Source organism: Hypanus sabinus, chromosome 1 (genome assembly GCF_030144855.1).
Source record: "Hypanus sabinus isolate sHypSab1 chromosome 1, sHypSab1.hap1, whole genome shotgun sequence".
Lineage (NCBI taxonomy): Eukaryota > Metazoa > Chordata > Chondrichthyes > Myliobatiformes > Dasyatidae > Hypanus > Hypanus sabinus.
The window spans coordinates 141,031,428-141,319,785 of record NC_082706.1 but is presented as its reverse complement, the minus strand read 5'-3'; the positions used below and the strand labels follow the sequence as shown (position 1 = coordinate 141,319,785).

General features: G+C 43.5%; 1 protein-coding gene across 1 annotated transcript; it reads right to left on the bottom strand.

The window, feature by feature from the left end:
- Positions 1-73,424: 73,424 nt before the first annotated feature.
- On the bottom strand, positions 73,425-269,546 carry LOC132398186 (cadherin-2-like). Its single transcript, XM_059977274.1, has 16 exons — positions 269,173-269,546; positions 264,753-264,861; positions 163,647-163,876; positions 159,398-159,568; positions 138,839-138,994; positions 137,538-137,682; positions 134,959-135,131; positions 122,927-123,064; positions 116,936-117,121; positions 106,127-106,380; positions 105,002-105,144; positions 98,673-98,906; positions 95,004-95,237; positions 93,167-93,306; positions 90,932-91,096; positions 73,425-74,837 (listed from the first exon to the last, which is right to left on the bottom strand). The coding sequence occupies exons 1-16, from the start codon at positions 269,215-269,217 to the stop codon at positions 74,628-74,630; spliced, it is 2,733 nt and encodes a 910-aa protein (XP_059833257.1). The 5' UTR covers positions 269,218-269,546; the 3' UTR covers positions 73,425-74,627.
- Positions 269,547-288,358: the final 18,812 nt, after the last annotated feature.

The following is a 288,358-nucleotide window of genomic DNA, read 5'->3' as shown; positions in this document are numbered from 1 at the left end:
TCCATCACCACTTTCCAGATGGCTGGTATACTATTTCAAACTTAAAACGCATTTCCACAGGTACATGTACAGGAAAGGTTTAGAGGGGAACATGGGTCAAACACAGACAAATGGGTTCAAAGGTTCATTTATTAACAAAGCATGTATCCATTTACAACTCCGAAATTTGTCTTCTCTAGATAGCCATAAAACAAAGAAAGAATATGAAAGTTGTTCAGAGAGAAACATCAAACCCACCCCCTCCCCACACAAAAAAGAATGACATCCTCATCATCAACCCCCAAAATCTCCCTCCCCCCACACAAAACGGCATGGAAACATGGACATCCAAAAAGCAACCCCTCTCCTGCACAAAAAACTAACAGAACAGAACATTAATCACCAAACACCGTCCCCTCTCACAACAAAACAGAAAAGGAATGAGTGATAAAAAACACAAAATATGGAAACCATTAGTCTGAAACCCCACAGTCCACAAACGCAATTGTCCAATCTATAAACACTGAACCATGATACCATCTACAATATCACCAACATTCATTGGAAAAGAGGGACCCCACGAGGCAGAGAAACCTACCCACCTACCACAGTGAACCACTCGGTGATAGGCAGCTCTCAGATTCCTTCTCCAGCAGTGATCAACGCTGAACTCTCACTCACCCTCCGCCTTTGCCCCAATGTCTTAATCTTACTCAACACTTTAATCTACGATCAATGGATGCTTTAATTGGTGAAATGGAGTCGAACATCGGCTCGGGCCCCATCTCAAAGTTTCTTTGCATCAAGGCTGTCCGAGTATGCGCTCGCTTCCCAGGATCTTCTCGAGACTGCAAAGTGCTGGACCACTCAGACGATTTCCAAACTGTAAATCACAATCTCTAACAGTCCCAGAAACACTTTTAAGGTGAAAAACAGACATAAAATAAGTAAAAAAGACATTTTTGTGGGCTATCTGGAAGATGTCGACCGATAGAGCATTGTACGCTGGTGCCATCTTGACTGGGAATAGCAGGAATAGACATCTTGGTTAGTATAGACCTTGGTTCCAGGAAATGACCTGTTTGGATACTCTCCAACACTACGTTTTCCACTGTATCTCAAACTGAACCCACTGAGTTTATTATTGTCAAATGTATAGAGATACAGGTTAGGCAAAGAAGTGGCAGGTGGAATATAGTGTAAGGAAGTGTATGGTCATGCATTTAGTCAAAGAATAAAAGCATAGATGATTTTCTAAACAGGGAGAAAATTCTAAGTTCAGAGGTACAAAGGGACTTGTTCAGGATTTCCTAAAAGTTTTCTTGCAGGTTGAGTCAGTGGTGAGGAAGGCAAATATAATGTTAACATTCATTTTGACTGGACTAGAATGTAAGAGCAAGGATGTGATGCTGATGTTTTATCAGGCGTTAGGCAGATCATGCTTGGAGTATTGTGAGCAGTTTTGGGCCCCTTATCTAAGAAAAGATGGCATTGGAGAGGATCCAGAAGAGGTTCAGGAGAAATAGTCTGGGAATGAAAATGTGTTAACGTGTGATGAGTGTTTGATGGCTCTGGGTCTGTACTCACTGGAGTTTAGTAAAATGAGGGGGTGGGGGGGGGGGGTACTATTGAAACCTATTGAATATTGAAAGTCCTAGCTAGAGTGGATGTAGAGAAGATGTTTCTTATCGTGGGGGAGTCTAGTATCTGAGGGCATAACTTCAGAATAGAGGGAAATCCATTTGGAACAGAGATGAGGAAGAGTTTATTTAGCCAGAGTGTCGTGAATCTGTGGAATTCATTGCCACTGACGGCTGTGGAGGCCAAGTCATTGGGTATATTTAAAATGAAAATTGATAGTTTCTTGGTTAGTCAGGGTGTCAAAGGTTATGGGCAGAAGGCAAGAGGGGATAATAAATCAGCCATGATGGAATGGTGGAGCAAGATCGATGGACTGAATGGCCTAATTCTGCTCCTATGTCTAATGGCCTTATGACTGTTTTCCCTGGAGATAGGAGGTTGAGAGTTGACCTTACAGAGACTTATAAAATCATTAGGGGATTTGATAAGATGGATGGTCACAGTCTTTTTGCCAAGGCAGGGGGAGTCTAGAACTAGAGGGCATAGGTGAGAGGGAGAGACTTAAATGAGACCTGAGTGGTAGGTTTCTGTATGGTATGACTCTAGAGAAATCCTTGGTACTACCTTGAAGAGCAGAAGACTTTTCCTTTAGTCCTTGATATATATTCCTCAATAAATTGATTAAAACAGAAGTTCTGATCATTGTTACACCTGAAATTTAATGTATATCACTTAGTTGTTGACTGAGACGGCTTCAAATGTTGCTCATAAGCTGCAAGTGTTTCAGGCTGTGCTGAGATTATGAAAAGTGCAGTAGAGATACTTTTGATCTGGAGGCCCAAAATAAAAACAGAGCAAGCATCTAAATCCTGCAATAAGCAGCTGCAGAGTTTAAATTTAGTTGCCAACAAAGACCAAATGGGAAACTTGAATGACAGTTCACCTTCCACCCTAAACTCTTCCTCCCTCTACCACCACTGCACAATGGCTGCAGCCTTCACCAGCCACAAAATGCATTGCAGTTGTTCACCTAGGCTACATCACCTTCCACCAATAACGAAGGAAAAGTGTCAGAGGCTGAGCACATCATCACGACCTGGTGATTCCCTACAATGAATCCAGGGAATTTAAAATGCCCAGAGAAGTCTGGATTTTGAGAAGTGATGGGGGGAGGGGGGTCCATTAGTATTCAATACCATTCAATACTATCTTGTTTTGGAAATATTAGAATTTGCATTGATTTATCATTGTCATGTGTACCAAGATACAGTGAAAAGCCTGTTTTGCATTCTTGCAATCATTACTTGGTGCATTGAGCTAGAATAAGGTAAAACAATAGCAATCCAGAATTAAACGTAAAAGCTATCGAAAAAGTGCAGTGCAGGAAATCAATAAAGTGCAAGATCATAACAAAGTAGATTATGAGGCTAAGAGTCTGACTTCTTTTACACGAGTTTTGATCAAGAGTCTGATAACAATGGGACAGAATCTGTCTTTCAGGCTTTTGTATCTTCTAACCAATGGGAGAGGAAGAAGATAGAATATCCTGGCTGGGTAGGGTCTATGATTATGCTGTCTGCTTTACTGAGGTAGTGTGAAGACTTGACCGAGTCCATAGATGGGAGGCCAGTTCCTATGATATGCAGAGCTGTGACCACAAATTTCTGCAGCTTCTTGCAGTTGCATACAGAGCATTTTCCATACCAAGCTGTTTTACGTCCAGATAAAATGCTTTCTATGGTACTTGATTATAAACTGGATGTTTGTGATCTGGGAATTAGGAATGTGAATTCATTTATTATTGTCACAACCACAACTACAGTCACATGCTTTGGTTTTCCATGCCATGCAAACGGGGACAGCACAGTAGCGTAGAGGTTAGCGTAATGCTATTACAATGCCAGTGATCCAGGTTCAACTTCACCGCTGTCTTTAAGGAGATTGTACATTGTACCTGTGACTGTGTGGGTTTCTTCCCGGTGCTCCAGTTTCCTCCCACATCCCAAAGTCTCATGGTTCAGCGGATCACGTGGGTGTAATTAGATGGCCTCAGCTTGCAGGGCCAGAAGAGCCTGGTACCATGCTCTTTCTCTAAACTAAACTTGTACTTACACACCAGCTTTTCTTCTGGCTCCTCCCACTGGCTGGATCTTCATCTGTGTATACTGAAGATTCCCAAATTGTGCTTTAACTTCAAAGGTAGCACGGTCTCACAGCAGTTACCGTAACATTATTCTATACTAGAGACCCAAGATCAATTCTGCTGTCATCTGTAAGAAGTTTGAACATAGAACACAGAACAATTCAGCACAGTACAGACCCTTTGGCCCACAATGTTTTGCTGACACTTAAACCCTGCTTCCCATATAACCCCCCATCTTAAATTCCTCCATATACCTGTCTAGTAGTCTCTTAAACTTCACGAGTGTATCTGCCTCCACCACTGACTCAGGCAGTGCATTCCATGCACCAACCACTCTCTGAGTAAAAAACCTTCCTCTAATATCCCCCTTGAACTTCTCACCACTTACCTTAAAGCCATGTCCTCTTGTATTGAGCAGTGGTGCCCTGGGGAAGAGGCGCTGGCTGTCCACTCTATCTACTCCTCTTAATATCTTGTATACCTCTATCATGTCTCCTCTCATCCTCCTTCTCTCCAGAGAGTAAAGTCCTAGCTCCCTTAATCTCTGATCATTATGCATACTCTCTAAACTGGGCAGCATCCTGGTAAATCTCCTCTGTACCCTTTCCAATGCTTCCACATCCTTCCTATAGTGAGGTGACCAGGACTGAACACAGTACTCCAAGTGTGGCCTAACCAGAGTTTTATAGAGCTGCATCATTACCTTGCGACTCTTAAACTCCATCCCTCGACTTATGAAAGCTAACACCCCATAAGCTTTCTTAACTACCTGTGAGGCAACTTTCAGGGATCTGTGGACATGTACCCCCAGATCCCTCTGCTCCTCCACACTACCAAGTATCCTACCATTTACTTTGTACTCTGCCTTGGAGTTTGTCCTTCCAAAGTGTACCACCTCACATTTCTCTGGGTTGAATTCCATCTGCCACTTCTCAGCCCACTTCTGCATCCTATCAATGTCTCTCTGCAATCTTCGACAATCCTCTACACTATCCACAACACCACCAACCTTTGTGTCGTCTGCAAATTTGCCAACCCATCCTTCTACCCCCACATCCAGGTCATTAATAAAAATTACGGAAAGAAGAGGTCCCAGAACAGATCCTTGTGGGACACCACTAGTCACAACCCTCCAATCTGAATGTACTCCCTCCACCACGACCCTCTGCCTTCTGCAGGCAAGCCAATTCTGAATCCACCTGGCCAAACTTCCCTAGATCCTATGCCTAATTGTACATTCTCCCTGTGACCGTCTGGGTTTTCTTCCTAATTCCAAAGGTGTATGGGTTAGTAGCTTAATCGGTCACATGGATTGTAATTGGACTCTTTAGGCTGGAAGGGCCTGTTAATGTGCTACATGTCTAAAAACAAGAGGCCATTCCAATATAAGTACATCAAGGTGGTAAAGGAAAGCACAGAACACAATAGAGTATTATAGTTACAGAGAAAGAGCAGTAACGGTAAACAAATAAAATGCACAACAAGCAACACACACAAAATGCTGGAGGAACTCAGCAGGCCAGGCAGCATCTATGGAAAAGAGTACAGTCGACGTTTCGGGCCAGGATCCTTCAGCAGGACAGAAGATTGCTTTTTGCTTGGATTTCCAGAATCTGCAGATTTTCTCTTGTTTGAAAATGCACAACAAGGTAGATTAGGAGAATGAGTGTTCATCTTTAGCGTATGAGAGGACAGTTCATGAGCCTGATATCAGCAGGATAGAAGCTCTCCTTGAGCCTGGTGGTCTGTGTTCCCAGGTTTTTGTATCTCCTGTCCGATAGGAGGGGTGGAAGAGAGAATGAGCAAGCTGGAAGAAGTCTTAGATTGTGTTGACTGCTTTCCTTAGGAAAGAGAGGGTCAGTGGAGGGAAAGCTGGTTTGTGTAATGGACTGGGCTGCACCACAATTCTCTGTAATTTCTAAAAACAGGAGTTTCTGCAGAGGCTGAAAATTTTCAGCAACACTCACAAAATGTGAGAGGAATTCAGCAAATCTGGCGGCATCTATGAAGGGGAATAAACATTTGACATTTTGGGCTGAGGCCATTCATCGGGACTGGAAAGGGAATGGAGCTGAAGCTAGAATAGAAAGTGGGGTGACGGGAAGAAATACAAATGATAGGTGAGGCAACAACTGCACACAGTCTCCACACTTTGTTGAGCACCTTTGCTCTGTTGCCACAAAAGGAAGGATCTCTAGTAGCTACATATTTCAATTTGACTTCCTATTCCCATTCTGACATGTCTGTCCATGGCCTCCTCTACTGCCAAGATGAGGCCAAATTCAGGTTGGAGGAGCAACACCTCATATTCTGTCTGGGCACCCTCCAAACTAATGACATGAACATCGATTTCTGCAACTTTGGATCATTTCTATCCTCACTACTTCTCGCTTTTACCATTCCCCTTCTCATCTGTCCATCACTTCCCTCTAGTTCCCCTCTTCCTTCCTTTTCTTCCATGTTCCACAATTCTGTCCTATTCGATTCCTTCTTCTTCAGACCTTTACTTCTTCCACCTGTTGCCTCTGAGCTTCTTAATTTATCCTCCCCTCTCCCAGCTGCCCACCTCTCCTCTCACCTGGTGTCACAATGTCTGCATGACATCATGGGCCGAAGGGCCATACTGTTCCACTCTATGTTCTCTATTCTATGCACCACTGGGCTCAAGAACAGCTTCTATCCTGCTGTTAGAGGACTACTGAATGAACTTCTTGAACAATAAGATAGACCCTTGTCCTCATAATCTACCTTGTTTTGACCTAACATCTTATTGTCTGTCTGCACTGCACTTTCCCTGTTACTGCAACACCTTATTCTGCATTCTTTTTTATTTGCTTATCCTTTCTAGCACCGCTATGTGCTGATATATGAAATGACCTGTATGGATGGCATGCAAAACAAAGATTTTCTCTGTACTTCAGTACATGTGAAAATAATAAACCCATTACCAATCTGGAAAAAAGAAACCCTGAAGTGACAATAACAGACTAACTGAGAGGGGTAGGGTTGAGAGTCTGAGAATGTGGCAGCATCGGGAGATGTTATTCACATCCACCACCATTTTTGCTGAGATTCTCTGTGTTTTATTTAAAGAGACTCAAATGAGCCAAAACCATCCTGGATATTTCTTCTCTGTCTTACCTGGTCACAAGCCAGGAACTCCCATAAGTTGATGTGGATGCTGCATTTTCCAACATTTCAAAGACAGTTGGACGGGTAAATGAATAGGAAAGGTTTAGCAGGATATAGGCTGAATGCAGGCAAATGGGACTGGCGAAAATGGGCTTCTTGATCACATGGACCAGTTGGGCTGAAGGGCCTTTGCTGTGCTGTATGACTTCATGACTGTAAAGAAACAAGTTCATGAGCAAGGATGAGTTGGGCCAAAGTGTCGGTTTCTGTGCTGTGTAATTCTATGATTTGAAATAGACAAGTTGCTGTATGGACCATTTGGGCAGAGAGGCCCGTTTTCTCTTTCCTTGCTGTATAACTAAACAACTCTATGACTCTAGGGTAAACAAGATGGTTTGCATGGATCAGTTGTCTGTACTGTAACTTGATGACTCCCTGATTCTGATTTTGGTGAATGCTTCTTACTGACCACAGACTATTATTGTTGTTGTTATTGAAAACAACGTAAACTTAAAACAATTTTGAAAAAGGGAGGGGGTAGAGTTTTTGCTTCAGTGTGTCTAAATTGACCGACTCTCATTTGGCCAATACATAAATAACTCACGTTAATATCCTGTTGGGTGTGTTTGGGAAAGTTCTGTCTAAGCAGCAGCACAGGTCAGATTGCCAGTAACATGGTCTTGAAGTTTCCATTAATGTTTGATGTTCCTTTCAGACTATTAGATGTGAAGAGAGATTAAAATGTTCCCAGGTTCTTTAGTCCTCTGTACAATTTCAGTTCCTTTGAACAGCTGATGATTAGAAGGTCAGGGATCACCTGAATAACACTCATCAAAGATTCAATGGTCCATGACTGGAGCCTTGATAGTGACAGGAAATGAGAAGGGGCTCTGGCAGGCATTGACAAGCCTCTCTTTAGATAATCATCTACTTACAATGTAGACAATCACAGGATCTATCTTCACCTTACAGAAAGGAGAACGTAACCGGATAGGTCTGGAAGATGGCGCCAGAGCTTTTTGCGGACCTGGGCGTTGAGTTCATCCGCAAGACAGTTTTAAATCATCTGTTCTCATGTCTTTTTTTTCCCTTCTCAAGGTGCGGCGGCCCTGTCAGAATCCATGATCGACAGCTGTGCTCAAACTACGATCTTCATGGAGAATGGGTTCCTGCTCTTTGGAACTCGCCAAGCGGCCTTTGTTTGGGGATCTCCAGGATGTGCAGCTTTGGGGCTCAGCCCTGTACGGCCCCGGGGACCACTTGGTTCCTTGCCAATTGCACTAACAGAAGTGCAGTTTTTGATGGTCTGTAGATTATGGTCTCTGAGGGGCATGCTTTTTGCTGGAACAGGTGGGGGCAGGGGAGGGTGAGGGTTGATGTTTTTGCTGCTGCTTGTGTGTGGGAAGGGGAGAGTGAATTTCAGGGTTCTAACATTGTTTCTGTCATTCATTCTTTGGGACTTTTTCTCTGTTTTGTGGATGTCTGTGAAGGATAAGGATTTTAGATTGTATACTGTAAGCATTATCTGATATTAAATTGAACCATTGAAGGGTTTCTTATTACCTTCCATTACATACCCAGGAATTTATTGGTAAAGGTGGCTGGATGTCAGAGGCACATTAAGTTCCCAGAGTAAGAAAGTCGTGAAGATGATAGAGCAGAGACCGGTGGCTTGTGGAGTGTGGTAGGATCCGCTGGGCGACACACAAAAGATGGGGTGATTGGAGTTTAGAAATAAAGTATTGTTACAATTGTGGAGAGTATCAGTGAGGGCATACCTGGAGCACCGTGCATAATCTAATTTAAGAAGGGATTTATTGGCATTGGAGGCAGTCCAAAAGAGATTCATTAGGCTAATTCCTGGGGTGAGAAGGTTGTCCTATCACATGGCTAAAAAAAGTTAGATCTATATTCTTAGTTTAGAAAAATGGATCATCTTGTTGAGCCGTACAAGATCTCTAGGGGACATGACAAGGGAGATGTTAAGGTGTATCACTAACGTCATAGAGCTCATAAATAGGCCTTTCAACTTAACTGGTCCATCCCATCCGTCTCTTAAATATCTCTAATATATCTGCCTCTGCCATTACCACATTCCATGCACCCACCACACTCTGGTTTTAAAAACCTGCCTCTGACACCCCCCCCCATACCTTCCTCCGAACAGCTTAAAGTTATGCCCACTTGTACTAACTATTTCTGTCCCAGGAAAAAGGCACTGGTTTTCCACTCAATCTATGCCTCTTATCATCCTGTACACCTCTGTCAAGTTAGCTCATTGTCCTTTGCTCCAAAGAGAAAAGCCCTAGCTTGCTCAACCTATCCTCATAAAACTTGCTCACTAATTCAGGCATCATCCCTGTCAATCTCCTCCGCACCCTCTCTAAAGCTTCCACATTTTTCCTAAAGAGGTGACCAGAAATGAGTACAATATTCCATGAGTACAATATTTCACTCCTGATGAAGGGTTTCGGCCCGAAACGTCGTCACTACCTCCTCCCATAGATGCTGTCTGGCCTGCTGAGTTCTGCCAGCATTTTGTGTTTTTATTTATTTCCAGTATCTGCAGATTCACTCGTATTGACAATAATCCATGTGTCATCTAATTAGGGTTTTATAGGACTGCAACATGTCCTCACAGTTCCTGAACTCAATCTTCTGACTGATAAAGACCAAAACATCATACACCTTCTTAACCACACCATCAATTTGTGCTGACATTTTGAAAGATCTATGGATGTGCATCCCAAGATCCTTCTTTTCTTTTACAGAATCCTGACATTAATGTTGCATTCTGCCTTCAGGCTTAACATTTCAAAGGAAATCACTTAACAATGTTCCAGTTTGAATTCCATTAACCTCTTTAAGATAATGTCCCATTGTAACCAATGACAACCTACAGTATCCATAACACCAACAACCTTCATGTCACCTACACACTCATTAACTCACCTTTTCAATTCCCCATTCAAGTCAAGGTTACTAGAACAGATCTTCACAGAACAGCACTGATCACTAACCTCCAGGCAGAATACAGTAAATCTACTGCCAACCTTTGCCTTCTTTGGCAAGCCAATTCGGAGTCCACATAGCCACGTTTCCCTGGATCCGATGCCTTCTTGTATTTGTGATTTTAGCTACCTGTTACGGTTTGTTCAGCACTTTGGTCAACATGGGTTGTTTCTAAATGTGCTTTATAAATAAATTTGACGACTTGACTCCTACCTTTATGAATGAGCCTCTCATGGGGAATTTAGTCAAATACCTCACTAAAATTTATAAAATCAACCTCCACTGCTCTGCCTTCATCAACATGTTTTGTCACTTCCTCAGGGAATTCTATCAGGCTCATGAGGCACGACCTACTCCCTACAAAGCCATGTTGACAATCCTGAGTCAGAAGTTGCTTCTCCAAATGATCATAAGTCCTGTCTCTAAGAATCCTTTTTAATAGCTTGCCCACCTCTGATGTAAGACTCACTAGTCTATGACTCCCAGAGTAATGCCCATTTCCTTTCTTGGGCCAAGGGGTAACAATTGCAAATGTACAGTGCTCTGGCACTGCTCCTGTGACCAGTGAAGATGAAAGGATCATCACCAAAGGAGCAGCAATCCCTTCCATCACTTCCCATAGTAACCTGAGGTATAACCCACCTGGGGATTTATATATCTTAATGCTTTCAAAATTAGCAGGATATCCTCTATCTTAAATGTCATCATGTTCCAGCACATCAACCTGTTCTATCCTGACCTCACATTCATCAGATCCCTCTCATTGGTAAACACTGATATTCTTTAGGGATCTCCCCTACCTCCTATGTATAATTTTCTCTTTAATCCTTGATTGGTCCTACCATCACTCCAATTATCCTCCTGTTGTTCATGTAATTTAGAATGCCTCAGGGTCTTTCTTAATTCTACTCGCCAAGGCCTTCTCATACCCTTTCTAGCTCTTCTCAGCCTAATCTTAAACTACTTCCAGTAACTTCATGCCTCTCAAGAGCCCTGTTAAATCCTTGCTTTCTAAATCTTAAGAAAGCTTCTTTCTTCATCTTGACTGGATGTTCCACATTTCTTGTCAACCATGGTTCCTTAACCCTACCATCCTTTCCCTGCCTCTGTGGGACAAACCTATTCAGAACCCCATGCAAGTTGTTACGTTGGGCCGGGGCGAAGAAGGAAGAGAGAGAGAGAGAGAGAGGTTTTGTTTTCCCAGTGCCGATGCCGTCGAATCTTCCACATCGCCCTCCTGCTCCCGAAACCTATTAAAGTCATTGACTGTGACCACTAAACAAGAATGCCGGTTTTCCACAGTAAGCTATCAACCCAGGCCAGGGTGAAACACACCGATAGCTCCCCAACGGGCACCCTTTTGTCCACAGTGTGAGCAAAAACCCCACCTTTGTTGCGGGCACGCAAAGCTCAACCAGTGTCCTTGTCTTCCTTGTCTCTAGTGTGTCTGATTACAAAGCTAGTTGACCTTGAATATATTCCACAACTGCTGAACACCAGCTGTCCATCATATAGGTCCGCCTTGCTGTTTCCATGGCAACTCACAGGCTTTTATTGCGCTCTCCCTCTCTCTTCCTGAAATAGCACACATGCTGTTCACTCTCTCTCTCTTTTTAAAGGAACAGTGCAATTTGGCTAATCTTTCAGATTTCGTCACAAAGTGCTCCCTAAGCAACCTCCAGAATTCTCTGAGTACATCTGCTCTCAATTTACAGTCCCAAGTTCCTGCTTAATAACATCACATTGCACCCTCTCCAGTCAAATACTTTCAAACACCATCTGCTCCAATCCCTGCACAAGGCTATTGTAAAGATCAAGGAGCTGTGGTTATCTTCTCTAAAATGCTCACCCACCAAGAGATCTGTCTCCTGAACAGTTTCTTTGCCCAGTACCGAATACAGTAGGATTTCTCCTCTAGTTGGCCTGTCTGCATACTGTGCCAGGCATCTTTCAAACAAATTCTTCCCTGTTTTCACCTTTTGCATGAAGGAGATGCCAATCAATGAGGGAAGTTGAAGTCACCTGTCAAAACAACCCCATTATTCTGGCATCTTTCCAAAGTCTGCCTTCTAATATGTACTTCCATGTCTCTGTTGTTGTGGGAAGGGGGGTTGCAAGAGTCTATGGTATAGTCCCAACAGAGTAATTGCTCCCTTCCTGTAATCTACTTCCACCCATACTGATTCAGTAGACAATCTCTTCACAATATCTTCTCTTACTGCAGTTGTGATATTATCCCAGATTAACAACACCATTCCCCCACCTCTCTAAGCTCCCTCTGTCCCTTTTGAAACATGTAAACCCTGGAACATCCAGCAGCATTCCTGTCCTTGTGACAGCCAAGTCTCTGTAAAGGCCACAATGTCATAAACTATGTATTGACCCATGCCCTAAATTCATCACCCTTGTTCCTGATACTTCTCGCATTAAAGAAGACACATTTCAATCAACGCAGCTGACTGCATCTGTGCTCTATCCTTCCTCACCATGTCTCTGCACACTGCCTGTACCCTGACACCAAATGCCCCATCCTCTGACCCGTTACTCTGCTTCTCATCCCCCTGCCAAATCACTGAAATTTAAACCTTCCTCAAGAGCTCTAGCAAGCTAGCCCGCAAGGATGTTAGTCTCTCTCTCAAGTTCAGGTGTAACACATCCTTATGTACTGGTTGTTCCTTACACAGAAAAGATCCCAATGATCCAGAAATCTGAAACCCTGCCCTCTGTGCCAATTCTTAGCCACACATCAATCTGCCAAATTATCCTATTATTCTCACCGGTGAATGGCACAGGCAGCAATCCGGAGATTATCACCCCTGAGATCGTGCTTTTCAGCTTCCTACCTAGCTCCTTATATTCTCTCCAGGTCCTCATCTTTTTCCTAGCTACACCATTCGTACAAATAAGTACCAACACTTCTGACTATCCACCCTTAAGAATGCTGTATCTGTGGTGAACTACATTTACCTGTCTGGACACGCCCCCCCCCCCCCCCCCCGCTGACTGCTCCCGTGGCTCCTCCCACGACCCCGGTATAAGGCGATTGGAGGCACTGCTCCTCCCTCAGTCTCCAGGATGTTGTGTGGTGGTCACTTGCCGCTTGTTCTTTCTTCCAGTCAATAAAAGCCTATATCTCGTCTCACGTCTCCAAGAGTTATTGATGGTGCATCAGTACCAATCTGAAGCATCTCTCACCCTGGCACCTGAGTGGCAACATACCATCTGGAAGATTGTCACTTCCACAGAATCTCCTGTCTGGTTCTCTAATTCTGGAATCCCCTGTCACTGCTGCTCTGCTCTTCTCCCCTTCTGAGCCACAGACCAGACTCACTGTTGTTGCTTTCCTCTAGTTACATCAAGCAACAGTATCCAAAACGGTATGCTTGTTATTGAGGGGAACCACCACAGGGTACCCTTTATAGCTGCTTATCACCTTTCCCCCTCCTGATCGTCACCCTGCAACTTGGGTGTAACAGCCTCCCTGTATTTCATGTCAATCAATGCCTCAGACTGCCCAATGATCTGAGTTCTTCCAGCTCCACCTCCAGACTTCTGACTCTTTGGCAGGCTTGATTTTGCACTATAAAAAGGTAAACACTTTGAAATTTGAAGAATTTGGCTTGGGTATAAATCTGAAAATTGGGATTAATGAATAAAGATGCCCAGACTTCCTGGCAAAATGAAAATGCATGTGCAATGTCACAACATCAAGAAATATATATCCTTGGGATGTATCATTTATCATTGCAGTGTTTGATTAACCAGGTAAACCAATTCTTTTTTCAGTGTTTGCTTCTCTCACAGAGAGGCAGATGACCCAGATGACTAGTAACTGCAATTAAAACAATTGAGTTTTGCATAATCTGTCATTGAGCAGGGTGGGACTGTGTGTGTGTGTGTGTGTGTGTGTGTGTGTGTGTGTGTGTGTGTGTGTGTGTGTGTGTGTGTGTGTGTGTGTGTGTGTGTGTGTGTGTGTGTGTGTGTGTGTGTGTGTGTGTGTGTGTGTGTGTGTGTGTTCAGAAAGAGATTCACTGCTCACTGTACCTATGAGAAGGTCTGAGAAGAACAGGCTCATTGAATGAATCCCTAGTGTTGTGGTAATACAATAACAGAATATAGTGTTCTGGTTACAGAGAAAGCGCAGTGCAGGTAGATAATAAGGTGCAAGGCCATAACAAGATAGATTGTGAGGTAAAGAATCCATTATATTGTACTGGGGAACTATTCAGTAAAGGTAAAAGATGTCCTTGAGCCACACCATTTTACCACCCTAAATAACTTGGAAGTAAATTGCCATCCTTCATCGTCACTACGTCTACATCATGGAACTCCCTTCTTGACAGCATCATGGAGCACATTAACTGGAAGGACTGCATCAACTCAACTCCACCATCCCAAAAGGCAATTAAGAGCATGCAACTAATGCCAACTTATATCACAAAAATGAATAAATATAACAAAAATCTATTACAACCTTGGATATATACAATGACTTCATCCGTACATTTCTGTTGAGTATTTCTAATGACTCTTAAGTCTCTGAGAGAAGAAGTTCCTCCTCATCTGTACATTAAATGGCCGATCTTTTTCCTGAAAATATGTCCCTAGTTCTAGATACACATACTAAGGAAAACATCCTCTCAACATCCACCTAGTTCCTCAAGTAGAGTACAACAAGGGAGATTGGAAGATCAAGGATTCTTCTTTAGCAAATGAGAGGTCCATAACCACCATAAGAAATAGGAAGAGAATTAGGCCATTCAGCCCATTGAACAAACCCTTCCTTGAATATGGGGTGCAAAATTGCTCCAAATGGTTTCTAACTAACACCTGTTCCAAGAGGAATAGAGGCTATCTTTGAACCTGGTGGTAGCAGCTCTCAAACATTTGTATCTTCCGCCTGTTGGGAAGAACGAAGGGGGATCTTATTGGAACCTACTGAATTTTGAAAGGCCAGGTTCCTTAAGGTTTTCATAGCCAGTGGAGGTAGTGGGGATAAACTCCCACTACCTATTAAATGCCCCCAATGGTTTGAGCCCCAACCAAGTCCAGCTCCTGGTGTTCATGAGTGGCTTAGCTACTAAGCCTGGTGGAACCATCTCTACTGACATAAGAAAGGGCAAAGGTAGGCTACTTACTTACTGCCCAATTCGCTGCTGGAATGTTGGGCAGCAATGACAACTTACTTCATCATGTCGGTAGCTTCCTCTCGGTTTCTCTACTGTCAGTCATGCAAGTCAAGGGTAAAGACTCAGGATTATCATCTCACCCAGATGTAGAAGGTTTCTCCTTTGCTGTTTCTGTAACAATTTTGTTTTACCAGTCAGGTTTGTTAGCCATGAGCTGAACCTCCAAACATGGAAGACCAGTGGACCACTCTTAGTCTGACCTCTACCTTTGACCCATTTGGCATGGGTGACCCTACCAAGAGCAAAGCATAAAGCCCTGACTTCAGCCAACATAGATCTCCGGGTCATTGAGGCAGGCAAGCCTCCAAACCTTGGAGGAAAGGCGGGTTACTTGCACCTTAAAACCAATTGCTTTGGGCAGATGGGACCTGTCAGCCATGGTTGGCATCTAACCTAGGAGAAGGAAAGCTCTCATCTCAAACACCTGCTATGCCCATTCTTGGGGAAGGATTCGGAGTAAACCCCAATGAAAACCTGGAGCTGGGGTCCCTAAGGCAGTCCTGCGTTGAGTTGAATGCTGCCTGGCAACTCCTGCAACACCACTGCTGCCAAGGGTATCGGTCTCATCAGGGAGAGCCCGCGGTATGGGGAACAGCTTACTCTCCGTATCGTACCACACTGGCTTACATACTCACTTGCCTATCATGCAGACGGCTATCCATGTTTGACCTCAACCAATAGAGGGCCTCATTGAACGCCTAGATAGAGTGGTAGTTGAGAGGCTGTTTCCTATAGTCAGATAGTCTAGGATCAGGGGGCAGAGCCTCAGAGTACAAGGATGTCTCAGTTGATCAGAGAAGAGGAGGAATTTCTTAAGCCAGAATGTGGTAAATCTGTGAAAAACATTGCCACAGATGGTTTTGGAGGCCATGTCATGGGGTATATTTAAAGGGGAGGTTGATAAGTTCTTAATTGATAAGGGCATCAAAGGTTACAGGGAAGAAGAAGGGGGAGAAGGCAGCGGAATGGGTTGGGAAGGAAAGTAAATTAGCCGTGAGCACACTCGACAGACTGAGTCTCCTAATTCTGTTCCTATTCTTATGCTCTTGTGGTCTTTCAGAAGGGGGAGTAGAGAGGACGTCTGGGGTGGGAGCAGTCTTTGATTATTCTGGCTGCTTTCCTGAGGCAACAGGAAGTGTAGATGGAGTCAGTGGTGGGAAGGCTGGTTTGCATGATGACCTGGGATGTGTTCACAATTCTCTGCAATGTCTTGAAGTTGGTCTTAACCTACAGTACCCTGATTTGAGGCTGTGGAGGAAGCTTTCTACTGAGCTGCAGGAGTCAAACTTGCACACAGTCGGGAGTTTTTGCTTTTCTCGTTGCTAAACAGCCAGGCTGAGGTCACTTTCAGGGGTTGTGAATCTGCCTGCTCGTGGCTGCTGCTCAGAGTGAATGTGTTCAGTCACATACAGATCCTGTGAGTGACTGGAAGGACACAATGGTTTCCTTTGATGCTAGAATTAATTCCGTTTGAAATACTCCAGTATCAAAAGATGAGGAAGCAGCCTTGGCAAAGTGATTTAAATATAAAACCAATAGCAAAGGTGGGGGGAGAGTATTTCAACAATTTTTCATTTCCCTGCATTAAGCTACTTACTGTAAATAAAGCTCACTTCAAAAGAATAAACACACCCAAGCTGCTAAGTCCTGTCAAAAGGTACAGTTTGTAGAATTATAGAAATGTATTACACAGAGATGGTTGTGTCCAGGCCAGCCTTTAAGCTAATCCCAGTTCCCTGGTTAGTCAAGATCTTGCAGGTCATGAAGCTTAGACCTGAGGGGCAACTTGTTCAAGCAGGGGTCCTATATTGAATGAGCTGTCAGTGCAAACGGTTGGGGCAGGTACACTTTGAACACAGAACTGCACAACAAATGAACAGTTTCTTTGGCCCACAGTATTGTATTGAACTAATTAAACTAGTAATCAAAAGCCTACTAAAGTAATCCCTTTTGCCTGCATATCCTTCCATTCTCTGCATATTCATCTGCCTCAAACCCTCTTAAACACCTCTGTCATATTTGCCTCCATTACCACCCCGGCAGTTTGTCCAAACTCTACTCATAGCAAATGCTGTCTAATTCAGGCAGTATCCTGTTGAAGCTCTCTGCACCCTTTCCAAAACCTCCACATCCTTTATATAATAGGGACGATGAGATCTGAATCCAGATGCAGCATAACCAGAGCTTTATAAAGCTGCAACATAAATTCCAGAGTCTTGAACAATGCTTTGACTAATAAAGGCAAGCTTGCCATATGCCTTCTTTACTACTCTAAGAAGTTGTGTAGCTACTTTCAAGGAGCTATGACTTAGACCCCGAGATTCCATTGTTTATCGATGCTGTTAAGCGCCCTGACATTGGCTATGTATTTTCTCTATATTGTACATCTGATCTCCCAAATTGCAACACCTCATACTAGGCTAAGTTAAACTCCATTTGCCATTTCTCTCCCCATATCTGCAACTAATCTATATTGCTATATCTTTTGGTAACCTTCTACCCTATCCACAACACCAGCAATCTTTGTATCATTTGTGAATATACTAACTCACCCATTCCTATTTTCATCCAGGTTGCTTATATGTTGTATATCAGAAACATCAGAGATGTTGCATGGATCCCTATGCAACATTTACAGTAGTGGTTGCCAACCCATTGATCGCGACAGCGTGATGGAGTCCAGGTGTGGGGCCGGCAACTTGGCTTCACCCAGGGAGAACGTCTGGAAAGTCTCGGCATGTACCAGTCTTTTCCCTTGCAAGTCGACCAGCAGGCTGTGAGCTCGCAAGAAATCAGCTCCCAGAAGTGGTTGGGCCACCGCGGCCGGTGTGAAGTCCCACGTGAACCGGCTGGCGCCGAACTGCAGCTGCACTGTGCGGGTGCCGTAGGTCCGTATCGTGCTGCCGTTTGTGGCCCTCAGGGTGGGTCCTGGCTTCCTGTTGCAGGTGTCATACCTCATTGGGGGCAAGACGCTGATCTCCGCTCCGGTGATCCCGACTGTTTGTCCCAGACGTACAAGAGGCTGTCCTGGTGGCCAGCCGCCATAGACATTAGCGGCAGCTGGCCCTGGCTCTTGCAGGGCGGGCGACAACGGCGGGCTTTTGTGCCCCACCGCTGGTGGTAGAAACACCACTGTTCACTGGCCTCCTCACTCCTGCCTCTGTGTTGTGTGCGCTCCCCTGCCGGGCCTGGTCTGGTCTGCTGTTGGGCACATGGCCTGGTAATCTGACGTACGGACGCCACACTCTCCCTCTTGGCTTTCCACAGCAAGGCTGCCCGGGCCGCCACCTTCTGGGGGTCGCTGAAATCTGCGTCGGCCAGCTGCAGATGTATGTCCTCGGGCAGTCATTCTAGGAACACTTGCTCGAACATGAGGCAGGGCTTGTGTCCGTCAGCCAGGAACAGCATCTTGTTCATCAATGCTGACAGCAGTCTGTCTCCCAAACCATCCAGGTGAAGCAGGTGGGCACCCTGCTCACGCTGTGAGAGGCCAAAGGTCCCAATGAGCAGCGCTTTGAATGCTTCATATTTGCCTTCTTCCGGGGGCGACTGTATGAAATCTGCAACCTGGGCAGCCGTCTCCTGGTCAAGGGCGCTCACCACATGGTAGTAACACGTGGAATCAGAGGATATCTGCCGAATCTGGAACTGGGTTTCTGCTTGGCTAAACCACACGCGTGGTCGCAGCATCCAGAAAGTCGGCAGTTTTAGCGAAACTGCGTGAACAGATGAAGAGTCAGTCATCTTTGGTCCAAATCCCGTTTGGACCATCGGGGTCACCAATGTAGCGATGTGCTACACACAGCGCTGAAATAACGACACGTAGTCGGTAAGTCGTTTTGAGACTAGTTCATTCAAACTTCGTGGCGCTGGCATTTAAATCCCTAGCATCCGCCCTCTCCGAGTGGAAATGACATCAGAGGTGCATTACCAAAGTCTCCCCCCGCGCGCTGGCTATTTGTGAGCCGGTTCGCCTGCACAGAATGTGGGTCACCACAAGAGAATGTTTTAGACTCTGTGTGTGCAGGATATGAGTGTGTGTGTGTGATTGCAAGTATGTCTTTATGAGTGTGCATGATCGTGTTTTGCATTTGTGTGAACATTGTGTTCGTGTTTACATGTGTGTGCATGAGTATTTGCACGACAGAGTGTGTGTGTGCATGTAACTCTGTGTGTGTGTGTGTGTTCCTCTGCATCCAGGGAACAAGATGGGAAAGTGACCATATTTGTGCCTTTATGATGTTCTCCTGGGTTAGGCCCTGGACTATCCCTGAGCCTTGGCAGCTCGTATTACATTAGTGAATAGAACTATTCAGCAGACCAGTTTGAAATGGCTGACTATCTCAGTGTCTTCTAATCTTACAGTCAGTCGATTGACAACTTTCTTTAAGTTCAAAGTACCTGTAATATAATCAGACTGCCATTATCCACCTAGTATATAGGCTGGTTACATCTCCTCTGGAACCATTCCAGATCTGGTAGAAAGATCACTACTAATGCCTCCACAATCTCTTCTGCTACCTCTTTTGGAACCGTGAGGAGTAGTTCATTTGGGCCAGGTGACCTTTCATCATCTGCTTAATAATGCAACTACATTCACTTCTGCCCTCTGAGGCCACCAATGTGGAGGAGCCTACATCAGATGCAATAACAAAGGCAGGGTGGATTTGCATCTGAATGGCAGCATCATCTGGGAAGGCTGTTCTGGATTTTGAGGGAGGGAGGAGATGTAGGAACAGCATAATGTTCACTAATAGGGGAAGTTCCTGGGGAGTGGCGGGATGTGCAAATCTCTCTGAGAATGCAAATATTGTTAGAAAGGAGGATTTTAGAATATAGAACTGCACAGGAAAAGGCCCTTTGGTCTTCAATGCTGTGCCAAGCTAATTAAATTAGTTATCAATTGGCTAACTAAACTAATCTTTTCTGCCTACACAATGTCCATATCCTTCCATTTTCCTGTCATTCAAATCCCTATCTAAACATCTCCTTTAAGTCCCTAATGTTTCTGCCTCTACCACCAACCCAGCCAATGTTTTCCAGGCACCACCACACTCTGTGTGAAAAAATTTTATCCTCACCTTTTCTTTGAAATGACCCCTTCTCGCCTTAATTGCATGACTGCTGCTATTAATCATTTCAACACTGGGAAAAAGATACTGTCTGTCTATGTATCTATGCCCGTCATAATGTTATAAACCTCTATCAGATCTCGTCACTACCCTCCACTACTCCAGAGAAAACAGCCCAAGTTTGTCCAACCTCTCATTCTAGCACATGTCCTCTGATCTAGGCAACATCCTGGTAAGTGTCTTCTTCAGCCTCTCCAAAGCAACAACATCCTTCCTACTATGGGACAACCAGAACTGTATGCAATGCTCCATATGTGACCTAACTAGAATTTTCTAAAGCTGCAGCATAACTTACTTGTTTTTGAACTCAATGCCTCAACTAATAAAGGCAAGCAGGCCATATGCCTTCTCATCCACCCTATCAAACTGTGGAATTATCAATTTCGCCTCCAAGATCAGTCTGCTCATATACTGTCTCTTTATCTTTAACCTACCAAGGTGCAACACTTCACATTTGGTTGTATTAAACTCCACCTGCCATTCCTCTACCTATATCTGCATCACATTGTACTCTTTGCCGGACTTCTACACTCTCCACAATCCCACCAATCTTCGCATCATCTGCAAACTTACTAAAGTTTCAAAGGTGGTTCAAGGTTTAAAGGTTTACTTTATTGTCAAAATATGCATGTACAATAGAACTCTGATATTTGTCTTCTCCAGATAGCCAGGAAATACAGACATTAGCCCATCCACATGAAAAAGAAAAAAGGAAACAAAACTTGCAAACCAGGAACCCACCCCCCCTACTCCCTCCCTCGCACAAAAAGCTAACAGATTGCCCACCTGGAAAACAACAGCTATAACATCAAAACCCCAAAACCCCCCACCCACTCCTTTGCAAAAAAAACCAGTGACAATAACATTAAAGCCCCAACTTCCACCGTTGCAAAAAAGAACAACGATAATAGGATCAGACCCCCAACCCCTCCACACAAAAACAGATTGCCTACACAGAGAAACACCAAGAACATCAAATCCCAAATCTCCAACACCCCACTCCCTCGCACACAAAGTAATATATTGCCCACCTGCAAATCAGCAATAAGAAAGAAAACACAGAAAACTGAAGGAGAACAATATGAACTACACTCCAATAATCACATAAGCCCCAGAATTTCAAATACATCCTCCCATCAGCATCAAGGAGAGTGGCCTCAGTCCTTCCTTGAAGAGCGACTGCCTCGCATTGTCTGAATGCTGCTGACACTGCTACTGTCCGCTCCCCTAGTCTCCATGGAGAGCAAATGCTAACCTATTCACATATTCAACCAGGTAATTTATATACATCACAAAGAGCAGACATCCCAGTACTGATCCCTGTGGAACATGACTACGGTAATCACAGACCTCTAACTAGAATAAGTCCCTTTGACCACTACCATCTGTCTTCTATGAGCAAGCCAGTTCTGAATCCAAATGGCCAATTCACCATGGATCCCATACATCTTAATCTGCTGAAAGAGCCTCCAATGAGGGACCTTGTCAAATGCCTTACTAAACTCAATGTAGACAACATCCACAGCTCTATCTTCATCAATCACATCATCAAGTCAAGTCAAGTCACTTTTTATTGTCATTTTGACCATAACTGCTGGTACAGTACACAGTGAAAATAAGACAATGTTTTTCAGGACCATGGTGTTACACGACACAGTACAAAAACTAGACTGATCTATGTAAAAAACAACTCAGAAAAACAACACACTAGACTACAGACCTACCCAGGACTGCATAAAGTGCACAAAACAGTGCAGGCATTACAATAAATAAGAAACAGGACAATAGGGCAGTAAGGTGTCAGTCCAGGCTCTGGGTATTGAGGAGTCTGATAGCTTGGGGGAAGGAACTTGTAAAAAAGCCCAGTTGTTACTAAAACTCAATGAAGGTTCAATCACCTCATCAAAAAACTCAATCAAGTTAGTAATATAAAAGCAAAGATGTAATGTGAGCAGCTTCAAAGGTTGAAAGTTTCATTTATTTTTGAAGTATATGACTCTGAAATTCTTCTTCTCCAGATAGCCACGAAACCAAGAAAGAAAAGTAGGGCAGCACAATCATCAACCCCCAAATCCCTTCTCCCTGCACAAAAAAATGAACAAAAACAGAATGGGCACATCGACCCCCCCAAATCCCCCTTTCCAAACACAAGAAGAATGAGAAAGATTGGGCGAAAAATAAGAATACAAAAAAACCATAAGACTAAAAACAAAATCCACAGTCCAAGTCCACATCCAAAATGCAGAAGACTTGGAAACATTCTCCCTCTCCGTAGCAGAGCAATCTCACCAGTGATAAAAAGGCAGTCTCTCCTCTCTGGGAGCAGAGCGATCGATCCCTCTGTGATAAAAAGGCAGGTAGCCAGCATTTCAATCTCCCTCATCACTTAAATCGACAAACAATGGAAGCTTTAATCAGTGAAATGGAGTCGTACATCGATACGCAGCCTTCTCGCAACGAGGTTTGTGCACACTGCCTCTGCTGCTCGGAATCCCCTCAGGGGGTGAAATACCCAAACATTCTCCAAACTGCAAATCACAGGCTTCAGCTGTTCCGGAATCATATTCAAAATAAAAAAAAACAAACATAAATTACATAAAAGAAGTGAACTGTGTGGTTTCATGATCAATCCAGACGATGTCAACTGAAGGAGCATTGTATGCTCCTTGAGGAGGGATGTGCTGGCATTGGAGAGGCCCAGAAGTGATATACAGGAAGAACACTGGAAATGAAAAGGTTAATGTATGAGGAGTTTTGGATGGCTCTGGGTCTGTATTTGCTGGAGTTTGGAAGAAGGAGGCTGGATTTTATTGAAACAATCTGAATATTAAATGGCTTACTTAGAGTGAATGTGCAAAGGATGATTCCAGTGATGGGAGGGTCTAGGACCAGAGGGCACAGCCGCAGAATAGACTATAAGACCATAAAACATAGGAGCAGAATTAGGCCATCTGGCCCATCGAGTCTGGTCTGCCTTCCATAATGACTGATTTATTAAGCTTCTCAATCCTATTCTCCTACCTTCTCCCTGTGACCTCTGACACCCTGACAAATCAAAAATCTATCAACCTCCACTTTAAATATTTCCAGTGGCTTGTACTCCACAGCTGATAGAAACACAGAAAGCATAAAGCACAATACAGGCCCTTCGGTCCACAAAGCTGTTAGAACTACCTAGGCTTTACCCATACTCTCTATTTTTCTAAGCTCCATGTAGCCATCCAGGAGTCTCTTAAAAGACCCTATCATTTTCACCTCCACCACTGCCCATTCCACGCACTCACAACTCTCTGCGTGAAAAACTTACCCCTGACATCTCCTCTGTACCTACTTCCAAGCACCTTAAAACTATGCCCTCTCGTGCTAGCCATTTCAGCCCTGGGGAAAAGCCTCTGACTATCCACATGATCAATGCCGCTCATTATATTGTACACCTCTATCAGGTCACCTCTCATCCTCCATCACTCCAAGGAGAAAAGGCCAAGTTCACTCAACCTATTCTCATAAGGCATGCTCCCCAATCCAGGCAACATCCTTGTAAATCTCCTCTGCACCTTTTCTATGGTTTCCACATCCTTCCTGTAGTGAGGTGACCAGAACTGAGCACAGTACTCCAAGTGGGGTCTGTCCAGGGCCCTATATAGCTGCAACATTACCTCTCAGCTCATAAACTCAGTCCCATGATTGCCTTCTTAACCACAGGATCAACCTGTGTAGCAGCTCTGAGTGTCCTATGGACTTGGACCCCAAGATCCTGCTGATCCTCCACACTGCCAAGAGTCTTACTGTTAAAGCTATATTCTGCCATTGCTTGTGGCAATGAATTCTGCAGATTCACTACCCTCTGGCTGAAGAAATTCCTCCTCATCTCTGTTCTGTACAGGTGTCCCTCTACCCTGAGGTTGCATAGAAGGATGTCTCTTTACAGGAGAAATTCAAAAAAAGTTCTTTATCCGGAGGGTGTAAATTTGCTTTGGTCCAAGTTATTGGGTATACAGTATTTAAAGTGGAGGTTAGTAGATTCTTAATTAGTACTCGTTAAAAGATTATGGGGAGCAGGCGGGAGAATAGGGTTGAGAGGGAAAGTAACTAAGCCAAGGAGGCTGGCAGAGCAGACTCAGTGGGCTGAATGGCCTAATTCTACTCCTATGACTTACAGTTTCATGGATCAGGGATCCATGGTCAGCACTGTGGGCAGAAGACCCTGTTCCTGCGCTGTGCGGCTCTATGTTTAAAGTAGATACATGGAAGGTCATGGAATCTTCAATAAAATGCTACAGGCTAATGTTTAAAATATCTCTCACTGTCCTTTGGCAGAGGAGAAAGCCAGGCAAATATTTTAAGCTGTCATTGGTTGTCACCAACAATGATACAACCTTCTCTACATTAAAATCTGTCAAATTTTGTGTCCTAGAAGTAAAAGTCATTTCACAGAGCCAATAAAATTATTTTTCTTCTTGATAAGGGAGTTGAGATAGGGAGGTAATTATTTTGGTTCCTGCTGTCAGGAGACTTATTTATCAGAGTTCTTATTAATTATTTTGTCAGTTCACACGATGGAAGGAATCAGCTCACTCTGCATTTAGTTTTATTCATGTTTTGGTATGTAAATGTTATGGACAAGACCAGTAGTTTCTACAACACACAGAAAATGCTGGAGGAACTCAACAGGTTAGGCAGCAGCTATGGAGGGAAATAAACAGTTGACATTCTGGCCCAAGACCTGTCATTAGAACCGAGTTAGGATTGATGAAAGATGCAATCCAATACACCAACTGATTATTTCCCTCCATGCATGCTGCCTGACTTGTTGAGTCCCTCCAGCATTTTGTGTGCATTGCTCAGGTTTTCCAGCATCTGCAGGACCTCTTGCATCTATGATATTAGGACACTGTTGGTTTAAGGGAGCTAGGGCTTTGCTCTTTGGAGAGAAGGAGGATGAGAGGAGACATGATAGAGGTATACTAGATATTAAGAGGAATAGACAGAGTGGACAGCCAGCGCCTCTTCCCCAGGGCATCACTGCTCAATACAAGAGGACATGGCTTTAAGGTAAGGGGAGGGAAGTTCAAGGGGGATATTAGAGGAAGGTTTTTCACTCAGAGAGTGGTTGGTATGTGGAATGCACTGCCTGAATCAGTGGTGGAGGCAGATACACTAGTGAAGTTTAAGAGACTACTAGACAGGTATATGGAGGAATTTAAGGTGGGGGGTTATATGGGAGGCAGGGTTTGTGGGCCAGCACAACATTGTGGGCCGAAGGGCCTGTAATGTGCTGTACCATTCTATATGTTCTATATGTTTAAGGGTTCAAATGGATCTGTCAAAATGCAAACCCAACTTAGGATCCAGCATCTGCGGAATCTCTTGTGCCTTAGCATTTGCTGCCCAACCCAAGTTGTCCATGAGAAGATGATGGTCAACAGTTACAATAGCTGCAAGGTTTGGCAGGGCGCATCAGAGGCAATCGCGGTGTTGAGTCGCAGTCGGGAGAACGATAGAATAGTGGTTAAGTTACTGGACTAGCATCCAAAGCCTTGATTAATAATCTAGAAATTTGAGTTCAAATCCTACTAGAGCATTTAAGGAAATTGAATAATTTCGACTCTTGTATTGCTGTAAAACCCATCTAATTCATTAGCATACTTACCCGGCCCAGCTAATATTAAGCAAAATATTCAACCTTTAACAACTTCCTCAGTTCACGGGCAATTAGTGATAATAGATGTTGGCATTCCTTGTCATGTCCACACCTTCTCAATAAATGCTACAAAAAAACAATGCACAATCTGCTCAAGATGGCACCAAGCTGTGATATCCGTCAAGGTCGTTGCTCAGTCCGAGTTACTTTTCCTTACTTGAGGAAGGATATACTGGCTTTGGAGGTGGAGTAGAGGAGGTTCACCTGTTTGATTCCAGAGACGAGGGGGTTAGAATATGAGGAGAGATTAAGTCACCTGGAACTGTACTCACTGGAATTCAACATACAAAATTATGAAAGGGATAGATACGATAGAGACAGGGAAGTTGTTTCCACTGGTAGGTGAGACTAGAAATAGGGAACATAGCCTCATTATTGAGGGGGGTAGATTCAGGATGGAGATGAGGCAGAACTACTTTTCCCAGGGAGTAGTGAATCTGTGGAATTCTCTGCCCAATGAAGCCCTGGAGGCTATCACAGTAAATATATTTCAGACAAGGTTGGATAGATTTTTGCACAGTGGGGGAATTAGGGGTTATGGGGAAAAGGCAGGTAGGAGGAGCTGAGACCATGGTTAGATCAGCCATGATCTTATTGAATGGCGGAACAGGCTCGACGGACCAGATGGCCTACTCCTGCTCCTATTTCTCATGTTCTTGTGTTCCATGGAGGGGAGGCTGGTTTCTGTGATGTGCTGAGCTTTGAGGCAAGTTGGATTGAGTGTGCCGAAGATTACAAATCCTTGGTCTTTAATTTGGCATCCAAAGAGATACCTATCCTTATATAAATTTTGTGGACTTTCATGTTGCAACAATGTGGCCTCAACAAAAATAGAAAAGAGGAAAGAAAGAAGGCAGGAAGGAAGGAGACTGAAGAACTCAAGTTTCATAGTTTCTGCTGGAGGAGAGTATCTTGAAACAAAGTCTCAACATCGCAGAATAAATCTGCACTTACACACAAGCAACCAACAGCACCAATGTGCATTTATATTGCCCTTATAAGGAAAGGAAAATAGCTAAGGTGGTTCACTGATAATTTTCTTGATGTCTGCCCTGCTTTTCAAGTCTGACAGTCAGATTGCAACTGGCTGATCCCTTATCCCAGTGTTTCCAAGACTGCTTCAAGTTGTAATTGGCAAATGGAACTAGCTCAGATAGGTACCTTGGTTGGTCTAGATGAGTTAGACCTGTTTCTCTTCTATATAACTATGACTTGTGGAGAGTGCCTCATTTTGTCTCTGCCAATAAGAAGAACTGAATAATAATATCTTTCAACATTGCAAACCATTCAGCCCATCAACGGGGAGATTTGGTGTAGTGGTAATTATCATTGGATCAATAATCCAGACACCCAATTATACACTGGGGACATGCATTCGAATCCCACCATGGCAGATGGTAAATTTGAATTCAATAAAAATATCTGATGACAATGAAATATTGTTGATTGTCGTAAAAATCTATCTGGTTCACTAATGTCCTTCAGGGGAGGAATCCTGCCATCCTCACCTGGTCTGGCCTATATGTGACTTCAGACCCAGAGCAATGGAGTTGACTCTTAAGTGCCCTCTTAAGTGGCCTAGCAAGCCATTCAGTTGTATCCAACTGCTAAAGAGAAAATAGGAAGGAATGAACCCAGAGGTGAGGTGAGAGTGATAACCGTCGACATCAAGGGAACATTTGACCGAGTATGGCATTAAGGTGCCCTAGCTAAAATGGAGTCAATGGGAATTAGGGGGAAAACCCTCCACTGGTTGAACACAAAGGAAGATGGTTGTGGTGGTTGGAGGTCAATCATCTCATCCTCAGAACATCACCACAGGCATTCCTCAGGGGTGTGTCCTCGGACTAACCATCTTCAGCTGCTTCATCAATGACCTTCCTTCCATCATAAGGTCAGAAGTAGGGATGTTCACAGATGACTACAGAAAGCTGGATGGCACTGTGAAATATGAGGAGGATGTTAGGAAAATGCAGGGTGACTTGGACAGGTTGGGTGAGTGGGCAGATGCATGGCAGATGCAGTTTAATGTGGATAAATATGAGGTTATCCACTCAAGAACAGGAAGGCAGATTACTATCTGAATGGTGTCAAGTTAGGAAAAGGGGAAGTACAATGAGATCTAGGTGTCCTTGTTCATCAGTCACTGAAAGTAAGCATGCAGGTACAGCAGGCAGTGAAGAAAGCTAATGGCATGTTGGCCTTCATAACAAGGGGAGTTGAGTATAGAAGCAAAAAAGTCCTTCTGTAGTTGTACAGGGCCCTGGTGAGACCACACCTGGAGTAATGTGTTCAGTTTTGGTCTCCAAATTTGAAGAAAGACATTCTTGCTATTGAGGGAGTGCAGCGTAGGTTCACAAGGTTGATTCCCGGGATGGCGGGACTGTCATATGTTGAAAGATTGGAGTGACTGGGCTTGTATACACTGGAATTTAGAAGGATGAGAGGAGATCTGATTAAAACGTATAAGATTATTAAGGGATTGGACAAGCTGGAAGCAGGAAGCATGTTCCCGATGTTGGGGGAGTCCAGGACCAGAGGCCACAGTTTAAGAATAAAGGGTAGGCCATTTAGAACAGAATTCAGGAAAAACTTTTTCACCCAGAGAGTGGTGGATCAATGGAATGCTCTGCCTCAGAAGGCTGTGGAGGCCAATTCTCTGGATGCTTTCAAGAAAGAGTTAGATAGAGCTCTTAAAGAGAGCGGAGTCAAGGGATATGGGGAGAAGGCAGGAACTGGATACTGATTGTGGATGATCAGCCATGATCACATTGAATGGTGGTGCTGACTCGAAGGGCCGAATGGCCTACTCCTGCACTTATTGTCAATTGTCCTTTGTTTATATTCTGCACCATTCGTGACTCGTCAGATAGTGAAGCAGTTCATATCCAAATGCAGCAGGACCTGGACAATATCCTGGCTTGGGCTGACAAGTGGCAAGTAACAATTTAGCCACGCAAGTGCCAGGCAATGACCATCTCCAACAAGAGAGGCTCTAACCATCGTCCCTTGACATTCAGTGGCATCACCATCACTGAATCCCCTACTATCAACATCCTGGGTGTTACCATTGATAGGAAACTGAACTGGTCTAGCCATATAAACACTGTGGCTACCAAAGCAGGTTAAAGGCTAGGAATCCTGCAGCGTGTAACTCACCTTCTGACTCCCCAAAGACTGTCCACCATTTACAAGGCTCAGGTCAGAAATGTAATGGAATACTAGCCACTTACCTATGTGGTCAAAGCACCCGGAACGGTCACAGAGAGAATGTGAGAACTTCACACAGACAACACTGCAGGTCAGGCATCAAGGAAATTATCAGTGAGGTGTAGTTTACAGGAATGTGATTGACAGTGTCGTGTGTAGAAAAGTACAGCACAGAAACAGGCCCTTCAGCCCACCTGGTCAATGTCAAACCAACTAGTCTCATCGACCCGATCCTGGACCATTGTTCTTCATCCCCCTACTATCCACGTACCTACCTGAACTTCTTTCAAATGTTGAAATGAAGCTTGCATGCAAAACTTGTGCTGGCTGTTCATTCCACACTCTCACAGCCTTCCGAATGAAGAAGTTTCCCTTCGTGTTCTCCTTAAACTTTTCACCTTTCACCAATAACCCATGACCTCTAGTTGTAGTCCCACTCAACGTCAGTGGAAAAGACAGACAGGCAGACATACTTTATTGATCCCGAGGGAAATTGGGTTTTGTTACCGTCGCATCAACCAAGGTGTTGGCTCAGGGTGTCTGACACTCCAAGGGAGGAGTTGTAAAGTTTGATGGCCACAGGCAGGAATGACTTCCTATGATGCTCAGTGTTGCATCTCGGTGGAATGAGTCTTTGCATTTACCCTATACCCCTCATAATTTTGAATACTCTATCAAATCTCCCCTCAGTGTTCTACATTCCAAGGAATAAAGTACTAACTTATTCAATCTTTCCTTATAACTCGGGTTATCCAGTCCCAGCAACACCCTTGTAAATGTTCCCTGTACTCTGTCAGCCTGACTTACATCTTCCTTCTAGGTAGCTGACCAAAACTGCTCACAATGCTCCAAATTAGACCTCATCAATGTTTTACTTCAACATAACGTCCCAACTCCTGTACTCAATACTTTAATTTATGAAGGCCAATGTGCCAAAAGCTTTCTTTACGACCCTTCTACACGTGACACCACTTTCAATGAATTATGGACCTGTATTCCCAGATTCCTTTGTATAGGGATGTAGCAGTAAAATACGAGAGTCAGTCACCAAAGCCTGTGGTTATCCAATGAAGAGCAAAGAGGCAGTACAGTACCTCCTCCTGAAGGTTCATTCTGCTCCTTAATGAACGATTCCTAAGATTAATTCCACTGACCTTGTTCTCCAGGAAGTGAGTGGTGAGGGCCCACATGCATATGCCTACTTCATTTGCTGAGATCAAGTGCAGAACCTTGTCATCTCCCTGAGAACAAAGCCAGAAATCTTTCAAAAGACCCATATGATTGCATTCACTTAAACCAGCAACTGGCATTAGTGAGCAATGCACATTCAACAGCTGGGAACACACACACACACACACAAAATCGGTCAAATACATGCATGCACATCTACACAAACACAAACAGACGGTACTTAAACACACACACTCGTCCACCCACACACATGCATGCACACACACACACTCATCCACCCACACACACACATGCACACACACACACTCACCCACACTCACATGTGCACACACACTCATCCACCCACACACACACATGCACACACACGTGCACACACACTCGTCCTCCCACACACACACATGCACACACACACTCATCCACCCACACACATGCACACACACACACTCACCCACACACACACGTGCACCCACACTCGTCCTCCCACACACACACATGCACACACACACTCATCCACCCACACACACACTCACCCGCACTCACACACTCACCCACCCACACACACACATGCACACACACACTCGTCCGCCCACACACACACATGCACACACACTCATCCACCCACACACATGCATGCACACATACTCACCAACACACACACATGCACACACACTCGTCCACCCACACACACACATGCACACACACACTCACCCGCACACACACGTGCACACACACTCATCCACCCACACACACACATGCACACACACACTCACCCGCACACACACGTGCACACACTCGTCCACCCACACACACACATGCACACACACACTCACCCGCACACACACGTGCACACACACTCGTCCACCCACACACACACACACACATGCACACACACACTCATCCACCCACACACATGCATGCACACATACTCACCAACACACACACATGCACACACACTCGTCCACCCACACACACACTCACCCACACACACATGCACACACACTCATCCACCCACACACACACTCACCCACACACACATGCACACACACTCGTCCACCCACACACACACTCACCCACACACACATGCACACACACTCGTCCACCCACACACGCACATGCACACACACTCATCCACCTACACACACACATGCACACATACTCACCAACACACACACTCATCCACCCACACACACACACATGTGCACACACACACACATACTCACCAATACACACACATGCACACACAGAAAACTGGTTTGAAGTTCAGTTCAATAAATTTCATATGGCTCTGTTCACATACACTTAATTTTATGTGATTTACTTTCTAAAAGATTTCTTGATCTTGTTCATTGCTTATACATTAAAGCATCTCGTCTCTGAGGCAACAGGGATGAAACAGAAAGTTTATACTGACTATGGGATTGAAAACTAAAACAAAACAGAACACTATAACCACTACCACTAAAATGAACTTTGCTTTTGTTTTTGAACCCTTTCTCGTATCAGTTCTGTATAATTGAACTGAACTGAAGCTGAGGCTGTGGGCCAGCTCTGAGCTTTGGGTCTGTGGGCTCTGCGATGTTGACTCAGCTACGTGCTGAGCTCAGGCTAAGGCTGGAGCTGCTCTGGGCTTCGAGTCTGAGGACTCACTTTCATTCTAAATGCAGTTTGATTACATTTATTGCTTGCATGATTTGCTTTTTCTCTCTCTGTGCACATTGGGTATGCCTTTTTTTTAAAAAAAGGGTTCTTTGGGGTTTCTTGTTTAGTAGCTGACTGTAGAAAATGAATCTCAAGGTTGTATAACCTATACATACTTCAATAATACATGTACTTTGAATTTATATTTATGTTTCTCTTGTGAATACTGCATATCTGATGCTCCGAGCCTGTGGTGCAGCTGTTTCTCATTACACCTGAGCATAAACTTGGCATTGACTTTTCAGTCAGTGCTAATCTGTCTGGTGACTTGGAAGTTGAACAGAAATTGCTGGAAGTACTGAGATGGTTTAGCCTAGTTTTCTCATAACCTTGGTGCTCATGAAGGGCAGAGGGATTAAAGGAAGGAGGGAGAGTTACTGTAATTATTGAAGAGATTACGGTGCTGGTGAGACAGGCTGTCCCAGGGGAGTTAGAGGTAGGAAATAGGGTTTACTTTACTGGGTAGGTTCAAAAGTTACTGATGAGGGGGAAGAAATATTGAGGGACAGGTATTTAGGGATATTACAGAGACATGAAAAACTGTGGAATAGAAGTGAAACTCCAAAAATCCAGAATCCTTGAAATGGTGGTGGTCAAGGCAGGAAGAATTTTCCAGATGTTAATACCCAACTGTACTTTCATTTCACTTTGTTTAATATGTTAAAGAGTGAAGAATGTGATTGACACACACAGCGCTCACTTGCTCAGGACATTGAGTACAGGAATGGGGATGTCATGGTACAACTGCGCAAGATGTTGTTGAGAACACACTAGGGAATTGTGTGCAGTTCTGGTTACCCAGCTATAGGAAGGATGTCATTCGCCTGGAGAGGGTGCAAAGAAGATTTATAGGTATGTTACTGGACTGGAGAGATTAAGTGACAAGGACAGGACTCTCCCCTCTCCATCTCCACTCTCCCCTCCTCCATCTGCCTTTCAAGTCAAGTCAACTTTTATTGTCACTTCGACCATAACTGCTGGTACATAGTGAAAATGAGACAACGTTTTTCAGGACCATGGTTTACGTGACACAGTACAAAAAACTAGATTGAACTACGTAATAAAAAAACACAGAGAAAGCTATACTAGACTACAGACCTACAATGGACCGCATAAAGTGCACAAAAACAGCGCAGGCATTACAATAAATAATAAACAGGACACCCCTCCTTAGCTGGATCCTCCTATCACCTGCCACCTCCACCCTCACCTCTTTATACTGGATATCTCCTCTCTACTCTTTCAGTCCAGATGACCCGAAACACCAGCTGTCCATTTCCCTCCACGGATGCTGCCTGACCTGTTGAGTTCCTACTGCACTCTGTTACTCCAGATCCCAGCGTCTGCAAATACTTCTGTGTCCAGTTCCCTTTTGTGTCCTAGAAAGGATATACCCCGACCTCAATATCACTAACGTTATTAAATCTCATCAGTCGTCTCAGTTTGATTTGTGGGATCGTGCTGTGCACCAAATGCCTGCAGCATTTCTTACAGTAACGATCATCTTTCCAAATAAGAGCGATCCATAGGACCATGAAGGAGGACAGTGAATGGAATTGGTCAATGTGGAGTTGGTCAATGGGCGGAAAGTCCAGTAATATAGCACAGGAACAATCTCTTTAGCCCAACCGGTCTATGCCAATATCAGCATCCTCACTGCAAGCTCTAGCTATCCGTGTTCAGCCCATAACTCTCTAAGCCACTCTTTCCATGTATCTGGCCAAATATATTTTTAAAGGTTGGAATGGATCCCAAAGTGACCACTTCCTCTAGCATCTCATTCCAGGTTCTCAGCATCATCTGTATAAGAAGTTACTTTTCCAGTCTCTTTTAAATCTCCTCTCTTATCTTGCATCTGTGTCCTCTATTTTTAGACACCCCAGTCCTGAGGAAAAGACTACAACTTCCTGCCTTATCCATGATTTTATTAACTTATATCAAGTCAACTCTCAATCTCCTACTCTCCAGGCTGAAGATCCAACATAGCCAATCTCTAAGGCCCTCTGCATCCTTGTAAGTCTCTTCTGACCCCTCTCTAGTTCGACAACGTTGTTTCTCTGACAGGGTGAACAAAACTTACACAGTGCTCCAAGTGTGGCCTCTCCTACAAAATGTATAATTACAACATAACGTCCTTACTCCTAAACTCGATCTGCTGACTGATGAAGTCCAGGATGCAAAGGATCTTCTTCACCACCCTGTCTACCTGTGTGGCCACCCTGTTCATTTGTACTGAAAGTTCTAAGTTCAAAGTACAGATATGTTACCATATACAATCCTGAGATACATTTTCTTGAGGGCATACTCAATAAATTCATAATAGAAGCAGTGAAAGACTGCACCAACTTGGGTGTTCAACCAGTACAAAAAAGACAACAAACCCTGCAAATACAAAAAGAAAGAAATAATAATAAATAAATAATCAATAAATATCATGAACTTGAGATGATGAGTCTTGGAAAGTGAATCCATAGGTTGTGGGAACATTTCAATGATGGGGCAAGTAAACGTGAGTGAATTATTCCCTTTGGTTCAAGAGATGATGGTTGAGGGGTAATAATGTCCTGAACCTGGTGGTGTGAGTCCTGAGGCCTCTTCCTGATGGCAGCAGTGCAAAGAGAGCATGTCCTGGGTGCTGAGAGGTCCCTAATGTTGGATACTGCTTTCCTGTGACATTGCTTCATGTAGATGTGCTGTGATGCAGCCTGTGATACTCTCCACAACAAGAAGTTTGCCAAAGTTTCATATGTCATGTCTAATGTTCACAAACTCCTGTTGCTGTGCTTTCTTCATAATTGCATTTATGTGCTGGGCCCTCTGTTCCACAACACTTGTTGCTGCCCCGCTATTCACTGTTTAGATTCTGCTGTGGTGTGACTGTCCAAATGCATGGCTCACCCTTACTTGAGTTGAAATCCATTTATAATTCCACAACCACTTCACTAACTGCTCTCAGTTTGACCTTGGCCTCACTAACCACAATGGGATACCTTGAGGGTAACTAAGACACAATAGAAGTTGCAGTTGTGTTATGTGAAGATAGCATATCTAATTCAGGTATAGGATGGCCTGCAATGCAATGAGTATTCACTGTTCAGACCCAGCATAGTAATTGCTTATAGAACTGCAGAAGGTTCAAGATGCTTATCATTAAAATAGTTTAAATTCCTAACAAGTACTCTTTGTTTATCCTCTTGACTTAATCAGGAGAAACAATACTATAATGTTTTCCTAAGACTGAAATCTAATCAGGAGAGACAATTTCACAGATACACCTTAGAAAGCATCCTATCCCCGATGAATCACAGCTTTGCATGTGATTGCTAAAAAATGGCAGAGTTGTGGATAGAGCCCAGTATAACATGGAAACCAATCTTCCCTGATTCCATTTTGCTGATTATAGATTCTGTTGTTTGCTGATTAAAGCAATGAGGGTAATTGAAACATCAAGGTAGTGCAAAGTTTGGAGATCGTTTGAGTGTTCCAGCACTCTGCAGACTCCGAGAGGATTCCGGGAGGCAGCATGCACGAACTTCATAATGGGCAGGCTGCAAGCCAATGTTTGGTTGCATTTTGCCGATTAAAGCTTCCATTGTTTGCTGATTCAAGCGATGAGGGAAATTGAGGCTTTGAAGCAAATGCAGAGGGTGAGCACTGGCTGCTTGCCTTTTGAATGGTTGCTCTGTACCACAGAGGGGAGAATTGACAATAGAGAATAGACAGTAGGTGCAGGAGTCTAGCCAGCACCGCCATTCACTGTGCCAGGAGAGTGTTGCCCAGGCTTTTTCTGGTTTTGGATGTGGACTTGGACTATAGACTTTTCTCAGTCTTTTTTTACCCTACCAGTTTTTATATTCTGTATTTTTTCGCCTGTGCTTCTCGTTTTTTTATGTGGGGGGGGGGGGGATTTGGAGGTCAATGTGCCTGTCCTATTTATGTTTGTTTTTTTTGCGGGGAGGTGGGATTTGGGGTTTGATGTTTGTGCTGTTTTTATTTTCTTTCTTGGTTTCATGGCCACCTGGAGAACTGAAAAATTTCAGAGTTGCATATTTTGATAATAAATTAACCTTTGAACTTTAGCAGCAACTTTAAGGGATCTATGGACGTGGACCCTAAGATCCCTCTTTTCTTCAATCTACACTGTCAAGAATCCTGCCATTAACCCTGAATTTGCCTTCAGATTCAACCTTCCAAAGTGAACCACTTCACACTTTTCCGGGTTGAACTCGACTTGCCCAGCTCTGATTCCTGTCAAGAGTTCCAATGTACTGCATTCTATTTTCTTTTGAATTACTTTGATGTACTTATGCATAGAATAATCTGTCTAGATGGCATGTGAACTAAAGCTTTTCATTGTAGCTGCGTACGTGACAGTAATAAAACAATAATAAAGGTCGATAGTAAACAAATACTGAAGGTCATCAAAACCAGAAAACTAAGTCAGCAAGTGTGTGATTAAGCTGCAGAGAACACAACAATACAAGAAAATAGGACCAGGAACAGATCTCTCAAACCTGTCACGCTGTTCTCTATGACCATAACTGCTCTGACCCAAGCACCTTTTGTGTCTGTTCCCCACAGCTCTCAATCTCCAGTTCTTGAAATACCTCCAGTGATCTAGTCTCCACAAATAGTCCAAGTGATTCACCACTCTCTGGATGATGGTATTCAGAAGGAGAATTAATACTGAGGAAGGACTGGATAGGCTACATTTTTCCATGGAGTGGAGGGAGCTGAAGGGGGGTCTGGATAGAGGTGTATGAGAAGGATATAAGAGGTATCAGATAATAAGAAAGTTTTCTCCATGGCAGAAGTGTATTCGATGGCATTGTTTAAGGTGAAGAGGAAACAATTTCAGGTGATTTAAAGAAGGGCTCTTTCATCCAGTGGGTGATTGGAATCTGGAATGCACTGTCTGGGTGCAGAGTCTGTCACAACAGTAGACCATAAGACATAGAAGCAGAAGGTCCTCCTCACATCTGCCCTAAATGGACGTCCCCCTATTTTGAGGCTGTGCCCTCTGGTCCTAGACTCCCCTATCAAAAGAAACATCCTTTTTACATCCAGTCTGTCTAGGCCTTTCAACATCCAATAGGTTTCATTAAGATTCCCCCCCTTCTAAATTCTACCAAATACAAGCCCAGATCCTTCAATATGATAACCCATTCATTCCTGAATCATTCTTGTGAACCTCCCCTAATCCCTCTTCAATGTCAGCACATCCTTTCTTAAATAAGGGGCAAAACAGACAGCATCAGGACTGGTATGGGAACTGTACCACCCTTAATCGCAGGATTCTGTAGAGAGTGGTATGGACAGCCCAGCGCATCTGTAGTTGTCAACTTCCCATGATTCAGGATATTTACAAAGATAGGTGTGAGAAAAGGGCCCAAAGGATCATTGGGGATCCAAGTCACCCCAACCACAATCCTTTCCCGCTGTTACCATCTGCGAAACAGTACCGCAGCACAAAAGCCAGGACCAATAGGCTCCAGGACAGCTTCTTCCACCAGGCCATCAGACTGATAAACTGATGCTGATTTGAGTGCTTTCTGTGTTACATTGACTGTTCTGTTTATTATAAATTACTATGATTGCACATTGCACATTTAGACAGATATGTAATGTAAAGATTTTTACACCTCATGTATGTGAAGCACTTAAGAAATAAAAACAATTCAATTCAATTCAAAACTGCTGACAATACTCTAAGTGAGGTCTGACCAGTGCTTTATACAGCCTCAGTATTACATCCAGGGATTATATTCTTGTCCCCTTGAAATTAAACCTAACATTGCATTTACCTTCTTCACCACCAATTCAACTTGCAAATTAACCTTTAGAGAATCCTGCACAAGGACTCCCAAATCCCTTTGTACCTTACGAGCATTTAATTTTCTCCCCATTTAGAAAATAGTCTATGCTCTTATTCCTTCTAACAAAGTGCATGATCATACACTTCACAGTATTGTATTCCACCTGCCACCTCTTTTCCCATTCTCCTAATCTATGTCCTATAGCCTCTCAGCTTCCTCAAAGCTACCTGCCCCTCCACCTATCTTTGTCCACAGACTTGGCCACCAAGCCGTCAAAGTTATTATCCAAATTGTTGACATGCAATGTAAAAAGCGGTCCCAACACAGAACATTGTGGAACACTGCTAGTTACCAGCAGCCAATCCAAAAAGAATCCCGTTATTCCTACTCTTTGCCTCCTACCAATAAGCTAATGTTCTACACATGCTAGTGTCTTTCCTGTCATACCTTGAGTTCTTATCTTGTTAAACAGCCTCATGTGCATCACTTTGTCAAAGGCCTTCTGAAAATCCCAGCATACAACATTCACCAATTCTCCTTTCTCTATCCTGTTTGTTATTTCTTCGAAGAATTCAACCAGATTTGTTAGGAAAGAATTTCCCTTAAGAAAATCATCTTCCCAACCACTGAGGTCAGGCTGACTGCCTATAATTTCCTTTCTTCTGTCTCCCTTCCTGAAGACACTTGCAATTTTCCAGTCCTCCAGAACCATGCCAGAATATACTGATTCTTGAAAGATCTTTACTCATGTCTCCACAATCTCTTCAGCTACCTCCTTTAGGCACCTGGGGTGAAGTCCATCAGGCCCAGGTGACTTATCTACCTTCAAACCTTCAGTTTCTCAAGCACCATCTCCCCAATAATAGCAACTACACTCACTTCTGCCCCTTGACACTCTCGAACTTCCAGCATACTGCCAGTGTCTTCCACTGTGAAGACTGATGCAAAATACTTATTCAGTTTGTCCACCATTTCCTTGTCCCTGTTCCTATTTCTCCAGCGTCATTTTTCAGAAGTCCAATCTCTACTCTTCACTCTCTTTTACTCTTCATATATATGAAAGCATTTCTTGTATCTTTTATATTATTGGCCAGTTCCGCTTTATATTTCATCTTTTTTCCCAATGTTTTTTTTTGTTGCCTTCTGTTGTTTTTTTTATATATCCCAATCCTCTAACTTCCCATTAATTTTTGTTCTATTGTATGCCCTCTCTTTTGCTTACATGTTGGCTTTGGTTTCCCTTGTCAGCTATAGTTGCATCATACTGTTTTAGAATACTTCCTCTTCTTCGGGATGTATCTATCCTGTGCTTTCTGAATTGCTCCTAGAAACTCCAGCCACTGCTGTCCTCCTCCGATCAACTTTGGCAGCTCTTCTCTCATGCCTCTCTAATTCCCTTTACTACACTGTAATACTGATACATCAGACTTTAGTTTCTCTCTCTCAAGTTGCAGTATGAATCCTAACATATTATGATCACTGTCTCCTAATGGTTCCATTACCTTGAGCTCACTAATCTTGTCTGGTTCAATAAACAACACACAATTCAGCATTGCTGATCCCCTAGTGGGCTCAACTACAAACTGCTCCAAAAAGCCATCTTGGAGGCATTCCACAAACTCTCTCTCTTCGGAACCAGTATCAACCTGATTTCCCCAAACTATCTATATATTACTATTCCTAAGAATTTTCTACAGGGGCGCAATTGAGAGCATCCTGACTGGCTGCATCACTGCCGGGTGTGGGAACTGTACTTCCCTCAATCACAGGACTTTGCAGAGAGTGATGTGGACAGCCCGGTGCATCTGTAGATGTGAACTTTCCACTATTCAGGGCATTTACAAAGACAGGTGTGTAAAAAGGGCCCGAAGGATCACTGGGGACCCGTCACCTCAATCACAAAGTGTTCCAGCTGCTCCCATCTGGGAAACGGTACCACAGCATAAAAGCCAGGACCAACAGGCTCCAGGACAACTTCTTTTACCAGACCATCCGACTGATTAATTCATGCTGATACAATTGTATTTCTATGTTATATTGACTGTCCTGTTGTACATACCATTTATTATAAATTGCTATAAATTGTACATTGCACATTTTGATGGAAACATATTGTAAAGACTTTTACTCTTCATGTATGTGAAGGATGTAAGTAATACAGTCAATTCAATTCAATTCAGTATTGAAATCCCCACGACTAACATAACATTGGTTTTGTGACGTACTTTTTCTATTGCCCACTGTAATTTGTAGACCACGTCCTGGCTACTGTCAGTAACTCCCACCAGGATCTTCCTACTCCTGGAGTGTCTTAATTCTATGCACAAGGGTTCTACATCTTCTGATCTTATGTCACCTCTTTGTAAAGGTTTGATTTAATTTTTTACCATCAGAGCCACTCTGCCTACCTGCCTGTTCTTTCGATGGATTGCTTATTCTTCGATATTTATCTCCCAGCTAGAATCGTGTTTCAACCATGATGCTGTGACACCCGCAACGTCATACCTGCCAATCCACAAGATCATTTACCTTATTTCATATATGGCGTGCCTTCAAATAACACCTCCAGTCCTGTATTTGTCAGTTTTTTCAATCTTGTCCCCCCTTTACACTGCAACCCATCCCACTGGCTGCAATTTTGCCCTGTCATCTGCTTGTCCTTCACAATACACTACCTCTGCTTGTAAACCAACATCCCTATCACTCTGTTTCCCATGCCCCTGCCAAATGCTAGGATGTCATAGATCTAGGATGAGATCTATGGGCTATGGACCAAGTACAGGTAAATGTATTAGTATGGATAGATATCTGATGGTTAGCATAGACATTATGGGCTGATGAAGGGTTTCCTTCTGCACTGAGTGAATCTGTCAACCTCACTTTGCAGAAATATGATTGGATAGTTCCCAATGAATGGGCAAGATGGTAAAGATTTGAGCAAGATGGGTTGGGTGGGGGGAATTGATAAATTTGTTTATTATTACCACATGTAACAATGTACAGTGAAAAAATTGTTTTGCATATCCATCATACAGATCAATTTGTTACAACAGTGCATTGAGGTAGTACAGGGGAAAACAACAGCAGAATGCAGAATAAAGGGTTACAGTTACAGAGAAAGTGCAGTGCAGATGGACAATAAGGTGCAAGGTCTAAACAAGGTAGATAGTGAGGTCAAGACTGAGGTAAGACATCAGTGAGGGAGGAGTGAGGGCCAATCTGAATGGGTACTGGGCAAGGTATATAAATGTGATTGGTTCTCCTCTGTGTGGCCATATCCTCCCCAGTAGCCATCGTCACATCATCGTTACCACCTCCACACCACCACCTTTCCCTGTCCTTGGACATCTAGCAGACTCAAAACTGCGTCTACTCTAGGCTGTGATTGGCAAGACCTGTGGTTGAAACCTTGAAATCGGTGAGTTGAGGGATTAAGGTCTTGAGGTTGTCGAGTTCAAAGTTCGAAGCCTGGTGGCAGGGAGCTCTGCGAGTCTGAAGGCCGAGGCCCGGGCTTGGCAAAGTTTCCAACCCCGGGAGGCCTGACTGTGTGTGTACATTGGAGGGTGGGAAAGGGGCTTACTTTACTGTTGGTTTATTATGTCGTTGATTTTGTTCTGTTATGCTTTGGTTGTGTGTTGTTCTGCTGAACATTTGTGGTCATGCTATGTTGGCACCAGAATGTGTGGTGACACTTTCGACTGTGCTGGTAGTTAACAAAAATGATGCATTTCACTGTATATTTCAATGTACCTGTGATAAATAAATCTAATCTAACCTAGACTGGTGCTGTCTGCTTGACAACTCCATCTCAGCTAGCAAGAATTGGACCTAATAGGGCTGTATGATTGTTTTAATTAAAATAACTTATTTTATTAAACAGCATGCACATATCTTGCTTTGGAATAGAAAGGAGGAACTCTGGGTTAAAGGAACACTTCTTGTATGTTGGCACTGAGCTTGTAGAATGATTGAATGAATTATTCATATGAGCTTAACCTAAGACACTGACATTTAATGCAATGACAGGCACTCCAGAACATTAAATTAGAATTAATGAATTGTCTGGATCAAACATTATGTGGCTCTTTCAAAATCCAGGGAGCTGCTATTCTTGCTATAATTATACCCAACCTTAATGAGACCACACCTGAAGTGATGTGTACAGCTTTATCTCCCTATCCAAGAAAACATCTCTTTGTCAGAGGGAGCATAGCATTGATTAACCAGACTAATTCTTCTGATGACATGTGAGAAATTATGTTGACTAACTTTGTATTCTCTCGAGGTTAGACAAAATGAAAGGTAATCTTTTTGCTCAGGGCAGTATCCTAGATCCAACTCTCTTCTGCTGCTTTGTCTTTCACTTGCTTTCTGTTGTATTTGGATAGGTACCTGGATAGGAGGGCTTTGGCAGAATATGGTCTAGGTACAGGCAGATGGAGCTAGGCTGGGTTAGTCGACCACTTTGCATTGCAATGGACTTTCCTTTTTGTTGCTTGAATTGTATCCTTTCTTGTATAATTTACCTTTAATTCATGTTTTTCTTGTGAATGTCCTGTCTTTAATCCTACGAGCCTCTGATACTGACTGATGCAAGTCAGATTTTCATTGTACCTGTGCTCACTTGACACTAGCCCTGGGATGGAGTGTTTTACTGGTGAGGAGAGACCGGATGGCCCGGGTTTGCTTTTGTTAAACCAGAGGTAGCTGATCTTTCTTGGTCCTGATGCAGAATCTCAGATCTGAAATGTTCATTCTGTTTTCCTCAGTCAACAGATGCTGCCTGACTTGCTGAGCGTTTCTAGTATTTGTATGATAATCTGAATCCTTGACCTCACAACTTACCTTGTTGTGGCCCTTGAATCATATTCTCTGCCTGTATTGCACTTTCTCTGTAACTGTAATGCTTTATTCTGCACCTGTTGTTGCTGTCCCTCTGTCCGGATAACATACAAAACAAAGCTATTCAGTGTATCAGAATGCCAGAATTAGATTTATTATCATTGACATAGTAGGTTTAAAGCTAGGCTGAATATTGTGGGCCAAAGGGCTTGTATGGTGTCAAACTGTTCTGTTTTATGTACATATGTTGAGAACTTTGTTGTTTTGGAACAGCAGTACAGTGCAAGAAATTAAAAAATGTTACAATTAAAAGTAAAGTAAAATAAATAAATATTTCAAAAGAGGAACAGTGAGGTAGAGTTCATGGACCATTCGGGTATCTGATGGCAGATGGGAAGAAGCTGTTTCTAAAACGTTTAGTGTGCATCTTCAGACTCCTGTACTTGTTCTCTGATAGGCCTGTCCTGGGTGGTGAGGATCCTTGATGGTGAATGGCACTTTCTTGAGTAGGAATTAGAGTTGGAGACAGAGTTACAGAGGTGACTCCTTCATGTTCATCTGCGAAAACAGCTTAATTTCCACCTTTGATGTCTCCCTTTCTCTTTTCAGGGTGGACGGAGTTCCATTGAAGACCCTGACCTGGAGTTACACTCAGACTTTGGTTCCCTGCAGTGGTGGGGCCCGCTCCCACTGGCTCACAAACAGCCACTTTTCGATATCTCGATATCTCGATATCGAAACGAGCACACCTGCGGGGCTCCAAGGTTTCATGGCCCTATGGATGAGCTGATTCTCTGCCAGTGCCACTGACTGAAGTGCTGCAGGAGAAAACGGAACATCAAGAACAGCCGATCAGCCGTCGGAGACTGTGTACTTGGTGAATCAATCAATCTCAATCTCTCTCTCTCTCTCTCACTCTCAATTGTTGCCAATTCTCTGGCTGTGGAGAACTCAGAAAAAAAAGTGATGTGACAGACTTTTAACTCTGTAAATCAGTGAGTTGTTTTATATCTCTCCTCTCGCTGTGAAAGGGGACACCTCATTTTCCCTTTACTGGGGAGATAGAGAGAGCCTGTGGTATGACAAACTGTCGGGTGAACGAATAGTTTTTGTTGTACTGCAGGTCATTGTCTTTGCTATTGCGTGCTTGGTGGGTGGAGGGCATTGATGGTTTTTTGTGGAGGTGGGGGCTGCTGCCTATGCGTGGGAGGGGGGTAGGGGCTGCTCTGGGGTCCCGATGTTTTTAACTGTCACTCATTCTTTGGGGTACTTCTGTTTTCGTGTATGTCTGTATGAACAAGAATTGCTGTATGTATAGTGCATGTATTTCTCTGATAGTAAATGGAACTATTGAGGCAACAACTTTTGAAGATGTCCTTGAGGGTGGAGTGTTGTGTGCCTGCGGTGGAGCTGTCAGAGTCTACAACCCTTTGCAGCCACTTTCAATCCTGTGCATCAGAGAAGCCACACAATGTGATGACAGCAGTCAGAATGCTCTCCGCCATACATCTGTAGAAATTTACTAGGGTCTTTGGTGACATTCTTAATGAATTTTGTCTTCATGATTGCATCAAAATATTGGGCATAGGAATATATTGATGCCCAGGGATTTAAAGCTGTTCACCCTTTTCCAATGCTGATCCCTCAATGAGGACTGGCGTGTGTTCTACTGTCCTCGCCTTCCTGAAGTATGCAATCAATTCCTTGCTTTTGCTGACATTGATGCAAGGCTGTTGTTTGGACATGAGTCACCAGTTGACCTACCTTACTCCTGTCTTCCTCCTTGACGCCATCTGCATTGGTGGGAGAATGGGAACCAGAGTGATAGGTCTAAAGGGCATTTGGTATACAACTAGACGTAGTGTGCAGTGACACTTTGAGGTAGAACTGGCAGGTGGACCGGCTCTTTTGGTAAAAAAATCAAATCAAATCCTTAGAAAGAGGTGACATAGAACCAGAAATGCCGAACCGTTGTGGGTATAGTTAAGAAACCGCAAGATTATAAAGACCTGTGTGGTAGTTATGTACAGGCCATTGAACAGCAGCAGGAATGTGGGCTACAAATTACAATAGGTGATAGAAAAGGCATGTCTTAAGGGCAATGTTGCTATAGTCATGGGGGATTTCAATATGCAGGTTGATTGAGAGAAACTATTGGATCCCAAACAGAGGGAAGATGTAAAATGCCTACAAGGTATATTTTCATGCATCTTGTACTTGAGTACACTAGGGGAATAGCAATTCTAGACTGGGTGTAATGTAATAACCCAGATTTAATTAAGGTAAAGAAAGCCTCAGGAGAAAGTGATCATAATATGATAAGATTCACCCTGCAGTTTGAGAAGCAGAAGCTAAAATCAGATGTATCAGTATTACGGTGGAGCTGACCAAAGTTGATTGGAAAGGGGACACTAGCAGGAATGATGGCAAAATAGCAATGGTTGTAGTTTCTGTGAACAATTTGGAAGGTGCAGGAAAGATACATCCCAAAGATGAAGTATTCTAAAGAGAGGATATAGCTGACAAGGGAAGTCAAAGACAACATAAAAGCAAAAGAGAGGACATATAACGTAGCAAAAGTTATTAGGAAGGTAGTGTATTGGGAAGCTTTTAAAAACCAACAGAAGGCACCTAAAAGGCCATAAAGAGATCATCATGATGTTGTGCCATGTTGCATGATGTGGATAATCAGGGTCAATTGACTATGATTATTCTTGGCAAATTTTTCTACAGGTGGTCTTCCATTGCCTTCTTCTGGGCAGTGTCTTTATAAAGCAGGTGATCCCAGCCATTATTAACGCATGGTGTCAGTGGTCACATAACCAGGACTTGCGATATACACTAGCTGCTCATAGGACCATCTGCCACCTGCTCCTGAGGCTTCATGCGACCCTGATCAGTGCTGTGAAGCAGGTGCCATACCTTGCCCAAGGGTGACCTGCAGGTTAGCAGAGAGTAGCTTACAGAAATGTATCTCCATTCCACCCAACAAAGACAAAAGATGTAATATGAAGGTAAGCTAGCCAATAATATAATAGAGGATACAGATCTTTTTTCCAGATTTATAATGAGTAAAGGAGAAATGGGGCCACACCAGCTCTGGACTGAGTCCTGAGTTCAAATTCAACTTAGCCCCAACTGGGCAGGAGCAGTATCTGTGTGGAACAAAGACCTGACAATCTACTTCTGCATCTTACCATGAAAACCCTACGGAAAACTACACTATCCATAGGGTCGCCAGAGTTGACAAAGACCTGACAGCACTCAACAACAACAAAACAGAGATGAGAGTGGATATCAGACCACTGGAAAATGATACTGGAGCAGCCAAAATGGGGACAAAGAAACGGCAAACAAGCTTAATAAGTATTTTGCATCAGTTTTTACTGTGCCAGAAAAGTGAGAGTATCAGGGGGCTATTACTAAGGAGAAGATGCTTTGGAAGCAGTTGGGCAGATGTTGGAATTTATAATTAAGGATGTGGTTTCAGAGTACTTGGAAGCACATGACAAAGTGGGCCAAAGTCAGCATGATTTCCTCAAATAACTCTATTGGAATTCTTTGAGCAACTAACGGGCAGGATAGACAATGGAGAGTCAGTTGATATTGTTTATTTGTATTTATAGAAGGCCTTTGACAAGGTGCCACATGTGAGGCTACTTACCAAGTCAGGAGCCCATGGTATTGCAGGAAAGATACTGGCATGGATACAAATTTGGCTGACAGGAGGTAAAGAGTGGGAATAAAGCAAGTCTTTTCCGGTTGGCTGCCAGCAAACTGGTGGTGTGCCACAGGGCTTAGTGTTGGGACTGCTTCTTTTCACATTATATGTTAATGATTTGGATGAAAGAACTTATGACTTTGGGCCAGCTTTGTGGACTATATGAAGATAGGCTGGGGCGGGGTACTGTTGAAGAAGCAGGGTGTTTACAGGAGAGCTTAGACAGATTGGGAGAATGGGCAAAGAAGTGGCAGATGAATAGTGTTGGTAAATGTATGAACTGTGGTAGAAGGAATAAAGGCATGAACTATTTTCATAATGGGGAGAAAATGTAAAAACTCAGACATGGAAAGGGACTTGGGCGTCCTTGTGTAGGATCCCTAAAGGTTAACTTGTAGGTTGAGTCAGTGGTAAGGAAGATAAATACAATGTTAGCATTCATTTTGAGAGGACTAGAATACAAAAACATGGATGTAATACTGTGGCTTTATAAGGCAATGGTCAGACTGCCTTTGAAGTATTGAGAGCAGATTTGGGCCCCTTATCTAAAAGGAAAGGGTCCAGAGGAGGTTCATGAGAATGACCCCATGAACGCAAGGGTTAACATGTTAGAAGCTGGGCCTGTACTCACTGGAGTTTAGAAGAATGAGGAGGGGATCTCATTGAAACCTATCCAATATTGAATGGACTTGATAGGGAGTGGATATTGTGAGGATGTTTCCTATAGTGGGGGATTCTAGGACTAGAGGGCACAGACTTTGATAATAAAATTACTTTGAACTTCGAACAGCTCGAATACCATCTGTAAATTCATCGATGACCCCACTGTTGGTAGAATCTCAGATAAGGCCATAACACATACTGTATGAGCTGAATTAGGCTGTACAGCCCATCGGGGTCTGCTCTGCCATTCCATCATGCCTGGTTTGTTATCCCACTCAACCCCATTCTCCTGCCTTCTCCCCTTAACCTTCGACATCCTGATTAATCAAGAACCTACCAATACTCCCCTTAATTATTCCCATTGACTTGGTCTGCACTGCCACCTGTGGCGTAGATTCAAAACCCTCTGGCTAAATAATATTCTAAATGGATTTTATTATCAAAGTACATTTATGTCACAATATGCAACCCTGAGATTTATTTTTTGTGTGCATACTCAATAAATCCAATAACTGTAATAGAATCAATGAAAGACCACACCAACAGGGCAGACACCAGTGTGCAAAAGACAACAGACAGTGTAAATACAAGAAGAAACAATAATGATAAATAAATAAGCAATAAATATCAAAAACATGAGACAAAGAGCTCTTGAAGATGAGTCCATAGGGAGCAGTTAAATGATAGGGCAAGTGAAGTTGATTGAAGTTATCCACACTGGTTCATAAACCTGGTAGTGTGAGTCCTGAGGGTCCTGTGCCTTCTTTCAGATGGCAGCAGTGAGAAAAGGGCATGATGTTGGTGGTATGGGATCCCCGATGATGGATACTGCTTTCCTGCACCAACATTTCAGGTAGATGTGCTCAATGGAGGGGTGGGCTTTACTCATGACGGACTGGGCTATATCCTCTACTTGTAGTAGTATTTTACATTCAGGGCCATTGATGTTTCTGTACCAGGTGGTGATGCAGCCAGTTAATATACTCTTCACAACACATCTATTAGAACTTGTCAAAGTTTTAGATGTTGCAAGTGCTTTTCATGTATGTGTTGGGCTCAAGCCCTCCGAAATGATAACATCAAGGAGTTTAAAGTTGTTGACCCTCTCTACCTCTGATTCCTCCCCCCTCCCCAATGTGGACTGGCTCATGGGCCTCCAATTCCCTCCTCTGCCTAGCCACACTCCTGTTTATTTTACTTTAATTAGAGATACAATGTGAAGTAGGGTGTCCCAGCTCTGAGTCACGCCACTCAGCAACTTCTGACAATGCCCCCCAATTTAACCCTGCCCTAATAATGGGACAATTTCCAATGACCAATACGTCTTTGCATTGTGGGAGGAAACCAGAGCACCCAAGAAAACCTGCGTGTTCATCATGGAGGACCCCTTAAAGACAATGTAGGAATTGAGCTCTGAACTCTGACACTATAAGCATCATGCAAACCACTGGGGTACCATGGCACCCATGAGTGTAGGAGGCTAGAGAAATGAGCGAAGAGTATATCTTTGAGGTGCATCCGTGTCAATTGTCAGTGAGGAGGAGATTTATTATGCGCCTCACTCACCCCCAATCTTAAACTGCATTTTGCAGGAGCACCACTGAGAGCATCCTAACAAGCTGCACCTCCATCTGGTACGGGAGCAGAAGGGTATCAGATTGGAAGTCTCGACAAGGGACTGTGAGAATCAAAGAGGTTTCCCGACTGTCCATCAAGGACATTTATCAGGAGTGCTGCATATGCAGCGCCCCTTGAATGATCTAGGATCCCACCCATCCATCCAGCATCCTCTTTGACTTTCTACCATCAGACCGGAGACTACAATGTATAAAAACAAGAACGGTTAGAATGGGAAACTGTTTCTTCCCTCAGGCCAGTAGGCTTCTGAACTCCCTGCTGCATCAAATTCAGATTGTCACTGGTTAACCTGATCTGTATCTTACAATATTTAATCTATACACTTTAGTTTGTCTTTCTATGTGAAATCCATCCTTACTTTCACAAGTTATTTTGGGTTATGTAGACTACAGTGCTTTACCCCATGGTTTGGAGAAACATTGACATGGGGGAGCAGATCAAGTGATTATCTGGTTAACAGTCATCTGTGCCAATCACATCATTGCGGTGCCGAGCTCGGAAAATGAGATAGTTAATGGGATGCCACTGTTTAGATCAGGGGTGCCGTTGGGATGCGGCGGAATGTTTTTCTGGCAGACTTGATGATAAGCTCATGCTCAGCAAATGTGGTGACAAGTGGTGACAACCCCGGCATTGAAGGCCCTTCCCCCACAAGAGAATTATTTTATCCTCCTTGGGCATGCTCGGCAGTGTAGTGTTGTGTCTCAGCAATCAGAATCAGGTTTATTGTCTCTGACATGTGCCATGGAGCTTGTTAACTTAGCAGCAGCCGGTCAATGCAATACATGATAATATAGAAAGAAAATAATAAATAAATTACAGTATGTGTATATATATGAATGTTGAATAGATTAAAATCAGTGCAAAAACAGAAGTAGTATAGGAATTGTATGGCAGAGGGGAAAAACCTTTTCCTGATTCACTGATTGTGTGCCTGCTGTACTTCCTTCCTGATGGTAACAATGAGAAGAGGGAATGCCCTGGGTGATGGGGGTCCTTTCTGAGGCACTGCTCCTTGAAGTTGTCTTGGATACTATGGAGGCTAGTACTCACGATGGAGCTGACTGATTTGAACAACTCCCTGTAGCTTCTTTTGATCCCACTAGCCCCACCATATCAGACAGCGATGCAGCCTGTTAGAAGGCTCTCCATTGTACAGCTATAGAAGTTTGAGGGTTTCAAGTGACAAATCAAATCTCTTAAAACTCCTAATGAAATATACCCGCTGTCTTGCCTTCTTTATGGCTGCATTGAAATGTTGGGACCAGGTTAGATCCTCAGAGATCTTGACACCGAGAAACTTGAAATTGCTCACTCTCTTTGCCTCTGATCCCTCTCTGATGATTGCTTCGTGTACCGTCATTTTAACCTTCCTGAAGTCCACAATCAGTTCTTTCATCTTTCTGACACTGAGTGCAAGGTTGTTGCTGTGAAACCACTCAACTGGCTAGTATAACTCGTTCCTGTACACCCTCTCATCTCTATCTGAGATTCTACCAACAATAGTTGTATCATCAGCAAATTTATAGATTGTATCTGAGCTATACCTAGCTAAACGGGTATAGAGAGAGTAGAGCAGTGGGCGAAGCACACACCCGTGAGGTGCACCACTATTGATCATCAGCAAGGAGGAGATATTATCATCAATCTAACAATTGTGGTCTTCCAATTAAGAAGTTGAGGATCCAATTGGAGAGGGAGGTACAGAGGCCCAAGATCTGCAGCTTATCAATCAGGACTGTGGGAATGAAGGTACTAAACGCTGAACTATAGTCAAGGAACATCATTCTGACATGGGTGTTTGTATTGTCCAGGTGATCTAAGGCCTTGTGAAGAGCCATTGACATTGTGTCTGTCATAGGGCTATTGTGGCGATAGGCAAATTGCAGTGGGTCCAGGTCCTTGCTGAGGCAAGAGTTGATTCTGGCTATGTCCAACCTCTCAAAGTAGTTCATCACCATAGATGCCAGTGCAAAAGTCATTAAGGCAGCTCATGCTACTCTTCTTAGGTATTGGTACAATGGGTGCCCTTTTGAAACAGGCGAGAAATTCCAACTGTAGCAGTGAGAGGTTGAAAATGTTCTTAAATACTCCTGCCAGTTGAGCCATTGAGCTCATCTGGTAGTGAAGCATCGCTGTCATGCACACTATTGGGTTTCGGTTTGTAGCAAGTAATGTCCTGCAAATCCTGCCAAAGTTGATCTGCATCCAATATCACCTCCAACCTCATTCAGAATTGTTTCTTCACTCTTAACGTAGCGCTCCGCATGTCACACCTGGTTTTCTTGTCCAGACCCGGGTACCAGACTTAAATGCCACTGATCTAGCCCTCAGCGGGCGACAAACCTCCTGGCTCATCCACGACTTTCGGTTTGGGAATGTACAGCAAGCTTTCATAGGCACACACTCATCCACACAGGTGTTAACGAAGTTGGTAACAACTATGGCATATTCATCAAGATGAATCCCTGAATACAGTCCAGTCCACTGATTCGAAGCAGTCCTGTAGGCACTCCTGTGCTCCCCTGGTCCATAGCTTCTTGATCCTCACTGCTGGCACTGTAGTCTTCAGTCTCTGTGTGTACTCAGGGGGGTAGAAGTACAGCCAGGTGATCAGACTTCCCGAAGTGTGGGATAGCACAGTAAGCACACTTGATGGTGGTGTAGCAATGGTCCAGTTGTTGTTTCCTCTGGTTCTACAAGTGATTTGTTCATAATAATTATTTAGTGACATTTTCAAGCTGGCCTGGTTAAAATGCCCCAAAGTAATGGTGAAGATGTCAGGGTGTGCTGTTTCTTGCATGTTGAACCATTGCTCAGATCATCCAGAGCCTGTTTGACATTGGCCTGAGGTGGAATGTAAATCATCCCAGAAATCTCCTGCAGCAGTTAAAATGGGCATTTAATTGCAAGATATTCCAGGTTTGGTGATTAGAATTGGGACAACGTTGATACATTTTTGCACCGAGGAGTTGATCATGAGGCATACTCCTCCACCTCTGCTTTCGAGAGAGTCAGCAGTCTTACCCTGATGGTGTATAGTGAACTCATCAATCTGAGCCACTAGGCCCAGTTACGGAAGGGGTTAACCAGGATTCCGTGAACTATGTCCGGTATGGAAGGAGTTAACCAGGATTGCATGAAACAAATATCCCTCTGATACAGCACCCTAGCTCTGAGATCTTTGATTTTATTTACTAGAGACTAAGTTTGCTAGCAAGATAGTCAGTATTGGGAATTGAAAACCTCGTTTTCTTAAACTCAGTTGTATCCCTGACCGGCAGCCATGTTTCCTACAGTCGACACTGTTTCTGTCAGTTTTAAGTAATAATTGATTTAACAGTCACATTAAGACATCTTTATTAACTGTACAGACATTAGAAGCAGTTGTGATTCTTGGCTGTATCAGGCTGATTCGTAACCAGCGCAGAAGGCCTCTTTATCATCCCCATTTAAGTCAGTGATTGATGGGGAGAGTTCGTTTAAGTTTGAGTTCGTCACAGTTTAAGGATAAAGGGGAAGCCTTTAGGACCGAGATGAGGAAAAACTTCTTCACACAGAGTGTGGTGAATCTGTGGAATTCTCTGCCACAGGAAACAGTTGAGGCCAGTTCATTGGCTATATTTAAGAGGAAGTTAGATATGGCCCTTCTGGCTAAAGGGACCGGGGGTATGGAGAGAAAGCAGGTACAGGGTTCTGAGTTGGATGATCAGCCATGATTGTACTGAATGGCGGTGCAGGCTCGAAGGGCCGAATGGCCTACTCCTGCACCTATTTTCTATGTTTCCATGTTTATCATGACTATACAGATATACAACCAAATGAAATGTCTCTCCCTACCATGGTGCACCAACAAACCATATATCACCCACATCATAGAAACCAAAATATTACTATAAATAAGTTAATAAGATATAATTCAAAATGCATGCAGTACACAGCACAGGTAAACAGGAAACAGCTGTCTTAGCAACAAGACCTTGGTGCTGACAGGGTATTCACTGGACTCACAGCCTGAGGGAAAACCTGCCACCCTGTCTGCCAGTCCAAGTCCCAATGCTCCTGTCCCTCCTTCCCGACTGCAATAGGTCAGAGAGATTGTGGGATGGGTGGCTGTGACCCTTTGTCTGCAATGCTCCCAGTAAAAGTCAACAAATAAGGGGGAGGGAGACCACAGTGATCCTGTTAGAAAGGGAACAGGGAGCCTTACACACCTCAGTCCCCTCAGCAAGTGTAGAAGCTGCAGTGAGGAGGTGTTGTGGATCCAGGTTATGCTCTTCACTCTCTCCACGGCAAAGCCATTGATGTGCATTCATGTCTTTTGTCTTGTCCACATAGAAACTCGGGTTCTCTCACCATCTGACAAGCCTCCTCTCCTCTCTGTATGTCGACTCAACACAGTTGCTGATGGGGCCAACCACAGTAGTATCAATAGATTTGCCGATGCGGTTTGAGCTGGACTGGGCAGAGTAGCCGTGAGTCAGCAGCAGGCACACAGCTCTGGAGAGCACTGGTTCTCAGTGTGATGGAGCTTGAGACTTGGACTGATGGGGTCTAACATCCATTTCCAAAGAGGGGTGTTGAGTCCCAACAAGGACAGTTTGCCCAGCAGCCTCCGAGGGTTGGAAGTTGATAAGCAACATCCTGGTCCGTGTGCCATCATTCCAGGTGGAACTGGATAGAGAGGAGGGCCAAGGTTTCCTCCTCATTAGTGGGTGGGGTGAGCAGTAGAACTGGAAAGGGTCCAACGTAGCTGGAAGGTGGATTTTTTTTAAAAACAATCCATTACCAGTCACACAAAGCACTTAATCATAGTTAAAGTCAGTGTCACGGGGAAGTAATCATTTAGTCCTGTTACCTTCACTCACTTGAGCACTGGAATGGTGGCAGCGGCGTTCATGCCTGCAAGGACAGTGGACTGCTTCAGAGGGATATTAAAGATGGCCACTGAGACCAGTGTTAACTATGCGGTTCATCAGCACCTGACCAGGTATGTTTCCGCCTCCGCAGCATTGTATGGGTGTACCCTGGCTGGGATGCTCCACAACTTGGCCAGAACGGGTACCTGTTCCCCGGGGGCAAGGGAGCTTTCTTCAGTCACATCATTCAATGTTGCAAATCGTACACACAAGATATTCAGCCCATCAGGAAGGGAGGTGGTGCTGTCGATGATGTGCAGGGTGGATTTGTACTTAATTTAAAAACTTCTTTACTGCGACATCACTGCTGAACTGGAGGTTACTGAGCAAATTGTCTAAAATAAGGGGCTGGGGGAGGGGAAAGAGTACTAGATGGCAGGTGATAGGTGAGATCAGGTCACTGGGAGCGTGATTGGTTGGAGTAGGGGGTTAAAGTGAGAAGCTGGGACGGGATGGATGGAAGAGGTAAAGGGCTGAAGGAGAAGGAAGCTGATAGAAGTGGATGGCGGACAATGGGAGAAGGGAAAGGGGAACCAGAGGAAAGCGAGAGAAGCAATGGAGTAAGAGATTAACCAGAATGGGAATGCAAAAAAAAGGGAGGGGGGAGAAATTACCGGAAGTTAGGGAAATTGATGTCTGTACCATCAGGTTGGAAGCTACCCAGAGGAGTTGCTCCCCCAACACCAAGTAGGGTACTTGGTAATGTGCAGGAGCAGAGGGATCTGGGGGTACATGTCCACAGATCCCTGGAAGTTGCCTCACAGGTAGATAGGGTAGTTAAAAAAAGCTTATGGGGTGTTAGCTTTCATAAGTCGAGGGATAGAGTTTAAGAGACACGATGTAATAATGCAGCTCTATAAAACTCTAGTTAGGCCACACTTGGAGTACTGTGTCCAGTTACGGTCGCCTCACTATAGGAAGGATGTTGAAGCATTGGAAAGGGTACAGAGGAGATTTACCAGGATGCTGCCCGGTTTAGATAGTATGCATAATGATCAGAGATTAAGGGAGCTAGTACTTTACTCTTTAGAGAGAAGGAGGATGAGATGAGACATGATAGAGGTGTACAATATAGTAAGAGGAATAGACAGAGTGGACAGCCAGCACCTCTTCCCCAGGGCACCACTGCTCAGTTCAAGAGGACATGGCTTTAAGGTAAGGGGAGGGAAGTTCAAGGGGGATATTAGAGGAAAGTTTTTCACGCAGAGAGTGGTTGGTGCGTGGAATGCACTGCCTGAGTCAGTGGTGGAGGCAGATACACTAGTGAAGACTACTAGACAGGTGTATGGAGGAATTTAAGGTGGAGGGGAGGAGTTATATAGGAGGCGGGGTTTAAGGGTCGGCACAACATTGTGGGCTGAAGGGCCTGTAATGTGCTGTACTATTCTATGTTCTATCCTGGGTTCGGCCTCATTATGGCGAAATGGACAGTCACCTAAGAATGGGAACGGAAATGGAATTGAAATAGTGTGCTGCTAGAAAATCCTGTTTTTGCAGAGGACCAAGCTATCTAACTGAATTTTAGATACTTACAGTGAACTGGTCAAGGTGAGACAAGCCAATTTAAGTTTATTGTCATGTGCACCAGTACAGAGAGGTACTGGTACAATGAAAAACTTGCTTGCAGCACTATCGCAGGAACATAGGTACATAAATTAGACATAAGGTATACAAGACAGTGAAGAAAAAGATTGCAAAAGAGTGGTGCAAAAAACACAATCAGAGACAAGTCCGCACTGGTACAAGAGGTGGTCTGTAGAGTTCATTGCCGAGGTAGGGGTAGGGTTGTGTAGGTCGGTTTAACCTGATCGTTATGGGAAAGTAGCTGTTCCTAAACCTGGTGCTGAGAGTATTTAGGCTTCGGTTCTTCCTGCCTGACGGCAGCAGGAAGAGAGTGCGGCCCAGATGGTGGGGATCCTTGATGGTAGGTGCCATCTTCTTGTAGGGTTATGGGAACGTAGCACATAAAAGAGGCCGCACCTGTGTGGGGATGAGGGTAACGAACGGGTGTAAGAACGATCGACTCCAAACCCAGGTCTGTGGAAAATATTCTGGAATTATTGGCGTTTACCGCCCTCTGGTGGACTTTTAGCATTTTGCATTAGCCTATACTCTGAATTAATGCCTGTGTGCCAGTCCAAATGTTTATTCAAAATTCAAGATTGTTTGTAGTCATTTTTCAGCACACGAGTGTAAAGGAAATCAAAATGATTGTTTTTTTTTGCTGTATCAGATCTGGAGTAACAATGAGTATAAAGAACAAATTTTTTAAAAAAGTTAAATACGTCTTTTCTAAAAGGCTGCCTGTCAAGTTTGAGGCTGTGCCCTCTAGTTCTGGATACCACCACTGTAGGAAACGTCCTCTCCACATCTACCTTATCTAGTCTTTCCAATGAGAACACCCGCATCCTTCCAAATTCCAGTGAGCACAGGCCCAAAGCTGTCAAACGTTTCCCATATGTTAACCTTCATTTCCGGAATCATCCTTCGCTGGACTCTCTCCAATGCCAACACATCCTTTCCGAGATGTGGGGCCCAAAACTCCAAGTGTGGTTGTCTAGTGTCTTATAAAGGCTCAGCATTATCTCCTTGCTTTTGTATTCTATTCCCCTTGAAAAGAGTACCCCGGTGGCTGTACCCCTTGACAATAAGTACTCATGTTTGAGTACTGTTGGGGGGGGGACAGCCTACCTGGTGGAAGTGACAGTGGCCGGGCCACCGGCACAGAGGATGGCCCTGTAGCTCAGAAGGGTAGGGATAGAAGAAAGAGGACCTTAGTAATAGGGGACTCGATAGTCAGGGGCTCAGACAGGCGTTTCTGTGGAGGTGATCGGGAGTCCCGGATGGTAATTTGCCTCCCTGGTGCCAGGGTTCGGGACGTTTCTGATCGCGTCCAAGATGTCCTGAAGTGGGAGGGTGAAGAGCCAGAGGTCGTGGTACATGTAGGTACCAATGACATAGGAAGGAAAGGGGAAGAGGTCCTGAAACGAGAGTATAGGGAGTTAGGAAGGCTGTTAAGAAGAAGGACTGCAAAGGTAGTAATCTCGGGATTACTGCCTGTGCCACGCGACAGTGAGAGTAGGAATGGAATTAGGTGGAGGATGAATGCGTGGCTGTGGGATTGGAGCAGGGGGCAGGGATTCAAGTTTCTGGATCATTGGGACCTCTTCTAGGGCAGGCGTGACCTGTTCAAGAAGGACGGGTTACACTTGAATCCTGGGGGGACCAATATCCTAGCAGGGAGGTTTGCTAGGGCTACAGGGCAGACTTTAAACTAGTAAGATGGGGGGGCGGGAATCAATTTGAGGAAACCATGGGAGAGGAGGTTAGTTCACCAGTAGAGCAACTAAATAGACAGTGTGTGAGGGAGGAAAGGCAGGTGATGGAGAAGGGATGCGCTCAGCCCGAAGATGTAGGAGAGAAGAAAGAAAAGGATAATAAATTTGAATGCATTGTTAGGGATGAAAAGAGAGGAGGAGGTGGAGAGTATCTTAAATGTATCTATTTTAATGCTAGGAGCATTGTAAGAAAGGTGGATGAGCTTAAAGCATGGATTGATACCTGGAATTATGATGTTGTAGCTATTAGTGAAACATGGTTGCAGGAAGGGTATGATTGGCAACTAAATATTCCTGGATTTAGTTGCTTCAGGTGTGATAGAGTAGGAGGGGCCAGAGGAGGAGGTGTTGCATTGCTTGTCCAAGAAAATCTTATGGCGGTGCTTTGGAAGAATAGATTAGAGAGCTCCTCTAGGGAGGCTATTTGGGTGGAATTGAGGAATGGGAAAGGTGTAGTAACACTGATAGGAGTGTATTATAGACCACCTAATGGGGAGCGTGAGTTGGAAGAGCAAATGTGTAAGGGGATAGCAGATATTTGTACTAAACACAAGGTGGTGATTGTGGGAGATTTTAATTTTCCACACGTAGACTGGGAAGCTCATTCTGTAAAAGGGCTGGATGGTTTAGAGTTTGTGAAATGTGTGCAGGGTAGTTTTTTGCAACAATACATAGAAGTACCGACTAGAGATGGGGCAGTGTTGGATCTCCTGTTAGGGAATGCGATAGGTCAGCTGACAGATGTATGTGTGTTGGGGAGCACTTCGGGTCCAGTGATCACAATAGCATTAGCTTCAATATAATTAGGGAGAAGGACAGGACAGGACAGGACAGGACCTAGAGTTGAGATTTTTGATTGGAGAAAGGCTAACTTTGAGGAGATGCGAAGGGATTTAGAGAGAGTGGATGGGTCAAGTTGTTTTTTGGGAAGGATGTAATAGAGAAATGGAGGTCATTTAAGGATGAAATTATGAGGGTACAGAATCTTTATGTTCCTGTTAGGTTGAAAGGAAAGGTTAAAGGTTTGAAAGCACCATGGTTTTCAAGGGATATTGGAAATTTGGTTCAAAAAAAGAGGGATGTCTACAATAGATATAGGCAGCATGGAGTAAAGGAATTGCTCGAGGAATATAAAGAATGTAAAAGGAATCTTAAGAAAGAGATTAGAAAAGCTAAAAGAAGATACGAGATTGGTTTGGCAAATAAGGTGAAAGTAAATCCGAAAGGTTTCTACAGTTATATTAAAAGCAAGAGGATAGTGAGGGATAAAATTGGCCCTTTAGAGAATCAGAGTGGTCAGCTATGTGTGGAGCCGAGGGAGATGGGAGAGATTTTGAACGATTTCTTCTCTTTGTTATTCACTAAGGAGAAGGATATTGAATTGTGTAAGGTGTGAGAAACAAGTAAGGAAGTTATGGAACCTATGACAATTAAAGAGGTGGAAGTACTGGTGCTTCTAAGAAATTTAAAAATGGATAAATCTCCGGATCCTGACAGGATTTTCCCCAGGACCTTGAGGGAAGTTTGTGTAGAAATAGCAGGAGTTCTGACGGAGATCTTTAAGATGTCATTAGAAACGGGGATTGTGCCAGAGGATTGGCGTATTGCTCATGTGGTTCCATTGTTTAAAAAGGGTTCTAGAAGTAAGCCTAGCAATTATAGACTTGTCAGTTTGACATCAGTGGTGGGTAAATTAATGGAAAGTATTCTTAGAGATAGTATTAATAATTATCTGGATAGACAGGATCTGATTAGGAGTAGCCAGCATGGATTTGTGCGTGGAAGGTCATGTTTGACAAACCTTATTGAATTTTTTGAAGAAGTTACGAGGAATGTTGACAAGGGTAAGGCAGTGGATGTAGTCTATATGGACTTCAGCAAAGCCTTTGACAAAGTTCCACATGGAAGGTTAATTAAGAAGGTTTAGTCGTTAGGTATTAATGCTGGAGTAATAAAATGGATTCAACAGTGGCTAGATGGGAGATGCCAGAGAGTAGTGGTGGATAATTGTTTATTGGGATGGAGGCCAGTGACTAGGGATCTGTTTTGGGCCCAATGTTGTTTGTAATATACATAAATGATCTGGATGATGGGGTGGTAAATTGGATTAGTAAGTATGCCGATGATACTAAGGTAGGAGGTGTTGTGAATAATGAGGTGGGTTTTCAATGCTTGCAGGGAGATTTATGCCGGTTAGAAGAATGGGCTGAACGTTGGCAGATGGAGTTTAATGCTGAGAAGTGTGAGGTTCTACATTTTGGCAGGAATAATCCAAATAGAACATACAGGGTAAATGGTAGGGCATTGAGGAATACAGAGGAACAGAGAGATCTAGGAATAACAATACATAGTTCCCTGAAGGTGGAGTCTCATGTAGATAGGGTGGTGAAGAAGGCTTTTGGAACGCTGGCCTTTATAAATCAAAGCATTGAGTACAGAAGTTGGGATGTAATGTTAAAATTGTACAAGGCATTGGTAAGGCCAAATTTGGAATATTGTGTACAGTTCTGGTCACCGAATTATAGGAAAGATATCAATAAATTAGAGAGAGTGCAGAGACGATTTACTAGGATGTTACCTGGGTTTCAGCACTTAAGTTACAGAGAAAGGTTGAACAAGTTAGGTCTCTATTCATTGGAGCGTAGAAGGTTGAGGGGGGATTTGATCGAGGTATTTAAAATTTTGAGAGGGATAGATAGAGTTGACGTGAATAGGCTGTTTCCATTGAGAGTAGGGGAGATTCAAATGAGAGGACATGATTTGAGAGTTAGGGGGCAGAAGTTTAAGGGAAACACGAGGGGGCATTTCTTTACTCAGAGAGTGATAGCTGTGTGGAATGAGCTCCCTGTAGAAGTAGTAGAGGCCAGTTCAGTTGTGTCATTTAAGGTAAAATTGGATAGGTATATGGACAGGAAAGGAGTGGAGGGTTATGGGCTGAGTGCAGGTAAGTGGGACTAGGAGAGATTAAGAGTTCGGCACGGACTAGGAGGGCCGAGATGGCCTGTTTCCGTGCTGTGATTGTTATATGGTTATATGAATGCTAACAGTGCATTTGCCATTTTTACCACAGACTCAACCTGTAAATTAACCTTCTGGGAGTCTAGCACGAGGACTCCCAAGACCCTCTGCACCTCTGATGTTTGAGGTGTCTCCTCATTTAGATAATAGTCCGCATTATTGTTCCTTTTACTAAAATGCATTATACATTTCGCAACACTGCATTCCACGTACCATGTTTTTGCCCATTCCTCCAATTTGCCTGAGTCCAGCTACAATTGCATTGCTTCCTCACACTACCTGACCCTCCACCTATCTTTGTATCATCTGCAAACTTTGCCACAAAGCCATCAATTACATCATCTAAATCATTGACAAACAATGTGAAAAGCAGTCATCCAAAACTGACCCCTGAGGAACACCACTAGTCACTGACAGCCAACCAGAAAAAGCCCCCTTTATTCCCATCTGCTGCCTCCTGCCTGTCAGCCATTCCTCTATCCATGCCAGTACCTTTCCTGTAACGTCATAGGATTTTATATTATTAAGCAGCCTCATGTGTGGCACCTTATCAAACGCCTTTTGAAAATCCAAGTAAATGACATCCACTGCCTCTCCTTTGTCCACCCTGCTTGTTACTTCCTCAAAGAACTCAACAGATTTGTCTGGCAAGATTTCCCTTTACAGAAACCATGCTGACTTTGACTTATTTTATCATTAGTCTCCAAGTACCTTGAAACCTCCTCCTTAATAATGGACTCCAACACTTTCCCAACCACTAAAGTTAGGCTAACTGGCCTATAATTTCCTTTCTTTTGCCTTCTTCCTTTCTTAAAGAGTGGAGTGACATTTGCAATTTTCCAGTTCTTCAGTACCATGCCAGAATTCAGTGATCCTTGAAAGATCACGACCGATGCATCCCATTAGCTTATATACCTAGACTGATTGTATGTGCACAAAATGACAGCAGGTGCAGGCGTACCTGAACACTGACAGGAAGTGACAAAGTGACTCAAAGCAAAGGAACTCTTCCAGGCAGCAGCAGGGCTTCTGAAAATACAATCGGGACAGTGACTGTGTCAATGTAGTTATGAGGCATGGGGTTTAACTGTACAGTGGCAATGCAATGGGGGGGGGGGGGGCGCGGCTTATGAAAAGTGCTGACAGTGTGTGTGCCCATGTACATCTGTGTACATGTGACAATGATGTGTAAAGGAAGCAATTTTGCCTCTTAAACATCATTGTGCATATCACTGTGTCTGTGTGTCAGTGTGTATCTTTCTGTATGTGAGTGTGCATGTCTGTGTGCAAGGGTGCCTGTGTGTGTGCATAGGGGTGTGTGTAATTGTGTCCGTGTGTGCTTTGTTTATTCGAGGAGCTTGTCTGTATTAGATTCTCATGATCAGTTATACAGAACGCATAAGAAAATATATCACAAGTAGTCCAGTCAGCCCCAACCTGATCCTTCACAGCTGATGCCAACTTCCCATCTGAGCTATTTCCCCATAGCTCTCAATTCCCTGATCTTCTATAAATGTATCTCCCTCCTCTTAAAATATTCCAAGTGATCCAACCTCCACAGCTCTCCAGGAAGGGGAGTTCCAGAGATTCACCACTTTGGGACGAAGCTCCTCCACACTTTAGTTTTAAATGACCTGTCACTAACCTTGTTGCTATATCCCATCTTTCATGACTCCTATGGAAACATCTCGGCACCTCTCCTGTTGTGTTCCCTCAGGATTTCAGATGTTTCAATTAGATACTCTTTCATTCTTCTAGATTCCAAGGATTGCATATCTAATTTCTCTAGTTGCTTGTGGCAGGACAAAACCCTAATCCCAGAATTTGGCAGCCCCAAATCCTGGGCATTAACTTTTCCGGTAACCTGCCCTGTGCCATATACATCGATACAATCATTAGGAAATCTACCGGTGTCTTTACTTTCTTAGATGGTAAAGGAGGTTTGGCTTGTCCCCGATCACTAACAAAATCTCTACAGATGTACTTCTAGAGATGCAGCGCAGAACAGGCCCCTTCCAACCCAACGAGCCGCACCACTCAGCTCTCAAATTGTGGGCCTGGACTGTGCTTCACTGTTCTATGTTCAATATTCCATGCTAATTTGGCCTTCAGCACTCCCCAGAACAAAGTATTCCAGAGATTCAGCACCCTCTGAAGAAGGATTTCTACACACCCCACTTATATATGACCAGCCCCTTATTTTGTGACTGTGACTGCCCAAAAACACAAGATCCTACAGTGACATGACATTGACCAGATGGTTGACATTAGCAACCCTGTGACGACTCAGTGATAAAGACTGTAAAAGGCGACAGTCCTTGAAAGTTCTTGTTGACAGATCTTATGCATCCAAAGATGGACTGGTGAGGCCACATTTGGAATGTTGTGTTCAGTTTTGGTCACCTTACTAAGGGAACAATGGTCTGACCTCTGAGTTTCTCCAGCATTTTGTGTGTGTTGCCCAAGATTTCCAGCATCTGCAGAATCCCACACCTAGATCCATTCATTACTTCTGTTAGAATCAGTCTCATCTTTCAAATCTCAATTCTAGGTCTCTGCAAATTATTAACAATATTTTTGTTTGTTTTACAGGTATGGTGATTTTCTGACCTTGGACCTTATTGTCTGTCTGCATTTCACTTTTTCTGTAACTAACACTTTATTCTACACTCTGTAATGTGTACAGAATGCTGGAGAAACTCAGGTCAGGCAGCACCTTTGGAAAGGAATAGACAGTTGATGCTTCAGACAGACAGCCTTCAACAGGACTGGAAAGGAAGGGGGAAGAAGCCAGAATAAGGAGGTGGGTGTGGGTGTGGAGGAGGAAGAGTACAAGCTAGAAGGTGATAAGTGAAGCTGGGGGAGGGCAGATAGGTGGGATGCAGAGATGAAGTGAGAAGATTGGGGGGTGGGGGGAGGTGGTGACAGGTGGAAAAGCTGAAGGGCTGAAGGAGGAGGATCTGATAGGAGATGTGAGTGGACCATGGGAGAAAGGGAAGGAGGAGGGAGAGGAGATCGTATGGTGAGGTGAAGAGAAGAGATAAGAGGGGAACCAGAGTAAGAATGGAAGAAGAGGAAAGGGGAGGAGGAAAATTACTAGAAGTTAGAGAAATCGATGTCCTTGCCATTAGATTGGAGATCACCCAGCTGAACTCAGATGTTGCTCCACCAACCTGAGAGTGCCCTCATCTTGGCAGTAGAGGAGGCTGTGAACAGACATGTCAGAATGGAAATGGGCAGTGGAGTTTAGTCCTGCCTGTTGCAGATGAAACGAAGGTGCTAGACAAAACGGCCTTCCTTTCCCATCCTCATGAAGGATCTCAGCCTAAAGCATCACCTGTTTATTATTTCCATAGATGCTGCCTGACCTGCTGCGTTCCTCAGCATTTTGTGTATATTGCTGTTTTTCCAAATTTCTTGTGTTTATGATTCTGCACTGTTATTGATTTACCTGCGTGCAAGTGCAATATACTGATGTGATGAAGTGATCTGAATGGATGGGATACAGAACAAAGTTTTTCATGTACCTCAGTACGTGACAATATTTACTAGTTTACCAAGAGTGCATCGATTAGATGAACTAGAGGAACCTTTTTAAAAAAAAATCGGAGCACAGGAGAACGAGGGCATAAATGGTATTAATGCACATTGTTGTTTTTGCAGAGTTGAGGAATCAAGAACTAGAGGACATAGGTTTAAGAGGAGAGTAGAGAGGTTTAATAGGGACCTGAGGGACAACCTTTTTGCCCATAGGGTGATTTATATGTGGAACGAGCTGCCAGAGGAAGTGGTTGAGTCAGGTACATTGTCGTTTAGGAGACACCTGTCCAAGAGTGTATGGGCCTGAATGACTATGACTGGGCTAAAAAGAAGGTACTTGCAGACATGGGAGAGGGCAGGGCATGCAATGTCCTCAATGTCTCATGCACTGAACTAGTAGGGGCTCCAAGAGCAGAATGGCCTCTTTCTGTTACTTCTTGTGTTTGTGAACTGATAAACTGGTTTCCACTTCACCGTGAAATATAGTGGTGGTTGATTCCTCCCTCAGGGACAAAATTCAACTGATGATAAAATTTTACCAATGAGATTTTTCACTGAACTGCCCAGGTGACCTCACAGATACACTGTGGAGTATTGTTAATGCAAAGAATATTGTGTTATAAACCAACCTTATAGGAGTATGGACCTGTTAACACAACTGGAACATGTAACAATACAGTGCAGGAACAGCTCCTTCAGTCTGTGCCAAATTAAACCGATCCCTTCAGCCTGCATATGATCCATAACCCTTTTGTTTCTACCTGAAGCCACTACCATATCTGCCTCCACCACTAAATTCAGATTTATCAAATGCATTGTTTTTGTTAACAACCAACATGGCTACGGATGTGCTAGGGGCAGCTGGGCAAGTGTCACCACTCATTCTAGCACCAACATAGAATGCTCGGCAGAATGACACAGAACACAACGAAAGAGAACAAGCGACAAAGCAAATCAAGCCCCACCATCCCTCACACCCACACACATACACAGCGCCCTAAACCTGGGACATTCTCCAGCAGACTCTCCGAGATTCACGGGCTTGGGCTCCAGCAGCCCATTCCAGGCATTCAGCACTCACTGTGCAACTTGCCCCACATAAGTTCTCCCTCTCACCTTAAATACATGTCCCCTCATGCTTGACATTTCTCTCCTGTGTAAAAGACTGTCTACTCCATCGGTGCCTTCAGTTTCTATCAGGTCTTCTCTCAGCCTCCGACATCCCAGAGAAAACAGCCCAGTTGTATCCAAGTTCCAAACTGCAGATGAAGTGTGCATTCACTGCCAACTGTCAGTGTAAAAAAATGACTAAAAAGTGCATTCACTCATTGATTTGCAGAATGAGGTGGAGTGTGTGAGAAAGTGAGAGTAGGACAGAGTGAGACAGACAGAGACAGTGAGAAATTTGAGTGAGTAGGGTAATGTAGAGGCTGGGAAAGAAAGAGGAGTGATCGAGAAAGAGGGAAGAGAGAAGTAGAGGTAGGAAGTGAGAGGGATGGTGACAATGGAGAAAAAGAATGCAGAACCTGGGAAACGGAGAGAAAGAGGAAATATGGCTGGGGAAGAGAGAGATTGAAAGAGAAAGTGTGAGATTCATTGAAAGGACAAGGCAGCAAAGAAGGGGAGGGGGAAGACGGGGGAGAGAAATGAGAATGAAGGTCCTAGAGTAGGAGAAAATCTAGGAGAGTATGAGGTAGAAGAGATGAAGAGAGGGAAGGACCAAAGTGATAAGGAGAATGGCTGAGAAAGGTTGGGATGGATGCAGAAAGGGAGAGAGACAGAGAGAGAAGTGAGGAGGACCTTGGAGTAAGACAATATGTGGATGAGAAAAGAATGCAAGTGAGGTTTCACGGGAGGGGAGTAGTTCGTGCAGAGTGAGGGGTCTGGTAAGAGATCCACCAGGATGAGAGAGAGATGGAGAAATGCACATGCTTCTCCTGCTGTTGTCCTTGATTTCCAACAATCAACAGTTCTGTATTAGGCAGAGTCACAATCCCCACAAACCCAGCTCTTCAACACAGCTGTCCGAGGTCATGGACGACAAGGACAGAATAACTGCCTAATACAGTGGCTGGATTTTCTCTGAAGCTGGCTCAACGCCAAGGTATTAAGACAGTGTTAGAAATTCCCAGATGGCCAGGCAACACTTTGCAAGTTACTGGTTGCACTTGGGTTAAAAAAATCATTCTCCAGCATTGTCAGCCTCCACCTTCATGATAAAACATAGCCCTCTGAGACATTCATGATTTCACAGTGAATTTCTGCTAATCTTTCTTTTAAGTATCTCAATATTAACAGCGCAGCAAGACTCTAAATCTGCCTCCTCCTCAGAGAGTTCCCCCCAGTGATACCCATCTTATTCGAAATCCCATGCGTCACTAGTCTCAAGGAAAAGTTATACAATATGCTGCACGTTGTAAATAGGACTGCAACAAATTCAATTTACTTTAAAGTAAGTGATCATCAGGGATTGTGATGAGTGGAAGTGTGTGAAAGGGAGAGTAGAGGAAGAAGTGTGTTGTAGGGAGAGAAACAGAGTGATAGAGATAGAGAGAGGAACAGCAATGTGATAGATGGGGACAGGAAGTGGTAGAGCGGGAGGGACAGACAGGGAGAAAGAGTGATGGAGAGAAAATTAAGTGAAAGAAAGAGAAGAATAGGGAGAGGGGTGGAGAAAACAAACGGTGGAAATAGAATTAGAGATAGATAGAAAGAAGAGGTAGTGTGTGGGGAAAGAGGAAAAATGGGAAGAGAGAGACAAGAAGAGAATCATGGGAGGTGGGGGAAGATGGATAAAGACAGAGACAGAATGTGGATAACAATGGAAAAAGAGTGAGGGGAGGGAGAAAGTGTAAGAAGGTGTGAGAGGGTACATGGGAGAGAATGTTCAAACAGAAGACGATGTTCTGTCTTCAGGCTTGAAGTGGACAACTGTACCAGGGCAGAAGGTCATAGGTCAAAGTGGGAGTGGTTATTCTTTTTCATTGCGTGCCTTGTGGTTCATCAGGATTCATCCTTACCACTTCTTTAGCACTTTTATCTGTTTTTCCCAACGAGGCTGAGTTGCTAACTCAACGCTCAACCCAGCATGGATGAAGAACATTCAAAGAGCCGACTGGATTTAAACCTGGGAACACTCACCTTGAAGTCTGGTGCAGATACCACTATGACACCGGTCAGCAAAGTGAGAGGGGGACAGAGAGACAGATGACAAGGAGTTCCTGTGGACTAAATGTAATTGTTTCTGCAATGTGAGCACCTATCCCGTGTTTGGTTTCTCCAGTGTCAGAGAGCACATTTACTGGCACAAGTGAATCACTGCTTCACCTGAAAAGATTGCTTGCTTCTGGGGTGGTAGAGGATACTTCACAATCATCCAGAGTCACAAACCCCGATTGTCATTGCTTCCTGCCTTTCCTTCCCAACACCTTCAGGGTTAGAGACATGCATTGTTCTCCCGTCCACCCTAAAATTAAAGGTAACTTTCTCTCTTGCCCGTCTATGATGAAGAGACACCCACCAGCAAATTTCTACAGATGTACCGTGGAGGGCATTCTGACAGGTTGCATCGCAGTCTGGTGCGGAGGCTCCGATGGTCCACTGCACAGGATCCGGAGAAGCTGCAGACCTAGCCAGCTCCATCATGGGAACTTGCTCCCCCTCTATCAAGGTCATCTTCAAAAGGCAGTGCTCCATGATGAGGTATTCTTAATTAATTCACACAGAATGGTTACCTTTAAGGCTAGAGGCCACAGTTTTAGTGGATAGATACAATAAGGTCTTTTAAGAGACTCTTGGATAGGTACATGGAACTTAGAAAAATAAGAGAGCTATGGGGAACCCAAAGTAATTTCTAAAGAAGGAACATGCTCAGCACAGCATTGTGGGCTGAAGGGCCTGTTTTCTATGTTTATGGTGAGAGAGATCAAGTTTAAAGGGGGCGTGTGGGGCATTTTTTTCCTTTACACTGTGGGTACCTGGAACAGGCTTCTGGGGTCAGCTGTGGAAACAAATATGATAGTGGCATTCATGAAGCAGTTAGACAGACACACTTGTATGGATATGCATCATTTGCAGGCAGATAGGTTCAGTTCAATTTAGCATCACAGCGCAGACTTCTTTACTGAAGAATTGTATGAGGAATGCGAGTTGGAGTCCTTCGGCAGATTGACAGTGCTTTGGAAACATTTCACTGCCGTCCAGTAAAAGTGGAAGGTTGCAGAGAAACGATATTCCTTTACTACCATCTGACCTTTTGCAGAGTGTTTGAGCAGACCCTTTCCTGGAAATACATTCTGATAGTTACAACTCGTAAAACCGTGTTGAGTGGACGGTGGCATTGATTGATACCTGCTTCCAACATGGTTATGGAAGGTTCAGTAACTCATCATTGATGGTTGTCTAGCATCCGATATAGTAAATTCAATCTGACAGCTTAGCAATTACAGCAGGGAGATGCCATCCATATAACTCCTTCCATTAACACTACAAGAAGCTCATGGTGTGAAGCGTATTTGCTGGGGGGGAAATTCCATCAGCTTGTCCCAGCCATTGTACTTCACTACAGATGTTGAACAGCTGTTTGGGGTGAGGGCAAATGGGCATGGGAATCCATCACAAAGAACAGAAAAACAAATGGATTTCTACACACAATGTAAAGTTTAGTAGTGCTATGGACAGTGTCGAGGACTGTCAGCTGAAGGTAAGGGCAGATGGCAGTTCAATCCCAGCAACTGTGAGGTATTGCATCTTGCAAGGTGACGTGGAGGGGGAAGTATTCATTTGATGGCAGGACCATTAAGAGTACAGGCATACAACAGGATTTTGGGAATCCAACTCCATAGCCCTCTGAAAATAGCCATGCAAATAAACAGGGTGATAGAGCATGTTCGGCTTCATTGGTCAAGGGTTGAGTATGAGCAAGGAAGTCTTTTTGCAGTTGTTTAAAACTTTGGTTAGGCCGCATTGGAGTATTTTGTGCTGTTCTGGGTTGCCCAGGAAGTATGTGGAGGCTTTGGAGAGAGTGCATGAGAGGTTTGATGCTGCCTGGATTAGAGGGTAGAAACTACAAACATGGGTCATTTCTGCCTGAGTGCTGGAGGCTGATGGGAGACTAGAAAATAATTGAGAGGCAGGAACAGGGTAGGGTCAGAATTAGAGTCTCCCCCCCACCCTGCCAGTGGAAAAGTAAAATCAAAGGATGTTAATTTAAGATGAGAAGGTGAATGCTTAAAGGAATGTGTAGGCCATTTTTTGTTTAATATAGTTGGTGCCTGGAACAGGAATCTACTACCAGGTTTGTGGTGTTTGAAAGGCCATTAAGATAGGCACATGAATACACAGCGATATGGATCATGTAGAGGCAAAAGGGGTTAGTTCCAACACGATTCTTGACACAGAGTTTGTGGGCCTAAAGGGGCTGCTCCTGTGCTGTACTATCTATGCTAAGGAGTGATTGCAGGGTGTTCCTGAATTTGAGGCTATTAGTGATGGGCAAAGAATGGAGTGAAGGAGAAGGAGGGTTGGTTTGACAGCAGAAATAGACAGTGTACATATTTAAAAACTTTTTCACATGGTAGCTATTTCAAAGGCAAAGGTTTAAAGAGAGTGAAGGAGTTTTAAACAGGATTTAAGGGCTGATTGACATTGGGAACTCCCTGCCAGAGGAGGTGGTGTAAACACGACAGTGTAGTAGTTAGTGTAAGGCTGTTACAGTGCCAGAAACCAGGTTTCTGCATTCAATTCCACTGTAAGTCTGCATATCCTCTCCACTACTATGTGGCTTTCCACCTACATTTCAAAGATGTATGGGTTCGTAGGTTAATTATCACATGGGTGCTATTGGGCAGTGGAGGCTCCTTGTGCTGGAAAGACCCGTAACCATGCTGTATCTCCAACTAAAAAATAATAGCTCAAGATGCATTTGGACAGATACAGACAGTAAATAGGTAAGGCAGAGGATGATAGGGTTCCAAATTGAGCAAATGGGATTACAAATTGTCCCTTGGTTATGAACAACCAATTTATAAACAGCTAAACCCATGAATGAGCATGAACATATTATTAAATTCAAAGGAACTGGTTTCCTATGTCCATTTTTCGTTATTGTACTTTCATATCAATCATGCCTTTCTGATAGCAAAACTGTGGAGGTGTGCCTAGGATATCGAGTGCACAGAATCACAAGGCTGTAGACACAGCCGGGTCCATGATGGGCACAACTATCCCCACCATTGTGAACATCTTCAAAAGGTGGTACCTCTAAAAACTGGCATCACTAAGGACCCTCACCATTCAACACAGACACCCCCTTCTCATTATTACCACAGGGGAGGTAGGAGCCTGAAAAAAAACACACTCAGTGCTGATTCTTCCCCTCCACCATCAGATTTCTGAATGGTCCATGAACCTGTAAACACAACCTTGTGTTATTCATTTTTATTGTAACTTATAGTAAATTTTGCTTGCACTATACTGCATTGTACAACAAATAACTTTACAACATATTTAAGTGATAATAGACCCGATTCTGATTTTCGTGCATTTCCCGGTGCCTGGACACTTTGCTGATGTTGGCCGATAAATTAGGGACCTTTAGGGGACTCTCAGAATCAGGTTTAATACCACCAGAATGTGGTGAAAATTGTTTTTTGGCAGCAGTACAATGCAATACGTTGTCATAAAAACTATAAATTACAATTAGTATATACAAAAATGAATTAGTACAAGTTGTGTACAGAATGATGGGGAAAAATACTAATTAAGTGTTCATGGGTTCAGTTCCATTCAGAAGTCTGATGGTGGAGAAGCTATTCCTGAAAAGTTGAGCATGTGCCTTCGGACTCATGTCCTCCTTGTTGGTAACAATAAGAGGGCATGTCCTGGGTGATGAGGGTCCTGAACGATGGATGCTGGGGAGGCTGGTGCCCACCATGGAGCTGCAGCTGATTTTGATCCCATGCAGTGACCCCTCCCCACCCACCTCTACACCAGACGGTGATGCAGCCGGTTAAAATGCTCTCCACAGTATATCTGTAGATATTTGCCAGTGCCTTTGGCGACATTGTAGTTCTCAAACTCCTGATGAAATATAGCCGCTGTCATGTTGTTTGTAATTGTATCGGCACGTTGAGATCCAAGAACATGAAACTGCTCACCCTTTCCACTTCTGCTCCCTTGATGACTACTAGTGTGTGTTTTCTCAAATTACCCAGCCTGAAGGTCCACTTTCACTTCCTTAGTCTTACTGACATTGCGTGCATGGTTGCTGCTGTAACACCTCTCAACTAGCCCATCTAATTCACTCCTGTATGCCTCCTTGTCACCATCTGAAACTCTGGCAATAGTTGCATCAAAGTTATAGATGGTATTTGTGGGTGTAGAGGGAGTAGAGCTGTGAGCTAAGCACACAGCCTTGAGTGGACAGACTGGGAATGGGAAGTTGAATTAACATGGGTAGCCACTTCCTTTTGTGGCAGACAGCATGAAGGTGCCTAATCTGTATTGGGTCTCACCAATGTAGGAAGCTGCATTGGGAGCACAGGAGGGCTGTATCCTTCTATAGCTTGCATTATGTATTTGTCCCTTAAGCACAATAATCTTGTCTGATTCCACACCTCCTCTTGCAGTGAGTACCACATATTAATTACTACGTGTGTAAAAAATCTTGCTGCTCGGATCCTTTCACGTTAAGTCTACGCCCTCGTTTCTGATTTTCCCTTGACAATTAGCAAAACAATGATGAGTATCGATGCCTCCCATAATTATACCTCTATCAGGTCATACCTCAGACCCCTTCACTACAAGGAAAACAACCCAGCCTATCCATTCTCTCTCCGTAACTCGAGAACCCTAATGCAATCAACATCCTCTGCACTCTCTCCAGCTCAATCGTATGGGCTACATCAGCACAGAATGTTCTCTCAAACATCAGTCCAATTCCTTTTTAAAATAAAAACAGGAAATATTGTAATCGACAGACACCTTTAGAGAAAGAAAGGCCATTTTTGATTACTCCTCACTGTCCCAGATACTGCCTGTACAGCGAAGTATTTGCATTAAGTTTGATTTAATTCAAATTTTCAGCATCTACAGTTTTAGTTTATTTGTAATCTCTTTTAAAAGATCACATTTGCCAGTTTTTAACATTCTTGTTCAACGTATGGAATTACCAGCATCCGGGTCAATGGAGATCTCTCGTGCACTGCAAGCAGTGCTGGATTACCCTGGTATTCACTGAGTGTGGCTGAGGCTTCATCACCACAGTACAGAATAAGCTTGGTATCAGCAGCACGGCAAATGCTCTGCACATCTGCAGAGTTGTGGGCACAGCTTGGAACCAGCCTCCACTCCATGGATTCTGTTCACACTTCTCACTGCCTCAGTAAAGCGGCCAGCAAAGTCAAAGACTCACCCACCCAGGACATTCTCTCTGCTCTCCCCATCCCACCGAGCAGGAGCCCGAAAGCATCGACCACCGAGTTCAAGGACAGATTCTACTCTGCTATATTAATACAAGATGGACTCTTGACCTCTACCTACTGCATTATGAACTTTTCACTTTGTAAGCTGTACCTTTTCTGCAGCTGCTACACTGTATTTGACTTGTCTGTGCTCGGTGCACCATGTAATGATCTGACCTGAATGAAAGCATGCAAGACAAGCTTTGCACTGTTTATGTGACAAATCAATTCCAGTATCAAAATAAACTCATCTCTAAACACCCAGGACCTTGGTCTTGGGGCCTTTATCTGCAACTGGCTGATGGCTGTCTTGCATTGGTCATAGCATTTCATCCACCCCAGCAGGGTGGTCTGGGCAGCCCCTGCTGCGGCTGGATGCAGCACCAACTATCTTGAAGCTCAGCAGTGATACCACTGCTATACACTGGATCAACAACACGAGACTGAGCGCAGGAAAGAGATGGTGTGTTATGGCGTCAGAGCAGCAACCTAACCCTTCTGCAGGACAGGAGAACTGGTTGTTGACTCGGAAGTGGAGGGTGGCCTACTCAAAACCGTGAACTCATGGAAGGAGCAGCTGTAGAGATGGTCAACAGATTCATCCACATCATCAGCAATCTCACCTGGTAGCTCCACCTTCGACAAGTCCACAAGAATTCTCTCGAACAAATCTCTATACAGACAGCATCCTGACAGGGTGCATATCAGCCTGCTGTGACAACTACTCTGCTCTGGACCGACAGGACCTGCAGAATGTTAAGCACTGCCCTTCCTATCACAGGCCTGTCACATCCTTCCACCCAGCCCCTTTTCATCTGGGCTTTTTCAGAGAGGCTAATAGTATCATTGAGAAAGCCTGCTACCCTGGCCATTCCCTTTTCTCTCCACCTTCCAGCAGAAGATTTAGGTGATTCAAAGCCTGGACGACAGGATTCAAGAACAGTTACCTACCCGCTGCTATCAGTCTCCTGAACTGATTACCACTTTTACAACACCCCCCACCACCGCCTCATTCTTAAATCCTTAATTCTACCTCTCCTGTAATTGCCACTTTCATTGTGTCTTTTCACCCCACCTCATTGGGCAGAAGATAAAAAAGTGTGAAGGTACAAGGATCAAAGACAGCTTCTACCCTGCTGTCTAGAGAGTATTAAATGGTCCATATGACAAGATGGACTTGACCTTACAATCTACTTCGTTATGGCCTTGCACTTTCTCTGTAACTGTAACACTTTATTCTGAATTCTGTTATTGTTTTTCCCTTGACTACCTCAATGCATTGTGATGATGGATGGCATGCAGAACAAAGCTTTTTACGGTACCCTGGCACATGTGACAATGCCAAGACATATTTACAGGCTTATTCACCCTCTACGTTGGTCTTTTGGTCACACAGTAGATCTTCCACTTTTTCCACATTCCGGAAGCAACAAAGAGGCTGTAAAATGATAAATGTAAAATTCTTCAGGTATGTTCACAAAATAAAGCCAACAGCAAAAAAAAATCAAAAAAGTAGCCTTTAATTTATTTCAGGGGCAGAGGTGAACGGTAAAATTGCCAACACCATTGCTATTCCCTCTTGTTTCATTAATTAGTGCTCCAGCTACAACCCCACCCCTGCTGCTTTTTGGTACAAATTATGTAAAATGCTTGTGCTAGTTAAGAATTACAAAGAAAATAGTCATCGTTGTCATGGTCTATCTACGTCTCAAATCAGTCAACAATCATTTTCTCCAGAAGTGTTCTCCATCGCTAGGTTCACCCAATCAGGGGAAAAACATGCAACAAAAATTCCTTGGAATCGTTCATTTTTTTTTCTTTTTTGAAATTTTTTTCTCAAACATGTCCCAAAGATCTTGTCGACTACAGCTTTTAACATTATGTACACTTTCATTTTATACAGTGGATTTAAAACAAAAAAAAACAACCAAAAAGAAATGTCGGTATCAGGTCTTGGCTTGAGTCTGGAACACAAACTCTTCTTCCCAAATGTAAACTTCTGTTCCCAACCCCAAACCCTCATCGAGAGGACAAAATCTAAAAGGCCCCATTATAAATCCAGGCGGTGATCTCCACCATTTAACTCTCGACTCAACCCAAGTTAAACTTTAGCACTTCCAAAACAGGAATCCGATAGATGATTGGCTGACCTTCCACGCTTAAGAAAACGGACAGCAGGTTTATGAAATTTGGTGTTCTTAGCATCTTTCTTAAAACTAAAAAAAGCAGAGAACAGCTGATTATTTCCTAAACCATGTTTTCCCCCATCCCCATTTTCACCTGAGGAGGAGTGGCAGAAAAAAAAGAGATAATCACTTCAAAAAATGTCACAGTTATTGTTAAAGCGTGTAACTTAACTCTAATGCATCAGATGAAAAAGTGTACAAAAAGGCACAACGTCCCAGTGCTTCTGTACTTTGAAGTTCAAGTGTGACAGAGCTCTTATAACCAACCTCTCCTTAAAACAGTGTCAATTTACCGATTATTCCGCTGATGCAAACTTTGCAACCTACACCAAAGCTTTTGACAAGCGCCTGTTATAACTGACTAGTGAGTTAAAGCCTAGCCTTTATCTCGTGAGTGTGATGTGTATGTATGCCTGTTGCTTCTGCTGGGAATAAATCGGTTAACAGTTCGTAGTCAGCAACATTTGATCCAGGTGGGGTGGGGGGGGGGGGGGGGGAAGAGAAGAAATCAGGGCCCTAGAGGTCACTGCCTCCGCCATACATGTCCGCCAGCTTCTTGAAACGTGGCCCCCAGTCATTCAGGTAATCGTAGTCCTGGTCTCCACCAGAACTCGTGGAGTTGAGGGAGCTCAAGGATCCTGCTGTTGAACCACTTCCCTCGTAGTCGAACACCAGCAGCGAGTCATAAGGAGGTGCAGTGGGATCATTGTCTGCTGCCTTGAGACCCTGTGACATTCAAACAAAAAACTGCATTAGGTTACTGTGCAGGACTGAGTCACCCGTAAGATCACAACTAAGGCTGTGACTCACACCGGCCAAGGTTCCCAACTAAGCTAATCCCATTTGCCTTTGTTTGACCCCCATCCCCCTAAGCCTTTCCTATCTGTGTACATTTACAATTTTGTAATAGTACTCACCTTTACCGTCTCCTCTGGCAGTTTGATGTGCATAGCCACCACCCTCCTTGTGAAAAGTTACCCCTCAGGTCCCCTTTAAATCTTTCCCCTCTCACCTTAAACCTGTGCCCCCCACCCGAGGAAAACATTGATCATGTACCTTATCTATACCCCTCCTATAAACCTCTAAAATTCAACCTTTAGCTTCCTACGCTAGTCCCTAATGCTACATTTGGCTCTAATTGCTTTGAACCTCGTACCCACATACCCATTCAAATGTCTTTTTAAACATTGTAAACCAGTCCCTATACCACACCATTCAAGCCCCTCTCGTCTGTGTACTTATTCGAGTGTTTCTTAGTTGATATTATTATCCCCGCCTCAACCATTTCCTTTGGCAGCTCATTCCATATACTCACCAAGGTCTGTGAAAAGTTGCAGTTTAGGTCTGCTTTAAATCCCTCCCTTTTCACCTTAAATCTTAGTTTCAGGCTCTTACTGAAAATGACTGTGACCATTCACCATATATATACCCTTCATGATTTTATAAGTCTCTGTAAAGTCACCTCTCTTCACCACAGGAAAAACCATCCTAGCCTACCCAGGTTCTCCTTATAACTCAAACCCACCAGCCCAGGCAACAACCTAGTGAATCTTTTCTGCATCTTCTCTGGCTTAATCACATCCTTCCTTTTGGATCGAGACTGGGACTGCATACAATATTTCACACATGGCAATGCCCTTTGCAACTGCAACATGACATCCCAGCTCCTGTACATAATACTCAATCCGATGATAAACACGACGTTCTACAATGTTGAAAATCTTCAGCAGCACACATTAAATGCTGGAGAAACTCAGCATCCATAGAGGGAAATAAAGAGTTAATGTTTCAGCCTGAGCCCTTCATCAGGACTGGAAAGGAATGGGGCAGAAGCCAGAATAAATTGGAGATGAAGCAATACAAGCTGGGAAGGTGATGGATGAGACCAGGTGAGGGGGAAGGATCTCCCAGTGGCTTCCATTGCAATTTAACTTCCCATTCTGTCCATGGCCAGCTCTACTGCCATGAAGACACCTCTTCTCTTCTCCCAATTGCCCATCGCCTCCCTCCTGTTCCCCTCCTCCTTCCCTTTCTTTCATTGCCCTCTATTAAATTCCTCCTCCTTCAGGCCTTTACCCTTTCCATCTTCCTAATTCACCCCTCCCCTCCCCAAACTACTTACCCTCTCCCTCACCTGGTGTCAACTATTACCAGCCAGCTTGTACGCCTTCCCCTCCCCCACCTGGCTTCCCACTTCTAGTCCTGATCAAGGGCCTCGTCCTGAAACGTTGACTGTTTATTCTTCTCTATAGCTGCTGATTGACTTGCTGAGTTCCTCCAGCCTTGTTGCTCTGTTTGATAGTAACTATCTGGGTGAGAAAGTCGGGGCTAATTCTATAACCTGTAACAATGATGTTAAACATTGGAAAGTATCAAGTGTTTTCTACTTTCCTGGAACCATGCCCTGCTGCTCATTTCAGGATATGAAAAGCAGGCCTTTGTAAAGTCACTCATCAAGTACCTTTCAGAACAGCTATTAAAACCTGCATCAGATACCAACTGCTAATCTGTGTATCGTTCAACAACCTTTTATGGAGAGAGACTGTGGAGCAGTCCCAGAATTTTCCACACTCCATGCCTCTCCCCATTATTGGAAAAGAAGGCTGATACTTTCCAGTGAGTCACACACAATGCTTGGTGCTTCCTTCCTAATTTTTCACAACTCAGGAGACCATTCAGCCCACAAGGGTTATGCTGCCCAGGAGAACTGGGCAATTGCTCCTATTGCCCCATGGCCACTGCAACTTGTGCAGTCTGATGCAATGTGGCTTACTAAGACAACTGCTCTGCCTGTGATCGCAAGAATCTACAGAAAGTTGTGGAGACTGTTCAGCACATAGTGGAAATCTGCCTCCTCCCCACGAACACTGTCTCAGTAAAGCAGCCAACACAATGAATATTCCCCATCCACCACAGACATTCTCTCTGTCCTCCACTCATCAAGCAGAAGACACAAAGCGGACATCACGAAGCTCAAACACAGCTTCTAACCCACTACTGAGTGGTCCCCTCGTATATAGGATGAGCTCTCGATCTCATAGTCTGCCTCATTATGACCTTGTTCCTCACTGTCTGCCAGCACTGCACTCTGTGACTGTAACACTGTTTTGTTATTGCTTTTCCCTTGTTCTATCTCAAAGCACTGTTACAATAAATGATCTTTATGGATGGCATGCAAAACAAAAAGTTTTCATTGTTCTCAGTAGGTGATAATAAACCAATTTATCCCAGCAAAAGCCCATCAACTCCCCTTTGGCTCATTTTGGGATTTACCTACTCATCTCTGGGATACAGTTAGCTGCCTGGGCATGCTGAGGGAGCTCTTGCAGCAACAGGGAGAATATTTCAAGTACACAAGCAACAGTGGAAGTGTGCACTGAATCCAGGAGCTATAACACAGCAGGACTGTGTGCTACCCTGTTCCAGACACATCACGATACAAAGCAAGTAGGATGGAATGGATATGGGAGGCTGAAGTGCCTGCTTCTCTGTGGTTCGACTCTATGACTATGAAATGAACGGAACCCTCAATACACAAGCTGGCCGAGCAATTCTTCACTTACAAAGGTGAAATACCATCAGATGTTAGAGATGGTCAACGGGGCACTTGAGGATATTATTAAAGTCTCTACAGCGTCTTTCGAAATAGTGGAGGGAGGGGGCAGTCCACAGAGACAGAAGAAAACCCAGCAGTGCTTTCTTTTTGCCAGAGAAGATAAAGCTGAGAATTAAACTAAGCACTCAAAACCGTGAGGGACTTGGCTGCAGTAGAGGAGAACCTGCCTGAGGTGATACTATGAGCGCTACAGTATGTCCCTGCATTCCTGCACAGTCATGCGTCTGAAAGCCAGCCTCTTAAACGTCACTGTTGTATCTGCGTCCACCATCTCTGACACGAAACACTCCGAGTAAAAAAAACTTGACTCACACTTCCTTTAAACTTTCGCCCTCTCATCTTAAATGCATGTCGTTGGTATTTCTATCCTGGAAAAAGTATTGACTCTGTGCCTATCATCAGTTTATAAATATCTGTTCAGTCTCCACTCAGCCTCTGACACTCCAGGGAAAATAACACAAGCTTGTCTAACCTGTCCATATAGCTCATATTCCAGGCAGCACTCTAGTAAACTGCTTCAGGACCCTCTACAAAGCCTCCACATCTTTTCTGTATTGGAGTGACCAGAATTGCTCTCGTCTCCTTTGAGCATAAAAGTCTAACACCCCAAAATCAGGAAAATGAGGATATTTTGATGGGGACCTGGAACTCACTACTTATGAGGATGGGAGGTACAGAAACTCTCTCCATAACTAAAGACCATCTGAATAAGCCCATAAAATAATAGCCACAAATATGTCCTCTAGAAACACTGGGAATACAAGAGATGGCAAATGCCAGGATCAGGAACAAAGAAGAAACTGTCAAGAAACTCAGCACTTCAGGTAGCACCTGAGGGAGAAGAATAGTTGATGCTTTGGGTCAAGACTGCCCTGATTGGGGTCTCAACCCAAAAGAGCAACTATCTCTTTGCCTCCAGAGAAGCTGGGGCTTGACAGGTTGTTTTGTGCCCTTCCAGGTACAGAGTATAATTGAGTAGTTGGGAATGGTTAATAAAACCGTTAGACATAGTAATAGAATTAGGCCATTCAGCCCATTAAGTCTGCCCTGCCATTCCATCATTGCTGATTTATTAACCCTCTCAACTCCATTCTGCCTTCTCACCATAACTGTTGACACCCTGACTAATCAAGAACCTATTAACCTCCAATGTAAATATATTCAATGACTTGGCTTCCACAGTCACATGTGGCAATGAATTCCTCAGATTCACCATCCTCTCACTGAAGTAATTCCTGCTCAGCTATTCTAAATAGGCACCCCTCTAGTCCAGGGGTTCCCAACCTTTTTTATGCTATGGACCATTAAGAAAGAATCTGAAGCCCAGGTTGGGAACTCCTGCTCCAGTCTGAAGCTGTACCTTATGGTCCTAGAATCACCCATGATAGGAAACATCCTCTCTACATATATTTTCTCATGTCTTTTAAAGTTTAAACTTCAAAGTAAATTTGTTATCAAAGTATTTATGTCACCATATGCATTCATGAGATTTATTTTCTTGTGGACATAATAAATCCATGGAATAATAACCATAACAGAATAAATAAAAGATGGCACCAACTTGGGCAGTCAACCAGTGTGCAAGAGACAACAAACAAAAAGAAAGAAATAATAGTAATACTAAACAAAATAAGTAACAAAATCTCGAGGTCATGAGATGAAGAGTCCTTGAAAGTGAGACCATTGGTTGTGGGAACATTTCAATGACGGGGCCAGTGAAGTTATCCTCTTTGGTTCAGGAGCCTGATGGTTGAAGGGTAGAAACTGCTCCTGAATCTGTTGGTGAGTCCTGAGGCTCCTGTACCTTCTTTCTGCTGGCTGCAGTGAGAAAAGAAGATGTCCTGGTTGGTGGGGGTCCCTAAGATGGATGTTGCTTTACTGAGACAGGGTTTCATGTAGATGTGCCCAGTGGTGGGGAGGGTTTTACTGATAATGGACTAGGCCTTATCTACTTCTTATTGTAGCATTTCCAGTGAGATCCACCCCTCATTCTTTTAAGTCCCAGCAAGCACAGGCCCAGAGCCACTATACTCATCATACATTAATCATTTCATTCCTGGCATCATTCTCATGAACCTTCTCTGGACCATCTCCAATGCCAGCACATCTCACAAAACTCCATTGTACTTGTGTTCCTTACCACTGACCTACAAGTTAAGTTTTAGGGAATCCTACACAAGGACTCCCACGTCCTTTTGCACCTCAGGTTTTTGAATTTTCTGCCCACTTAGAAAATAGTCTACGTTTTTATTCCTTCTACCAAAGTGCATAACCATACACTTGCATGCGACCTGCAAAACCTGGCAATATGGCGGCACGACGCAGCTTGCAGCGGCCTCTCCAGAGTTGATATCTGTTATTTGTCAAGCGGGGTGCCGTGCACAATCCTAATCTGATGAAAAACTGACGTGGGAGCACGGAGGAACACCTGGAAATCTCCAGGAAGGCCCTCTTTGTTGCTGCTGCTGTTGTGAGGTCCGGGTCTCTGCTGGGAAGAACAGGCCCTCGGTCCTCGGGGTTGTGTTGCCGGTGGCGGGGGCTTCGTAGTGCGCTCGGCAGAGGATGGTGCTCGGAGAGGCTGTGCTGGAGGGGATAGTCGGAGGCTTGGAGATTCGATGGGACTCGGAGTCCGCTGCGGTCGGGGTGCTTTTACTGTGTGCTGCGTCTGCGAGGCTGGGTCCGGCGGTGCTGTGGAAGTCCATAGCGGGGATATTCCCTTCTGCTGCCTGTGTGGGCTGACGAGTCTATTGGGACCCTGAGGACTTGTGGAAACTGTGTGGTGGTTTCTTTCAAACTTACAGTCTTTTAACATCTTTGGACTATTTTTATTGTGCCCATGGTCTGTTTTTTTTAATCAATTATGGTATTGCTTGCACAGTTGTAACTATATGTTGACTATATGTAACTATGTGGTTTTGTGTAGGTCTTGTAACTTTAGCTTTTGGTTTGTTGGGTGGTAGAGTTGGTCACCTGACTTGGTATGTCTGAGTAGTCTTGTTTTGTCTGGTGGATTTGGAGCTCCTTTCCAGGGAACACGCTAAGATGGTAGCACAATATTAATACGCAGCAGCCTCTCCGGTCTCTGGATTAGGGGATTGCCAAGCGTTATGTGGATTTTCTGGTTTAGTCTGTTTTGTCGTGTGCTTTTCTGATATCATTCTGGAGGAACGTTGCTTCATTTTTTTTTAAACTGCATTGCAGTTGTGGTTTCTAAATGACTATAAACCAAAATTCAATTCAATTGTTGACACTGTTGCCCATCTGCCACGTCTTTGCCCACTCTCCATATCCAAGTTTGTCTGCAGCTTCACCTGCTTCTTTGGCACTATTTGACCCTGCACCTATCTTTGCACTGTCCGCAAATTTGGCCACAAAGCCGTCAATTACATCTAAATCATTGATACATAATGTGAAAATAAACAGTCCAAACACAGACACCTGCACACACCACTAGTCTCCAGCAGCAAACCTCAAAAGGCCCCATTTATTACCACTCTTAGCCTCTTACCAGTCAGCCAGTTCTCTATCCATGCTAGTATCTTTCCTGTAATGTCATGGGTGCTCAGTTTGTTAAGAAAACTCATGTGTGACACTTTGTCAAAGGCCTTCTGAAATTCCAAGTAAAGAACTTCCACTGAGTATTTGTTAACCTCACCAGCTATTTCCTCAAAGAATTCAAGCAAATCTGTCAAGCAACATCTTCCCAAACACAGAAGTCAGGCTACAAGGCCTATAATTCCCTCTGTTCAGCCATCCTCCTTTCTTAATGACTTGAGTGATATTTGTAATTTTCCAGTCCTCCAGAATCTAGTAATGATCTGTCAAGAATCACGAATGACTCCACAATCTCTTCAGCCACCTCTTTCAGAACCTCAGTGTGTAGTCCACTGGGTCTCAGTAACTTATCTACCTTCAGACCTTTCTTCTTCCTGAGCATTTTTCTCTGCCACTTCTCTGTCCCCATTACTACCTCTCCAGGATCTTTTTCCAACAGAACGATATCCACGCTCACCTCTCCTTTTCTTTTCATATATCTAAAAAAAACATTTTGCATCTTCTTTGACATTATTGGCTAGCTTCACATTTCATATTTCCTCCTCTTAGTTTTTTAGTTGCCTACTGCTGGGTTTTTTTTTTAAAGCTTCTCAATCTACTAACTTCCCACTAATTTTTGCTCTCTTATATGCCCTCTCTTCTGCATTCATGTGGGTCTTGACTTCCCTTGTCAGCCATGGTTTAGAACAAACATTTCTCCTTTGGGATCTACCTATCTGCACCTTCTGAAATGTTTCCAGAAGTGCCAGTCATTGTTGTTCTGCTGTCATCCTTGTTAGCGTCCCCTTCCAATCATGTTTGGCCAGCTCCTCTCTCATGCCTCTGCAATCCCCTTTACTCTATTATAACACTGACTGGTCTGATTTTCTCTTTTCCCTCTCAAACTGCAGGGTGAATTATATCATATTATGATCACTGCTTCCTAAGGATTCCTTTACCCTAAGCTCCCTAATGAAATCTGGTTCATTCCACAACACCCAGTCCAGAATTGCCTTTTTCCTAGTGGCTTCAATCACAAGCTGCTCTAAAAAAGCCATCTTGTAGACATTCTCCAAATTCCTTCTCATGGGATCCAGCAACATCCTGATTTTCCCCATCTACCTGTAGATTAAAATTCCCCATGATTATTGAAATATTGCCCTTTTAACATGCCTTTTCTATCTAACATCCTGCCTACTATTTGGAGGTCTGTCTGCACTCTCATCAAGGTCATTTTACCCTTGTAGCTTCTTAACTCTACCCACAAGTATACTACATCTTCCTCTCCTACATCAATTCTTTCTCAGGATTCAATTTCATTTTTTTTTAAAACAATGAAGCCACCCCACCCCTCTCTTGTCTACCTGTTCATCCTTCTGATACAAAGTGTATCCTTGGATGTTAAGCTCCTGACTACGATTTTCTTTCAGCTACGACTCAGTACGACATAACTGGCAATCTGTAATTGTGCTACAAGATGATTTACCTTATTCCTTCTACTGCAAGCTCTTACACCTTAAGTCCTGTATTCATCAGCCTTTTCGATTTTTTACTCATGTTACACTTCAACTTATCCCGACTGCAATTTTGCCTTGTAATCTGCCTGTCCTTCCCCACATTCTCACGATACACTGCATCTACTTGTGAGTCAATTGCCAATAGTGTGGTTCCCATCCCCTTTAAAATTAGTTTAAACCCTCCCCAAAAGCTCTAGCAAACTTGCCCACAAGGATATTGACCCTCCTGGGGTTCAGGTATAACCTGTCGTTTTGTACAGGTTATACCTTCCCCAGAAGAAATCCAGGAATCTGACACCCTGCCCCCTAAAAGCAATTCCTCAGCCACTCATTCATCTGCCAAATCATCCTATTCTTATCCTCACTGCTGAGTCAGCAATCCTGAGATTACTAACCTGGAGGTCCAACTTTTCAGCTCTCTACCTAAATCCCTAGTATTCCCTCTTCAGGAACTCCTCACGTTTCCTACTCATGTTGTACCATGACTTCTGGCTGTTCAACCCCTCCTCTTTAGAACAGTGTGGACCTGATCTGAGACATCCCTGTCCTTGGCAACTGGGAGGCAAAATACCATTTGGATTCCTTTACCATGACAATGGGATCTCACGTCTATTCCCCTAACTTTGGAATCCCCCGTCATTACTGCTCTCCTCTCAACTTTTTCCTTCTGAGGCGCAGCACTAGACTCAGTGCCAGAGAACTACTCTCTGCAACGCCACCCAACCCCCAACAGTATCCAAAGCAGTATTGATGAAACCAGACACAGGGCTACTCTGCATTGGCTACCTATTTCCTTTTCCCTCTCCTGACAATATAGCCATATAACAATTAGTCGGCCCTCCTTATCCGCGAGGGATTGGTTCCAGGACCCCTCGCGGATACCAAAATTCGCGGATGCTCAAGTCCCTTATTTAACCTGTTTCAGTGCAGTGGTTTTTAGGACCCAGTGGACTTTAGGACCCTGGACTTTATTTAACATGCCTCCGTGTGGTGGACATTAGGACCTGGCATAACAGCTCTGAATCCGCAGTGTTTCTGTTCACGAAAATAATCACGATCACGATTGAAAATAAGGTTGGAAGTAATAAAGTGATCGGAAAGAGGTGAAACGCCATCGGTCATTGGAAAAGTGTTAGGCTACAGTCGGTCAACGATCAGAACAATTTTAATGGAGCATATGAAAGGCCCTGCCCCGAAGAATGCTACTATTATTACTAAGCAACGCAGTGGTTAAATTATTGAAATATGTATGTTTCTTAAGTGTTTTATATGCATAGAAAGGTAAAATATGTACTATATACTAAGAAAAACACTTGGCTGATGCTAAATAATACCAGACTTACCTGTTCCGACTTCAAATCCGACTTAAAGATGGACTCAGGAACCGAACTCGTTCATAACCTGCTTGTACTTAAATCATCTCTAGATTATTTATAATACCTAATACAATGTAAATGCTATGTAAATAGTTATACTGTATTGTGTAGGGAATGATGACAAGAAAAAATAGTCTGTACATGCTCAAACAACGAGTGCTGGAGAGAGAACTTCTGGGTTTTCCCGCTCCGCGGTTGGTTGAATCCACACATACAATATCCGCGGATAAGGAGGGCCGACTGTACAGCACAGAAACAGGCCATCTCGGCCCTTCTAGTCCATGCCGAACGCTTACTCTCACCTAGTCCCACCGACCTGCACTCAGCCCAAAACCCTCCATTCCTTTCCTGTCCATATACCTATCCAATTTTTCTTTAAATGACAAAAATCAAACCTGCCTCTACCACTTCTACTGGAAGCTCGTTCCACACAGCTCCCACTCTGAGTAAATAAGTTCCCCCTCATGTTACCCCTACTTCTGCCCCTTAGCTCTCAACTCATGTCCTCGTGTCAATCTCCTCTACTCTCAATGGAAAAAGCCTATCCACGTCAACTCTATCTATCCTCCTCATAATTTTAAATACCTCTATCAAGTCCCCCCTCAACCTTCTATGCTCCTAAGAATAAAGGCCTAACTTGTTCAACCTTTCTCTATAACTTAGGTACTGAAACCCAGGTAACATTCTAGTAAATCTCCTCCGTACTCTCTCTATTTCGTTGACATGGTTGACATCTTTCCTATAATTCAGTGACCAGAACTGTACACAATACTCCAAATAAATACAGGTACCTGCTTCCTGCAACTTAGGGGTGACTACCTACCTGTAGCTCCTATCTATCACCTCCCCATTCTCCTGTACGAGTGGAAGCTGCAGCTCTGGTTCCTTAGTATGGTCTATATGGAGCTGCAGCTTGGTGCATGTCGTGCAGATGTAGCAATCTGGAGACTGGAGGCCTCCAAATGTCCCCACGTCTCACACAAGGAACATACCACTAACTCTAGGCCCGTTCTCGGTGCACTAGCAACGTACTAATAACATTTACTTCGAATCTCTGCCTGCCCAGCCCAAGCTTGCTGAGCTAAAGCCAGACCAACCTAACACTGGCAACTCAGCTTTGCACCTCCTTTCTCTTTATTGGCTCAAATAAAACTAACTCCCAATGAGACTTGCCGTTTCCAAATGGCTCCCGCCCTGTAAGATGTCACTATGGTTCACATGCTACCTCAGACAATGACTCACGCCCGTACGAAATTTGAAATACGTTAAATTTCTCTGCCAGCTTCAGAAGTATTAATTTAATTATTAACTGCCATTCTCCACAGATCCTAGTTGACCCTCTGTCAATTATCAACCTCAAAAGCTTACTGCTAATGAGAGGTTACCACCTGACTAATGTGCTACCTGGGATTCAATTAATTTGATCAAACAAAATAGAGTGGTTACATCGATTTAATATTTGCATTCTTTAAAATAAATCTAATTTTCTCTGGCCTTTGATAATGGGATTAGAGGTGGTGTCTGAAGGATCAGCCAGCATATTTTATGCATTTGGCTAATGGATTTTTTAATAAAAATATTAATCTTTCTTATTAAAAACACATTGTGCATTACCCTTGTCTTCTCTCCACCTAGTATCCAACATCTCTCCCACTGCACCACAGCTAAAACTCACCAAGATTTAAACCCCAAGAATCAGATACTTTTAAAACCTTATCAATTCAAGCAATGCACAGAATGGCTGATGAACTCAGCAGGTCAGGCATCATCTACGGAGGAAAATGGACAGTCAATGCTATGGGCCAAGACCTTTACTCAGGAATGCAAGATTGAGGAGAGATAGTACAATGAGGTGGGGGGGGGGGTTGGCAGGTGACAAATACACCTAAGTGAAGGGGAGGGAGAGGTATTGGTGATAGGTAGGTGAGAGAGGGAGAAACAGCACGAATGACGTTAAGAAGCTGGGAAGTGACGGATGGAAATGACAAAAGATTGAATCTAAAAGCTGGTCCGTGGAATAAAGGGAAGGAGATGGTGAGGGGAACTTGGAGGATTGGCCAGGAGGCGGACAGATAGAGAGGGCGGGGAGGGGAAGAAAGGGCCAGTGGGATCAGGAAAAAAAGGAAAGGACAGAAATGAGTGGTTATCTTAAGTTCACCTCTCACCTGCCAGCTCTTTCTCCACCCCTTTGCCTCAGCTTTTTATACTATGACCCTCAATCTTTCCTTCCTGATGAAGGATCTCAACTTGTATCATCAATGATCCACTTCTCTCCACAAATGCTGCCTGCACCATCGAGTTATTTAAGCTTTTTGTGCGTTGCTCCAGATTTCCAGCATTTGCAGTCTCTTGTCTCAATACAAGCAATCCCCAATAAATGCATTTATTGAGAACAAATTGCTTGAAGTAGTATTTAAATTTCTGCTCTTACCAACAAGCTCTCCTGGATTGTGGAGACAATGCTTTCTGAAATATTGAAAGAATGGGGATGGCATTGCAATGGGTTAAATTTACAATCAACCCTTCTTGCCAGATTAGTAAACCCAAACTCACATGGCATTCTTAAGGAACGGTTAAATTAAGAAATAAAGACTACAAAGTTAAGAACACTGAGAAAACTCATTCAACCCCTTTTTCAACGGATGCTGACCGACCTGCTGAGTTCATCCAGCTTGATTGTACGTGTTGATTCAACCCCTCGGAGTTTCTGCTTCTCCCTGTCCCCAACTACTTTCTTATCACCTAATGGAAGCATGCTTCACATACCCCAAATTCCTGACCGGATTTATTGGTGATTTATTCTACTCAACACCCACTTCATTACAGACATCTTTTGTCTCTCACTAACATCCTGTCTGAAGTTTAATCCCCTCTACATTTACAAGCCATTCCCCTCAATTTTGGCTGAGGTGAAAGGCTCTGGAGTCGAGCTTCCTTCAGTGCAGTTCCAAGAGTGTCACACTGCCCGTAATACCACATTTTGGATGAGGTGTTTCCTTACACAGGTTTGCTACCCAGCTTCTGTGAATGTCGCCACAAGAGACAACAGATGATGGAAATCTGGAATAACATCTCAGCTCCTTTGTGGCTTTCTCCTGTGAATGTAATGTACTCAATTTCCATACAAGAATGGGTTACTTTACCTGGCTCCTGTCACACCAGAGAAAAGAAGCTGGAATGTTGCAGCTACCAAGATGTCGGTGCGACCTTGTACAGAATACTGTTCAGTTTTGGTTGTTTGCTATGGGAAAGATGCCAGTAAATTGGAAAGAGTGCAGTGGAGATTTATGAAGATGGTGCCAGGACTCAAGGGGTTGAATTATGCACAGAACTTGAGCGGGTGGGGATTGCTTTCATAGGAACGGAGGAGATCAAGGGATGATCTTGTAGAGCTGTATAAAATTATGAGGAGCATAAATAGAGTAAGTGTACTCAGCTTTTTCTACAGGATAGGGAAATCAAGAACTACAGGATGGAGGCTTAAGGTGAGAGGGGAGAGATTTCAAAGGAACCTCAGGGACAACTTTTTTCACCCAGGGAGTAGTCCATATATGGAATGGTCTGCCATAAGTGGTTGAGGAAGGTACATTAACAATAACTAAGAGGCATTTGGGCAGGTGCTTGGATGGGACAAGGCAATTGAAACGTTAGGTGGGAATGTTGACTGGCATGGACCAGTTGAGCCAAAGGGCCTTTTCCATGCTGTATAAGGATATACAGAATGCAGTAGAGCCAATCAAGTACTTGGTGCAACTGCTTTGGGAATGTGGAAATGGGATAGCCAACTGAGACACAACAGGATCCCATGAAAAGCAATGGCACAATGGCCAGAATATCCATTTTCCAGAAACTGAGGGATAAATTCAGGCTGACAGAAATTCCCTGTCTGTTTGCTAACCAATGCCCCGAGCTCTTCCATGTCCTTGAAGCACAGATGGGGCCTTGGTTTAATGTTCATCTAACAGAAGGCACCTCGGGCAGGGTGGCACCCCCACAGTGTAGTCCTGGAGTGTCAGCACAGATTGTGAATGCAACCCGGCTGTAAGAGCACAAGATCCAAAAACACTCAGCGTAGAAGCTTGCTCAGGCCACGTAGTCATACCAGCTCCTAGAAAGAACTTGTCACTGAGCCCCACTCTTCTGCTCTTCCTGCACAACCAAGCAATATCAACTCTCTTTTGCAAGTTCCTTCAGAACGTGCTAACACCACTCTCTGTACAATTGCCCACCTCCCTTCCGGTGATTATTTTAAATCCGTGTCAGTGATTCTCTTCTGCTGCTTAATAGATTTGATTTTGAACATTTCTTAAACCTCCTTTCAATCTTCTCTGCTCCAAGACCGTGCATGTAAACCAGGGTACCTCAATTCTGGTAAAACTTCTCTGCACCTTCATCTAGACCTCATAGCCCACCATGTGGTGCTCAGTATTGAATTCCTGTTGAGTTTCCCTTATATTCTCACCACACACAAGCCATATGGCCATCAGTTCTATGCCAGCTCACAGAGAGAAAAGAAATTGCATTGCCACTAGTTATCCTGGGAAGCGATTCTCCACACATTCCAATCAATTCCTCCCAGATTTCATTCAGATCAGATTAGTTTATGGCTACATACACAAGGATGCAATGAACTTCCTTGCTTACGTGAAGGTCAGAGGATAAATAGCATACATTGTAATAATAAATACAACACTAAGTACACTGACAAGATCAAAACAACAGACTGGTGCAGTCTGAGGCAGTGCAAAAGGAAAATAACAGAATAACCAAGAGAGATAGAATAAAAAATCTGAGAGCAAGGCAGCAGCGCTTGGGCCAATTAATCCATCAGTGGGGTGTGGAGGAAACCAGAGGACCCTTACAGAGGTGATCTTACAGGGGTGTATAAAATCAAGACAGTCTTTTTCTTATTATAGGCAGAATTGAGAACTGGACAGAATAGGTTTAAGGTGAGAGGGAAGAAAGCTGAAGAGCAACTTTTTCCACCCTGGTCATGCTTTTCCCCCACGGTTGCCATCAGATAGAAGGTACAGGTGCCTCAGGACCTGCTCCACAAGGTTCAGGTACAGTTACTACCTCTCAACTATAAGGTTCTTGAACAAAAGGGGATAACCACACTTACTTGCCCCATCATTGAAATGTTCCTACAACCAATGAACTCACTTTAAAGACTATTTATATTTGCACTTGCACAGTTTGTTTGCTTCTTCACACCAGCTGATCTTTCATTGAGCCTGTTATCATTACTTCTGAGTGAGTTTGCCACAAGGAAATGAATCTCAGGCTGTGCATGGTGACATACCTGTAAGCTGATAATAACATCTACTTTGAGGCAGGTACATTTATGACATTTAAAAGGCACTTGGATAGGTACATGGATAGGAAAGGTTTATACTCGAGACTGCAGAGGGATATGCACCAAATACGGGCAAATGGGACTGGCTCAGTTGGGATTCTTGGTTAGCATGGACCAGGTGGGCTGAAGGGCCTGTTTCTGCACTCTATGACACCTGGATGAAATGCATGTATAAACTCTACACAGACCCCACTGGCTCTTACCAATTGTTATTGATGCACCACAGAAAGCTTTTAGTCTGGATGTATAATGGCTTGGTATGGCAACTGCTCTGCACGTGACTGCAGAGAGTAACGGACACAGCCCAGCACATCACAGAGACTAGCTGCTGCTCCACGGACTGTCTACACATCTTGCTGCCTCGGTAAAGGAGCCAACATAATCAAAGACTCCATGCACATGGACATTCTCCTACTTCCCCCTCACATCGGGCGTAAGATACAAAGGCCCAAAACCAGGGACAGCTTCAATCCCATGGTTTCAGACTCTGAATGGACCTCTTGCATGAAAAAATGGACTCCTACCTCCTATCTACCTCTTCATGATCTGGCACTTCATTGTTTACCTGCACTGCACATCTTTGGTACCTCTTACACTTTACTCTCTTTTTACTCTGCATTGTTAGTGTTTTAAATCCCTCAGTGTTATTTTTGAAGACCTGTTCTGGACCCAGCACGCAAGTTCAATCATGAAGAAAGCACAGCAGTATCTTTAGAAGTTTGCAAGGATAAGGCATGATATCTATATTTTTGACTAATCTCCATAGATGTGTGGTGGAGAGTATATTGGCTGGCTGCATCACAGCCTGGTATAGAAACACCAATGCTCTTGAATGGCAAATCCTACAAAAAGCAGTGGATACGTCCCAGTCCAGACAGGTGAACCCCTCCGCACCCAGGTCAATCTCTCTTCTTGCTGCTACCATCAGTAAGGCGGCACAGGAGCCTGAGAACTCGCACACCAGGTTCAAGAACGTTATTACCCCTCAACCATCAGGCTCTTGAATCAGAAAGGACAACTTCATTTGTCCCATCACTGAACTATTCCCACAAACTACGGACTCACTTTCAATGACTTTTTAACTCACTTGCTCAGTATTTATTATTCATTTATTTATCATTATTTCTTTCCTTTCATATTTGCAGTTTCTCTCTTTTGTTTGCCCGCTCTGTTGCTGCAGTCTTTCACTGATTCTACTATGGCTATTGATTTTATTGAGTATGCCTGCAAGAAAATGAATCACGGTGGTACATGGTGACATATACGTAATCAATTTACCTTATTCTAGCTCAATGTATTGTGTATTTTCACCTGTATGAACGATACAAGCTTTCACTGTACCCTGGTACACTGGACAATGATAAACCAATAGCAAACATCGCTCAAGATCCGAGGGAGCTGGTGCTGTGTGAGACACGTACCTCATTAATGAAGTCGCCGATGTCACCAGGATGAGGGGCAGTCGAGCGGACGGGGTACTGAGGCTCAGCGTGAATAGGTCTCTCGTCCACCCGCCTGATGCCCATTGGTTTTATCGCATCAGGCTCCATCGTGTCTGGTTGCTGAAGCTGGCTGAGGTCATAATCCTGTGGGCACACACACACAACTTCGCATCAGGGGAATTATTTCAATATACAGCATGGTAGCAAGCCCAATGGCATCCAGGTGTCAGGTTAACCCACTAATCCACACCTCTTTGGAATACGGGAGGAAACTGCAGCACCCAGAGGTAACCCACACGATCATGAGGAGAACAGACAGTGGTGGAATCGCCAACGCTGTGACCGCTACACAACCATGCAAAGCACTCTGACTGCCTCCACCACCTCCTTGTACACAGCCATCGTGGCTCTGATACACAGAAACACAAGCGGCTATAGTGAGCGGTGGGTCACAGCCAGTTCCATCATGGGCACAGCTCTCTCCACCACCACCGACGACATCTATTAGGAGGCTCGGCCCCAGGAAGGTGACATCTGCCATCAGGGACCCCCCATCTTCCAGGCCGTTACCTCACTTTAATGCTGCCATCAGGAACATGGTTCAGAAGCCTGAAAACCACCAGGTTCTGAACCTACCTGCACAATCCTAACCCTACCTCCGGCACACAACACTACGGACCACCTCTTGCTCTACCACAGACTTGTCTCTGACAGTGACTTTATTTCTGCATGAATGTCACTGCACTGTCTTGAATAATTAATACATAATTTATATTCTGAGTTGTCGGTGGCAAGATTTTCATTGTGCCTGTACCTCACTGTACTTGTCACATGTTAATAAACTAGACTTAACGTCTTAAATACTGTAGTACTTGCTGGCATAGGGTAGAAACGAGAATAGGTTCCTGCCCTAGCAGCTACTTTCATCAAGAGGAAGCTTCGTCCCACTGAGCGTGTGCTAACCACCCACCAGCCATTTACAGCAATCTACATTCATCTCATCCAGAGCACCCAGAGGAAACGCACAAATAGCAATCACCGTGAAGCATCCTATCTGAATGCGTCAATTAGGTATGGCAACTGCTCTGCTGAGACCACAAGAAACTGCAGTTTTGGACACAGCTCAACACATCATGGAAACCAGCTTCCCCTCTACGGACTCTGTCCACACTTGGTAAAGTCGCCTCACCCACCTCGGACATTCTCTCTCCTCCTCTCCCATCAGGAAGAAGATACAAAGTCTGAGAGCACGCAGCTCCAGGCTCATGGAAAGCTTTCATTCTGCAGTTATACTGACTAGTCCCCGGTACAATACAGTCAACTCTTGACCTTACAATCTGCCTCACTATGGCCTTATTCTCTGCTTGCACTGCAATTTCTCTGTAACTAACACCTTATTCTGCATTCTGGTATTGTTTTCCCTTCTATTACCTCAGTGTACTGGTGTGGTGAAAAGATCACAATGGATGTCATGCAAAACAAAGTTTTTCACTGTACCTCGTGACATGTGCATTAATAAATTACCAATTGCACAAGAACATGCAAATTCCACATATACCGAGGTCAGGATTAAACTCTACAGAATATAGAAAGGCCTCAATAAAATGGGCATGCAGAGGAGGCTTCCAATGGTGGGAACTTCAAGGACTAGGTGCAAGGCATCAGAATGGAAGAATGCCCCTTTAGAACAGAGATGAGAAAGAATTTCTTTAGAAGAGGGCACTGAAGCTGTGGAATTCATTGCCACGGGTGGCAGTGAAGGCCAAGTCATTAGGAATTTTTAAAGCAAAGGTTGATTAGAAAGGGTGTCAAAAGTTCCAGGGAGGGGTAGGAGAGAGGGGTTGAGGGGGGAAAATGAATCAGTCATGAATGAATGGCACAGCAAACTCTATGGGCCAAATGGCCTTGAGCTGCTCCTATGAATTACAAACAACCAAAGCACAGTTCATCTTTTGTACATCAGCTGTTTGTCTGTCCTTGTATAGATTTTGTAAATTCTATTGTATTCTTTACTTTTACTTGTAAATGCCTGCAGGAAAATGAGTCTTAAGTAGAGTGAATGGTTTCATATACATCCTTTGACAATAAACGTACTTTGAACTTTGAATGTCTTATGGGTGACAGGCTGCCAGGCAGCCAGAGTAGATTGCAGGTGTAGGTGATGGGTGAATGAGATTGGTCCCCCTCCCCTCTCAGAAACCTCCGCACCCTCACCTGGTCCTCCTCACCGCCACCTTCCTCATCGTATTTCAGGATGTTGTCTCTGACGTCGTCCTCTGGGTCTATCAGCAGCTGCTTGGCTTGCCTCTCCTTGTCTCGCCGCTTCATCCATATCACAAACAACAAGACCAAGACTGGGAGGGAGGTAGAAATCAGTATCAATACACTGTTATGAATGCACCACAGCTCTGAGGGGCCGAAGGGTGCGGGGTAGCCCCCTCCTTTGTGAGAATCGCAAGAGCATTATTGGGTTGAGTCAGAGGACCCAGGAAATGAGAGAGAGACATGGCCATTGTCTCCTGGAGACAACGTTTGTGGATTGGGGACTATGCTACGTGCAAGCCCTCGGGCAAAGTGGGCTGGTTGAGAGAGAGATTGTAACACCCCAACCTGATTGACATCTAATACCTGGCGAGTTAAGATAAAAGGGGGGGCTGTAGGGACAGCCCCTCAGACGCACCAGTCGCAATCCTGCAATAGCGAGAAGCCATTTGGAGGAAGCCACGTGCGTTTGGTTCCCTTGCCTGGGGGCTGGTGGCTGGTACCACGGAAAACGACTTGGAACTAACAATGGGGAACCAACTCCCCCGACGCAACGGATTGGCCTCATAAAAGTCCTGGGCAAGTTTAAAACCCTCTCTCTTAAACCCAAATAGCTGCAGCTTAAAGGGACAGTGACTTTTATCTTTCCATTGGACAATACAATATCCCCTAGACAAACGATAGAGCTATTGCTTAATTGATGATTATTATCATACCCGCGTTTTTAGATTGAGTATTGACGACGTATTTTATCTGAATGTCTGTATTAATCTTATTTTTGTGCCCCTTTATAAATAAAGACTTTTAAAAATAGTACCTTCAGACTTCAACGGTCCTCTCTATCTTTGCTGGTAAGTGACCCAGTTACGGGGTTCGTAACAGCAGGAAAACAGTAGCAGCGCAAAACCATCTAACTGCTCACTGAGACAAAGTCTCCTGGATGAAATGACAGAACAATTCCCCCCCCCCCCCCGACCCAGGAGGTGAATGGCTCACTATACCACCCGCACTCAATCCGGCAAAGACTGAGGCAACACATTTGGGGACAGAAGCAGAAAATGTTGCAAAAGACACGATAAAACAAGCAGCATCCAAGGAAGGAGAAACAGACGATGCTTCAGCTGCAGCACCTTCAGCAAACAGCACCAACACAGAGAGGCCTTTCAGTCTTCCGAGTCTGTGCTGACCCTCAAGCTCCAATTTACATTGATCCTACAATCATCTCTTTAATTCTCCCCGCATTCTTTATCAACTCCTCCCGCGTTCTCCTACTTATACATGCATGAGAGTAATTCACTGCAGCTAATTAACCTACCAAACTGCACATAGAACAGGTTCCTCAGACCAAGAGTCTTCGCAGAACTAATTAACCTAGTAATTAAACACCTTAGCAAACTAACCCCTTCAGTTTGCACAATGTTCATTTCTCTCCATTCTCTGTACACTCATTTGGCTACCTGAGCCTCTTAAAATGTCCTCTTTTTATTTGCCTCCACCACCGTTCCTGGCAGCACATTCCAGACACCCACTAGGCTGCACTTTGCTTTTCAACGCCCTCTCTCACCTTAAAACATATGGTCTTTGGTGTTAAGACATTTAACCCTGGGAAAGAGATTCTGGCAGACAGCCCTATCGATGCCTCCCACAACTCTATAAACTTCTATCAAGTGTCACCTCAGCCTCCAACACGCTAGAGACGACAACTCAAGTTTACCCTCCTTCCCCTTGCACCTCTGTAAAGATTCATGCCCATTTTGTGTAAAGGATGATGAAGAGCCAGGTTACTTACTGAGCAGGATTATGATGCAGAGGAGGATTGCAATGATAGCGCCTGTTCCCAAACCGGCAGCAACAATAGCTTCAACTGAGGTGCAGTCCCCATTCTCGTTACATGGACAGACTTTGATCAGGAGCACAGACGTGGCAGACATGGGTGGGTTTCCAGAATCCATGATCATTATTGGGACCTCATAGATGCCATCGTCTAGGAATCCAATCTTCAGGCTCAACTGTGCAGAATCTCCTAAATAGTGGAAAGATCAATTTGAGTTTATTATCATAGCTCGAGTACACAGGTGCAATAAAAAATTTACCTGCAGCAGATTCACAGAGCACAACATTACACATGCAGCATTCACAAGAAAAGTAAATGATACAAAAATTATACAAGAAAGACCATAAGACATAGAAGAATTAGGCCAGTCAGCTCATCGAGTCTGACCATTGGCTGATTTATTATCTCTTTCAACCCCATTCTCCTGCTATCTCTAGGTAACCTTTGATGCCTAAACCAATCAAGAACCTATCAACCTTTGCTTTAAATATATCCAATGATTTGGCCTCTGCTGTTGTCTACAGCAATGAATTCCAGATCCATCACTCTCTGGCTAAAGAAATTTCTCCTCATCTCTGTTCTAAATGGACATCCATCTATTGTGAGGCTGTGCCCTCCTAAACCCCTCACGACAGGAAACATCCTCTCCACATTCACTGTTTAGGCCTTTCAATATTTGACAGGTTTCTATGAGATCCCACTCTCTTTCTGCTAAAATCCAGTGAATACAGGCCCACAGCCATCAAGTGCTCCTCACATATTCACCCATTCATTCTCGGAATCATTCTCATGAACCTCCTCTGGACCCTTGCCAATGCCAGCACATCTTCGCTCAGATAAGGGGCCCAGAAGTGCCTCAGCAACACAACACTGCTTTCATATTCTAGACCTCTTGAGATGAATGCTAACACTGTATTTGCCCGCCTTACCACTGACCCCACTTGCAAGTTAACCTTTTGGGGAATCCTGCACAAGCATTCCCAAGTCCACTGTTCCCCATGCAGTCACTGAAATGATCCTGTGCACGGATCCTTTGTTGTCGCACAGCTGGAAGTGTTTTCAATATAATGTTAATACAATTGTGAAATACCCCGTAATTAATTATGAGTTAATGAAATTTTCTAAATAATAAACATACCACAATCTTTGAAACATTTTAGAGCCTCAATGTATATACATTGTCAGTGGTTCAAAGTTATTGCACTGTTACAATTTGGAACAATAAACACAGAAAGGAAGTCGGTAGCTCATTGTTAATAAACCGCCGGCCTACCAAATGCTGAGAACATCTCACTTTTGCCATTGTGTCTGTCAGTTGTTGCCTGTGCTGTGAGTTACGGTTTGTATTCGGTTGGTGTAACAAAAATTAAGTCATCTTATAAGAAAAATAAGTAATCTTTCAAAAAATCACTATCTAGTACAATATTTTTCATAAAAATTGTTAGAACAAAAATATTTAAAGTGCTGCTGTGTAAAAACTTCCTGCTCAGACTAACAGTTGCTTCATGCAGCTGGTAAAAAAAAATTAAGAGGAAACTTTGGACAAATCCCTTTACATCTCTGATTTTTGAAATTTCTCCGATTTAGAAAATAATCTACGTCTTTATTCCTTCTACTCAAGTGCATGACCCACTTCCCTGCACCATACTCCATCTGCCACTTCTTTGCCCATTCTCCTAATCGATCTAAGAGTTTATGCAGATTTTCATTTTTAAAGCATTAGTGACATTTAAGACTCTTGTAAGAAAAAATGAGGGTTATGGGAAGGATTAGATTCATTGTGGAGCGAGTTAAAAGATTGTGGGTCAGCATAAGATTGTGGGTCAACGGGCCTGTACTGTAGAGTACTGTTCTATGCAGACAATCAGATACTCAAATACCACCTGCAGCTGAAATCCACCTGGGAAAGAGCTCAGTTTCCATTCTGTTCTCTGAGCAGAAGACTCTCTCCATCCGAATCTGAAAGCCCCAGCTACATTTTCTATCAGCCATGTGCCTCTCCAGCAGTCTTGGTAGGGATTCATGGAATAAAAAAGTTGGGAACCCCGCTCTTAAATGTCCTAAATGTATCTGCCTCTACCACTACCTCTGGAACTGTGTTCCATGTACCCACCATTCTCTGTGTAAAATCAACTCAGACATTCCTGCCTACACTTTTCTCTAATCACCTTATAATTACGCCCTCTCCTATTAGCCATTTCCGCCTTGCCTCTTACCTCTTGTACATCTCTGTCAAGTCACCTTTTTTTATCCTTGGCTCAAAAGAGAAAAGCCCTAGCTTGATCCTCATAAAACATGCTCTTTAATCCAGGCAGTATCCTGGAAAACTCCCCTGTACCCTCCTCTAAAGCTCCCACATCCTTCCTACACTGAGCACAATACTCCATTTAGGATGAAAACAAGCTTCTGAAGGAACTCAGCAGGTCAGGCAGCATTTGCAGAGGCAGAGGGCTGGTTAGTACTCCAGGTTGAGACTCCACATCTAGTCCTGATGCAAGGTATTGCTCTGTAATCTCAAACACTCCTCTAGCAGTTTGATTTTTGTTCCAGATTACAAAATCTGTCATCTCCCCTGTCACCATGGGAGCATCGAGCACCAGAGCACAGGAACAAGCTTTCCACAACAACAGTCTGCTGGACTGATCAGTATCAGAGTCAGATTTATCATCATTCCCTCGTATGATGTAAAATCTGTTGTTTTGTGGCAGCAGTACAGTGTAATAAAAATTACAAAGTAAATAAATAGTGAACAAAAGGAATAATGAGATGGTGCTCATGGGTTCATGGATCACTGATGACAGAGAAAAGTTCCTGAATCATTGAATTTGTGTCTTCAGGGTTCTGCACCTGATAGTGGCTGTAAGAAGATTTGTTCCTGGATGGTGAGGGTCGCTTATCATGGATGCCGCCTTTTGAAGTTGTTCTTGATGCTGGGAAGGTTTGTGCCCATGATGGAGCTGGCAGAATCTACAACCCTCTGGTAAAATAGTGATTAAATTCCCTACTAATCACTTCTGCCTAGACAACGTCCACATCCCTCCATTCCCTGCACATTGTGGTGTTCATAAGGATGAATAGTTACTCACTCATTGGGTCATGAACCTTTGAAATTATCTGCCTCTGACAGATCACCAGAAGCTGTACTTTGTTAGGAGTTCGGGGGAATTTGCTATGCCCAGTCCACCCCAAAAAAACGGCCTCCATCTCTACTCAGAGTTTCCATTTTTCACTTCCTCTGCTCCCCATCCCCGATCAGGCAGAAGATTCAAAAGCTTAAGAAAGCATACTGCCAGGCTCAAGGACAGCTTCTCCCCCACTGTTATCAGACTCGAGGGACCCTCATACACTAAATGATGAACTTGATCTCCTGGTCTGCCTCATTGCACACTTGCACTCCGTTTGTCAGCCTGCACTGCACTTTCTCTGGAACTGGAACACTAGATTCTGCATTCTGTTTTTCCCCTTTTTACTATCACATTGTAATTATGATCTGTCTGGATGGCACACAGAGTTTTTCCACTGTAGCTTAGTACACGTGACAACAATAAATCAATTCCAATTATGTCCCTGAGAATGGGGATGGGAAACCACGCTTTAACCTACGGCAGTGCTTTGTCCTCTTACCATCGAGACGAGTTATAGTCCAGTTCCGCCTCACATCTGCTGGCGCATCAGGCAACTCGAAGGCGAAAGGCCCAGTGTTGGGATCGATGTCTGGATCAATAGCTGTGATGTTAATGGCATTGGGATCGGGTTTCTCACAGATGGAGACTTCTTCTGGGAACACTTGTGGGGCATTATCATTGTCATCCAGCAGCAGAATCTGCAGAGTTCCTGTCCCAGTAGCTGGAGGGATGCCTGCAGAATACATACAGGAGATGATTAGAAGCACTTTCGTATTCAGGTAAGTCAGCATGTTTGCATGAACTTTGAGGAAAGGCAACAAATGCTGGCTTTTCTAAAAAAAATTTTAAATTCTTCAGGCTGTCCCCCTCACTGGGAAGATCTGCCCATGGCTACCCTTGACAGCCCTCCACAGTGATGCTGGGAAGGGGAGACCCAGGACTGAGAGAGTATACCCAGCACCAGGTTGCTCCCTGGGTTATGCCCGGGTGCCATTCTTGTGAACTGTTCATAACCGGAGTTCTCACCCCGTGCGAGTACGTAACCATGTCTATCCTGCCACTCTGCCAGATAGATATGTCAGACATTTGTAAACTGGGGAGACTGGGGCATTCTAAGTCAGGCTGCAGATAGTGATAATCCCACACCTGTATTCCTCATGCCTCAAACCAGTACAGTTCCAGTAGAACTTCACTTCAAACAATTGTCTTTCATCACTCAGTAGGCTAGGAGAACTTAAAGGAAATCAGGAATATTTTACTCAGACAATTGAGGGATTTTACACCCCAGGCAAGTTAACTGATGTCTAAAGGTGTGAATGGTTTGGTGTCATATGGGATCAAACCTCCATTAAGAAAGAAAACCCTGGGTCGGGTGCCACTGTAACACTTCCACCCACCCCCCCCACCAACCAAACCTTTGCTGTAGGAGAGGTTGGGCAACGTTCAAAGCATCACAAAACACAAGCACGAACACCTAGTCCATTCACACTCACACTGGAGCCAACATCAGAACCGGAATGGTTCTTTAATACCTCCAGTTAACTTCTGGACTGAGTGAAGAAGCTAGTTCAGACATGGGCAAACTACGACCCGCCGGACATATGCGGCCCGTTAAGCTTTTTAATCCGGCCCGCAGAACTTGATGAAATTATATTACTAAACCTTGTTAACGTTTTTTCCCCGCAATTCTGGCGTTTTCCCAATAGATGACGCACTCTATATACATTGCCATTTGTTGAGGTGCAGCGTATTACTCCACATTTGCGATTTACTCTTTGTTCGGCTCGACCTATTTGTGTGAACAGGCGTTCAGCGTCATGAACATCAACAAAGCCAGCCGCAGATCCAAGTTAACTGACCAACACCTCAGATCCATCCTGAGAATCGCCACAACAAAACTAAATCCAGACTGATGCGCTGGCTAAAAAGGGAGACCAACAACACTGTTCCCACTGAAATTAAAAATACGTTTCCTCGTTGTGTTATGTAAAAAATGCATTTGAAAATATTTTTTTCAATAAGCCTTACATGTTACATGTCACTTCTGTTAAGTGATGGACATGAGTAGTGCGCAGGTGCACGTACGTTCTCAAAATAAAAAATGCGCTCCAGATCAAATAACGCGCTCCACATACTGGCGCGCTGTCACTGTTCTGTCTTTGTGCTGGTCGTTGTTGAGTTTTGGCACGGGGACAATTGAATAAGAAGGAGCAGGACAAGTAGACCTGCATCTCCTACCATTTTTGAAATAAAGACAGTCAGGAGGAGAGTGATGATGATAATATCTTGAAGTATAACAGAATTTTCAGTGCTTTAAAGTAATAACTGTTACTATTAAAAAAGCTGTATTTTATTCATTTAATTTTCAGTGTTTTAAAAGTCATTTCAATAAATAGCTAAATACCATGGGACTTCAAAGACAGATATTTTGTTGTAATGCATTTGTTCATTTTCAATTGAAATTAAAGCACATGTTTTCTACATATCCCATGATATTTTATTTTCTCTTATGAGGTGTATTACCAAAACACTCCGTCCATCTGCTCCTGGTCCGGCCCCCCTGTCAAATTTTAGAACCCTTTGTGGCCCTCAAGTCAAAAAGTTTGCCCACCCCTGAGCTAGTTCCTCTACAGATGTACTGTTACAGTAAGCTGACTGGTTGCTTCTCGGTCCGGTATAACAATTCAAGTGCACAGAAATGAAACAAGAAGCAGCACAGAGTCGTGGACTCAGCCCGTTACATCACAGGAACATCCCTCCCCATCATCGCCAGCATCCACAGGAGGTTCTGCTTCAAGGCGGCAACATCCCCAGATGTCCAACATCTTCTCACGGTTACCGTCAGGCAGGAGGTACAGAAGCCTGAAGTCTCATACCAACACATTCAGGAATAGCCACTTCCTTTCAAATAATGATTCGAGAACAACCATTCAGTTCTAAATGAACTTGCGCAAACTGAATCACTGCCTCAGTATAGCAACACTATGACCACTTTCCACCATAGTGGGAATTCTTTTTATGCTACAGATGAGAGCTTCCACGCAGACTGGAAATCTTGAGCAACACACCAAAATGCTGGTCTGTTTATTCCCCTCCATAAATGCTGTCTGACTTGCTGAATTCCTCCAGCATTTTGTGTATGCTCTTTTTATTCTAATTGTGATCTTTCTTCTAAAAATTGTGCATAATTTATGTTTAATTTATTGTTTTCCTGTGAATATATGTGCCTGTGAGCATTGCATCTGTACTTTTGTATGTGACAACAAACTCGACTGAGAGAGTGCTGATGAATGTTAAGAGGATGTGGCAGCTGTGTGTTTGCAGGTGGGCTTTCACTGCCTCGTAGGACATTGTTTGCTGCATCTGTGTGTGTTCTTTGCAGAAAGTAGTGAGGAACAGATAACCCAGCGTTGTTTGAAGATGCAGCATAATATCAGGTCCTTCCAGCCCAATGAACCCACACCATCCAATTCCAACCATATTTCCTACTAAGTGTACATTTTGGAATGTGGGAGGAAGTCTGAGTACCCAGAGGAAATCTACGCGGTCACGGGGAGAACATACGATAACATTGGAACCGAACTCAGGTCGCCGACGCTGTAATAGCGTTACACTAACTGCTACGCTACTGTGTCACCCCTTGATGTTCATGGTTATCGGAGACGGAAGAACTGGAGGTTGGGAGGGAGTTACTGGTTGTGGTCATTAATGGAAGGTGCAACGATTCTCCATCCGTGGAACCTCTGCCTGTCCACTCCACATCAAATCGTGCAGAAGCACAAGGATCTTGGACCTCTCGTACTGTTCCAACAAGCAACTTTATTCCAATGTTTTTCCACGTCCATCTGGCCATAAGACCTGGGAGCAAAATGAAGCCACCGAGTCTGCTTGCCATTCCATCATGGCTGATTTATTTTCCCTCTCAATTCCATTCTCCTGCCTTCTCCCCTTAACCTTTGGCACTCTTAGCAATCAAGAACCTATCAACTTCTACGTTAAATATACTTAAATAGGGTTGGTGGGGGATGAAGGCATTTCCTCCAATTACTGGAACTCAGGAGAGTTGGGGTCAGTGGAACAAGCAGGAGAGGGGAGCTCAAAGCCAAGCCCAGACCAGCCATGACCAGACTGAATGGAACAACAGGTTCAAAGGGCCAAATGGTCAATTTCTTCTGCTGTATTTGCCAGACCAGTCACAGCTGACTTGTAGGGACCCTTGTCAATGCAAGTATTAACTAGAGACACAAAGGACCTCACCCAGACCATTCTGGAAGGAGATGAATGTTTGCCCAGACTGTGCAAGGATAGTTGATTTCCTTCCTTGAAGGACATTAGTGAACTGGATGCATTTTTACAAATGATCATTTTCAGAATTATTGCTCCCAGCGACTCCCACCAATGATTACAGATGCACCACAGAAAGCATCTACCTCTTTGCATCACAGCTTGGTATGGTAACTGCTTTACCCATGACTTCAGGAAACCAATCACTTTGTCGTGGTGCCTACACTTCTGTCTACCTGCACGGCACTTTACATGCAGGTTTGAAGAAACGTTTTCTTGTTTCTATATACATTATATAGTTATATACATGTACACAGTTAAGTGACAATAAAATTGACTTGACTTTCACTGTATCCTTTCACTCTGTTCTGCATTCTGTGTTTTGACCTTTTATTCTACCTCACTGTACTTATCTATGGAGTGATCTGTCTGGATGGCATGCAAGCAAAAGATTTTCACCGTTATCTCAGTACACATGAAAATAATAAACCAGTTACCGAGACTAGTGTTTTATTTTGGGTTGCTTAGTAAACTAAATTTCAAGTCCTCAGTTGCCCAGGTTGTCAGCCCAGTCCTCTCAGTGCTGATGGGTCACTGTAACTGGCTGCAGAGAAACAAGCTACTTAAGAATCACAAAAGGTTTCGTCACATTGCCCAGCTCACCTCACCCCCATCAACCCTATCCGATCTCTTCATGCAGTACAGAGATAGGCCCATCACCCATCTGGTCCAGGCTAGCCAAGATGCCCATCCAAGCCAGTCCCATTTGCTTAAGATTTGGCCCATAATACTCAAAACATTTCAAACCCATGGACCTGTCCACCTGTTATTGCACCTGCTTCAACCACTTCCTCTGGCAGCTCATTCCACATACAGTAAATACTATCACCAGTCTGTAAAACAGTTGTCCCTCAAAATTCCTATAAAAACTTCCCCCTTTCACCTTAAAGCTGCACCTTTTAATTCTTGACTCCCCAACCTTGGGAAGTGACTGCATTTTCAACCTGTCCATGCCATTCATGATTGTATATGCCTCTACAAGAGCATTTCTCATTCTCCTATGCTCCATAAAGTCCTTTTCTCGGCTCCATAAAGGACTTTGTTCTTGTCGGAGAATCTCAATCGTGCGAGTCCTGGGAATATCGATAATCTTTTCATCACTCTTTACAGTTTAGCAACATCGTTCCTATAGCAGGGAACTAAGTACTGAACACAGTCCTCCCAAGGGTGGTCTGAAATCAATCTAAGTTGGCCCTTTGCAATGTGCTACTGCCTCAGGTAAAGAGTTTGAGGGAACACTGGTCCCAAAAGCATGTCAGAATAACAGAGCTATGGGCAGCAACAACAGGGTCTGCTGGAAAAACTCAACAGGTAATTGCTTATCCAATCTCTTCCTGCAGCTCAGTCTCCTGAGTCCTGGCAACACAGAATAATAAGTAGGACAGCCTGAATTTGACACATCAGTCCAATTGAAATGATGCAGACTAAATTAGCCGAAACTGTTTCACTTATCATTTGCACTTCTAGTGAATAACTGAGGTCAAATTCAGCTCTTGTTAAAATTAGATTCCTTGTGTTGTCTGTAAGCTCCAATTACTCCGCACACAAGAGATTGGTGTACTACGTTGTTGCTATGCTGCACTCCGTACATGTGATAATGATGAGCCAATCCCAGTTCTACACCAGAATTCACCAGTGGGAAAAAGATCTAAAATCCACCCCCCCCACCCCCAGTGCTACCCTCTCAGATACCTCTCAGATAGCCCACTCAGTTAACTGGCAGCAACACATTCAACTACCAACCTCAAATGGCCAAAGGCTGGGCAATAAAACACTGGCTTTACAATACTGTGCTTGATCAGGCACAACTTCCTGTACGCAAAATAAATTGGAGTTTACAGAGAAAGTCTTTAACAATAACTCCATTTGACCTCAATCATTCCCTGGAAGTGTAAATGATAAATGAAATAGTTTAAAGAACTTCTGACCGAAACATTTTAATTAATATTGTGTTGTCAGCTATACATAATTTGTGTTTAGGTAAACAATACCGATACCCAGCAAGGACAGAAAATGCCAGAAATACTCAACAGGTCATAAAGTATCTGTGGAAAGAGAAACAGATTTGATGTCACTGATCATCTCTTTGTAACCTGTGAAGTGACTTCCCAGTAGACTTCGCATCTCTGTGGAGAGAGAAATGATTAAGACTTCAGCAAAATCTCTTTCATTCTGTCTCTCCCTTTGTAAATAAAGTCTGAGCTGTTGAGTATTCTGGGAAATTGGGTCCATTTCACACTCCTTCAGACAGTGCTGAAAATGCTCAAAAGATAAAAGTGTCTGTGAAGAGAGGAAACAATTCCAAAAAAACATATACAAAAGAAAATCTGCAAATGCTGGAAATCCAAGCAACACAGAAAATACTGGAGGAACTTAGCAGACCAGGCATCATCTATGGAAAAGTGAAAAGTCGACGTTTCAGGCTGAGATCCTTCATCAAGACCTGAAAGAAGGGTTTTAGCCAAAAACCAAGATGTAACGTACCACTATCTGCTGCCAGGAACGTTGCGTTGTACATGTTGTTCTTAACGTATGGCGACTCTCGATCCAGCTCAGCAATTGTAGTAATCTGACCATGTAGGGGGTCGATTTTTAGCCAGTTTGCTGGATCTGACAACTTTGAATATCTAAAATTTAAACAAGAAATTTATATTCGCTTCTTAACAACTGCTTGTTACTTACAACATTACAAATCAAATTATTCAGAGACCCTTCTGCCCAAAGTCATGCTAGCTCATCTATTAGTCCCACCCTCTTACTCAGCTCCACCATATTTTCACACTGGAATAAAAAAGCACTTAAACCCACATTCAGCAGAGTCACAGAACAGGGAATCAGGCTCTTCAGTCCATCAAGTCCAGACTGACCCTCCCAATCACCCATTTATATCACCCTCTGAATGCGTCACGGCTTGGTACAGGAACTGTCTGGCTGAGACTAAAAGAACCTGCAGAGTGTGAGCACAGTTCAGTCATTCACAGAAACCAGCCTCTCCTTAAGGACACTACCTAATTTCCCATTGCCCCAGGGCAGGCAACATAATCCAAAACCCCACCCATCACAGTCTTTCTCTCCTCTTCCCCCATGACTAAGGCAGGAAATATAACATCTTGGAATTATGTACCATCCGGTCGGTCCAAGGGCAGCTAAAGATGAGCTCAATCTCTCAATCACATACCTCACCATGACCTTGGCACTGTGTTGGTCTCCCTGCACTACACTTCCCTGTAATGCTAAATTTTGCCTTTGTTTTCTTTCTGCCACCTCAATGTAAGGATAACAGGCAAGCAGAATTATTTCAGCTGTGTTTTGTTAGAAGTGACAATGATAAAATAATTCCATTTTATTCAGATTGGACCAGCCACCCACACATTAGGGCAATTTACGGCAGCCAATTAACTTGTGTTTTGGGATGAGGGACGAGCCAGGGCACTTGGGGGAAATCCACTCAGCCACAGGGGGAGCGTGCAAACCCTACCAGTCAGGATTGAACTCACTTCCCTGGAATTGTGCAGGATTCAGGGGAGTTATAGAGCCCATCAAACCAAGACAAGATGGACAGAAGAGCCCAATGCGTCATCCCACACCATCAGATGGAAGACACTATACCTCAGTGTCTGCTGCATGTAACGGTCCGGGTCTTCCGCTGTGAATATCGTCAGGATCTTGCCCTCGGGAAGTCCCTCTTCCTGCCGGATCAGCTTCGGGTTTGGAACAAACTGCGGGCTCTCGTTCACGTCAATGACATTGATGGAGACGGTGGCTGTCGACTGGGGCGGAAGCTGGATGCCTTTTGTCAGGGGCACTTGATTTTCCGCAATCACTGTCAGCACAAAAGCTCTGCTGGTTTCATAATCGATAGGCTGTGGAAGAAGGGGAAAGGTGAAAAAAATCCACAAGCTGGCCTCCCATCCAAGGACTCCGCTTACACATCTTGGGAAAGCAGCCTGCCTAATCAAAGCCCCTTCTACACAGAGCAGAAAACACAAAAGCTTAACAACACACACCATCAGACTTAAGCACAGGTTCGACTCTACTATTATCAGACTCTTGAACAGAATTTGAAAAATAAACTCTTTGTCTCACTCTGCCTTCTCTTGGTCCTTGCAGTACTTTATTTTTCCATCTGCACTGCACCTTCACTGTGACTATAACCCTAACATCTGCATTTTTTTCCCTGTACCACCTTGATGTGATACACTCTGCGGACACTTCATTAGGTACACCTGCTCGTTAGTGCAAAAATATAATCAGCTAATCGAGTGGCAGTAACTCAATGCATAAAAAGCATGCAGACATAGTCAAGAAGTTCAGTTGTTGTTCAGACCAAACATCTGAATGCGGAAGAAATGTGATTTAAGAGACTTTGCCCATGGAATGATTGATTAATTTGAGCATCTCAGAAACTGATCTGCTGGAATTTTCATGGCCCCTAGAGTTTACAGAGAATGGTGTAAAAAACTGAATGGCAGTTCTGTAGGTGCCAATGCCTTGTTACTGAGAGAGGTCAGTGGAGAACAGCCAGACTGGTTCAAACTGACAGGAAAGCAACAGTAGCTCAGGTGTTACAACTGCGTTGTGCAGAAAAGCATCTCCGAACATACAACATGTCAAAAACTGGTGGATGGGCTACGGTAACAGAAGACTATGAATGTAGATTCGGCAGCCACTTTATCTAACAGAGTGGCCATTCAGTGTATTATATACGTACGGGTGGAATGCAAACAAAAGCTTTTCACTGTATCCGTGTACATTAGACAATTGTAAACTAATTACCAAAAACACATACCATTTCAAACTGCTAACAGCTTTAATCCAAACCATGAAGCCAACACACTCCAATAACATTGAGAAGCATCTGAATCCCAAAGTTCAGCAAAATATAGACTAAGTGCCAGTAAACAGAAATAATATCAGTAGGCATCTACTTGGCACCAACGGACCGGGCAGAATGTCTCTGTGCTATTTGATTGTGACTTACTCTGACCCACAAGGCAAATAAAAGCACTCAGAGTATCAGAGTTTGCAACAGGATCTGGACCAGCTGGAAAAATGGGCTAAAAAAGTGGCAGATGGAATGGAATGCAGACAAGTACGAGGTGTTGCACTTTCAGAGGGTCACTCAGGGTAGGAGGAGCACAGTGAGCCTGAGATCACGGGGCAAATGGTAGAACAAAGAGATCTGGGAAAACTGATTCCCAATTCCTTGAAAGGGAGGTCAAGAGTAGAAAGGGTCATGGAGAGATTTTGGCTCATGGCCTTCGTAAGTATTGAGTACCAGAGTTGCGATGTGATGCTGAAGACATTGGCAAGGGCAGATTTAGATGCAATTCTAGTCACCTTCCTACAAGAAAGATAACAAGCATGAAAAACTAGAGGGAAAAATCACAAGGATCTGCTGGATCTTGAGGGCCTGAGTTACAGGGAAAGGTTGAATAGTTCAGCACCTTATTCCCTGGAGTGTAGGAGAATGAAGGAGATTTGATAGAGCTAAACAAAATTACTAAGGGGACAAGCTTTTTCAACCAAGGTTGGTTGAGACCATGTATCTAGAGATTCAATGAAAGGTGAAATACTTAGGGGAACCCGCGTGGGAACTTCTTTATTCAGAGGGTGGTACAAGTGTGGAAGATGCTGCCACCACAACTAGGTTCAATTATAATAATTTAGAGAAGTTTGGAGAAGTCCATGGATGGAAGGGGTTTGGTCAACAGGACTAGAGAGAAAACCACACTGGCAGACTGTGGGTTGAAGGGTCTGTTTCTACGTCATCAAAATTTTATTTACTCAGACAGAGGCTGCAGTTGCTGGAATCTGGAGCATGAGCACAGTCTTGACCCAAATTATGAACTATCCTTTTGCTACTACGAACACTGCTCAGCTTGCTGAGTTCCTTTGGCAGTTAGTAAACTGAAAGGTTTAAAGGGTAGATAAGTCACCCGGACCAGATGGTGTCCACCCAGGGTTCTGAAAGAGGTGGATGAAGAGATTGTAGAGACATTAGTAATGATCTGTCACAAATCACTAGATTCTGGAATGTTTCTGGAAGACTGGAAAATTACAAATGTCAAGCTACTCTTCAAGAAAAGAGGGGCAGAAAAAAGGAAATTATAGGCCAGTTAGTCTGACCTCAGTGGCTGGAAAGATGTTGGAGTCGATTGTTAAGCATGTGGTTTTGGGGTGCTTGGAGACATGAAAAAATAGCTGTAGTCAGCATGGTTTCCTTAAGGGAAAATATTGCTTGACAAATCTGTTACAACTCTTTGAAGAAATAACAAGCAGACTAGACAAAGGAGAACCAGCTGATGTTGTGAACTTGGATTTTCAGAAGATCTTTGACAACGTGCCACATGAGACTGCTTAACAAGCTACCAGCCCACTGTATTACAGGGAAAATTCTAGCATGGACAGAGCAGTGGCTAACAGGCAGGAGGCAAAGAGTGGGAATAAAGGGCACCTTTTCTGGTTGGCTGCTGATAACTAGCGGTGCTCCATGCTGGGACCAATTTTTTTTGCTTCATATAGTATGTCAGGGCATGATTAGCCGGGGCATCAAAGGGTATGGGGAGAAGGCAGGGGAGTAGGGATGATGGAATTGACGGCTTTCTTGCAAAGTTTGCAGATGATACGAAGATAGGTGGAGGGGCAGGTAGTTTTGAGGAAGTAGAAAGGCTACAGAAGGACCTACACAGATCAGGAGAATGGGAAAAGTGGTAGACAGAATGAAGCGTTGGGAAGTGCATGGTCATGCACTTTGGTAGAAGAAATGAAAGGATTGACTATTTTCTAAAAGGAGAGAAAATACAAAATAACTTGGGAATAGTTCTGCAGGATTCCCTAAAGGTGCTGGTGAAAGGGAACAGTACCTATGGGGACTGGATTTGCACAGACATCAAGCACTAGAGAGCATAGATTTAAGGGAAGAGGGGAGAGGTTTAAGAGAGACCCAAGGGGAAATTTTTTCCACCAGGAATGTGATCAGAAAATGGAATGAACTGCCAGAGGAAGTGTATATGAATAGGTATATAGTCCAGGAAAGGGTTACCGTATGAGAGACGTCTGGCAGTTCTTGGGCTGTATTCCCTGGAGTTCAGGAGAATGAGGGGGGGAATCTCAGAAGCCTTCCAAATGATAAAAGGCCTGAACAAATTAGATATGGCAAAGTTATTTCCCATGGTAGGGGTGCCTAGGACAAGACGGCAAGACTTCAGAATTGAAGGACATCCATTTAGAACACAGATGAGGAGAAATTACTTTAGTCAGAGGGTGGTAAGTCTGTGGAATTTGTTGCTATGTGTGGCTGTAGAGGCCAAGTCATCGGGTGCATTTAAGGCAGAGATAGATAGGTTCTTGATTAGCCAGGGCATCAAAGGTTATGGGGAGAAGGCAGGGGAGTGGGGATGACTGGAAGAATTGGATCAGCCCATGATTGAATGGCAGAACACTCAATGGGCCGAATGGCCCACTTCTATATCATATAGTCTTATGATAAAGATGATTTAGAGGGATATGGGCCAAATGCAGGCATGGACCAGATGAGTTGAAGCAGTTGCTTCCATTCTGTAGGTCTCAACGAGGCCAGACACACAGCATCTCTAACAAGGTAGCACCCCATCCAATAGAGTTCCAGCCTCCAACAGAAATTAATTCCACAATAAATGATACTCAAACAAGTTTGCTTTGCTATACCAGGCATAAATTTAACATTTTACTAAGCTGATGAACTCCACAAATGGCACAATAATTAGGTGCAATAACCAGTGGAATTTTAAATAACATTTAATAAATGGATAGGTACTCAGACAGAAATACCTGGTCTGTATCGTTTAATCAAATGTTACATATTCATCATTTCCTTTAATGTTCTAAAAAATGTCTTAAAATGTAGATGCGACAGAGGACTCTGTCACTACTGGCCTTGGGCAGCCCTGCAATAATCTTACAACCTTGAAGTAATACACACACACACACTCAGCGAATAACGGTTATGTCTATTGATACATAAATGTTTTACGTTTGTTGATCGCTTCTTTGGATTGGGTGCCTATTCATTTGAATGAGGTTTGACAGTTCCAGGTACGTCTCGACAAAACCGAGGTGTGGATTCAGGGCCAGTATTACACTGAGGAACTCAACGTGTGCGCAGTGTGCAGTAAGGAGGATTGGGGGGGGGGGGGGGGGAGTTAAAAGGTACAAAAGAGCCTCAGTGTATCCCTCAGACAGTGGTTGTAGATAGACCTCAACTATGGTAGGTGCTTGTGAGCGAAATTGAGGAAAGTGTGAATATTGGTGAACATACACACACACAAACACATATATGGTCTTTCCAAACTATACATATATTTTCACTTTTTGGGAGCTTGTGAAAAATTGGAGCATTTATTAAAACACCTGCGCCTGCTACTGCAGCAGAGCCAGTTTTAATTCCCCCAAGAGATGTAGAGCCCCATAAAATGCCTATACATCACAATAGCGCTCCTTCTGAAACAGGTTATGCGGCCCTTAAAATGGGCAGCTAATATGTCACAGAGCGAGATCCCAGAAACAGGAAGCTAGATAAATTCATTGTTAATGTTTCTCATTATACCTCTCACCACCCGTGTCCACTATATTCATCACAGTCATTAATTGCACTAATTGAATACTTTGGCAATGATTACCAATTTTACAGCTTACATTTAATGGTCATGCATATAAATGATACAATTCATTCTGGAACTGCAGGTAAAAGAGCAGAAAAAGATGGTCAATATTTAATGAAACAAAATAAAAGTGTAAATAGACTTGACAAGTTCATATATAAAGGATTTCCACTCCCCCACCCCACCCCCCTCACACAACTGTGCTTCCTAGATAGTTGACAGGACCGGTCAAAAATCTGGATTCCATCTTTTGCACAACGCTGTCACAGGTTGACTCCCAACTTCCTGGGGTGGGGCAGGATTCAACGACATGGCTTTGGAATTGATTTGACAGCACAGAGGGGAGGTGTGTGAATGAGGGGCTTATGGTTGGGGGGTGGGGTGGAGAAGCACTGGAAAGTTAATGCTGCTGTGCTTCAGATAACCAGAGGTGGTAACACAGGAACAGTTAGCACACAGGTTATAATCACATGACTGACACACCCGTACATACAAACAAGCTGTGACATTTAAATTTCAGTCCAATGTATGTTCATATTTTTCTTCCTATGAATAGAACTAGTTTCCCCTCTCCCTCTTTACAATATTTGGCAAGTGTTTTTAAAATCAGCCTTGTGCGTTTGATGCTATTCAAACCTCCGTCACTGCAGAGGTATGGTTACTATGGTGGGTGTCTGGAAAAGGTTGCCAGAGGTGGAGTGGAAGCAGATACGACAGTGGTGTGTAAGAGGGTGTTAGACATCTGAATATGAGGGAGAGGGGGGGGGGAGGAGAGAGAGAGAGAGAGAGAGAGGGGGGGAGGAGAGAGAGAGAGAGGGGGGGAGGAGAGAGAGAGAGAGAGAGGGGGGAGGAGAGAGAGAGGGAGAGAGGGGGGAGAGAGGGGGAGAGAGGGAGGAGGGGAGAGGGGGGGGGAGAGGGGGGGGGAGAGAGGGGAGAGAGAGGGGAGAGAGAGGGGAGAGGGGGAGAGGGGGGGAGAGGGGGGGAGAGGGGGGGAGAGGGGGGGAGAGGGGGGAGAGGGGGGGAGAGGGGGGAGAGGGGGGAGAGGGGGGAGAGGGGGGGAGAGGGGGGAGAGGGGAGAGAGAGGGGAGAGAGAGGGGAGAGAGAGGGGAGAGAGAGGGGAGAGAGAGGGGAGAGAGAGGGGAGAGAGAGGGGAGAGAGAGGGGAGAGAGAGGGGAGAGAGAGGGGAGAGAGAGGGGAGAGAGAGGGGAGAGAGAGGGGAGAGAGAGGGGAGAGAGAGGGGAGAGAGAGGGGAGAGAGAGGGGAGAGAGAGGGGAGAGAGAGGGGAGAGAGAGGGGAGAGAGAGGGGAGAGAGAGGGGAGAGAGAGGGGAGAGAGAGGGGAGAGAGAGGGGAGAGAGAGGGGAGAGAGAGGGGAGAGAGAGGGAGAGAGAGGGAGAGAGAGGGAGAGAGAGGGAGAGAGAGGGAGAGAGAGGGGAGAGAGGGGAGAGAGGGGAGAGAGGGGAGAGAGGGGAGAGAGGGGAGAGAGGGGAGAGAGGGGAGAGAGAGGGAGAGAGAGGGAGAGAGGGGAGAGAGAGGGAGAGAGAGGGAGGAGAGAGGGAGGGAGAGGGAGGGAGAGGGAGGGAGAGGGGAGGGAGGGAGGGAGGGAGAGGGAGGGAGAGGGAGGGAGAGGGAGGGAGAGGGAGGGAGAGGGAGGGAGAGGGAGGGAGAGGGAGGGAGAGGGAGGGAGAGGGGGGAGAGGGGGGAGAGGGGGGAGAGGGGGAGAGGGGGGAGAGGGGGGAGAGGGGGGAGAGGGGGGAGAGGGGGGAGAGGGGGGAGAGGGGGGAGAGAGGGGAGAGAGGGGAGAGAGGGGAGAGAGGGGAGAGAGGGGAGAGAGGGGAGAGAGAGAGAGAGAGAGAGAGAGATAGAGAGATATTTTATTTTGATCTAAAGTAAGACCATAAGATACAAGAGTAGAATTAGACCATTTGGCCGATCGAGTCTGCTCTGCCATTTCATTATGGATGATCCAATTTTCCCCTCAGCCCCTATCTCCTGCTTTTGCCCTATAACCCTCCAGGTCCTGACCAATCGAGAATCTATCAATCTCTGCCTTAAATATATGTTAGGACTTGGCCTCCACAGCTGCCTGTTGCAAAGAATTACACAGATTTACCACTCTCCGGCTAAAGAAATTCCTCCTCATCTCCATTCTAAAAGGACACCCCGGTATTCTAAGGCTGTGTCCTGTGGGCTTAGGTTTTCCCACCACAGTAAACATCCTCTCCATATCATCCACTCTATCGAGGCCTTTCACCACTTGACAAGTGTCTTCTGAATACTAGTGAACACAGGCCCAGAGCCATTAAATGCTCTTCATATGACAAGCCATTCAATCCTGGAATCATTTGAGAGCCTCCTTTGAACCCACATACATGGGCATATGCAAAAGAATAGGTTGCAGCAAAATTCAGTGGGTGAATGGGATAATGGAATTTTACTAAGAGCTACCATAAATTCGAAGGGCAGAATGTCCTTTATCTGGGTTATAAGAAAATGACATAGCACGAGGACAAGGACTGTTAGTACAGGGAACAGCTTCTTCCCCAGGCCACAAGACTACTGAACCCCCACCACCCAGGCTCACCACGTATGAAGTGTGAGTAGCGTTACACTTCTGTCACAAATGCACTTTGTTACTTGTTAAGTTATTAGTAGTAATATTACTTTGTGTGTGTGAGTTATATGTACTATGTTGGGCACCTCAGTCTGGAGGTACTACGACTAACATTTAAAGTTCAAATTTATTGCTATTCAAACATGCACATGCATACTGCCAAAAACAAAACAAAGCTGTCTATCAAGGCACAACCTGTGGACACGAGCACACCTTCAAGAGGCAATGCCTCAAGAAGGCAGCATCCCACTCACCCAGGACATGTCCTCTTCTCATTACTACCATTAAATTACTATCATTACCACATTAAATGATTCAGGAATTTCAGATTTCTGAATGGACCACAAATACTGTTCATTCCATATTTTGCATGATTTATTTTGTAATTTATAGTAATTTTATGTTGTTGGGCTGTACCGCTGCTACAATTGCACTGGTTAGCGCGACCCTATTACTGTTTGGAGTTCAATCTCAATGTTCCCTTTAATGTGTTTCTGTATGTCCTATTCTGCAATGCGTGGGTTTCCTCCGAATGCTCCAGTTTCCTCCAAACAGTCCAAAGACATACCGGTTAGTAGGTTAGTCAGTCATTGTAAATTGTCCTGTGATTAGGCTACAGTTAATTCAAGATCGTCGTGGGTTGCTGGGCAGCACAATTCAAAGGGTCGGAAGGGCCTATTCCACGCTGTATTTCTAAATAAAAATAAAGCAAATTTCACAGAATCCAAGTGAATGATAATACATCTGATTCTGAGAAATTAGAGCAAAGTCAAGGTTCAATATGAAGTCAAGTCATAATTTTATTGGACTGTGAAGCAGATTTGAGAGTCAAGTCATAATTTTATTGGACTGTGAAGCAGATTTGAGAAGCTCCATCATTTTCTGAGCAGCAGGGTTTTGATTGACTGAGTTCTGCCCAACAGCTCCCCCTGGTGACTGAAAGCAATATTTATCCCTCAACCAACCTCACCTTGGTCACGTGGTCACTATCACTCTGGCAGCTTGCCAATCGAACAAGTGAGATACATCTCTGACTACAACAGCTGCCATAATTGTGGAATAATGTGGGATATATGACACTGAAACTGGCCATTCAGCCCAACCAGTTCATGTTGGTCTCTCCCCCCCACTGGAGTCTTCAACTTGGTTAAATCCATCAGTGTGACTGATTCTCTGCATTTCTTTCATGCTTGTCCAGTCTCGTTTTAAATACTTCTTCCCATAGATGCTGCCTGGCCTGCTGTGTTCCACAAGCATCTTGTGTGTGTCGCTTTAAATACTATTGGTAAAGAAGTTTTCTCTGAATTCCCCAAGAACAACATCCAGAAACCGGCCTATTTGACCTTCTGGAGACAATCCAATAATTCATAAAAATTATGGTCAGTTTTTTTAAAAAAAAACAGTGCCATTTTCCTGCATTATTACCAGAGATCACAAATCCACTGGGCTTTGCTTTAAAAACCCAATGGCCTCTGCTCATCTCCAGGGACCAATCCTTGCAGAATTTTATAAGGTGTAATAAAATCTTATTCTTTTATACTCCACAATGTACAGGCCCTGTTCTGCTGGTTATAGAGTGTACCTGCCTCCTCTAGAATCAGTCAGGTGACCCTGTTATATTTCCTCGAGCACAAGTGTCCCCTTTTCTGAACATGCTCTCAGTGATGCCTTCAATAACTGCAGTAAGCTGAGTGAGAGTAAAGGCCAAATACCACTGGGTTCTCTCATTAGCTGCTCGATATGCATGTTGGCTTTCAGTGACTCATGCACCAGGGGGTCCCAAGTTATCTCTCAGTCTGCCCACCTTAAAGTACTTTGCTGTTAGGTTTATCACAGTGAATGACATTACATTTTACACACCGAGTTCTTGACAACTCCCGTAGCCTGTCTACATCTGAGATTTCTTATAAATCAGCCAATGATGTACAGTACTGATTTGTCAATATGAAGCACAGACTGAGTTTGGAAATCTAGCAGGAGCAAAGGATGTAGGTAATGGTGAGGATAGAGCACTGTGGGAGGGGTGTGGGACAAGAGGCAGGTGCCAAGGGATGGGGGTTACAGACACACCCAGCCCTGAGACGCCAGGAAAGGTTTGTTGATCATTACAGAATATCTTTCTGATGCTTCCATTCCCTCCTCTCTCCCTGCCATTTTCCCACTCAGTCCACAAGAGACCCATCTCAGAATCAGGTTTATCATTCACATATGTCATGGATTTTGTTGTTTTTTAAAAAATGGCAGTACAGTACAATACATAAAATTACCATAACATTGTGTCCAAGTCTTCAGCACCCTAGCCACACATACATACACACACACAGATATATATATATATATATAGACAGACATACATATATATATATATATACACACACACACACACACATATAATATATCTATCTATCTATCTGAAACATCTGAAGCTCCTGACAGATGCGACAGAAATGCAGGTTGGTATGATCTTGAATCAGAGATATTCTGATTGAAATCTCAATGCACTGTAATGATTTGATCTGCACAAACAGTATGCAAGACAAGCTTTTCACTGTATCTTGGTACGTGTGATAATAATAAATCAATGCCAGTTTATCTTATTGTCTGCCTGCACTGCACTCTTTACAACTGTTATTTATGTTCTGTACTCTGTTATTGTTTTACCTTGTATAACAATGATTTGCTTTTCATGAAAATATTAAGACAAGCTTTTCACTACATCTCAGTACATATTAATAAACCAATTCCGATTTATTCGCACCCAACCTCTGCTTATAATCACAAGACATTTTGCAGATCATGGCAGCTACAACACATACAAAATGCTGGAGGAACTCAGCAAGGTAGGCAGCATCTATAGAGAGGAATAATCAGTCGATGTTTCTGGTGTAGACTGGTTTGTCAGGACTGAAAAGGAAGGGTCAAAGTAAGATGGTGGAGCAGGGATGAATTAAGAAACTGGGAGGTGATAGATGGAAGAGGTATAGGGTGAAGAAGGAATGTGGTAGGAGAGGACAGTGGGCCACGGAAGACAGGAAAGAAGGGGCACCAAAGAGAAGTCATGGGCAGCTGAGGAGAAGAGAGGGGGTGACAAAGTAAGCACAATGAAGAACTTAAAAAGAGAGAAGGAAATTACCACAAGTTAAAGAAAGAGACTGTTAACGCACCTTGACAACGGTCACCAGGCCATCGTTACTGACGGGGTCAGTCAGAACAGCAAATCGTCCTGTCGCATCACCGCCAATTATACTGTAGGCTGCATTCCAAGCAGGGCTATGGGGGTGATCGTTGTCTGTCACTGTAAGGTTTGCAACAATAACATCAACCCTGTTTTCCGGGACTTCTCCATAGAACTGCAAGAAAGAAATAGAACCAATACAATGGTTACCTTGGTCAAATCCTACATAAATCCTTCAATAGTGTGGCGCCAGGCATTGCTTGGGCAAAGCAAACATTAAGATTCCCAAACCCTATTCTTTCACATCCCTTCAAATGCCCTCCCAATTATCCTGCAACCCACCAACACCAGTCCGATTTGCTTCGGCCAACAGCTAAAGAGATGGTAGATACAACATGACTTGTAAAAAACATACTAAAGGCCTTTAAACGAGATGTGACTTCAGCATTACTGTATTCTATGTTTTTAAAAGTATCATTATGGGTTTGTGCATGATAGATCACGTTGGAGGATGTTAGCAGGAAAGTTGATGACTTGTGAAAGTGGATGTTGTCGACATGGACTTTAGCAAGGCCTCTTACAAGCTTCCATATTGCAGATTGATAAAGAAGGTTCAGTTATTTGGCATTCAGGATGAGATAGCAATCTGGATTGAACATGGGCTTTGTGTGAGAAGCCAGAGAATGGCAGGAGATGGTTACACCTTTGACTGGAACCCTGTGATCAGCACCCTGTGATCAGTGCTGGGTCTATCGTCGGTTGTCATCTATAATCAGTGATCTGGATAATAATGAGGAAACTGGATCAGCAAATTTGTGGATTGCAGTGCAGTGGACAGTGAGGAAGACTATGAAAGCTTGCAGTGGAATCTGGACCAGAAGGACAAATGGGCTGAAAGGTGGCAGATGGAATTTAATGCAGACAATTGTTGGGTTTTGCTGAATGAGAGGACAAACCACGGTCGGACTTACAGTGAACAATAGGACGCTGAGGATGCAGTAGAATGGAGGGATCTGGGAATACAAATCTATAATTCCATAGGAATATTTCTGTGCTGGAATTGTTATATGGATATAATATAATCTATAATTCCTTAAAGTGCTGCCACAGGTAGATAGTGTCATAAAAAGGCACTTTTGGCATATTGGCCTTCATAAATTAAAGTACGGTGCCCAAGGGTTGGGATGTTATGTTGAAGTTGAGTTAAGGTGAGGCTTAATTTGTGTCACCTATCTACAGGAAGGTTATCAAGAAGATTGAACGAGTACAGAAAAAACTTATAAGGATGTCGCCAGGACTTGAGGACCTTGGCTATCAGGAAAGGCTGAATAGGTTAGGACTTAATTCCCTAGAACGTAGGAGAATGAGGGGAGATTTGAGAAACGTATACAAGATTTTGAGGAGCTTAGACCAGGTAAATGCAAGTTGACCTTTCTTCCGCTGAGGTTGGGTAAGACTACAACTAGAGGTCATGGGTTATGGGTGAAATGTGAACTGTTTAAGGGGGATATGAGAGGTATCTTGGTCACTGAGAGGCCGGTGAGAATGTGGAAGTAGCGGATTCAGGTTCAATTTCAACATTTAAGAGAAATTTGGATAGGTATGTGGCTGAGAGGGGTAAGGGGGACTACGGGCTGGGTGCAAGTGGATGGGACTAGGCAGATTAATAATTCAGCACGGACTAGATGGGCTGAAGGACTTGTTTTTGTGCTGCAGTGTTCTATGACTCTACGACCTCTTTAGGCACATCAGATCCAGAGAAGTCACTCTCAAACCCAAGTGACTGCACAAGATATCGCATCACCACTTAACCGTTCCAGCACCAAGGAGAATGCTGCAATTTCACCCTCACTCCCTCGTAAACAAACATCCACCTGTAATTAGAGAGTAGCAACACTGTGGACAAAAGGCCTGTCCCTGTGCTGTAGTGTTTTATTCTATGTAAACACCTCTGATTCGAGGTTGAATATATTTGGGATGTGTACACAGGAGCTGCGGCTGAAGGGAGACCCAACAGAAATTTATATAATTGAGATGCACGGATGGTCGGAATCTTTCTCCCCATACAAGAAAAGGCTAACATCAGAGGACATTGTCTTAATATGAGTGAGAAAAAGTTTAAAGATGTGTGCGGCAAGTTCTTTTTTTTTTACACAGTGGTGGGAACTGGAACGGGTGATGTGTAAGCAGAAAAGATAGCGGCCATTAGGTAGACAAATATTCAGGGATGTATCATGTTCAGCACAGGCAATGTGGGCCGAAGGGCCTGTTCTTGTACAGTACTGTTCTATGCTTTAAAACACACATCAGCAAAAGACATCGAACCATCTGGTCAGTCCCTCAAGTGTGTAGAGATTATAAAAACACAAAACAGGGATGACATTTACCATCTGATCCTCCAATTGAGATCTAAAGCCAGTAAAGGGATATAGACTAAGACATCCCACTGAAGTGAACAATTATCTCTGCATTTCAGTGTAGGTTTGGGAGATTAAGCGTACTGGGGTTTATGGTTTTAAAATTGAAACGCTGCTTACATATCAAGTGCAGAGATCTTTCTGCTCAAAAGGAAAGATAATCATTTCTAAGTAACAGATTTTTTTTAAAGAAGTTACTGTGGAAACAGAAGCAGCACTTCACTTGCACAACAAACTCGTGTATGCTTTAACAATTTAATGGAAACAGTCATATCAGAGTCAATGGGTGTTCAAAACAGTGCACAGAAATGGGCAAAACGAAGTGGATTGAATGACTGGAAAAAAGCCTGGGGTGAGACTACAAAAGCCAACATCATGAATTTACTTCTCCAGGAACTGGAAGAAGCCTTTCATTCCTGAGGCTGTCCTGCCTTTCGAGCCGTTGTTTCCCTGCTCTTGCTGCCCTTAGTCTTACAGTCACAGACATACAGCACAGAAACAGGCCCTTCAGACTAAATTGTTCACATCAACCAAGACTGCCATCTAGATTTGCCTGTGTTGGGACAATATCCCTCAGAACCAGAAACGTGTTGCAAGGTGGAGAGGATTGAGAATTAAATATCCAGGGATATCAGGTAATACAGAAGGACAGGCAGGAAAGTAAGGGAGGTGGGGTAGTGCTTTTAATTAAGGATGAACTCAGGGCGATAGTGAGTGACAATATAAGATCTAAGGAGCAGAATGGTGAATCCATCTGGGCAGAGATTAGGAATAGTATATAGGGAAAAAATATCACTAGTGGGAATTGTCTACTGGCCACCGAAAGGTAACATTACAGTGGGATAGGCAATAAACCGAGAAATACCTGAGGCACGTAAGAATGGAACAGCAGTTAACTTGCACTTAGATTGGGTGAATCAAGTTGGTCGAGGCAGTCTTGAAGAGGACTTCGTAGAATGAACAGCAGGTTACTGAACCTACCAGGCAACATGCTATCTTGGATCTGGTCCTGTGCAATGAGTTAGGTAAAATTAGCAATCTTGTAGTTAGGGATCCTCTTGGAAAGAGTGATCACAGTATGATTGTGTTTCTCATACGAATAGAGGTTTTAATAGTTTGATCTAAAAACAATGTATTATGCCTAAACAAGGGAAACTATAACGGGATGTGGGAGGAGTTGGCTAGGGTAGACTGGGAACACAGGCTACATGGTGGGAAGGTTGAGGAACAGTGGACGACTTTCAAAGAGATTTTTCACGGTCCTCAACAAAAGTATATTCCAGTTAAAAGCAAGAACAGTAAGGGTGGAGAGTCAGCCTCGGATAACTATGGAATTACAGGCAGGCATCAAACTCCTATACAAAGTCGCCAAGAGTAGTGGGAAAGTGGAAGATTGGGAAGACAACAAAGAACTACTACGTGAGCAATAAAGGGAAAATAGGTTATGGAAACAAACTAGGACAAAATATGAAAAAGGATAGTAAAAGTTTTTATAAGAATATAAAGCAGAAAAGAATGGTCAAAGTGAACAAGAGGGGATTGATATTGGATAATAAGGAAATGGCCGCAACTTTGAATGTCTATTGTGTGTCAGTTTTCACAGCGGAGGATACGTCTAACAGGGAGGCGAGGACCTCGATACAATAGCTATCACTAAGGAGGTAGTGCCGAGCAAACTTGTGGACCTAAAGATAGACAAGACCGCCGGTTCTGATGAAATGCATCCCAGGGTATTGAAAAGAATGGCAGAATTTTCAGTAGAAGCTTTGGTGATAATTTACCAAAAGTCTCTGGACTCTCTGCAGGACCTGGCGAATTGAAAGATGGTGAATGTCATGGCACAGTTCAAAAAAGGATGTAGGCAAAAGGCAGGTAACTACAGGCTAATTAGTTTAACATCTGTAATTGGGAAAATAAAGCTAGCATTGAAGAAGAAACAGCGAGGCAGCTAGAAAGAAATGGATCCATCAGGCAAATGAAACATGGACTCAGAAAGGGCAGGTCCTGTTTGACAAACTTACTGGAGTTTGCTGAGGACATAATGAGTGCAGTGGATAGAGAGGAATGGTTGGATGTTGTTTACTTGGATTTCCAGAAGGCGTTCAATAAGGTGCCACATAAAAGACTTATCCATAAAATAAGGATGCATTGAGTTGGGGTTTATGTATTAGCATGGATAGAGGATTGATTAACCAATAGAAAGCAGTGTTGGGATTGTTAGGTGTTACTCTGGTTGGCAATCAGAGGTGAGTGGTGTGCCACAGGGGTTGGTGCTGGGCCCACAACTGTTCACAATATACAATAATGATCTGGAGAGGCGACCGAGTGTAGTGTATCTAAGTTTGCTGATTATACTAAATTGAGTGGAACAGCAAATTGTGCAGATGATACGGAGAGTCTGCAGAGAGATATAGACAGGTTAAGTAACGGGGCAAGTGTCCAGCAGATGGAGTACAATGTTGGTAAATGTGAGGTCATACACTTTGGAAGGAAAAATTAAAGAGCAGATTATTACTTAAATGGTAAAAAAGATTGCATCATGCTGCTGTGCAAAGGGACTAGGGAGTGCTTGTGCATGAACCACAGAAGGTTGGTTTGCAGGTGCAGCAGGCTATCAAGAAAGCCAATGGATTGTTGGCCTTCATTGCCAGGGGGATTGAATTTAAGAGTAGGGAGGTTATGCAGAAATTATGAAAGGGGTGGATAAGATAGAGGCAGGAAAGTTGTTTCCACTGGAGGTCATACCAGAACTAGGGAACATAGCCTCAAGATTTGGGGGAGTAAATTTAGGATGGAGATAAAGAGGAAATGCTTTTCCCAAAGAGTGGTGAATCTGTGGAAGCTACCTCGGTAAATATACTTAAGACAAGGTTGAATAGATTTTTGCATATTAGGGGAATTAAGGGTTACAGGGAAAAGGCAGAGGTGGTGGAGATGACTCCATGGTCAGATCAGCTATGATCTTATTGAATGGCAAAGCAAGCTTAATGGGCTAGATGGCCTACTCCTGCTCCTATTTCTTATGTTCTAATGTTCTACTCACTTTAAATCTAGGCACCCTAGTTTTGGACTCCCCTACTCTGTTAAGAAGACTGAGCTCCTTAGGTCTCAATCAAATATTTCGCCTCTCACTCTCAGAGCTAGGCAACCTTGTTTTTGGTCCCTCTTTCCTGGGAGAAAGACCATGCGTGCTCACCCTACTTATAGCCTTCGTGATTTCACAAACCTCTGCAAGGTCATCCCTCATTCTCTTATGCTCCAAGGAATGAAGCCCAATCTCTCCCTTTAGCGCAGGCTCTTGCATTCCAGCAGCATCCTTGTAAATCTTCTCTGTACTCTTCCCAGTTTACTAATGTCTTTCCTACAATAGGCTGACTATAAGTGTACACAGCTCTGGATGGAATATTCATTCAAATCTACAACAGGGAGAGAGAAAGGAACGGCAAAGAAAGGGAGGGTTAGGCTGAAGGGAAACAAAAGAGCCAAAATGAGGGATGTGAGTAAAGAAAGAAACAAGTAAAAGTGGGCAGTAGAGAAGGAGGGGCAAGGGGCACAATACTTACAGTAGCAGCAGTAAACTCCGGTGGATTGTCATTGACGTCCGTGATGGTGATGATAGCGGTAGCGGTGTTGGAAAGGCCATACATCGGACTTCCCTCCATGTCTGTTGCTTGAATTATCAACGTGTACTGTGGAACTTTCTGTAAAAGAGAATGGGAATACCAGGGATGAGGATTGGGGTTGAATGCCTAAAGAATTTTAAAAAGTCAGACCCACTCTCAGTGATTCTGGAAAATCTTCCCCTCCACCATCAGTTTTCTGAATGGTCCATGAACCCACTAATGCTACATAACTAGCCCTCTTTTGCTCTATCTAGCTTGAGAACAGTAATTTCTATTTCCTGTACTTCCACAACAATAAATTTCATTCCAAATGTCAGTGATTGTAAACCTGATTCTGATGCTGTTGAGGCTGGTACAGTAAGACTTAAAAGGTTTTCTGCTAGAAACATCACTGCACCATAACACTGTTCCATAGATGCTGCCTGGCCTGATCAGATCCTCCAGCATTTTGTGCGCGCTGCTTGGATTTCCAGCGTCTGCAGGTTTTCTTGTTTCTGATGTTGTCTGTCTTTTTCTAATTAAAAAACAAGCTTGCCAGGGAATTGATGGGCAGAACAATCTCCTTCTGAACAGTAATATTTATGATATACAAGGCCATTCAGCCCATCGTCTATGCTATTTATCAGGAGTAATCCACCAGTCCTGTTCCCTCTTACTGTCTCTCTCCTACATTTGTCAACTTAACCTTGATTCAACCCCTAGTGTAGCTACTTACCTGTACATGATCATGAGGGCTTTATCCCAGGTTTGGAGAATCAAGAATAGAAGGCACAGGTTTGAGGTGAAAGATGTTAATAACTTGAGGAGCAACTTTTTCCACTCAGAGGGTGGCTGTATATGAAATGAGCTGCTAAAGGAAGTGCTCGAGACTGGTACAATAAGACTTAAAAGGTATTTCGATGGGATTTGAGGCATTTGGGCCAACTGGGACTAGCTTAGATTGGCATCTTGCTCAGCATGGCTAAGTCGGGCTAAAGAGCCTGCTTCCATGCTCTTGAACTTCAAATCTATGATGAATGACTGCTCACAATCACCAATTAACATGGGCAGGCCTCAGGACTGCAAAAGATCTCCTATTCTATAATCTGGATACAGTCCATGACATCACTATTAATTTGCCTAAATTCTATGGATTCTGTGCCCATCTCCAAAGTAAATACAACTGCAAAAAATCAATTTAACATATGCCCCATCTTTTTTTTGGCTCCATTCATTGATGATCATGCTGATCTTAAGGTGGGCCAATTTTGTACCTTGCTATCCTTTTGCTCTTAAAGTATTTGTAGAAGCCCTTGAGATTTTCCTTCAGTCTCTCTGCTGGAGGTACCTCATGTCTTCATTTAGCCCTCTTGATTTCCCTCTTAAGTGTTGTCTTACATTTCTTATATCCCTTAAGTACGTCATGCTACCTATACCCACTATGCTTCTCCTCCTTAGCCAGGGCTTTAATGTCTTTTGAAAACCAAGGTTGTTTAAACCTGTTCACCTTGCCTTTTATTCTGACAGGAACATACATATTCTGTACTCTTTTGAAAAATGTAAGAAAAATTCACCTTTGAAGGCCTACTCACTAAGCATGCCTTTACCAGAGAACAATGTATCCCAATCCATACCTACTAGATCCTTCCTGATAGGAACAAAATTGTCTTCAAATTTATAATCTCAACCCGAGGACCACAACTATCCTTTTCCATAATTTCCTTAAAACTAATTGCATTATGATCACCAGATGTAAACTGGTTCCCATATATATTTCTGTCAGTGGCCCTGTCTCATTCCCTCACAGGAGATTCAATATTGCATCCTCTCTAGGTGGGGCCTCACAATATTGATAAAGGAAACTATCCCAACCAGCCCTTTTACAGTACAAACCCTATGTGGAAAAGTAAAATTACCTACTATCACAACCTTATTTTTCTGCTAACTGTCTGCTACTTCTGTAATAAATTTGCTCCTCCAAATCCCATGGACTACTGGGAGGCTTATAATATAATCCCATTAACATGGTCATCCTATTCTTATTCCTCAGTTTCACCCATATAAACTCAGTAAACAAGCTCTCCCATCTCTCCAGTCTGAGCACTACCATGGCGTTTTCCTTGTTGAGTAGTGTTACCCTTTCTATATTGTCTAAAACAACAGAACCCCAGAACACTGAGCTGCCAGTCCTGCCCCTCTTGCAATGAAATCCTACTAATGGCTACAATATCGTAATTCCATGCTGTAAGCTCACCTGCCTTTTTCTACAATACACAAAACATTAGTCCCACCATGCTCTATGTTTCGATTCCTGTCTTTGCATGTAGGCTTGGCATTGTTTTTCCCCAGAATCACTCCATCATTTGTCCTGGTTTCCATCCCCATGCAAATCTACTTTAAGCCCCCCGGAGCAGCACAAGCACAAGGATATTGGTCCTCCTCCAGTTCAGTACGAACCACCCCACCTTTAGCGGTCTCACATCCTCTGGAAGAGAGCACGATGATCCAAAAATCTGAAGCCCTTCCTCCTGCATTATCTCCTCAGCCATTTGTTAAACAGGATTATCCTCCTATAGCTGGCCTCATGAGAACTTGGCATTAGTAGCAATCCTGAGATCACCACCCTGGAGATGCTGTCCTTTAACTTAGCACCCTGAACTTACCTTGTAGGGCTTCATACCCACCCTGCATATCATTGGTACCAATGTGAACCTCAACCTCTGGCTTCTCAACCTCCTTAAGAACGCTATGGACATGATCCAAGTTACCCCTGACCCTGGGAGGCAACATACCATCCAAAAATCTCGTTCTCATCCACAAAACTCTCCCCCTAATAAATGCCCTATGGCAACCCTCTGCCCGCTTCCATTTTGAGTTGCCAGACACTGATGTGCAAACAATAAACCAATAAAACGACAGCCCAGATTAGCTACTGGGACTGACAGGATTGCTCTGAAAGCTGACATTGACTCAATGGGCTGAATAGCCTCCCACACTGAAAGAAGGATGAGGTCGTTAAGCAGTAATACCACTTTCTCTTGAGAGTGACAACTCCGTTCCACAAAGTGCTTGTGAAATTCCTGCCTAGTTCAATGCAGAAATTTAAAACCGAATTTTTTAAACCCATATGTGATGTTTGTCAAATTCAAAAGGCAAATAATGCTTGAACCCTCCCTTTATTATAACACAGCAAACAAAAATGAACCAATAACATCCACCCATCCTCCACACCATTTTAGCACAGTCTAAGGTTTCGTCCTTTGTATGTTCATTAATAAACACTTAACGTTCCCAGAATGGACTCTGGGCAGATACTGTATCAGTTAACACCAGAGATTGCCAGCTTGGATAGGAGCCCAGGAGGTGCCTTACAGCTGCTTCCTTATCGGGGCCAGAACCTCTCAGGTGTTGGTTGCTAGGTAACGGAGAGATCACCAACACCACGTTTTGTCCCTGCGAAATTTCCCTTAATGAGCAGAAGGGTCCCTGAGGGAGTTCGCATCCAATGAAAATCCCACCTTGCTGACAAGCATCTCTCCCTTGTGGGGCATAGCTTTTCTTTAAATCTATCGCAGCATCAAACATCCTCCGCGAACAATGAAAGGTCAGTTTAACCATATATATCAAGGATATGTGTCACCACAGGGTCACACACTCACTGCCTAGTTATTGCTGGAAGCACCAAAGACAATTAATTGCTCATTACCATTTTGCTACTTATTCATCTCCCTTTGTCATACTCTAACAGCTATCCCTGACCTTGGCTGATCTTTTTCTCAAGTCCAACGACCTGCCTTGGTCTACGATCCTTGCCCCACGATTCTTGCCCCAAACCCACTACACACTTTGTATTTTTAAACAGACCTCCAGCCTCACAAAGTTCAGAAGAGCTTCCCAGAATCCCACTTCCTGACATCATGACTACCCTGGCGCCAATCTGAAGATTACGTCCATTTGTTTAAATCAATTACCTCTAAATTACTCTGGTGACCAAAAATTAAATACCAATCTACATTTGGCACTGAGGTTTGATGGAGAGAATGCAAATCTTACACAATGCTGCCTGCTCAACACAACTAAACCCTTGTTCGATTAATTCCAAGCATTGTGGAGAGAGTGTAGTTGATCCCAGCAACCTAACAATACGAATTAGCTGCATTACCAGTCTCTCCCTGCAGTAGACCTGTATACACTGGGGAAGGCAGATTTGCCTGCTCCATTCTTACAGAGAATTCAGCAGACCTGCCCTGACTTACACCAGCAAGGGATAAAATTTCAACAAGGTGACGGGACTTAAAGCCAGAGTGTTAATATTTTAAAAGCTTCACACAAACCAGCCCTCTTCCTGCACAAGGTTTTTCTAGTTTAATATTTCAGTCTCCCCACCTGCAAAATTATTGACCAATATGAACAGCAATTTCCCAAAGGCCCTGCGGATTAACTCAAGTGTCTTAACACTGTGCCCTAGGAAAAGTAGTTGTTCATGGAACCTTAGACGTTAAGAAACAGGAAATTATTAAACCTGCTCCAAGCTTGGTCAGTTTTACTTATTTAGAGATACAGCACGGAACAGGCTCTTCCAGCCCAATGAGCCACGTCACCCAATAACCCATCTAATTAACCCTAGCCTATGTAGATAAGCCTACAAGAGGAGAGGCTGTACAGTACTTGATTTGGTATTGGGAAATGAATCTGGTCAGGTGTCAGATCTCTCAGTGGGAGAGCATTTTGGAGATAGTGATCATAATTCTATCTCCTTTACCATAGCATTGGAGAGGGATAGGAACAGACAAGTTAGGGAAACGTTTAATTGGAGTAAGGGGGATTATGAGGCTATCAGGCAGGAGCTTGAAGCATAAATTGGAAACAGATGTTCTCAGGGAAACATACATAAGAGATGTTGCAAATGTTCAGGGGATACTTGCGTGGGGTTCTGCATAAATACGTTCCAATGAGACAGAGAAAGGATGGTAGGGTACAGGAACCGTGGTGTACAAAGGCTGTTGTAAATCTAGTCAAGAAAAGAGCTTCAAAAAGTTCAAGAAACTAAGTAATGATAGAGATCTAGAAGATTATAAGGCTAGCAAGAAGGAGTTTAAGGATGAATTAGGAGAGACAGAAGGGGCCATGAGAAGGTCTTGGCAGACAGGATTAAGGAAAACTCCAAGGCATTCTACAAGTATGTGAAGAGAAAGACAATAAGACGTGAGAGAATAGGACCAATCAAGTATGACAGTGGAAAAGTGTGTATGGAACCAGAGGAGATAGCAGAGGTATTTAATGAACACTTTGCTTCAGTATTCACTGTGGTAAAGGATCTTGGGGATTGTAGGGATGACTTGCAGCAGACTGAAAAGCTTGAGCATGTAGATATTAAGTAAGAGGATGTGCTGGAGCTTTTAGAAAGAACCAAGTTGGACAAGTCACTAAACCAGGATGGAATGTACCCCAGGCTTCTGTGAGAGGTGAGGGAGGAGAGTACTGAGCCTCTGGTAATGATCTTTGCATCAATGAGGACGGGAGAGGTCCAGAGGATTAGAGGGCTGCAGATATTGTTCATTATTCAAGAAAGGGAGTAGAGATAATCCAGGAAATTATAGGCCAGTGTATCTTACTTCACTGTTGATAAATTGATGGAGAAGATCCTGACAGACAGGATTTATGAATCTTTGGAGATGTATAATATGATTCGGAATAGTCAGCACGGCTTTGTCAAGGGCAGGTCGTGCCTTACGAACCTGCTTGAATTTTGAGGATGAGTCTAAAGATTGATGAAGGTACAGCCATAGATGTAGTGTATATGGATTTCAGCAAGGCATTGATAAGATACTCCATGCAAGACTTATTGAGAAAGTAAGAAAGCATGGCATCCAAGGGGACCTTGCTTTGTGGATCCAGAACTGGCTTTCCCACAGAAGGCAAAGAGTGGTTGCAGACAGGTCATATCCTGCGTGGAGGTCAGTCACCAGTGGTGTGCCTCAGGGATCTGTTCTGGGACCCCCACTCTTCATGATTTTTATAAATGACCTGGATGAGGAAGTGGAGGGATGGGTTAGTATATTTGCTGATGAAGGTTGGGGGTATTGTGGATAGTGTGGAGGGCTGTCAGAAGTTATAGTGGGACATTGATAGGATGCAAAACTGGACTGAGAAGTGACAGATAGGTGTGAGGTAGTTCATTTTGGTAGGTCAAATATGATGCTAGAATATAGAATTAATGGCAAGACTCTTGGCAGTGTGGAGGATCAGAAGGATCTTGGGATCCAAGTCCATAGGACACTCAAAGCTGCTACGCAGGTTGACTCTGTGGTTAAGAAGGCATACGGTGCATTGGCCTTCATCAACTGTGGGATTGAGTTTAAGAGCCGAGAAGTAATGTTGCAGCTATATAGGACCCCGGTCAGACCCCATTTGGAGTACTGTGCTCGATTCTGGTCACCTCACTACAGGAAGGATGTGGAAACCATAGAAAGGGTGCAGAGGAGATTTACAAGGATGCTGACTTGATCGGGGAACATGCCTTATGAGAATAGGTTGAGTGAACTCGCCCTTTTCTCCTCGGAGCAACTGAGGACAAGAGGTGTCCTGATAAAGGTGTATAAGATGAGAGACATTGATCGTGTGGATAGTCAGAGGCTTTTTCTCCAGGACTGAAATGGTTGCCACAAGAGGACATGGGTTTAAGTTGCTGGGGAGTAGGTACAGAGGAGACGTCAGGGGTAAGTGTTTTTTTTTAAACTCAGAGTGGTGAGTGTGTGGAATGGGCTGCCAGCAACGGCAGAAATGGTACGTGGAGCTTAAAATTAAAAGGGCTATAGGTAAGCCTAGGTAGTTCTAAGGTAAGGACTTGATCCGCACAGCTTTCTGGGCCTAAGGGCCTGTGTTGCTGTAGGTTTCTGTTTCTAATGACCAATTAACCAACAAACAGGTACTGCATGTCTTTGGACTGTGGGAGGAAACTGCAGCATTCGGAGGAAACCTACACACAGAATAAAGTGTAAAGCTACTGGAAAAGTGCAGTGCAGGTAAACAATAAGTACAAGATAATAAGGTAGATCGTGAGGCCACTTTCTACTGCCCAAGAGTCTGATAACAGCAGGACAGAAGCTGTATTTGAGCTTAGTGATACTTGCTTTCAGGTGTTTGTATCTTCTGCTCGACTTGGGGATGGGGAAGAGAGAATGTCAGGGGTGGATCGTGTCTTTCATTATTCTGTCTGCTTTCAGCGAGAAGTACAGACAGGGTCGATGGGGGGTAGTGAACTAAACAGAATACTCCAAATGTGGCCCAACCAACGTTTCATATGCCTGCAACATGACTCATCTAGTCTGCTCTAACAGCACGTGCTTGGCACATAACAGTTACCATCAAGGGAGAGCTGGGAGGCAGGTGCCCAGGAACACCACCATCTGCAGATCACACACTCTTCCGCCATTACTGTTGCTGGGTCTGAATCCCGGCACCATCTCCTTACCACTTCATCAGAAGGACCCCAGTGAGTTCAGGGCTGGTTCACCAGGATCCTCTCGAGGAAAACGTTTAAAGGAGATGTGTAAGGGATGTTTTCCCGCTACACAGCGGGTGGCGGGTGAGAGAGGAAGCAGGGTATAACAGCAAGGGTTAAGTGGGATTTAGAAAGACACCTGAACAAGCAGGCTACGTGCAGGGAGGGGTTGGTTTCAATTGTCGTCATGGTTGCCAGACACATCACGAGTCTCTGTACCATTCCAAGCTCCATATTTAATCCTGAAAGAATGCGTACATTTCAGTGAGATTCTCTGTGCATATCAGCTTGAACACTCCAAATATTTGCTCATATAAGAGATTCGCTCATGCCCTCTGACCCCTCTGTCATTGTTCCTGCAATGGTTGATCTTCTCACCACTGTAGGTGGCAGGGATCCTGATTCAGAATCTTGCACACAGGATGTGTTTCCTTACTCCATCTGGCTACTGCTGGCTCACTCCTGTTCCAGTTCATCCGACTCCCGCTGCTCCCTTTCCAATAAACCAGAAATTAAATTCTCCTACCTCAAGTATTAATATTCTCTGTATGAAGTGAAATTGTCACCTCAGTTCTGGCCTCTATTTCAGGCAGTTCTGCTACAACATGACAGCTATGTTCCTTAGAAACACTATTATGGGAAGTCACATTATAGCAGAACTTCCCTTTACAGTGAAAGACGATTAAAAATAATGACAGAGCCGTGTAAGATGATATAAAACAGGACAGTACAGGCCCTTCAGGTCACCGTCTTCTAATCTAGCTCACCATCAGTCTAACCCTTCCCTCCCACATAGCTCTCCATTTTTTGTTCCCACCCATGTCCCTATAAAAAGGGTCTTTTAGCTACCTCTAACACAGGGGTCACCAAACTTTTTTTGCACCGTGGACCAGTTTAATATTGGCAATATTCTTGCGGACCGGCTGACAGGAGGGGGGCGGTGGTGGGGGCGTTAATCACAACCGGAGTATAGGTGATAAGTCAACTATAAGTCACTAAGAGGCTAATATCAATTTCGTTTCTAAAAGGGTTTATCTAACAAATTTAATGTTATACACACAGCACATATTTTCCTCGCATGAATATAGTGACAAGTCACTTATAAGTCAGTAGCATCATAACATTGTAAGTAGCGTTTGGATATTAAACACACAGTGCATATTTTCCTCAAATGAACATATAAAACCATTGCAACATACCAGTGAGAGGACAAGGTCAGGGCCAGAGGTCCCCGTACTGGGGCCGCGGCAGTCGCAGTCCAGAGACAGCGACCAACTGAGCGAGGAGAGCAACAGGGTATGTGCTCACCCCCCTTGTAGGTAGGTAGAACCTATCGGCCGACAAAAGTTTGGCTCGAGGGATGACTTTCAGTAGATCGCAGCGAGGTAGCTGCTCTGTTACTTATGAAACCCTGAGCCTGAATTAGGTCGTCTGCGAATATTTCAGCACCGGGTTCCCCACGAACATTCGGTGTGGTGAACAGGTTTAGAGGCGGCGCCCATCTGTCCACACTCCAGGCGGCCGGTTACCCGAGGCCAAACAGTGATCCCTGGCATAAAAATATCACTGCGTTTAGGCAACTGATGACATTGCATGGGTAATGACTTTGCATGAGTAATGACCTCGATCAAGTTCAACAGTGGGCGCGACAGGGAATGAGGAAAGGTGCAGCTGACTCATATAGTTTCCTCACAGCCCGGTGAGACTGTATCTATACTTGCTATCTTATACGTGCTATATATGCCTTGTGCTGTGTATGACTGATGGTACTGCGGTCTGAACCTTGGCCCCGAATTAACACTGTTTAATTTGGCTGCATTCATGGATATTCAGGTATGGCTGAATTAAAGTTGCACTTGAATGTGAACTTGAACATCATGCGCTGTTCTCACTCTGATGCATGACTGTGTCACAGGATCTAGTTCAACCGGGTCATCAGGTTTGCAGATGACACAATAGTTGTCGACGAGACGGAGTACAGAGAGGAAGTGGAGTGGCTGGTGGATTGGTGTCAGAATTACAACCTAAGCCCGAACATACAGAAGACAGAAGTCATTGTGGACTTCAGGAAGGTGCAGACAAACCACCCCCTCAGCAAACACATGGCTCCTCCGTAGAGAGAGCTAAGTGCACCAAGTTCCTGGGAGTTTACACCATGGATGACCTTAAACAGTTCCCTAACCAAGAAAGCACAACAGCTTTCTAAGAAGATTGAGGCCAGCAAGGCTCCTCCAACCCCCAGTGTTTTACAGAAGCACAACTGAAAGCCGCCTGACAAGTTTCATCTCCATCCGGTACAGGAGCAACAGAGCATTGGACCAGTATTCCCTACAAAGGACTGTGAGAACGGACGAGATGATCATAGGGGTCTCACTACCATCCGCTGGGGACAGTTATCAACAGCACTGCTGATGCACCATCAATAACTCTCGGAGACGGGAGGCGAACGATAGGCTTTCATTAGCAGCAAAACGGAGCACAGCATCTCAGAGACTGAGGGGGGAGCAGTGCCTCCAAACGCCTTTATACAGGGGTCTGTGGGAGGAGCCACAGGAGCAGTCAGCAAAGGGGCGTGTCCAGACTGGTATACATAGTTTACCACAACTGCGTACGCAGGGACATCAGGGTTATTAAGGATCCCACCCATCCATCCAACATTCTCTTCAACTGTCTACCATCAGGCAGGAGACCACGATGCATAAAAACAAGACCGGTCAGGATGAGAAACGGGTTCTTCCCGAGAACATTAGGCTTTTGAACTCCCTGCATCACTGGTTAAGCTGTTTCGTACCTTACAATAGTTAAAATTAATGCATTTTAGTTTGTTATTAAGGTGTGATTCTTCTGTAGATTTTATCCTTACCTTCAAAAGCTATCGTGTGTTTCATGTGTGTACTACTCTGCTTTACACTCTGGTTCAGAGAAATGTCGTCTCGTTTCTACATACATAACATGGTTATGTAAATATAAGTACATAGTTAAATGAGAACAAGCTTGCACTGTTTTATATTCTCTGTCCTAGAACAGGGCTGTGGTTGTCTTCCCAGCACAGATTTAAATAGGTTTGCACAATCACACTACAGCCAGTGTGGCCCACTTAACGCAAATAGTGTTCCCTAATACAGGATGCCCCCCATTCTCGTTTCTCCCATCAGGCAGCAAATACAACTCAGTGAATGGAATCCAAACATGAAAGATTGGGTTTCTACAGCAGTTTTCACATTTCTTTCTAGTCAACATCGGGCAGAAATGATTAAAGTTTGAGAACACCTACCACCAGATTGAAAGACAGTTTCTATCTCACTGTTAGAGTCTTGAACAGACCCCTCATCCACTAACGATAAACTCGATCTCCTCATCTATTTTGTTGCTGCCCTGCACTTTCTGCCTGCAGTGCATTTCTCTGTAACAATGACACTACATTCTGTTTTCCATTTTACCACCTTGATTTAATTATGTAGGGAATGTCCAGTCTGCATGGCACACAAACAAAAGCTTTTCACTGAAACTCAATAGTAAGCCAATACCAATTGCATTATAACCAATTTGTGTTATGCAAAGATGTATTATAGCAGAAATAGCTGCATTTATCTTGTCTACTTATTAAGGCTCCCATGGATAGAAACAGCTACCTCTAAACTAATCCTATAAGCACCTCCTTTATTTAAATACAAGCTGCTAAATCCCTCTTTAACCTCCACTGATGAAACAATTCCAGCCTCTCCCATGTCCCTGGAGTTGAAACCACCAACCTGAGATGCCCAGTTACTCTGAAGATCAAACCCTTGACACCACACCACCCGCTCTTAAACCCCATGAGAGCCAATGTGAATTAAGTCAGAGAGCTTCTGACAACAGCAGTGAAAAGCAAAAGCATTAACCTTTTCCTGCAGGTATTTATTCATCAGTGTGGTACAGGCACAGGACAGACCGTTCGGCCCACATTGTTGTAGTGAACTAATTAACCTCTGACTCCTAATCCCTCTTGCTTTCACGTGGTCCAATTTCTGCACAGAGAGTCTCTTATGTGCCCTATTCACACCTGCTTCCACCACCACCCCAAGCAGTGCATCCCAGACACCAAGCACTCTGTACTTTCCACCCACTACATACCCTCTGGTATTTAACAGTTCAACCCTGGGAAAAAGATGCTTGCTGTCTATGCCTCATTAATTTTTATAAACTTCTATCAAATCTCCCCACAGCCTCTGCTACTTCAGAGAAAACAACCCAAGTTTGTCCAACATTTCCTTACAGCTTACATCCTTTAATCCTGGTAAACCTCCGCACCCTCTTCAACACCTCCACACCCTTCCTATAATGAGGTGAAGGAACTGAACGTGATCTAACCAGAGCTTTACAAACATAGCTTCCTGGCTCTCAAGCTCAATGTCTCAACTAATAAAGGCAAGCCTTCTTTGCAGTTACTTCCAGGGAGCCAAGCTCCAGGACCCCAACATCACGGACAATGTTGATTGGTATACATTACCTCGCGGTCAAGCCCCGCTGCCACGGTGACGATATCCCCAGTCTGATTATTGATGGTGAACATGTTTGAAGAAGGGCTGCTTGGTGTCTGGGAAAGGATCTTGTATCGCAATATACCATTGGCCGTGTTTGGGTCATCGGCATCAACTGCAGTAACGGTCATTACAAATGTGCCTGAGGAAGACATTAATGACTTTAAATGTTTATGGGGAAAAAAAACTTATTTCCTTCATTGTCACATCAAATATAGCATAAACAAAGCTCCACCCACCCAGACATACTCTCTCCCCACTGCCTTGGGAAAGCAGCCAATATAATCAAAGACCGACCTGACTCCAGGCATTCTCTCTTCACCTCCTCCTCCACCCCCCCCCCCCCCCACCGCCCACAAGACAGAAGATACAAAAAGCCTGAAAGCACATACCACCAGGCTCAAGGACAGCTTCTACCCCACATGAGGCTATATTGGCAATTGAATAGCTCCTTAGCACGATAAAATGGACTCCTGACCTCACAAGCTACCGTGTTATGATCTTGGATTGTTATGTCTCCACGTTCCCTATACCTGTAACACTCACCTCCAGGAAAGTGTCTGCAGAGATTGATAGGGTGGCAAAGGAGGTACGAAGAGTGTTTGCCCTAATTAGCTGAGGCACTGAGCTCAACAGCAAGATAGTTGGTTACACTTTATAAAGGCATATAAAATCTAGAGGACATGTATAGTGTGAAAGCGCAGAGTTTTTCCCAGGGTCAGGCAATCAAGAACTAAGAGCATGGGTTTAAGTTGAGAGCAGAGAGATTTAATAGGTACTTGAAGGACAACTTTTTCCACCCAGAGGGTGGTTAGTTTATAGAATCAGCAGCCTGAGGAAGTGGTTGCAGCAGGTAACATTTAACAGGAAAGACAGGATAAGTTTAGTGGGTTATGAGCCAAATGCAGGCAAATGAGGTGAGCCGAGATGGGCATTCTGGTCAGCATGGACCAGTTAGGCCAAGGGCCTGTTTCTATGATATATAATTCCAATTCTGACTTGGGTATTAAATGCACCTTAATCCTGAATCAGTGCTTCTTTGTTGAAAGCCATCAGGGAAGAAATAATCATTAAATCCTCCTGTCAGCCCCTTTCTGAATCATGACTGTGAACCACTCTGTATTATGCCATCTTGCACCCACTCTATTTGCAGAGCAACCTCCTTAAGCCAGGCACTAAACTGGAAAACCTTCAGTGTCCGTCTCTAATCCAACAGCTTCAGTAAATGCAACAGCAGAATTACCCATTCTCAGGACAATTCCAAATGGGTAACAACTCATCCTGTGGACTGATTTGACAATCCTAATCCAACAAGGTGAGGCTTGGAGAGAAAAATCTAGTTACAAACCAGAAAACCGTTATTATGCACTTGTTTTGCTCAACAAACTTCAGGAGATCTCGTGAGATTAGGAGTTCAGGAGATCAGAAGGTTATAAGAGGATAGAGACAGGCTGCAGAGTTAGGCAGAAAAATGGCAGATGGAGTTCAATCTGGACAAGTGTGAGGTGATGCATTTTGGAAGGACAAACCAGAAGACTGAGTACAGGATTAATGGTCAGTTGCTTAAGAGTGTGGATGAACAAAGGGACCTTGGGGTTCAAATCCATACATCCCTCAAGGTTGCTACACAGGTTGATAGGGTAGTTAAGAAGGCCTATGGGATGCTAGGCTTCATTAACAGGGGGATTGAGTTCAAGAGTAGAGAGGTCATGTTGCAACTCTACAAATCTCTGGTGAGACTGCACTTATGAGTATTGTGTTCAATTCTGGTCACCTTATTATAGTAAGGATGCAGAAGCTATGGAGAGGGTGCAGAGGAGATTTACCAGGATGTTGCCTGGTTTGGAGAACAAGTCATATGAAGCAAGGTTAGCAGAGCTGGGACTTGATAGAGGTCTACAAGATTATGAGAGGCATAGATAGGGTGGATAGTCAGTACCTGTCTCCCAGGGCACCAATAGCAAACACCAGAGGGCATATCAAGTCAAGTCACTTTTATTGTCATTTCGACCATAACTGCTGGTACAGTACATAGTAAAAATAAGACGACGTTTTTCAGGACCATGGTGTTACATGACACAGTACAAAAACTAGACTGAACTACATAAAAAAAAACCAGAAAACTACACTACAGACCTAAACAGGACTACATAAAGTGCACAAAAACAGTGCAGGCATTACAATAAATAATAAACAGGACAGTAAGGCAGTAAGGTGTCAGTCCAGGCTCTGGGTATTGAGGAGTCTGATAGCTTGGGGGAAGAAACTGTTACATAAACTTTAGGGGTATTTAAGAGCCTCTTGGACAGGCACATGGATGAAAGAAAAATGGAGGGTTATGGGGTAGTGCGGGTTTAGTACTTTTTTTTCAGGATTATATGGGTTGGCACAACATGGAGGGCTGAAGGGCCTGTACCGTGCTGTAGTTTTCTATGGATCACAAAACAGTTATACTTGAGCATGAACCATGAACAAGTGGCTATGTTCCAACAACCCCCGTGCTATCTGTATGCCACTGCATACATCGCAAGCTCATTATCAAACATACCTGGCTTTGACACTTCAGGAACAGATCCATTCCAGATTTGATGCAGAAATTCGGGTCGGTTGTCATTCATATCAATAACATTTATAACAATGTCGATGGGGTTTTCCACTTGATTCCCATTCAAGTCTACCGCATGAGCTCTGAGCTGCAGCACAAGATACAACAGCTAGAAAGATCAGCTCAACAAAAACAGCCAGCCCACTGCCAAACCCCACCAACTAATGCTCCCATTCACAGATTTAGCAACAGTACAACATTCTGGATCGCATAGGAACTTTCCCATCAGGATAAGGTCTAAAACTTTCCAAGACTGATTGATGGGTCGATCCAATAAGATGCTTCACAACCCTGTAATCTGTTGTAAGTGGAACCAATAATTTGTCTTTAGAATAATGTTGTACTTCAAGAGGACATTCCTTATTAATTATAATCAGTGAACAGTGGGGCCCTGGGGAGCACTGTAGAGCAAACAGATATAGGAGTACAAGTATATGGCTTTCTGTGTGTCATAGGTCCATAGGGTGGAGATCACACAGTTTGGCTCATTGGCCTTCATCAGTCAGGGCATTGTGTATAGGAGTTGGTAGGTTATGTTGCAGTTGTACAAGGCTTGGAGAACTGAGTTCAGTTTTGGTCACCTGCGCAGGTTACTTAACTAGATGAAAGATGTTATTTAACTAGAAAGCATGTGGACAAGATGTCACTAAGCTGGGAAAAATACAAGGAGATTAACAAGAATGTTGGCAAGACTCAAGTACTGAAGTTACAGGAAGATACCGGAGAGGTCCGAGCAGTGTGAGAGACTAAGCCTCACAGCGGTGGATAATATCGTGGTTCGGGTGGCGGTGGCAAGGACAGATGGAATGAAGGCACACAGTTGTTCCAGGGTTGAGCAATCAAAAACTAGAAGACATAGGTTTAAAGTGGGAGGGGGGAAATTTTAAAAGAGACCTCAGGGGCAACTTCTTCACACAGACAGTGGTACAAGCTGCCAGAGGTAGTAGTGAGGCAGGTACAGTAAGAGTATTAATAGATACTTGTACTGGTATGTTGACAGGGAAGGTTTAGCAGGCTTTGGTCCAAACATAGGCAGACGAGACCAACTCACTGGGCAACATAGTTGACATGAACGAGTTGGGCTAAATGCCCCGTTTCCATCTTATATGACCACGGCAACTCTAAATTCCCCCCTTCCAAGCCATCTTTTAGTCTGCATTATTCCAGCTACTCACCTTCCTGCCATAGGTCAACATGCAACTTCTAAGTGCTTCACTTTAGAATGTTACCAAAAAAAAGCTTACATGATAGGAAGCTATTTGCTCCCGATCCAAAGGTTTGGTCACAGCTAGCTGGCCAGAGATGGGACTAATGCTGAAAATCCCAGTTGGTGGTTGGTCGGCTCCTGGTCCGGTGACACTGTAGCGCAATGAACGGTTTTTGTCTCTGTCCGATCGGATCTGTTTGTCCAAAAAGAAATAGGAGACATTACTCATTGCCACTCAAAGCACCCAATCCTGGCTAAAGGCAGCTATGGCAATGGCAATTGCTCTGCCCAAGACCACAGAAACTGCACGTGAAGTAGTAAGCTGGTTTATTATTGTCACAGGTACCAAGGTCTTGCATACCATCCATACAGGTCATGTCATTACAATATGCATGGAAGTAACAGTAACAGAATGCAGTGCAGTAACAGAGGAAGTGCAGTGTAGGTAGACAACAAAGTGCAAAGAAAATGCAGTGCAGCGCAATGGAGTCTGTCCGCAATTCCAGCTGGCTTGGGAAAGCAGCCAAAATAATCAAAGACCTTACCCACTATGGACATTGTCTTCTCCTCGATCTCGCATCGGGTAGAAGATACAAAAGACTGAAAGGCACATACCACCAGGCTCAAGGACAGCTCCTATCACACTGTTATCACAGTTCTGAATGAACTTCTATTTTTGATCTCTCAACCTATCCTGTCGTGGCCCTTGCACTTTGTTAGCCTATATTTCACTTTCGCTGTAACTGTAACACTATCACTATCTTCTGCATTGTTTTTCTTTTGTACCACTTCGATATACTTACGTATGGAATAGACTGTCTGAATGGCATGCAGAAAATATCTTAGTACACCTGACAGTAATGAAACAATTATTAGTACCCAGTCATAAGAAATCATCCTGCATTTCCATACTCTTTCATATGCTTTATAGACAATGATGCATTTTGAAAGTCCGGTAGTTATTTAATATGGAAGGGCAATAGACAAAATTGAATTGGATCACATCCAGTCAATGGACGATATAGAAATATTGGCAGGGTTAACTCAAGATCTTCTAATGGAATTATCATTCGGCCTTGTGTAATGGAACAGAATGACTAGGAGGTACAAGTGCATAGCTTGTTGAAAGCAGCATTACAGGTAGACAGGGTGATGAAAAAGGCATTTAGCACGCTGGACTTCATCCGTCAGGACACTGAGTTTAGGAGCTGGGACATTATATTGCAGTTGTACAAGTTGTCAGTAAGACCACATCTTGGGAGCACTGTGTACAGTTTTGGTCACCTTGTTATAGGGAAGATGTGATCAAACTGGAGAGAGTACTGAGAAGGTTTGCAAAAACGTTGCCGGACTAGAGGGCCTGAGTTATAGGGAGAGGTTGGTCAAATTAATTCTTTATACCTTGGAACATAGGAGAAAAGGAGCAACCTTATATAAATGTCTAAAATTCTTTGAAACATCCATAGGACGTATGGTACCAGGCTTTTACCCAGGGTAGGGGAGTCAAAGGTGAGAGGGGGCATTGATTTAGGGTGAGGGGGAAAGATTTAAAAGGGACCTGAAGGGCAACTTTTTCATGCAGAGGGTGGTGAGTATATGGAACAAACTTCCGGAGGAAGTGGTTGAGGCAGGAACAACAGTATCATTAGGAAGCACTTGGATAGTTACATTGGGGAGGTGGCTGGGCTCCGAGGGATATGGACTGAACACAGGAAATCTGGTCTAGCTGAGTGGACGAAGTGGTCAGCATAGACTGACTGGGTCTAAGGGACTGTTGTTGTGTGTTATTGCCCCGTGACTCTCCAACTTTAGTTGAATAGCCCAGTCAAGACAACCCGCACATAGCGTACTGTTCCCACCAGCTCAGGTTTTGCAGAATGGAAATCAACCCAACCAGCTTCCAAGTCCAAGGCCACTGAGGTAAATATAATCCTACAGTTATTACAGACACAATACCTACTACGTTGAGCTACAATGCATTTAGACCAATGGGTTAATAAAGTTTAATGAATTGTATGGTAATATTTATACACTAAACCAATGAATGCAAGGTTTTAATTTAATGGAGTCTTAAAGGTGCTCCAGAATTTTATAGAAAACTGCACAAGTCTCCGTAAAAATAGTTCCTAAATCTTACAAACTAGTTATCACCGCCCTCAAGAAGCATTCCTCTTGAATGATACAACACACCACCTCCACTGGCTGTATGATTAACTGTAGCACTTGCTCTCTATGGCCTCACCTCCTACAGAGGTACAGGAGGTAACTGAGTAACCAGTGCAGTTTTGAGCTCAAAGGAGGTACTTATTTCCATTATCCAGGTAGCCTCTCATTCGGGTCATGCCCTCATCTCAGTGATTTCACCAAGTAGCAGTTATAAAGCCTTGAGTCTCACACCATCAAGTTCAAGAATAACTTCTGTTACGTGTGAAGATGATATTGCCCAGAAGATTCTTTGGAAGTCAAGAATGAGGGGCAAATCTTATGCTTGTAGCCATTTAATTAGACGCTCATTACAAGTCAAGTAATGCCAGTCTGTACCAGCAAGCAAGTAAAATAGTAACAAAGGAACTCAAACACGTTCTCACTTTATACCACAAACTGGTCTAAGCCAGTTAGTTATGGAACCCTGTGAACAGGTGCTGTTTGACTTGCATTTCAGTTTACCGAGAAACTTCAGAAATGTAGAGCCAGAATAAAAATTACTAAAAAGTTTACAAACAGGTGATTATACAAATATACAAAGATAAAGAAAGCTAAAACTGCAAGAAAAAACTCCCATCTGGACCCCAATTCAAAACTGTATTCCTACAACCCACAAATTCTTAAAACTGACCACAACTCTAACCCTACAGACCACCTTATACTACCAGGGGCTTGACTCTAATGATTCAAAAACAAAACCTCAGTATAAAGCTAATTTTTCCCCTCTCTCTTTTTGTATAATTTACATTCTATGTGTTTTCCGTACCTACGTGCCTGTGAAGCTGCTGCAAGCAAGCTTTTCATTGTGCCTGAACCTCACTGCACTTGTGCACACGACAATAAACTCGACTTGACCTCAGACAAGGTTCACAAAGCTGATTTCTGGCATGGGAAGACTTGTCTTGTGAGGTTGCATTTATATTCACTGGAGTGTAAAAGAGTGAGAGATAATCGCATTAAAACATAAGAATCTGAAAACTTAAAGTGGAGTTTGTCAATATGTACCAGTTCATAGATGCAATGAAAAACTTACGTCTAGCAGCATCACTGGTACATAGTCATCATAAAAACAGCATTCACAAGAAAAACATAGTTAATCATGAATTATATACAATAGTATTTTTTACAATTAAGAACAGAATTAGAAAAATAATAAACAAAGTCCACTTTAATGCAGTGATCAGTGGTCATAGTGTTTCCACCCGCATCAAGGACCAACACCATCCAGGCTATGTTCTCTTCTCACTGCCGCCTTTGGGAAAGAAATTCAGGAATCTTAAGTCCCACACCACCAAGTTCAGGTTGTTGCCCTTCAACCATCAGGCTCCTGAACCGGTTCTGGTAACTTTACTCACCTCAACAACCTATGGACTCACATTCAAGGACCCTACAAGTCTTGCTCTCAGTATTAATTTTTTTTTTGTACATGCTCAGTCTGTTTTTTGCACACTGGTTGCTTGTCAGCCTTTACCAGTGTGTAACTTTTCATTGACTCTACTGTACTTCATCGCTCCTGCCTGCAAGAAAATGAATCTCAGGGTAGTATATGGCAACATATACGCAGTTTGATAATAAATTTACTCTGTACTTTGTGATGAGGATTGTGCTGGATGGTTCAAGAACTGAAAGATTGAACCAGCTGTTCTTGAACCTGGTGGTATGAGACTTCAGGTTTCTGTGCAAGCTGACTGATTACAGCTGTGAGAATGTACGGTGAGATCACTGATGATGGGTGTGGCCACCGAGGCAGGGCCTCCTGTGGACTCTACTGCTACGTATGGTGGTGGATATTGAGAACATGTTTCTCCAATCTGGAAAAGGCATCAATGGGGTACAAGAAGACAACAGAAATATGGTGTTGGGATGAAACATGGTTACATAACGTAGTGAAGAGAGTCAAAGTTGGAAATGGTCAACTGTCATTGCTATTTTTCTCTGTGAGGATGGGGTAAGGGTGGCAGATTTCCTTCCCCAAGCAATGCTACTGAACCAGACAGGTTTCTGTGACAATCTGGTGGTTTCAGAGTCAACGTTACAACCCGGATTTTTATTCCTTTCCTAAATCAACCAAACTTAATTAAAATTGGTTTATAATTGTCATGTGTTCCGAGGTACAGTGAAATCCTTGTCTTGCAAACTGCTCATACCAATCAAGTCATTACACAGTGCATTGAGGTGGTACAAGGATTTATGCAGAATTAAGTGTTACAGCTACAGAGGAATGGGATTTCAGGTAAACAATAAATGCAAGGTCATAACGAGGTTAAATGTGAAGCCAAAGGTTCAACTTAAACCAGCATGGAAAGAGGATCATCGACCTACTGAGCCATTGCACACCATTAAGCAGTTAATCCTGAAGTAACAATCGTTCGGACTTCTGTCCACATTCTCATCTGCCTCCCCCACATTCGATCCCTCACAAACTCACTAGGTGCAGTGCAAAGCAGCCAACAACTAGCCAACCAAGCAGCACATTTTTGAAGGAAACAGGAGCAACCACAGCGAGAACAATCACACACTTGCCATTGGATCAGAATCAGATTTTTATCACTGGTATGTGATGTGAAATTTGTTAACTTGGCAGCAAGCAGTTCAATGCAATACATAATCTAGCAGAGAAAAAAATAATAATAAACAAGTAAGTTGATTACTTATATTGAATAGATTAAACAAGTGCTAAACAGAAATACTTTATATTTCAAAAAGTGAGGTGGTATTCAAAGATTCAATGACCATTTAGGAATCGGATGGCAGAGGGGAAGAAGCTGTTCCTGCATCGTTGAGTGTGTGCCTTCAGGATTCTGTACCTCCTACATGATGGAAACAGTAACATGCCCTAGGTGCTGGAGGTCTTTAATAATGGACACTGCCTTTCTGGGACACTAAAGATATCCTGGGTACTTTGTAGGCTAGTGCCCAAGATGGAGCTGACAAGATTTACAACCTTCTGCAGCTTCTTTCGGTCCTGTGCAGTAGCCCCTCCATACCAGACAGTGATGCAGCCTGTCAGAATGCTCTCCATGGTACAATTATAGAAGTTTTTGTGTATTTTTTGACTATTAAAGCATAGCCACTGTCTTGCCTTCTTTACAACTACATCAGTATGTTGGGACCAGGTTAGACCCTCAGAGATCTTGACACCCAGGAACTTGAAGCTGCTCACTCTCTCCATTTCTGATCCCCCCCACCCCCCCATGATGATTGGTATGTGTTCCTTCGTCTTACCCTTCCTAAAGTCCACAATCAGCTCTTTTATCTTACTGACATTGAGTGCCAGGTTGTTGCTGCAGCACCACTCCACTAGTTGGCATATCTCGCCCCTAGACATCCTGTTGTCACCATCTGAGATTTTACCAACAATGGTTATATTGTCAGCAAATTTATATATGAGCTATGCCTAGCCACACAGTTATGTGCATATAGAGAGTAGAGCAGTGGGCTAAGTACACATCCAAGGTGTTGATTGTCAGCGAGGGGGATATGTTATCACCAATCTGCACAGATTGTCGTCGTCCAGTTAGGAAGTCGAGGATCCAATTGCAGAGGGAGGTACAGAGGCCCAGATTCTACAACTTCTCAATCAGGATGTCGGAATGATGGTATTAAGTGCTGAGCTATAGTCGATGAACAGCATCCTGATGTGTCTGTGTTGTCCAGGTGATCTAAAGCTGTGTGGAGAGCCATAGAGATTGCACCTATTGCAATGGGTCTAGGTCCTTGCTGAGGTTGGAGTTCAGTCTAGTCATGAGCAACCTCTCAAAGTATTTAATCACTGTCGATGTGAGCTACCAGGTGATACAGGGGTGTATCTGCTGGAAATAACGCCTATGGCAAGCACTGAAATTGCACCCCTGTCCAAATATCTGACACCCATCTTTTAGATAACTTTACCATAATATCAGCTCAAAAATACAAGTCAGGCTCATTAATCTTTTAATTAATGAATTATGGTGCTACATGAACATTATAACTGCACCTTCCTTGCTTTCACTGATGCAAATTGGTCTATGATGTGATCAAAGTCGGTTTTTTCAGTTTCTTCTCTTTCTACACTCAGCAGAGCAAGATCACAGAGTCTGCCCTGACCCACGGAGGCTCTCAAATATGAAAGTATTAGTTTTAGTTTGCTGAATGATCTCTCACAGCTGGCGATGGAAACTGCGATGGCTAGTATGATCTGAATAGCGATGCGAAAATTGGGGAAGGCACTCTCATCTCCATACTGAACTATAAATTCAAGAAGCTCTTCAGGTCTTGATACTCTCATGTTGACTCACCCTAACAGCAACATTCTGCAATCCAAAATGCCTTCATATAGCTGCTGTCCATCAAAATCAGAGCTGTACAATTCACCTAAATTTTCATACTTCTTCTTTAGGTCGTTACTGTCGGTGCCATAACACAGTCCCTCGATATCGAGAAGGAACCCAAACTTTGTGTCAAGGTATCATGCCACTTCTGCTTTTCCTTCTCAATCTGTGACTGAAATACTACATCAATAACTCCTCTGTTTCCAGTTAAATTTCTTTTCATTTCTTTCCACTGTGTGAAGCATTCTCGATGATTCTTGGCATTTTCATGAACACTAGTCCTTTCAGGTGCTTTCCACTGGTTAAATCCACTTCCCTGCTCCATTGAGGATTGATGGTCTGATCGGGAATAGAGAAGACAACAGATACAAAATGCAGACTTTTTAGAAGGGGAATAGACCAGCCATGAGCAAGTCACTTCCTCACCATGACCATTTCCCAATTTCCTCCTGAACCAAGTTTTGTTCATTGAGCGGTTATTTGGTGGTAGGAAAGGCCCCTCACTGTTCTGGAAATACTTCGAACCCAGCTTTATTATTTCTGTTCTCAACTCATTAGGCAGAATTGCTTTTCCAGTATCCTTGTCGAACTTCAGAAGTCCAATGTCATGCTGTTCAATCACTACTGCTATGACAGTTCGAGGCTCTTTGACATCATCCAGTTCACTAGGTTCAGTGTTGTCAGGTTCAATCTCATCAATAAACTCAACATCACCACCGCTGTCTTCCCCTCCTGTCATGTCCACGTTCTCTGTGGCAGCCTCACTCTTAATCTCGTCATACTCAGATTTATCTGACTTGACTTCCTCCTCGGCTTGTGACGTATTTGTACTTGATCCACCTTCAGATTCTAACAAACTTGTAGCAGGTGCAGATGACTCCATAGAACTTGTTGAACTACTTATTCCGGGCTTTACAAAGAAGGGCATGAAGAACTTGCTCAACTTCTTGGCTTCCTCCACCTCCAACTTTCGTCTCTTCTGTCCTTCAGCTCCACTTTCCTCCTCCTTCGTGAAGAAACGTTTCATGGTCTTCTTACACAATGCTCTGAAATAAGGCCATCCTAGTGCTTCTCACCCATGATAATCAAAGACAGATCATACATCTGAAGAAAATTCTTTTTTTCACGATGAGGATAGCTCGTCTGACTTTAATAGAAACTGCTTAGTAGTGCTCCCCTTCAAGTGGTGCCCAGGGTACGTGCCATACCTTAAATACGCCACTGGGGCGATAGTCATTAAGGCAGCCCACATTATTCTTCTTGGGCATTGGTATAATTGTTGCCTTTTTGAAGTGGGAACTTCCGCCCATAGTAGTGAGAGGTTGAAAATGTCCTTGAATATTCCTGCTAGTTGGTTGGCACAGGTTTTCAGACCCTTACCAGGTACTCCATAGGGACCTTCTTCCTTGTGAGGGTTCACTCTCTTCAAAGGCAGTCTAACATTGGCCTCTGAGTCAGAGATCACAGGGTCACCAGGTGCAGTAGGGATCTTCACAGCTGTAGTGTTCTCCCTTTCAAGGCAGGCAAAGAAGGCATTGAATTCATCTGGTAGTGAAGCATCACTGCCATTCATGCTATTGGGTTTCACTTTGTAGGAAGTACAGTTGGCCCTCCTTATCCGCCAGTGATTGGTTCCAGGACCCCCCACAGATACCAAAAAACATGGATGCTCAAGTCCCTTATTCAATCTGTCTCAATGTGGGTGGACTTTGGGACCCGGGGGAGCTCCAGAACCATCGCCTGCGGCTGCTGCTGGAATCCGCAGTGTTTCTGTTCCTTTGACGGAAAACTATCACGATTGAAAATAAAGTGGAAATAATAAAGTGATTGGAAACAGGTGAAACACCATCGGTCATTGGAAAAGCATTAGGCTACGTCAGTCAACGATCGGAACAATTTTAAAGGATAAAGTGAGAATAATGGAGCATGTGAAAGGCCCTGCCCCGATGAAAGCTACAATTATTACTAAGCAATGCAGTGGTTTAATTATTGAAATACATACATTTCTTAAGTGTTTTATATGCATAGAAAGGTAATACACTAAGACAAACATTTGACTAAATGCTAAATAATACCAGATGTACCTGTTCAGACTTCCGTACAAATCTGACTTAAAGACTGCCTATACTTTAAATCATCTCTAGATTACTTATAGTACCCAACCTAATGTAAATGCTATGTAAATAGTTGTTATACTGTATTGTTTAGGGAATAATGACAAAAAAAAAGTCTGTACATGCTCAAACAAGTACCAGAGAGAAAACTTCTGGGTTTTCCCCAATCCGCGGGTGGTTGAATCTGCACTGTGGAACCCTCGGCTAAGCAGGGCCGACTGTAATGTCTTGCAGACCCTGTCAGAGTTGCTGTGCATCTGATGTTGCCTCCAACCTCGTTCAAAATGGTCTCTTTACCCTTGAAATAACCTCCACAAATCATATCTGGTTTTCTGGTACAGGCCTGGGTTGCCAGACTTGAATGGCACAGATCTAACCTTCAGCAGATGACATACCTCCTGGTACGTCCACAGCTTTTGGTTTAGGGATGTACAGTAAGTCTTTGTGGGCACACACTCATCCACACAGGTCTTAATGAAGTCAGTAACAACTGCAGCACACTCATCCAGGTTCGAAGATGAATCCCTGAATACACCCAGTCTACTGGGGTGCAGTCCTTTCATTTCATTTTTCAATCTTTTTTATTGATTTTCAAATAAAGAATATACAAATCGAAAGAGGAGTTTAACAAGTAGATAATATAAAAGACATATAAACAGCAATATTAAAGACAAAAAGCATATAATATTAAACTCAAATAGGTAATATATTATGCCATTATATATACAATGGTTAGAGAGAAATTACAACTCCTCATAGCAATCGTAAAAAAGATTGGAAATTTTATTGATAGAGAAAGAAAAACCCCATTAACTAAACTAAAACAAAAAAGAGAAAGAAAAAAAAAGAAAGATTGGGCAGTCCAAATGAGGATAAATTTAAAAAAGAAAGAGAGGGGGGAAAAAACACATCCTTCCAGTCATCTCCGAACCTTCATGGACAAGGATATTCTCCAAAGAGAGTAAAGGAAAAATAAATAAAGATAAATTAAATCATGTGAAAATATTGAATAAAGGGTCGCCAGGCTTGTTCAAAATCAAAAGATGTATCAAATGTCCGGCTTCTAATTTTCTCCAAGCATAAACATGACATGATGGAGGAGAGCCAATAGAAAACAGTGGGTGAGTTAGATTCTTTCCAGTGTAGCAAAATAGCTCTCCGAGCCAGTAAAGTTGAAAAAGCTATCCATGCTGGGCGGAGGCAGACTCTTTGCTTGCTTCCTCTGGGAAAATCCCAAAAATTGCTGTAAGTGGATTAGGTTGAACATCCATATCTATAACTTTAAATAATATTCCAAACACATCCCTCCAAAAATTATTTAAACTTACACATGACCAAAGCATATGGGTTAGAGTAGCCACTTCTGCATTATATCTATCACAAATAGGGCATATATTAGGAAAAATATGCGCCAATTTATCTTTGGACATATGGGCCCTATATACTTAAACTGAATTAAAATATGGCTTGTGCAGGTAGATGAATTATTAACTAAATTTTACTCCATTGGTTATCTGAGAGTGAATGTTGAAGTTCTACTTCCCAGAAGCATTGAACCCTATCATTAGGCGATGTGCAAGCATTCATTAACTGTTTATAAATGAAAGCTATTAATCGTTTTAGAAAAGGTTTAAACTGAAAAATAACATAAGCCAAATTTGAAGAGCAGATCAAGGGGTAATTTGGTAAAAAATCATGTAAGAAATTCCTAACCTGAAAAAATGTGTATTGGAGATATCATATTTATCCATTAACTGTGAAAAAGACATTAAAACAGTCTTGTAAAAACAAATCTAAAAAAGTTTTTATTCCCTTAATTTTCCATGTTAGAAAAGCCTTATCCAAAGTTGATGGTTTCAAAAAGAAATAAGAATAAATATTACTAGAAAGTAAAAAATCATTTAATTCAAAAAATCTACGAAATTGAAACCAAATTTTTAAAGTATGTTTAACAATAGGGTTAAGAGCTTGTTTACCTATTCTGGAGAACGAAAAAGGAAGAGGAGCTCCTAATAAAGAAGCTAACGAAAACCCCACTACTGAATTTTCCTCCAGCTGTCACCATGAAGGGCGATCTTGATCGTCTATATCATAAATCCAAAAAGTAATATAGCGATTATTATTTGCCCAATAATAAAATCTAAAGTTTGGTAAAGCCAGTCCTCCATCTTTTTTTTTGATTTTTGCAATATAAGTTTATTCACTCTAGAGCTTTTATTATTCCAAACATAAGACAAAATCAGAGAGTCTATTTATCAAAAAATGTTTTTTGGAACAAAGGAGGGAACTGCTTGAAATATATAAAAAATTTCGTTAGAATAACCATTTTTATAGCATTTATTCGACCTATCAATGACATCGACATAGGTGACCATTTGGAAAGCGCCTGTTGAGTGCATTCAACTAAAGGGAAAAAATTATACCTATATAGGTCTTTAAAATTTTTTGTAACTTTGATACCAAGTAAAATGGTTTTTGGCAATCTTAAAAGGTATTTGATCATAATAATCAAAATGATTATTAATAGGAAATAATTCACTTTTACGTAAATTAAGTTTATATCCAGAAAAAGTACCAAATTCCATAAATATAGGTAACATAGAAGGAATAGATTTCTTAGGATTTGAAATGTAAACTAATAAATCATCCGTGTATAATGAAACTTTATTAATTTATCCCCTCTCCTAATACCCTGCACAGAATTAGAATCCCTAAGATCTATAGCAAGTGGTTCTAAAGCCAAATTAAATAATAAAGGGCTAAGCGGACAGCCCTGACGGGTTCCTCTACATAATCTAAAGTAAGGAGACTTCTGGTTATTAGTGAGAACCACAGCTACCAGGGCATGATAAATCAATTTAATCCAGGAGATAAATCCTGGACCAAAATTGAACCTCATCAAAACCTGAAATACATAAGGCCACTCCACCCTATCAAAGGCTTTCTCTGCATCCAAAGATACAATACATTCAGATTCTTTGGTTGAGGGGGAATAAATGATATTTAATAATCTTCAAGTATTAAAATGTGAGTACCCATTTTTAATAAATCCTGTTTGATCGTTTCAGATAACATTAGGCAAGATACTCTCAAGCCTATTTGCTAGAATCTTAGAGAGGATTTTAAAATCTACATTCAGTAAAGAAATAGGTCTATAGGATACATATTCCAGTGGGTCTTTCCCTTTTTTTGGAATCAATGAAATTAGTGTTTCATAAAAAGTTTTAGGAAGGCTCCCAGAAGATGTAGAATCAGTGAACGTTTGATGAAGATGTGGTATAAGCATTTCGTAAAAAGTTTTGTAAAATTCTACCGTATAACCATCAGATCCTGGAGCTTTCCCTAATTGCATAGAGGATGTAGCCTTGGCTATCTCCTCTTGTTTAATAGGTGCATCTAACATATCAACATCGTGAATCGAAATTTGAGGTATGTTTAACTTTTGCAGAAAACTACTCAGTGATATTAATATCAGAGAATTCAGATTTATAAAGATTAGAATAAAAGTCCATAAATATCTTATTAATTTCTTAAGGATCTAAAGTTTCTGTTCTATCTGGTCGGCGAATTTTTAAAATCTGTTTTTCTGACCATCCCAGCCTTTAACTGACCCACTAAAAGTTTAGCAGATTTTTCCCCATGTATATAAAATAAACTTTTAGATTTAAAAATTTGCTGTTCAATGGGATAGGTGTTACGAACCCCGTAACTGGGTCACTTACTAGCAAAGATAGAGAGGTCCGTTGATGGTACTATTTTTAACAGCATTTATTAGTAAAAATACACAAAAATAATATCAATGCAAAAATACAGATAATATACGTCGTCAATACTAAATCTAAAAGTGCGGGTATAATAATAATAAGAAATAAGCTCTATCGTTGTCTAGGGGATAACGTATTGTCCAATGGAAATATAAAAGTCACTCAGTTCATTCAGGCTGCAGCCTTTGGTTGGAGTCAAGAGAGGTTTTTAGAAACTTGCCAGCTTTTCCTTTTTATGATTTCGATCCTTCGAGAGTTCCATTGGTGTAGAAGGTCCTTTAGCTAAAGCCGTTCTTCCGTGGTGAGGCCCCAATCCCAGACAAAAGGACGCACACGAGCCCCCCACTGACTGTCGCTATTAAAAGCTGTCACGGGATTTCTAGCGTTTCTCCTGGTGCGTCTGAAGGGGTTGTTCCCCAGACCCTCTTTTATACTTACTCACAGGGTCTCAGATGTCAATCAGGTTGGGATGATGCAATCCCTCAACCAGCCCACTCCGGTCATTCCCTGAGGGCTTCAATGAATAGTACAGTACTCAATACACAATTCCGTCTCCAAGAGACAATAGCCATTATCAGTGGTTCCGTCTTGCTGAGGCCAGGGCACATTCCAAGCCCTGTGTACTCTGGATGTCTCTCTCTCATTTCCTGGGCCCCAGACCCGAGTTAATAGCGATCTTGCAATTCTCAAGAAGGAGGGGACTACTTTGTACCCTTCGGCCCCTCAGAGTTGTGGCACATTCGTAACAAAGGTCAGAAGTAAATCATACTGTGATTAAAGTTCGATCCTTTCTTTATATAGGTCTTCAGTAGGTTTAACTGAATATGCTTTATCTATCTGTTTAATTTTATTAATAAGCACTGACAATTCCCCTTTAGTTTTCTTTCTCAAGGCTGCTGAATGAGATTATCTGTCCCCTAAGAAAAGATTTCAAGGTGTCTCATATAACCAGATTTGACATTCCTTCAGTTGTATTAAATTCAAAAAATATAGAAATTTGCTCCTTAATAAAATTAAGGAAAGCCGGATCCTGTAACAAAATGGGGTTCGATCTCCACTGTGAGATCTATCCAGGAGCTTAAGGGTTAACTTTAAAGGTGCATGATCTGAAAGCGCAATGATGTCATACACACATTCAACAACGGAGTTTAACAGACTTGTATCTAAAAAAAGTAATCAATTCGGGAATATATGTGATGGACGTGTGAGAAAAAAAAGAGAAATCTTCATCATTGTGGTGTTTATATCTCCAAATATCGACAAGGCCATATTCTAATAAAAAAAAAGAGTTAATACAAGCTGCTGCTTTATTAGGAAGCGACGTATTGGTTGCTGACCTGTCAATCGCTGGATTTAAGCAACAGTTAAAGTCACCACCAATAAGCAGCTTATATTCATTGAGATTCGGTAACTCTGAAAAAAGTTTCTTAAAATCAGAATTATCTACGTTAGGTGCGTATACACACACCAGAGCTACCTTTTGCTCGCATAATAAACCAGTAACAATTAAATATCTTCCAATCAAATCATTAGTAGTATTAAGATGCACAAAAGGGGTTTTGGGACTAAAAAAAATATAGAAACACCTCCTGTTTTACTATCCGACAGTGAGTGAAAAAGAGGCCCTTTCCAAAAGTGAAAAAGTCTATCCCCATCCTGTTTTTGTATATGATTTTCTTGCCCAAAAATAATATCAGCATTGTGTTTTTAATTTCTTAAAAATCTTTTTACGCTTAATGGGATGATTGACACCGTTCCAATTCCAAGATATTATATTAATTTTATTAACATCCATGTTTAAAATCGAGTTTAATATTATATAAAAGTTACGCAAGTACAGATTAAACCAAAAGGCACGGGTACAACCAGAAGGAGTGACGCATTTATGAAAGAGAAATCCATCAAAAGAACTGCCCAATCAAGAAAAAAAATCTACTCTAATAGACCCCTCCCCCTCCTCCCGCCCAGTAGATAGAAAGGAAGGAACCAATAGGCTGGTCCCATGCTAACTAATCACCTTTGACCCTATTCTCCAACTTGCAGCTCCATATATATAAAAAAAAGCAAAAATCCCACAGAAAATAGCCATAATAAAAGGCACAAACAGAATTCGGCTACTATAATGTTGTGTCTAACATTAATAAAAACATAATCAACAATAGCCATCTTAGAATCAGCTACGGTAGCTTAAACACATATTCAAAAGAAAGAATAAATGAATATATGTATATAACAGACCTAAAACTGTAAGTATTGAAACAAATAAAAAAAATAAAAAGATTAATACTCAACAGGTCCTACACGGACCACTAAAGTACAATACTAAAAAGGTTCCCTACAAACCAGTTATATATGTATTAATTATTAATAAGGTAAAAAAAATTATATCGACCACGTCCCATGCCAGAGAGTGAAAAGGTATAACATGTACTTAACTCAAAAGCTCCATAAACAACTCATACAGCAGATACTTCAAAACTGGCTATTGAAAAATCGATGTAACTTTAATATTTTATTCAGTAGGCTTAACTTTAAAGTTCTTAATATACTCCCATCCCTCCTGAGGAGAGTAGATTCTCAATGGTTGAGATTTTTCAGGAAAAATTATCAGCTTTGCTGGAAAGCAAAGGGAGGGATTTAAATCTAATTTATACATTTCACTCATAACTTCTCGATATTTCTTTCTTTCGGTAAAGATTTCGGGAGGATAATCTTCAACTATATGAAGGTGTGTTGAATTAAAGAGTAATTTCCATTTCTTTCCGGCTTCTCGAAGGACAGCTTCTTTAGTCGTGTAATAATGCAAAGAAAGTACAACTGCTTGAGGATGTAGTTCGGCAGAACGCCGAGAGAGTGGGATTCTGTGAGCTCTGTCGATTAAGGGGCTAGCTTCGAGGGTCTCATTGAAAAGTGAGTACAACATATCTGAAAAGAATTTTAACATATCGCCAGCTTCAGTATTTTCAGGCAGTCCCAGAATACGCAAATTCCTCCAAATCTAAATCAACCATTCTTTTCTTCGTTTTAGATAGTTCCAAGGTAATTTCATTGATTTTCTTTTCCATTGAAGATGTCTTCATTCCTTGATCTTTAACAGTTTGTTTGAATAAATCATGCTCGCTCTCGATTCGGGTTGTAGTCTGCTGAAGTGTTTGAAGTTCAGAATCCAAGTTTTTCAGTGAGTCTTGAATCGTAGAAACAGCTTTTTTGAGCTTCCCATTTGAACCGGTCAGCTTATCAATTTTAATATTAAGCGATCCGAATTCCGACTTCATGTCTTGTATTGAAGAAAACATTCCCGCTAGTGTAACAGATTCCTCCGTTTTCTTGGTTTGTTCCATTTGCTCCATTTCGGGGAAAGTCTTGCCGCTTCTTAATTCAATACCAGAACGACTTTTTTCGGCCATTGTAATTAAGTCGTAAAGTCCTTCAGTAGAAATAATAAATCCTTCAGTAGAAGTAGTGAGTCATTAGAACTAAAAGGGATCGGTTGGTGGGATGTAAAGTATATTAAAAGAGAGAGAGCCGCTAGAAACACGACCTACTGCATATGCTGCAAAGATGGAGAATCTCAATGCAGTCCTGTAGGCACTCCTGTGCTTCCCTTGTCCATACCTTCTTGATCCTCACTACTGGCACTGCAGTCTTCAGCTTCTGCCTATACTCAGGGAGTAGAAGTACAGCTAGGTGATCAGACTTCCCAAAGTGAGGGCATGGTAGGCATTCTTGGTGGTGATGTAGCATTGGTCCAGTGTGTTGTTTCCTCTGGTATTGCAAATGATCTATTGATGGTAATTGCTTAGTGATTTTTTTTCAGACTGGCCTGGTTAAAATCTCCCAAAACAATGGTGAAGGTGTTAGGGTGTGCTGTTTCGGGCATGTTGATCCCATTGCTCAGATCATCTAAAGCCTGACTGATATTGGCCTGAGGTGGAACATAAACTGCTACCAGAATGACCCCGGAGAACTCCCATGATTGGTAAAAAGGACAGCACTTAACTGCTAGATATTCCAGGTCTGGTGAGCAGAATTGCAACAGCACTGATATATTTGTGCACCAAGAAGAGTTGATCATGAGGCATCTCCACCTCTGCTTTCGACTCTAAAGATCTATCCTGACAGTGTATAGTAAACCCTCAATCTGGATCGCTGCATCCAGTCCAGAAGGGGTTAACCAGGATTCTGTGAAACAAAGGACGCACACAGTCCTAATATCCCTCTGATTCAGCACCCCGACTCTGACATCATCGATTTTATTCACCAGAGACCGCACGTTCGCCAGCAAGATCGTCAGTACAGGGAGCTTAAAACTGTTTCCTTAAGAGCATTTGTAATCCTGATCTACACCAGCACTTCCTCCGTGGGCGCTTCCGACCTCAATCGGTGTTGTTTCCGTCAGTTTTAAGCAGTGATAGTTCGTTTAAATGGATTAAGACATCTTTGTTAACTGTACTGACCTTGGAAGCAGACGTGCTTTTTAGCTGCATCAGGCTGAAATGGGAATATTTAATCGTATCCATTGAGAGTACTGCTGCTATGAGTTGTGCCTAGGCACCCCGGAATTAAATACTTCCCGGACTGAGCCCATGTCACTGGGACTGTGAGTTAGCAGCTCAACTGGATGTGCAGTTAAAATACATCACTAGGTGTTTAGGATTCAAACTCGTGTCTCCATTATCTTGACAATGATGGCAGCGTACACTAAGCTACTAAACTTGTATTTCAATAGCATGCTTTTCATGACATTGAGTTTCCTTGCTCGTTGAAACAGTGGGGCTGGTTAATGCAGCCTGTACATAATCTTCTATCCCCTGCACCTTCATATGTCTAATACACTCATAAAAGCCATTATCGTACCTGCCACTACTACCCCTAGCAGCCTGTACCAGGCACCCACCACTCTATGTAATAAAATTGCACCACAGTCTTTTAACCCCCCCCCCCCATAAATGCATGTCTTCTAATACTTGACTTGTCTACCCAGGGGAGAAGGCCGACTGTCTACCTGATCTAACCCTCTTCTATTTTTATATAAACTTATTTGAGGGGCCCCTCAGTCTAGTATGCTCTGAAGAAAACAACCCAAATGTGTCCATCTGCTCTTTACAGCAACAGCCCTCTAATCCCAGGCAGTACCCTAGTGAACCTCCTCTGCACCGTCCAAGCCTCCACATTCATCCTTCCTATAATGGGGCAACCAGAATTTACAAAATATGCCAAATGTGACCTAAGAAAAAGTATAATATAACCTGCAAAATAATTTCCTGACTCTCGTTCCAAGTTAACTTCCCGTCCCTTCCTACATTTTACTCAACAAATTCTTAAATGATTCCACAGAACACCTTCTAACTTTGTCTTTGACACTAGTCCTTTGAAAAACAATCCATTTGAATGCAGTTGTGGATTTTCCAGCTGGTTTATTCAAAGTTCATTCCTTTAAGCCTGCTTTGTAATATCTAACTAAATGATAGTGGGAGTGGTTTCGATGGCTTGCTGGGTCTCTAAAGAGTCTGTATACATTTCAATTTTAGAATCTTTTTTCTCTACATGTATGGTCTGTTCAACTGACTCATTGTATTTTCCCAGTAAGACCCAAAACAGAACCCCCCCCCCCCCACCCCAAAAGAGCACACACAAAACCTTCGTCAGGGTCTCGGCCCGAAACATTGACAATGCTTCTCCCTATAGATGCTGCCTGGCCTGTTGTGTTCCACCAGCATTTTGTGTGTGTTGTTTGAATTTCCAGCATCTGCAGATTCCCTTGTGTTTCCCCTGAAAGAGAATGTTTTTTTCCGTCTGGTGAGGTTACTTTGTGAACCTCCAGGTGTAGGAATTCTGACTGTGCTGTTGGGGAGAAAGTTCCAGAATACAGACCCAGCAACAATGAAGGATCAGCAATTTACTTCCAATTCAGGATGGAGTTAACATATTGGGGGGTGGGGTGGATTTCTCATACGTCTGCTGCCCTTCTTAATGGTAGAAACAGCAGGTTTGGAAGGTGCATTGTGGTCCGGTACAGAAATTTGAACGCACGGCAACATAAGCTGTAAGGAGTATCGAGTTCAGCCCAACACATCACAGGTACATACCTCCCCATCATCTGAATTTCTATGAACAATGCTCTGTAGAAGTCCTCAATGTAAAAATTGAATTTTACTTTACGGGTAGAATTTCACATAGCGCTTCATGGCCCCTACCATCCACATACTGATCCAAACTTTTCGAACGCTGAAACTGAAACTGCAGCTCGTTCCCCCACACTCTCCCCACTCTGAGTGGAGAAGTTTCCTCCCAAGTTCTCCATAAACATTTCACCTCAAGTTGTAGTCTTACCCAAACTCAGTGGAAAAAAGACTAACTATACCCCTCATGACTTTGTATATCTCTATCAAATTTCCCTCAATCTTCTACATTTCAAGGAATGAAGCCCTAATCTATTCAATCTTTTCTTATAACTCAAGTCCTCCAGTCCTTCCAATGTCCTTGTAATCTACATGGTCTATAAAATTCTAATGCACTTGCTTTTCCCCAGTAAATGCCTATAAGAAAATGAATCTCAAGGCAACATATAAATACTTTAACAATAAATTTACTTTGAACCTCATCATGTTATATACATAAATTTATATTTATATAAATAAAGTTATATAAATTTATAAATATAAATAAATTTACATTAATATACATAAATGATCTGGATGATGGGGTGGTAAATTGGATTAGTAAGTATGCCGATGATACTAAAGTAGGAGGTGTTGTGGATAAAGCTTGCAGGGAGATTTATGCCGGTTAGAAGAATGGGCTGAACGTTGGCAGATGGAGTTTAATGCTGAGAAATGTGAGGTTCTACATTTTGGCAGGAATAATCCAAATAGAACATACAGGGTAAATGGTAGGGCATTGAGGAATGCAGAGGAACAGAAAGATCTAGGAATAACAGTGCATAGTTCCCTGAAGGTGGAGTCTCATGTAGATAGGGTGGTGAAGAAGGCTTTTGGAACGCTGGCCTTTATAAATCAAAGCACTGAGTACAGAAGTTGGAATGTAATGTTAAAATTGTACAAGGCATTGGTAAGGCCAAATTTAGAATATTGTGTGCAGTTCTGGTCACCGAATTATAGGAAAGATATCAATAAATGAGAGAGAGTGCAGAGACGATTTACTAGGATGTTACCTGGGTTTCAGCACTTAAGTTACAGAGAAAGGTTGAACAAGTTAGGTCTCTATTCATTGCAGCGCAGAAGGTTGAGGGGGGATTTGATCGAGGTATTTAAAATTTTGAGAGGGATAGATAGAGTTGACGTGAATAGGCTGTTTCCATTGAGAGTAGGGGAGATTCAAATGAGAGGACATGATTTGAGAGTTGGGGGCAGAAGTTTAAGGGAAACACGAGGGGGTATTTCTTTACTCAGAGAGTGATAGCTGTGTGGAATGAGCTTCCTGTAGAAGTAGTAAGAGGCCAGTTCGGTTGTGTCATTTAAGGTAAAATTGGATAGGTATATGGACAGGAAAGGAGTGGAGGGTTATGGGCTGAGTGCGGGTAGGTGGGACTAGGTGAGATTAAGAGTTCTGCACGGACTAGGAGGGCCGAGATGGCCTGTTTCCATGCTGTGATTGTTATATGGTTATATTGTTATATGTTTCTTTTACACCATGTTTTTTGTAATTTATAGTAGTTTTGTACTGTACTGCCACTGCAAAACATGTCATAAATGTCAGTGAAAGTAAATTCAAATTCACTGGCAGCTTTTTTCATGAGGGAGGAGATGTCTCGAAAGGAGGGCATCCATCAACAATCCCCACCACCTTCTCGCAGCTATAACTGGGCAAGAGGTACAGGCCACCCAACCTGGCTCAGGAACCCTTCAACAACTTGGTACACGTGCCTATCTGCACACCTCTAATCACTGCCTCAGCACTTTGATCACAGCGCACAACAGAACTCACTACTGTTTTATTCTACTTGTGATCATTCTTGTAAAAACTGTGCATAATTAAAAGTTCAATTTATGCTTTTCTTGTGAGTGGTGCTTATCTGATTCTTTGTGCTCGCGATGCTAATGCAAATAAGCTGTCCATTGTAGCAATGCAGACAGGTAATTGTGCAAACTTTTACGTGTTCAACTTTTGACTTTTCTCCTGCTCTAGTTATTAATTATTTCCAGTAAGAAGTTCACTGCTGAACACCAGGGTGGACACTTACCCTGACCAATTCCTGTGGGAAAGTACCACGGGCGTTCTCGGGCACGCTGATGGGCGGGATGACCCAGTCTCTCTTCTGACGCTTCAGCTGACCGTTGCTCTGCGGCCGGAATTCGGGGAAAAAGATATCCGGAACTGTCTGGGGCAAAGCGATGCCGTTGGTCTTCCAGCTCTGTCAATGCACAGTAATTGACAAATTTTAATTGAAGTAAACATACACCTGCCTCAACTAACCATTACAACCTCTGCAATAATCACAGGCAACTTCTGGTTCTCTCAGTTCAGTAAATTAACTCCCTCTGGTTAATGACCAATGATTCCAATCTGTATTCCACAAACCTGTAACCATGCCCTCACTTCCTTGCAGCTGCCATCAGGCAGGAGGTCCTACACCCCCAGGTTCAAGTGCAGCTACTTTCCTACAACCATTAAATTCTTGAACCAACTTGCAAAACCTAATCAGTCTCAGTACCACTACACCACGACCTCTTTGAACACTTTGCACTAAAAATACTATTTTTTTTTTAAAAAGTTCTAATTGTGATCCTTCTTATAACGATGGTGTATAATTGATAATTCATTTAAGTTTTTCTTGTGACTGCTGCTTACCCCGCGCCACGTGCGTGATGTTGCTACAAGTGGGTTTATCATTGTACCCATGTGAACATGCATTGTGCAGATGACAACAAAGCGGAACTATGACTTGGGAGTATTGTGTGGATTTCTGGTCACCCCATTACATGACGAATGTGGAGGAAGTTTACAACGATGCTGTCTGGATAGGCGGGGGGGGTGGGGGTGGTATCTGAGCTAAATGCAGTTCATTAAAAATCTGGATAGAGTGAATGTGGAGACAGTGTTTCCATCAGTACGAGCCTGGGATTTCTGGGCACTGCCTCAGAATAAAACGGACATCCTTTTAGAAATGAGATGTGGAGGAATTTCTTTAGCCAGAGGGTGATGAATCTGTGGAATGCCTTGCCACAGTTATTGGACACATATATACAGCTAGGGGACCCAAGACCTTTGCCCAGTACTGTAAGTAATTTTAAGTATTGTACTGTATTGCTGCAAAAAAAACCACAACAAATTTCATGATGTGTGATGATAAACCTGATTCTGATATGGTTCTCTATTGTGGACTGAGAGTAAGGAGGGGGCAGGGAGAGGGGACTCCTGGCTGGGAAAAGGGGAAAGGAGAGGGGAGGGAGTGGGAGGCACCAGAAAGACATGTAATAAACCAACTGTTTGGAATCAAGTGACCTTGCCTGGTGTCTCAGGGCAGGGTCTGTCTGCACATGTGCCACCACTGCCCTGGCATACCTTCTCTGCCATCTGTCCTACACTGCTCCCGCACCGCTCCACCCTCGCCACTCCAAACATCCTTTGCTCCCATCAAATTTACAAACTTGCTCTCCGCTCCAGGTTGTCAAGCACAGTACTAAGCGAAAGTCTTGGGCATCCTAGCTGTATGCATGTGCCTAAGACTTTTGCACAGCACTGCAATGTGCTGATCATGATCCAGATGAATCCAATCGCATCAATTGAACATGATCCCTGCATGCTCACGGCTGTCTAAATGCTTCCTGACAAAAAAACCCTGACCCAATTTAAAAGATTATGCAATGGTGTCAGAAATTATCAGCTCGTAAACAACTACAGAGGAGCGATGGGACCAAAAAGAGGCAGGGTGCCAAAGTGATGGTACTGTGGGAAAAACCTACTTCTGTTTTGATGTGAGAACAAAGGGGTGAGAAGCTCCAATCTTTTGTTAACGTACTATAAAACACCACTTTAAAGATTGAAAGGGGCAAATAAATTTGCCATTACGTCATTCCAGACAGAACCTGAAACACAGCACCATGCTCAGGCAGTTGGAGAACCTTACACAGTCTTGCTTCCCAAGTTATAATTTCTAGTTTAACATTCAAACATAGCTAAAAGTAGGATACTACAGATTGCAGAGCCAGCAGACATTGTAATAGCATGGACACAGTAAAAGTTCTTCAAACACAACTTTAAATATTTACTGAATACTGACAAATGCTCTTCAGCTAGTGCACTAAATAACATTTGGGTTTTGTCACCCAATTAGGAAATAGCTTGTTCGAGAGCAGCTGGATCCTGTACTGTGAATGTCAACATCAAGTACATGATGACAGCTTTAACAGGAGAACAAAATGAATAGATAACTGGACAATGTGGACACTTTTGGCCTTTATCAACGATAGGAAGTGCCGCCTGAAGGGTTTCACTTCTGTCCATCTAAAGTCCAACTTTCAGAAGAGGTCAAATAGGACATTTTGTGGAATAGTTTAGAACACACCACTGAGCTTCCGAGAAACCACTCTTGCTCAGAGCTGATTGCGAGAGGGGGGAAATGGGTGCAGAGAAGACTCACCGGGATGTTGCTTGGGCAAGAACATCTGAAAAGGGGTAAGATAGCGTGAATGCATACAACGTTCTCACCCTCATGTTGGGTGAGAATAGAACTTGAGGTCATAGGCTTACAATGAACAGTGGAGAACCTGAAAGGAAACTTCTTTTTCAAAGGGTGGTGCTATCAGTGGAAGTGGTGGTAGCTCTCCACTTGTCCTCCTGCCACGAGTCTCTTAAATGTCCTTAGTACAACTGCCTCTACCACTATTCCTCACAGCACGTTCCATGCACCCATCATTGTGTAAAAATCCTACCTCTGATATCACCCCTATATTTTCCTCCAAATTTTGCCTTCTCATATTAACCATTTCCCCTCCGGGGGGGGGGGGGGGGAAGAGAGGAATGGAAGTCCTGTCTATGCCTTTTATCATCTTATACACCTCTATCAAGCCACCTCTCATCTCCCTTTGCTCTAAAGAGAATAGCACTAGCTCACAAAACCTATTCCCATAAGATATGCTCTCATCCAGGCAGTGTCCTGGCAAATCTCATCTAAAGTTTCCATAACTTTGCTTTCATGAGGCGACCACAACTGAATACAATACTCAACCTGTGGTCTAACTAGAATTTTAAAAGTGGCAACATTATCTTGTTACTCTTGAACTCAATCCCCTAACTAAGGAAGGTAACACACCACACATCATCTTAAACAACCTATCAACTTAAAGTCCCCACTTGGCGGGGTGGAGGGGGGGGGGGTGGAATTCTCACAATCAACATCGCTAATGGAGCTTTCCCACCATCTCTAATTGCTGTGTAGGACCTTACTGCCTGAGACCACAGGACCTAAACGCCTACATCACGACAGTGGGTATTGTTTCTTGGCTATAAAGTGTTCTAGGACCTCCAAAAAAGCGTAGTGAAATGCAGGTCTGTGACCCTTCTCTTCAAGAAAATGGACTGCAGAGATAAAACAGATGCTACAATTGCGAGCCATAAATCACTATGACATTTCTCTGCCTGACTCATACCAACTAAATGCAATATAAAGCTTATAAAACAAGCTTTCAGTCATAACCACAAACCAGACATACACCAGGAAGCTCCTGTATATATATCGATCCTGGAAGTTGTATTATACTATTTGATTGCAAACTAGACTTCTAAATTAAATGATATCTATTAACCAATGCAAGGGTGCTCTGTGAACTGTGTAGGAGCATCAATCATTGCTTCCAATAGGGAATTGGATAGATGCTTGAGGGGAAAACAATCATGCAGTTGTTGGGAAAGAGTGGGAACATTGGATTGTTTTAAAGAGAACTAATTTTGAAATTATGGACTAAATAGCTTTCAGCTTCATCATTAATGATTCCAAAGATCAAAAGAAATATTAGGAATACTGCAGCTGAAACTTGGATCTATTGGTGTGTGGTGGATGATATTGTTGATAATTGCTAGATCAAGAGGGGCATTGGATGACAACACTCAATCTTTGTTCCAGAGTTGGGAAATCAAAGACTAGAAGATTTAATAGGAACCTGAAGGGTAACATTTTCAGTTCGAGGGTGGTGGGCATATAGAACAAGCTGCCAGATAAAGGCAATGTGAGGGGTGAGCTACATTAACAACATGTAAAAAGTACTTGGATCGGTACACGGTTCAGTGGAAAATGGGTCGAATGTAGGCAAATGAAAATAGCTCAGAAGAGAATCTTGGTCAGTGTGGACTAGTTGGGGCAGAGAGCCTGCTTCCTTGCTGTACAACTCTTCATACTCAACCCTTTCAGGAAGTCTCAAGGCTTGGGATTGGTCAGGATGGGTTCCATGAGCTGGAAGAAGCCAACTTCAAGGGAAACTGGGTTGAATTACCTTCTGTCCACTTTGCTTGGTGCTACTCTCTGGCCTCACGGTCAACCTGACGGCAGCTTGCCAACGCTGCTGTGACTGAGCATCATATGCCGTTATTATAAACTTCAACTGTTTCACAGGGATTTGAAAGCTCTTGGCTGCATACACCACACCATCTTGCTGGACTCTGAACTTGGGGTTGCTGGTCTCATAGCGAATCAAAACATTTCCAAAGCAGTCGTTGAACTCCACTGTAAGAGAGAACAATGCAGAACATTCAGCTTCAAGAAGTCTGGTGCACAAAACAATAGCATTGTAGTTTCACAACAGGACTGAAATTCAGTGACTACTGAGGCACAGGAAGAGCTCAAATCCTACAACAGCAACTGTGGAATGTTAACGTCAATTAGATCTGGAATTTTGAAAGCACCAATACCAGTAACATGAACCATGACCCTCCTGGAGTGTCATAATGCTGTTCCCATGCTGATCTTCAAGGAACAGTCACTGTCTTCCTTCTCCACTTTTCCCGGTCCTGATACAGTGACAAGCTGAAACATTGACAATTACTGCCCTGGCTCCCCCCATAAATGCTGCTCGACCTGCTGAGTTCCTCCAGCAGACAGGAGATACAGGAGACTGCACATGCTTGAACCTGGAGCAACAAACAGCAGAAGGAACTCAGTGGGTCAGGAAACAACAATGGAAAAAAACGGACCGTTGATATTTCAGGTCGAGATCCTTCACCTGAAGAATTACCACATTTCCTTCCTCCAGTAGATCACTTGTTGTTCAAGGAACGGAATCCACCACCCCACACGTGCTAGTCTAGGTGTGACCCCAACCCCACTGATGTTGCACCCTCAGTCCCAGGGTGGGCACAGGGATCTCACCAGTGACAAACACCTCCAATAACCAAGCAGCTATCAGACCTCCACAGCGCTGACCCGGCCTCAGCAACGAAACACTACAGACCATTCCCCAATCTAGTCTCTGCTTTTATTCTGCACTGTTTTGTGCAGCATGTTACAGTACTGGTTAGTGTACTTTACAGCTCCAGCGATAGGAAATTCCAAGGTTCAATTCCTGCTGCTGTCTATAAGGAAAAAAAAACGTTCTCCGCGTGGGTTTCCTCCTACGTTCTAAAGATGTACCGGTTGGGGCTAGTAAGCTGTGATGTTGGCACCGTAAGCATGGCTGCACTTGCGGGCTTCCCCAGCGCATGCTTGGAATTGTTTGGTTGTTGACACTAATAATGCATTTCACTGCATGCTTCAATGTACAAGTGACACACAAAGAAAATCAAACTGCTGCGAGCAAGTTTTTCATTGCAGCTCCACCTCACTGTAGTTGCACACTTGATAATGAACTCAATATGAAATTAATACAGCACAGTGGACCACCCATGGATAAGCTCTAGAGTTCTAGCCCCCAACTGAGGGAAGGATGTAGGGGTGCATAGGTTCCATAGACCACTACCGCATAGGAACTGGCCCTTCACCTAGTCCATGCCAACCTGGATACTAGTGCTTCTACTTGTACCCCAACTATAGTCCTCCATACCTCGCTCATGCATGCATCTATCCTAAATGATACAATTGAACCCACATCTGCTAGTAGTTCATTCCATACTCACACCACCATCTGAGTGAAGAGGATCACCCTCCCTCTAAATATTTCACCTTTCACCCTAAACTTATGCCCTTTAGTTGTATCCCCACCCAACTTGAGAGGGATAACCCCATCTATGCCGTTCATAAAACTGAACACAAGGAACATCAGTACGGCACTGGACAGGCCATTCAAGTGCAAATCGTGATGCCAATTTATATTAAATATCCTCCTAGTGTTTACCATCCATATCCCTACATTCCCTTCACATTCATGTGTCTCTCTAAAAACTGTGCCAAACTACCTGCTCCCACTACAACGCTGGTACCCCATTCCAGGCACCGACACACTCTGCCTAAAAAAGCTCACCTTTCACACCACCTTTAAGCTTCCCCCTAAACTTAAAAGCTTGCCCTGGAGTCTAACATTTCTACCCTGGGGAAAAGATTCTGACTGTCTACCCTATTTAAGCATCTCATAATTGTAAAACTCTCTATCAGGTCTCTCTAGATGATGCTTTAGATTGGTGGTTCCCAGAACGCTTGCTTAATGGTATTGGCCTGTGGTTGGGAACCTCTGCTCCAGGGAACAACCCCAAGTTTATCCCAACTTTCCTTGCAGCTCAAACCTCTGTTCCAGACAACAGCTTGGTAAACTGTTTTCGGAATTTGGAGTCACATTGTTTTAATGAAGCAAGTTTAAGCAGGCTCAGTATGAAGCATGAGAGTTCAGTGGAATGGGAGTTGGTCTTACTAAAACGAAAAAAAAAATTCTTATGGGACTTATGAAATTCTGCAAATGCTGGAAGCCCTGAGCAACGTACACACAAAATGGAGGAACTCAGCAGGTCAGGCAGTGTCAATGGAGGGGAATAAACATTGGCATGAACATCTATTTTTCTAATTTCCAGTAACCATTCCTCTCTGATTTCACTCTCGCCATCCCACTTCCCTTTTTCCATTCCCCATCTTGGTTCCGCTCTCACCTCTCTTCTCCTCACCCGCCCATCATCTCCCTTTGGTTCCCCTCCCTTCCCTTTCTTCCTCGGTTCACGGTGCTCTTTTATTAGACTCCCTAAGCCCTTACCTCGTATACCCCCCCTTTCCTCATCCAGTCTCACTTATCACCTGCCAGCATGCATACCTCCCCCTCACCCCACACCCATTCTTATTCTGGCTTCTGTCCCCTTCTTTGGCAGTCCTGAAGGGTTTTGGACCCAAACATTAACTGTTTATTCCCCTTTGTAGATGTTGCATGACCTGCTGAGTAACTCCAGCATTTTGTCTGTGTTTCTGATGGGACTAGCATGATCAAGGGATGACAGTCCCCCAGGACAATACAAAATGCTGGATAAACTCGGCAAGTTGGACAGCAGCTATGGAGGAGAATAAACAGGTGATGTCTTGGGTTGAGACCCTTCATCGGGGCTGGAAAGGAAGGGGGCAGGTGCAGAAGGTAGTGGGAGGGAAAGGCCTACCAGCTGATGGATGATAGGTGAGAGCATGTGAGGGGAAAAAGGTGGGTGGCAGAGGGAGGGGGAAATGAAGTAAAAAGCTGTGAGGGGAAGAGATAAAGGTCTGAAGAAGAGTTGCCCATGGAAGAAATAGAACAAAGGGACCAGAGGAAGGGGTTGGGCAGGTTAAGAGAATGGAGAATGGAGGGTGGGGGGGGGGGGGAGAGAAAAAAGGGGATCTGGGGGAGAATTTACCAGAAATCAAGAGTTCGTCAATGTGGGGAAGTGATTTGGAGGTGAATGAATGGGCAATGAGCTAGTAATACTCGTGCCTAAAATCAGAAGATCATTTTAACCAATTATGAATGGGAACATTCCCATGTTAGAAAGTATAATCTCAACAACCTCTCCCCCAATCCCATATATGGATGGGAAAATAACAAAGTCATTGCCATTAACAGAAGCATGGAACAAATCGTAATGGAAGATGCTGGACACAGGTCAATTCAATTAGTTCCACTCCACTGATCCTTCCTAACAGCTCTGCAAACTCCTCTTTTTCGAAACAGTCTTGCAACGCCCCCTTCTCCTTATTGGATCTGCTGCCAACACCCTATAGCAGCAGTGTGCTCTGAATTATTATAACAAAACCCCGCGTGGATATCAACCTTCCAAATACTTCAGGAGGACTTAGACAGACTAGGGCAGGATACTGTGGAATTCAGAACGCAGGCAGGAATGTGATCATCTGTGCCCATGATATTGACTGGGGGGGGGGGGGGGGCCACTGTTTCTGAGAGAGAATTTTTTCAGCTGGCCTGGGAAGTCAAAAGCCAGAGCCAGGATTTCCGACTCCATCGGGTAGAGGATTTAAATGCCCAAAAAAGGACGTTGAGAACGTTGGGGCTTTTCTCTTTGGAGCGAAAGGGATGAGGAGTGACAATCAAAGTGTACAAAGTCATAACAGGTGTTGTTTTTCAGGGCAGAAATGGCTAATATGGGAGGACATAACTTTAAAGTGTTTGGAGGAAGATAAAGGGACAATGTCAGGGCAGGGATAATTTATCTATTTATTTATTTATTTACTTACACACAAATCATGCAGAAAGTTGAAAGGCTCATGTTCAATATACCACCAGACTCAAGAACAGCTTCTATCCCGCAGTGAACTCTTGAACTCAATCTACCTCATCACCATCGTGCACCTTAAATCTACCAGCGTTGCACTTTCTCTCTGTTATTGTTTTCCCTTGTACTACCTCAATCTACTGATTTGATGCATCGATCTGTATGGAATTAGATTTTCATTGGACCTCGATACATGTGACAATAATAAACCAATTCCAACTTAGGAGTGAAGTTAGGAAGGCATATGGATGCTGTTATTTAGAATTCCTACAAACCGAATCTATTGCCAAGTTCAATGTTAATTTCAGACCAGTACATTTCATTCCCCAAGTAATAAAGGAAAAGGTCTCATTGAAAGCAATTGGCTCAACAATCAGAGACACTGAGAGCTTTAGACCTGTCCTATGTGACCAAGTAGCAAAATACCCCCCCCCCCCTCCACTACCCACACTCTTTCCATTTTCTGTCAGCCTCTGTTGTAGAGCTGGATAACATGCTCCACCCAGAATCATGTGCAACTTTGGTCATCCGGATGTAGGAAGAGAGACTGGGTTACAGCAAGAGGTTGGGCAGTGGAGGAGGGACAAATATGGGAGTGAATGCACAGTTGTTTTCCGAAGGAAGGGGAACTAAAAACTACAGGATAAGAGGTTAAGTGAGAAAAGAAAGACTTAATCAGAACCGTCACAATGAAGGGGGTGCATACATGGAATGAGTTACCAGAGGGGTGATTGAGGCAGGTACAGTAACAAGACATTCAGGTAAGTATATGGATAGGAGGGGTTAAGAGGGATATAAACCAAATACATACAAGTGAGACTGGCTTTGTGGGCTCTATGGCTGGCACCTGTTTCCATACTGTACTCTGATCGGCTGAAGTGCTGTGAATGGTTTATTATTTTAAAGAGCGAGCCAACTTCTTGCCTCTAATTCTTTTGTTTTAGATGTCTACAGTATGACTTGGATCGTTAACCATTTCTCCTCTACATGCGCTGCTTGACCTGCTGAGAGTTTCCCCTGTTCTGTTTTGTTTCAGATTTCCTGCAGGTGCAGGAATTTGCTCGTGTAGACTTGTCTTAGTCTGGAGGTGTGAAAGGGTTTTCTTTAATTGAATCATTTCTTGTGGGCCGTGTCCACAATGACAAAGTCCATTGAGCTAAAGTGAGAGATGACCTCAGTGAAAGTAAGTATTATGAGGAACTATCATCTTGGTGACTATGCCTCAAAGCGGCCGACAGAGAAGAAGTCATCATCCTGACACAGTGGTGTCAAGAAAACAACCTCTCCTGCAATGTCACAAAAACAAAAGGAGCTGGTTGTGGACTACAGGAGGAATACAGACAGGCTCACCCCTATTGACACCAACAGATCTGGAGTTGAGAGGGTGAACAGCTTTAAGTTCCTTGAGCAAACACGAAGAAATCTGCAGATGCTGGAAATTCAAGCAACACACACAAAATGTTGGTGGAACACAGCAGGCCAGGCAGCATCTATAGGAAGAAGCGCTGTCGACGTTTTGGGCCAAGACCCTTTGTCAGGAGCTCGTTTAAGTTCTTCGACCTCACTTGGTTGGTACACACTGGTTGTGTGGTGAAAAAAGCACAACAGTGCCTCTTTCACCTCAGACAGTTGAAGTAGTTCAGCACGAGTCCCTAACTCCGAAGGACTTTCTACAAGGACACAATTGAAAGCATTCTGTCTGGCTGCATCACAGCCTGGTATGAGAACTGTACTTCCGTCAATTGCAGGACCCTGCAGAGAGTAGTGCGGACAATCCAGCGCACCTGTAGATGTGAACTTCCCACTATTCAGGACATTTACAAAGACAGGTATGTAAAAAGGGTCCGATGAATCATTGGGGACCTGAGTCACCCCAACCACAAACGGTTCCAGCTGCTACCATCTGGGAAACGGTACCACAGCATTAAAGCCAGGACCAACGGGCTCTGGGGCAGCTTCTTCCACCAGCCATCAGACTGATTAATTCACACGGTCACAATAATCTTTCCAAGCTATATTGATTGTCCTGTTGTATATCCTACTTTACATAACATTTATTACAAATTACTATAATTTGCACATTACACTTTCAACAGCGACATAACGTAAAGATTTTTACTCATGTATGTGAACAATGTAAGAAATAAAGTCAATTCAATTCATTGTCCCGTTAATCACAAGGCTTTTAGAAAATCAAAAATAGATATAATTATTGAAGACTGACTGTTTATGAAGTCAAAGTCAGGTCCAACTCTTCACTAAATTCAAAGTGAGATAAATTGATAATACATGGGCAAGTTTAGTTTGGGCGATCTGTGTCCTATATAACATCAGTGAGCTCTCATTCTGCCAGCACTGATCTGTGACAGAAAGGGCAGTTCCTCATTCTGCATGGAGTGCAAGAACAAAAGTAGGTTCCTAGTGGCATCTCATGGAAGGGAGGGAGGGAGGAAAGGAGAAGTAGGGTGGGGATGCAGAGGGTGAAAGAGACAGTGGGGAGCAAGCACATGAGCGATGGAAGGAAGGGACGGGTGTGTGTGTGTTTGCGCACGTGCGTGTCTTAAGTCAGACCAATTACGTGCTCACCTCCGGGCTCTGAGACATGGCTGCCACCAGTGGATCACCAGTAGCAGCTGGGATTGGGCAGGAACTAGAGCCAAAGGAACTCTGAAAACTCCATCACAGCAGGAGTTGCTTACACAACGAAGCAAGAATAATCCATGCACAGACGATGATCAAAGGCTCACTCTAAAAAGCAGCTGAAGTGGACGCTGTAGCTGAGGGCAGATAACGGTCTGGCTCAGCACAACATATTAACCGTGCTTGAATTCTTCACTACAAAGGCCGCACAAAGCTTAGATCATAATTACCCAGGGCTATGAAATTGCACTGGAATTTCAATAACCTGAGGTAGCTACAAGAGACGAGGTTCAGTAAGATAGCCATCAGAGCCAGAAATTTGAGTTCTATTCCTGCCACTGTCTGTAAAGTGTCTGTACATTCACCCCGTGACCACTTGCGTTTTGGGTCCATCAGTGTAGTTGGGCAGTGTGGGCCTGTTACTGCGCTTGGTCTTTTAATAAATAAATAGATAATTTGCACACTGGTTCATGTACAGAAGGAATCTTTAAGAGAGTTAATGTTTAAACTCTACAGCATATTATCTGATTTACTACAGGACTGTGGCTAGGATCTGCAGCTCAGCTCCGTAATGCTGTGGGCATTCCCGGGTTGTGAACGGCCCTATGTAAATGCAATGCTTAACCTGTCATTTGATGTACTTCACTGCACATTGTTAAAGCTTGCAATTAAACACACTGGCCTGGGTTTCTATTGGAGAATGGCTTAATTGAATCATAATCAGCTCTGGCTTTGTTAATTAGACAAAAATTAAGAAACCATGGGCAGTCTGATTTTCCTTCAGCATCTTGCATTGTGTTGCCAGAACAACAAAAGCCTTGGCAGAACAGTAACAAGCGGGACAAAACCAGCCACAGCAAGACAGGGATCTCTCATACAGAGGGCAAGGGAGAGACAGTGGGGGTACAGAGAAAGGGGAGAGGAGGCAGAGAGAGAATGGGGGGTGTGGGGAGTGCAGGGGGAGGGGAGGAGGGGACAAGGGAGGGGGTAGGCATGTGGGTGTGTATATATGGGGGGGGGGTGAAAGAGCGAGAAAGCTATGATTCAAAAAGCACTTGCAGGCTGGAATTTAGGGAGTAAATGAATCTCTTTGTTAGATGTCTGCCTCACAACCGCATGCAGAAATGATGTACAAAGCCTCAAGTTTGCAGCAGCTTTTCCTCATTTAAAAAAATATAAATGGCAAGCAATTCCTGATGAGAATTGTTGAGGGAGATCTCATGGTCAGCACATAGGTACACTTCACAAAAACAAACCCGCTGGCCAACAGTCTGAGTAAACGCAGACAAAGTGCTTATCCTGCTGACTCATTCGCCTCTTTTGTTGAGGTGAAGCTCTCAAATCCCCTGGCACGACCTCTGCACGGAAGGAGGATGGGCAGTAGACAACTCGCAAGGGTTATCGATCACCAGAGACCGCTGCTTCACAAAGAAACATCACACACCACGATGAAGGCCCAGGCCATTCGGCCCTTTGACTCAGTACCATCACTCTGCTACATCACAGCTAATCTGCTCTATTTAAACTCCAGCCATTTGCCTAGTGCCTCAACTCAGTCTATATGTGTACAACTTTAAGTATGAACAAACAAATTACAGCTAACTGTAGGCCATTCAACCCATGTGCTCTCGCATTCAATAAAACTATGGCAGATTGCACGTCTGCCTTCCTGCAATATACCTTTACCCCTTTTGCTCATCAAGAATCCAGCTACCTCTGGAGAAATTGGTAAATTGGTTTATTACTGTCACATGTACCAAGGTACAGTGAAAAACTTGCATACTATTCGTAGAGATAAATTAATTATAACTGTGTATTGAGGTAGTTCAAGAAAAAACAACAGAATTCAGAATAAAGTGTTACAGTTACAGAGAAAGTGACAGTAAGGTGCAAGTTCAAAACAAGATAGATTGTGAAGTGATGGGTCTTTTGTAACTTACAAGAGATCCATTCAATATTCTTCCAAGTGGGTTAAAAGCCATCCTTGAGCCTGGTGATAAGTGTTTTCAAGGCTTTTATATCTTTTGCCCAAGGGATGAGAAGAAAGAATATCTGGGGTGGGTGGGATCTTTGATATTGCTGGCTACTTTACTGAGGCAGCAAGAAATTTAGACATTTTAATTCCACATCCCATTCCCATTCTGATATGTCTATCCATGGCCTCCTCTACTGTCAAAATGAATCCAAACTCAGGTTGGAGGAACAACTCCTTATATACTGGCTGGGTAGCCTCCAACCTGGTGGCATGAACATTGACTTCTCTAACTTCCGTTAATGTCCCTCCTCCCCTTCTTACCCCATCCCTGACATATTTGTTTTTTTCTCTCTCTGCCCATCACTCTACCTGTTCTCCATCTCCCTCTGGTGCTTCCTTCCCCCTCCCCCTTTCTTTCTCCTGAGGCCTCACGTCCCAAGATCCTTTCCCTTCTCCAGCTCTGTATCACTTTCGCCAATCAACTTTCCAGCTCTTAGCTTCATCCCACCCTCTCCGGTCTTCTCCTATCATTTCGCATTTCCCCCTCCCCCCATTACTTTCAAATTTCTTACTGTCTTTCCTTTCAGTTGGTCGTGACGAAGGTTCTCGGCCCAAAACATCGACAGTGCTTCTCCTTATAGATGCTGCCTGGCCTGCTGTGTTCCACCAGCATTTTGTGTGTGTATTGTTTGAATTTCAAGCATCTGCAGATTTCCTCGTGTTTGCTATACCACCAGGCTCAGGGATATCTTCTATCCCACTGTTATGACTACTGAACGGGCCTCATACAATAAAGATCAACCCTTGATCTCTCAAACTACTTTGCTGTGGTCCTTGCACTTTCTCTGTAACTGCAACACTATATCCTGCATTGTTATTGCTTTTCCCGTGCTACCTCAGTATACTGATGTTTTGGAATGACCTACATGGATGAATTCAAACAATCTTAGTACTTGTGACAATAAGAAAAGAACAAAGAAAATGAAAGGGTCAACATACGAGGAGCGTTTGACAGTTTGGGCCTGTACTCATCAGATTTTAGTAGGAGAATTAGGGACCTCATTGAAACCTGTGAATCATGAAGAGCCTAGATAGAGTGGACATGGAGAAGAGGTGTCCATCATTAGGAAGGTCTAGGACCAGAGGGCACAGCCTCAGGATACAGGCGGAACCTTTAGAATAGAGTTGAGGTGGAATATTTTAGCAAAAAAAAACAAATCTGCTGGAGGAACTTGGCAAGGTCAGGTAACATCTGTGGAGGGAAATGGACAGCCAACTTTTCAGGTCCTTCATATTCCACCTGAGTAGTCTGTAACCCGATGGCATGACTATTGAATTCTCCAATTTCAGGGCATCTGATCTCCCTCTGTCCCTTTCCTCTCTCCTCTTGATCTACCCAGTTCCTCCCATACCTACCCCAGCCACCATCACCCTGATCCTCACTCCTCCTCCACCCCCCACTTTTCACATTTCCCATTTGCCCTGCCCTCCTCCCTTACCCCAGCCTCTCTTGTTATATCCACTCTCCTCTTCCATCAGCCTATCACCCATTCTCACCTTGATCCACCATCACCTACCAACCTTCCTTAACCCCTTCTCCTAACATCTCCACACTGGCCATCTCCCCTTTATCTTTCCGTCCTAAAGAAGAATCCCTACCAGATGGCACTGGAGCAGAATTAAATCATTCAGTCCATCAAGTCTGCCCTGCCATTCGATCATGGTTTTATTTCCCAATCCCATTCTCCTGGCTTCTCCTCGCAAGCCTTGGTGTCCTTACTAATCAAAAACCTATCAAACGCTGCTTTAAATATACTGTACCTAATAAATTAGCTTCCAAGCCTGATGACGTGTCAATGAATTCCACAGATTCACTACCATCTAGCTAAAGAAATTCTTCCTCAACTCTGAGGGGATCTACTATTCTGAAGCTGTGCCTCCTGGTCCTAGACTCTGCAAGTGTACTCTCTAGAGGGCTCTCAACACTCAGTATGTTTCAATGAGACCTCTTCCTCCCTGATGCTGCCTAACTAACCCAAGTCCTTGAGGCTTGTTTTTGCTCCTTCCCAAGTACGGCAATCAGGTTTTGGACAGAGAAAACACATGTCTTCCCCGGTAATGAGCATTCAAACACTAGAGCAAGCCTTCAATCAACATGCATCTTAAGAACCCACCCTGTCAGGAGGTGCTCAATGTGCATTATGAATTAGTGATAGGTGGAAAAGGTAAAGGATTCAAGGAATCTGATGAGAGGACAGTGAATCGTGGAATAAAAAGAGGAGGAGGGGAACCAGAGAGAGGTGTCGGGCAGGTGAGAGGTAAACAGAATGGAAAGAGAGAAGTAGGGAGGGAAGAGGGGAGGAAGAAATTCTTCTTCACCTCAGTTCTAAATGGATGCCCCTTTTCTCTGAGACAGTGCCTTTGGATCCTAGACTCTCTGACTGATGAAAACATCCTTTCCACGTCCAATCTACCCTGACTTTCGGCAAGATTCAGCCCCATTCGGATCAAGACTGAAGGTCAAAGATCCTCATTTATAAAAATAATGCCAGTCACGATACAGGTTGGAAAAAGAAGCATACATTCCATTGATAGAATGCGAAGAGAAAAGGTAACTGCCCATCAATCCAAACCCCACCACCTTGGTTTTGATCCTCATTACCGACTCTAAATCTTCTACCCGAAACATTGGCCGTTTATTCCTCTTCAAAGATGCTACCTGATTTACTGATTTCCTCCAGCATTTCCTTGTGCTGTGGGGAATACTAAACAGTAGCTGTGGGCAGGACAGAAGAGTTAAGGTTTCTTCTGAACTGGGAAAGATCAGAAATCAAATAGGAGGGACGCAAGAGACTTGGGAGCAGCGCCACACAAAATGCTGGAGGAACTCAACAGGTCAGGCAGCATCTATGCAGGAGAACTGACAGTTAATATTTTCCTCCTTTTATTCCCCACTCCAGCCTCTCAATTTTATATATTTCTATTTGATTCTTCCTACCCTGACCCCCCCCCCCCCCCCAGTTACTACAGCCTCTTCTACTCCAAGGAAAACAAATCCAAACTATCCAGTTTCTCCACAGAGGTGAAATCTGTTTTAACCTTATGCCATTCATTTACTCTGGCCAACAGGAGTAACGGAATTGACCGCCGTTTTGCAACCGATGGCTTTTCACTAACCCATTTCCCATGACAAGGACCAGCCTGAAGTCCTCAGAAGGAGTTACACAATACGGCCAATTCTTGTCATGCTTTTGTGTGCTTTCTTTGACAATGAGGATATTCACAAATGAAAGCAGGCACGATAATGACATTTCCAATGCATTTTGCCTAAGCACGTAGCTGAATTGTTCAAATGCATTAAGGAACTGACGAATTCTCCTCATTGCACAAGGCTGCTCCGAGTCATAAGAAAAGTAACCCATTTACAGATGAGAGACCCCTTAATTCAAAGGGCGCTGAGCTTAATAGCTTACATTACCGTATATTAACAGTTTTTAAAATCAGCACAAAAGTAATCCAGTTCCATTAAGCCATATGCTTGTGTCTCAAACAGTCCACGTCTCCCAATATCCTGAACTTAGCATTAGCTTCTTTAATGGCCATCTGGGCAATCAGAAGAAACAATACAGATGACCAGGGAAACTCAGATTGACATTAAACTCTTGAAAGACTGCACAGAAGGTTGGAGCTGCTAATGTATATATCTGAAACACATTTCAACCTGTCCTCAGGACTGCCTGAAATAAAAATGGAACATTTGTTCCCATCAACTTGCTGATTTATGCTGTATATTAAATTAGAGCCAATGAATGGCAAATAAGAAGAAAGGGGGGAAAGTTTCTCTGGAGAAGCCCCAGAAAGAGCATTTCATAAAAGATGTGGGGACAATAAATTGTAATATCTCACAGAGGAGTTCCATAACACATCTAACCTGTATAAACTTCGGATATGCCACAAATAGAGTTTTATGTGTAATTAGAACAGTACACGTCAACACAGATTCTTCAGCTTACAATGCTGTGCTGACTCCATAAGCTACTCTAAGATCAATCCAACCCCTCCCCATAGCCCTCTACTTTCTTTGATGTGCCGATCCAAGAGCCTCTTAAAAGTCCTTAATGTATCTGGCTCTACCAGCACCCCTGGCAGGGTATTCCATGCACTTACCACCCTCTAATAGTCCCATTTCTGACATCCTCCCTATACTTTCCTCTAAACACCTTACAGTTGTACCCCTTCATGTTTTCTATGCTTATCCTCTTTAGAGGTTCACCAGGATTCTGCATAAATTAGAGGGTATGTGTTACATACTTGGGCTATTCTCAACTTTGTGTCAAGAGACTGAGGGGAGACCTGATCTATTTTTATAAAATTATGAGCTTAGATGGCCAGTCAGAAACTTTTTCCAAGGATAGAAATGTCAAGTACAACACATGCATTCATGGTGAGAGGGGCTAATAAGCACTAATTTGGGGAAATTGTTGGGGATGTGGAGAGAATAAATGGGATCAGTGTAAATGGGTGCTTGATAACTTGTTGGGCCAGACTGTCTGCTTATCAGCCACAAACAATTTGAAAGGTACAACAGGACCATAGAGTCACAACTCAGAAACTGACACTTCAGCCTTAACTCATCCATGCTAACCAACATGTCTATCTGAGCTAGTGCTGTTAAGGCTGATTTATACTTGTGCGTATGGGCTACGCCGCAGGCATAGTTTTCACTCCTGTGTAGGTTCTACACCGTAGCGAGCATGCGTTGGTGTGCGCCAAAACACTAGTTGGCGGTGGGATTTCTGTGTCACTCTGTTGAGTTTCTTCATGAGACATGGACGAGGAAAAGCATTTCAAACATTTTTGCATGTCAGCAGGTAGATTTGATTATTTGGTTCACCTGTTTCGCATTGGTGTACAGACATGGTGGACAAGAAGCAACCAGAAATGCGTAGGAGGAAACGTGATGCTACCAAGCGGACCAATCACATTTGCTGCAGTCTACGTCGTCACGACGCACAAGTTACTTTTTTGGGGGAGGTGCACATTACCCTGCGGCATAGGGTACACGGTACCTATGGCGTAGATGTGATGCACATGTATAAATCAGCCTGTAGCTTGCGTTTCTTCCATACACCTCTAAACCTTTCCTATCCAAAGATCTGCCCACGTGTGTTTTACATGGAATTGTATCTGCCTCGGGCACTCATTCCATATACTCTCCACCCTGTGCGTGCATGAAGTTGCATCTCTAGTCCCTTTTAAATCTACTCTGGGATTGCAATAGCCTTGAAACAGATGTATAGCAGGAAACAGAACCACTAATTTGTGCCCAATAAGTTGCCACAAAAGTCAATATGACCAGATAGTTTAGCTTCATAAGCCTGTATAAATATGGGGCACGACCATGGGTAGATTTCCTTTACAGAGACAAAGTGCTAATTTAATATGCAAGGTGGCGACGGACATTGAAGCCTGTGGCCCTGCGCTGGAGCGCCAAATCGGATGCGTCTCTGGAGTGTGATTTACTTGACGGCAGGAATGCAGACACTCAAGTTTAATTCGGAAAGTGCAAGGTGTTGCACTTTAGGAAGTCAAACCAGGGTAAGACATTCACAGTGACAGTAGAGCCCTGGGGAATGTTATGGAACAAAAGGAACGACAAGTACATGGTTGACTGGAAGTGGAGTCACAGAGAGTGCGCGGAAGGCAGCGTTTGGTACTCTGGCCTTCAGTCAGAGCACCAAGTACAGAAGCTTGAACGTTATATTTCTGTCGTACAAGCTGCATTTAGAATACTGTGCTCAGTTTTTGTCGCCCTGCTACAAGAACAATGCCATTAAACTGAAAAGTGTGCAGGGAAAATATGTTGCCAGGCCTTAAGGCACTGAATTATAGTGAGGTTAAATAGATTCGGACTTTATTCCTTGAAGTGTAGGAGACTGAGGGGTAACCTTATAGCGGTGCTGAAAATCAACAGGGGCAATAGTATTCAACAGCATGAATACACAGAGTTTTGCCCAGGATTAAAGAATCTAGAATCAGGGGGCATTAAGTTTAAAGTGAGTGAGGAAAGATTTTATAGCAATCTGAGGGACAATTTTTCTCACACAGGTGGTCTGTGTATATGGAATGAGCCGACAGAGGAAGAGGTAAAGGCAGGTTTATATTTACAAGACTCCTGTGGATAGGAAAGGTTTGGAGGAATATGGGTTAAATGTGACCAGCTAAGATGCACCTTTTGTCAGCACGGACCAGTCGGGCCGAGGGATTGTTTCAGTGCTGTTTGGCTCAATCTTGGGCACAGAGTACTTTTCTGTACTATGACCCCAAGGTTTTAGAGCAAATATATGAGGGAGAATTAACAGACACTTATATAGTCACATGGATGAAAGAAAACTGAAGAGATATGTGGGAAGAAAGGGTTAGATTGATATTAAATAGGTTCTAAGGTCAGCACAACATCATGGGCTGAAGGTCCTCTCCTGTGCAGTTCTATTCCATGTTCTATGGTATATTCCACATCAATACCTCAATCCATGGATTTGGTCATGCACAATACGACATTGCCGATCAGATTCCCACCTTCTGAGTGGAGGCGTTCCTGACTGGTTCATTCAGAGCCAACAAGTGTGCAACCATTGCCATCCACCACAGGGGCCAAGAACATATGTAACACCTGGCACAGTGCAGATGATAACAAAAGCAAAACTCTGTTGATGCAACAGACCTGCGATCTGAACAGCAAACCCTGCAAACACTCAGCAGGACAGGCGCAGAAGGTCAAATCCAGACAGGAGAGCTCCATTCAGTTCTTCCTCTGTGCCAAGAGCTCAGCAGAACTACATTTGTAAAGTGTTGTTAATCATGTGGCTGCTTCAAGGAGCATCAGATTAACAGTGCAGAAACGACAGGCCCTTCAGCCCAACATCCATGCCAAACAAGATGCCCATCTAACTTAGTCCTGTTTGCCCATATTTGATCTTTAACCCATTCCTATCCATGTACCCATCCAAGAGCCTTTTAAAAGTTGTTTAATGTACCACTTCTAGTCCATTCTCTATCCCACCCTCAGCACCAAAATGTTGACCCTCAGGTCCCTATAAACCCATTCCCTACAGTCCTTCATGCCCTTGTGTTGGGAGAAAGTGCATTCACCTTGTCTAATCGGCTCATGATTTTATACAACCCTAAGCTATGTTCCAAGGAATAAAGTATTAGCTTGCCCATGCTCTCCCTACAACTCACACCCCTGAACCCTGACAGTATTCTAATAAATAAGCCGGTTTTAAGATGGCTAGGTCTCAATTCTCTACCATTTAGAAGAATGAGAGATGAACTCAATGAGAAACATAACATTCTTACAGGGAAATTAGGTTTGAAAATAAGAAGTGGGATAGTTGGGACTGCGATTGTGACATCTTCGGCATAATATCTCAACTCCTGTATGCAATACTTTTGAATTATGAAGGCTAATGTGCCAAGAGTTCACCCATCTACCTGTGACACCACTTTCAATTAATTATGGATCTGTATTTCAAGAATCTTCTGTTCTACAGCACTCCTCAGTGCCCTACTGTGTGAGTCCTGGCCTGACTGTCCTCCCAAAGTGCAACACCTCTAAAATTCTACCTGCCATTTGCAGCCCATTTTTCCAGATCATGCTGCAAGCTTTGATGCCTATCCCTCTGCAATCTTGGGGTTATTCCAAATTTCCTCATCCAGTTTAACACATCATCATCAAAATTATTAATATAATTAACAACAATGGACCCAGCACCGAACCCTATAGCGCCCCACAAGTCACAGGCCTCCAGCTTGAAGGGAAATGGACAGTCGACATTTCTGGCTGAGACCCTTTATCAGGACCGGATGTTGTGTGTGTGATAATACTGTTGGAAACCTTTCCCCCCTTAGCAGAAGATGACAGTAAAGGGCATAGATTTAGAATAAGGGGGAAGAGATTTAGCTAAGATTGGGGGGGTGGCTTTATCACCCAGAGTGGTGAGTGCAATCAATGACAGCATTTACTAACTTGCTGGATTATCACGGATAGAGTGGTACAGCCAGAGTTCTTCAGGGTGGGATTAAAACAGATTGCCTGTTATGGATAAGCGGGCCAAATGGCTCTTTCCAGGCTGCATTGACCATGACTCTAAAGATTTTAGGATGTTAGTCAAAGGATACGAGCAGAAAGACAGGAAAATGGCATTGAAGTCGACCAGCCATGAATCTTTAGACATAAAACGCAGAATAAGGCCACATGGAGCATGTGCATGAGGCCAGGTGACTCCTTTGGATACTTAACAGCAGTACATCCCAACTAGCAAAGCCCTTTTGAATATTCAATACTTCTAGCTGCCCTGAAAGCTTCTGAGCACAAACTCCAGACATGGAACACAGACCCCCGTTATTAGTGCTGAGGGATGGCTCCCTGAATATACAACCAGCCAAAATATAAAGCGTCAAAACTGACTGCCTTAAGCGACAGGGATAAATCTTTGCTGTTGTTCAGTTGTTAAATTGAGTCTGACTCTTCTCGACCTCATGGACTCCTGTATACCAAGCTTTCTTGTTGGAAACTGCCTAAGATCCCCCAAGGTCGTACGCATTTTATCTATCCATCATAGCCTCTGTTGTCCTCTCCTCCTTTTAACTTCTGTGATAAACCTTTAACAATGTGCTAATACAGGAAATGACCGATTAATGCCCTTCCTGAAAGTTTCCATGATCAACAATTAACATGGAAATTCGACTATTGTCTTCCCTACAAAGTTTCAATGGTATAGATCAAATGTCCAAATGATTAGTTTCAATAGCCTTAACATATCAATTGAAGTAAATTGAGAACAGGCTTATTGCTTGAAGCCACATCCCCCCCCAGCTTCTTACTCTGACTTCTCAAACAAGAGAAAATCTGCAGAAACTGGAGCATGTATGGAAAAAAGTACAGTCGATGTATTGGGCTGAAATCCTGCCAAAACTTCGGTCCTGTCTAAGGATGTTGGCCCAAAACGTCGACTGTACTTTTCTTCCCTTAGATGCTACCTGGATTGCTGTTTCTCGAGCACTTCATGTGTGTTGATTTTTTCCTGAAAACTGGTTCTTGTTTTAATTATTATCTGCCACCTATAATTTCATAACTCTAGAATAATCCCCAACAAAGAAAACAGCACAAATACAGACCCCTTGGCCCAACCAGTCAAAGCTGACCAAAGTGCCCATCCAACTAGTCCCAAGTGGCCCATGCATCCCTCCGATCCCCACTCCTCCATAGACCTATTAAATAAATGATATTATTGTATCTGCCCCCTCCACTTCCTCTGGCAACTTGTTCCATACACTCACCACCAACTGAATGGAAAAGTTGCCTTTAAGTTAAAAGTCCCTTTTAAATCTTTCCCCCTCACCTCAAATCAATGCTGCCTATTTTTGGACGCACCTACTGTTACTGTCCACCTTATCTACACTTACATAATTTCAAACCTTCGTGAATTTGTCCACTTTCATTAATACATGAGCAGCGTACAAAAGTTAGGGAGCAGGCAGCCAAAATCATGGTTATCAATGGCGGAACAATGGAAATCCAGGACAATCACAGGAACACAGTGCTGGCGCGTGGCCTAGTGGATAAGGCATCGGACTGGTAACCTGAAGGTCACTGGTTTGAGGCAGCGTGTTTGTGTCCTTGAGCAAGGCACTTAACAACACATTGCTCTGCGATGTCCTAGAGCCCTTCCCTTGGACAACATCAGTGGCATGGAGAGGGGAAGGCTTGAAGCTTGGGCAACCTTCCCAGGCGCAAATCTATGGTCTTACGAGACTAACGGATGCCTGTATAACAGGTAGAGAGACCTCAGAACTTACTACTCCGAAGCAATTTGTTGGGGGTGTAACAAGATTTGTCACCAAAGACTCTGGCAAATTTCTATAGATGCTGGGTGGAGAGTAACATCAGTTTGGTACAGAGGCACTGATGCACAGGATTGTCTACTCAGCCAGCTTCAGCAGGGGCACAAGCCTCCCTCCCCACATGAAAGACATCTACAAGAGGCGGTGCCTCAAGAAGGCAGCGTTCATTGTTAAGAACCATCCCGACTGGGGACATTTCTATACAGCCCAAAATCTATGAACATGACTTTGTTATTAGAAAAGGAATAACAAAGAACTTGTAACTTAAGTAATGCACAGATCAATGTTTCTGCCCTTCTAGATACCTCCACAGGGAAACAGAATACCCCTCCTGATGGTGTTTAAGCCCTGGCACACAATCAACTCTGCCATTGTGGCAATGAGGGAGTGATGCACTGTCTAAGGGGCTGCCTTCTGGGATTAGTTAAACAGAGGCCATAAATGGACAAAAGGTCTTTGAAAACACGAGGAAATCTGCAGATGCTGGAAATTCAAACAACACACAAAAAAATGCTGGTGGAACACAGCAGGCCGGGCAGCATCTATAAGAAGAAGCACTGTCGACGTTTCGGGCCAAAACCCTTTGTCAGGACTAATTGAAAGGAATAGATAATAAGAGATTTGAAAGTAGGAGGGGGAGGGAGAAATGCAAAATGATAGAAGACCGGAGGCGGTGGGATGAAGCTAAGAGCTGGAAAGGTGATTGGTGAAAGTGATACAGAGCTGGAGAAGAGAAAGGATCATGGGACGGGAGGCCTCTGGAGAAAGAGAGGGGGAAGGGAGCACCAGAGGGAGATGGAGAACAGGCAGAATGATAGGCAGAGAGAGAGAGTAAAAAAAGAGGGGGGAGAAAACTAAATATATCAGGGATGGGGTAAGAAGGGGAGGAGGGGCATTATCGGAAGTTAGAGAAGTCGATGTTCATGTCATCAGGTTGGAGGCAACCTAGCTGGTATACAAAGTGTTCCTCCAACCTGAGTGTGGCTTCATCTTGACAGTAGAGGAGGCCATGGACAGACATATCAGATTGGGAATGGGACGTGGAATTAAAATGTGTGGCCACTGGGAGATCCTGCTTTCTCTGGTGGACTGAGCATAGGTGTTCAGCGAAGCGGTCTCCCAGTCTGCGTCGGGTCTTACCAATATATAAAAGGCCATACCGGGAGCACCGGACGCAGTATACCACATCTCACCTCACCTGGAAGGACTGTCTGGGGCCCTGAATGGTGGTGAGGGAGGAAGTGTAAGGGCAGGTGTAGCACTTGCTCTGCTTATAAGGATAAGTGTCAGGAGGGAGATCGGTAGGAAGGGATGGGGGGGGGGGGAGAAGAGAGATGAGTGGAGAACGAAGTCGCGTGGGGGGCGATCCCTGCGGAAGGCGGTGGGGGGGGGAGAGGCAGAAAGCGGGGGTGGGGCTGGAACAGAGGTTAGTCAAGCCAATAGTTATTCCTCCACCATTATACCATTAAAATCGCCTTCTCGGTATAAACACACTTTAAAGGGTAGAGTTGGGAGTGCTAGGCTGTGGGCGAGGACAGGACATTTACACCATGGGAGGAGGCCATTCACCCATTATACCTTGTGGCTGTGGGAGCTGGTATACAAACGGGCTGACAGATTTCAACAGTTACTACAAATTATTGTGACTTATAAAAACATGCTTAGGCTTTCTGAATGAGATGTCAATGCTGTAGTAGTGTATTTAAAAAAAACATCATTTATGAACTCTTTTCTCTGGGTTTCTCTGGGTCCAGTAACCTTTCACAATATGCTACTGCGCTGCATATTCCTGTCAGCTTGGCTCAAATTCTGGTCGAGATGGCACCAGTGAATGATTCCTCGGGCGACATCTCCCAGATAGTCAAACATTTTTAGTTTTTTCTATGTCTTCTACTTATTCTTTTTATTGTTGTCTTTCAACTACTTTTATGGCTTTCTGTATTTTATGACTATCCGGAAAAGACACATCTCAGACTTTTATTGTGCATACTAACTTTGATAATAAAATGAAACTTTGCAGATGCTGGAATCTGAAGCACAAACTTACACTGGTGAAAGATATTAACTCAGCCAGTGAAGCAGCATCTGGAAGGAGGGAAACAAATTATCAACATTTCAGACAACACACACAAAATGCTGGTGGAACACAGCAGGCCAGGCAGCATCTATAGGGAGAAGCACTGTCCACGTCTCGGGACGAGACCCTTCGTCAGTCCTGGTGCAGGATTTCTACCCCAAACAGTAATGGTTCCTCTGTGCCTCCCTCATAGATGCTGCTTGACGCAGAGTTCCTCCAATAAGTCACTTATTCGTACTGATATCTCTGCAGATGTATTTGACGGCAGATCCAGGAAGCAGAAACTGTAGTTATGGGGTAACACAGCACGGAAACAGGCCCTTTGGCCCAAATGATCAATGCGACTAGGACTCCCATCTCGTCTGTCCAAATTCTGTGCATTTGGTCCTTTCTCATACAAGTCTTTCTTATCCATCTAACTGCCCAAGTCCAATTTCAATGTTGTTAATGTACCAGTCTCAACCACTTTCCCGGGCTTCGTTCTACATACTGATCATTCTCTGGGTGGAACGGTTGCCCCTCAAGCTTCAATTTAATCTCTCTGGTTCCTGACGCCCCAACCCTGGGCAAAAAAACAATGCACATCCATACGCTTCCTGATTTTACAGGGGCTCAAGTACATTTAGTCACAGCAGAGAGAGGGGTCCATTCGGCCTATTTCTGGATACTAGCTATGAGAGCTCAAAGTCAGCTACTGATTTGCCTCCCAGATCTTCAATCCTCCTAAAGTAAATTTATTATTAAAGTAGATTGATGTCATCTTATATGACCATGGGATTCAATTTTTTTTCCATTGCCATTGACTCAGCTGTCAATGTTATCAGCTCTTACCCCCTGAGAATCATTTAACAAAATTATGGAATGGGGAAGATTCTAATTAGAGGAGAGGGGCAGGAGTGACATCCAGTAGCTGTACAAGAACTAAAGCTGTCTTGGCAAAAGTTGACTGAACAAATCTGTTGCAGCTGCCACAAGGAACAGGAGACTGTGCTAAGCACTGCTGTTAATCAAAGGTCTATTGTGGAGGAGGACACTCCATAGCAACTGGACGTCAGTTATTTCAGAGTAAATTTGATTTTAGCAAGCACATGAGAGACAAAGATTGAAACCTACGCTGATATCAGTACAGGAGGCCACAGAATCCATGCCAATCAATCCGAAAGGTCCCCTTCCTCCCTCACATTCCCACAACTCCCACATACCCAACAGCTCGTCAGCAACACACAAAGCTACAGGAACTCAGCAGATTAGGTAGCATCGACCGTAGGAAGTGGCAGGAGAGGGCCAGAGCCAGCTCAATCCACATGCCACTCCTGCCACCCCACCCCCCATTAACCGAGACAGAAAAGAGCACAAAGTGACAGATACAAGATATCCTGCAGATGTTGGTAATCGTGAGTGACACACACAAGATGCTGGAAGAACTCAGCAAGTCAGGCAGCATCTAGGGAGGAGAATAAGCAGTCGATATTTTGGGGCCAAGATCCTTCTTCAGGCCCTAATATAACCCAAACTTTGCCTGACGTCAGTACTAAATCCAAACGTCTGGGGCTGTGGGGCAGAGACTACCACTGTGCCAGAATCCATGAGACAAACTCCCGTCTCATTACCAAGTGGAGGCTCGATGCAGATTAGAACAACACATAATATTCCACTTGAGTAGTTTCCAACTCGAGAACATGAATGCTTTTCCATTTTTCTAACTTCTGGTAACCATTTCCTCCTGTTACAGAGGTTAATCATAACTGCCCTCCTTTGGAGTTTCCTGCCTTTGCTTATAAAGCCCAAGCTCCCACCAGCTTTCTATGCTCGAAACTACTGCGCTTTTATTGTAAGAAAGGTGTTCCAGTGGCAAAGCATTAAAATTTTAGATGAGAGAGAGCAGAGGCTAAAGGGACTGGCTGAATGATTGACGATAACTCCAAGTTCAGCTGAAAAGGGCCAAGGCGAAGCATCTCAGTCGGAAATGGAATAACAAATCAGGATACCTGTTCAGTGGAGGGGAAGGGGGGGTGGGGGGGGGGAAGAGAAGGAACATTGATGGGACTCCCCAAGGTCAATGCAAGCTTTCGCACACAACCACACAGGGTAAAACCAGAAAAGTCAAGGCAGATTTTAGACTAACTCCAGGTAAACAGACCACTTTGCTGAATACCTTTGCTTCATCTGCCTTACCTGTCAGGACTCTTTCCCCACCCCCCCAGTTTAATTCCACTTCCCATTGCCTCACTGACATCTGTCCAAAGCCACCTCCTTTGCTGAGTTGATGCTAGATGCAGATTAGAGTACCTCATATGTTTGTGCAGTCTCCATCCTGACAATATGAACATCTTTCCCTCCAATTTCTAGTAATCACACTCCTTTGATCATTTTTCTTCATGAATATACCATCACCATCTCTCTTTCATCTCCTCCTACCCTACACCCCCCCCACCGCCACCCCCCCCCCCCGGCATGGATCAATCTATTACCCATCAGCTCTTGCTCAAATCCTTGCCCCTATCATTTCTTTACACCAGCCATCTGCCTTCCTTCCAGTCCCGGGTCTCGACCCAAAACTGTCCTCGTTGCTGGCAGAACCTGCAGAGTTCCTGAAGCATTTGTGTTGCCCAAGATTTCCAGCATCTGCACAAACTTATGCAGCCTCTAGGCCACACCTCGTTTCTCACACCCCATACAGCCTCCACTCTGCTTCCCACCACACCTGTACCTGGTTTTCCCCTACGCCCCACAGAAATGCTGGCCAGCAGGTAAATGAATCACTGTAAACTGCTTAGATGTGTATCAAGATGTGGGAGAGTTCAGGACATTAGCTGAGAATAAAATGGGTCAAGGGCAAGATGAATGTCAATTGTGTGATGGTCCATTTGGTCTCAGTCGGTCAAAAGGCTTGTGTAACTTTCAGTCTAGAGCAGTGGTTCTCAAACTTCTTTGGGTTATCGCCCCTTTGACTCCCAGACCATGCCCCCAGTATCCCCCTCTCCCTTTCCAGCCATTACATAAAAACAATATAGAATTTTGATTTACAGTGCATGATGAAAGAAAAGACGAACTGCAAATTCAAAGCAATGACACATTGCAAACATCATTTAAATCTACAAAAAAAATTAGTTCTTCCATTTAATTACAATAAAAACTTTCATCAACTTTAGAATATACTATTCACCATTCAATGAGATGGGTGGGCTTGGTACAGTGATACCAGCTTCTCAACATCAGACTGATTATCACTCAGGAGCCTCAGATCCCCACATTGAGTAATTTGCAGTCTGTTTCGTTGCTTTGAAAGAAGTTTGGCGACTGCACTGAAACTGCACTCCACTAAATATGATGTCGGAAAAGCAATAAAGTACATCTTGACCTTTTTTCACAGTGCAAGATAACGGGCACAGATTTTTTCTGCAACCTAAGTCTTGATATGATTTTTCAGAACGTCAGCTTCAGCCCAAATGTCATTTTGTAGTGAGATCAGTTCCTCCATCCTTCCTGTAATTTCTAATTTCAAGTGATCAGGAATGGATTTATTACCCAATCTGGAACTTGGGGTGAGAGGATCCTGAAATCTCTCTGCCTTGTCTTTATGCAGTTTACCCAGGTAAGGACACTATACTTGAAGATCATCCGATATTCTTTTTTTCTCTTCCAACTCAAAGGCTCAGAAATTTGAAAAGGTTGTGATGCACTTAAATATGGTCAACTTGCAGAGATGTGAAGACATTGATAAGATTAACATTTCCTTGCAAATGAATATTGATTCCATTAAACTTTGTGAATAATTCAGGCAAATAAGCAATGCCATGCCTAATATATAGAGTTGATTACTGAATGAAGCATTTGAGGCCTCAATGAATTTCATTAGTTTCAAAAAGCACACAGAAGTTTCCTTTTGAGAATCATCTGACCTGTGTGTAACAGCAAGCATTCGAACTGTTCATCGTTCTCAATAGAATCCACTCCAACATCCTCCCAACTACTGGGGTTAGCCTAACTGGCCTGCAGCAACTCCCTTTCTTCTGCCTCACTCCCTTCTCGAAGAGTGAATTGTCATTTGTAATTTTCCAGTCCTCCAGAACAATGCCAGTTTCTATTGATTCCTGAAAGATCATTGCCAATACCTCCACAATCTCTCAGAACCCTGGGGTGAAGTCCATCTGGTCTAGGTGACTTATCTACCTTCAAATGTCTCAGCTTCTGAAGCACCCTCTCCCTAGTAATGGCAACAACACTCACTCCTATCTCCTGACTCTTTCAAACTTCCAGTACACAGGGAAGATCAATGCAAAATACCTGTTCAGTTCATCCACTATTTCCTTGTCCCCATTACTACCTCTTCAGCATCATTTGCCCGCAGCCCAAGATCTACTCTCACCTCTACTTTCTATTTATGTAAAAACACTTTTGATACTATTGGCTAGCTTACCTTCATATTTCATTTTTTCCTTCCTTAGTGTTTTTTTAAAGAAGTTGCCTTCTGTTGGTTTTTAAAAGCTTCCCAATCCTCTAACTTCCCACCAAATTTTTGCTATACAGGCAGTGCCTGGGTTACAAACAAGTTCCGTTCCTGAGACCGTCTTAAGTCGGATTTGTACTCAAGTCGGAACAGGTACATCCGGTATTATTTAGCGTCAGTTAGTCAAACGTTTGTCTTAGTATACAGTACATATTTTACCTTTCTTTGCATATAAAACACTTAAGAAACATATGTATTCCAGTAATTAAACCACTGCATTGCTTAGTAATAATTGTAGCTTTCATTGGGGCAGGGCCTTTCACATGCTCCATTATTCTCACTTTATCCTTTAAAATTATTATTTCCACTTTATTTTCAATCATGATCGTTTCCCATCAATGGAACAGAAACACTGCAGGCGGCAGGTCCCGGGCTGCACCGGTTCCTGAGGTCCTTTGGATCCCAAGGACCCGCACACTGAATTCCCCAAGTCCTAAAGTCCACTGCACTTAGCCAGGTTAAATGGGATAAGTGGGTTCAGTGCTGGGTTTGGGTATTTGATCCTCCACAATATTCCGCGTGGGAATTTAAACTGGAGGTGGCATTGTTTTTTTTAACAAGGTCGAGTTGCGAGCTCGACATCAACCCAGCACGGATGGAGAGCACGCTCAGGCGGGAGCGGTCTGTCACTGGATCAAACTCGGGAACCTCCGTTCTCGAGCCCAGCACTGATCTGATCTCACTGCGCCACCAGCTGACCAGAATGGGGGGGGGGGGGGGGGAGCGCAGGTTCGGGTGAATCTTGTTAAGAAAAATTTAAGCCAAATACAAAGTTACACACTCACAGTGTCAACAGCAATGATTTAAAATGGTGGACGGCGTCGCGATCGGATTTAAAATGGCAGACAGCGTTCTCCTTCCTCCGTTCGTAAGTATGAGTTGTTCGCAAGTCAGACGTTCGTAACTCGGGGACTACCTGTATTACATGCCCTGACTTTCGCTTCTCTGTTGGCCTTGACTTCCTTCGTTAGCCACATCTGGGAGATGTTTTTATCTTGCGCCTTCTGAATTGCTCCCAGAAACTCCAGTCAATCCTGCTAGCACCTCCTTCAAATCAACATTGGCCAGCTCCTCTCCCATGCCTCCATATCTCCCTTTATTCCACTGTAATACTGATACATTTGACTTTAGCTCCTCCCTTTCAAATTACAGGGCGAATTCTATCATTATCATCACTTCCTCCTTGATCTGAAGCTCCCTAATCAACTCTGGATCATCACACAACACCCAATCCAGGATAGCCAATCCCCTTGTGGGTTCCAACACAAGATGCTCTAAAAAGCCATCCTGTAGGCATTCTACAAATGCTTGTAAGCCATCTTTCCCATCCTCAACCCTATTGCTGAAGTTTCCCATACCCCTACCAAATTAGTTTAAACCCTTCCCAATAGGTTTGAAAATTGGGACTGTGATTTTATTTACCACTGTGATAATAGTATTCAATAATTTGTTCAGCTGAATACCAAGTTTTTTTTTGTGACAAGATGAATGCAAATAACAACTCTTGAACTGTGCTTTCATCTTTTATGAAGTGAACATAACCACGAAGCAAAGATTTGTTACCTGGGAAAGCTGACTGCAGAGCAAATTCTGATGCCTTAAGTATATTGAACAATGTTTCTTTCATGTTCTTAGACATATCATCTATTCATCTTTGAGCAGAGCTGTCGAGTGGAATCAGTTAAATTATTTGGTCTGCAGTCAGATCCTCCCTTACTGCTGGCAGAATCAGTTCTTCTCCAATTGTATGAGGCACGAAATGTTGTATAAAGCATGTAAACCATCTGTTTTGTTGTGAAGTGCTGGCAGTCATGCTTTAAAGTGTTTCCCATTTCTGAAAGTTTTCACAGAGTGACTGAAAATAAGCCAAGTTCTTGCTTGCTTTTTCAGTGCTTGCTCTTCAAGGAGCCTTCAAATGCGGTCAAGACCTTTTGAAAAAGTGTGTCCATCTTATTGGGTGTGGTATTTCATCAATTGTTACGTTTCTTGTATTTATTGTGAATGCCCACAGAAAATACATTGGTGATACATTTATTTTGAACTTGGGGCAGATTCTGAACTTTACCCCATTTAACACCATAGCCAAATTCGCAAGAATCGCATTACTACATGATAAGAATAGAAGAATCGTACTAATACTGTACTAATTTGTTTCTCAAATTAAGCCTGTAATCCCTTAGCTGCCTCCTTTGTTATGAGCACCACCCTCCCCCTACTACCTTCTTTAACTTTATCAATGCCTTAATTTCCACCACCCCAGCAGGCATGGTATCAGCCACTTTGGGGATACACTGGTCAAGAGCTTGTATACTTTAAGACAGTTTTCACTCTTTCACCTCTTCTTTCCCCTCCACTATCCAGTCCTTCATACAAAATTGGTAAATTGGCTTACTACTGTCAGATGTGTTTGTTAGCTTTGTTTTAAATACCATTCATAGAAATCATTTCATTACATCATTGCAGTACAAGGGTAAACAATAACAGAACATAGAATATAGTGTCACAGTTAGAGGAACTGCAGTGCTGGTAGACAAGATGCAAGGGGCATGATACATTTGCTGCCTTTGATCACAGGACAGGACTATATCATCTCTTGAAGACATGAGGGACTGTAGACACTGGAATTTACTTAACCCACTGAATTCTTCCAGAAGTTTATTTTCAGCTGTTATCTTTCAGCTAACATTCAAGTTCCTGTTTCCAGCACAACACTCTAAAGGTCGATGACTGCAAAATGTTTGCATGAAATTGGAACTTTTTTGATACAAAACCTGACCCCAACTGCACAACTACTGGGTCTGGTTAGACAATTAAAGATAAGTTGCTTACTCAGATCGAGCAGTCACTTATTACCAGGGGAACAGCAAGTACTCTGTGCCCGGAAAAGAGTCATACTGTATGGAAACAGGCCTTTTGACCCAGTTCATCCACACCAACCGAGTCAATCAGTCCTATTTGCCATGTGTGGCCCACGTCCCTCTAAAACCTTTACTATCATGCACCTGCCTCCACTAGCTCCTCCAGCACTCTGTTCCATAAATGGACCACCCTCTTGTTGAAAAAAAATACCTCTTAAATTCCTATTAAACTTTCCCATCGCACCCTAAATTTAAATGTCTAGTTTTTAAATTCCCTATAACCCTGAAAAAAATCTTCAATATGCATACTGCAGATTCATACATTACAGGAACAGGCCCTTAGGCCCAACTGGTCCATACTAACCTAGTCCCGTTCAAACCAGTTCCATTTGCCAACATTAGCACCAATATCCCTCTATGTTGCTGTCCAAGTGTCACTTAAACACCGTTAATGTATCTGCCTCAACCTTTTCTTCTGTCACCCATTCCACACAGATAACCCACCTGTGAAGAAGCTGTCACCTCATGATCTCTACGCTCATTCTCCAACCAAGAAACATACTGAGTACATTTACCCTATCTCCCTCATGATTTTATACACTTCTACGATCATTCCACATTCTCCTAAACTCTAATTATTGAAGCCTCAACCTTCTCAACCGCTTTCCATAAATCAGTCTTCAATCATCAAGCAGTCTCTGTTCCTCCAGTCCCAGCAGTATCCTCGTAAATTGAAGACAAGTTTATTCATTGAGCAAGTCAGGATGCAGGTGAGGGGAGAGGCAAATCTCAAGGGAGGAAGAATGTGCCCACTGTGAAGTCCACAAGACATTTGCTGAACTGGCAGCCTGAATTTTAAATTCTGCTATGGGATTTGAACCAAGGACGTCCGTTAACTGCTCAAACCAGCAAGTCACTGGGGAAAGTTTCCACGAAATACTACAGAATGCTAAACCTACTCCAAGTAGCGATACCCTGAGTGCAACATTCAACTAATGCATGAAAAGAATGTGCTGCTTTGTAACGGCAACAAAAGGTTAGGAATTATCAACGCATCACTGCGGTAAAGTTGGCAATGTAGGCCAGCATTCCAGGGCAGACAACAATCACAATGCCAAGCTCCATTTGTAACTAGGCTTCAGCTGCAAGAATGTGCTAACAGGCCCAAGAAACAAAAGCAGCAGCCATTCCTTTTTCTGCCGGCTTTGGAAACGTCAATTAACTTTCAGTCATTGTGCTCCTGCGCTAAGTTGTTAATGCTCAGATACTACAGCTTCAGCCAAATACCAGATATATCCTCCGAGTTTAGGAAGTGAGACAGAATACCACAAAACACTGGAGTAGAATTACGCCAGAAGGGCCATCAAGTCTACTCCACGTTTTGATCATGGCTATCTTATTTTCCCTCTCAACCCCATTCAACAGCAAGCCCAGAGAACGAATGCTGCCTTACTTCCATTTCAGAAGGTCCCAAAACAATTTACAACCACGTAAGTGCAGCTACTGCTAAAAATGAGTATGGCATGGTCTTATGACTTAAGTGTAACAGTTGTCTTGTACTGTATCAGATGATGGACTCAACCTCACTATGATCTTACACCTTATTGTTTTGTCTTGTACTACCTCAATGCTCTGTGTGATGTGTGATCTGTATGAACGATTATGTAAGCTTTTCACTGTATCTTGGTGCATGACAATAATAAACCAGTTTTCAGGCCAGCATTTATTCCCCATCCCTAGAAGCTGGGGTGTTGGAAGAGGGGAAGGTGAACTGCCTTCTGGAACTCTATGGTCCTTCAGGCGATGGTGCACAAACAGAGCTATTGGGGAGGGATTCCAGCCTTTAGACCCAGTGACACTGAATGTCCAGAAATTCATTTCCAAATCAGGATGTTGTACGACTTGAAGGGTAAACTTCCAGTAAGCTAGAATATTGAGTGCAGAAATTGGAACACCATGTTACACCTGTACCAGAACATTGGCAGCGTTCACCCTACTAATAGGAAAGATGGGGATTGTTAGCTGTAATCAGCGACTCATCTAAGGGAAGGAAAACTTTGATCTCAAACCTCCACTGCCTTGTGGCTATGCCCACTTGGAGGGAAGGCTTCGGGAGTAAACCCAGGAAAACAATCCATAACTGGAGTCTCTCAGGCAGTCCCACCTTGACAGGCAACACCTGTGAGGCAGTCGCTGTTCCTCCTTTCGGATTCAGCCTGCTGCGCTGCACGGACAACAGTTTGCTCTCCATATCATACTGTGCAGGCTTGCGTATCAACTGACACCTATGAAACAAATGTCTATGGTTGACCCCAACCAATGGTGGGCCTCAGAACCGAAAGGGAAGTTATTAAACTGAAGGTGCAAGAGATTTGCTGTGACGTTACTGGGACAGGAGAGACTAGGTAGCCTGGGAACGCTGTCTTTGGACTGCAGGAGTCCGAGGGGTGATCTTAGAGCTTTATGAAGTCTGAAGAGGCAGAGATAAGAAAATAGCCAAAGCCTTATTTCTAGGAGTCCAAAAGGTCAAAGGTTTAAAGTGAGAGGGGAAAGATTTATAAAGTGACCCAAGGGGCAAGACTGTTCCATGCTAGGGTAGTGAACATATGAAATGAACTGAGCTGCCAGAGGAAGTCATTAAGGGGGGGTACAATTACAACTGTTAAATATGTACATAGATAGGAAAGGTTAGAGGGACACTTGTCAAATGCAGGAACATGAGACAAGCCAAGTTAGGCATCTTGATCAGCATGGGCCTGACTACAATATTCGCAGTAGAGGTCGTGGGTTTAGTAGGTGCTGTTGGACTCTTAAGGAAATGAGTACAGTGTTGGATGTGAGTTCCTGGATATAGATGGCAAGAGTCTCCACATTGGTAACACCACAGAATGTCAAGAATAGGCAGGTTATTAAGATTTAGCAGCTCATACCCACATACTGTCCGCATCTTACTAGATATGGACTGCTTCATCTTCTGCATTAGTAACCCAATAACCTGCTTTTGTGATGTTGATGAAGGGATAAATATTGGCCAGGACCCTAGGGAGAACTCGGTTCCTAATCAAAATAGTAGAAGGCATCCAAAGAAAAACTGACCTGTTCACTTCTCCCAGCAGTCCAACACTGAAGATCCTGAAGACTCATGTACCAAGATAGTGTCTTGTCTTGCGTACTGTTTATACAGATCAAATTGAGCTGGAATACGGTAAGACAGTAACAGCACAGAATGCAGTATAAAAGCTACCAAAAGAGTGCAAGGCAGGTAAATGACAAGTCCAAGATCGTAACGAGGTAGATTGTGAGGTCTCAATCTTATCATACAATATCATTTAAACAGACCTACAATCATATCCTGTCTGACAACAGGAGGTTACAAGCTGCTCTCAAGTCTGGTGGTATGAGCTTTTTAAGATCATCTTCCTGATGGGAGGGAGAAAATGACAAAAGTCTGGCATGCGAGTGATCCTTTATTATGTTATGTTGATAGCTTTACCAAAGCAACTAGAAGAGTCCAAGAGGGAAAGCTGGTTCCTGTGATGTGCTGAGCTCTATGTCCACAACTCTGCAGGCTCCTGCAATCACATTCAGAGCTGCTGCCAAAGCTGTTATATATCCAGACAGAAGGTTTTCTATGGTGCATGGATAAAAATTGGTAAGTGTCGATGGAGACATGCAGCATCCTGAAATAGAGATTCTGCATTCCTCACTGCACACACTGGAGACAGAATTTTCCCCAGAAATTCCTACTGGATTGTTAATCCAGTACTTCATACCAAATGTTAATTCCTACATGTAGAAATGTCTATACTGTGTCTAATCCATTGAGCCACTTCATGAACTTGGAGAAAACTGTATCAGAAGGCACTTTAAAAAGTTAGGAATTTGTTTGTCTTGTGCAGTTGCTCTCCCCAAACTCAACAAGACCCAGTAACGACAGCTGCAGGTCACCAATCTTGAATTGAGCAACACGCATTCAGCAAGTCAGGCAGCACCTAAGCAGGAGGAAAGATTTGATGCTTCAGGATGAGACTATTAGGACTGGAAAGGAATGAGGTGGATGCCAGAATGAGATTAAAGGAGGGGTTAGAAGTACAAGCTGGTAGGTGATAGGGGAGACCAGGTGAGGGGGAAGGTGGGTGGGAAGGGGACATGAAGGGGTGATGTGACAAAATGTTAGAATAAGCTAAATTGAAGAGGTAAGTGCTGAAGGAAGAATCTGATACAAGAAGACCACAGGATGAGGTAGGGAACTGGAGGGAGGTGAGGGACACATCTTAAGGGCAGGGAATGGGAAGAAGGCTATTGGAATGAGGGAAGTCGACAGGCTATCCTTCGCCATTTCCAACTGATGACAGCATCAGATAGTCAGAGAGAAGCAGCACAGAGCCTGTACGGAACACCGACCATTTACACTCACCCAATTTTCTTTATTTAGTGATGCAGTGTGGAGTGGCCCGTTCCAACCACACTGCCCCAGCAACCTCAAACCCAATTAACCCTAACCGAATCACAGGACAACTTACAATGACCAGTTAACCTAGTTCTCACGCCATTGGAAAGTGGGAGGAAAACTGGAGCACCCGAGGAAAACTCACAATTCCAGATTGTATCACCAACCTATACAATAGGGGCAATGCACTGAGGCCAATTCATCCACAGACTTGTTTACCTAGGGCACGACAAGTACTAGAGGACATGCCCTTAAAGTTCTTTAAGATTGTCAGAGCTGGGGGAGGTACTACGGGAGTCTTTGACAGCCAAGTCCAGCTCCTGGTCTTCACAAGTGGCTTAGCTACCAAACCCGGTGGAACTCTTTCTACTAACAGAAGAGGCAAAAGCAACTTTAAACCATTCACTTCAGGCTGCTGGGGCTCATCAATCATGTTTGGTAGCTCTTTGAGGAGAAGGAAAACTGACCTCATACTTCTGCAGCCATACCCACTCAAGGAGAAAGCTTCAGGATTAACGTCAGAGGGAAAAATCTGGAGTTGGAATCCCCTAAGGCAGACATGTCAACCTTGGCCAATGGATGATCTTAGGGATATAGCTTTAAGGCAAGAGGAGGAAAGTTTAAAGGAGATTGTGGGGTAAGGTTCTTCATGCAGAGAATGGTAGGCATCTACAGGGCTGTTAATGGAAGCAGATACAGTGCCATTTAGACAGCCATGAATGTGCAAGGAATGGAAGGTTATGGATTTCGTGCAGGCTGATAACTTTTGTGTAACTTCCTTTTCAAATCCTTGATTTGTGTCTCAGCAATGCCACTCCCCTCTGCATGTTCTCAGCACCTTCAACCCACATTACTTTTTAAGTTTTGCCAATTCCCACTGCTCCATAGACCATGCTTTCTCTTTCCTTGGCCCTGAGCTCCAGAGTTTACTAGGCCCCTTTTCTGCAAGTTTATCTTTGGATCACATGCCTAAATCTTCTGACTGTGCATGGGTTGGGATTCAAACTTAGCCACTGCTCCCGTGAAGGTAATTTGGACCATGGCATCAAAACAGCCCCAGGCACTTCAGATCTTTGCCGAATCACTTCTGTGTAACTTGCCAAATTCACAGGGACACGTGATAAAGCAGCAAGCTTTGAGAATTTCACATGGAATATCTAATAGCCCGCTTGGGAAGTTCAGTCACGTGAGGCATTCAAGATGAGATAGTAAATTGGATTAGAAATCGGCTTTGCAGGAGAAGCCAGCGAACGGTAGTTGAATGTTGCGCCTCCAGACTGAAAGCCTGTGACTGGTGGCGAGTCAGTGATTTGGTGCTGGATCCTTTGCTGTTTATCATTATCAACAACTGGATCAGCAAATTTGTGGATGATTGGGGGTGGAGTGGGCAGCAAGGACAACGACAAGAAACTGCAGAGTTATGGACAACTCAGCACATCACAGACACCAGCCTCCCCTCCATCAAATGTGTACAATACTGAGTGCCTCAGTAAAGCAGGCAGCACAAAGACCCCACTCACCCTGGGCATTCCTTATTCTCCCAGCCCCTCCTTCAGGCAGAAGATGCAAACGATTGATAGCATATACTACCCGGCCCAAGGACAACTTCTATTCCAGTTACAGGCTATTAAACGGCTCCCTAGTAGGGCGAACGCTTGACCTCTATTTACCTTTCTGTGGTCTTGCACCTTACAAGGCCACGAGACACAGGAGCAAAATTTGGCCCATCGTCTACTCCGCCATTCAAGCATGGCTAATTTTTTCTCTCTCAACCTCATTCTCCTCCCTACTCCCTGCAACCCTTACTAATCAAGCAATATCAGCCTCTGCTTTAAATATACCCAAGGACTCAGCCTCCACAGCTGTCTATGGCAATGAATACCACAGCTTCACCGCTCTCTGGCTAAAGAAACACCTCATCTGTTCTTAAAGGAAGTCATTTTATGCCCAAGACTGTTGGAAACATCCCCTCCTCCATGTCCACTCTACTTAGGCCTTTCAATATTTGGTGATTTCAATGAGATCTCCCCTAATGCAGAGAAACACTTTGGTCTGGGGCCCAAACTACACTAATTGCAGTCTGACCAATGCTGTATAACGCCTCACTATTACATCCTGGCTTTTATATTCTAGACCTCTTAAAATGAGTGCTAACAATGCATTTGCCTTCTTTATTACCGACTCAACCTGCAAGTTAAACAACAGTGAATCCAGCACTAGGACTCCCCAGTACCTTTGCACCTCTGATTTCTGAATTTGCTCCCAGATTAGAAAATAGACTGTGCCTTTAGTCTTTCTACCAAAGTGCATGGCTGTACATTTCCCTACACTGTATTCCATCTGTTACTACTATGGCCATTCTGTTCAAATCCTCCTGCTTCTTCAACCCCTTTTCAAAGGAAAGTCATCATTTCCTTTGTCCAGATTATTAGCACATAATGTGAAAAGTAGCAGACCCCTGCAGAACATCAGCAGACAACCAGAGAAAAGCCCCCCCCCTTTATTCCCACTGTTTGTTTCCTGACAGTCAGCCAATCTTCTTATTTTGTTGTTTAGCAGCCTCATGTGCAGCATGTTGCTCCAGCTCTTCAGAATCAGATCGAGCATCACTGCATACAGTACAGCGCGTTCTTTTGCAGCAGGGCAGTGCAATACATAAAGTAGCTAAATTAAATAACTAGTGCAAAAAAGTGAGGTAGCATTCTTGGGTTGTTTCATTGTCCATTCAAAAATCTGATAGTGGAGCACGCCTTCTGAAAATCCAAGTTAACAATAGAATTCTGTACTATTCTCTGCCTGCTCCACACTTCTCTATAACTGTGACATTTTATTCTGTATTCAGTTGTTTTGCCTTGTACTACCTCGATGGCAATGAATTGTTCTGAATGGATGGCATTCAAAACAAAGTCTTTCACTGTACCTCAATACGTGTGACAATATAAACCAGTTTAACAATTTACCAAGATCACAAAGCAGGACTGTGTGCACAGCTGCATGCACTCTACCTATGTTTACCTAGTAAAGATGACTAGCTGGGCTAATTCTGCTGGGTGTTAAAGTCACAATGGTCAAATTGTGCTCTGAGCCTATTTGGTTCCACACTCAGAAATAATTACCCTTTCAGGTACCACACTGAAAGAACTTAAGGTGTCCTCAGCAGAGAATTAAACGAGTCAGTAATAAATACATTCTGGAATTCCAGCGAAATTCCTTTTGCCAAGAGAGCCAAAGGAATGCAGACTGCACTCCCTTTGGGACCAGCAGAAAATAAATGCAGAGGTGCACTTTATTAGGCACATCTGTGCACCTGCTCATAAATGCAAAATGTCTGATCAGCCAACATACTGATCAAGAGATTCAGTTGTTCAATGTATGAAAGAATGACCAAGAGATTCAGTTGTTTTTCAGACTAAGTATCAGAATGGAGAAGAACGTGATTCACTGTGGATAATTGTTGGTGTCAGACAGGGTCTCTCAGAAACTGTTCCTCTCCAGGGATTTTCACACACAACAATTTACAGAGAACATTGTGAACAGCAAAAAAAAATCCAGTGAGACGCAGTTCTGTGGGGGAATGGGGGCTAAAGTTTTTGTTACTGAGAGAGGTCATTGGAGAACAGCCAGACTGGTTCAAGCTGACAGTAAGATAACAGCAACTCAAATAACCATGTGTTATCACAGGGATATGCAGAACAACATCAGTGAATGCACAGAATGTCCAAGTTGGGGTGGATGGCTGGCAGAGGTCCAGTGACATTCACTCAGTGGCCACTTTATTAGGTGTAGGCAGTACCGAATAAAGTTGTCACTGAGTGTATATGCAAGTGGGTATACATATAAAGTGTATATCTGCTTGTATATAAAGTGTATATGCAAGCAGAACAGCTGACATTTTATAGTGCTTTTCGGATCTCTGGACTGTCCAGAGCAATAGCAAGATATCTTTAAACTGCAGATGTTGTTAAAAATGAAAAACAGCAGCCAATTTGAACACAGCAAGCCCCTGCAAACAAGTTTAATAAAGAATAAATATCGATTCCAGCACATAGTGTGTTAACAATTTCAGCCCTTCTTTAAAAGTTATACAAGGAGACAATAGACTGCAGATGCTGGGACCTGGAACAAAAATATACAAAGAATGGGGCAGCCTCTCCTGGAGTATCATCACAGCACTCATCCCCTTAAAGCACTGGAAGCAACTTGGACAAGATTTATTAGACCCATAGACAGGCATGTTGAGTTTGAGTAACTGATGGAAGAACTCAGCAGGGTCTGTGAGGAGGAAAGGGGATTGTCACATTTCAAATTTAAACATTGCACTGGACGCAGCTGAGCCTGCTGAGTCAGCCTGCTTGCTGTTCCCAATTCCAGCATCAAATGTCTCTTGTGTCTCCAGAGCAAGCGAGGAGTTGTTCAGTAAAAGACAGGTGAGGTGAATTCTGAGAGTTGAGGATGCCTGGAACTATCTGCAGAATGGACAGTAAAACCAGAGGTGGAAAAGATTTCACAAAGACAAAGCTGGCAGTAGGTGGGTGAATGGTAGCCAGGAATATGGTTCAGGTTACAATTGGATCTGCCTGTCTTAGAGGACGGTTTAAGAGTTCCTGCTGTGTGGGGGACTGGAGTCACATTAGCCTAGTGTGGTTAAGGTTCGCTGAGTTCCTTCCCTGAAGGACAGTGAAGCAGACTAAGGGCAATTAATCGCATGATATGCCAGACTTTCATTAGTCTGGCATTCTGTAGTTGCCATTTCTGGAATTAGCTTTTCTCTCCAGAATTAATTACACAAATTTAAAGCCCCAATTTTATTGATTGCTTTGTACAAGAGTATAGACCATACACTTCACGCAGCGACTTAAGTTTGTCTTCAAGCATGGCCTCAAATTCCAATGCACAGGGATAAATAGAGTGACATAACATTTTATTTGCTAGCTAAAGATATTGCGAACACAGTCACAATTCAGCTCAATCTTCTTTGCTTAAAGGAGAACCCCGTCTTCTCCATTTTACCAAGGTCAACTGTTCAAAGTTTAACCAAAACCCTTACCCTAAATCTTTTTATATTTAGCTGTGCTGTGTTCTCCGAGTGAGTTAAGGGGACAGAAATGCCGCATGGTCCGAGCAATCCTTAAACAGGATTAAAAGCAGCATTCTGAGGTTGTCAAAAATCAAATGGAACACTTTCTGTATCAAAGCAGCCCCTGGGTAAAATAAATGGGTTGTCATACCCTTTGTAATGGAGTCGGTAACAAAACAGGAGACATAAAATTTCTTTATATGCAATGGCAGACCTGAACAGCACTGGTATACATAAAGATCTTAGGGTCCAAGCCCAAAGCTCCCTGAAAATGGCAACACAAACAGGAGTGGTAAAGGTGGTGTACGGCATGCTTGCTTTCGTTGCTAGGGAGTCACAGAGTATTGGAGAAAAGTTAGAGTTCGGACTTTATTCCGGCTTCCTCTGGAAGCAAGTTTGCACATTTCTTCCCAGGTGCACGCAGATTTCCTCCCACAGTCCAGAGACATACCGGTTATTGGTCATGGTAAACTGTCCCATGACTAGGCTAGGATTGAATTGGGGGGTTGCTGGGTGGCATGGCTTGAAAGGCCAGAAAGGATCATTCCATACCGTAAATCTATAAAGTCATGATGCAGTTGGACAAAACCTCACTCAGTCTGCAATTGGAATATTGTGTACAGTTCCGGTTATCCCATTACAGGACATAGGTGAAGGCTTTGGAAAAGGTTCACACTCACATCAACCTCTGACTGAAGAGGCTCCCACTTAGATTCTCCTTGAATATTTCACCTTAAACAACAGTTTAGTTCCAGAGAGGCTGCTTCATAGTTCAAGGCTGATTTAGGGACACAATACATATATCTGGTATGGAAACACCAAAACTTGAATGGAAAATCCTACAAAGATAAAATAGTGGACATGGCCCAATCCATCACGGACAAAGCCCTCTCAATCACTGAGCACATCTAAATTCTGACACAGAAAAGCAGCATCCACCATACAGGACATTCTCTTCTCACTGCTGCCATCAGAAAGAAGGTACAGGAGTCTCAGGGCTCACACCACCAGGTTCAGGAACAGTTATTACCCCTCGACCATCAGGCTCTTGAATCAGAGGGGATAACTTCACTCGCCCCATCACTGAAGTATTCCCACAACCAATGGACTCACTTTCAATTACTCGTCATCTCATGTCCTTCACATTTATTGATTATTTATTTTTTAATCAATTTTTTTAAATTTTCGGTTTGTTTTCTGCACTCTGGTTGAATGCTCCAGCTGGGCAGTCTTTCATAGATTCTGTTCTGGTTAGTATTCTATAGATTTACTGAGTATATCCACAAGAAAGTAAATTTCAGGGTTATATATGGTGGCATACATGTACTTTGATAATAAAATTTATTTTGAACCACAATTACTGGCATTCTGACCAATAGCTGGTGAAAGCAACGATACAGAAACGGGATAGGTAACGTTGCAGTTAAGTTACCGGTCTTTTATCCAGTGGCTTGGGCTGATAACTCAAGAAAAGGAATATGTATTAAACTTTTTTAAAAATCAAAAATAACGAGAGAAATAGAGGCCAATTCTATCAAATGGGACTAACTTAATGGAATCTTGGTCAGCATGGACTAAATGGGCCGAAGGGCCTGCTCCCTAGTTGTGCGACTCTATGTACAAATTAAATTTCCAACGAAGCAGCTAGAGACTTCAATTCAAGTTTCTAATCAAATCTTAAATTCAGTGACACTGTCAGCCAGTCTGGCCTATATAGATCTCCAGATCACAGCAAAGTTATTCTCAAAAGCTCTCTGAAAATTGTGTCCTGCATACCACCAACCAGTCCATCTGTCCACCCGGCACCATTTGGCTCATACCCTTCCAAGCCCCTCCTTTCCCAACACCTCTCCAAGTGCAGCTTGACTGATATTATATCTGCCTCAATCACTTTCTCTGGGCAGCTCATTCATATACTAACCACCTTCTGCACGAAAAGCTTCCCTTTAGGTCCCTTTTGACCCTTTCCCCTCAACTTAAATCTATGCCCTCTAGCTTTGGTCTCACTCACCCTTGTAGACTTGTTAATCGGTGTCCCTTGTGATTTTATAAAACCTCTAAAGTTGCTCCTCATTCTCCCGGTGAATGAAGATTGAACCGAGACAGTCAACCACAATAACCTGGCCTCTCTGGTCCTGGCTGCACCCTCATACTCCCTCCAGCTATCCCTCAACAGGGTGACCAAAATAGTACTCCAAGCCAGCCAGCCCTGGGGTTGGAGGCGTGGATATGAGCAAGCAGAGGGGCTTTGTTTTGATGTTACTTGTTGTACGTTGGCTGTGTTCTGCTCTGCTGAACATTGTGGGATATGTGGATGAAATCAGACTGGTGCCAACACAACCAGGATGTGGTGAGATCAGGATAAAGGCAGAACAGGTTCGGATGAGGGAATCAAGACGGAGAAAAATGAAAGCTAACAAATTAAATAAGATTGCTACAGCTAATAGAATGAACCATCAAGGGAAATGAGAGATAATTTCATTAGCTCCTTTCAATGGTACCCTTCTCCTAGGAGAGTGGATGAGATGACGTTTTGTGAATGCATAGTTGTGATCCAGGGTCTGTTAAAAGAGACAGCAGTTTCGAAAGCAGCTTTCAAGGACTGAAGAAAGATTTTCAGTGGGGTTAATTTAGACCTCCAAGAGATAGCATTGGTCCTATGGGTTGAATGCATCCTTTGTTGTACAATTAACACCTCCATAGCTAAGTGACATGCTCTTGTGAACAGGCTGAGGCACAGTTGGTATAAACAAGCACAGTAGGTATGAACAATTGAAAGTAAAGCCTACAGAGAACCATGTCAAATATATAAATTCATTCAGTAGCTAGCTGCACTCCAGTTTTCAGCATTTCACATTTGCGCCCGTTCCTCAGTACAGTCACTCCTTGTCATGTCATAATTGTATGCTCTTTCAGCACAAGGCCAGTCTGGCTATCCAATTCATGCCTGCACTCAGGACAATCCCAACATTCCCGTTCCCCCAATTTTTTTCTGACAACATCCTTACGAGGTGTGCATTTACATTCAGATTGGCTAAACTGAAAGGAATGCTGAGTTGTTCCTCCAGCACTTTGTGTGTGTTGCTCAGAATCTCTAACATCTCCAGAATTTCTGCTGGAGGTGTTGGAGAAAGCAGGTGTCTCCCCCCCAGCCCCCACAAGGAGTGATGGGTGTGTTGAATGTACTTAAAGAGGTAGTGGTGGAGGCAGATACAAGAGAGATTCAAGAAACTCTTAGATAGGCACACGAAGGTGCTGAGAATAGAGGCGTATAGCCAGTGTGCAGACAGAATGCACGTATTAATTATTAGTTTAATTGTGGGCTGAAGGGCTTGTTCTTGTGCTCTGTTCTGCATTCTCACTCTAGACAGCAATGTCATTCAGTCCCAAACATCCATTCTATCATTCAATGTCACCACAGCTGACTACCATATCTTAATCACACTCACTGGCATAAATTCTCTATTCACCCTCTTACTTGTAAAAATGTCACCCCCCCCCCCACCTTTCTCCACTGCTCTCAGGATAAGGCTCTTCATTCCAGAATGAAGATGTCCTTCTTCAAAGAAAGGGACTTCCCTTCCTCCACCATTCATGGTGTCTTCAACCACATCTCTTCTGTGCATAATGCTCCTGGTGTGGCCTCCTGTACCTCCTAGTGTGAGACCTGGCATAGAGTGCCAGACCACTTCGCTGAGCACCTATCTCCCAGTGACCACCCATTTTAATTCCACTTCCCATTCCATTCTGATATGTTATATGTCTCCTCTACTGACGTGATGTTGGAGGATCAACACCTTATATTCTGTTTGATGGTGCAAACATTGATTAATTTCTTGAACTGCTGGTAATGCCCCCCCCCCCACCTCTCACACCATTCCCAATCCCCTCTTCCCTTATTCTCCTTGCTTACCCATCACCTCTGTATTGTGCTCCTCCCCCTTTTCTTTCCCCAGGGCTTTCTGTCCTCTCCTATTACGATTCCCCCTTCTCCAGTCCTGCATCTCTTTCACAAATCAACTTCCCAACTGTTTACTACCCCCCGCCTTGCAGTTTCTCCCTCCCCTCCCCCTACCTAATAACCTCTCATCTTTTTTTCCTCCAGTCCTGCTGAAGGGTCTCGGCCTGAAATGTCAACTGTACTCTTTTCCATAGATGCTGTCTGGCCTGCTGAGTTCCTCCAGCATTTTGTGTGTTGCTTGGATTTCCAGCATCTGCAGATTTACTCTTGTTTGCGATTAAATTCTCCATCGCAGCTATACTTCAACTGGACTTTTTTTCTAAGAATGTGAGTTCTTTAAAATTGGGCCTTTTTGGCCCACCTTGTCCAAGGAGACCATGAAGCCTAACTACGCCATTTGCCCACAGTAGGTCCAAATCCCTTTAATCCAGAGATTTCCAACCTTTTAAATGCCATGGACTCCTGCAATTAACCGAGGGGTCTGTGGACCCCAGTGTGGGAATCCCTGCTCTTAACCTTTCCTGTCCATCATGGAGTCAGGGTTGTAATAGTATGGAAACTAGCCATTCAGCTCACACACAGACCAAGATTTCCATCTGATTCCCACATCCTTCTAAACAGTTCCTACACACAGACTACTCCATCCCTCAAAAGCCCCTCCAGGAACTCTTCTAGCACAAAAGCTAGGTCCCTGGTCTAAAGTCTTCAGGTTTTTTCTAAGCAGCAATAAAAAGTTCAATGCTTAGCACTTCACTCGTTGCTGTCAATGAATCATCTCTCACTCAGGGCTCCCACAAAATGCCAAATGTTCTTAATTACCTGCCTCTACCACTTCCTCTGACAGCTTGTTCCATATACCTACCACCATCTGTGAGAAACCAACCGCCCCCAGGTCCTCTCACCTTAAACCTATGTGCTCCAGTCTTAGAATCTCTCCCCGGGGGATAAAAAAGAATGGCTAACCAGCTTATCCATGACCCTAGTGATTAAAAATCTAAAAATGTTGCTCCTCAGCCTCCTTCACTCCAGGGTTCTCAGTCTGAGACCAGGTTATAAGTTTTGGGTGAAAGGTGAAATATTTAAGGGGACTCTGAGGGGAAATTTCTTCACGCAGAGGGCAGTGCAAATGGATGCAGATTCAATTGTAAATTTGGAGAGGTAGATTGGAACTAGGCAGAAGAACAGGAAGGCATGACCAAAGCTATGTTTCTGCACGCAAGTTCTGCTAGTCCCTGATTCCACTCAATATTTAATCGAGCCAACAACCACTTTTGTGGGAGTAACATACTTCTACCAGATTTCACAGAATTGCTTCCAAACGACTACCCTTCCATTTCTAAGATGACAGCCTTTTGCATTCTGAAATGCCTGGATAAATCTGTGTTTTATCAATTCATAAGAAAAACTCAAGAACATCCTATGCCTGGAAAGTTCTTATGTACCAAAGCACAGTCAATTCTTACTCCCCCTTACATGGTTCTCCGATTCAACAGATCAGGCAGCATCTGGGAAGGCAGAGGGATAGTTGTTATCTGAATAAAAAGTATTAATTATTCCACCATTTCCGCAGATACTGCCTGGCTCCGTTATTTCGCTCCAGAATAGAGCACTTGCAGTCTCCTGTGTCACCATGGACCTCTACGCTCACTATAGAATACTGCCTTCCAATGATAAATGGTTCATGGCAAGACCATGGAAAATATGGACCACTTCCCTACCTCAGGAGTCAACACAAGGGAATGATGATGAGGTTCACTATTGCCTTTGATGTACAAATTCACACGTTATCTGAATTCACATCAAACTCACTGCAAAGAAAAATGAGCCAATTTCAGCATCTTTTCCCAGGGCACTTCCCCCAGAAGTACTGTTTACTTTCATCATGGTCAACACCAGAAACCCAAAATGGACACTACACCTCAAGCTCTGAAATAGGAAGAGATCTCCAGATGGAACATGGGGAAAGAACCGAGGGTGTTTGGAAGATGCTTATGGGGGAAAGAGGATGGGAATTGATGATGCTGCTATAAGGGAGTACTCTGGAGCTATATGGATATTAATATAGCAGGTATTAAGTCAAACAAGAATCAGTCTTCAGCTCTGACTGTAAATGTAAATAAGTTCAGAAAGCTTGCAATTAGACTTCATTTTTAAATTGCAAGCAGTAAATTGAAATTAAAAGCTTACAGACAAAAGATATAGTTTGTAAACTAGAAAACAAAAGAAAATCTGCAGATGCTGGGAAGCCAAGCAACACACACACACCCACACACACAAAATGCTGGAGGAACTCAGCAGGCCCAGGCGGCATCTATGGGAAAAAGTTCAGTCGACATTTTGGGCTGAGACCCTTGGGAAGGGCACTTTGCAAACTAGTGGCCATGAGACATTTCAATGTGCAAACAAGGGGTTGTGCGCATCAACTGGCCTTAAGAAATTTGTAACATTTTAAATATAAATAAGTTTAAGGAAATGTAGCAGCCAAAGTATTTGATCGTTCGACGGAGTCTCCCACTGTAAATACACCCCAGATCCCGCCTCTTGCTTCCTGATTCCCAATTAGTATCAACTTACTTTTATTAATACTCACATTACAACCGGGGAGTATATTGACTGAATACATCACGGCCAATCACCAATGCCATTGAATGGAAAATCGTACAGAAAGTAGTGGGCACGGCCAAGTCCATCATAAGTAAAACCCTGCCCAAAACCGAGCACATCTACATGGAGTGTTGTCATAGGAAAGCAGCATCCATCATCAGGGGCCCTGCTGCCCAGGTCATGCTCCCTTCTCGCTGCTGCGAGGAAGGTGGTACAGGAGCCTCAGGACTCACACCATCAGGGTCAGAGCAGTTATTACCACTCAACCATCAGGCTCTTCACTTCCCCCATCACTGAACTGTTCCCACATCTTATGGACTCACTTCCAAGGAATCTTCATCTCCTGTTCTTGATATTTATTATTTAATTTAAAATTTTTTTAGTACATGCATGGTTTGTTGTCGTTTGCGCACTGGCTGCCCATACCGTTGGTGTAGTCTTGCATTGATTCTATGATAGTTACTGGATTTATTGAGGATACCCATAAGAAAATTAATCTCACAACTGTATATGGTTATATACATGCTCCTCAATAACAAATTTACTTTGAACTGCCTTTCTTCTAAACACAGCCGGATCTTGAAATGGTGGCAAGTCCGGGACTTCCCATGGTCATTAGCCAGGAAATCCCAGAACTACTTGGCACCAGTCAGACTGCGTCTCTTAATCCAGTTCGCCAGTCGACTGTGCAGGGACTGCAGCTCGGCTGAAGCCCATCAACTTTGCGGGAGCTTTTTGTGTGCACAAACTGCTGATGGCCAAGTTTCTGACCAGCACACACAATTAAAAATAAGACTATTCGCTGTCAAGTGCAATGGTCCTGAAGCGGACTTCGGAACTGAATCCTTTGGTAAGCCTGGCTGCCTATCTCAAAGGCTGTTGTTGGGCAATGTACCAATTAACACATCGGTGTCTGGTTGCTATGCTACTGTCTCCTCCCCACTCTATAGCTTTCACTGTCATTGCAGTTTAAGGTTACAACTAATTAAGCACAAATGAATTGAACAGCCCAAGACCTGCCCTTATAAAAACACAGCAAGGATTGCAAGCTGGGCCCTCCTAATAACTGGGAGCTCTCGTGGGCCCGGCAAGCTGCTGAAACAATTGCACATTCAGTCATCCGTTCCCCTATACTCTCGAGGGGAGGTGGATGAGGGGGGAGGGAGAGCACAAGTCAAAGGTTATGCATATTATGAAATCCTTCAGTGGATCTCCACAAAAGGACTGAGCCAGTGGGGTTCCCACTTTGTTTGCATCAGAACAGCCCATTCATACCAAGAGATGGAAGCCTAATTCTCCTCTTTCTCTCCCACTCCTCACTTCACCCAACCCCACCCCCACATATCCTTCAAACAATACTTGGTACAGCATCATCTGACACATGGCCCCCACCTCCACCTTTGAAATGCATCTCCCCAAACTATCAAATTTCCCAATATAGGCATTCCTCGCAGATTGAATTCCATTTCACAGTGGCCCGCTGGAGATGAAAGCCAGGAGGGGTGGTGGAGGGGGGAGGGGGAGTGGAGTTTGATAAATGCATCTTCATGAGATAAAAAAGTCTTGAGAAGGCTAGACTCGTCTACAGCATGCAAAGGGAACGGGAATCTATACAGAAATCCAGAAGCAGGAACCAAAAGAATCTGCCAGAGAGACAACTCCACACTACCCAGCAGTAAAGAGACATTGCTTCTTTCAACTTAAGCCGGATTACACTAACTCCAAAGCAAAGTACAGCACAGAAAAAAGGTCTTTCAGCACAAACCCACCATGCGCTGACCATGATGCCAAATTAAACCACATCAATTCTGCCTGGAAATGATCCAAATCTCTCCATTGCCTGAATATTCATGTCTCTGCAATGGCACTGCTTCCAGCACTCACTCACCTTAAACCCATGCCCTCAGTCACAAACAGGAGAAAATCTGCAGATGCTGGAAATCTGAGCAACACACACAAAATGCTGGAGGAACTCAGCAGGCCAGCCTGGGCTTCAAGAGTCAATGATGCAATTGCATTTTAGCTGTAACGAAACCCAATCTCCCTCGGGATCAATAAAGTATGTCTGTCTGTCTGTGGCCTTTAGCACATCTGCATCCTTTGCCATCCGACGGGTAGCCTCTTCCCAAGACGGAGCTTGTGATAGGAGGGCTGTTCCAGGAGCTTGACGTGGGGCACACAAACAACATGGCCTGCCCATCAGAGCCAACAGTATGTTGGGCTTCAGTTCTTCAGCACCGGGCAGTGAGAATGTCACTTTACTTGCTTTGCTTAATGCTGCAATGTAAAACGTTAGGAGGATCCAGAAAGGAAGAAAATAAATATTGAACTAGACAGAACAATAAAAAAAATGAGAGGTTGCTCATAGTAACAGAAATATTTAAGGTTTGTAGATGACATCACTGTTGGCTGGTTGTCAGGTTGGAAACTTCAGGGACGTTGATCTGAAACGTGCTAGGTATTTACAACTCCACCAGGGCCCCCACAGAGAGGAAACAGCTGCCTACCGACCAGACCTACAAAAGCCTGAGATCAAATTCCACCAACACAGCATTCACCAACACCTCATCAGAATGCATCCATAAAACAATGGTTAAGAGGCCAAACAACCTGCCTCTAAATTGTATCTTTCACACATGCAACTGCCCATAGACTTTTCAATTTCATCAGACTTGCGGCAACATTTGAGTGATGCTAAGTCACATGAGCCTAGTTTGGGTGAACTGTAGATTGAGGAGAGAGTTGAAGGTGTCCAGAGAAATATTTCCAGAATTCAAGCAGCCACAACAGTTGGCATGACTGGAATGATTCGAGATGGGGAAAATAAGGCTCCAGAGAACTGAAGTGGAAGGGCTCAGGGATATTGGAGAGAGAAGGCTGGATGAAGATACGGCAATAGGAAGGCCCAGAATGTGTAATTTGAAAACAAGGATGGAAAACTAATTGAGTTGTCAGCACTTGAGGTGGGATGGAATGGGATATAGGTTTCAAATGACACTATCCGGCTCAAAGGATCAGAACTCAAAGTAAACTTATTATCAAGGTATGTATAGTACATGTCACCATACACTGAAATTCAATTTCTTGCAGGCACTCAAAGTAGGAAAAAAATCACAATAGATTCAATGAAAAAACTACACACAAAGACTGACAAAACCAATGTGACACTGAGAACATGAGTTATAGAGTTCTTGAAAGCAAGTCCATAGTTCAGAGTTGAGGTGGGTAGTTACACAACTACAAAACAATTTGATGATGTACAAGTCAATGATAATAAATCTAATTTTGAACAAGATTTCTTTGAAGCAAACAACTCCCTCCCTCCAATCCCAAACAAGCTTTCAGAGGAGAGGTACACATTGGATGTTCCTCTGGATTAGAAGGCAGTATCGATTACCATCTGCGTCCTCTTACTGCAACCACAGGAGAGGACTTATAGGAGCGTGAAGACCAACACCCTCATGATTGCTTTCAGGCTACCACTCTCTACAGGAATATAATTGTAATTGTATAGGCAGTCCCCAGGTTACGTACAAGTTCTATTCCTGAGTCCGTCTTTAAGTCGGATTTATACGCAAGTTGGAAAAGGTACATCCGGTATTATTTAGCGTCAGTTAGTCAAAAGTTTGTCTTAGTATATAGTACATATTTTACCTTTCTATGCATATAAAACATTTAATAAACGTATGTATTCCAATAATTAAACCACTGCGTTGCTTAGTAATAGTTGTAGCTTTCATTGGGGCAGGGCCTTTCACATGCCCCATTATTCTCACTTTATCCTTTAAAATTGTTTCGATCATTGACTGACTGTAGCCTAATGCTCTTCCAATGGCGTTTCACTTCTTTCCAAACACTTGATTATTTCAACTTTATGTTCAATCGCCATCGCTTCCCATCAATGCAACAGAAACACTGTGGACGGCAGGTCCCAAGCTCCACTGGGTCCTAAGGACCACCGCACTGAGGCAGGCTAAATCGGACGAGTGGGAGCTGTGCTGGGTTTGGGTATTTGATCCTCCACAATATTCCGTGTGGGAAGTTAAACTGGAGGTGGCAGTGTTTTTTTTAAACCAGGTCGAGTTGCGAGCTCGACATCAACCCAGCACGGATGGTACGGGAGTCACTGGATTGACATCAACACAGCACGGGAGCGGTCTATCACTGGACTGAACTTGGAAACTGTTCTCGAGCCTGATGCTGATCTCACTGCGCCACCAGCCAACTGGAACGGTGGGGGGGGTGGGGGGTGGTCAGGGTGAATCTTACTAAGAAAAATTTAAAATAAAGTTAAACACTCAACACAGTGTCAATGGCAACGACAAAATGGCGGACAGCGTTCTCCTTCCTCGGTTTATAAGTACGAGTTGACCGTAAGTTGGATGTTCGTAACTTGGGGACTAGCTGTATTTCAGTAAAGGAGACAGTTTATACCTGTAATTCAGTGGATAACATCTTCTCTGAATCAGGTGGACAAGTTTCTAAAGGCCCAGCACAAAGTTCAGACCAACACTCCAGCATAGAAATGAGGTCCTCTGTTTAGAATCTCACCCACTGAGCCAGAACCAGTGGAAGTCAGTGTGGACTTCCTGCAAGGCAACCACACCCGGCCAATGATGAAACAGGCACTTATTTCTATAATGGAGACAAGAGACTTCAAACACTGGCATCTGGAGAACAACCAACTGGAGAAACTCGGGGTTGGAGGGAGAAATGTTGAGGTTTTGGGTGGAGACCCTGCATCAGGACTTCCATATGCAATGCAGGATGCTGCGCAATAAAAGAAACTCATAGCAGTTAGCACAAGGCATCAGCAACATGGCCTGAATCCCACTGCTGTAAGTAAAGTGTTATCCCTGTGACCACATGATCTTCCACTGGGCTCTGGTTCCATAGAAACATAGAAAATAGGTGTAGGAGTAGGCCATTCGGCCCTTCGAGCCTGCACCGCCATTCAGTATGATCATGGCTGATCATCCAACTCAGAACCCTGTACCTGCTTTCTCTCCATACCCCCTGATCCCTTTAGCCACAAGGGCCATATCTAACTTCCTCTTAAATATAGCCAATGAACCTGCTTTAACTGTTTCCTGTGGCAGAGAGTTCCACAGATTCACCACTCTCTGTGTGAAGAAGTTTCTCCTCATCTCGGTCCTAAAAGGCTTCCCCTTTATCCTTAAACTGTGACTCCTCGTTCTGGACTTCCCCAACGTAGGAAACAAACTTCCTGCATCTAGCCTGTCCAATCCCACGTTCTACAGGTGTAAGGTTCGGGTTAGATAAGTGTGGGCACCACATTGGAAGTGTGGTGACACCTGCGGCCTACAATCCTCCACCCTCAATGATTCGACAGAAACAAAGCATTTCATAGTAAATGTGACAAATAGAGCAAATATTTTTGTTTAATCTGTCACAGCCTTGTACATTGCCTGCACTGCACTTTCTCCTTAACAATTTATTCTGCATTATTTTTGCCTTTTCCTTGTACTACCGTAATGCACCAATGTGATGAAATGATCTATACTGATGACATGCAAAAGAATACTTTCTCACTGCATCTCAGTAAAATAACAGCAATAAACCAGCTCCAATTCACGATCTGAAAGCCAGCTCCAAATCAGTTTCTCTATCTCCACTCTGGGGAATTTCTGCTTCATTAAAAAAAATGCCATTTCCATGCAAATTGTTCCTGGGGAAAAAACCAACAACTGTCAAGGACCTCCCAGGTATTGCACTGACTTTCCATCGCAGTTACAATGGCCAATGTTTTTACAATTGCAATGGCTTGCCAACATCTAGGCTTGAGAGCATATTCTTTGTTGCAGAAATTACGCTTAATTCTTAATGTTCTTATTAATGCCGCTGTAAGTAAGCTTTAGATTCCAGCTGTGCATACGTGTACCACTAACTCAAGAACAACTTCTATCCGAGACACTGCAATCTAGAGCAGCTGCTGGACAAACTGAGAGGGTGAGCTGAATTTGGAATAGGGTGGGGTGCGTGTGGAAGGGTTCTGTGGGAAAGTAACTGTTCATGTTGAAACCCTACAGTTTCCTCCCACAGATGCTGTTCGACCCAGCTCCAGCAGAACTTTCATCTCACTCTTGAACAGACTACTCATATGCTAAAACCATCATGGATTCTGCACCTTATTTGTCTGCCTACTCTGCACTTTCACTGTAACTGCAAAACTACTGAGTAGTTTTGGGCTCCGTACCTAGGAAAAGATGCACTGGCATTGGGGGGTGGCAGGAGGTTGCAAGAATTAATCTCCAATAAGGAATGCTTGATGGCTTTGGGCTTGTACTTGCTGGAGTTTAGAGTAATGAGGCGGGATTTCACTGAGACCTACTGAATAATGAAAGGCCTAGACAGAATGAACTTGCAAAGGATGCTTCAATAGTGGGAGTATATGGTAGGACTCTCCCACTAACAGTAGAACCAGAGAGCACAGACTCGGAATAGAAGGACGTCCTTTAGAACAGAGGTCAGGAAGAATTTATTTAGCCCGAAGCTGGTGAATCTGTAGAATTAATTGTCACAGGTAACTGTGGAGACCAAGTCATTGGGAATATTTAAAATGGGAGGTTGACATGTTGTTAATTAGTCAAGACAAGGTTACAGAGAGAAGCTAGGAGAATGGTGTTGGGAGAGGAGCAAATATGATGGGCCAAATGATCTAATTCTGCCCCCAGGTCTTAAAAAAAAAGTTCTGCAGATGGTGGAAATCTTGAAACAAAGCGGACTAAATGCTAAAGGAACTCGGCAAGCCAGGCAGCATCCATGGAGGGGAATAAACAGTGGCCAAAACCTTTATCGGAATGGAACAGGAAAGAGGCAAAAGCCAGAATCTGCATTGTTTTCCTTTCCATTACCTTGGTGTGGTTATACATGGCATGATATTTTTGCAAAGTTTCCAAATGTGTGCCAGTACATGTGACAAATACTACCAGTAAAAGAGTGGGGCATGGGTATTGCCTTGATCATCAAATTGCACAAAGCCTAGACCAGTGACCAATGAGGAAGTGAGGGAGCTCATGTGAAGAACAACAGTGTGTCAACATAATGTTCCAGAGGTCTGTAAACAATCACTCCTATCTGGCAGCACTGAGCTCCTGTTCCAACTCTGCAGCTCCAAGTGAGAGGCAGCAGCCGGTGTACATGACCAGCAGTATTGGCAGAGTAGGCTCCAGGTGTTGTAATCCCAAGCTTGCTTTGATGTCGTGCTTGAGAGGAACGTGCTTTATTAGGGCACCAAGCACTGAATAAAATTTGTAAGAGTGGGTGGTCTTCATTACTCTAAAACACATGTGTTTGTTCTGTGTGCAGTGTGACTTTGTGCATGTGTATGAAAGCCTAAAGGGGAAGCAGATAAACATGAAAAGAAATTGGGCTCTTTTGCTACTGTTTAAATAATGAAAAAACAGCAAAGTAATTTTTTTTAAGGTCACTGCCTCCACCCAGACACTCGCTCTTCCCTCCATAGACCTTCACTTGCCCACCCTTCCTTCTGGCCAGGCTTTCACTGACCCCTCCCTCCCCCTTCCCCAGCGCCTCACTGCTCGTCATATTCCCTTCACCCAAACTCGCTGATCTGGCCATGAACTCATCTCTACCCACCTGCCTTTTCCCTGTAACCTTTAATTCTCCCACTATGCAAAAATCTATCCAACCTTGTCCACTGCTTCATTGGACACAGAATTCTACAGATTCACCACTCCTCCTCATCTGTCCTAAATCTACTCCCCTGAATCTTAGGCTATGTCCCCTAGTTCTAGTCTCACCTACCAGTGGAAACCACTTATACGCACACAACGCTGGAAGAACTCAGCAGGTCAGGCAGCATCCGTGAGAAAAGAGTAGCCAACGTTTCGGGCCGAGATCCTTCATCAGGAATGGGGGGGGGGGGGGGGGGGGAGAGAGAGAAGAGAGGGCCGAAGCCAGTTAGGGGAGGGGGGGAAGGGCTAAAGGCGCCAGGTGGAGAACCAATCAGAGGAAGGTTAAAGGGGGGAGGGGATAAGCATGAAAGAACTGTAGAGATAAAGGAGCAGAAAGTTGAAAGGGGAGAGGGGCAGAGAGGGACCTAGGATGGGGGGAGGAGGAGGGAATTACCAGAAATTGGGGGATTCAATGTTCATACCACCAGGCTGGAGGCTACCCAGACAGTATATGAGGTGTTGCTCCTCCAACCTGAGTTTGGCCTCATCATGGCAGTAGAGGAGGCCATGTATGGACATATCTAGATGGGAATGAGAGGCAGAGTTAAAGTTGGTGGCAACCGGGAGGTCCTGTCTATTGTGATAGACGGAGTCTCTCCCTCTCCCCTTTCAACTTTCTGCTCCTTTATCTCTCCAGTTCTTTCATGCTTATCCCCTCCCCCCTTATCCTTCCTCTGATTGGTTCTCCACCTGGTGCCTCTAGCCCTTCCCCCTCCCCTATCTCTATTACTGGGCTTCGGCCCTCTCCTTCCCCCCCCCCCCATTCCTGATTAAGGGTCTCAGCCCAAAACGTTGGCTACTCTTTTCTCACAAATGCTGCCTGACCTGCTGAGTTCTTTCAGCGTCGTGTACGTATTCTTTGATCCACAGCATCTGCAGTTGTATTTTAATGGAAACCACTTTCCTGCCTCCACCTTATCTATCCCTGTCAAATTTTGTGTTTCTATAAGATCTCCTCTCGTTCTTCTGAATTCCAGCAAATACTGTCCCAGGTGACTCAAAATCTCCTCACAGTCTAATCCCCTCAGCTCTGGAATCGACCTGTGTGAACCTCCTACGCACCATCTCCAAAGCCAGATTATCCTTCCTCAAGTAAGGAGACCAGAACTACACGCAGTACTCCAGGTACAGCCTCACCAGTATCCTGTACAGTTGCATCATAAGCTCCCTGCTCTTAAATTCAGTCCCTCTAGCAATGAAAACCAACATTCCTAGATAGCCTGCTGTACCTGCAAATCAACCTTTCATTATTCATGCACAAGGACTTCCAAGTCCTTCAGCACAACAGCATATTACAATCCTCTACTGTTTAAATAATAATCTGATCTTCCATTTTTCCTTCCAAAGTGGATGACTTTGCACTTACCAACATTGTACTCCATCTGCCAGACCCTTGCCCACTCACTTGACCTATCTCTACCCCCTGCAGACTCTCGTCACATCAGATACACCCAGGATCAGACTCAGAGAATTTCCATCCACATATCACATTGCATCTTCTGCACAATTTGCTTTTCCGCTCAATTTAGTATCATCAGCAAACTTGCATACACTACACTCACACTCATCCCCTCTTCCAGATCGTTAATGTATATCACGAACTGTGGCGGGACCAGCACCGGCCCCTGCGGCACACAGCTCACCACTGATTGCCAACCCGTGGTTTTATTCCCCTCTACATCATACTAGTTCCCAGTTATAAATCTCTGTCCAACTCCTTGGCAACCCTGCCTTGGCTTCAAATCTGGAGTCCCCTCCCTGAGCTTCACCTCAAAACATATTGTTTGGACCAATCATTTGGTTACTGAAGCAACTGTGTCGCAGCAACAAGGCTGTTGACTTACAAGGACTTTGCTGGGACTTGAGGCCCTGTATGATAGGGAAAGGTTGATTAGGTCAGTACTTTATCCCCTGAAACAAAAGAATGAAGAGACCTTATAGAGGTATACAAAATTATGAGGGCCTTGGAAAAGAATTCAGCCCCCACAATTATTTTCACATTTTGCTTGTCAATTTTTTGTAAATTTAAAATATAATGAAGTCACATTTTTGAGCTAATTTAAAAATCATTGTGCATTACCCCAAATCAAAAGAAAACTTCCAAAACCTGTCAATGTAAAACCAAAATTGTGAGGCTGAAAAAAGTAATCACCCCTTTGTAATTACTAAACTAACTTTTCTCAGGTGCAATATACAGCATTATCTTACCAATTCACCCAACAGAATGGTAGATTTTCAACAGACCAGACCAAACCAAAAAGATGACAACTGAACATTCAGAGAAATGATGATAGAGAAGCACATACCTGGGAATGGACACAAGACTATCTCAAAGGAACACCCTGCGAGCTCAGTGCAGCCGGAGTGAAACCACAAACACACTGCCTAGGGTCAGGCTGCCTCTCTAAACTTAGTCACCAGAGAAGAATGACACTTGTAAGAGAGGCTACTGTGATGCCAAGAGTCACTCAGAGAGCTGCAGAGGTCAGTGGCTGCATCTGACGATGAAGTTCTCGGCTTCACAATCTCAAAGGCCTTGCACAATTAAGGTACCTATTCAGCCCGGTAACACCATCCCTGTGGTTTAGTATGGTGGAAGTATCATGATATGGAGATGCTTTTCAGCAGCTGGGACGAGAAATCTGGTCAGGATGGATGGGAAGATAAGTGCTGCCGAGTACAGTGAAATCCTGGGGAAAAAACATCTGCGGGCCTCTGCCAGAAAGCTTAAACTGGGGCGTAGTTCAGCAGGGCAATGGCTCAAAGCTAGAGCAGCCATGAAGTGGCTTCAAGTGAAAAAAACTGATGTCCTTGCGTGGCCCAGTCAGAGTCCAGACCTTAACTTGATCGAACATCTCTAGCAAGACTACAAGATCATCCATCGCCACTCCCCAACCATCCAGGCACCAATTAAGCAATTTTTCAGAGGAATAGACAAAGCACTGAGTAAGGTTGGGGGGGGGGGGGGAAGAAACAGAGTTTTGAATTGCTTATATTTCAGTTTTTGAATGCTTAATTTAACAGCTTTCCCTGTTTTGGGCTCCACCATGGGGGGAGAAAAGAGCACGTGACGTTAAATTGATCAAAATCCTTGGTTGTAATACTCATGCGAACAAAGGGTGGGGGGCTGAGTACTGTTTCAAGGCAGCGCATCGGGTGAATGCATGCAAGATTTTCCCCCTCAGTACAGGCGGGACCAGAACTGCATGTATGTTTATGGTGAAAGGTGAAATATTTAAGGAAAATCTGAGGGGAAGCTCTTTCACTCAGATGGTTATGCAAGTGTGGAATGAGCTGCCAGCAAAAGTGCTCAGTTGAAAAGTTTAAGAGCAGTTTGGATAGGAACATGAATAAGAAGGGTACGGAGGACTATTGTCCAAGTGTAGGTAAATGGGGCAGATTGGCACCGATTAGATCTGCTATCCTTTTGCAGGATAAGACCACAAGACATGGGAGCAGAATTAGCCATTCAGCCCATCGAGTCTGCTCTGCCATTCAATCACGGCTGATCCTGATCCCACTCAATCCCATGCATTTGCCTTCTCGCCATGCCCTTTGACGCCAACCAATCAGGAAGCCATCAACTTCTGCTTTAAATATACCCATGGACTTGGCCTCCACCGCAGTCTGTGGCAGAGCATTTCACTAATTCACCACAATGGCTAAGAAGTTCCTCCTTATCTCTGTTCTAAAAGGTCACCCCTCAATTTTGAGGCTGTGCCCTCTAGTTCTGAATACACCCACCATAGGAAACATCCTCTCCACATCCACCTTATCTTGTCCTTTCGACACTCGATATACGTAAATGAACAAAGACAGAAGGTTAAAGGTGGGGCCTCAGAAAAATCTAATTACTTTTATAGACAAGGAAAACCTCTTAGAAATAAGCTAGTTTAATTGGCTTCATAATTAAAACAATTAAATTATGAGCAATGTGTTAATACTTAGCCATTGAAACATGAGAAAGGTGATAAACCGCTATACTACTTTCTGTCAGTAACAGGTAGATTAACACTAGCGAGCATGGGCTTAAGTTGAGAGGGGAGAGATTGAAGTGGGACTCTTGGGGCAATTCTACCTACCCTCCCCCCTCCACCCCCAGAGTGTAGTAAGTATATGGAATGAGTTGGCAGAAGTGGTAGAAGTTGGGTACAATTACAACGTGTGAGGGGCATTCAGGCAAGTACCTCAATGGGAAATGTTTAAAGAAAAGCGAAACTAGTTTAGATGGACAACTGTCAGAATGAACCAGATGGGCAGAAGGGCTTATTTCCATGCTGTATATTTTCTATCACACTCACCCCCATAGTTCCAGATATTTAGCTTAATTTTGCTACAGAGGAGCAAAGGACAGTGTGAGTGAGCCCAATACACTAACAGCAATGGGGGGGGGGGGGTGGAGGGGGCAGAGGAGCTTTCTTTTCAGTGTGAAAAGTAAGCTTTTCACACATTAGCACCATGAACCTTGACCACGTTCAGCCATATTGCCACCTTACTCAAGGAAAAGGAGGGATGAGAATGAAGTATTCATGTGAGAAAAGAAATAAGACAATGGTTTGATGCAAACATTTTTGTCAGGGTAATTCTCAGAGAGGTACACTCTGAAAGCTGCAAACAATGTTTTCCACCAGGGAACCTTCAAAAGAGCCCCCCCCCCCCCCCCACCCACCTCCCCTATCTTATTACCTTAGCTTCACTGTGCAAAATCAATCTGCAATGGCTCCCACAGAGACAGCTCTCCTACTTGATCTGTAAAGAATTATGACACTAGCATGGATTCTACCTAAAAAGAAAACAGGTGCGTGCTGTTAACAACTCTCCCAGATGAAAGAATCTCAAAACAAGTAGAACCAAATGCTCTGTCCTCTTCTCAATCTCCTCACACAAATCCAAATCCTCTCACCACTGCCACTGGGCCGGAGGGCCGGAAAGCCTGAAGTGCCACGCCACCGGGTTCAAGAACAGGTACTTCCCTTCAACCCACTTAAATCCACCTGCATGGTCTTCATTACTAAAGTTTAGCAACACTAACTGCACTTTTGGACTTTATTGTTCTACTTGTGTTCTCTCTGCAAAAATAAACCTATGTAATTTATGTACTAATTATGTTTAATTTATATTTTCCTTGTTAATGCTGCTAATATTTTTTATGCACTTATGCTGCAATTAACATTTTTTTTTAACTTCACCTGCGCATACTTTTGTGCACCTCACAATAAAATTGACTTTAAGGTTTGCAAACATTAAAGTACCCCTACAAATGCAAGAGGGAGTATTTCAGAGAGGCAAGGTGGTGACTGGTTGCTTCTGGCAACACACAGTGACATGTCGAGCGAAACACAACCAGCTTATACAATAAATTATCAACCTGAACTTTTCCAATTAAGGCTAGCCCCAGGCAATCGAAGCAAACTGGACTACCTACTGAGGAAATGTAGTCAGGCCTGACATGGGCCATCAGCCATCAGCCAAATCCAGGGGAAAATCACGAAAGGATGTCTTTTATCTACTTTTAGCTGTGAGTTATATAAAGCAGCTCCTGTGCTGAGAGAGAGAGAGCAAATCTACAGCTGTTCCCAGGGTCATACAGTGGTGCTGGAGATGGCATCTTGGTGTGCCCAACAGTTCTTGGCCTTATAGGAGGGCAAGATGTCTTCGAGGGAATGCTGCCAACTGGCACAGTCCAGGTTGAGGGAGGTACAGAAGCTCAGTGCAAACGCAGAGGCTCAGCGAGGAAGCCCTTCAAACAATGAAAGACTACATCAGCCTGGGTGGGGTGGGGTGGGGTTGGGGGGGGGGGGTGGCTCCAGAAGAGGCAATGGTGTTATGGCTTTCTAAATAAAGTACTGATAGTTGTAAAGCAACAGCTCTGTCTGTGACCACATGAAACTGCAAAGAGCTGTGGATACAGTCCCAAACATCACAGAAACCAGCCTCCCCTCGATGGACTCTTGTCTACACTTCTGGCTGCGTCAGTAAAGCAACTAATATGATCAAAGATCCCACCAACCCTGGAACCCTGGACATTCTCATCATTAGGCCTACTTTTCTACCCAAATTTTATACCAATTAATCGGTCCCTTTGTAAGTAAGATGAGCTCTTGACTTCACAATTTACCTCATACCTTGCACCATACTGCCCTGCCTGCACTGCACTCTGTATTCTGTGGTTGTTTTTTTACATTGTCGTGTGACCAATCCTTCAGCAAATACATGTGGCCAGGAGTGGATCCCCAATGATTCACAGACTTATAAGACAAGAGAATCTGCAGATACTGGAAATGTTGCTTCAGATAGCTGGAGTTGAGCAGTCTAAACCTTGGGACACAAGTAAAAGGTAAGGAAAGATTTAAAGGGGTGAGTAAGACTAGATCACTGGAGAACATAGTCGGCATGGATAAGTTGGCCTGGAGGGCCTGCTTCCGTGCTGGATCACCCCATTACTCCAAGAGATTAATCACCAATTCCCCTTGAAAATGTGCATTAAGTGCCCATCTCAGTTTTGAAATGCCTAGAATTCCAGAGAAAGCAACAAGGAGTGCAGTAAAGAGAAAGCCTGCAGATGTTGGAAATCAAGTAATACATGCAACATGCGGGAGGAACTCAGCAGGCCAGGCAGCATCTAGGGAAAAGAGTAAACTGTAGACATTTCGAGCCAAGACCCTTTATCAGGATTGCAGTGTCTGCTAAGTCAGTCATCGCCCACTCACTATGTCAAAGACCTCCTGCATCCTGGGAGAGGAGGCAGAACACGCATCAGTCCCTCCAAACACAAAGCACTGGTGTGGAAACCAGTTAACCTCAACCTCCAGGCACCTAGATTTAACCCTCAATTTAAAAACTGCTGGATGAACTCAATAGCCAGCCAACATTTCTGATTGAACCCCTTCAACTGGATTGGGTCACTTTATGTCCACCCAGTTGAATGGTTTTTGACCCAAAACGTCCAATTTGCCTGGTTCACTGAATTCCTCCAGCAGTTTGGTGTTGCTCCAGATTCCAGCATCTGCGGTCTCTTTGTGTCTCCACTGAAAAAAAAGGGCAACTGATCATTGTGGTTTGTTGAATTCTGGTACGTGCGAATGGCTTGCCACACTTCAGACACCCTTTGGAATTATGAGAAAGGCAAGCCCCCTCAGATGCCATCCGCAATTAAATACAAAATCCTTCAAAATGAACACAGCTGTGAGTGTTAACACACATCAGTAAAAATTATTTCCCTGCACCATAATCAAATAAAATTGATGGCATTTACTGAGCAAGAAGAGGATAATCTCAATAGTTTACCCACAAAACATCTGATAACATTAAGGGCAATTCCCACATATGACTCTATATCCTTAACAGCAGTCCTAAACAGAAACTGATTTACACAACCATATTTACTCTGCCTGTACCTGGTGAACAGGGACATCAAAAGAATGATTTCCAAAATCAAGGAGATATCGAAACATTTTTAAGATGCCATACAGCCTTGCAGATAGATGCATAAAACATCATCTTTGGTAACGAAGCTTTGAACAGTTACTCTAATACTTTCCTGAAGCTGAAAGCAAAATTATCAAAGTATGTTTTGGTTACCATATACTAGCTTAAGATTAATTTACTACAGTCAATTACATGGGGAAAAAAACAGACCTTGATCAGAAACTATACATATGCAAATATTAACAGCCAAAGTACAATATGTACTATCCAAATAAAAATACTGAGGAAAAAGTTGCAAAGAAAGAAAAAGTTACCTTGAAGGTGAGCCATTGGTCACAAAATCAGTTCAAAGTAGTGGTGATTGAAGTTATCCACATGAGTTCGGGAGCCTGATGATTGAGAAATAACAACTATTCCAGGGCCTAGTGGTATGGGCCCCAAGGTTTCCATACCTTCAAACAGATGGTAGAGCATTGCTAGATAGTGGGAGCCTTTGACACATTTTGGCAGCACCCCACATAAATGTACTCAATGGTGGGGTGGGCTTCACCTGTGAATGCAATTCAGCAGCCAATCAAGTTCTCAATATGGAGATCACATGCGCTGGCTTGGATCAATAAAGCATCATTCACAAATTGAATAGAACAGGAACAGACCCTATTGGCAATGATGTTGTGCCATCCATTCGTCTGTGGTCAGAAAAATAAGCTACCCAACCCAATCCACCTTCCAGCACTGGTTCGTTCCTACTACATCAGCGTTGGATTGAGAATGACTTCCAAACTGTTTTGATGACTCTGAGATGGCTAATGAGACTAACGTGGGAAATGCAGACCTTGCACATGTACAGGTAGCTGCTGATAGGGTAGCTTGTGCAGTGGCCCACTCCTTCCACTGGTTATGTCTATGCCTGCAGGTTACAATTTTTCCAGTACACATCCAATCCCATTTAAGTGTGGTGAAGGTTTCTGTCCTCTCAGCCCCCTTCAGGTTGATAGAGGAAAAATTAATTAGCCATGACCAAATGGTAGCCAAACGGAGGTGTAGTGGTATCAGCAACAGATTTCAAAACAAGTTGTACCAGGTTTGAATCCAGCCAGTACCTTGCACGCTGTCCAGCTGTGCTGGGTTAAGCACCAAGCTAGCAACTCAGCCTCGCAAAAAAGACAGAAAGTGCTAAAGAAACGGCAAGGTTGTTCGACTGGTGCACCACAAATCACAGAAAGAAACAACAACTAATTGAATGGTGGAGCGGACTCAATGAGTCAAGTTACCTAATTCTATGTCCTATGGTCTAAATTTCTGAGGCAAGTTTCACATCCACACCAACTGAAGAAGCAGGAGAAGTTTTGTCCTCTCCGTTATTTGCCAATTAATTGCTAATCTGCCTGTGATGCTGCTACGAGTTTTTCATTGAACCTGTGCACAGCTACAATAGAAACTGATTGCAGCAGCATCATGACATGGGTTAAAACAGCAAAGAGAACAACACTAAAGAGAAAGACACTGGTGCAAAGCTTCACCCGTTTCTTTTTTAACTTGAAAGACTCTTCTCATTACTACCATCAGAAAGGGGGTACAGGAGTCTGAAGATGATCAATATTTTAGGAGCAACTTCTTGCCCTCCACCATCAAATTATACGTCTTTTGAACTATTTATTTCTGTAACTTTGAGTAATTCTATGTCTTGCAGCCATAGAACAAATTTCACAACACAAAAATCACAAAATAAATAGTGCAAAGATCCCCACCCTAGCCGTGCCACCTTTTTGCAGAAAAGACACCTGAAGTCCCAAATCACCAGAGTCAAGCTACTTCCCTTCAACCATTCAGTTCTGGAAGTAGTTGGGACAACCCTATCAGACAGTTTAGCAATGCTTGGAGCACTTTAAACTAATATGGACGTGAAAATCGTATAATTCATTTTAAATATAAGTATTTTTTTTATAACCGTTTGTGTCTCATCGCATTGGCGTACACGCGTACTTGTGCATGACAATCTCTACACGTACAATGAATGAAAACCACCTCTCAGAAAGGCCAGTGCATAATAAGGAAACACTTCACTTTTATCTGAACAAAGAAAAGGCTTCAGGGAAAGAGATAGGAAGCAATCAGGATATCTGAAAGGGAGGGCACAACGTCAGGGCGATTTCCTGAAGCCATTAACACCAGGCAAGGAGGAATTACTTCCTGCAGATACATCAAGACCACATCACCATGCAAATCCAGTGCAACACACACAAAATACTGGAGGAACTCAGCATGTGAGCATGGAAAGGATAAGTAGTCCGCATTTTGGACTGAGACCTTTCATCAGGACTGGAAAAAGGGGAAACAAACCAGAATAAAATGGAAGGAGGGGAAGGAGGACAAGTTAGAAGGTAATGGGCGAGACCAGGACGGTGGTTGGATGAAGTAAGAAGCTGGGAAGTTACATTAAAACACACTCATTTCACACAGACGTTAACACAGTAAAAACGAGGCCAGGAAATCTGAGAGCTGTCCCAAAGTCAGATAGGAGTATGAATTCAAGTCCAAGCTTTTCCAACCACATGATGCTCAGAACAACAAAGACCTGGTTAATAGAAAATGATTTTTTGGAGAAGGGAAAACATCAACATTTATAGATTTCCAGCATCTGCAGATTTTCTAGTCTCTGTAAGATTCATAGATTTCATGACATTCCCATAATATAATGGAGAGCAAACAAAAGTGAAAGCAAGAAAGAATTAGGAATAAAATAGAAAATGGACCTTTATGAAATGTGAAACAGCTGGCCACTTATTAGCAGTGAAAGGAATCAGTGTTAACAGCAGCATCTTCAGTGTAGTTTATTCCAGTCCCCCTGGCCCCACCTGTCATATCAAGACAGGCAAATGCCGTGCACCCTGCCAAGCTCCTGCAGAGGTGGCACACAGGCCAGACCAGCTGGCTCCCCGCCTAGTCTCAGCCTGCTGAGTCTGGACAATGCCGGCTGATATCAGACAGTCTGTTAGCAACAAATGAGTCAATGTCTGCTGATTTGTAACCCGGTGAACAAGATGGTGCCTGCATTACACTGGACCATTTCTGGGAAGTCTAGAGCTAGGTATCAAGTCAGCGAGCTCACTGCGTCACCTGGGGCCCTCTCAAATATTAATCCCACGCTACAGACACAGATGATCCGAACCATCCATACAGGAGACCAGATGGGCCTCAGCTTCGTGCACTGCTGAATCCACAGCACACCCCATCAAGAGGTTGCACAATCTAGGCTGCACTCCTTGGGAGTTTGTAATAATGAGAGGTGATCTCTTACACAGAAAATCCCCAAAGTGACATGACTTGACAGCATAGATATTGAGTTATTTACACCAGTGAAAGGGTTATGACCATGGGAACTTGTCTGTAAAGATTAGTTTTACTACCTTTGTTACATATACATAAAAAAATAGCGAATTGCCATTGCTTACATCAACAATCACCACAGTGAGAATGTGCTGGGGTCAGGCCACAAGTGTCACTAACATAGCAGGACCAGAAATAAACAACTTTAACTGTACATCATTGGAATTTAGAAGGAAATGGGAACAGCTGGAAGAACAGAGAAACCCCTTACAGACAGTGGCAGGAATTGGATCCGAGCTGGTGATGCTAACCACTAGGCTATCGTGCCACCCCAAGTTAAAGGGCCAATCATTTAATAATGTAAGGAATTTCATTGTCCCTGGTGTATATGATTATCTGTAGAAATTCTTTATCTCAAGAGTGTGGTCAATCTCTAGAATTCTTTGCACCCGAGTGTGGTGGGTCATTAGAGATATATGGAGAGAGATGAATATCGGAAAGATCGGAGTACAGAGGATTGCGGGGGAACTGGCAGAGAAGTTGAGACCTGCGTGGATCAGCCACGTTCATACTGAATGGCCAGGCAGGGTTGAGGACCAACTGGCTCACTCCTGCCCCCATTACCTTGTGCCAGCCATCCTCACACTGGCTCCATTAACTGTCAAACATCTTCTATGCTTTCTTTCACCCCGCTCTCATTAATGCTCTGACGTGTTTTCACCCAGGACTTGGGATAATACCAGATCTTCAACAAAAATGAAGGTGGTCCAATCACTAAGTTTGCAGACAACACAAGAATTGATGGAATTGCAGAAAGTGAGGAGAGCTGACAAAGGATACAACAGGATACGGAAGAGATGAGCAACGACAGATGGTGCTTAATCCAAACACGTCTAAGACACGTGAGCTGGCATGGTGGGCAGCACAGCGAAATAGTGGTCAGCGTAATACTTCAGTGCCAGCAGTCGGGGGGAATTAAAATATCAAGGTTCAATATCCACCACTGCCTGTAAAGAATCTGTACATTCTCCTGTGATCACGTGGGTTTCCTCCAGGTGCTCTGCTTCTTCCCACGTCCTAGACGTATGGCTCGGGTTAGTTAAGCTGTGGGCACCAGAAGCATGGAGACCAGATCGCGTTGGTCATTGACGTAAATGACATTTCACCATATATACATATGAAAAATAAAGAAAATCTTTTAAAGCTCACAATAAATGGCTGGGCTCTTAAGATAATTGATATACAGAGGGATCTTTCGAGTGCAAGTCAATAATTACCTGAAAGTGATTGCTTGATCCCTAGGGTGGTTATGAAGGTTTATGGCATTCTTACCTTCATCAGTCAGGGCCACTGAGCATAATTGGAAAAGTCACCGTGATAAACTATGCTTAGACCATACGGACTATTTTGTGCAGTTCTAGTTGCTGTGTTACCTAGAGAATATGGAGGCTATGGAGAGGATGGCTCACTAGAATGATGAATTCAAAGTGCATTTATTATCAAAGAATGCAAATTATACAATCTTGAGATTTGTTTGCTTTACAGGCAGTCGCAAAGCAAGGACTTGAAAGAGCCGAATTTAAAAAAGTTAAGACCAACCCCCAGAGAAAACAAATCATGCAAATAATAGAAGCAAGCAACAACGACAGCATTCTGAATCAATTTGAGTCCATAGATCCAAATCCCTGGAGCAGCCCAGACTAGGCCCAAAGCCTCGTATTCAGTTCATATTAGCTTGGTAAGTCACTGCTATGTTCATAGGCATGACGCACAGCAGCTGGGGAAGTCTCAGAACCATAGCATCATGGAGAGAGCAGCAAACCAGGCTGAGGTTTAAATTGGCCAAACCTTGTACTAGGAACTGGGACCTGCTGTGATGAATTGCACGGGGCCTAGATTCCACTGCTGGAGAAGACGTTCTCTACCTCTCCAAATCGGCTTGGCGTTTAGAGTGATCCAACCTTGGCTAACTCTTGACATAGGCTGCACTGTGGCGAATTGCTCCGGGCCTACAACATGCCATCCAGTGATTCACTTCAGACTTGGTTTTCACTGTCAAATCCATTCTCCACCTCCCCAAATTGGCTTGGCGCTTAGAGCATTCTACACTCACGCCCAGTCTAGTTGGGCATCGAAACTTCTGTCCTGCCTTCACCACACCGTTCCCCACCAAATCGTCCAACCAACCAGCATGGCTCCAGCTCCAAGAACATTGATCTTGCAGCACACCAGCAGTACATAACTCATGAATTCACCTTACATTTGCCTGCCGTTTCATTGCTTGCTGTGAGTTTACTTCAATAGATTTTTAAAAATCACTATTAATAATGTTTTTAGTCGAATTCCTTTGCTTTTGAACACCGTAAGCTGTCACACACACATCTACCATAGTGCCATCTTAAACTGGAAGAGTATCAGCCTTAAGAACAGGCTGGACAAGCTTGGGTTGTTTTCTCTGAAGCTTTGGAGTATCTGATAGAAGTTTGTAAGACTACAAGAGCCACAGTAGAGAGCCCACCCATATTTGTTGCACAGGATGAAAATGTCAAACGTAGAGGTGGGGGGCATTTTCGGCTACAAGGGAGGATGTTTAATTGAAAGTTATGTACAGGGGTTCCTCCAGCACATCGTTGTGCCTGTGGGGTAGGGGGTATCAATTTGGAAAGAGTGATAAGTGCCTGGAACAGGCAGCTATTGAAAGTGCTGGAAACAGATAAAGTAACATTTGATCAGCAGTTAGACATGCAAACCGGCAGGGAATGGAGGGATATGGACATTATGCAGGTCCATATCCCCCCATTAGCTTGGACTGGCATTTTGGCTGGCATGAACATGGTAGGCAAAGGGCCTGCTCCTCTGCTGTAACTCCACAACTACCCAACTCCAACTCTAAATGACCTACTCTGCTACTTTTTAAAGCCAAAAAAAAAAATCAGTCATTCCAAGCTGTGCTGCCCACAACTTGCACCCATCCTTGGCACGCCAGACTCCCATGCTTAACAAACCTTCTGGTTAATCAGTACCAAGATTTAAGTCAGCCAGAGTCGAGCTGAGATCACAGGAACAAAGGCATATGTGTATTTAAACACATCCATCTTTGGTTATTCACTGTTGAACAAAAATGCTTCACCCATCAGTGACTTTGAAACCAACCCTTTTGCAAATGTTATTTATTCATCTCTGATCAACACTATCCTGAGAATGGTATCAGAAACAAAAAGGGTATATATATATATATATATAGACATACACGCAGATATGCATACATGGAAACTAGTTAATAAGTCACTGGAAATGTTTCAAAAGCAGTAACAGCTGTCGGCAGATTCAATGCGTGAGATGCAGTTAAACACACACAGGACACTCGCCAACCAGAACCAGTTACCTACAGACCCGTCATACAGCTGCCTTCACTGACAATCAGGCTCCTGCAACAGTGTTCACTATTACACCAAGTGGACCAACATTTTTCAGACATGCCATAGTCTGACACGGATATAACAACTGCATCTCAAAGACTGAATAGTGGCAAGTGATTCGTTCAAAAGGCAAATTTGGGACAGGGTCATACTTGATAGTTTTTCCCCTCTCCTGCTATAGAAAGAATGCAGAAGAGATTCACAAGATGTGGTCAGTACTGGAGGGCGTTGAGTTCTTGGGAAAGGTTGGCCAGGCTTGGTCTTTAACGCTAGGAATATAGGAGAATGAGGAGCAACCTTGTATGGATGTTTAAAGTTATCAGAGACATTGATAAGACAGATGCTAAAAGTGCCTTCCCCAGAGTGGCAAAGTTTTAAAACTAGGGGGCAGGGCCTTGGGGTGAGGAGGAAAAGATTTAAAAGGGACCTGAGTGGCAATGTTTTCGCACAGATGGTGGTGAGTAGATGTCAGTGGTTGAGGTAGGTATAATCACATCATTTTAGAAGCATTTGGATAAGTTCACAAGGGATATGGCTGAATACAGGAAACTGGGACGAGCCAGGTGGACACTGGTCCAAACGGACTGTATCTGTGCTGTACTGCTCTACAACAGAACTATATCTGCTTATTAGGTCTGCCATCTCTCCATCCACCAGCTCCTGATAAGAGCACCTATCCATTCCCAATTAGAAATGAGCTGAGGAGATTCAGTCGAGTCAAGTTCACTGCCACGTGCACAAGCACAGCGAGGTACAGGTACAATGATAAAACTTGCTTGAACATTTCAATCACGTTGGTAGAGAGAACACACAATGAATTATACAAGACAGTGCAGAGAAAAAAGACTGCAAAACAAGACAATGCACCATTTCACACCACAAAGGTGCGAAGGAAGCGATTGATTAATTAGTCTGATAGGAGTGGGAAACTGGTCTTGTATCGGGGCTTTCAAGCTCCTCTATCTTCTCCCAGAAAGCAGAATGGCGATACTGCTAGTCTTTCTGAACCAATGCACAGAGAAGAGTCAACCATTTTGGTGGACCTGGGATTACAAACTAACCGGAATGGGTAAGGATGGCAAGTATCCTTTCTGGAAGAACATCAGTAAATCAGATGGAGTATGACAACCCAAGCTTCATCATCACCATTAATGATGCCACTTGGGCTTCTGATCTAACCTCATCTCAACATGGTAAAACAGTGTGCTACTACATAATGAAATACAAATTGACACATTAAACAACTCCAGATGTATACAGTGCCCGATTTTTTAAAAACGCCGCAATGTTGCAGATGTATAATCGAACTAGAGGGAGACATCAAACATAGCTGATGAACAGTGTCATCAGTGATAGGATTCTGGGAGTTTTAAACAAATGAAATCTAAGTCTTTCTATAGTTCTCTATGTAACCTCAGAACATCCAAACAGATTAGCTTTATTTGTCACGTTGAAACGAAGTGAAATGATTGTTTATGTCAACTCAGCAAGGACTTTGCTGGGCAGCCTGTTAGCGTTGCCATGCTTCCAGCGCCAGCACTGTATGCCCACAAACTCAGACTCCAACCTGTACGTTTTTGTGATGGGAGAAGAAACCGGACCACCTGGAAGAAACACACGGTCGCAGAAAGAACTTACAAATTTCTTGCGGGTAGCGGCAGGAATTGAACCCCAATCAGTAATTACTAGAACTATAAAGTGATGCACTAACTTCCAGACTACAACCTGCCATGCCAGAAATACTTCCCCGCCAAGGCCGTGCTCCAGTCAGCTGATTTCTACAGAACAAGCTCCTGTAAAACAGCAATCTGATAGTGGCCCCCATGACACCCATTTTGTGGAGACAAGCAAGGGACAGGGTTGTAGGGAAGCAGCCCTGTGGCTTTCCTCACGACAGTGCATTCGCCAGAGAACAGGCGTGTTGAGTGCATTAACACAAGCCCCGATTAGGAGCATACCGTCTAGTGCACTTCTTCATGATCAAGACTGATCTTCCATCTCAGCTCCATTCTCTTTCTTTGACCTACATCTCCTCAATTCCACTGCTTCGCAATCCCACTTTGAATGCAATTCTTCAGCTCTGAGTGAAGAAACCCCTCATTTCAGCCCGCAGTCCGACACTTGGTTCCAGATGTTAGTCTTGGGAAAACAACCCCTGGATATTTAACCCACAAGCCCTGAAATAACCTTATACATTTCACATCCCCTCTCATTCCTGTAGATGTGAGGGAGACAGAGGTCTCATCAAACAGCAAACCCAACATGCCAGGAACCATTGCTTCCCCCTCTGAATGGCAGGTGCATTCTTTCCCTTAACGTAATGAGGGTAAAACTGTAGGAGTGTTGTGTCTCTTTGTAATCTGTCCCCAAATTCTTTCATTGCATATATGACATTATTCTATCCTTTTAAATCTCAACTCCAAGACTAAGAACTACCAAACATTTATCTTTCGTGCTGTCTCAGCAAAGCGGCTAATGTAATCAAAAACCCCCTCCCCCCTGCATTACTGTCTTCCCTCCCCCCATCAAGCAGAAGATACAAAAAGGTCAAGGAAGCTTCCATCCCAATGTTATTCGACCATACTATTAAACAGCACTCTCACGCTAAGAGATGAGCTCTTGATCTCTCCGTCCATTTCATCTTGGCCCCTGCACCGTACTCCCTGCACTCCCTCTGGAGCTGCAGCTCTTTTTTTTGGATCACCTCAATGCACTTGCGTGTGGAATGATCTTCCTGGATGGCGCCCAAAAGCTTTTATACAGTATCTCAGTATACCTGATGACAATACCTGTAACAGGTGTTGCAATGCAATGGAGCGGTATTGTTCTGAGAGTCTCATGACGTGTGACAGTAATAAACAAATCCACGGTACTCCAGGCATGGGCTCAGAGCTCAGAACATCTTTACTCTTATACTCAAATCCTCTTGAAATAAACCTAACAGACCTACTTGCCTTCATATTGCCTGTCACATCAGCAATGTCACAATGCAGGAGACATTAAGGTGCCTTTGAATGTCTCACCATGGGAAAAACACGCTACTTTTCTGTTTCACGAACAAGTAGAAGATCACAGGCTTCCCAACCCAACCCATGCCTCTTCCACCCATCACCTCCCAAGCCTCTATCAGTCCCACTTCACCCCTTCCCACCCACCAACTCATGCTCCTTCTCCACCTGCCCATCATCTTATTCTGGCTTTGTGCCCTGATGAAGGGCTTCGGCACGAAATGATAAATGTTCATTTTCCTCTATTGATGAAAACCAAGTTGCTCAGACCCTCCAGCAAGCTGGTTATCCTCTCACCCTTCTCTTCTCCTTACCTGCCAATCACCTACATTCAATTCTTCTCCTTCCAATGTCCACCGTCCTCTCAAATTCCTTCTTCAGCCCCTTACCTCTTCCACTTCTCACATCATCCCTCGTTTGATCTTACCCATCACCAGCCGGCTTCTACTCTTTCCGCTCCCCACCTGATTCTGGCTTCTGCTCCCTTCCTTTCCAGTCCTGATGATGGGATTCTGAATGGAAACCATATTGCTCATCTCCCTCCAGAGATGCTACCTGACCAGCTGAGATCCTCTAGCACTTTCTGTGCGTTGCTCAAGATTTCCGGCATCTGCAGAATCTCAGTTTTTATACTCAGTTCTCAAACTGACGAAGCAATAATGCTCAAGTTGCTCTTTTGAGCATCCTGGTTTAAAGCAAATGATATTTTCGTGTCTGACAGGAAAAGCAGTCCTGAAGAGCGGAAATCACAGGGTGCTACAGAGATTCAGAGCACAAGAGTGTGTGCACTGCCGAATCAGTCTAGTTTTCAACAGCCTGCACCTGACTCCCCAAGTCTGGCCAACGATCTGCCAGCCAAGCAAACTGCAGAATTTGTATTTTTCCACACCGAGGTCGCATTGAGACGAGAGTACAGCCAGCAGAATGTGGCTGTGTGCAGTGTGTGATTAGAGCAGCAGGCACACCATATGGCAATAAATTGCCCAACAGATTTCACCGTCAGCAGGGAAAGTGACCCATCAGAACTGCACGGCTCCATCTCCGCACTGGATGTGCATCACCAACAGCAGTTATTCAGCCCCTCTCCTCTATCAAGCCTGCTCCAGCTCCCCAAAAAATAAACACAGAAACAAAAACTGCAGGTGCTAATTAAAAAGAGAAAATGGAGGAATTTGCATGGCAGGTCAGGCAGCTTCAGCGGGGAGAAAAATCAGAGTTGATGTTTCAGGATGAAGACCCTTTGCCAGAACCGGGAAGAAAAAGGAAGATTTGAGCTGTCAGGGTGACCATAGGGACAATGTTATCTGATCTGTAAGTGAACGGGAGCCATTAGGGGTCAGAACATACACCAAAAATAAACACAGGCAAAAGGAGGAAGGAGCTGCAAAATGCAAAGCATAGGATTGACTTGAGCTGAGTTATGAGAGAGAGAGAGAGGGGCAGGGCATTCATTTTAGCATAAGAAACTGAAGAGTGAACTTAATAGGTGTATTAAGTTATATATAAGAGGCATAGAAAGAATGAACGCACAGTCCTTTTCCCCGGGTTAGGGAATCAATTACCAGAAGATACAAGTTTGAGAGGAACAGGGAATGCTTTAACAGGAACCGGGGGCAACTTTTTCCAGCCAAGGAGTGGTCAATATATGAAAGGAGCTACCAGGGGAATGAATGACATGGGGGCATTAATGACATTTAAAAGATACTTGGACAAGTACATTGATAGAAAAGGCTTAGAATAATGGGAGCTAAACATGAGCAAATGCAATATCTTCGATGGGATCCTTGGTCAGCATAAGCAAGCTGGGCCAAAGGGCCTGTCCCTATACCATATAAGCAAGCCTGGCAGTGGGGGAAAAGGATAACAAAAACACAACAAACAAAGCCAGCATCACAGATGGACAAATAATAGAGAAATCTAGTTCCTATCTCAACTTGGTCACGCAGCCAAAGGAAATACCTTTCAGACAAGGCTGGAGCTCTGGAAGATCAGATTGTACATTACCACCAACTCTGGAGCCATGCCATGAGCAACTACGAGGAAATGGATGAAAGGAATGCTGAGTGAATGATGATGAGACAGAGATATTGGATGTCAACTGCAAAGGGGTTCGGGCAATGAGGCCCGGAGATACTACAGGCATGGATGAGGAGAACATGTAGTTTAATGGAGTAGAAACTGCAGATGCTGGAAATCTCAAGTAAGTCAGAGTCTTGAGTAATGTTTGTGAAGGAACTCAGCAGGTCAGACAGCTTCTATGGAGAAGAATAAACAGCTGGTGTTTCGGTCCAAGACCCTTCATCAGGATCTATGACTCAATCCTTACAAAGGGACAGCCTGAAGCACTGACTGTTTATTTCCCTCCATACATGCTGCCTGACCTGCTGGGTTTCTTCAGCATTGTGTGCGAGCTCATGCAGTGACTGGCTAGGGAGGAGTCATTTACTTTCAAAAGTTTAAGAAGATTAAGCAAATCCCATCACACATTTCATCAGCACTGACAGCAGTTGCCCATCTACCCTGCAAACCCTATCAGCAAGTCTCTAAGGTCATATCTGATCATTTTCCTGGCCTATCCCCATTTCCCTGGCCTATCCCCATTTCCCTTGACGTCCAGACGTTTACTCTGGATTCAGAGATCCAGTTCTGAATGAACAGGATAACCAAAACCCCACAACCATCCAAAGTACGGATTTCCAATATACACCATCCTCAATGGAAGAAATTCATGACTGCACCCCAATCCTAACTGCCTTGGTCCTGATTTTCAAACCATATGCCAGATCCCCAAGTTCTTCAGCCAGATATAATATTTTCACTACATGCAGTTTGTTCTGCTCTTAAAAGAATTTTGCTTGTTTCAATAGGATCGCCACTGGAGAAGAATTAAGACTACAGCCCCAGTCTCTCTGGAAGCAGTCTCGGGAACTGTTGTACTTCCTCTATACTAGAGGTTCCTAATCTGGGATCCACAGCATCCTCAGTTAATGTTAGATGTCCATGGCATGAAAAAAAAGAGAGCTGGAAACCCTTGCTCTACAGCCAATGCATCATTCATGTTCCTACCCTGTTAATAATGGTCCCAAAAAGACCTCAGAGCAGTACACAGTGATTTGCCCACTTCAACCAGTTCAGAATCAGATTTATCACAGAGTTGCATGACATGAAATTTGGAACAGGAGAATATCTGCAGATGCTGGAAATCCAAGCAACACACACAAAATGCTGGAGGAACTCCACTATTTGCTTAGACCGACCATGTTCTTTGTGCATCATTTTGATAAAGCAACATCACGGTACCTGTGGAGCATTAATGGCAGTAGCTGATTTATGGCATTGCGTGTGGATAAATAAAATCTGTGTACTTCCCATTCAAGCCCAGTTATTGTTACCACATTGTTGGCAGAGAGGAGGGCAGCTTGAGTGAGTTTTGTGTTCCCCTGATTCCTCTCCAAAGGTAGTAAGCAGCAAGACTTCAGCATGCGAGAATCCTAAGGCACCAGCTCTTGAAAACATCCTCAGTTTTGTTGAAACGCCCAATCCTTCTGCCTTTGCAATACTCTGGAAACATCCCCACAAACTACTTTAAACTATTAAATGCAAAGTTTCATGAGAACCCTGGCAGTTTTAATCTTTGTCATTGAATGGAGTGATATGGAAGGCAGAACTAGAGTATCACTTATTATAATGCTCATACAAAGGTCAAGGTTCACTAATTAGGGTGGCTAACTAGCAGAGCTGATACCACATGGCTGCAGCCATCCTGACCTCCAGTACCATCTCTGGAGTTTGTAAATTCTCCCCTGAACCTCAGAGACTCCAGTTTCCAAACACATCTCAAGAATGTGCAGATGTCAAGTTAATTCGCTGCTTATAAATAGGTCTTATTCTGTAGACTAGTGGTAGAACCAGGGGGATTGATGGGAAAGGGTATGAATCAGTGTAACTGGTGCTTGATGGTCACAGACAGTGGGCTGAAGGGTTAGCTCAGTGCTGTATAATGGTAATTAGCTTATGAAAGCAACAGCTTCCAACAAAATGTGTAGCCGGCAGAATATTGTTCTTTTAGGGTTAGTAACCAGGATCAAAAACAACTGTAGGTTGGGTTGATGAGCAATTATTTTTGGAGTAGGTGAGTTAAGCATTAGCTGCGTTTTTCCACCAACCAATCCTGCATAAAATTAAACATGGAAATTTTGATGCAAACTTAAAATTATTTTAAACTCTTAACCCAATTCTGACTAATATCTCAAGGTCAATCAATGAACAATTGGCGGAATGTGTTTTTTTAAACTATTATCTAGATTGTCATGTTTTTATAAAGACCCGATTTTTGACCCACAACCTTTACCCAAATAGAAATGGGCGGTTATAGGACAAAGCAATGAACTTGCCTAACTCATTAACCATGTTTCACCCAGTTAGGGATCTTTTCTGTTTGTAGATCTTCTTGTCTGAAAGAATCAGCATCAAGTTATTATTATTGCTTTATGTGACAGGAATTTTGTTATTTTATAGCAGTACAGCACAGAGACAAAATTATAAATTACAAAAATAGTGGAAAGAGAAAAGGAATATCAGGGTTGATGCACTGTTCAGATATGTGATGGAGGGGAAAACTGTTCCTCCTCTCTGATGGCAGTTTCACAAAGATGGCATGTCCTAGGTGATGAGGGTTAGTGATAGATGCCACCGTTTGAACACCAAGCACCTTTTGAACATGTCAATGACGATGGGTAGGATGGTGCTTATGGAGCTGGCCGAGTCTACAACCGTCACTACCTCTTCTTGCCGCCCGGCGTGTTGTGAGTTTCCATAACTGGCTGTGATGCAACCAAAATGCTCTCCAGCATACATGTGTATAATTTTGCAAGTCTCTGGTGGCATACCAAATCTCAAACTCCTAACAAAAGTAGAGCCACTGACATACCTTCATTATTGCCTATGTTGGGCCCCGGATAAAGATGTTAACACACAGATGCACTGTGACTTATGGTACAGTCACCTGAATGCCTATGATGTGATACAGTCAGTTCAGCCCGTCTGTTTCATGCTATTGTTTCTGTGCCACCCAAACTTCCTTCTGCTTGCCCCACTCCAACCAAACACAAAGCTGCTCACCCTTTCCACCACTGACCCCCCAAAGAGCACGAGAGTGCGTTCTCCTGAATTCCCCTACCTGTAACTCATCAATTCTTTGGTCCTGCTAAAACTGAGTGTGAAGTCGTTATCACGTCACCACTCAGCCAGCCAATCTATCTCACTCCTGTGCACCTCCTAGATAATGGTATGTGTTTCCCAGAATGTAACCAAATTAAAATGACGAACATCTTATTATACTAATGATTAGGACACCAAATTTCAAGCACACAAACTTTGCGTTTATTGACAGTTAATGCCGTGTTTTTGTTACCAAGCTAACATTGCCTCATCAGCAGGAACTGGAGGATTATCTCTGTGCAAAGGATTTGTAATCCCTGCCTCAGTCATTAGTTTGCTCACTCTTTCGAGCCACTGTGTGGAATTTCACAAGGGGCTGATAGCGGCTACTCTGCAAAGCACGGAAATATGTGCGGCATTTTTAATTCCTTCTCTGTGACCTGCCCTGTCGTCAGACAGCCAGGGAATGAAATAAAGCTGGAGCAGCTAAATTTCAGTCCTTGAGTGGGTGCGACGTGACATTGTTATCTGCGCAAGATTAGAAAAGCTGTGCAAACACACAATGCCTCACTTGGTTTGTTATTCTAAAAGCTGGGTTTGCACAAATTAAGCAGAGTGCTGCTGACTACAATAACGGGTTCCAGTGAGCTGGGGTGATGGTGGGGGAGGGTGGGAAACAAAGGGCTAGCGAGATAGACGACTCATCCAAACTGTCTTTTTGGAAAAATGCCGCTTCTTCCAGTGACACAAAGTGCCCTGCTCGACTCATGGTACAGTCACACCTGAATGCCTATGATGTGATACAGTCAGTTCAGCCCGTCTGCTTCATGCTATTGTTCCTGTCCCTCCCAAACTTCCTTCCGCTTGCCCCACCCTAACCAATACTAACCCCCCCCCCCCACCATCAGAGTCAGCGAGAGTCCAACAACCAAGCAAGCTCCAGGCTCTTAGTATACAAGAAACTAATAAACAGGAGCAGAGGTTGGCCATTTAGCCTGTTGAGACTGCTCCACCAATCAATAAAATCACTGAGCATCCAGCTATGGACTCTGCTCCATCTACCTGCTTTTCTCCATAACCCTTAATTTCTCCCTTATACAAAAATCTGCCTTAAATATATTTATTGAGGTAGCCTCGACTTCCCTGCTCAGAGAATTCTACAGATTTATTACTCTGTGAAAAGCAGTTCCTCCTCACCTCTATACTAAATCTATTCCAAATCCTGAGGCAGTATCCCCTAGTTCTAGTCTCACCTGCCCATGGAAGCAACATTTTTGTAAAAAAAAGTTTAAGAACTAGATTATCTTCATGCCACATACAGGTCAAAATATACTGTGAAAGCCATTGTTTGTGTCAAATCAAATCAGGGACAATCGTGCTGGGGGCAAGTGTCCACAATGCACCCAACACTAACTAGCCCTAACTGTATGTTTTTTGAATGTGGGAGGAAACCCACCTGGCCACAGGACAACAGACAAAATCCCAGATTGGAAATTAACCCCAAGAAATTGCCGGCATTGTAATTGTGTAATGTGACCCGCCATGCTATCATGGTGCTCATTCCTGCCTCTCTCTTATCTATCCCCTTCACCATTTCAGATGTTTCTACAAGATCTCCACCCATTCTTCTGAATTTCAGCAAAGAACACAACAGTACAGGCCTTCAGCCCACAGGATCAATTTAACATTCCCCCCACATAGGTCTCTACTTTTTTATCCATTCCTATGACAATCTAATAGTCTCCGAAGTGTCCCAAATGTATCTGGATCTACCGCCACCTGAGGCGGCATGGTCCAGCATCCCCTGTGGAAAAGTTCTACATCCCCTCCCATACTGTCCTCCAATCACTTTAAAATCATGCCCTCTCAAATTCTGCCCTGGTTTGTGGGGGGGGGGGGGGGGGTCCTCTGCCTGTACATTATAGATCACCTGCTTCCGAACATCTCGTACACCTCTATCAAGCCACATCCTCCTTCGCTCTGAAGAGCGAAGCCCTAGCTTGCTCAACCTTTCCTAGCCTCAGCCGACTCCCCCTCATCTCCAAAATCAACCTGATGAACATTCTCTGCACTGCTTCCAAGATGCTTTTCATGGAGGAGGCCTGAACTATATACAGAAGAGGAGGAGGTTATCACTTATTCAGAAAAGGAAAGAACCATGCATCCGTTCCAAAAATGAAAGTCATGGTCACACAGCACGGGGTTGCCCTACCATGATGCCAAACCAACCCAATTCCTTAGCTTGTACCCCTTCATTTCCTGCCTGTTCCTGACTAAATACCTCCTGAACACCACCACTGCATCTGCTTCCACCACACTCCAGCAGCCCGTTCCACACACCCACCTGGCTAAAAATCTCCACACATCTCCTTTAGGCTTTCTTCCTGTCACCTTTAAGGATAATATTGTACTTCAGGTTTATTTTCTTGCAACTGCCGCTTATATTTTGATTCTTTCAACCTCTGAATGAAATCCACTGATCTCCATTTTGAATGTACCACTGAACTGGAACCTCCACAGCACACTCTTAGGTGAAGAACTGAGCCACGCAAAAGAATAGCTCTTTAGGGCTCTTTAACCTGTGAGGAAGCCTGGTTCGGATGCAGAACCATCTCCCCACCAAGACCTGTATCATTTTAAAACAAACCATCGGAGTAAAATATTGAGTGTGCATGTTCTATGGGCACAACAATCCACACTACATGCCAGCCAACTGACCAAGGACTGGGAGTAGTTATTTGTGGTTTCAGCTGACTGGAAATAATTAAAGGATTCAAGATTTAACCTGCACAGGGTCAGCTGCCCAGGAGAGGTGGTCAATTAACCCAGACACACCGGAGCCTGATTCACAGGACGGCTGGCATTTGCGATGAGCAATTACCCATTGTGACACGTGAAGAGCTGCAGACATTAGCACTGAAAGGACAATGTACAGAGAGTACAGTGCAGAACCAACCAGTGAGTAAAATTAGATTTCAACTCTCCTGTACTTGGATTCTATTGCTTGCAACCAATCTCTGCCTTCCAATCAGCAAATTCACGATGTCAACAAAACAAAAGAGTTAGCCATTGACTGAAAGGGGCCAGTGCAAACAATCCTGTTTACAGCAACGGTCCTGAGTTCAAGAAGGTTGAGAGCTTCAAGTTCCTTGGAGCAAATTTCAAAAATCTGTCTTGGTCCAACTACATCGAGATGCCACGACCAAGGAAGTGCATCAGCACTTCAACTTCACCAGGCTAAAGAATGTCCCCTTTGACCCTAACCTATTTATTTATTTAATAAATTGATGCACCTCAGAGTATCCTATCTGAGTTGGTAAATACTTTACCTGAAGAGACTGCAGAGAGTTGTGGACTTAGCTCAGCACATCACAGAAACAAGCCTTTTGTCTACACTTCTCACTGTCACAGTAAGACAACCAGTATAACCAGACACCACCCACTCCTGACATTCTCTCATCCTCTCTTGTCTGGCCAGGGGTGGGAGTTAGGTGGTGGGGTGGTGGAGAAGAAATTGCCAGAAATCAAGTTCCACCAGGCAAAGAACAGCTTCTATTCCACTCTTCCAGATCAAGAATGCTCCCCCAGCTCCATACACAGATGGACCCAACCTTACAATTTATCTCACTATATTCCATCTGCCATGCATTTTCTCTGTAACTGTTGCACTTTATTTTGCCTTCCTGTTATTGCTTCTCTCTTGTACTACCTCAATGCACTGATGTGGTGAAATGATCTGTATGGATGGCAAGAAATACAAAAGTTTTTCACCTCAGTACATGTGACAATAATAAACCAACTTGCCAACCAGAGACTTCATCCCCTTTCCCCCAATGCCTTGCAAGCACTTCCACATTAAAATCAGATCTTACATCCAGTCAGAATGTTCCAGATCTAGTTCACTATACAATAAACTCCTTTCCATCTAAATGTGTATCCCTGGGTAACCATCATCATTGCTGCTGACTTTACCAAAATCCATTGCAAGTCTGGCAGTCTTCATTAAATTACCCCGTTACTGAAAGCAACTTGGACATCGTTAGTGGCATGACAGTCGAAAATCACAGAACAAGTTCACAGGCCTGAACCAGAGTTCAAATCCCTGCCGTGGTCGCTGTTGAACTTAATTTGCTTAAAAATCTAAAAAATCTGGGGGGAAAAGAAACACAATTAGACAGCAAAGCTGCCTGTAATTGCATGGGCTTCCTCTGGGTGGTCTGTTTGTCTCTTGCTTCCCATAGGTTGTGCTGATTAGGAGGTTAAGTGGTTGCTGTAAACTGCCCACGGCGTGCAAGCTGAAAAGGGGGAGGCGAGTAGATGACAATGTGGGGAGAATTTTTAAAATAGCATCAAGGCAGAATTAGTGGAAATAGGTGATTAATGGTCAGTGGGTTGAGTCCGTAAGAAACTAGCTCCCTTCCATGGATTCTATCTACACCCAGCTGCCTCAGTAAGCATGCCAACATAATCGAGGACCTCACATAAGGCACAGGAGAAGAATTAGGTTATTTGTCCCATCAAGTACACTCTGCTATTTGATCATGGCTGACTTTTTTCCCCTCTCAACCCAATTCTCCTGCATTTTCCCCACAACCTTTGACACCTTTCTTAATCAAGAACCTATCAACTTCCACTTTAAATATACACAATGACTTGGCCTTCACTGCTTTCTGTGGCGATGAATTCCAGATTCACAATTCTCAGGTGAAAGAAATTCCTCTTAATCTCTGTTCTAAAGGGATGCCCTTCCATTCTGACACTCCGACTATTGAAAACATCCTTTGCACTTTCACTATCCAGGGCTTTCAATATTTGTAGGTTTCAATGAGATATTCCCCGCCCCCCCCCCCCCCTCCATGACTGAGTATGGACCTAGAACCTCAAATGTCCTTTATAACTTAAGCCTTTCATTCCCAGGATCATACGTGTAAATCTCCTCTGGACCCTCACCAATACCAGCAAAATGTTTCTTATATAGATTTGAGCATCTTTGGGCCCCATAATACTCCAAATGCAGACTGACCAATGTCTTATGATACCTCAGCATAACACTTGTGTTTCTAGACTTCCTGAAATGAATGCTAACATTGCAATTGCCTCCACCTACAATTCACCATCAGGGAGTCCCCGGTCCCTTTGCACCTCCAATTTCTGAATTTGCTCCCCATATAGAAAATAGTCTACATCTTTATTCCTTCTACCAAAGTGAATGACCATACACTTCTCTACGCTATATTCCATCTGCCACTTCTTTGCCCATTCTCCTAATCTTTCCAAGTCCTGCTTCCTCAGCACTACCGGCCCCTCCGCTCATTTTCCAAAAACTTTTTAAAAGATTAGCTTTATTTGTGTCAACAGCCAATACGTTGGGGGCAGTTGCAGCACCACACTTTCAGTATCAACGCAGCATGCCCACAACCCTAACCATATGTCTTTGGGATGGAGGAGGAGCCCAGAGCAACTGGAGAAGCTCCTGTGGTCACATGGAGAACATGCAAACTCCTTGCAGAGAACTAATCGGAGATCACTGGTACTGTAAAGAGGTGTTGCCCCTGGCCACAAAGCCATCAATTCTGTCATCCTGTTTCCGTGCTGTATCCGAGTGATTGTAACACTATGCCACTGGTGTCACCTGGAGCTGAGAACACACCTCCACACAGGTCCACGATTTAATGGAATAGGCAATCCCACATGCAAGAGGTTGAATGTGGATTTGAGTCCAGTTAAGATAAAGAACAGTATCTTGGTAAGAATGCAAAGCACAGTAAACCAAACAGTCCTGTTTCTCTGAAAAAAAAACACCATGAAGCATCTCCAAAGGAAAGCAGCTGGGGAATTTCATTCCAGTTCAAAACCTTGACATGCCTGACCCCAAGTAGCAATCCATTTTAATGCATCAGCACAAGAGGAAAAACACAGCAGAGGTAAGTGATGTTAGCTCAGACGCTGGAAATGTCAGAAAGACATTTACTGATAGCAATCGATTTACTTATTTTCTCAAATTCCCTTCAGCACACCATCTGGTGAATGTTTTCCAATGGCTCTCCCTCCCTTCATTTCCTGACGGGGATGGCTCATTCGACATCAGTAACAGCAAGCCCCACACCGCCACAGACCAATCATTCAGACAGACCAATGCACTGCTGGATCACCTGCCATCAAGCAGTCAAAACTTCCAATGGCCTTCACTACAACAAACATATGACCCTGAGCCACAAAGTGACCAAGAACACAAGGTTTATTACTGTCACTGGTACCAGGCAGTGATTTTCATGCCACCCGTACATATCACTGATCACATTAGCACCTTGAGGTAGTACAAGGGAAACAAATAACAGAATGTATACAGTGTTAGAGGAACAGAAAAAACAGTGCAGGTAGACAACAAGGTTCAAGGTCATAATGAGGTAGATTGCCAGGTTAAGGGTGCATCTTACAGCACTAGGGCACCATTCAATTGTTTGAATGACAGTGGATAGAAACTCTGATCTTGGTGGTGGGGAAGAAAACAGAATATCCAGCAAGGGTAGGATCTTTGGTTATGTTGGCTGTGTTCCATGATGTGCTGAGCTGTGTTCACAGCTCTCTGCAGTTCCTTCTGGTTTCAGGCATTACAGCTGCCGTACCAAGCCATGATGCACCCAGATAAGATGAGATTTGATAAGATCACACTGATCTGATCCCATGTGCCTACCCATTCTCCATCAGCCTCAACTGAGTCAGTGTTATGCCCCTAAAGAACCCCAATATTCAATGAATTCTCTACCTGTGACAAAACCCCAAAGATTCCCGACTTGCAGAGGGAATTAATTCCTCATCTCCTCTTCAACAGTACCAACTAGCACTCAAGCCCCACTCTTCCAGCGCCCATTCCAATCGTCCCTTTGAATCTTGAATGCTTCGATGTCCTTTTGTCGTTGTGTCAACTTTTCCCACCCAGGACAACCTCATACTTGGTTAGGGGTTTGAGGAGATTCACTATGTCACCAGATTCTTACAAATTTCCACAGATGTACAGTGGAGGGAGCTCTGACTGGTTGCTTCACAATTGGTACGGAGGCTCCAACGTGCACGATCACAAACCAGCTCTGTCACAGGAATAACCCTCCCCCACCACTGAGGCCACTTTCAAGTGGGATGTACGGTATCGGCACAGTTAATGAAATGCTATTCCATGAGTGGCCTGGGAACAATTCCACTGTGAGGAGTTAGTAGGTTTTCCCCGTGACAGTACAGGTCTCCTCCAGGTGCTCCAGTTCGACATGGGCTGGAAGGGGTTGGGTCGCATCTCTAAACAAACAGGAAGCAGTGGCATCACTCGGGATTCTCACCACTTGTAACATGCCCTCTTCTCATGGCAGCTACAAGAGTTTGAAAGATTACTTCAGAAGCTTCTTCCCTTCCAACATCAGATTTCCAAATGGTCCAAAAACACCGCCTCATTATTGCCTTTATCGCAACAGTAATTTTACATTTTTGCACTGTATTGCTGCCACAAGTCTTACAACATACAAGTCAGTGACAATAAATCTGAATACGGTTCTTCATGTTGTCTGACCAGTATTTAGTGTTTACTTCAGATTTCCATCATTTTCAGTTTTTCTTCCTGACTACCATTAACCTGGTGAATTACTCTGAATAGCCTCCAATGCCAATAACCATCAGAATAAATTAGGAAGCCAACATTCCAGCTGTGATCGCAACAATACCCTGTACAGTTAAAGCAAACTTCAGCACTTTCATACTCATTGCCCTTGGCAACAGCTATGTGCGATCTGTTTTTCTAATCATTTGCTACACTTGCATGCTAACTTTGTACTTCATGCAGAGTGGGTCTGAAGAGCAACTTGGGGGGGTGGGGGAGAGAGAAGAGAGGAGGGGAGATGTTTTGGGGAGTATTCCTGATCTCTGGCCTAGGTAGCAGGCAGGTTGTTAGATCCCAGTGGTAGAACATTTAGTGCCCATCCTAAAATGCCCTTCTAGGGGGTTGGGAGAGAGTCACCAGCTTGAACTAATTGCCCTTCTGATAAGGGCACTCACGGTCCCCGGGTTCAGAGTAAGTGCTGAAGAACCAGTGATTCCCTGATGATGAGCATCAGAGGAACCTGCCAACAAAGGTATACAAAATTACCAGAGGTACAGATAGCATAAATGCAGACAGGCACTGAGGACTAGGAAGAACTAGAAGGGCCGTAGGGCCTGTTTCTGCATTACAGTGTCTATGCCTGTTGGTATTCCCAAGAACATTACATTCCTTTTCCACTAAATGTGAAGTCCTCATCCCGGAATGCACAAACCCCTTGGTGGGGGACCGTATAGATTTTGGTGGAGGTTATAACATGGAGGTATTTGGATAGCAAGATCATAAAAAAAATCAAAATACATTTGGCATGGTAGCTGTTCTTCACTACGTGACCAACAAAAGTCAACAGGAATTTCTGGATCAAAAGACGTAGGTGCAAGTGTAGGCCATTCATCCCACTGAGTTTGCTCCGCCATTCTATCATGGGTGGTTTAATTTCCCTCTTAACCCCATTCTCCTGCTTTCTGTCTGTGAGCTTTGTCACAGATAGCTGTGGAGGCAAAGCCATTAGTACAGTTACAGTGGAGTTTGCTAGGTTGTTGTTTAGTAAAGGTGTCAATGAATTCCACACATTCACCACCCTCTGCATGAAGAAATTCCTCAACACCTTACTAAAGGGACATCCTTTTATTCGGAGTATATGCCTCTGATCCTCAGCTCTCCCACTGTTGGGAACATTCTCGCCACATCCACTCCCTGGGCCTTTCAATATTCAGTAGACACGATATTCAGAAGTACATGTGTGCACAGGCACAATGAAAAACTTATTTGCAGCAACATCGCTGGTACGTAACATCATGGTTAAAGAGAAGTAGCTGTTCTTGAACCTGGTTGTGTGGGAAATACCTCCTGTCCAATGGCAGCTCGGAATCCCAAATTTGGACAAGGGAAAGATTCTTGCATGGGATAAGCAGGGGTTATTTCATGTTTTAAGCAACAATATTGTGATTACATTGGCCTATAACACTTGGGAGTGTCTTCCTAAAGATGGTGCCAGATGAAGGAATTTCAGTGCCCCATATAGTTTTTCATTACATGTCCAGCAAACATCCACTGCAACAACACAACGACCTACTTGTGGGGGGGGGGGGGGGAGAGGAGGGTGGAGGAGTGTATAAACAAGTACATGGAAAAAAAATCTCAGTTAACTGCCTTACTGGAATTTTAACTGAAGCCGTGTCAGATACTATACATCTGGCACATCAGGGAAAATGCTTTTTCAAAGGCTTTTAGCCAAGTACAGGAACCATTATCGCAACAGGCGCATCACCCCAACCTGCACTTACAGACAAGGATTATCCGTGGGGAATACTGCTAATAATCAATTCTGTTTAAGGAGTATCCCAAAATGTTGCTTTTTTAAAAACACAACCTTTCCAGTAAGTCTGGAACATCATGTGGAAATTTGGAGGAGGGGGATGAGGTAAAAGGAAACTGAACAAATGCCACCTGATTTTTGTCCGTCAGGAGGCTAGTCTCATTCTGTCAGGAAGCTCAGGTCTATTGTGGGAAATCTGAGTTAAATCGCTCTGAAATCCAGAGCAAGTCACAGGAACTCAGGTCAGGCAGCTATCTGCAGAAATGAAGGAGAAAGAAGCTAATACAAGGTGAAGGGAGGGAGGGAAAGAGTACAAGCTGGCTGGTCAGTGGGTGAGGGGAGGATGAATCAAGAAGCTGGGGGATGATAGATGGAAGGGGAATTTGATAGGAGAGCAGACCATGGGGGGGGGGGGGGGGAAGGTGGAGGGACAACAGGGGAGATAATAAGAGAATAGGTAAGGTGGCGGCCACAGTGAGGAATAGAAGAGGGAAAGAGTATGGGGAAAATACAGATAGTTGGAGAAATCGATGTTCACGTTCTTTTCCAGTCCTGTGAAGGGTCTCAGCCCAAAACATAAAGTGCTTATTCATTTCCATAGATACTGTCTGACCTGCTGAGTTCCTGCAGCACCTTCAAATGTTGCTACAGATGTCTCTCTCTCTCTCTCTCTCTGATTAATATTGGCCAGCAATTAAATCTGTTATTAGAAAGAATGGGAAAGGAACAGGCAGATAGATGAGAAACGGTGACTAACCAAGAGCAAGTGTAGTGGATGAACAAACTGAAATAAAATTCAGTGCAGCTGGATCACTCTTGCCCAACCTCCCTTAGCAATCATTAGGTTTAAGTGGAGCACTGACTTCATTACATCGTATTGATCAGCCCCCCAGCCAAAGACCCTGGATGTATTGATCGCTAAAGAACATGTATGTATTTGTGTATTAAAAAAGGAAGGATTGGCTAGCTGCCAACTCCCGAATCACAACTTGTGCAATCGATAGCAGCCACAGTGAACAATGCTGGTCAAACCTCTCTCTTCCTTTACGAACACAGCACATATTTCACTCAGCACTGAGTTTCTGTCCAGCAAATCTGCCCTATACTAACCTTACAAAGCCCACCTATGGTTCTCCCTCCCAGGAATATTTCCCCACGAGAAGCTTTGTGTTTGATCACATGAATTTTACACCATTATTTTTTGAAATTAGCACTCATTTTAAAAGAATTATGATCAAGGATAATTGGTTGAATCTGAAAGGACACAATTTTATTACAACTGATTTTAGAAGCAGAACAAGATCTTTAAATTATTAATATTTTTTAAACTGGCATTGGATTTCACTTGCGAATGCAAGATCAAGAATAAAACAGATAGCTAAAATTAGCACACAAACACATGACTTAATTCAACATATTCAAACTGTATACAATTTAGACCAAGAGATAAGAGCAGAATTAGGCCATTTGACCCACTAAGTCTCTTCCACCATTTCATCCTGGCTGATCCATTTCTACTCAACCCCATTTTCCTGCCTTCTCCTCATAACCTTTCACACCCTGAATAATCAAGAATCTATCAACCGCTGCTTTAAATATTCCAAATGACTAGACTTACATAGCTGCCCGCAGCAATGAATTCCACAGATTCACCACCCTCTGGCTAAAGAAATTCCTCCTCATCTCTGTTCTAAGTAGATGCTCCTCCATTCTGAGGCTGTGTCCCCTGCTCCTAGACTCAACCACTATAGAAAAAATCTCTCCACATCAATTCTATCTAGGCTTTTCAAAATTCAAAAGCTTTCAATGAGATCCCATCATTTTCCTAAATTCCAGCAAGTACATGCCCAGAGCCTTCAAACATTCCCCATACGCTTTCATTCCCAGAATCATTCTTGTGAACCTCCTCTGAACCTTCCCCAACGTCAGTACATCCTTCCTTAAATAACAGGCCCAAAACTGCTCATATTTCAAGTGAGGCCTGGCCAAGGCCTTATAAAGTCTCAGCATTACATCCTTGCATTTAAATATTCTTGAAATGAATGCATTTGTCTATCCCTTCATCGAATTAACCTGCATGAGGATGCCCAAATCTCTTTGCATCTCGGATTTTTGAATTTTCTGCGCATTTCGAAAATAATCTACACTTTTTTCCTTGAACCAAAGTGCATGACCATACACTTGGCAACATCATTTTCCATGTTATTTCTTTGCTCATTCTCCTCATTTGTCTCCTTCTGCAGACTCCCTGCTTCCTCAACACCACCTGCCCCTCCAGCCATCTTCGTATTAACTACAAGCTTGGCCACAAGGCCATCAATTCCATCATCCAAATCACTGACATATAATGCAAAAAGAAGTGGTCCCAACACCAATAGTCCCTGGCAGCTAATCAGAAAAGGCTCTCTTTATTCCCACTCTTTACCTCCTGCCAATCAGCTAATTCTCTAACCATGTTAGTTTCTTTCCTGCAATACCATGGGCTCCTGATAAACTGCCACATACTTGGTGCCTTGTCAAAAGCCTTCTGAAAATCCAAGTATACAACATCCACCAATTTTCCTTTGATCTACCCTGTTATTGTCTCCTTTGTTATTTTCTCAAAGAATTCCAACAGATTTGTCAGGCAAGAATTCCCTCTAGAAAGCCACACTGATATTGGCCTATTTTATCACGTGACTCTAACCCCTCTTGGGATATCCAAAGTATATCCAAGGATATTAAGCTCCCAACTATGACCTTAGTTCAACCACGACTCAGTGATGCCCAAGTTCTACTTACAAATCTCCAACTGCATCTCACATACTGCATGCATAAAAATATAACACCTTCAGTTCTGTATTCACCTTTTTTTGATTTATCCCTATGCTGCACTGCAACTCATCCTAGACTGCAACTTTGTCCTCATCACCTGCTTCCCCTTTCCTCAGTCTCACTATACACTGCATTTACTTGAATACCAACTTCCCAATCCCAGTACTATCACTCCAGTTTCCATACCCTGCCAAATCATTTGAAATCCTCTCCAAAAGCTCCAGCAAACCTGCCTGCAAAGATATTGGTTCCCCTCAGGTTCCGGTGTAACCCATCCCTTTTGTACATTTTATACCTTCCTGAGAAAAGATCCAATGATCCAGAAATCTGAATCCCTGCCCCCTGCATCAATTCCCCAGCCACACCTTCAGCTGCCAAATCATTCTATTCTTACCCTCACTGCCTCATGCCGCAGGCAGCAATCCAGAGGTTTCTACCCCAGAGGTCCCTCTTTTCAGCCTCCAACCAAACTCCTTGAATTCAGTCTTCAGGACCTCTTCCCTTCTCCTACCAATGCCCCAGTTCCAATTATATACCAAATCTTCTGGCTACTCTCTCTCCACATTTAGAATGCTGTGGATGTCCCTGACCCTGGCACCTGGGAAGCAACATACCATCTGGGTGTTGCTTTTCACATCCACAAAAATCTCATGTCTAGTCCTTTAACTGTGGAATCACCCATCACTACTGCAGTTCTCCCCCCTCCAGAGACCCAGTCGCTGTGGCTCCCCAACCCCCGCGGTTGGTTGATTTCCCCAACAAATTCCAAAGAGGTTTACTTATTATTGAAGAGAAAGGACACAGGGATACTCTGCACTGGTCACCCAGGTAGCTGCCTCCTGCATCCTTGGGTAACTGCCTCCGTGTAGCTCCTACCTATCACCTCCCCAGTTTCCGTAAGAGCCCAAGATCAGAATTACAGCTCCAGTTCCTATCACGTTCTCTCAGGAGCTGTAGCACGGTGCACCTGGCGTAGATGTGACCACCCAGAGGCTAGATTCCTCCTACATTTCTCACATCTCACACAAGGAATACAATACAACCCCTGGAGCTGTTCTCACTGCAGTAACAGGCAAAGAATGAAGAAGAAACCCACCTTCCCCAAGTCTGTTGAGGCACTCTAACACTAGTTCACTCCAACAATGGCCACTCCACTTGCTCCAACCTTATTTTGTTTGCTCTTGCTAATGAATCATGATCCTATTGGCATACTGGAAAAGCTGAAAGCCTGTGAATCTCTCACCCTGTGTCTAGCCTCCTGTCTCAATGCGATTGGGCTCTCGAAAAAATGTAAATAATTCATTTTAGCACAACTGGTTATTCATTCTTGAAGCTCATGTAAGAGCCGTTTAATGAACCCATTCTTTCCTCATTTCCCAATGGAATTCTCCAATAATTCTGTGCCCAGTTCCATTTTCTAATAAAGGCCAATCAGTTTTGAACCCTAATGTGAGTGCAATTTTCAAAGCATTGGGTAATACAGTGAATAAAGCTACACCTTGAACCCTGGCAGGTCACAGAGTCAGACTGCACTGTGAAAGGCCTTTTGGCCCATGTGTCCATGGTGACCAAAATGTTTATCAAAGCAAATCCCATTTCCTAGCACTTGGCCTATGTTCTTCTAACCTCTGTATACCTGTCTACATCATAAATCTATCTAATGTACTTGACTAAGACAGCTACCACTAGTTTTGTTAAAGAGAGTTGCCTTCACATTCTTATCAAACTTTTCAGCTGTAGCTTTTAAACTATGACCTCTAATCTTTGATTTCCCCAACCCAGGATAAAAGACCTTAGCTATGCTTTTCACGATTTTATATACCCTAATCTATGCTGCAAGAAGTGAAGATCCAGTCTGTCTAACCTTTCTCTATAACCTAGTATCTCAAGTCCTGGCAATAGCAAGTGAGGCCTCTCCAACATCTGGTGGTGTTGCAACATAACCGGCCATCTATATTCAATGCTCTGATTGATGAGAGCCAGCATGCTAAATGCTTTCTTCCCCACCCTACCTACCAGTGACTCTACCTGACACAATCCATGCCCCTATACGCCAAGATCCCTCTGATCCTTAGCATTAGAATTATTCTATTCAATGTAAAAGTCTGACTTTGATCTGTCCATCCAAGCTGTAACACTTCATTTAAACCCAAATTGAATTCCATTTGCCATTCCTCAGCCCAGCTTTCCAGTGAAGACCCCACTACTTGATCCTCCTGTTCCCCCATCTATGACAACACCCATTTTAGTGTCATCTGCGAAGTTACTAGGGGCAAAGTTTATTAGTTTGCTGAGGTCTCCACTTTACTCTGACCTTCAATGTGGTGTACAGTTACAGATATCCATGCTTCCTGCCCCCATCCCACAGGGAAGTAATGCTCGTCTGTGATTGGCAGCAGCATTGATTATCACAAGCCTGAAGGTGAGCATATCTTTTGCATGTGATGCTGATGCATGCAAGTGGAAAGGAGATCAAAGAACAATGACAGTTTATCAACATGTTAATCTGACAGGCTCCCACATTAAGGCAATGCTTTTGGATTCAAAGGAAGCAGAGAATGACTCCCAATCTAGGTTTACTGCTGTTTCCCCATTTTAACCCCTCAGCTCACTTACAGCCTTGCTCGTATTTTCCTGTGTCTGCTCGTCCAAATCAAGCTGATCCAGCCGAGCAGCCTCTTCTGACTCAAGATCTCAACTTGGAGGGCCTACCTTAACCCCTCTTCCAAAACAACCTTGAAACTACAGAATTATGGTCACTATTCCCGAAGTGCTAACTGCCCAGTTTTGTTTCCCAGTTCAAAGCTATCCCATCTCTGGCAGGACACCAAGTATTGTAGAGTACAACGTAAGTAATCACTTTACAGATACCACCGCACCCAAGCATCCTAATCAAAATTGAGAAGTTTAAAACCATCCATCCATTAACCACCCATTTAAAACCAAGCTATTACTGTATTGCTTACACCTTTCGATGACTTTACATCTCCTTTATATCCATGTTGATTGCTGTTTCCGTGCACTCGCCACTCCTTTAGCATGTGTCTTTTTTTTAAAAAACGAGGCCAAACTGCTAGCGTGAGACTCAATCCAGGATGGATGGAAAGCAAGGAGCTGGCTGCATTCGAATCTGTGACCACTCACCTCAAAATCTGGTGCAGATGCCATTACACCACCGGCTTGGGTTTGGTGGTTGTTGGGAAGCCCAACTTATAACCTACCTCACTATGATTACTCTCTCCTACTCCTAAATTCTTCCCCTATGACACAAGGTGCTCCCTTTAAGATATCCCAAGACCTGTTGTTACATTATCCCTAATCAGTAGTGTTGCACCCCCTCCTCTGTGCTCCTGTCACTGAGAACCTTCAATGTCTTTGCCCTCCTTTCAACCCTGTTTCCTTGACTGCAATGTTATACCAAATGCCTGATCGATAACCTCAGCACTGCCCCTCCAACACGCAACACTCCTCAGTCACTGCAGAGTCTTGAAATGATTTGACACTCAGATGAGATGCTGGCAAATGAACCACAGATAACTTGAATTCACAAGTACAATTAAAGCCCTATATTTAGATGCATCACAAATGTTAATTCAGAACAAAGTTTAATTTGCAAGATGTAATTGGCACCTATGTTTCACCTACTCAACCTTAGCACCCATCCTCTCAAGTACACACAGCAGGGGAAAAATAGTTGATTTGGTGACCCACTTGCTGTCAAAACTATCAGTACAGTTAAGAGTTTGAGTAAAAGGGCAATGGATTATACCTCTGCTTTTTGCAAATGAATCAATTTTACTTCAGACTGCGTGCAAATCAAACTTAAATAATCGACCCATACAACATAGAATTAACTTGCCAACCCTCCTCTTAAATGTCTCAACAGTCATTCACACAAGCCCTTTAATTTAAGGCCATAAGACAGGAGCAGAATTAGGCCACTCAGCCCATCAAATCTGCTCCACCCCCCACTGGGCTTAATAACTCCAAATTTACATACACCAATGGGGTTAAGAGCTGGAATCAAAATCAGATTTATCATCACTATTTGACATGAGTGTGGCGACCCACTTTCTGCACAGGTGAACTGGCTCACAAATAGCCAGCGCGGGGGGAGAGACTTTGGTAATGCAGCTCTGACGCCACTTCCGCCCGGAGAGGGCAGGCACTAGGGATTAAATGCCAGCACCGTGAAGTTTGAATAAATTAGGCACGAAACGACTTACCAACTGTGTCGTCTCTAGCTCTGTATACAGGAGCTTATTTTTGAGGCAGCAGTTCAAGAACATAAATTATTATATAATAAATTATGGGACAAAGGAAAGATCAATGGGCTGAATGGCCCATCTTCTACCATGTGGAAATGCGGCTCAAAGCGACATTTCCAAAGACTTAACTGTCCAAATCACAAGCAGCACACAGAAGAGCCCTGTTTACCTTGGGATAAGGGAGGCTGAGGACCCGACCACCCAGAATGTGTGTTCTTTCTCATACCATCACTGGGGAGTGGGTACAGGAGCCAGAAGACCTATCTCAGCAATTGAGCAGCAGCTTCTTCCCCTCTGCCATCAGATTTATGAATAGACCATGAACATTACCCCACTTTTGCACTATTTATTTTTTATGACTTATTGTAACTTTTATGTTTTGCACCACTTAAACTTCACCACATACCAGTGAATGTTCTGACCTTGAAACGGTATATAAAATGAGTGTCATACAAAAAGGGTGAATTGTCACAATTTCACCAAGGGGTAGCAGAGTCTAAGCACAAATGGAAGGTGAGGGATACATTTGGAAAGGACTGGAAGGGAACTTTTTTCCCCATGTGGTGGATGTTCAGAATGAGCTGACGGGGAAGTGGTAGAGACAAGTATAATTAACAAAATTTAGAAAACATTTCCCATGCCTAAACGTCTAAAAGGATACAGGCCAGCTCAGTTAAGCAACTTAGCCAACAGGGGCTAGCTGGGTCATGGGACCTGTTACCTCCTCTACAGCCCTCCTCAGGAAGTCCAAATGGACTTTGTATTGCCCTCAAGTGCAAACACTATCGCAACATGGGAATTACAACAACCAGCCTCCACAGTGAACTCCCTGTAACATGAGGTAGCCTATCTAGCACTTGAGGCAAATCAGAATATCACTGATGACCAGATCATCCTCTCCAGGAAACAACACACAACTCACTGGAGGATCTCCAGGGGTCATGCCACATTAGGGGATGGGGAGGAATTGTGAAATTTTTTGGTCAAAACCCTCATCAGGATCAGCCCAGGATTTCAATTTGAAGTATCAGTAACTCTCCCTCCCCCCAGCGCCACCAAAGGCACTGCCCAACCTGCTCCACTGTTCCTCCAGAAGATTGTCCGAACATAGAACAGGCACTTTGGTCCACCGTGTCTGTGGTAAACATGATGCTCCTCAATTAAACTAAATCTCTTCTGCCTTCACATGATCCATATCCCTCCATATTCATGTCTATCGAACGGTCTTAAAAGCAACTAGGGTATTTGCTTCCATCACTAACCCCCTGCAGCCCATCCAAGGTACCCGTCACTCTACAGAAGATTTGCCCCACACATGCCAACATGCTCCATGGAATCATTTAAACCGAGCCAACAGTAGTTCAAGAGAAGGTGCCAATAATAGTGTAAATCTATTTCCAAACTTCTAGCTATGGTCAGGCATAACTGTTTCGTGCCAGTGCTCTACAAAGGATCAACTACTAGGCTTCAAGGAAAACAGAAACTTTGAAATGAAGACAAGAGATTCTGCAGATGCTGAAAATCTTCAGCAATACGCACAAGATGCTGGAGGAACCCAGAAAGTCGGGCAGCAGCTATGGAGAATATACAGTCATCTTGGGCTGAGACCCTTCACTGAAATCAAATTTCCTGTTCAATACAAGTACATCTCATCTGTAGTGATTACAACTTATGGTCCATTGTCCAAACACAAGGATCTGATTAATGAATGCACTATCTCTGAAGCTTTGAGATAGCACATATCTGAAGCCAAGAATGTGTTTAATTGCTGAATATATGAAAAACTATTTGCATTAGACCTTTAATACATTTTCATTCAATTCATAGAAATGAAGGAGCAATGCTTAAGAGTAGATGTGTTTTCCAGATACTGCATATATAAAAAAAGCTCAAGACAAATCAAAATCAGACCAAATGATTTCATCTGAACATTAGCAATAAAATTAAACTTGTGCAGTAAAACCTTGCACTTACAAAGCAGTTTTAGTGCAGTAAAGAGTCCCCGTTGACCTATCTATTAGGTGCAGTAAAGTAGGTAGAATAGAACAGAAGAAACAGAATTAGAATTCAGACTGGTTGCATTATGGTCTGGTTTGGGAACTCCAAGGCAAAGGAAAGCAGGCGACTACACAAAAGTGGTGAACTCAGCCAGTCCCATTACAGGTACAGATCTCCCCTCCAATGAGCAACCTATGAGAGGTGATGGCTCAGGAAGGTGATATCCATCAAGGACTCCCACCATCCAGTGCTATTGAGGTGTAACAGGCAAGGCAACGGGAGGGCAAAGTATTTCTACAGATTGGGGTAACTGGGAACAAAGCTTTGAAACTTTAGAGTGGGTGGAATTTGAAAATCTATCACAAGAAAAGTAGAGTCAGAGAGCAACACGATGTGCATGCAGGCACGTTGACCCATGTAGTCCATGCCGTTCACCTAGTCCCAATTCAATCATTCAGCCCATATCCCACAAAACTCCAGCTCTGCATGGACTTCCGATATGATACAATTGTACCTGCTTCAACCACTTCTTCCAGCAGCTTGTTCCATATAATGACCACCCTCTGTTTGGAAAAGATTGCCCCTTGGGTCCCTTTTAAATCTTTCTGCTCTCACCCCAAATCCACGCCCCATGGTTTTGGACTTCCCTATCCTGGGGAAAAGGCTATTACCTGATCTACATCAATCAATTTTAAATACTTCTATAAGAATACCTGTCACCCCCTATATTCTAAGAAATAAAACCTTAAGTGTGGTCAACTTCTCCCTGTAATTCAGGATCTTGATACCTGACAATGTCCTCGTAAATCTTCTCTGCACTCTTTCCAGCTTAACCATGTCTTTTCCAAAACTAACGCTAGGTTTAGTTTTAATCTGGTGACAGAAATTGATGTTCAAGGAAAGGTAGGAGCTACTGCACCACACACAAAATGTTAGAGGAACTCAGCAGGTCATGCAGCATCTATGGCAACAATGAAACAGTCAATGTTTCGGACCAAGACCGTTATTCAGCTGCTGTATGACAGTTCAGCCAACCTTCAACCCTGGGTCTCAACTTTGCAGAGCAGACTAAAGGAAATAACTTCTTCCACTTTCCAATGCATTTTCCTGGATGGTATCAGACCAACAGTACCAAGCCACAGAAGTAAAAGTTAAAGATCCATTTAGAAGCAAGAGGAGGGTACAGAAATATAACAGCCAATAGAAGCAGGAAGTTACAAGGAAGGTTGATACAGGGAGGAGGCCTTTGACAAAGCCCTGCGTGGGAAGCAGGTCCAGAAGACCCAATCACTTGGCATTCAGGATGAAATTGTCAATTAGATTCAACGCTGGCTTGGTGGGAGAAGCCAGTGGCAACAGACAGTTGCCTCTCTGATTGGAAACCTGTAACTATTGGTGTGCAGCAGGGATTGGTGCTGGGTCTGTTGTAGTTGTTTATCTTATAATAAATAATGAAATAAACTGGATGGCACCAAGATTGGGGGCATAGTGGAAAATAACAAAATCTATCAGAGCTTGCAGCATGATCAGGACCAGCTGGATATATGGTCTAGAAAATGGCAGGTGGAATTTAATGCTGACAAGTGTAAAGTGTGGCACTTTGAGAGGACAGACCAGGGTAGGACTTACAGAGAGCAGTAGGGCACTGAGATGTGAAGTAGAACACCTCAGTGGCCAGGAAAGTGGACAAATCTGGAACAAAATGATGGGAATGTGAGGAGAATGAAAATTGGATTGATGCAACATGAGTGTAAATGGGTGGATGATGACTGGCCCAAACTCACTGGGCTGAAGATCGTGTTTCGGTGTTTTGTGATTCTAGGCCTCTATGAAAATGAAGGTACAAGCAGAGAACTCAGAAGTTAGAATCTTAGAATCAGAGATGAGGCCTGCAATCAGGTCCTAGTCATCAGCCACCCATCCTAATCATACATCACTCAATCATTCTAGCACCAAGTCATACTACACTGCTTTTCTGACTGGTTCAAGAAACAGAACCATACTGGGACAGATTTCACCGTACAGTAAATTCTCCATCACACAACATGTACAGGTTTCCCCGCTATCCGAAGGTAGTGCGTTCCTATGAAGCCATTCATAAGCCGAAATGTCGTAAAGCGAAGAAGCAATTACCATTAATTTATATGGGAAAAAGTTTTGAGCGTTCCCAGACCCAAAAAATAACCTACCAAATAGCACATAAAACCTAAAATAACCCTAACATATAGTAAAAGCAGGAATGATATGATAAATACACAGCCTATATAAAGTAGAAATAACGTATACACAGTGTAGTTTCACTTACCAGAATCGGGAAGATTTAGCCAAAACCGATTTGTAAGGGGGAAAAATATATAAAAATCGGCATGTACACACATGCACACACCTCTGCCTGCACAAGGCTTCACGGTCATGGTAGTCTTTTCCCTGGCAAACACAAGTTTAAAGTGGGCGTCTTTTCTTGTAAAAGCGAAGTTGCGTAAAGCGAACATTGGAACACCTGTATATGCTCTCAAGATGGACAATTGCATTCTCTTGTAAAAACTGTATAATTTATGTTTAAAATAATTTTTTTTTAAATCATGAATTGCGCTATATGATGCTGCTACAAGTAGTTTTTTTTATTACAGCGGTGCATATGTCAGTGAAATAGAGGGGAAAATCAGTCTCAAACCTAGAACGTTACTGTCCTTTAATTCTCCTCTGAATACCCACTTACATCACCAACATATCAGAATGACCAAAACTGTAAGTGGGTCGAGACATTTCAGATCCCAGTGTCACTTCTGTTCCATTGTCCAGTTCCTCTCCCATGTGCAACTGAAAGTAGCAAATGATGTCTAAGACAGCTCTGAGAGACAATCCAATCTGTTGCATTTCCCCTTTCTATCCTCAGAACCCTACAAACTGAGATTCGCTGTGATCTAGAATCTGCAGTTTGTGATTAACAGACATATGGAAGCCATCTTTGTTTCAGATCAAATTTCAGCAAACTACAAAATTTAAAGTAAAATTATTATCAAAGCACGTCAGCATATCCAACCCCGAGACATTTTTTCTTTCATATTTGCCTGCAAGAAAATTTAAATACGCAATGAATGTAGTGAACGTGAGATGAAGCATCCTTGAAGGGGAGTCCATAGGTTGTAGGAATAGTTCAGAGATGGGGCAAATGAAATTGAGTGAACTTATCCCTCAGACTCGAGAGCTGATGGTTGAAGTGTAATAACTGTTCCTGAACCTGTGAAGTTGAGACCCGAGACTCCTGCACCTTGTTACTGAAGAGAGCATTGCCTGGGTAGTGGGGGTCACTAATGACAAGATGTTGCTTTCCTATGACAACACTGTTTAAACATGCTCAATGGTGGGGAGAGCTTTTCCCATGATGGACTGGGCCATATCCACTACTTTTTGTAGGATATAGAGGAGTCTATGTGTGTCTGTCTGTGCGTTGGTGTTTCAGGGGTAGGATGCAGGGTCCTACCCCTCCCATAGATGCCAAGTTCTTTCAGCAGATTGTCTGAAAATGCAGCACAGGAAGAGGCATTTGAGGTCACAATGTTGAGTCAAATGATAACAGTTAAACCCCATCTTTACTGCCTGTGTATGATCCAAATCCCTCCACTCCCATATACTCGTATGCCTGACAGCCTCTTAAAGGCCACCACAACATCCTGGAAGGTCTGTAGTTTAGTGTAGTTTTTGTACTGTGTCATGTAGCACCATGGTCCTGAAAAACGTTCTCATTTTTACTGTGTACTGTACCAGCAGTTATGGTCGAAATGACAATAAAAGCAACTAGACATGACTTGACCAGGCACCCACAATAGCGGGGGATAAAACTTGCACTTAATTATGGAAATTTTTGGGTCGAGACCCTTCGGCAGGATGCGCGAAATGTTGACAATATTCTTTTCTAGAGATGCTGCCTGGCCTGCTGAATTCCTCCAGCATTTTGTGCGAGTGGCTTGGATTTCCAGCTTCTGCAGTATTTCTCTTGTTTGTCTACCCTATTGATTCCTCTTTAATTTTACTAAAATGATCAAGAAATTGAAAATGATGGGCAGCACAGAGGGGTTAGTGTAACAGGAGTTAGTATGTTCTCCCTGTGACCATATGGATTTCCTCCGGGAGCTCCAATTTCCTCTCACGTTCCACAGAGGTACAGGTTAGTAGGCTACTTGGTAATATGAGGCACAGGCTCATTGGGACGAAAGAGCCTGTTATTGTGCTGCATCTCTAAATAAAAGTAAAATAAAATAAATGAGGCATAGATAATGTGTAGTTTGTTGCTCTAGATTCCAGCAGCTGCAGACTCTTGTGTCTCCACCTTAATCAGGGCGGCTTGCTGGTGAATAATGGACAAGCCAGTTGCTCAAGTGTAGCTTAGCATTCTTTCATCATCAACCACTGAGAAATTACACACCGTTCACCTCACAGATGGTGGGTTAGAGCTCTGTGTCAATAAACGCAAGGCAAGAACCCCCTTCAGTGAGCTGCTGACGTTATGCCCAACAATAGCATCACGCAGCACAGGAGGTGATCGCTTGGTTCTACAGCATCTGTGTTGGTTCTTTGGCAGACAGCCAATCAGTTCCACTGTCCTAGTGCTACACCTCGAGACAACATCTGAAGATCCCAACCAGCTGGGCCACGTCATCTTCTCATGGCGACCACTGGAAAGGAGGTACAGAAGTCCCACACCACCAAGTTCAAGAACAGTTACTTCCTTTCAACCATTTGGTTCTTCAACTAACAGGCAGAACCCTAATCGCCAGCTCTGTACAGCAAAACAATTTTAAATTCTAATTGTTTTCCCTGTAATTTAATTTAAATTTTCGTGTGAATGCTGCTTAACTGAGTACAGTATAAGGGCAGCATGGTAGCACTGCAATTAGTTTAACGCTTCGTAGTGCCACCAGTTGTAGTAAAATTCCCAATCTGCAAGGAGATTTCACATTCTCCCCATGATTGCGTGGGCTTCCTCCCACATTCCTCAGACACCTGGGTTAGTAGGTTGTGGGCGTGCAAAGTTGCTGCAGGAAGCACGGTGACACTTGGAGTTTGTTGGACATTGGCACAAACAACGCGTTTCGCTGTCTGTTTCAATGTATGTGTGACACACAGCTAATCTTTGATGCCTCACGCCTGTAATGCTGCTGCAAGCAAGACCTTCACCGAAGCTATGCATGCATACATGACAGCAAACTCAACTTCAACCTAGTAATTTTGTCTTCAAACATTCACGCCCCACCATCAAGGACATCTTCAAAAGGCAGCATGCATCATTAAGGACCTTCACCATCCAGGACATGCCCTCTTCTCGTTATTGCCATCAGGAAGATGCTACAGGAGCCTGAACAGAACATTTTAGGATCAGCTGCTTCCCCTCTGCCATGACATTTCTGAACCCATCAACTCACTATTTTGTTCTCTTTAGCATTATTTATTTTCATATTTCACATTGCAACATACTAATTCTGCAAAATTTCACGACCAAAGTCAGTGATAATGAACCAGATTCTGATTTGCCCAACTGGCATTTCCATATACAAGGGGCGATTGATAAGTTTGTGGCCTAAGGTAGAAGGAGTCAATTTTAGAAAACCTAGCACATTTATTTTTCAACATTGTCCCCTCCTACATTTACACACTTAGTCCAGCGGTCGTGGTGCATACGGATTTGGGACTCCAGAAAGTGTCCACAGCATGGGGAGATTGATAAGTTTGTGGCCTAAGGTGGAAGGAGATGAGTTATTAACTTCAAACTTTCTGCATAAACACTGAAAGAGTTGACCTGTATGTGTATATAACGAGAGCTGTATAACAATAACAGTTTAATAGGAACTGGAGGGGAATTTTTTTTTAAAGTGGTATTAATGTTAAAAGAGCTGCCATTTGAGGTAGGTAAACAATTAGGACTGGACAGCTAAAGGAATAACAGTTCTTTGCAACATAATGAAAGAAGGAACACTGTTCAGTTTTGAAATGCTTAAAGAGAAACACTTATTAGAAAAACAAGATTTTTATCGGTATTTACAGATGCGACGATATGTTAATAAGACGCTTAAAAATGTAACCAAGGCAAATACATGCTTGATAGAGCTCTTTAGAAAAGCATATAATTCAGATAATGGTGGTAGAATCATTTCAAGCATGTATAAGGGGTTGTCAAATCTTAAAACACATTCGACTTCATACATTAAAACAAAATGGGAGAAGGAAGGAGGGATAATTATATCTGAGGAAGAATGGACAACAATGTGGAGATATCAATAGAAGTGTACCAATTCACAGAAATGGAGGAAGTTTGGATGGAAAAACCTGATGAGATATTTTATTACACCCTCTCAGAAATCCCATTATGATAGTAATCTCCGTTTGCTGGAGAAATTGTGGAAATCAAAATGCAAATCATATTTTTTGGGACTGCCCTGTTATCAAAAACTATTGGAGGGGGATACACAATGCCCTACAAGACATCTTTAAATGTGAAATACCCTTGGAGAGTAAGACCATATATTTTGGATATATACCTCAAGAATGGTTGAAAAGAGATAAATATTTAATGAATATACTGTTGGTGGCTGGTAAAAAGACTCTTACTGGGAAATGGTTATCACAGGAGAGCCCAACTTTAAATACATGGATGGAAATTACAATGGACATTTACAAAATGGAGAAGATAACAGCATCTGTTAACCATCAGCTGGAACAATTTGATTCATACTGGGAAAAATGGTTTAACTACATAATGCCTCATAGGCCTGATTTTATTCTCATAAATCAATGAATCTATTGTAAAAAAAAAGATCACTCCCTACTTGTACATAGTTCTTTCCTTTTGCTGGTTTTTTTCTTTCCATTCTTTTCTATAAGTGTATACCTCAGATAAATACTTTGTGGAGATTTGTGATATATATGATTATATGATATATATGTACAATGTCTGAAATACATCTTGTGGAAATGTTTGTTTGATGAACTTCAATAAAAAAATAAATTATAAATAAAAAGACAGTTGGACAAGGTACATAAGATTGGAAAGATTTAGAATGTTATGGGCTAAACATTAGTAAATGGGACAAGCTTGAATGGGATTCCAGGTCAGCATGGAGCAGTTGGACTGAAGTGTGTTTCCACGTTGTATAACTTTGTCATCACTGTCCTAACACCGATAATCAACACATCTTAGCATTTTAAAGTAACAAGGACTCATCAGTTCAGTTTTCTCCAAGATGGTCTGAAGATCCAAAAAGACACTCCAGGTTAGCAATAAGGCACAAATTAGTACAACCCAATGACCCTCACCAATTTTTACAGGTGCACAATAGAAAGCATCAACTTGGTATGGTACCCACTCTGCCCAGCACTAGAAGTTGCAGACTTGCAAACTTAGCAGTCACTTCTGACTTCCCGCTGCCTTGGGAAAGCAGTCAGCATTATCAAGGACTCCCTCCCATCCTGCACTTTCCTTCTTCTCCATCCCCACTGCTCCTGTCAGATGAAAGATACAAAAGTTCAAAAGCACATATCAATCTCAACTTCTACCCCACTGTTACCAGACACTTGAACAGACCTCACCATTCCCCCTGATATGCCTGCACTACAACTTCTCTGTAGTTGCTTCAATGCATTCTGCATAGTTTTCTTTTTATCATCTCAATAAAATTATGTAGGGCTCAATCTACCAGGAAAGTGTGGTTTTCCACTGTATCTCAGCATGTGACAATAATAAACCAATACTATACATTTCATGCAGGAACCTCAAAACAGTTATTTAACCAACCCTGTCAATGACATCCAAAGATACCACCCCCCCCCCCTCCAAACAGCATCAGAGATCTGAAAGACTTCATATCCAATAAAACCAGAGTTGCTATCTATAAACATATTGCTCCACCCTGTAATATCAACTTCTTTCCCAATAAAACACAATTTCACACCGACAAGGAACCTCACCAATTCAGTGTTCTCCAAGGAAGTCTGAAAACGCAAGAAGCCATTTCAGGTTTGCAAGAAACCATCAAACGCAGATGCAGAATTGAACACCAGCAATTTAGGCCCTTAAAGTCAGAAGTCAAGCCTTCAGTTACTTAAAATAATGTCAATTACCAAATGACAAACAGCCAGCACGAGGTTTTTCTTCACATCCAACTGTTAGCAAAACAAAAAGTGGATGAATTTTCCAAGAGCAATATTTGCATTCTCTTTGCTCTTTCACTCTCTTATGTGAAGCTCAGAGGGACAGTACATCAAACCAGTTCTCTTCCGCCCAACACAAACATCCAACGATCTTTTGCAAAGGAAGTGATACTGAAAACATGAATTACCATTTAAGAGCAGTTGTCCTTTCTGAATGTCCCTTGACACCACTGCGTGGTATGTATCTTCTGTAAATCCAGACATGCACAGCGAGATTCCATCTGCCTCCACTGTTATCTTTGGGAGGGGGGGGGGGGAAAAGGATAAAATGTGATTTTTATATTGGAATTTTCTGATGCAGCTCCCTCTGGTCTAAATCAGAGTTTTACATCAACAAGCAGAAAGGATCCATATCCCATATTGCCTACATAGAAGGACATCAAGGGTCAGAATTGCATCATCCAGTAGGGAAACAGGCCATGCAGTTCAACTGGTCCATACCAACTAAAAAGCCCAAAGCTAGCCCAGTTTGCACATACTCGGCTCATTTCCCTTGGAACCTTTCCTATCTGTGTACCTGTCAAAGTACCTTTTAAATGTTAATATACTTGCCTCAACCACTTCCTTTGGTAGCTCAATCTGTGTATGTCCCAGCCTGTGTAGCGAAGTTGCTCTTCAGGTTCTTATTAAATTTCTCCCTCCTCACCTAAAACATATGCCCTTCTTGATTCTCCAATCAATGTCGGTCCTCTGACCAACATTGGAGGAATTCACTGTAAAATGTTTGGGAAGTATTTTTCTTACTGAAGTTAGAGTGTTGCAATAGTGTTCTTCCTGCCATTCTCTCGTAATATAACTGAACACCTTGCAATCCTATTGCGATAGCTTGAGTCAAGGATGAGTATATTGTCTTAGGTTGCAATGAGACATTGATCTGAAAGGCCCATTTCTGTGCTTTATATCTTCATAACTACTGCATACAAAGTGGCCTCAGTCTATTCTGGCCCACCATTTCCAAACAATTCCCCACTTTTCCTTTTCAAAGATTACCAAAGCATTATACATAATACAACTGAGATTTGCTCTTCCTTTCAGAAGATGTCAACAATTTCTCAAATTTTTCAACTGTCCATCAACAGCATTCAAGACACAAGACATATAGAAAAGGCCCTTCAGCCCATTGAGGCCACATCAATCCCTTTTAATCTCCCTACATATCTGCCATTTTGCCCAGATCCTACCATCACACACACTAACGCAGTTTTACCATGGCCAATTAACCTACCAACATATTCATCTCGTCACAGGGAGAACATGCAAATTCCACACAGACAGCACTGGAGGTCAGAGCTTACCATCATTGACATGGTGAAACAAATTTCATGACACATGTCAGTGATCATAAACCTGGTTCTAAACTTAGGTTTCTGGTGCTGTCAGGCAGTACACCAGTTGGTTGTTGTCCTCAAATGGGACTCTGTGCTATGAGACAATGGCTTAACACAAGCTGCACTACTGTCCCATCCCATTTGCACCAAATACAGTACGGAAGCAAGCACCTTCAAATCACCAAATCCGACTCAACCATCATCACCCATTCACCAATAATCTTTTTAAATCCCATTTTAAAAAATTCTCCCCACATTCCTATTGATTCCTACTGGATTCTACTGAGAGATTTACAGTGGGCCTATTAACCGACGAACTGATAAGAATGCATTAAAACTTTGCGTTGTTTAAACTTCCAGCCAATGTTAAAATTTATCTTAATACACAGAGATATTTATGAAGATTAAAACAATTTAAGGGTGATAAACATGAAGACAACTTTGTCAGTGAATTACAATAGGGGAGGGGTAAGTAAGAGAGTTACAGGCTAGGACAGAATAATTTAAAAAGTGCAAGAGTAGCTCTCACAGCCCAATATATTCAGACTCAGAATTATTACCACTGACATGTAAAATTTATTGCTTTGCCGCATTCTTGTTATTTGAGTACTCATCAGCCACAAAATTCCTGGAGTTTTGGTTTCCGAATGGACTACGAACACATCTTATTATTACTCTTGCAATAACATACGTCAGTGATAAGAAAATTGATTGTGTAGAAAAGATTCACAAGGATGTTCCTGGGACTGGGCTCCTGATCATAAGGAGGAATGGATAGGCTGGAACTTAGGAGTCTGAGGAGTGACCTAGTATAAATCCTGAGGGTTACTGTTCAGGTGGGTGGCCACACTACTTTACCCAGGTTGGAGAACAAAGAACAATGATTCAAGGTGAGAGCAGAAAGATTTATTGGGCAATTGATAGGCAAGCTATTTTGTAGACAGTATTGAGTACATGAAACAAGCTGTCAGAGGAAGCTAGTCAGGTATAATTCCAACGTTTAAAAGATTTTGACAGGTACACGGATAGGAAAGGTCTAGGAGATGTGGGCCAAAAACAGGGGAATCAGACCAAAAACTCAGTCAGCATGGACCAGAGGGGCTGAAGGGCCAAATTTACTGCTGTAATATTCAAACTCAAGCCAAGTCTGTCTCATGCAATCTGCGTTAAATAACAAACTTAACAATTTTTAAATCTTCCAAATGCTGGAAAATAGAAACAGAAAGTGCTGGGAATGCACCCAATTCTGATTAAAGGTATTCAGCTTGAAACCTTAACCGGTTTCTTTTCTCACAGATGCTGCCTGACCGCTGAACATCTTCAGCATGCTGTGTGAATGACACAGGTTCATGGTAAGTGGGGAGAAATCCAGAGGGTACCTTCTTCACACAGAGTGGCGAACCGAGAGAGAATCACGGACAGCATTTTAAAATGTGCCGTTTAAAACCTGAATTGCTTGAGGACCAGGGATAAGTGTTGGGCAATAGGATTATTACAGTTCCCCTGCCACACAATTTGGTGGCAAACTCGACTGCTTTACAATGCTTTATTAAAAGAAAACTATTTGAAAAATTAGTTACAATTGGTGTGGGTGCTGTTAGATTAAGTGGGGGGGGGGGGGGTGACTGAATTGCTATATTTTAAATGCACCTTGCCAAACCCTGGATCAATGGTAATTTAATCCTTGACAGCAAACTTTAACCTATTAATCCCTGGTATAATTTATGCACACCCAACCAAACATTTAAAGACGGCTATCCCTCATAAACATACTGAAAATATTAAAACATAGACACAACAACCTCCATGTGCAATGTATTATCAAAACAAAAACCTGATATCAAATGCGAATGCCGGCGTTCTATAAACTCGTTCTTAAATTTTCCTTCCAAACTCCACTTCAGGTTTCTAGAGGTCAGTCGTAGAATGAACGTTACGCATTAATGAGAGCAAAGTTCTAGTATTTTTCATCCGAACTCCGCCCTCCGCTGTTATTTTGTTGCATTTTAAAACAGTCCCTATTGTACTGGTCCTTATCCAAACGCAATGCAAAAAAATAGAGCCATAAAGACTGTTGTAATTTAAATCGACCTAAATGTGCAGCTAACGGGAAAGCCATTCGCAGATGCAATCCTTTTCCCCTCGCTCTTCATTGTTTTCTAAAACTGCTTCTTGCTAACATGCTAAGAACCAAGGGAGCGGGCCGCAGTAGGGACAGGGTACAAATTGCCAAAAATGTATATTCTAGACGCCTTCAGGGTCACCTGCTGGAAAATGAGACTGCACTGCATTAGAAGGTTTAATGCAGCGAAAAGCCAGCGCCGAGGTTTAAGCAAGGTGCTGGCAATCAGGGACGATGCAGGGCCGTAAATCCGTTCACACTGCGCCGTCTCTCAATGTGCAAAGTGTTCCCCCTCCCCTCAAAAAAAACGAAAGACTGTGAGGTCTTTATGCAGTCTAGCCTTTCCGTTTCACGGAACATTGTGCATTTTTCGGAAACTTTAAGTGAGTCCTCTCCTTTATACAATAGATGTGCAAATCTTGAGATTTATAAATCTTTATAATCCCAAGATTTGCAAAAAGCGAACTGTAAATCGTGAGACTCTACACGCAGAAGGTACCCCGGGAATATAAGGGCGCGGGAGATGAGTCCTTTTAATCACTCTGGAAACAAAACACGGCTGTTGTCTCTGCACACTCCCCCCCCCCCCAACAGTGTCCCAAGACCCTGTTTCTACTCTTTACGGGGGCAGAAAGTCTTCCCGTCTCACTCTCTCGGTCAGTGCAGTTAAACCCTCCGCCCAACTCAGTGATTGTCCCCGTCTCTGTCTCAGTATCTTGGTAACTTGTCTCCCTCACCTCCTGGGGGAATGTCCCACCCTCACTTTGTCTCTCCGCTCTTCGTCCAATCCTTCGTTCCTTATCCATCCCATCCTTCGTCCCTTCCCAATCCCCTCTCCATCTCTCCTTTCTTTCCTCTGCACCCATCTTCCTCTCCCCATTCACCCTTATCCTCTCACCCCTTCCCTCCCTCTCCACCTTTTCTCCTACTCTCCGTCTATCGTTCCCTCGCCCCTTCCCTTCCTCTCCCCATCCAGACCTCGCCACCCTCCCCCTCTCCCAAGCCACCATCCTTCTTTATCTCTCTCTCCCCCCTCCCGCCTCCTTGGCTCCAGACGCCCCGCTCCGAGGCACCTGCGCCGGGGAAGGTGCTACTTACCCACAGTACAGCCGCCAGCAGCACCGCCGCTTCTGTGCGAACCATGGCCGCGGGGCGGCTCCGCTCCACTCGGGCCTCTTCTCTCCCTCTGACCCGGCCTCGAACTCCTGGGCTCCGGGGGTTACCCCCCACCCCCTGTGGCTGTCCGGCCCTGACCCGCCGCCCGCGAGGCGGAGAGAGGAAAAGAGAAAGCGGAGAGGGAGTGATGTAGAGAGCGATGCTGATACGGAGACAGAATGGAGCCCGGCGGCGAATACAAAGTATCAGTGGGATCTGACTGGATACAAAGTGCCACTTGGCTCCGGCTGGATACAAAGTAACGGCGCTCCGGCTCCCAGCGGCTCTCACTCAATGAGTGCCCAAGCCCCGCTCAGCAGCGGCGCAAGAGGCGGAGCTACGCCCCTCCCACTAATTCCACGCACCTCCCACACATTCCCATCCCATTCCTGCCCCTATCACGCCCCACCCCAATTAAGTAATGTGGACTCTTACCTGCTGCTACCTCGCCCTCCCTCCACATTCCCACCTGCCTACCCTCTTTCATTGTTTCCGTTCTCGCCCCTAACCACCCTCCATCCCTTGCCACTCCCACCACATCGCACCCCTTAACTAGTAACTCCTCCCCTATTCTTCCACCGCCACCCAGGTACCCAGCCAAATCCCCCTTTCAGTCTCTGATCATCCTTTCCATCCTGTCCTCCCCGTCCAACCTCACCCTTCACTATTCCCTCCCCTACTTCCATCCTCTTACCCTTTCTCCCAAGCCCTCACCATCCCACACCCTCTGATGTCGGCCACTCCACCTTCACCCTTTCTGTTCCTCTGTTCCCCCTCTCCTTCCACTGCGCAAAATCAAATCCATACCTCCCACCTTGTCCCTCGCTCACCCTCCTTCCCACCTCTTCCTCTGTTCCTCCCCCTCCCCCTCCTTCCCATATGGGGGAAGGAGGAGTTAGAGGGGTCGGAGTGAGTTGGGATTGGGGTGGAAGAGAGTGGGATTGGGGTTGGAGAAAGGGTGAATGAGGGATCAGAGTAGGAGAGAGTCAGATTAAGGTCGGAGAAAGGGAGAGTGTGGGATAGGGGTTGGAGGGAGGGAGACCGTGAGATTGGGGTGGGAGAGAGTCACATTGAGGTTGGAGAGAAAGAGCGTGGGATTGGTGTCAGAGGGAGGGAGGGAGGGAGGGTGGGACTGGGTGGGGGAGAGGTAGGGGAGGATATAACAGTGAGTTAGGGAGAAGAGGCAAGTACAGAGGATTCCTTCCTTACCTCTCCCCCACCTAATCCCACTCTCTCCCACCCCAATCCCACTCTCTCCCACCCCAATCCCACTCTCTCTCACCCCAAACCCACTCTCTCTCACCCCAAACCCACCCTCTCTCACCCCAATCCCACTCTCTCTCACCCCAATCCCACCCTCTCCCACCCTCTCTCACCGCAAACCCACCCTCTCCCACCCCAATCCCACTCTCCAATCCTTCTGCTGCCTTTGCCCCAACCCCACTGCCTGCCTCCTCCCTGTCCCTCTCCTCACACATCATTATTATCTATCCTCGTACCAATAGTCTGTCCCTTCCTCACCCACATACTTTTGCCCTCCCTTTCCCTCCATTTCTTCCCCTTTCCTACCCCCATCTATTCTTCTCTAATCCATTCCCCCTTTTCCTCAGTTTTTGCAACCATCCCTTACTATCCAACTATCCTCTAACTCCATTCCAGTCCCACTGTCTTCCTTGACCACCCCTCCCCAACTTTCCCTTCCATCCTCCTTCCTATTCTCAGCTCATCTCAAGCTGTCTCCTCCTCTCCCCTCAATTATCTCCCTCCCTGCAATCTTACCTTCGTATTGCTCCTCCTTAATAATTCTATCCCATCTCCTTCCTTCCCATCTACTGCCCTCCCACACCCTACCTTCCTTGCCCTCCAGTACCTCCTCTACCCTCCTCACATCCACCTCCTCACTCCCCCTCCTCTGACAATCCTATCTTTTCCCTTTGTTTCATCTTGTCCGCAACCATTTCACCTACCTCCCCTCTGGTGCACTATCTCTTCTCCCAGCCCTCTCCTTCTGCGTTCTCCCACTCCCTTCATCCTCATTTTCCTCTGCCTTCCCTCATTTTCCTTTACTCCTTCCTCCTGCCCTCTTCTCCCCTCAACCCCTCTTTCCAAATCCTCCTCCCTCTTCATTTCCATCACCAATATACTTCCCATTTCAACCCTCCTCAGCCTCCTGCTTCCTCTCCCACCTCCATGCCTTGTCTCCTCCCCGTTCCAAAGTCAGTGAGTCATACATAACACCAACAGCCCCAACCATTTCACCCTGACCAAGCTCATCTAAACTCTGTTTGGCCCATGTCACTCGAAACCTTTTCTATCCATGTACCTTTCCAACTGTTTTTAAATGTTGATGTGGTACATGCCTTAACTACTTCCTCTGGCAGCTCATTCCATACACCCACCACCCTCTTTGAGAAGGAATTGTCCCTCAGGTCTCCTTTAAGTTCTGCTCCACCCCCCCCCCCCACACCTTAAAGGGATAGATTCACACAGCAGATAAATAAACCATTCAGCCCATTCTTGCTATGCCTCACCCATCTGTGCTAATGCTATTTGCTGGCATTTGTTCCGAAGCCTTCTCTGCCTCATGCAGATACTGCTCAGATCAAAGTTCAAAATAAATTTATTATCAAAGTATGAATGGTACATATATGTTACCATATACTACTCTGAGATTCACTTTCTTGCAGGCAGTTACAGGACAAATCAATGCAGTAAATTTTACGAAAAACTGCATAAACAGGCAAAGACTGATGAACTTTGAACTTTAAACTTTGAACAACCAATGTACAAGGCAGACAAACTGTACATAAGATCAGAAGATACAGAAGCAGTTAGGGCATTTGGCCCATCGAGTCTGCAAACCTTTCAATCATGGCTGATTGATTTACTTTCCCAGCCCTTCTTCTGCCTTCTCCCCATAAAATAATACTGAGATCATGAGTTGTAAAGAATCCTTCAGAGTGAGTCTGTAGGTTGTGGAGTCATTTCAGAGTAGTAGTGATTGAAGTTATCCATGCCGGTTCAGGAGGTTGATGGTTGCAGGGTACAAGCCATTTCTGCAGCTGGTGGTGTGGGTCCTAAGGCTTCAGAGCCTCCACACTGTCTGTATCTTTTTCCATTACTGGGCATTGGTGTGTCCATCTCAGGCTGTGAGGTAAACAGTTATTATACTCCACTGTGTATCTATCAAAGATTTTAGTGACATGCTGAATTTATACAAACTTCCAAGAAAGCAGAGGTGCTGTCATGCCTTCTTTATGAGACACTTACATGCTGGTCCCAGGACAGATCCTCTGATATGATAATGCCAAAGGATTTAAAGCTCCTGACCGTCTCCATCTGTGATCCTCTAATGAGGACTGGCTCATGGAGCTCTGGGTTTTTCCACCTGTAGTCAATAATCAGCTCTAGAGGTATCCAGATGTTGACTGCCTCCACCATCTTCAAAGGCATTATATTTTAAATGTTCTTGAAGTGAAAGTTTTCTTCCTGATATCCTCTCTAAACCTCTTACCTTAAACATGTGCTCACTGGTCTTCTTTCTTCTCTTACCCCCCCCCCCCTTCCTCTCTTGTCCCTTTCCCTGCCTATCCCCCTCCTCATTTTTGCTGTCCTCTCCCTCCCTTTGCATTCCCATCTTTCCCTCTTCCCTGTCCCCCCTCAGCCTTTCTACCTTTCTCCCTTCAGTAGGGTGTGTCTCTGAGTGAGCCTAGTACCGGTTAGTGTTGTTCGAGCACGCACTGACTCCATGGGCTCAAGGTTCTCACAGTTTATCAGGACGTGAGCAGAGACTGCAAGGTGAAGATCAAATGGACTGCAACACAGAGGCCCATTCAGGAACGTGGTGCTCGAGGGCTCAGTACAGTTAGGAGGGTGGAGGATGGTGGGTATGTGCCAGAGGAAGTGATAGAGACGGGTACACTAACAATATTTAAGAGACATTGGGCAGATACATGAGAAGGAAAGGGTTAGAGATATAAGGGCCAAACGCAGACCAATGTGACGAGACCATATGATCATAAGGCATAGGAGCAGAATTAGGCTTCTTGAGCCATTGAGTCTGATCTGCCATTCAATCGTGGCTGATTTACTTTCCCTCCCAATCAATTCTCCTGCCTTCTCCCCATAGTCTTTGATATCCTTACTAATCAGTAATCTATCATCCTCTGCTTTAAATATACCCAAGGACTTGGCCTCCACAGCTGTCAATGACAGTGAATTCCACGCATTCACCACACTCTGGCTAAAGAAATTCCTCCTCACCTCTGTTCTAAAGGGACTTCCTTCTATCCTGAGGCTATGCCCTCTCGTCCCAGACTGTCCCACTATTGTAAGCATTCAATATTGAGGCCTTTCAATATTTGATAGGTTTCAATGAGATCCACCCACTCCCACTCATTGTTCTAAGCTCCAGCAACAGGCCCAAAGCCATCAAGTGCTCCTCAGCTATTAATTCTTTCATTCCCAGGATCATTCTCACAGACTTTCTCCGGATCCTCTCCAATGCTAGCACATCCTTTCTTAGATTTTGTGCCCAAAATATCCAATGCCGGCTCAGGTATACAGAAGACACCAGACAGGAGAGCAGGGTTTCGACCTGAAATGTCAGCAATTCCTTTCCCACCTGAGATGCTGCTCAACCCACTGAGTTCCTCCAGCAGATTGTTTGTAGAACAAGTAGGCAACTTGGTCAGCATGAATGAGTTGGCCGAAGGGCCTTTTCCATGCTGTATGACTCTATGCCTATGATACTCTGCAAATCCAATTGCAGAAGGCTGTATTGCTCCCAGGGCTGGAGAGGAACTTGGAGTGAGAGGGGAAGGGTCCATTTTGGAACCAATTAAAAATGTTAATTAAAAATTAAAAAGGATTGTGTGCAGCCAGGGTTCAACGTAAGGGCACCATGCTAGAGTAGAGGTAAGTTAAAGTCTGTCCCGAGCCATATAGGCTCATCAGGCCGGTGCTTATTTCCGGTTTCCGTGGCGTGAAGCGACTGAAAGTACGAGACTCTCCCCCGGATGCCAGTCTGCTGGTACCCCCAGCATTTTTGCTGGTACCCATTTTCAGCTGGGTGGACTAGAGCAATGTGTGGCTAAGTGCCTTGCTCAAGGACACACACGCTACCCTTGCTGGGGCTCGAACTTCCGACCTTCAGATCGTTAGTCCAACACCTTAACCACTTGGCCACGTGCCACTGCGTAGAGGTTAGTCCATTGCTATTACTGTTCAGGGCACCGGAGTTCGGAGTTCAATCCCAGCATCCTCTGTAAGGTGTCTCTGTATGTCCTCCCCGTGGTATGTATGGGTTTCCTCCATGTCCTCCAGTTTCCTTCCATGGTCCAAAGACCTACTGTAAATTGTCCCATGATTAGGTTAGGGTCTCAACTGTTTCCTGTGGCAGAGAATTCCACAGATTCACCACTCTCTGTGTGAAGAAGTTTTTCCTCATCTCGGTCCTAAAAGGCTTCCCCTTTATCCTTAAACTGTGACCCCTCGTTCTGGACTTACCCAACATTGGAAACAATCTTCCTGCATCTAGCCTGTCCAATCCCTTTAGAATTTTATACATTTCAATAAGATCCCCCTTCAGTCTTCTAAATTCCAGTGAGTATAAGCCTAGTCAATCCAGTCTTTCTTTGTATGAAAGTCCTGCCATCCCAGGAATCAATCTGGTGAACCTTCTCTGTACTCCCTCTATGGCAAGAATGTCTTTCCTCAGATTAGTGGACCAAAACTGCACACAATATTCTAGGTGTGGTCTCACCAAGGCCTTGTACAACTGCAGTAGAACCTCCCTGCTCCTGTACTCAAATCCTTTTGCTATGAATGCCAACATACCATTTGCCTTTTTCTCCGCCTGCTGTACCTGCATGCCCACCTTCAATGACTGGTGTACAATGACACCCAGGTCTCGTTGCACCTCCCCTTTTCCTAATCGGCCACCATTCAGATAATAATGTTTTCCTGTTCTTGCAACCAAAGTGGATAACCTCACATTTATCCACATTAAATTGCATCTGCCATGAATTTGCCCACTCACCTAACCTATCCAAGTCACCCTGCATCCTCCTCACAGCTAACACCGCCGCCCAGCTTCGTGTCATCCGCAAACTTGGAGATGCTGCATTTAATCCCCTCGTCTAAATCATTAATATATATTGTAAACAACTGAGGTCCCAGCACTGAGCCTTGCGGTACCCCACTAGTCACTGCCTGCCATTCTGAAAAGGTCCTGTTTACTCCCACTCTTTGCTTCCTGTCTGCCAACCGATTCTCTATCCACATCAATACCATACCCCCAATACCGTGTGCTTTAAGTTTGCACACTAATCTCCTGGGATGGGGTGGTTCAAAAGTCAAAGTTCAAAAGTCCCAAAGGGCACTGTATCTCTGTGGTGAACTACATATACCTGTCTGGACACGCCCCCCGCTGACTGCTCCCGTGACCCCTCCCATTGACCGTGGCTCCTCCCACAGACCCCGGTATAAAGGCGATTGGAGCCTGAGCCCGGCCTCAGTCTCCAGGATGTAGTGTGGAGGTCAATTGCTGCTTGTTCTTTCTTCCAGCCAATAAAAGTCTATATCTCACCTCACGTCTCGGAGAGTTATTGATGGTGCATCAATCTCTAAATAAAACTAAAATATATTTAACACTAGAACCACAGTGGCTACCTAAGCCACCGCAAATTAGGAAATGTTTGGTTCAGAAAGTGGAGCAGGAGAAACAGGTTCATGAACACTGGCACGAGGAATGGGGCAAGTGATAGATATTCTGTTGAGAAAGGGTTCAGGTTTCTCACTGAGATACAAGAGTCAGCAGGTACTAGAGTCTGAACCAGAAAGTGAAACCGCTGGAGGAATTCAGTGGGGAGAAATGGACAGTTAACATTTTGAATCTCCAATATATTGACTCTCCATTTCCCTCCATAGATGCTGCCTGACCTGCTGAGTTCATTCAGCAGTTTGTTTTGTGCTTCATGTTTCTTTCCCATCCTCCACACACTCCATCTACTCAGCACTCACACACTCCCTCTACTGGGTTCCCTCATCCCAAAGTTCCCACCAAAATGCTACAAGGGATGCAGGTGTAATCTCCAGAAAGCCACCTCTTGAGTGAAGTGCAGATTCTGGACTGATATCAATGAGGGATGTTCAACAGCTGTGGCAGGGCTTGAATGCCATAACCTCCCTCAACGTTGAATCTTGTGACATAGGGGACAGAAGATTTTCTCTTCCATATGAGCTCAACACCTCTAGGCTCACTTTGATCACCAGAACAGGGAGGTACCATTGCACATCCCATGTCTCCCAATAACCCTTTGGTCTCAGCATCTGAAGATGATGTGCGGACTGCCTTCAAGAGAGTGAATCCAAGGAAAGCATCCAGTCTGGACAGAGAACCTGGCCGAGTACTGAAGACCTGTGCAGACCAAATGGCCAGTGTATTCAACTTTTTGCCCCGGCAGTGTGATATCTACCTGCTTCAAACAGGCTTCATTGGTACTGCTGCACAAGGAGAGCATGGTAACCTGTCTAAATGACTATTGCCTGGTGACACTTACGTCCGTAGTGATGGAGTGTTTTGAGAAGCTGGTGTTTGCCTACTGAACCAACAAGTCTACAGCAGGTGCTATCTCATTGACTCTTCACACAGCCCTGGAACATCTGGACAGAAAAGGTGCATGCAACAGGATGCTCTTTATCAATTACAGCTTGGCATTTAATACCATCGTCCCCTCAAAACTACTCAGTAAACTCCAAGACCTGGGCCTCAATATCCCCTTGTGTAATTAGATCCTGGATCTAATAGACCCCAGTCAGTTTGGATCGGCAAAAATATTTTCACCTCAGTCTTTGAGCAGCACAGGAGCACCGCAGGGATGTGTACTTAGCCCCCAGCTCCATTCGCTTTATACCTGTGACTGTGAGGCTAAGTACAGCTCCAACTCATTTGTTGATGGCACCACTGTTGTGGGCTGTATCAAAGGTGGTGATGAATCAGCATGCAGGAGGGAGACTGAACATTTGGCTGAGTGGTGTAATAACAACAACCTCTCACTCAGTGTCAATAAGACCAAAGAGCTGATTGTAGACTTCAGGAGGGGGAAACCAAATATCCATAAGCCTGTAATCACCAGAGGATCAGAGATGGAGAGGTTCAGCAATTCTAAATTTCTGGGTGTCATTATCTCAGAGGACCTGTCCTGGACCCATCATATAAACATAACTGGGAAGAAAGCACAACAGGCCTCTATTTCCTCAGGAGTCAGCAGATATTCAGCATGTTGTCAAAAACCTTGGCAAACTTCTATAGATGTGTGGAGGAAAGTGTGCTGACTGGCTACATAATGGCCTGGTACGGGAACACTGATGCCTTTGAACTGAAAATCCTCCAAAAGTTAGTGGATTTAACCCAGTACATCATGGGTAAAACCCTCCCAACCATTGAGCACAACTACATGAAATGTTGCTGTGGAAAAGCAGCATCCATCATCAAAGATCTTCACCACCCAGGCCTTGCACTTATCTCATTTCTGCCATCTGGTAGAAGGTACGAATGTCTCAGGACTCACACCACCAGCTTCAAGAATAGTTACGACTCCTCAACCATCAGGCTCTTGAACAATAGGGGATCTCAGAGGACATCAAGAGGCAGTGTCTCAAGAAGGCGGCATCCATCATTAATGACTCTCACCACTTTAGACATGCTCTCTTCTTGTTACTACCACTGGGGACGAGGTACAGGAGCCTGAAGACCTAAACTCAATGGTCTAGGAACATTCCCCACCATCTAAACGGGCCATGAACACTACCTTGTTTGACAAGGTGTCATACATGATGCTGCTAAAGCAAGATAAGAGCCAATGGCTTTATGGAAAATATAACAGCGTGGACAGAAGATTAGCAGACTGGCAGGAAGCAAAGAATGGGAATAAAAGGGGCCTTTACTGACTGTCTGCGGTGATTAGTGGTGTTCCGCAGGTGGCAATGTCGTGACTGTTTCTTTTCACGTTATATGTCAAAGATTTGAATGATGGGATTGATGGCTTTGTGGTCAAGTTTGCAAATGATATGAAGGTGGGTGGAGGGGCAAGCAGTGGTGAGGAAGCAGGGAGTCTTTAGAAGGGCTTTGACAGATTGAGTGAATGGGCAAAGAGGTAGCAGATGAAATATAGTGTAGGGAAGTTTATGGACATGCATTTTGGTAGAAGGAAAAAAGGCACGGACTATTTTCTAAACAGAGAGAAAATTCAGAAATCAGAGTTGCAGAGAAACTTGGGAATCCTTTTTGCAGGATTCTCTAAAGGCTAACTTGCAAGTTGAGTCAGTGGTAAGGAAGGCAAATGTAACGTTAGCATTCATTTTGAGAAGACTAGAATGTAAGAGTGAGGATGTATTGCTGAGGCTTTATAAGGCATTGGTCAGATGGCACTTGGAATATTGAGAGCAGTTTTGGGCCTCTTATCTAAAAAAAGATGTGCTGGCATTGGAGAAGGTCCAGATAAGGTTCACATGAATGATTCCAGGAATGAAAGGGTTAATGTATAAGGAGCGTTTGATAGCTCTGGGCCTGTACTCACTGGAGTTTTGAAGAATAAGGGGGTAGCTCATTGAAATCTATCAAATATTGAAAGGCCTAGATAGAGTGGATGTGGAGAGGATGTTTCCTATAGTGTGGAAGTCTAGGAGCAGTGGGGACAACTTCAGAATAGAAGGGCAGCCCTTTTGATCAGTGATGACAGGAATTTCTTTAGCCAGAAGGTGGTGAGTTTGTGGAATTCATTGCTATAGGTGGCTGTGGAGGCCAAGTCAGTGGGTATACTTAAAGCAGATGTTTGTAGCTTCTTGATTTGTAAGGGTGTCAAGGATTACGGGGAGAGGCAGGAGAAAGGATGTTGAAGGAACTAGATAGGAAATGTGGAGAGGATGTTTCCTGTCATGGGGGTATCCAGAAATGGAGTGCACAGCCTCAAAATTGAGGTGCTACCCTTTAGAACAGAGGTGAAGAGGAATTTTTTTAGCCAGACAGTAGTAAATGTGTGAAATGCTCTGCCACAGACTGCGGTGGAGGCCAAGTCCATGAGTATATTTAATGCAGAAGTTGATTGTTTCCTGATCAGTCAGGGCATCAAAGGATATGGCAAGAAGGCAGTTGTATGGGGTTGAGTGGGATCCGAGATCAGCCATAATGGAATAGTGGAGCAGACTTGATGGGCTGAATGGCCTAATTCTTCTTCTATGGCTTATGATCTTATCTGCCTTTCGCATTATTTATTTATTTATTTATGTGACGTATTCTAATTTATACATCTTTGCATTCTACTATTGCTGTGAAGCTACAAAATTCACTACATATGTCAGTGATAGTAAAACCTGTTTCTGATTGTTAATGTGGAAAGAATGAAATAGAATTAGTGTTGGATTAGTGTAATTGGATTGTTGATAGTCAGTGTAGATTCTGCAGGATCATAAGATACAGGAGCCTTATTAGACCATTCAGCCCATTGAACCTTCTCTGCTTTTTGATCATATCTGAACTTGCTCTTTCTCAATTACCTTCTCCCATTAACTCTTAATCCCATTACCAATCAAAAACCTATTCATCTATCCATAAGACATATAAAAAGAATTAGGCCATTTGGCCCGTTGATCGAATGTGCTTCGCCATTTATTCATGGCTGATTAATTTTCACTCTTGATCCCATTCTCCTGCCTTCTCCATAATCTTTGAAACCCTTATTAATAAAGAATCTATCAACCTGTGTTTCAAAAATACTAATGATTTGGCCTCCACAGCAATCTGTGGAAATGAATTCCATAGATTTACTGCACCTGGGTGAAGAAATTCCTCACCATCTCAGTCTCTTTATTCTGAGACTGTGCCCTCTCATCCTAGACTATCCCCTCATGCCCACTCTATCTGGGCTTTCCGTGATAATTAGGTTTCAAGGATATTCTCCTCATCCTGCCGAACTCCAGCAAGTACAGGCCCAGGGACGTCTAAAGCTCCTCAGACACTAATCCCTTAATTCCTGGAGTCATTGTTGTAAACCTCCTCTAGATCTTTTCCAATGCCAGAACATCTTTGCTTAGAAATGAGGCCCAAAATTCTTCATATTGTTCCTAATAGGGTCTGACCCACACCTTATAGAGCCCCAGCATTTATATTCTAGTCCTCTGGAAATGACTGCTGACATTGTATTTATCTTCCTAACTTCCAACTCAGCTTGTGAATTAATGTTAAGGGAATGCTAAAATAGAACTCCCAGGTTCCTTTCTTTACTGAATTTTCTCCCTATTTAGAAAATATTCTACTCTTTTATTTTCCCTACCAAAATGCATAACCCCACACTTTCTTATGCTGAAAACCATCTACCACTTCAATGCCCACTCTCCCAACCTGTCCAAGTCTTTCTTCAGACTCCCTGTACCAGCACGTATCTCTTTCACCCCTCAGTAAGGTGAAGGGTCTTGTTTCTGTGCCGTAGCTTCTGTTATTTCCTTTGTTCTCATTCTATCTTTAATGTTACAAAGCAATGACTGGAAAATTGGTTGGATTATTTTTACTCCAAGGGGATACAAAGTACATGTGTTCTATGTATTGATTAATTAATCATTAGCCTATGTTAGTTTACCATTATACCATTAGCAAATTCATATTAGATTGAACCAGGTCTGCTGAGCTCTGAGGTAATGGCTCGACAATCTGCACCACTGTACCACACTTAGAGTAGTCCTTAAAGAGGAGTATATTCAAAATTAGTAAATTAGGAAAAAATAGCAAAAGGCATTGGTAAGAAAACTGAAAATAGAATAAAGGAGTGATTTACCATGAAACATGACAACAGATTGTAAGAATTTCTATGGATGTGTGAAAAGGAATGATTATTTAAAGTTAATGTGAGAGCCGTCAGAATGAGATGGAGAAATTAAATTGTACAATGAATGAACTCTTAACCTCACAATCTACCTCCTTATGGTATGCTTATTATCTTATTGTCTGCCTGCTCTGCACTTTCTCTGTAAATGTAATACTTTTATTCTGCATTTTGTTATTGTTTTCTTTTGTACTGCCTCAATCATTGTTATAATGAATTGATCTGTATGAATAGAATGCAAGCCAGGATTTTCACTGCATCTTGGTCCATGAAACAATAATAGACCAATTTACAAATTGATAAATTGGTAAATCGATTTATTATTGTCACTGTACCAAGGTACAGTGAAAACCTTTGTTTTGCACAAAGATCATTTCATCACATCAGCACATTGAGGTAATACAAGGAAAAAGTAATAACCAAATGCAAAATAAAGTGTAGCAGCTACAGAGAAAGAGCAGTGCAGACAGACAATAAGGTGCAAGGTAATAATCAGGTAAATTGCAAACTCAGTAGTCTTATAACAGAGGAATAGAAGCTCCTTGAGCCCCGTGGTATGTGTTTTAGGGCATTTGAATCGGCTGCCCCATGGGAGGGCAGAGAAGAGAGAATGTCCAAGTTGGGGGATATTTGCTTTACTGAAGCTGTGAGAAGTGTTGACAGAGTCCATGATGTACTGAGCTGTGTCTACAATTCTCTGCAATTTTGTTTGTCCTTGGGCAGAGCAATTGGCATACCAAACTGTGGTGCATCGAGATAGGATGCTTTCCACTATCCACTGATAAAAATTGGTGATGGTCTTATCATATCAGAGAATGGCAAAATGACAGTGAAATTTAATATATATGAAGGACCGTTGCCATCTTGATTGGACATTCTCTCATCTCCTGTCACCCGTCAGGGAGAAAATACAAAGGCTTGAAAACATATGTCACCGGGCTCAAGAACAGCTTCCATCCCGCTGGTTTCCGAATTTTGAAGAGACCTCTCATTTGCTGAGGATGAACATTTGATTTCCCGATCTATTCATTGTGACTTTCACTTTACCAGTCTACCTTCACTGCAATCTCTCTGCTCCTCTACGCTATATTCTGCATTCAGATTTCTTTATGTTATTTCCATATGCTTATGGATGGATGGCATGTAAATAAAAACTTTCATTATATCTTGATACATGCAATAATTATAAACCAATACCAATACCTGCCCTCGTTGAAGAACTGATAGAAAACCGTTCAGAATTAGTGGTATCTGGCTGTCCAGAGTAAATAAAGAGCTCAAAGAAATTAACTATCATTAAATAAAACTAGAAAAATTATGATGGAAAACCAGTTAATTTGGGTGACCTAATAACCTGCATGTGTATGATTTGGAACTGTTAGACAGGGAGATGAAAATATTGTTTGTCAGCTTCCAAAATTCCACGGGCTGTGCAACAATAGGATCCAGTTAGACAATTTGATCCTTTGGGTCTGCTCTGCCCTTCAGTTGTAGCTGATCTCCCAACTGCTTTCTGCATGTAAACCTGAACCACCCCCCCTCACCAATCATGAACCTATCAATCACTACCTTAAAACACCCAGTGACTTGACTTGTGCAGCCCTCTGTGGCAATGAATTCCACTGATGAACCACTCTCTAGCAGAAGAAATTCCTCTGCACCTCAATTCGAAAAGGGCGTCCTTTATTCTGAGGCTGGCCCCTGGGTCCTAGACTTTCTTACTGATGGAAGCGTCCTCTCCATGTCTATTATTTCAAAAAGGAAAAAGGAAATTTGGAACTAAACCCAGTAGTCTCAAACTGGTAGTGCAGAAATTACTGGAAACATTTATTAGGAAGTGCTTGCAGACTACCTAGGACGTTATAATAAGATTCACTAGAGCCTGTGTGGATTTATGAAAAGGAAATCATATTTGACATATCTGTTAGAAGATTTTTTTTCAGTTGTTGCTAGCAGAATAGATAAGGGCAAACCAATTGATGTGGTTATTTGGAAATTCAGAAAGCATTCAATACAAGAATGTTGCAGAAAGTTAAGAAACACAGTAGAGTCAAAGAGTTGTACAGCACAGAGACAGGCTCTTAAGTTCAACAGGTCCATGTAAACCAAGATAGTCCCATTTTCCCATGTTTGGTCCATATCTCTCTAAAGCTTACCTATCCATTTACCTGCCCAGATACGTTTTAAATGTTGTAGATGTACCTGCCTCCCTTTCTCTGGCAACTCATTCCATGTCTGGGATATCCTCTGGGTGAAAAAGATTTACCCTTTTTAGTAAACCTCTCCCTTCTCACCTTAAGTCTATGCGCTTGAGTTAATTTCCCCTGTACTGAGAAAAAGACTGTGTATATTCACTCTATTTATGCCCCACATGATTTTACACATCTCTACAAGATTGCCCCTCATTCTTCCGTGCTCCAATGAAAACAGCCCCAGCCTACCCTACCTGTCTCCATAAATGAGTCCCTTGAGTCCTGGCAGTATCCTTGTAAACCTCCTCTGCACTATACCAGTGTAATCCCATGCCACGGTGACCAAAACTGAACAGTGTCTTTGGGAAAAAGATAAATTCATTTTCTGTTAGGATCACCATCGGCAGGAGAGGAAGCAGGAGCATATCCCGAAAATCAATTGTCGATGATATTCAAAGTCAAAACATTCTCTCTTCAAAGCCAATTACAAAAGAAACACAACCTACCACATATCCATTTTTATAACTTATTTGCCTAATTATTTGCTGGATTGATTTTAACATGGTCTAAGCAGGGAGTATTACAAGGAAACTGAGTGGGCTGACTAGATTACTCATGATGAACAATTTCATCATAAGTGAGTGTGGTCATTGACTTAATCTTTACCTAATCTGATTAGCCTACTCATTCCTCTCCTACTGGTACACATTACATCTCCTTGAAATGTCGTGCTGATAGTTTGAACGTTTGACCCCAATCAATTTCAGACAAGTTTTGAACTTGGTCTCCCTCCACCAATATCTTCATGGTTTCTCAAACCCTCTCTGTCTCTGTCTGTCTGTCTGTCTGTCTGTCTGTCTGTCTGTCTGTCTCTCTCCCCACTCTCCTTCTCCTCCCTCTCTCCCTCCCTTCTTCTCCCTCTTGGCCTCTCCCCCTCTCCCCTCATTCTTTTTCTGCTGCCTTTTCACTGCCTCTCTCTTTCTCCACCTCCTCTTTTCCTCACTATGGTTTCGTCCACTCTATACATCTCCCATTCTTCTAAACTCCAGCGTGCATATCTTCAAGCAAAGACGGAAATATTGGAAGATCTCAGCCCGCCAATCAGCCTCTATGGAAAGAGAAGCCAGTTGAAGATGCTTGATCAGAACTGAGAAAGTGGGAAACAAGTTGGTCTGAGTAGCAGAGTAGGTGAGGGAGGATAAAGTGTGGAAGAGGCAGAATGTCCATACTGGGTGAAATTATGTCACCATTGAATGGATAATGACACTCCTCTGTGTAAAGTGTTGGGAAAACTGGGTGTCATGTATGGTCTGGCTTACTGAAAAGGTCAGGATATGCAAAAGTAAAACCAAAAGGGAAATGGCTAAACATTATTTCTTGGCTTATAGGAGACTGAAGGGTTTCTTTAAAGCAGTTGTTCCCTACCCTTTTAATGTCATGGACCCCAGGTTGGGAACCCCTGCTTTAAAGAGGGACATACATGCATGCTCTTTCACTGGGAAAGTGAATCAAGCACCCAGGGAAATAGGCTTAATGGAAAGGGACCTGTGGGGCAATTTCACCCAGAGGATGGTTTGTATATTGATTGAGTTGCCTGAGGAACCAGTTGAGGCAGGGGCAATACCGACATTTAAAAGGTGTTTGGACAAATCCATGGATAGGAAGGGTTTAGAGGGCTATGGACCAAATGGAGGCAAATGGGACTAGTTTAGATGGAAATCTTAGTCAGTGTGGACTGGTTAGACTGAATGTCCTGTTTCTGTGCTGTATTGCTCTGTAAATATTCTGGCTCTAGGAATGACCAATACAAATGCCCAGTCAACAGGAAAAAAGCAAAGTCTCTGAAAAGTGAAGAATATTCAGGTAGCTTTAGATTGACTACAGTGGTAATCTACTAGTTAATTTCCTTTTTCTGGGAATCAACCCAGTGAGCTGCCTCTAGTGCTGGTATGTTCCTCCTTAAACAAAATCAGAAGACCTTAAGATATAGAAACAGAATCTGGCCCATTTGGCCCATTGAGTCTGCTCCGCCATTCAATAATGGCTGATTTGTTGTTACCTAACCCCATCTTCTACCCCTTAACCCTTAAACACCTTACCAATCAAGAATCTTTCAATATCTGCCATAAATACACACCACACAATAACTTGTTCTCCACAGCCGTCTGTGGTAACAAACTCCACAAATTACACAGGAGAAATTCCTCATCTTAGTTCTAATGAGATATCCCTTTATTTTGAGGTGGTGCCCTCAGATCCTAGACTCTCCTACTAATGGAAATACCCTTTTCATATCCACTCTACCTGGACCTTTCAGTATTGATAGGTCAAGGGAGGTATAAAGAGACAAAATCTATATGGGTATTCCCCTATGTGGTCTCACCAATACCCTGTTCAAAATGTAACTGTTATTATACTCCAGTCCCCTTACCATAAGGATAGTATTCCCTGCCTGAGCTCTCATTCTATCTCAAGCTTTATCATTCAGCAGGAGACTGCAGACATCCCTCAAAATCCATTGGAGAGCCATGGAAGAATGGGAACTGGGGCAGGCAGGGAGATGGCTAGAAAGGTGCAGATAATTATTTACAGCATGGACAGTCATTTTGTTATGAAGTTTGTTTGGCCATCTGAAGCGCAAATCAAGTCAAAGTTCAGTTTCTTGACGTGTGCACAAGTCCTTGTATGTACAGGTGCAATGAAAAACTTACTCGCAGCTGCATCACAGGTGCAGAGCATCAGATAAACAGCATTCACAAGTAAAACATAAACACAATTTTTACAAGAAATAATACCGTTAGAATTTAAATATGTCCTTTTTAGTGCAAAATAATCAAAGTCAGCAGAGTATAACTTCCTCTGTAGTGATTAGAGTTGTGCTGTTTGGTTCAAGAACTGAATGGCTGAAGGAAGTCACTGTTATTGAACTTGGTGATGTAGGATTTGAGGCTTCTGTGCCTCCTGCCCGATTGTAGTTGTGGGAAGATGGCATGGCCCGACTGGTGGGGATCTTTAATGATGGATGTTGCCTTCTTGTGGTAGCGTCTTTTGTTGATACTGTCGATGGTGAGGAGGAATGTGCCCTATAATGTAATCAAGTAACTTATCTGTTATTCACATCTACTTTATTGGACCAAAAACCAGGTTCTGGATCAATTGAATCTGGAGACAGTCGTTTGAATCTCACCATCAGAGCTGGGGAATATTAAACCAAGTATAGAGAATTCAAGTTAATTAGGACACATTGGGATCAGTACGTTTTGACCCAATTAAGCAACTGGCCCAATTAGCTGTTTGGATGCGACACTGCTTTGACAGGTAGGCTAAAACAGGGGAGAGTGGCTGGCAGGCTTCATACCCAGGTGAAATATGGTCATATTTGTTCTAGCATGTGAAGTTAGCTGTGGCACACTGGGTGGATGAGATCACAGTGAGGTACAACAGTCAAGAAGGTGATTCTGCAACATTATGTTAAGAGCAAGTGGCATGATAAGGCACAGAAGAAGTTGTGGTTTTCCATGGCAACCAAGGAAGACCCATTTTGTATTGACGAGTTGTATTTTTGGACCTGGACTTCCAAGGTTGAGAGAATGGAACTGTCCCAGTGCAATGGCTTTCACACTTTAGAAGCTCTCCTGCACAGGTTTCACTGTCATTGTTGGATACAATGGACAACCTACAATCTTTTGATTGATCGTAAATGAACAACATTAGCACAGACACCCCGTTCAGATGATGGACCGCCTTCATACAATGCTTTCGATGATTGCATCCTCAAGTCTTCATTTTCATTGTAACATTCAAGATGATTGTCAATTCTTTGAAAGTATTTTTTTCCATTTTTATTTTCACTCCCGCCGTTTCTGGCATCTCCAAGCACGAATGCTTGAAATCATGTGAGCAGAACATTTCTGAATTGTCTAAATTCTAACCAGCTATCAGTGACAAAAAAACATTGCTTTTTAAACAGAAACACAAACAAATGATGCTATTTAAAAACTGTTTGCTCTAAGCATGGTATAGTGTCTAACAAACATTTAAATTCATGTGACTGCTGCTAGTTAGAAGCTGTTTGGCAACAATCTTCTATCCCAATTAAGCATCATAGTGCCCAAATAAACAATGGGAATCCTGGCTATTTTCTCAATTAATTTTTGTTCTTTAAGATTTGTCCCAACTAAGCAGCTACCCTGATTAACCAATGGACCAATCCACTGTACTTAAATAAACCTGAATTTCTTTTAGAAGTATGCCTTTAAAGTTCCAACAAAGGTAACATTGATGGTGTTTGATTGTGGTTAAAACTCCACCAGGTCTCTAATGTTCTCTTGAGAGGAAAATCTGCTGTCCTTACTCGGTCTGATCTATGTGTGACTGCAAACCCACCAAGTTGCTTGGCTCTTAACCTCCCTCTCAGTGTAGGGAGAATAGTGGACAGTAAGTGTCGGTATTTTTCTTTGTGTTCACATTGTCTGAATTTATAACTGAAGAAAAATCAATGAGATGTAATAGGCTGTTGCTGGAGTCAGCTTTGGCTCATTTGCTATATTTTCAGATAATCTGAGTCAGAATGTTGTGGGATCAAGTCCCACTCCAGAGATTTGAGCACCAAAATAGAGGCGAATATTACAGTGCTGGAGGAGGGAGTCGTGCCTCTTGATGAGAATTGAAATATCATCATGCAGAAAGCAGCTATTTGACTCAACGAGTCGATGCCAGCTCCTTGGAGACACATCTTGTCAGTCTCATTCCCATAATCCTCCCCTGTAGCCTTCTAAGTTATTTCCCCTTGTGTGCCTATCTAATTTCCATTTGAAGGCTCTGGTTGACTCTGTTTTTGCCATCCTTACAGGAAGTAGGCTCAAGATTGTGACAACTGTCCACTCTTCTCCTCATACCTCTACTCAGCCCTCTACTGTACTCTCGATGCATGAATGACTGTGTGACCAGATGCTGCTTGAAGTCCATCTACAAATTTGAAGATGACACCACTGTAGTGGGCTGAATATCAGATAAGAGTACAGGAAGGAGAAAGAGATCTCGGTGATATGGTGTTAC

Excerpts from the sequence above, each read along its gene's own strand:
- LOC132398186 (XM_059977274.1), bottom strand. The coding sequence starts at position 269,217 with ATGGTTCGCACAGAAGCGGCGGTGCTGCTGGCGGCTGTACTGTGG. Across the intron at positions 163,877-264,752 it reads AGGACAACTGCTCTTAAATG|TGGAGTTCAACGACTGCTTT; the intron begins GTAATTCATGTT and ends TCTCTCTTACAG. Across the intron at positions 105,145-106,126 it reads TACATGCAGCAGACACTGAG|ATATTCAAAGTTGTCAGATC; the intron begins GTATAGTGTCTT and ends TTTAAATTTTAG.